Source organism: Pseudopipra pipra, chromosome 26 (genome assembly GCF_036250125.1).
Source record: "Pseudopipra pipra isolate bDixPip1 chromosome 26, bDixPip1.hap1, whole genome shotgun sequence".
NCBI classification, from domain to species: domain Eukaryota; kingdom Metazoa; phylum Chordata; class Aves; order Passeriformes; family Pipridae; genus Pseudopipra; species Pseudopipra pipra.
Window position 1 is genome coordinate 1,136,054 of NC_087574.1, and position 274,700 is coordinate 1,410,753.

Here is a 274,700-nt window from a genome sequence, read left to right on the forward strand (position 1 = left end):
CAGCCCCCCAGGAAAGGAATCAGGAGCCTTGGCTGGAAGGGTTCCCACTGCCCAGGCCTGGAAATTGGAATATTCCCCCGTAACAACAAAGCTGTTGGTCCCCAGGACTGTCAGTGCAGCTGCTTGGCCACCTCTGACACGGGGAAGAAACACACTTTGAAAAGCAAATTTGCTCAGATAACGGAGCCCAAGCCTCTCATTCCTTTGCTGAAGAAATCAGGTTTCCTGATTTGCTAATTTGCTAATTTGTCTTTCTCACAATTTGCTGAGCCTGTCTGTATTTAATTAATCTTACAAATCTAATCAAGTCTAACTGGCACCTTTCCCAGTACTCTCACCTTTGAATGAGAAACACTTTCCCTGCTCCCTTCTGGCATCACGTTGGCTCAGGCACAGGGGACCTTCCTCCACCTTTTCAACAAGTAGACCCTCCAAGTTTAAGGCAGGAGGGGCCAGTGTTAGGTGATAAAATAGTGATTTTTTTTTATTCTGATCCTATTTCTATGTCCCATAGTCATCCAGTTTTCCTGTAGTTACTTTCTAGAAATTGTGAAGGTTCATAATGTGGAAATTTGCAGTGATCCTTCAAAGATGTCACAGGAGTTCTTCACAGCTCTGGTGGAGTCCTAACAAGTGTCACTGAGCTCCTCGCTCCCTCCTCCTCCCCTCCCACAGGACATACCAGGACTTGGCTGGTTTCCTTACTCCCAGTGGCACATTTGCAGATCAAGTTTTACCTGCAGAGATGTAAAATGAGCCCAGTGCCAGTTTGATTCCCTGGATGAAGGTGGCAGAGCAGGACAATGGTCTCAGCTGAAATGCCTGCAGTCCATGAGAGGACTCCTGTACAACAGAGCTGGGTCCAGGTCATCCACAAACATCACAAAACTATTGATTTTCCTGTAGGAGTTCCCATTTCAGCTCCATCCCAAATTTCAGCCAACAGCACAGACATCCCAGATCTCAGCTCTGCAAATCCCTAATCACTGATCTGCATTTCACTTCATTCCCTAATATGTACTTCCCACAACTGCTGATGCTTTCAATACTTATGGGTTTGAGGGTTTTTTTTTGTTTTTGTTGTTTCAAAAGATTCCACTTGTCTTTTTTAAATTCTGACTGATTTTTGCATGAGATGTGCTCTGGCCTCATTAAGTTTGGGCACAACCAACTCACCTTCAATAAGTTTTTAATGAAATCTCCCTGATGTCTGTTTGACAAGTGGTTAATGCAGAACACCAAGCCACGTCTGTCTGGACATTTTCACTTGTCCTTTCAGTTTGCTCTTTTTTTTCCCCTGTAAATCTCCTAAAAATAAGATCTGCAGAAACAAAGATCTTATTTGTGGCTCTGGTGGGGCATGTTCTGCTGCTTCTGTTTGGTTAAGTGAGAGCACTGAAAAGGTCTGGGAGCTGATTTAAGCCCCTACACAAAGGGAGCCTGTGCCTCAAACAGTGGTGCAATGCTCACAACTGAAGTTTTGGAGGCTTAAGTTCTACCAACACCCCTAAAGGAGCCCCTCCCCATGTCCAGCGTCTGTGGTCTTCACAGTCTTGTTGTGAACAGAGATCTCATACCTTGGTGACAACCCTTCTCCAGGCTCTGAGCAGAGAAGTGAGCTGCCCAAAGGCTCTAGAAGGAATTAGGAGCAGCCAGACACCAGGGAGACACGCTGGTGGCAGCACCATCACCTTCATGTTCCATGGTCTAGTCCTTGAAGTTCTTGAAAACCAGCCTTTCATGCCCAGAGGACTCAGGAGAGTCTTCCCAGATGTTCAGGAACAATGTCACTCCATGCAGTGCAGATGTGCCCAGGCTGAGGCAGATGTGCCTTGTGGTGGTGGTGCCTCCCACCATCCCACTGCTCCTAATGCTGCCCCACCTTCCTTCCCCAACTCCTGCTCCACCTTCCTGCAGGAACTGCCTCAGTTCGGTCCAGCCAGGAGACCTGGCTCAAGGGATTGTGCTTTGAATCACAACAAAATGTTCAGTGCAGTGTCCAGGCCTTGATGGTTGAGTTGTGAGTCTTGGTGTCCAACCCAGCCTGAGGTTTAGTTGTGCTTCTCCCCAAACCCCCTCAGCCCAGCAGCCCTTTGTCCCAGCTGGGCTGGGAAACACGGCTGGGTGACAGCTGGGGAGGCTCATCCATGGATTGGGGTTGGGAGGAGAAGGCCCTGGAGTTCCACCCTGAGCCTCGAGACCTTGGTTCAAGGTATGTGTTGGCTTTGCCGTGGGGTGGAAACCACAGGCAAACTGGAAAATCAGCTTTCTGATGTGGTTTTGAATGTTGTGAATTCAAGGCTCGCTGGTAACCCACGAGAAATGAGCAACTGGGTGTAAAAACACCTCCCCTGAGCACTGGAATGACTTACATTGGAAAACTGCTCTGTAGGGAAAGCATCTTCAAAGAACATTTGCTTTGGAGTTGTGCTTTTAGTCTTTGTTTCCTGAGTCATATCAGGCTCCAGGAATATGTTTTGCCTGCCCTTACACATGGCATCACCTGATAGAGGGTCCCCATCCCTCCACCAAGTTCCCTGAGATGTTTTGAGCTCAGCTGTGATCAAGAGAGCTGCTACTGGCCAGAAAAAAATTACTAAAAAGAAGGAATTTCTTGGCAATAATAAACCTGTAAGAAAAGGTTTCATTTTTCAGACTGATACTTTTCTATTCCTGACCAAAAACTCTGGGAGTAAAGGATATTTCCCATGACTCCAGATCAGATCTTCTGTTAAAAATTATGGAAAAAGTACTTTTTGACATTGGTGAGGACTCCACAGTAGAGTTTTGCAAGGACACAGTGTCCAACACACTGAGAAAAGGTTGTAATGGGAGAACAGTGGAAACAGGGAGAACAGAGAAAACCTGGTCTAGTGGAAGGTGTCCCTGCCCATGGCAGGGTTTGGAATGGGATGAATTTTGAGGTCCCTCCCAACCCAAACCATCCTGTGGTTCCATGAAGATCCTGTGATCCTGTGATGGAGTTTGCAAATGCACCATTCTCAGGATGGTCCAGCACAAAGGCAGGGCCACAGAGGACAGGACTGGGTGACGTTTGTCCAGGGGGATAATAAACAGGCAGACTGATTGGAAATGCCCATGAAGGAGTGCAAATTAGGAAAGGATCCCAAATCTGCCCAGCACTGATAGAGGTTGGATTTTCTACGTTGGGAACAGCCATTTTTATGGACAATTCTTTGCAGTTGGGACTTCAGTGCTCAGTAACAAACAGTAGAATGTACATCTCCAAGATTTCCACCCTGTTGCTCTCTCACTTGCTCAGATTTCTGGGGCCATGTTGGGTGACAGATGAAGAAAAGGTCTGTTGGGATCTGTGCTGGATTTTTTCTCTGAGCAGAAAACATCAGCATGTCACTATTTCAGACATTATTTACTTTTTATTGCTGCATCCCAAGGTCTGTTTGCAATCTGATCATTGCATTTCCCAAAAAATGGTTCTATAAAATGAGGAAAGCACAGCAACAACCCACCAGGAGCAAGGGACTGGAAGGGCTGAAAACCTTAAGTGAAGAGACAACACTGGGATTTGCCACTTGGAGAAAGGCAATTCCACATGAATGCAGGACAGACCTTGCAGAGCAGGGATGATGACAAGAGTGTGGGGAGGAAGAGAATTTTGTTGCTCAGGATGCAAGAACCTGGTGTGGGTTAAGCCAGGGAGGCAGCCAAGCACCAAACCTGTTCCCTGGTGCTGGGATGGGGGAGAGAATCAGAGGGTAAAAGTGTAAAACTCACAGTTTGAAATAAGGACAGTTTAATTGGTAAAGCAAAGCTGCACACACAAGGAAGGCAAAGTGAGGAATTCTTTCAACGTTCCCATCACAGGCAGGTGTTCAGCCTCCCCCAGGAAAGCAGGGCCCTGTCACACATCATGGTTACCTGGGAAGGCAATGCTGGAACTCCAAACATCCCCACATCCTCCTTGTTCCCCAGCTTTTGGTAGTTGGTTATTTACCATACAGGGCACCTGTTCAGAGTGAGCCACCTGCCCTGCTCAGGCTCCAAAATATCTCTCTTCTCACCAGCCCACGATCACTTCCAGTATTCTGGGGTCAGCAGAGTTTCCCTTTCCAGCCCGTGAGGAGTGACACCCCCTGCATGCATGTCAGGGGTGGGATGCATCATCTGAACATCCAGCCCAGCCCCTCACTGAGGTGCCAAGAGGAGCTGTGCTCCAGTCCCCACCATCCTGAAGTGTCTCAAACCCCTCCATACATGTCCCTCTTTCCTTCAGAGGGTGTAAAGCACATTTCTCACATTTTGTCCTGTCTGGACTGGCCCAAAGACCCACACACAAGCTGTCTCCTGTTTAATTCATTCCAAGGCTTGTTGCTGCTGCTCAGGGGAATTATTGACCCCTGGGACTAAATTATCTGAGGAAAATGTGTAATTAGATTGTGGGACACATTCCCAGAAGGAACTGTGGGGGCTACAAACACCATGGGGTGAGAAAATCACTGGGTGATTTTCACTCACTGTCCTTAAACATGACGGTCCAGAGCCAGCCTTCAACTCAGGACATCCCACATCCCCTCCCTGCTGGAACCTGCATGGACAGGGCAAAGCCACCTTTTCCTCTTGCCTTGTTTCCCGTGGTGCTTCCAAACAGAGCTGAGTTACCTGTGAAGGAGGCAGAGCACCATCTACACAGACCTTTGAGCAGACCCAGAGTGTCCCATGGGTAGATATTTTCTGCAATAGTCATGGCAGTTCATGTCTCACACCTTTCTAGAGCCCAGAACCATCCACTCCAAGTGCTGCTTTGCTCTCCATGGAAAGAGAACAGCCACAGCCTAAAGAGGCCTAATTTTTCACCACAAGAAACCACCAGGTTCTAGATCTGGTTTCCAGAAGATCCAATTTGGCTGTATGAGCCATAAAAGACTTTAAGATCCAGCTCAACCTGCTGAGAGAGAACTGGGTGCCTTAATCTCAGCCCCAGGATGGGCAGCCCAAGTGACCACAGTCCCTGTTGTCCACTCCTGGCCAGGCTCACCCTTCTTGTGGTAACCTCAGGCTGTTTACAGGAGCAGAGGCACCCCTGGCACTTCAGTCCTGGTCTCAGAGCACAGTGAAGGACTCTCCAAAGATGCAGCCCAGGCATCCCCCTTAGACCACACCCCAAGCTGTGGGACAGCTGGGTGGATGTGGTGATTCCCATCCATGGTGTTCAGTGGGACATTTCCACAGTGCCTGAGCACTGGGAAGTGCTTTTCAGTGCAAAGGCTGTGATTGATAGTGGGTGATTTCTAGACAGTTGGCACTTATTGGGGTCAGTCACCACCCAGCCTCTCCAAAGGGACATCCTTTGGAGCCATTGGAGAGGGTTTGGCTCACCCGTGGGTGTGACCAGCATCCCCACCAGCCTCAGGGAGAGGAGTCTCTACCTTTCCTCGATTTGTGTGATGCCCCAGTCTGGATGGAGTGTCCTGTCACCTCCTCCCTGGTAGGAAACATTTCTCTCCGTTGGTGCCAGGTTTGGGGAAGGAGACAGGAAAGGTGAATCTGAGCAGTGGGAATGGCTCTCAGGCTGGAGGGATGGGGAGGGGCAGCAGCACTGGGAGGTGAGGTGGCCTTGGTCACACAGGGTGCACACACAGAGGTACAGCCCTGCAGGACCCCCTGACCCGGAGGGAGATTCTCCAAACTAATCCCAGCGTTGGAGGGAAGGTTTTCCAGTGCTGAAAATCCTGCTGTGTTTATTGAGGTCACAGCCTGGGAGCCTGAATTTGCATATGCAAATCATATGCATTTATGTAAATTCCCGGTCGAATACTATTCTCCCAGTCCCTGCAGAATAGATCCTCTCCCGCGGCAAATCCCTTGATTGTGTTTTCTAAACTGAGGGTGACATTGGTTTGACCAGGCATTGCTGAACATAACATTTCTATCTGCTGCAGGAACAATGGGGGGAGCCCAGTTCTGGGCACACACCCCTGTATGAGCAACTTCATCCCTCAGGAGGAGAAGCAGCTCCATCTCCCCCACCCCCCCAGTCCTCCCAGCCTTTGCTGGCAGAGCACTCCGAGCCAACCCGCGTGTGATGCCAAGACAAAGCGCTGGAAGCAGATGCCAAATCACTTTCAAGCCCATGACAGAGCCCTGAGTCACCCAAACCGGAGCAGCTCCCCCAGAACGAGCTCATCTTACAAAAGTGCTGTTGCTGCAGCAACACTAATCCACACGCCAGTGGGCAGGGAGATAATGTGAGGGATGCAACACCCTCCCCGTGCTCAGACAAGGGAAATTACACTTACACCCATCCAGAGGGATCTGCTGGCTCTGTTAGGAGGCCCTTTGTTGTGGGGACTCCTCAGAGGGAACCAGTCTTGGAGCAGGTGAAGGGCTCAGCTCTGACCCCACTTTCTGCCCCACAAGCTGCGAGGGAGGAGGATGTGACTGAGCTCCCTTTGCTGTCTGGGCTGACTTCTGACTTCTCCACGAGGTCACTTGAGGCCCCAGGGTCTCAGCTGGACTGTGCCTCACACCCAGTCTGGGCTGAGGAGCATTTGGGTCCTGGCCCAGTTCCTTGGCTCTTGTCACCAGCAGGTTCCAAGGCCATCAGTGCTACAGCAACGGCCCCTCTGTGCACTCCCCTCCCATCCTGCTCCACTCAGGGAATCACAGAATACCCTGAGTTGGAAGGACCCTCAAGGATCACCGAGTCAGGACACCCCAACGATCCCACCATGTTCCTGAGACCATCGTCCAAACACTCCTTGAGCTCTGTGAGGGCTGTTGGAAACAGAAAAGCAGAAGTGGGGGTGACATGAGGAGGGATAGTTGAGATTACAGTATGGGACAAGGGGGTTGCAGTGAGCAACAGAACAAAGGGAAGGAGGAAAGTCCAGGGGTAGGAGGTTTATGGAGGAAGAAAGTTGTGACAGAGCAAAGGGAGTGTGAATGTGACACTTTTGGGGTGAGACTTTCTCCCCTCAGAAAGATAATGGCTTTTAGGGTGGGACTGTTGACAGATGATGTTGGGTGAAAAAACCCAGCCTGGAAATGAGAGGCTTTCTGGGCCAAGTGTTAAAAAGATAGGAGGTTGGGAAGTTTGAGATTTGGGACTTGCCAATTCCCATCTCAGTGCTGAGCAGGGAGGACTCAGGAAGGGGAGAAATGAGACCTGGAGAGGGGAGTAAGAGGAACTGCCCTCTGGCTCTGGACAGAGATAGTGTAACTGGGAGGCAGGCAAATGGGCTGGAGTGGCTCCAGGACAACGGCATTGACTGTGTGACAATGGCACTGAAACCACCCAGCACATCCTGGTGCCACCCTGCACTCCTCCCCCTGCCACCCTACCAGGTGTCTCTCCATCCTCCCTCACAGAGTGGGAGATCCCAGCAGTGCATCACTCAGATCTGTGTGTGTCCCCCCCCCCAGCAAAGCTTTCGGTCCTTCAGCGTGAAATCCATCACTTGTTACCAAAGAACTCAATATTTAGTCACAGAGTCAAGGAATAGCTGAGGTTGGAAGCAGCCTCTGGAGATCCCTGAGCTCAACCCACCAGCTCAAAGCAGGGTCAAACACAGCAGGTTGCCCAGGACTGTGTCCTGGTTGTGTCTCCAAGGGCAAAGGCCCCACACGATCTCTAGAGAACCTGTGTCAGTGCTCTGTCACCTCACAGTGAGCAATTCTCATGTGTTCAGAGAGAATTCCATGTGTTCCAGTTTGCTCTCATTGCCCCTTGTCCTGTCTCTGGACAGCAGTCAGAGGAGTCTGGCTGCAGCTTCTCCACTCCCTCCCACCAGTTATTTGCACACACTGACCAGATCTCTCCATGGATTTCTCTTTATTTGCACACACTGACCAGATCTCTCCATGGATTTCTCTTTATCTGTACACATTGACCCGATCTCTCCATGGATTTCTTTCCCTCTCTCTCCACAGTTCCAGCTCTCCCAGACTCTTGTACATCAGATGCTCCAACTCTGAAACACCTTTACTCCTCCACCAGCTGCACAGGCATTTCCAGCCCCGCAGGACACTGAAGAGAGCATTTAAATGACCTTTAGTGCTCTTACCTGCCCCCACAACACCCAGGAGTGCAAGGCAGGGCTAAATGCTCACCTGTTGGGCTCCTCTAACTCCATTCCTGCCTCATCCCCTGGATCTGCTCTCAACCAAGCAGAAAAGCCCCTTGTTGCCCAGAAGGGGAAATGCCACTTCACTTCCCTGCACAGTTCACCTGCCCAAGTCTCTGTGTGTGCAGGGGGAGGTCCTGGGGGGTCTGAGGGTGGTACCACCAGCAGTGGGATCCAGTTCATCCCTGGGGGAGTCTGTTCAGTGACATGGTTATTCCTGTTGTGGTCAGACCCCACCTGAGCTCAGGCTGTGACATCCCAGGCTCCCAGAGCAGCCTCTCTGTAAACACCAGGCAGGCTGGTGGCTCTCACGGGGCACTGCTGTGGGGAAGGTCCATGTTCCTGTGCCAGCTTGGGGGACAAACACCACTGTGGCTTTTCCAGCAGCTTATTGGGGTTTGTTTCTTATCTTTCCAGAAGATAATGCACCTTCCTGGCTGGTGCTTTCAGCCTCACCCCCCTCTGGTGGGGATGGAGAGCCAGTAAGGGCCTTCTGGGACAGATGTGTAGGCACAGTTAAAGTGACTCCCACAGGTGCCTGTTCTCTGTGGGCTGGAGGAGGCACTGGCACACCCAGAGAGCTGAGTTTGGAGTGAAACCTCCATCCCTGGGGACTCCACAGCCACACTCACGGTGGGGGCCAAGCCAGGCTCTGGCAGCCCTGTTGAACCATCGTGTCAGAGAACAGTAATTGATGCTGAAAGGGTCACCTGCTGGTCTCTGACCTGGAGGGACTGCTCAGAACAGCCCCCTGACCATCGTGGTGGGTTCCACTGGACTCCCACCTGTATGGCCATGCCTTGCCTGGCCTAGGGAGCCCCAAACTGGACATGGGATTGTACAAGTGCTGAACAGAGGGGAAGAATCATATCCCTCAACATTCCAGTCTTGCCAGTGCAGCCCCAGGATGCAGATGACCTTTTTTCCTACATGGATACAAGGGACTCCTGTTCCAGTTGTTGCCCACCAGGATCCTCGAGTCCTTCCCTGCCAAGTGAGTCAGTCCCAGCCTGTCCTGCTGTGTGGGGCTGTCCCACCACTGAAGCAGGACCTTGCATTTGCTTTTCTTGAGATTCATGAGGTTCATGGAAGTGTCCAAGGCCAGGTGGGACAGGGCTTGGAGCAACCTGGGACAATGGAAGGTGTCCCTGTCCATGGCAGGGGGTGGAATTGGATGATCTTTAAGGTCCCTTATAACCCAAACCAGCCTGAGATTCCATGGTTCTAATTATGCCTCTAAAATGAGCTGCTGGAAGGGAGGGGATTATCTCCTAATTGCACTGATTGAAATTCCTGTGCACAAGTCATTTAACAACCAGCCAATATCTTGATCTTCCTTCTGTCTCTTCCTTCTGTGCTTGACACAAGGCTCTGAATTTCATTATTCCTTTAACTATCAGGACTGTGAGAGTCAGCTTAGATTTCCGGCCACAACTAGACCATCTTTCATACTTTTGGTGCCAGCTCCCTTCAAGAAGCAACACACTTCTGAAGAGCTGGAGTGGTGATGGCCACTGAGTATTTCTGTGTGATGAGAGAAAGGGTTTCATTTGTTCAAGGAGGAACACTCCTGAGGATCCAGAAGTAATTTTCTTTTACTTAAGATTCTCCTCACTCAAAGAAATGCAACAAGAATTTGGCACAGGTGGCAGGACTTTCCTGCCCAGGATGTAATTTTGCCCCAGTCCTTCCTCAGTTCTGGGCCCACCTGCTTGTGAGAGATGAGAATCTGCTCCTCTGACAGGATCTGCCTCAGATCTGCACCAGCACCAGTGATGAGCTGCTGTTCCAGAGGCCTGGACAGCCTTTACAAGAGCCCAGGCAGCTCACAGCCATGTCCTCCTGGTTCTGAGCTCCACATGGCCCATGAGAGCTGAGAGGGGACAATCAAAATCCTGATCCAACATCTCGATCTCCCCTACAAAGGGCTTTGTCCAGCTGGGAAAAGCAGGGTGGGCAAGAAGGGTGTGCAGGGCCAGCACCAGGCTGGGAACACGCAGGGGATGGAGGGATAGGACAAGGGGGAATGGCTTCCCACTGCCAGAGGGCAGGGTTAGATGGATATTGGGGAGAAATTCCTCCCTCTGAGGGTGGGGAGGCCCTGGCACAGGTTGCCCAGAGAAGCTGTGGCTGCCCTTGAATCCCTGGAAGTGTCCAAGGCCAGGCTGGAGGGGGCTTGGAGCAACCTCGGCTAGTGGGAGGTGGGTGAAAGCCTGTGACAGGTCACTGCAATGATCCAGGTTGGCCCAGGGTCACCACACCCAGAGTCCTGAGGTGCAACAGGACAGCTCTGGGCCCTGGAGCAGAATTTGTTTCAGCTCTGAGCCATCAGGACTCAAAACCCAGCGGAGACTGTGACAGAGGTGCCAAGGGGACAGACACTGCAGGGCATGGGAGGGAACCAGGGGTCAGGACAGTCACCTGGGGTAGTGGGAGCAGATCCCAGGTTTACAATGGTGTTTGTGGACTGTGGATGTTTGTGCAACAGGAGCTGCAGGCAGAGAACTTGCAAAGTGTTTAAAGCTAATTTCTTTACAAGGCTTGTTTGGATGAGAAAGGAATAGAGCAGATCCGGCAGAGGATGCAGGAAAAAACATCTGCAGGGGACAGAGGAACATTCCTCAGTGCTCTGTGAATTTAGGGAATGCTGAATACACCACCTGCCATGGCACTGGGGTGTCCTTCTCCATTCCCTGCATTAGGAACCCCGGAATTCCTGGGTGCTCTGCAGGTACCAGAAGGTTATTTCAAATTACTGAGTTGGTTTAAATTCTTTATGTACAGAACTCCTGTGTCCTGCCATGTGCAACCCCTGAAAGCTTCAGGGCACCTTACTGAGTGCAGATGGAGAATTTAGCTTTGTACAGGGGAGAAGTAGGGAATGTTGGTTTCCCAGAAGCCCCCCCCTTACAGAAGAGCTGGATCCAACTCCTGCAGCACTGCCTAGGCACATCCTCCTTCTCTACTGCCCCTGCCAGTGCAGCCACTATTGATGGAGCTCCTCATGGACCCAGAGCACAGGGAAATAAATCCTCCCTGCCCAGACAGGCAGGGCCGTGCACTGCAACCACTGACTCTCAGCCTTTCACCCCAGGGTGAGTAATTTATTTGTAGTGGCTCAAACAGTTCTGTTCAGAACAGCACAGGCTGGATTTGGTGACACTCAGTGTCAGAGACTGTGCAACAAGTGCTGGACATTGAGTCGTGCCTTTGCATTTCCCTGGTCTGAATTCCCACTCACCAGCCATTGTCTCCCCCTCTTCTGCTGGACACAAAGTCTTAATCTTCCCCTTCTTCTCACTGTAACTAAATAGTCTCTCAGAAGTCTTTCCAATAGACTAATCAAACTGTCAACATAAGCCACTGCCTCAGCTCACTGCTATTGCTCCTTTGTCCCCTTTCCATGTTTAACATCCCATTTATAAGAAGGAGGAGGTTTAAACCACTCCAGTTTGTGCAGCATCGTGTGCTCTTGACTGGGTGAGACAGCACAGGCTTGGCCAGAACTCCATGAAGGAAACAGAAGTGCAGAACCATCCCTAACGTGCAGGAGGAAGCTGTGGGCAGCTCTCAGAGCCGAGTAATCCACTTCCAGGAACATGGCAGTGCCCTCCTTCCTGGGATGGCTCATTTGACTCTGCTGAGTGTCAGAGAGGTGGCTGCATCCTCCTGGAGGTGCCACTGCAGGCGGCCCTGGCTCAGTCACTGCAGGGCTGGGCCATGTCCCATCTGCTGTCAGGGAGGTGCCATTCGTCCCCCCCAGCACAGTGACACTGCAGTCCCGAGTCACTCCCACCTTCAGACATCCCCCAAAGGGCTCTCTGCTGAGCCAGGCCTAGCTCTGCCAGTGTGTCCCAGGGCTCTGCTCCATGCCAGGGACTCACGAGGCCTCGGAGCCGTTTCTGCTGGCTGGGAACTCACCCTAGAGCTGGTCCCTTCCCATGGCAGCTCCTCCTGCCAGGGGGAAGCACAGTGGGCAGCAGGGTAGTCACAGCCAGGTGGTGACCACCAGTATAGCATTCCTGAAGAACTTATCCTTTGGCATCCTCCATTATCTCTTTCTCTTTCCATGTGTATCCCTGAGCTTCCCACATCCCAAACACAACTACAGAACCCAAGGGATGGGCACTGCAGTGTCCTGTGGGGAGTTACATTTCTTCAGCCAAACTCATCTGATTTCCACCCAGAAGGGACCTGGTTCAGCAAAGTCAGTCCCACAAGATGCCCCTCTCAGAAGGGCTCAGACCTGCTGCTCCATCTCCCCTTTGGCTCTCCCTGCCAAGCTCTCCCCACCCCTTCACATGGAGGTGTTCAAGGCCAGGCTGGATGGGGCTCTGAGCAACCTGCTCTGGTGGGTGGCATCCCTTCCCATGGCAGGGGTTGGAACGAGATGGTCTTTAAGGTGCCTTCCAAGCCAAACCATCCTGTGGTTCCATGATCTCTTTTGATCAAAGCCAAAATCACTTTGACTTGCTAAATCACCAGAACACCAACTCAGCAAAACCAAACCCAGTCAGTGGCAGGGTAACACCTGGGTCTTGTGCAGGGAAGGCAGGTGAGACACACTATTTTATTCTATTTTGGTTTGTTTTATTTCGTTTTACTGCAGCCCGGCTGAAACCTGGTCTGTGGAAGTGGCAGAGCAGTGGCAGTGTGGGTGCAGGGATGTGGGTGATGGGTGGCAAGTCCATGCATAGGAGAGCAGCTCATGCCATGCCTACAGAGAAAAAAAATTGAATAAACCAGCAAAATTTAATTCAGTTTGTGTGGAAAAAATCTGCCTGTGAACCTTCTGGAGATCTGTCCTTGGTCATCCTTCACCCAGCAGAACACCATGTGCACTGCACTGTCCAGAACTCAAGGGCAGCTTCACCTGACTTGAGCTGGGAAGTCCTTCCCTAATTCTCTGTGGAGTCAGAGCAGCTTCTCTGGAGTGTGATCCCTCTCCTCTGCAACAGCTCTACATGGACCAGAGTGACTGTGTCCCATCTGTGCCTGCTGCTCTCCACCAGTCACTTGGGAATTCTGAGTTACAGCACCTGGAGATGAAAGGGGAGAAGTGGCCCCGCCCCCGGTGACAGGGAGGGCAGGAGATCCCATCAGCTCCTTGTCAGGAACTCCCAGGTTAGGAGGAAAGCTGAAGAAATCAATATTTTCTGAAGCCCTGATGCACCCAACACATCCTGGCCCTTGCACCCATCTCACCATCCAGATGAACCTTCACCTGACAAAGCCTCTTCTGGTCTCAACCTGCACCTGTTTGCACTGGAAGTATTTGCATTTCCCTAAAATCTCCCACATCAAAGAACTTGAGCTCTTCTGGGAGCAACTCCTGCAAGGCACCCACCCCTCCCAGGGCCTACAGACCTCCCCATCCAGGCATCACTGGAATCTGGCCACACTCAGGTTAATGGAAGTACCTGATGCATTTCAGAGCTGGATGTGGATTTTCCATGGTCCTGTCTGCAGAAGGATCCTTCCCACAGGGAACAGTGGCCACCTCCAGCCCATCAGACACACAAAATATGAACAAGTCTCTGCAAATAGTCCAGTGTGGGAATTTGTTGTGTGCAACAGCAGCAGCAACAGCTCCTTGAGTGTGTGAAGCTGAGGCTGAGGCTGTTTTCTCCTTGCAGTGCCTCTGTTGAGGTGCAGTTTGCTCCTTTGCCTTGGCAGCAAACCCAGGGCACAGGCAGGAGCTGACCCAGAGCTCAAGGGGGCTGGGATTATTTTGGAGTTGTCCATCACCTTGTGTCTGTATCTGTGGAGGGACAGGGTCTGCAGCCTTCACCACTCTCCCAAGAGCTGTGTCCTCCCATCACCCTCCTCCTCAGTCCCAGGCTGTGTCCCGTCCTTCTCATGCAGTCTCTGACTGCCAGAGGTGACAGTTGTGACACCAAGGGGACGGATGGTCCCCCTTCTGCCCCAAAATCAGAGCCTGTGACACCATGTTACAGCAGTGCTGGTGGGAAGGGATCCTTCCAGTCTGTAATCCAGACTCCTCTGGAGCAGCATTCCAGAACAGCAGGGGCTGTGTCCAGCTGATACTCCCAAATTCCCATGGATGACACCCCCCCATGTTGCTGGGCACCTGGAAAGGGAATTCTTCCTAATGCCCAACCTAAACTTCCAGGCTGCACTTCAGTTGTTTCCCCTTTTTATGCCATCTGGTGCAAGTGGGAAGAGTTTGGCTCCATCCCATCTGTGGCTATTGTTGGACACCCTCAGCCTCCTGTCCTGCCCAGCCCCTGCCCACCAGGGTCACACCTCTGTCCACATCCCTGCTCTCCTGAGCACCCAGCACTGGATGGAGGGCTCCCAGTCTGGTGCCACCAACACAACCAGAGGGGACAATGACTCTCCTTCATGTGCTGACCCCACACTGACACAGCCCCACGAGCAGCCACGGATTTGGGTCCAAACGAGGCACATTCAGCCCTTTCACTGCGAGTGAACCTTGGGAGAGGAAAAAAATGGCCTCCCAAAAATCATCTTCATTTATTCAGAGGTTTAGCAAACATGGTGGTGGTGCAGGGTTGGGGCTGTGTGGAGCAGGAAGATCTTGTTGGTGACACGTTGGGCACTGCTCAGCACAGCCAGGGGGAGGGTGGCACAGCCTTCTTGGGCAGCATCACATTGGCAGGGAAACCTCCTGATTTTGGAGACCTGTGAATCAGGAGAGGTTGTGGGATCAGAAACAGCAACAGATGTGAGGTTTTTAACCCTGGAAGAGCTGGATCCTTTCCACCATGGTGATGAAAGCACCCTTTGCTTTCACCTTTATCTATCTTTCTGCATTGGCTCTTCTTCTTCTGTACCCCAAAACTCCCTGAGTCTTTGAGGGAGGGCTCAGCCACACCCTGCACCTGCTCAGAGGGATTTCAGGGCATTGCCTCCTCTGGAACCCAGCAGGGAGGGGCTCCCTGGGCACTGAGGAGTCAGGGACCTCCCCCTGGGCCTGTTCCAAAGCACAGGAGTTCCCACAGCACCTCTTGTTCAGGCCAGATCCATGGGAATGGTCCAGCATTCCCAGGAGTAACGCAGGCCAGTGCTTGCCAAGGGTCAGGTTTGGAGGTGGTCTAGATGGACATTTTGGAGGGGCAGTAAATCAGTTCTTCCCATGGAAAATGTGTCCCATGAGGGACGTGAATGTGAGCAAGTTTTAACCTCACAGGTGGAGCAGACCAGTCTTCAGTGGGGAAATCCCCTGGTTCCCAAACCCTGCAGACTGGGAAGCAGCTTTAGAAGGAGTTGGTGCTGCCCCACAATTGCTGTCCCATACTGGGGCATCACCCTCAGACACCAAACGTGCCCTGTGCTCATCCCAACCCAAACGTGCTCACAGCAAGGAGGGTCCTGTGGCTGCTCCTGCTGGAGCTCCCTGGGACTGATGGAGTGAGAGACTCAGCCCACAGACAGACTCTGGGGTCTAACACCCTCCTGCCATAGAAGCAGCACTGATGGGCTGCAAAACTCAGCCTTGAGATGGAAAAGTGACACTGATTGTTTGGTTGGGCACTGGGAGGTTGAAGAAAACACATCTGGGGTTCAGACACAGGAAAAAACTGCCCCCACCATCCATGTGTTACTCCTGCTTTCAGTCAAGAAACAACCTGATGATCCAAGCCCTGAATTAATGGTGGGGTCTGAGCGATGCCTCTCCCCTGCACCCCTTTAAGCCCCTAAACTTCATTAAACCTGCAGAGTCTGGATGCACCTTTTAAAAGGAATGAGGGAAATCCCATCCCACTGACAATTGTAACAGTTTTTAGAGGGGAGGAAGAAGAAGTAAAGCACAAAAAAAATCCCCTTTAGGAGGGATGCTCATTTTTAGGAGGGATGCTTATTTTTAGGAGGGAGGCTCCTCTTTAGGGGACCTGCTCTGTTGTTGTTGGGTGTCCTTTGGCACTTTTTTAAATGATTGACACAGCAGAATGAGAAATACATAAAATGATGGTTAATATTCCCATCTATAATATAAATATAATAAACACTCACACTGAGCAGGGCAGCCTCCTCCCAGCACTCACCGTGATGCTTCCATGAGCCTCACCCTGCTCTGGCTTTCCCTTCCCATATCCTTGCACTCCTTTTCCATTCATGTCTCCCTGGGATTAAACATTCAGAGTTCAAAGTAATCCATCCCCTGCCATCCTGTCTACAGCCTGTCCATCCCTCCCTCCCTCCCTCCATCCATCCATCCCTCTATTCATCCTTTCATCCATCCCTCCATCCATCCTTCCATCCATCCATCCTTCCCTCCATCCATCCATCCTTCCCTCCATCCTCCTCTGTCCCTGTCAGCAGATCCCAGGGCTGGAGCTGGTGTCCTGCAGCCCAGGACCTCTCCCAGCCCTGCTTTTCCCCTGACCCCAAGCAGGTAACAAGGCACTGGTGTCTCTCTGTGGTTTGACAGCTCTTCAGAGCTGGCAGCTCCCACCCCCTCCCCCTCTTGCAGGAGATGCTTCATTTCCAGCCAGCAGAGTGGATGGGGAGGGTGGAAAGCACTCCCAGCAAGCCCAGGAGTGACACCAGAGTGGATCAACCGCTGCCACTGCAGCACCAACTCACTCCCAACCCTCAGGGATTCAAATCCCTCCCTGAGTGACAGTCACACACTGCCCCGCTTTGAGAGGCCCCTGACCCACTGCCCATCCCCAGGGGTGCCTTTGGTGGAGCACCATTCCCTGGAAGGGTGGCTTTGCTGAGCTCTGCTGCCTCTGCCCCTGCAGTACAGGACAGGGACAGGTCCCAGGGGCATGGGATTGCCCCTCTGGAGTAAGCAGAGCCTTTGGGATCCAGCCAAATAATCCTGGTTTTACTAAGAACAATTTCCTCAGTGTGCAGATATGGGACTTTTCATTTGAATTAATGCAGATTTAGCCAGGGATGTGTTTCAGTGGCTACTTCAACATCAGTGTTGATTGGAGGCTGAAATAAAACACCCCCAGCCTCTTCCTCCAATTCCTCAGCCCTGGAGCTGCCCCTCTTCGGCATCTCTTTGGAGTATTCATGCTTTAGCAAGGCCTGGGACCTCCTCTTTCTGATACCTCAGAATAAAAGCATTAAAGGCACCTCTCCCCTCCTCTGGGACTGCAGACAGGGCACAAGTGTCCAACCCTTGTTTTCTGATCAGAGGATCATCTCATTTGTGAGATTCCTTGATTCCTTCCGGAAATAACCAACATCTCTCTGCAAATGGAGCAAGTTGCCAAATTTCTGACCAGCTGGTGCCCCTGGACAACAGGCTGACCATTCCTGGTCTTGTCAAGATCCTCCCATGGGGCACAGCCCCCCCACTAGGAATGTCTCTCTGTGGCACCAGAGGGGGAACCACTGTGTGCAGGGACAAGAAACAAAAATCACCCAGCACTTCAGATAGAGGAATGGAGGAGTTTAAACACCCTGAGCTGCCCTTCTGGGAGAGCTCTCAGAGTGATGCTTAAGCTATTTCCCAGCAGCCACAGGTCTGGGAGTGATTCCTGGGTGAACTTTTGCCTTTGTGAAGGGTTTAAGAGGTTTCCAGCCTTCAGGTGTGACTGAATTAAGGGAGAACTGTAATTGGACAGAACGTGGCCTTGTGGGCTGGTGAATGTTGGGCACATCATGCAATTCATGCACACCATTTAATGAGGGCATTTTCAAACACATCAGCTGGAAACAAAGCTCTTGTTCAAGAGGTCACATCACTGGTGTGGAAAGTCCACAGAGACTTTCCGGGGCAGACAAACATGAAACCCCCCCGTGCCTCTCCTGCCTGTGGGACTCAGCCTTGGCTGGAGGATCAGCCTCCAATGCTCAGGCAGCTGAGCCTCCTATTTAAAAACTGTCTGTTTTATTGGCCCCCCAAGGACTGCAGAGTTTGGTGGGGAGTCTGTGGTGATGGTGATATCTCAGACCAGGGGAAAAGTGTCCCCTCTGTGGAAAAGCTCAACACTCTGGACACACTGGGCTGAGATTAAACAGTGGGTGATTCCTGAGTGAAGGCTCAGTCAGCAGAGCTGCCATCCAGTCCCTCAAACTGCAGTTTGAATCCTGTCACATTCTCTCTGTTCTCCATGTTCAGTCAGGACCTGGCACTTCCCAGCCTGTGATGTGCATTTATATTGCATGTTTTGACTTGGGATTCAAATGAACATCTGTCATGTGGTGGAAGCCCTGTGAGCACAGCTGGGGTGGACAAACCAACAGGGCCCAACAAACTGAGCAGGGTCTGGCTCTCCTGGAAGGTTTGTGCTCCCCCCACACTGATGCTATTTGCCCTTTAATTACCTGGAAAGCAAGTGTGGGATGGGGCCTCTGCTGGGAAGGGGAAAGGCAGAGCTGGTGGGAGCTGGGAAGGGCTTGTACAGCACTAAATACAGAGAACATGGAAGTGCTGCTCCCCCCTGGGCCAGGCAGAGCTCAGACAACAGGAGGCCACTGGTACAATGGCCTGTTTGAAGCAGAACATGGACCAGAATTGGAAAACAACAAATACCTCTAAAAACTGTGCAATGAAAACAGGCAGAGACAGGTTTTCTCGAAGGCAGCAGGTGGCAAACAAGGTCTGAACTGTGAGCTGGTTTTCTCCTGCTGGTTCACAGCTTTCCCAGAGCATTGGAAAAACCTCAGGGATCGATCCAGGGCATTGACACAACATTAGAGGGCATGAGCAGGGCAGTGTTTGCCTTGTAACCCTGTGCTGCAGTGACCTGAGCTGCTGGGGGAGGAAAAACCTCTTGTCCAGAGAAGCTGTGGCTGCCCCAGCCCTGCAAGTGTCCAAGGCCAGGTTGGAGCAACCTGGGATAGTGGAAGGTGCCCCTGCCCATGGCAGGGGGTGGGACTGGATGGGCTTTAAGGTCCCTTCCCACCCAAACCATTCTGGGATTCCATGATCATGATTTCAAAGAGCTTCATTTCCATCATTCCTTGGCGCTCTCAGGGAGTGTTTCTGGCCGTGACCTTCAAGGCATTTGGGAAGAGCAATTGTTATTTAAGTGCTGCTGAGACAAAGGGAGCAGGATCTGCTTTCAGCTGCTGAGTTCAGAGCTGGAAAAGATTCCCTCAGCAGCACATCCCAGGAATGTTCTCCCTGCATTTTGAGCAAAAAGCAGCAGCACTGACCTCAGGCAGCCCCAGGTGCTGCCCCACTTGGGAGCTCACAGGGGGGCTGAGCACAGTCTGCACTCAAAGGTCAACCTTGTCCAGGGCTGAGGCAGCTTCCTGTCCACCTCCAGGACTCCCAGAGCTCCCAGGACTCATGAAAGACAGCAACAAGTTCATGGGATTGCAGAAGAAAGAGAAAGGGGTGACACCACCAGGTTGTTCCTCAGGAATCTGGTCCCCTGTGGGTCCTTTGCTTCCTTTTTTTTAATCATGAAACTGGAATAGGAAACACATGTGAGCAAACCCCAAAGTCAGACCTCACCATGCCCTGCACACACAGCAGAGGATGGACAAACCTCTCCCCACGGAGCTGCTTTCCTGCCAGGACATCCCCTCAGGGAGGGCTCCCAGCCCCTGTTCCACGGAGGAGCCTCTCACCAGGGTTTGTCTGGGAACACCCAGCTGGGATGAGCAGCCTGTGGCACATGGTGAGGCCAGTCCCGAGTGCTCCAAGCATCCTCCAGTCTCCTGCAGACAGGGAAGAATAAATGTCCCGGCAGCTTTTGAGCTCACTGTCAGGAACCTTTCTTGGTGATCACCCTAAAATCTGCTTTTCATATGTTAGGGCACAGTTCCAATCTGGCCAAATCCTGCTGTTTCCAGGACACTACAAGGTCTCATTTCTCTTGCTGCCACGTGTCTTTCCAACCAGTGGCCCAACTGGAAGATGAGTTTTCTGGCCAGCTCTGTAGGAAGAAGAAGGTGGGAGGGTGGGCAGAGCATCCTCCCCACTGAGGCAACGGGAGGACAGGACTCCCGTTGTAGGGAGGACTGCCTCTGTAGGACAGGACTGCCTCTGTAGCTACAGCTCCCACTGGTAGCTACAGAAAGAGAATCTGCACAAGACAATTTACTCCCAGTGCTTCAAAAGCCCATCCCAGACCAATGGGAACCACAGAGAGTCAGCTGGATCCAGGGCCCTGCCCAGTCTGGCACCATCAGGTGGGAACAAAAGGAGTCACTGGCCTGAGAGTGTCAGGACTCCTGAGAGTGAAGGGATGAAGCAGAGGAAGAGAAAAGGGATCTCCTGTGTGTTTGCCATCAACACTCACAGTCCCTGAGTGTGCCCTGCACTCCCACAGCACACACAGCCAACCTTCATGTGCCCATCTGTCCCCTCACACGTCTCCACGAGGAGATAAAGGGTCTCTCAGCCACGTGGAGCTGGCTGGATTTTATGGATCCTGCCTATGAGTGTGCAAACGGACTGGGCCTGGAGTTGGTGCTGGAAAAAAGGGTCTGTCACCTTCTGAGGGTAAAGCTGAGGGCAGTGGAAAGGGGTATGAAATGAGGATTTCCCTTTGATGTGAAGGAAGCCAGAGAAACACGGGCTCAGGCAGGCAGGAGGGACACTGAGAGCATGGAGAGCAAGGCAGGGGAGTGTGTGGTCTGCCACTCCTGCAGGCACAGCCTCGGGGTCGTGTTTGTGCTTTAAAAATTGTCCTTATCCTCCACCTATCCCAAAGTCACCCCATGACACTTCCTTCCCTAATGTGTTTCCTTCTTCTCCATGAGCTCTTGTTATTGAGATTTCAGTCTGTGATTTAGATTTAATTTGTGATTTAGATTTCACTCTGTGATTTAGATTTTAGATTTAACACCTTGTGTTAATAATCCCAATATTTGTCCCTGGGATCCCAGATATGGATGTCAGAGAGGTTTTGTTTCATCTTCACATCCCAGCTGCTCTGTGGAGGAACCACCAGCCCACAGGACCCCGGAGCTGCAGCCCCTCAGTCACAGCACCTGCCCCCTGTGCCTTCCCAGGACTCCTGGGGAAATGGGGATGAGGGGCCAAGAGGAATGAGGTTTTCTTTTTCTGTCTAAGAAGGATCAGCAGTGGGGAAATCACTGACATGGGAACAAAACCAAGCATTAGGTGATGACTGGAAAGAAGCTGCTGTCAGTGAGATCAACAAGAAAAACGAGGAGCAAACACTTGGGAGTGATGGAGACTGTGCAAAAGAGGAGGAAAAGGGAAAGATGAGAAAGCTTGGATCAGGTCATCAAAAGCACATGGAATCCTCCAGAGCTGGGTGTGTGGCCACGGGCAACCAGAGCAGCCTCCACCCTCCCCAGGGGCCTCACAGCACATCACAATTCCAGCCTCAACAGATGGGCCAAAACAGGCTGCACGTCCCTGGTCAGGCCTTCCCAGCAGGAAAGTCTGCTGTGAGATGGCTCAGGAGCTTAAAGAAGGGATTTGGCCAAGTCTGGGGTTGAATGTGAGGAGAGTCCTCCCTGGAATTCCCCAGAACCACCTCCCCTGTGAGAACCTGCTGCTGCAGGAACATCCTGGACGCTCTGGCACTGGCCATGGCCTGCCCTTCACAGCTCTGCAAACCCAGGCAGGACAAAGCATCCTGTCACCCCTGAGCCTGTCTGTGAGAGGGGGGTGTGGGGAACCACAGAAACACAGGATGGGTTGGATTGGAAGGGACCTTAAACATCCATGTGCAGGATGTTCTCATGCCTGTCCACCGTGTCCCTGCCTCGCAGGGTGGAGAGTGGAGCTGAGGTTGTTGATGTTCCCTGGGGCTGACCCGTCGTCCCAGCAGTGCTGAGCCCCCTCCTCAGGTCAGGGCTGGTGGCACTGGAGGTGCAGGACAGCTCTGGGAACCAGGCCCGGGGCACTGCCCCTTGTGCTGCTGCCTCCCAGCCACACCTGGTTGCCCCTTCTCCATGTGTCCCATCCAGGGCTGGGGGAGATGGAGCCCAAATACTGCATGAAGTCCTGGGCAGAGAGGGGCAGGAGCAGCAGGGAGCAGGAGCTGTGGCAGGAGGCAGCACTGGCACAGGGATTAGGGGCGTGGATTCCCAGCCACAGGGGGGTCGGGTCTGCCTGTTCAGTGTCTTCAGCAGAGATGCCTCTCCCTGGGATTTCCTTTACAACATTCAAATCATTAGTGGGCAGTTAAATCGACCCTTTGGGGCCAGCTCAGTGTCCAGCCTGAGCCTCCAGGCTGGGAGAGCAGCTCAGGACAAGGACAGCCAGCCATGTGTCTCATAAAGCAGTGGCATCTCTGTCCTTGAAGATGCTCAAACTGTAGGAGGACAAGGCCCTGAGAGACCTCATCTGACCTGGAAACTGGCCCTGCTCTGAGCAGGAGGTTGGGCCAAAGCCCTGCTGAGGGCTCTCCCAGCCTGGATTAACTGAGGACCACAAAGGATTGATTCATTCACACACAGCCCTCGGGTGTGGGCAGGTGTGTGAGGGAGAAACAAATGAGGTGGGAGAGGTGGGTGATGCTCCAGAGCTGCTGTTTGAAGGTGCTTCGATGGGCAGACAGGAATGTGCTGCACCCCAAGCAGGGGAGATGGGGAAAATAACCTGGGGAGCAACAACCCCCTGCACCTGTGAGGGCTGGGGGCCAACCAGCTGCACAGCCAGACCTGGGGGTGCTGGAGGACCAGGATTTGAATGTGAAGTGGTAAAGACAGTCATCAGGGCTGCCCAAGGAGCAGCACTGACAGCAGGTAGAGAGAGGAGATCCTTCCCTTCTCCTCAGCACTGGTGGGACCCCATCTTGAGTCCTGTGGACTCCCAGGACAACAGAAACAGAATCCAAGAAAAATAGAATATTCTGAGTTGGGAGGGGCCCCAAGGATCAGAGATTCCAACTCCTGGCTCTGCACAGGACACCCCAGCAATCCCACCCTGTGCCTGAGAGTGTAATAAGTCAAAACTCTTTCATATTTGCCCACACTGGCACCTGCACTGTGAGGTCTCTGCTCTGAGTTCCTCCTGGCACAGAACTGCTGCTCCCTCTCACATCTCCCCACATTCTGCAGGGACACCCCAGGCTGGGCTGGAGCCTGAGCAGCAGCTGTGGGACTGTTCCTGTTTGTGTGAAACAGCAGTGTCTCAGGGCTTCTCTAAAAAAAATACATTTTCACCCTTCAGTGACAATTTCTGGCCAAATAAGCAATTTGACCCACATATTTAATGCTGAGCCGTTGCCAGGTCCTTGGACTGGTAGGAAAAGATCCTCTCAGCTCTGCCCTTCCCAGCACATCTGCCCCACTCAGCTGCTGCTGGAGACTGGGATCCCTCCAGGTGGGACTGGGGTGGCTCAGGGTCTGCTGGGATCACCTGCACAGGCCAACCAGCCTGGGACACGTGCCTGACACCTCTGACCCCGAGCAGCCCCTCTCCAGGAATGCTGGTCCCTCTGCTGCTGAACTTGGCCTGGGACAGGACACTCCCCACCTTGGCCACGGTTCAGCAGCTCTCAGTTGGTGTCTCCTCACAGCTGAGACTTCTCAGGGTATTCCCAAACCTCCAGGTGTTGCTTCCCCAGATCCAGCCCCTTGCAGGTCCTGCCAGATCCTCCAGCCCCCTGGGGAGGTCTCAGACACTTTGGAATACCTGGAATGGCTCCAGAGAGCCGAGTCCTCCCTCTGTGCCCACCAAGGACCAGGGTGTCCCCAGGTGTGAAAGCCCTTTTCACACCAGTGGGACCAGTAGTAGAAAGTCTTGTTTCCTCAGGAAACACTCATTTTTCAGTACTTTTTTGAACCCTTGGCTCCCTTTGGCTCACCAGATTCCCTCTAGGGGCGCTGGGGGGGCAGGCCCATCAGTGGCAGCAGTTGCCCAGCCCTCACCCTGTCCCTGTCCCCCGCAGGTCCCTCGCCCTGGGGCAGCAGTACAGCTCCCTGGGATCCCAGCCCATCCTGTGCGGCTCCATCCCGGGCCTGGTCCCGAAGCAGCTCCGCTTCTGCCGCAACTACATCGAGATCATGCCCAGCGTGGCCGAGGGGGTGAAGTTGGGCATCCAGGAGTGCCAGCACCAGTTCCGCGGCCGCCGCTGGAACTGCACCACCATCGACGACAGCCTGGCCATCTTCGGGCCCGTCCTGGACAAAGGTAACACCAGGGGGCCCTGGCGGCGGCTTGGGCAGGGTGGGGAGAGCTGGCACAGCTCTGCTTGGCCCCTGGATGCACCATATCCTACCGGGAACACGGCAGGGAATGGCTCAGAACTCCCGGCTTTCCACCCGAACTGCCCCGATTTCCTTTCCCCAGTTTTGTGTGTTACACCACAAGGGAAGGATCTGCTCCCGTCTCAGAAGGACTAGGGAGGATGTAAAGCACAGGAAGGGGGAGGTTTAGCCCCGGGCACATTCCCATGTCCTGGAATTGTGGGCTCCACCTCCCTGCCCAGGGTGGGCAGCACTTCCACACAACAGGGACCAGCAGAGCCCGGGAAAGCCGAGGAGAGGGGCTGGGGCTGAGTTCCTGGGATTGATGCAGGGCCACTGGAGCTCACACTGCCCACCCCAGGAGGGCCGTGGGCTCAGGTTTCCCCACCAGGGAGAAGCCATGGTTGAAATCCATGGTCCTGATCAGGCTGAGTGGGGATTTCAATGCATCTTTTCACAGATGAGCCCAAAATGCCCAGGGCTGGGAACATAGAGAGAGAATAAATGTGCTTTCCCTCTTCTCTTTTGCTCCTCTTCAACCTTTCTGGATCCACTGGCATGGATCAGACACACTGGGAGCACGTGGATGAGGCACCATAAAATTGGGATTCCCAGGGAGATCATGAGCCAAAATGAGGTGCTGGACCCCAAGACACCCTGAAAGGAGAGTCTGGAGGGCTTTGGTGGCAGATCACAGAATCATAAAGTTCCCTGAGCTGGAAGAGACCCCTAATGATCATCCAGTCCAACCCCTGGCCCTGCACAGACACCCCAACAATCCCACCCTGTCCCTCAGAGCGTTGGCCAAACCCTCCTGGAGCTCTGGCAGCCTTAGGGCCGTGCCCACTGCCCTGGGGAGCCTGGGCAGTGCCAACCACCCTGTGGGGGAAGAACCTTTCCCTGAGATCCAACCTGACCCTGCCCTGGCACAGCTCCATGACAACCTGTCCCACATCTCAGATGTCCCATTAGCAAACCAAGACCCCAGACTGAAAGGCAGTCCCAGGAAACTGAGCCCAGTGGCGGATTAGAAACTCCTAGTGGACAAAAAGCTCCAGTTTGTCCATCCTGTCCCGTGGATTCTGGTGACTTTGGGCCATGTTTAGCATGAGGGACATCCCCAGGTAACATCTTGGTTTCACAGCTTCACAAACACAGCCCAAAGCATTTCCCTCTCAGCTCCATGGGTGTCAGCACCCACAGGGTCCCTGCAGCCCAGAGAAGTCTCTTTATCGCACAGAAATTATTCTTTCCAGTGCTGCCTTGGAAATGGCAATATTATGGTGTAGCCTTAAGAAACTGGAGAGACTGGATTGAGAGCAGGACACTGGACTATTTCCCAGTAGTCTCCTGGACAGTGCAGGAGTTCTGGTGAATTTTCTTACAGAGTCCCAATATTGTGCATATAAAGTTCATGAGATCCTTTTCCAAGCTTCAGCCTCCCAGTAAGGGAAGGAACCATTTCAGTTCCCTGAAATGACAGTCCAATATTTCAGTGAAAATTACTCCTTTGTGTTAATGTGCAATTCCTTGCAGGAATCAGGATTGTAAAGTCTCATTAGAGCACTAATAGGGACCTTGACAATCATTGCCCCTCTTTTTTGCCAGGATGTATTTTGGGGTAACTACTGTATTTACTACCAAATAACCTGTCATCAGGGCTCCCCACACTCTAACTTGCTGCCTAATAAAGGCCTGTCCTAAATTTCAGCACTTAAAAGATCAGAAAGTTTTAATTTTCTTTAAAAAATTGTCATTAAAAAACTGCCATAAAAATTTTAAACACATTCTGAAAGAACTGTTGGAGCATTGAAAATCTCTCACCACCATTTCTGTCAGCATGAAAGCACTTAAAAATTGGATTTGGACCATCCTCCCAGTAATGAGCAAACTGAACTTTGAATTTATGAAGAATATTTTAAGATCCTTTGGGCTGCAGGGACTAGAGCAGAGCCTCCTGTGTGGACTTGTCTCAGCATTGCCACGCAGCCCAAGCTGACAAGGTAAAATATCACCCAAACTCTGAAACCCTTCTGACAGATGGAGAAAAATTAGTGAGCACATTCGTAATCCAGCTTTCCCAATCCCAGGCAGCACTGCCAGGCACCTCACTCCCAACACGCATTTATTCTGCTGCCTCACTAACCTGTAAGTAGAGCAGTTAAAAATAAACAGTCTCATCTGCAAACAAGGACACATCAAAGCCCAGCCCAGCCCACGGTGGGGGTTATTTACATTTCTGAGCTGAGCTCGTGTCTTTTCTCTGCTGCCTGAAAAATTAATGAGCAGGGACAGGATGGGACTCATGTCGTCTGTGCCAGTGAGGAACACAGGGAACCTTTGAGAGTCCCAAAGTTTGCAGCGTGAGGAGTCACAGAGGAAACAGAATCTTTTCAGCCCTGGCTTTGTCAGCTGAGGGAAGAGAGAATATTGGTGATCAGACTGACAGGACTCGTTATCTGTGCCCAGTGTGGGAGCAGCACTCCCTGCTGAGGGGCTGTGGGGAGGGGAGGGCACTCTGGGCCTTCAGGGAATCATGGAATAGCTTGAGTGGGAAGGGATCTTTTAAAGAGCATCATGTCCAGCACAGCATCACCTTCTGCCAGACTGCTGCTCCGTCTTCCTTAGATGCAGCAACAACAGGAGTCAGGGAATCATGGAATGGTTGGGCTGGAAGGGGTCTTAAGGCCCAGACAGTGCCATCCCTGCCAGGGACACCTTCCACCAGCCCAGGTTGCTCCAAGCCCCATCCAACCTGGCCTTGGACACTTCCAGGGATCCAGGGGCAGCCACAGCTTCTCTGGGCAACCTGTGCCAGGGCCTCCCCACCCTCTCAGGGAAGGATTCCTTCCCAATATCCCTTCCAACCTGCCTCTGGCAGTGGGAAGCCATTTCCCCTTGTCCTGTCAGTCCAGACCCTTGTCCAAAGTCCCTCTCCAGTTTCTTGGAGCTCCTTTAGGAGAGCCTCAAATCAAGAGTTTTGAGCCCATACCCTGCGGCATCCCTGGGAACCTTTGCCATGTCCCCTGTCACTGATCTCCAGCACACACCAGGGGCAACCCCAAAAGCAGACCCAAACTAGGAGGACAATCCCTGCTGCAGCTCACACTGTCATTAGGCCAACAGCCATGGAACACCAAGCCCAAAGGAGCTGGTGTCCCACCTGGGACAACTGCCTGGCTGAAATCACCCCTGAGGATCAGAGCAACATTTGGGGTAATCTCATCCTCTGCTCCCTCAGGTACATTGAGGCTGTTTTGGAGAAACTTCAGAGGTGCAGTTCTCACTACAATAGCATAAAAAATCACTTGTAATACAGGGGGGGACAAGGGGGAATGGCTTCCCACTGCCAGAGGGCAGGTAGAAGGGATATTTGGAAGGAATCCTTCCCTGTGAGGGTGGGGAGGCCCTGGCACAGGTTGCCCAGAGAAGCTGTGGCTGCCCCTGGATCCCTGGAAGTGTCCAAGGCCAGGCTGGACAGGGCTTGGAGCAACCTGGGCTGGTGGAAGGTGTCCCTGCCCATGGCAGAGGGTGGAACTGGGTGGGCTTTAAGGTCCCTTCCAAACCAAACCATTCTGTGATTCTAAGTTTTCTCTTTTGCATGTCTTATTTTATTACCTGGGCTATGAAAAACAAAAACAAAAACAAAAAAAACAAAAAAAAAAAAAAAAAAAAAAAAAAAAAAAAAACAAAAAAAAACAACCCAAACCAACCCCTGAATGTGGGGTAAGATCATGTTTTTACAAGCAAATTCCCCAGGATGATTCATACTGCAGGTGTGCAGTCTGGGACAGGGAGGGAGGAAAAACCTGCTTTCCCCCTCCCTCTTCTCCCTTTTCTTTGTGCAGTAAGGTCAGTTCTTATCTAAAGTCGGTGGCTCCTCCAGCCGAGTCCTGCCTAAAGCCCGGGCTGAGCCGGCAGCCAGGTGACACTGCCCTGGGAGGGTGGGGAATGGCCATTCTCTGGGGGAGTGACAAACCCCGCGGTGTTGGTTAAAGCTGGTGTCCAGAATGAGCGGTTGTGAGGGCAGGAAGGCCCCACAGGCATCTGGAGACCGAGTCCTGGGGGAGAAGAGGTCTGGGAGCCGCAGGCAGGGCGGGATCTGCGGGAGCGAGCGCGGCAGGAGCTGTGCGGGCTCACACACTTCCCCACGTCCCCAGGGCAGGGGGAGCCGCTCTGCCCCTGCCTCCGCGCTCTCCTTCTCCGGGAAGATGCCACCGGTTCTCCGGGAAGATGCTCCCCACGGCCGGTCGGGCCGGAGCCTCCGGGAGCGGGGGCAGTGCGGGGGAGGCGGCGGGGCCGCTGCCCTCGGGGGTCCTTGTGTGCTCGGCTAAGCCCCTGCCACGAGCTGTGAAAAGGCCCAGGACCCGCACCAAGATAACCCGTGGCTTTTCTCAGCCACGACACTCGCAGTCATTTGCATCTAAACAGGGGTGTGTGGGATCAGGGGCCGTCTTGATATAAACTCGGCAGCTTAAAGGGAGGGGGAGGGAAAGGAGAGAGAGGGAGAGAGAAAAATAAGCTTATACCGATGAGAAAGAGCTAAGCTTCCTCCCCTACTGTGAGGCAGGGCGAGCGATACCATCCGAGCGCCGCAGTCGTTTCAAATCGCTGCCGCATTCACACGCCCTTGGGGCCATTCTGAGCCGGGGGCGGGGGGCCGGGGAGCGCCATCAATAGGGATTTCCCAGCCGGGCCGGCGGGATTGGAGGGTGACGGCAGGACAGGGGAACATTGCCCCGTTGCTACGAGGTGCTCCTGGGGAATGCCAGTGCTCTGTGCCGTGGGTACGCTGGCCGGCGGAAACATTCCGCATTATGCGGGTAATACAGTGTGACACGGCGGGAACAATGGCAAATTGAGTGTCCCAGCAGGTAACGGCCCGGCCGGGACACAGGCGCGGTGGTGCACTGTCAAGGCGGCTCTAATCCTCCCTCGCCAGCCCCTCCCCTGTTCTGGGAACGCTGCTCCCGCCTTTCGTCTCTGGGAAATTCTCCCGGCTCCTCGCCCAGACCCAGGCGAGGATTTCAAGGCGAGGGGTTTGTGTTTGCAGCTCGCTGTCCCCCCGGCATCGCGGGGAGACACGGGGGTGCCGAGGGAGCCGGGGGTGCCGGGGGAGCTGCGGGAGCCCTGCACCTCCGCGGCCGTGCCTGTCCCGGCTCAGCTCCATCCCACCATCCCTGCTCCCTTCCCAGACTTAAAGACGCACAAAATCTGCAGTGACCCTCTTTCCCATGACCCTCCTTGTGCCCATCCACACCCTCTGGATGGAACGCGAAGGCACATCAGCCAGGAGAGCAGCTTCTGTCCCCTCCCTGTCCCGGTCCAGGGCCAGAAGGGCTCCCTGGCTCCTCTGATCTGATGTGCTTTGGGTCACAGGCCACCCAAAGAGCCGTTGTCAGGCCGAGACACCCCAGGTGGTGCAGGGACCTTCAGCTGGTGGCCCACAGCTCCCAGTGGTCCCAGCATAAGCAGCTGGTGAAAGACACCCAAGGAAAACCTTGGTGGGTGGATCCCCACTGGCACATCGGGGGTGGGAAGAGCAAGGAGGGAAGAGTTTGAACGCAAAGAAAGGGAAAACCACAGCAGGGTCCCACCAGCACAGACAGGACTGAGCAGCCCTGGTTTGGGACCCCATTTGGCTGCAGCAGAGCAGAGCTGTGGTTTCCATGGCTGGAAAAACCCACAGCCACCTCCTTCCAGTGCCTGCACGGGCTGAAATCCGCCCAGCTTGGGGTACCTGGTCTTTGGAAGCCAGACCCACCTCCACAGAGAGACTGAAGCTGGAGAGAGAGACCTGCTGCAGGGGAGGGGTGCAGGGGGGATGGTCCATGGCTGTCCACAGCTCCTGCTGGGGAAGGAGGGGACAGGCTCCAAGGTCATTTTCCCAGCAGAAATTTCTGGCTTCGTCCCACACCCACTGACTGTCCTGATCGTCTGGTCACACCACACCCAGAGGCACTGGAACCCTCCTGCCCCCTGCCCAGGCACAGCAGCCCCTGGAAAATGGCCTTCAGCTCCTCCCTGCCTCCTGCACGTGGGGAGAGAGGTTGGATTGACTCCGACATCTGCTCTGGATTGAGAGACCCGGAGTCTCCATCCTTACAGGGTGGAGTGAAGCACCCCAGGGTCACTCCCCAGGGAGCTGTGGGTGTGTAGAGTGTGGCACAACTGGAGGCTCTGAGCCAAAAGGTGCCCAAGGGGGAAAGTTGAGACTGAGATAATGACTGTGCTTGGGAGAGCCCATGTTAGTGCAGCCACTGAGGCCAGCAGGCAAACTCCTCTTGATTTCAAAATGAGTAGGAAGAGCACAACACTGCTCTAGAAAAAATATAGAAAATTTAAAAAATACCCAACCAAAACAACAGGCAGGTCACCACTGCAGGAACTGCAGACGGCCAAGGACCATCTGTGCTGAGCAGGGACAGCCACGGGGAACTTGCCAGTCTGTGCCTGAAACAGGAGACCCCTCTGAGTGCCCTGAGCTGTGGTGGGGCGGGCTCTCCTCCAGCCCCAGTCAGCCCTCAGCTGAGGGACAGTTGGATTCCTGGAAAGGGGAATCACTCCAGAGATGGGCAGCCAGGCTGGGGACTGTCATGGACAACATTTTATGGAAAGATTTAACAAAAAGGGCTCTTTGAGCATGGGAAAATGGCAGTTTTGCTCCCTGCAAGAACCATGGAGTAAACTCAGGGGCCGTTAAAGATGCTTGAAGGTGAAAGTCAATGTGAGCACAGGAACAAGGGATGTTACTTGGCTGGGCTTCAATCTGGGTTAAAAAATCCAAGTTCTCCAGCGTCCTGCTTTCAAACCAGGGGAAGAGCCATCAGACAGCACCAGTGAAAAGACCAGCTCAGTTCAGAGCATGTCACAGCTTCTCCAACAACTTCCTGGAGGGTTAACTCACCAAGATAATGCAGGAGAATGCAGGAAATACCCTTTCAGTTTGACTGTGTTTTGTCCACTTATGGACAGAGGTCAGGACTCCTGAACCCAGGACATTAAATTCACAGAACTCACAGTAGGAAAATGCCACCCAGGCAACACAAACTGCTGGGGACATCCCCAGGGGGCACTGTCACTGCTGCTGTCCCGAGTCCAGGTCAGGGCCCCATGGAATGTCCAGGGAAGGGGATGGCTTGAAGGTCACCCTGCCATGGCCACAGGTGGAAGAGGGGATGGACTGGGATGCTCCAGCTCAGCAAACCCTCTGTACCCTCTTCATCTTCGTGTGGATTTTCTGTGTTGTCCCCACCACCTGCCCAGGTCTCTCTGTCCTGCTGGGACATTTCCTCTCCCTCAGCACAGGGATCCCCCACACTCCCATTCCCAGCCCCCATCCACCCAGGAATCCTGGGCACTGTATTTCACCTTTCCTTCAGCTTTCAGCACCTTTCAGGGCTTTCTCCAGCTTTGCTCCTTTGGGCCAAAATTCATTCACTGCAACTGTTCCCTGGAGCCTGGCAATGGTTCCAAAGAGCCTTGAGTTTCATCTGCTTCCTGAAAGGAAAGTCCTGTTATCAAACCTGAGGATCCTGAGGGCCAGGAGTTGGACTCCGTGATCCCTGTGGGTCCCTTCCAATCCAGCATATTTTGTGGCTCTGCTTTGATTTCCTCTGGGATTGCTCAGTAACTAGTAAGCAACTTCACGGGCATCTGGAAGTTGGGTTTTATTATTTATTATTTATTTATCTCCACTAAAGGACAAGTCACATGTTGTTTATGTGACACATTTAACAGGAATGACCAGCTCTTGGGCTTTGTGCTGCCACAGTCTGCCCTGAATGATCTAAAACCTTTCTCAACACCAATGAGCTTTGTCACCCCCCTTGGACTCCCTGGCACGGAGCCCCTCCCTGGGTTCCAGGAACTCTCTTCTGAGGCCCCTCGAGCTCCCACTGATGTTTAGTTCACCCCTCGGCCTCTGTGCCAGATCAAATCCTGCACCAGCTCTATCCGGGAGAACCCCAAAGTTGGAATCCCACCAAAGCTGGAATCCCACTCCTCTCCCTCCTCCTCCTCCTGCAAGGGTGATTCCAGCAGCACCCGCTCCAGAAGACATTCCTTAAAATATCCATAAATTACCTTTTGGCTTTCCAGTGGGGTTTAGAAGCCGCTGAGGGAGGTTGGGAAGGACAAGGCTGCCTGCTAACCCCTGGCCTGTGTGTTGGCAGCCACCCGCGAGTCGGCCTTCGTGCACGCCATCGCCTCGGCCGGCGTGGCCTTCGCCGTCACCCGCTCCTGCGCCGAGGGCACCTCCACCATCTGCGGCTGCGACTCCCACCACAAGGGGCCCCCCGGGGATGGTTGGAAGTGGGGGGGGTGCAGCGAGGACGCTGATTTCGGGGTGTTGGTGTCCCGGGAGTTCGCAGACGCGCGGGAGAACCGCCCGGACGCTCGCTCGGCCATGAACAGGCACAACAACGAGGCCGGGAGGACGGTGAGTGCCCAGGCAGGGGGGGCCGTGTCTGCAGGGGTGGCCCAGGGGGGCTCCTCCTGGTGCCACGGGACTGCAGTAATGCCCAGGCTGAGGCTTCCTAAGGTTGTTTCCCAGGGCCCAGCATTTCCACTCTCTCCAAACAGATTCGCACTCCATCCAAACATGCCTTGCTTGCAGCACACACAGAATGGTTTGGGTTGGAAGGGACCTTAAAGACCATCCAGTCCCACCCCCTGCCATGGGGAGGGACACCTTCCACTAGCCCAGGTTGCTCCAAGCCCCGTCCAACCTGGCCTTGGACACTTCCAGGGATGGGGCAGCCACAGAATATCTGGGCAACCTGAGAACATCTTCCAAGGCCACGTGTACAAACACAACTCAGCCAGGAGAGACCCCAGGTCAGCAGTGGATCAAGAGGATTTTCCTCCCAAGCTCCTCCTTTCTACATGTTCCCTGTTATAACATTGTCCCAGTGATTCCCTGGAGCAGATGATGGTTGTCAGTTCCTTCCAACTCAAATATTCTAGTCTAGTCTAGTCTAGTCTATTATTTCTATTTCTATTCTATTCCATTCCATTCCTGCTCTCTGCAGGTACCTGGGCCCTGCCTGCTCTGGGTCATTTGCAAACTCAGTCAGACCTTTCCAACAGTGCTTGAAGCAAACACTGACATGGCTTTTCCACACCACAGCAGGCAGAGGTGGAAGGGTAGAAGGCTGACGGCTTCTGGTACAAAAAAGCCCACCAAACTGCAGTAATTTTAGCAGAAATCAGTGATTATTTTGCTCCACACAGAGGAGGTTTCTGGTAAAGAGATTTATGTCCATAGATTCACAATTTCACTACGTTCTAGTGCAAACTGTCAGATGTGGGCCATAAAGGAAGGGTCATCAGCAAAGAGAGGACAAAGGGATCAGTCTCCATCCACGGGGGTCAGAGACACCATCCAACCCCCACTTCTCTGGGCTCTGACTGTGCACACACACAGGGCAGGGGGGACCCCAGAGAAAGGACCAGACCTTGGGATTAGATTAGACTAGAACAGTGGGTGGATTGGGTGGATGATTAGAGCAGCTGCCCACCTCATGCTTTTCTAGTGTGGCACCTGTCTGGAGACGTTTCTGGCCACCACAACTCATTCCCAACCAGCCCACACTTCCCAGACTGAGCTCAGAGAAGCCATTTAAACCCAGGTGGCAAAGGCAGGGGATGGAAAGCAAACCCTGCTGCTGATCCTCGTTCTCTCCCCCCACAGACCATCCTGGACCACATGCACCTGAAGTGCAAGTGCCACGGGCTGTCGGGGAGCTGTGAGGTGAAGACCTGCTGGTGGGCCCAGCCCGACTTCCGGGCCATCGGGGACTTCCTGAAGGACAAATACGACAGCGCCTCGGAGATGGTGGTGGAAAAGCACCGGGAATCCCGGGGCTGGGTGGAAACTCTCAGGGCCAAGTACGCGCTTTTCAAGCCGCCCACGGAGCGGGACCTGGTCTACTACGAGAACTCGCCCAACTTCTGCGAGCCCAACCCCGAGACGGGCTCCTTTGGGACCAGGGACAGGACCTGCAACGTCACCTCCCACGGCATCGACGGCTGTGACCTGCTGTGCTGCGGCCGCGGCCACAACACCCGGACTGAGAAGCGCAAGGAGAAGTGTCACTGCATCTTCCACTGGTGCTGCTACGTGAGCTGCCAGGAGTGCACCCGCGTCTACGACGTCCACACCTGCAAGTAGGCCCGGGGAGGTGTCCACTCGTGGAGGTGCCCCAGGGCAGGGCCCAGGGGTGCAGCCCCTGTGGCCTCACACTGCAGAGGACGGCACAGAACTGCTGGTGGCCCCAGCCCCTCACCCGGGTCAGGGCTGGCCTGGTGCTGCAGCTGGGTGGATCTGTGACTGCTGCTCCCAGGGACAGGCAGGGATGGGGGAGCCCAAGCCAGGCCTGGCCATGGCAGGCAGAGCTGCCACAGCACACCCTGAGCTCTGTCCTAGGCCAGGGGTCCTGCCTGTGCAGACACCGGTACAGGAGTCAGGTGGAAATGGGTTTTACACAGTGAGAGCTGAGCAGACACAGCTCCCCCACTGCTGTCCTGGGCTTGGCAGATGTGGTGGGGAAGAGGGAAGGAGGCAAATCCTCACACCAGCCCAGCTCCCTCCTGCCTGCTCCAAGGAGACAATGCTGGAGAACCAAACCTGTCCGAGCACACAGAGCCCACGGGTGGTCTCTCCTTCCCTCTCCCCTCTGCTTTCCCTGCTCCCCACAGCCCCACATCTCCTACAGTCCCCTGGGGAGGATGGCAGGAAGGCAGAGCCCAGAGCTGATCCTCCAGCACATGGCCCAGGACAAGGGCAGGGCACAGGGCACTGCTGGCACCTCTCACAGGGGACACAGCGTCCAGGGTGGATCTCAAGGATCTGGGATCCACCAGATCCACACCTATTGACTAAGCATTCCCTGACATGACTTTATATCCCAGAGGGAGCTCAGGGATGCCCCTGGGGACAGGTGACCTGCCAGGTGAGCTGCTGCTCCAGCTCTGGACATCAGCGACTCTGGGGAGACAGAGGCCACAGAGAGAGGGAATGTCTGTCCCAGGCCCCCCCATCAGACATGTGTGGTCCAACCACTGCACCCAGCGAGAGGTGATGGAGACAGGGAAGGGAGACCTGTATCCCACAGCACAACCCCCGGCAGACCCTCCCCTTCCCACAGATCTGCTGAGCTGTCAGTTGTCCATGAAGGCCCCACCAAGCACAGAGGCTCCAAACCATCAGCAGGGATTTGGGCCCCACCTCAGTGCAGGAGAACCAGGGTTTGTCCCACCACTGCTCCCCAGGCCCCCTCCCCTCCCTGAGCACACCTCTCACTCTGGGCTCACCTTTTCAGGGGGTAACTGACCCTGCAAATCAAAAAAACAAGATTCCCTCTGTCCTGGGGGGCTCCAGGACCAACAGCCCTGTTCAAAGGCACTGCTCACACAGCAGTGATTCCACAGGGAATCGTGGCCTGCCCATCCCAGCTGTGGCTGCTGCTCCACTCCCTCCTTTCTCCAGGGGAAGGAGCAGCACAAAGAGCAATAAAGGGGTGAGGGACCCTCCCAGGGGGCACAGAGAGGGCCCAGCCCTCACACCTGTGTGGGGACAACCAGAGCAAAATTCCAGGTCCTTCCTGGGCAGGGTGAGAGGAGCTCCTGGACTCACATGGCCAGAGGAGCCTCCACTTAAAAAATAAAATCACAGAGAGCTCAAAAGCCCTCCCCACTCAGAGCCAAGCCGTCCTCTGATATGCATCTATTTAAAGTATATATTAAATTCCACGTCTGGAAAGACTCCCAGTACCTGACTTTAAACAAAATCCCCCTTTTGTTTGTTTTTTAATCAAGAAAAGGTATTTAATATTAAATAGAACATTTATTGCCTTGTAATTATTTTACTGTAGCCAGGTATTCTAGCACTGAATGGAAGATCTTTTTCCATCAATCTGCTGTATCCAAAGTTTTGTATAAAGTTGTAGAGGTCAATTTTTTTTTATTTTATATTCAGAAAATTTCTCTTTTTATAAGCATTATTTATTATACAATGTATATACTTGAGTTAACTAAGATTATATATTATATAAATATATATATTTGGAGAAAAATATATTTCAACTTGCATTTTTTTGTGGTACACCATTAAAGAGAAGGTATAAAAAATCAAAAATATGCACTTGCCAGCTTGTGTGGTTTGGGTCCTTCAGGTCCTGCTGAAGTGGTGGGTCCTTATCCAGCTGCTTATGGGCAGGGGCAGTCATGGAATTATGGAATCACAGAGTGGTTTGGGTTGGAAGGGACCTTAAAGACTATCTAGTTCTTACACCCCACCATGGACAGGGATATGAATGCAAGACAATGATGGCAAAATGTATCCAACAAAGGAGATTTTATAGCTGAATGCTGAGCTTTGGGTTTAGGAAGTGCCATGAGCTGTGTGCACAACACAGCACAAAACCATGGAAACATTAGGGTTGGAAAAGACCTTTAAGATCAAGTCCAACTGTTCCTCCACCACTGCCAAGGCCACCACTGACCCGTGTCCCCAAGTGCCAAATCCAGAGGGCTTTTAAATCCCTCCAGGGATGGGGACTCCACCCCTGCCCTGGGCAGCTGTGCCAGGGCTGGACAGCCCTTTCCATGAAGGGATTTCCCCCAGTATCCAACCTGACCCTCCCCTGGCTCAGTTTGAGGCCGTTCCCTCTCCTCCTGTCCCTTGTTCCTTGGGAGCAGAGCCCGACCCCCCCGGCTCCCCCCTCCTGCCAGGGAGTTGCAAAGAGCTAGAAGATTAAATTAGTCTTAATGGATTAAAACAGGTTTTAGACTTCATACACTCCCCCATGTACCCCTAGGCTGTCACTGAATCACCTTCCAGTGGTTTGGACAGACCAAGATCCAAATTTCCTCACATAAAAACATCTTCTCTCCTGTCCAGGAATAATTTGTGGGTGTTTCTGCAGAGTCTCCCCCGTGTTAATGATGTTTTTAAGTGCACATGGTTTTCCACAGCACTGGCCTCAAACACACCTGTCTGAGGGGTAAAAGCAAATATAAAATCCCTGTGTTCTTACCCTGCTCCCGTTTGCACACAAAGCCATCCCAGCTGCCTGGGCCACGTGCATGGACAGTGCCCACACCGGTGTCTCTGCCCCAGGGCACCAGCAATGCCACCAGTCACCCCCCAACACACATCCTGACACGCCAGAGAACCAAAAACCTGACCCAGGGAGGGTTCTGGGCCTCACAGCTCTGGGGTTGGAGCTCTCTGTGTTTGCCCACCTCCACCCCACAGCATCCTCCCAAACCCATCCCAGCACCTGGAAATAATCTGTCCCTGGTTAAACAACTCCATTTCAGAGACATTTCTGGAAGGTTCAAGATGAAACAGGGTAAGGAAGGGGATGAAGAACTTGGCCCTTACTGTTGAAAGCAATATTGTTTGTACCTTACATGTTTAAGGCCTGTGCCAGGCAGAGCCCCAGAGAACACGCCGGTGGTGGGGAGGTGCTCCAGGAGCCCTTCCCTTGTGCCACCTGCAGGAAACAGCTCGGATGGAGATCCTGGAATAGGCTGGAGTAGGTGGGATGTCACACCCAGCAGCTCACCCTGGTTTTCCAAGTGTGACACAGCCACCTCACACACACACACAGGGACATCCGTGGGGCTCCTCAGCTCTGCAGGGCCCAGAAAGCTCCAGAATGGGCTGGACCAGAGACCTCTCAGCCAGTTCCTTGGAGACCACGGGGGGTCACTCTGTCCAGGATGGGGGTAAATTCAATCCATCCACTTGTAGGCAACCCTGAGCACCCCCTGGCCAGTAGCACCTGGGAACAGCTCTGCTCCTCACACGCCTCAGCTCAACTAGCAGCAGACAGACAGCAGCCAGGGCATCACAAGGAGTTGTGCTTTTTATTGAATCCATTGAATGTGCAATTAAACCAGATATTTATTCATCAATATAGTTCTGGACAAAGACATGATAAGGTTTACAGCATTTACTCTGAAATATAAGTTACTGTGTGCTGCTGTCACCCGGACTGGCAGAGGGGAGGGAGGAACAAATAAATCCACAAGGTCATACACAAAATGAGAGGGAACAGCCAGCACTGGGACTCACAAGGGCATCACAACACAACAGCACTGCCAGAGAACAGAGGGGGGTGGCTGGAACACCCCCACTGCTGTGAGCACACACTGAGGACAACAGTACCTGCACTTTGGGCCTGGAAGGACGTGGAGCATCTCCTTCCCTGGACACCCCTCTGGTACCACTGCAAGCCCTTGCAGGGGCTCTGGGCAAGTTTAGGAAGCTACACTGACTCACATCTGATAAATGGCTTTGATTTCATGCCCCACCACACTGAGGTATGTGCCATGAACATTACTGAAGGAGCAGAGCCCCAGAGCCAGGGGAGCCTCACGCAGCCACTGGCAGCACCTCACTGAGGCCACATGGCTGTTGGGAAGGACCATGGAGCAAAGTTTGATACATTCCTTTATTTCAGTGCAAAAACATGGCAATGCACATCTCATGCACCTGCAGAGCTTGGCCTCCTCTCTGTGTCCAAGGAGGAATTTCAACCTTTGGTAGCATGGCATGGAAATGGGATGTGAGGCTGGAGGACACCAAAGCTGCCACCTACATGAGCTCAGGAAGAGCGGGAGGCTGGAACCAGCATCTCTAAAACTGTTGTTGAATTAACAACAAGCTTTTGATGCCTTAAATACTGGATTTGGAAATTTCCTCTACTCTGATCAACATCTCCCTGCCCTCTTCCTGTCCCCAGTGCCACTGGCAGTGTCTCATGGGGCCCCAAAATACCTGGATATAAATAAAGCAGGTGCAGCATCCAGGCAGTCCTGGAGCTGGACTGCTGTGGGCACTGCCTGTGGGGTGTGGGTCTGGCTCAGAGTTCAGTGAGGGATGGGATGACACCACAAGAAAGCCTCCACCTGACCAGGATATGACAGAGCAGTGCTGCAGTGTCCCTTCACCAGACTGGCAGGTTTATTAGGAGTCAGAATCTCTTTGCCACTGCAGGAATGCTGGACACAAGTGAGCATTGGCTTCAAACTCCCAGGACATTCCCCCATGCTCAAATCAAAGGATGCAGCCTGGCTGCACAGAGACAGAAGCACAGTGTTCTAGGAGACACTTGCACATGACATCAGAATATTAAAGACAAAGAATAAAGATACTGTATTGCACTAAACATGCAGATTCCACATGGGGCTCTGGGAAATGGGGAGCATTTCACTTTGTCCAGTGTGTTGAGCACAGAAGAGTAAAGATCCCAGTGTATTTTCTCCAGGTTGGTCGCTTTTCCAGCTGTTGATCTTGCACTTGGTCCACCTTCAGTCTAGGGTAGGAACTCTTGCAAAAGAAGCCAAATCCATCAGGAAAGCATCATGCACATGTATAAAGCATCAAGCACACACTGGAACCCACTCACATGTAGCCAGGATAGATAGTGGTGTGAGCTGCCCCAGCACAGGCACTGCCCTACATGTATTAGAAAGTCATTCTCTAGGAGATGCCACTGTCCCACTGGGCTCAACTACTCCCTGTGGCACCTACAGGGAAAGAGTAGGACATCCTTCTCTCAGACAGGAGACACAAGAAATCAAAGTTCCAGATTTCAGACAAACAGCTGGATTTTAACTCGAGGAGAACCTCTTCTGATTTACTTCAGTTAATTGTGGCCCAGTATCTCATGGAAACTTTAAATCAAGGGTGAATTAAGACAGGCAGAGAATTCAGACATGCAAGTTCTCAGCTCCTTCACACCTCCCCCCTCCCAAAGTGCTGTAAGAACAGATCTGACACAGCACTGAAAACACAGAGGGGCCAACAATGAGAGCAGATACCCCAGCACTGCAGGTTCCCCTCAGAGATGCTCATTTCTGAGCAGAAAAGGGAATTTTAAACAATGCTTTAAACTAAAAGTACTTACGTTCCTTCTTCTCTCAGAAGAGCCAAGAACTTTTTCACCCGATACTCAGGATCCATCTAAACACCAAACAAACAGGTCCCATCAGTGCTGGGGCACGGGATTGTTGGTCCTCCCAGGGAAGGACTCTAGGGAAGTCTTCCCTAGATTTACATCAAAATATACACTGAGTGAGGACTACAAACATTTGGACATAGAGGCTGTTGGTTCTCAGAATCTTTGTGTTGTGTTGTAACAGTTCCTGTGTCCCAGAAACTCCAAGCTGTGTCCCCTCTGCAATCTGCACTGACATCCTGGATCTTTAACACACGGGGACAACACAGGGGATTCATTCTGGAAACATCCAGTACATGGATCTAGGCAGCTGACTGGTTGTGAGATCCCCAGCTCTGTCACCCACTTGGCAATAAAGAGGTAAGGCTCTACTAAAAAATAAAACTGGGACTTCTCCCTGGAGGAGGGAAGCAAAGTGTCACCTGTGCCCTGACCTCCCGTGAGGCCAAGCACAGGTTCCACAACTCCCCCACCAGGTTTGCCATCCCCAAAGGAAAATTTCTTCTGATTCCAGGTGTGAAGAAGCCATCCATTTAAACCCCTGACTGCTGCAATGGAGGGGAGAAAGTAAATGCTAACCCAGCTCAGGAGAAAATAAATCCTAACCCAACATCAGTGTCCCCAGCGATGCAGGCTGGGGACAGAGCCAGGGAGAATTTCTGCTTTGTGCTAAGAAAAGCCTGAAAATGTAAAACTTCCCAGTGCTGTGAGATGTGTCAGCAAGGCCAGGACCTCACTGCCAACTGCTGAGCTACTTTTAGATCAGAAAAATAAATTCACTGAAACAAGAAGATTTAAAGGAACTTGCTGAGGCTCTCTGAGTTATTCAACATGCAGAGGAAGGCTGGTGATGCTCAGGTCCTGGCAGAGATGAAAGGCCACCCCCTACCTGACACAGTGCTTGGAATGTGGAATTCCCAAGGACTGAGGGGACTGTGGCATCACATAGCTGGTGACCACAGAGGGTGTCTGCAGTGTCCCTCTGGCCTAAATCTTCTCTACAATCTCTCCCAGTTGACACCAGGCTACAAGGGAAAGCTCATCTGTCACTGCACCAGTTCTCCCATTTCTAGGTGTGGATGTGGCACCTGGGGACATGGCTCAGTGGTGGCCTTGGCAGTGCTGGGGGAACAGTTGGACTCGAGGATCTCAGAAGGCTTTTCCAACCTCAAGGATTCTGTGATTCCATCAGAAAGGCTGGAGGCACCCTGAACACTGGTTACCTGGATGTCCCCTTTCTCTGGGGGCATTCACAGGTTCAATCCACCCTACAAGACTCAGTATGTTCTGTTAAAAACCCAGCATGATCCAACACAGTTCTGTACAAACAAATATCTTCTTTTCATCCTTAGAAAACCTGTACTAAAGCCACCAGCTGAAATTCAAACTTGCCAAGGCCAGAGTTCTGCTTCCCACATTGAAGATGCTGAAGTGGCCAAGGCAAGACACTGTGTCCATAACCTGCACCGACTCCTGGGGAGGAACAGTACTTTCCTGCAGACACAGCACCTTGTCCAAAAGACTAAAGCAGGCAGCTGAAAGGTCACAAAGACTCCAACTGGACCAAATTGCTTATTAACAATGCAGGCACAAACCCCAGAGGCTGATCTGCCTGGGAAGGAGTCAGTGGAGTGCAGAGGAAGCAGATTCCAGACTCTTGGACAGACCCTCTGGTGCCCTGTGAAAGGGGAAATGCTGCTGCCAAAGTGGGTGGGACATTTTCTGGACCACCACAGGGACTGACCCTGTGACAGAGCTCACACAGGTGAAAGGACATGGATGCTCCTTCCTGGGCAATGCAGCACCCCCAGGACATGCCCAGGAGCCCTCAGGAAACAAAGGAACTGAAGGGACTTTGTTAACCTTCAGTCCAGGGAAGGAGATCCTGCACTAAGATGTGACATTCCTGCTGGGAGTGAAGTGCTCCTGAAAACCTGCCATAAACCCCAAACTTTCAGCATGTCCAGGTAGAGCATTTGCTTTAAAGTAAATTAGGCAATATTGCAGATGATCTTTCAAAACAAGTTCCCATCTCAGTTAAGATACATAAAAGACAAACAGCTTAGATTAAGTTTTATTTATGCTGATTAAGTTTTGTTTATGCTAAACAGAAGTTACCAAATCAGGAAACCCTGGAGGTGCCAAAAGGGGCTTTCTGGAACACTGCCTGGCTCATCCAGGTTCCTGCTCCAAGGAGGAGAGAGCTCTTGGGTTTGGGAGTGCTGCCAGCAAGGTCCAAGAGCAACGCCAGGCAGGGAAGGGACACAGGGGGAACCAGACCTGGAAAGAGCAGGTGTCCAGCAGCACCCAGGGCAGGGGGAAGGCACCCAGAGCACTGTGAGGGGCCCTGTGCTGCAGCCAGGGCCACTCCAAACTAAACTCCTCTGTATTCACACAGGAAATCCTGTGTGTATCCATGGATCAAAGGCCTCCATTCGAAAAAGAGCATCGTCAGGACACTCAGTGTACACAGGATGGCCAAACGTGGGACACTAAACACGAGCAGCTGGACATTAAAGAAGGGCAGGAACAGCAGTAAACAGAGTCTGAGGGGAATGAAGCTGCCAGAAAGTGTGGGGTTACACAGCTCATAAACGTCCCACCCAAGGCACCAGAGCAGAGCAGGCACGCCAAGAAAGGATTTTGATCCTGAGGGTCTGGTTCAGTGTGATTTTAGTCTGAAACAGTCTGGAAGTCACTGACCAGCTTAGGAATCCCTACAGAGAGCACAGGGTGGGGGTTCACTGCTTGAACAGAACAAAACCCACTGTCAAATTCAGAGAAAGACACTATATGCACATTTTTTACAAAGAATTCATTCACCATGGCATCTAATCAGCTGAATTCTGAGAAACTTCATCCATCAGTTGGAATTTTTAAGAGATTTCAGATTCAAATTTCTTTCTAAAAAGCTGTGCTCCAGCTCAGTGAAAGAAGGAACCAGTCCTGGACTGGTGCAATTGTGCTTTCCTGTAACACCCAGGCAGATCAGAGCTCCGTGTGGGTTCCAGTGCACTCAGCCCAGTGCTGTGTGTGCAGGGAGAGCCTGCCCTGCTCTCCTGTACTTATAGCAGTTCAGCAGATGGAGTCATGGAAACACCTCAGACCTTTTGGAGCAGAACTTGTTCATATTTAGCTCCCATATGCTGTTGCCTCTGCTATTACACAACCACCTGCACTGGGTGTAACAGCACAAACCACCTTCCTGCCAACCCTCCACAGCAAAGGGGACCATCAGTGGCTCTGTGGGCAGGGGCAGCAATTCATGGGACACTTGTCAGTGCATCACAAAGGGCAGAGCCACAGCTCTGTCTGTCTTCTCCCAGTCTGGGTGGTCAGGGACTCACTCACAAAACACTGGTCTGGTTAAAAAATCAATGCACCAGATCAGTTCAGCTGCACAGCCCAGGGCAGCACTATGGACAACACAGGTCACAGAATCACAGAGTATCCTGAGCTGGGAGGGACCCCCAAGGACCATCCAGTCCAACCCCTGGCCCTGCACAGACACCCCAACAATCCCACCCTGTCCCTCAGAGTGTTGTCCAAACCCTCCTGGAGCTCTGGCAGCCTTGGGGCTGTGCCCACTGCCCTGGGGAGCCTGGGCAGTGCCAACCACCCTCTGGGGGAAGAACCTTTTCCTGAGATCCAACCTAAACCTCCCTGACACAGCTCCAGCCGTTCCCTGGGTCCTATCCCTGCTCACAGAGAGCAGAGTTCAGAGCTGCCCCTCCAGACCCCTTGGGAGGAGCTGCAGATCCCAGTGAGGTCTGACCTCAGTCTGCTCTTCTCCACCTCAACGAGCCAAGTGACCTCAGACACTCCTTGCACGGCCCCTCCAGACCTTTCACCATCCTGTGTCCCTCTTTTGGACACCCTCTAATACCTTTATATCCTTCTGATACTGTGGCACCCAAAGTGCCCTCAGGGCTCGAGCAGAGCAGAGCAGAGCAGAGCAGAGCAGGCAGAGAGTGCAGCCACGGGGCCAGGCTGGGAACAGGGCTGGGGTCAGCATTCCCACCCACCTCCCAGTTCAGAACTGCCCATGATTTACAGAACCTTCTCCTTCAGCTTTGAAAACAACCGGCACTGAAGGTCAAACCAGCACCAGAACACGTCCTGTGGCAGAAGAAGGGCTCCATTGTCAGGGCTCAGGGGATGGGGCAGAGCCCGGCAGCCCCCCAAGGCCAGCACCCCTCAAACACACTTAATACATGTGAGCAATGACTTACTGACTTGCCTGTAGGTATGGAATTAAAAGCCAAGGAAGAAGAGGAAAAAGTAATCTAGATAAATGACTTTATTCCCTGAGGTGACATCCAGTCAGAGCAGATCCTCAGCACTGAGCAAGTTTTAACAGAATTGGGAGCAGTGAACAGAGGGTGACATGACTTATCTGCTGGGAACCACATGCCTCTTCCCTTCTGCTCTGCCTCTGCGAGGAAGATCTGAGGACAGTTCACTCAGCTGCACTAAACCCATTTGATGGGAGGGGGGGGGGGGGGGGGGCCCTGGGCTGTCAGGGGGGGATTAGGGCTGCACCTCCCCCTGTGGCAGCTGGAGCACCGAGGGCTGGTGGCTCCAGGCGGGGGATGTGCGGGGGAGGGCTCAGAGCTGCATATTTCTATCCTCTGCAATTATTTTCTTTAAAGTGCTGAAAGTGGAAAATAAAGAGGAGAGCAGCTGAACAGTCTGACAGATTTATCTTCTTCAGGGAAAGAGCACATACACCTGCACAGGCACCTTCTTCTCAAAAAACCCCAGGTGATTGCTATCTGCTGGGTGGAGAGCAGAAATTCCATAAAAGGTGAGTTAATCCAACCCCTCCTGCAGCAGATGCTCTGCTCTGAAGTGCAGCTCTGAACAGCCCATGGGCACAGAGGGGATTTAAAGATCTCTGAGGACCAAGACCTGGTGATTCCTTTGTTCTGAAAATGTCTCCTCACTGCAGCTCTATTCCCAATTAAACCAGTGCAAAGGCTCCCACCACAACTGAAGAGGAGTCTGCAGAGAAGGGGGAACCTCCAGGACCCCTCTAAGACCCCAGTCCTTCCTGCCCCAAAACATCCCTACCTGTAATGACATTTCTATCAGCATCAGCAGCTTCTTGATCCCGATCCAGACAGGTTTCCCTTTGACATTCTGTGCAATGGTGCTGCGCTCCTTGTCTTTGAAGTTACCCAGGAGCTGGGGGGGAAGAATTCAGGAAAAAGTCAGCAACAGAAGACTAACAATAGGAAAAATGGTACCTACCTCAGGAGAAAGGGAATGGGAGGCTCAGAAGGAAAATTTGCTGCAATATAACTAGACAAGGCAAAACACTGAGATTCTTTTATTCCATAAGGGTTCTTTCCATAACATCCCATACCCAACAGTTGGTGCTGTGCTTTTACACTGCATTCCAGGTTTTCTCCAGATCAGAGACTACAAGGACACAGTGGTTCAAGCCACAGGGAGTTTCCAAACCTGCTGCAGGAGCATCTGTGTGTCTCAGGCTTCGGTGACACCTTCAGTGGGACAAGTTTGCCAGTTGGCAGGAAAGATTTGCCTGTTCAGTTTATTTGAACAACCTTCAGCACTCACCAAATTCCCACTTTGGCACAGAATAAGGAGCCATTAAGGGCAGGAATCTCTAAGGAACAGATAATCTCCTCGGCACCAAACACCCTCAGTGGATGCTGTTCCAGCTCCTGGGAGCTCGGCACCCTCCGGGCACACTGAGCTTAACTGTCCCAATTATATCCATTACCCACTTCCCTGCCCTCGGAATCTTTCAATCCACACCACAAACCTTTCTGCCAGACCTACGGTTCTCTAACTGTACCTTAATTTAATGATGAAAAAGTCATTTGGAGAAGCCTTAGAACTGCTGTTATGACACAGTGTCGAGCAGCACAATGTTACCAAGAGCCAAAATCCCTCATTTCCAGCAAATGTTGAGCTTGTTTGTTACCCCTGAACTGTTCCTCACCTCCAAGGCCTCCATGAGCTGCTCCCCCGTTGCAATGTTGGGCACATGGATGGTGGTGCTGAAGGCATTCAGCATCTCCATCTCCTGCAGGACGTCCTTGCGGCTCGTGGTGCCGATGATCAGCAGCTTCCGGCCCTGCCCAGGGAACAAGTGTCAGGAAAGGAACAAGAGAGCAACCAGCCCGGGGAAGCTTCAGCAAGCTACAGCTGAGAAACTGGCTGTTAAAAAACCCACTTCAAATAAAATTAACAGGATTAAATCTGTCGGCAATTGAAGGAGCCAATACCAACCACACAAGGGCAGGATCAGATCTCGGAGTAATGGCACCAACAGGGTCCCAAAATTAGGGTGCACAGAAGCCCCACCACACTCACAGCTTTGCCACCTCACTGCTCCTTCTGAATCCAGCATTATAAATAGTTGGATCCTCATTAAATTTAAAAGCCTCCGCAAACTCCCACTCCCAAAAGCTGAATTACAAATGACTTCTCGGGCGAACAGCCTGTCTTTAGGAACCTGTGGGTACAGGGAATTCTCTGTCCCCGCACAGACAGTTCCAATGGATTTCCAGCTCAGGCTTTGGAGCAGAGACTGCTGTGAGTCCCTGAGTTCCCACTGCAGTGGGATGTACAGGACAGTCCCACTCTGGCAGCCCCCAGGTCCCAATCCACTCTTCACACAGCAACCCTAAGTCAGCCTGAGCAATATCAGGGTTTATAAATAATGAGCAGTGAGTGGAAAACATCAACTGCCAGTACAAATCCACTGCTGTTCCCTGCTCCTGCAGAGGCCTTTCCAGTGCAATCTGCATTTCCCCACACAGGGTTCAGACACTGATCATGCCTGGCTGATGGATGGAGCTGCTGGGACCATCAGATGGGATCAGTTCCTTTTCCATCTCAGGGAGCCCATGGGCTGGGAGGGGCCTGGCTGGCCATGGATCCTCCTCTTTTGCTGTTGGGTAGTTTGGCTGATGCTCAGAGACAAAGGGACAGTTCCAGGGCCAAACTAGAGGGTCGTTGGGCACTGACCAGGCTCCCCAAGGCTGCCAGAGCTCTGAGGGACAGGGTGGGATCGTTGGGGTGTCCTGGAGTTGGCCTTGATGATCCTTGGGGTCCCTCCCAATTCAGGACATTTTATGACTGTGATTCTATACAAGTTCTATATTTCAACTTCATGACACAAAACTCTGTTCATCACTGCCCAACAGCCCGAGGGAAACCAGAACACGAGGCTCACACAGACTCTGCTCCAAGCAACTGGAGCCTCAACATGGCAGTGGAGTCTCCAGTTATGGAATTTCAGCAAATCCAGGCAGCCCCAGGGAAGGGCAGTGAGGGAGCCCGAGCTGTGCTGGGACCAGGCACTGGTGACATGATGGCTCTGTCACCCCCCAGCTGCTCCTTGTGCACCTTCATCCCTGGGTTTGGGGCCTCAGCAACTCCTCACATGGAAGGGGAGAAAACACCATTCCCCAGGTTTATGAGTATAAAGGGAACATTACTGATGACTGGAGTGGCTTCCAATTCACACCAAGGGATGTGGAATCAGGGATGTATCTGGGATTAGATCAAACTGGGAGATTATTCCCCCCTTTACTTTCATAAATCAACAAAAGCCTCCAGCGTCCCAGCAAGGAAAGAGGCTGGGAGCAGTGAAAGGGCAGCCCCAGGAGTGGGTCTCCCTTTAAGGGAAGGAGCTGGGGGCTCAGGAGCAGTGGAAGGGCATCCCCAGAAGTGAGTGGGTCTCCCTCTGAGAGCACCTGACTCAGGCAGACATTCCCTAGCCCTGCCCAGACTGTGTGTCCCGCTCCACGGGGATGCTGCTGGTGCTGCCCCTGAGATCCAATTGTTGGGAAGCAGCAGGGAAGCACATGTGAACGCTCTGTGGGGCTGGGGAGCGTCTCCAGGCCCTGTGTGACTCTCATGTAGATGAAGCAGCCCCGGCTCCGGGAGCTGCCTCTGCTCCGTTCTCAGGGAAGTGCTTTTCTCCCGCCTGGCTCCCTGCTGAGACAGCCCTTTTCAGCCTTTCCATCCCCCAGTCCCTTCCCCTGCACAACACAGGGAAAATTCATTGAATTAAAGGCCCAAGAGAACATGGTTTATTTTCTTCTCTTCAAGCCAGTTTAGAAAAGATTTTTAATTGGTTTAAAAAAAGATGCTAAACAAAATGCAATGGTTTTCAGTCCCCTTGAACCAGCAGTAACAGATACCACTATTTAACACTGCTGAGTGGAACCACAAGCAGGAGCTGTGACTGGGAATTTAAAGCAAGCTCAGAGAGGTTTCTAGTTTATTTAAAGTCTAAAGTGTTTAGTCTCAAAAGAAAACCAGAACCTTCAAGTGTTTGCCCTTCCCACACCACGTTCCAATAATCCAGCCTCACCAGGAAGAGGGGAGCCTGGGAGGCAGCTCTCATACACCAATTCAACAGACACACACCCTTCGATGCATAATTAACAACATTTCATCCCAGAAATGCTTGTCTTCCACACAGTGATTGCAGGGAGCTGTTTGCACATCAAGTCTATCCCTGCAAGTGCTGTGACACCCCAGTGAATTCCTGATCTGGGCCACAGGGATGGAGCAGCTGCAGCCGCCCCCGCTCCCACCCATTCCCTGTGGGGCTCCCACTGCTTCCATCCTGGCTCCAGGCTCTTCCAACCCACAGGAGAGCTGGAGAGGGACGTTGGACAAGGTCCTGGAGGGACAGGACAAGGGGGAATGGCTTCAAACTGCCAGAGGGCAGGGTTAGATGGGATATTGGGAAGGTGAGGGTGGGGAGGCCCTGGCACAGGTTGCCCAGAGAAGCTGTGGCTGCCCCATCCCTGGAAGTGTCCAAGGCCGGGCTGGACAGGGCTTGGGCAACCTGGGCTGGTGGAAGGTGTCCCTGCCCATGGCAGGGGGTTGGAATGGGTGGGCTTTAAGGTCCCTTCCAACCCAAACCATTCCAGGAACCTTTGAAATCCAGAAACACTGAAGACCCCACTGACAGCAGTGGGGAACAGGTATTGTCTCCCCAGCACCTGCCATGGATTTCTCTCAGCACAGGGACATGCCCGGCATGTGCCAGGACACTCCATTTTCACAAGGAACCATGATCCCAGTCCCACAGAAATGTGTGGTGGTTTGACCTCATGGACCAGCACTGATGCTGCCCTTGCATTTAAAGTTTTTACCTGCCTCTCAAATTACAGCAAACCCCTGAAACAGCCATTCATTCCAAATAAACTGCTCCCCAAGGGAACTCACCATCTCAGAGGGGACTTGGGGTGTTGATTAACCCTCAGGATTATCCCTCTCGTGAGTTCCTCACTTGAGCTCAAATCCCCCAAGACTCTCCATGTCCAAATTCAACCTCTTTCACAGTAAACAGTCACAGCAGAAAAGGCTTTTTCCTGCACAACTCTACCTCTTATACACAGTTTTGTTTTCTTCAGTGCAAAAGACGCCCACATGCCATGGCTATCCCAGGGAACTTACACCAAACACACCCTGCCAGCAGCACTGCAGAGCTGGGGCAGCCCAAAGGGCCCAGCTCACCCCGGCCCTGATTCCCACAGAGCCAACTCTGGACACTTAGAAAAAAAAAAACCAAACCCCCCACATGATCAATCAAACAGTGACACTTCCTCAGCAAACTCGCTCTCTACCCTCCAACAATTTATGGCTTAAGTCACCATAATATTGGCTGTCAAGGCAGAGTCTCCCAGCCCCCAGGGCACTTCAAACCCTGCTGAGAACAAATCTCTGCAACATGCACAAACTTGGCAAGTATCTGTGAGCTCCAGCCCCGTGTCCTGCTCCTGGGAGCCCCAGGTGCCAACCAAAGAGCAGCTCAGCAGCAACACACACTCACCATGGTCAAATGGACAATTTAACATTTTAAATTCCTTCCAAAACTGAACCAAATCAAGTCCTATTTTCCCCACTGATTTATGGGAACAATCACGCCCTGGCACTGTGGAACACCCAGCAATAGGTCAATGATTCCATGAGATTCTGGGATCAGAAATGGCTGTGCTGTTGCACACAGGCAGCTGCTCTGTTCCAACCATGTGATAAAACTTGGATTCTGTTATGTCACAGACTTCACGTGGCCTAGAAAGCTCACTGGGAAGATCTTTGTTCTCCCAGGCTGACAGTCACACAGGGAACTCAGGGCCTGTGGCACTACAGTTTAGTTCAAAGTCCTGTATTTGAAAGGTCTTTTCACCAATCTCTCTAATGAAAACAACGCTCACACACAGGTTGCTGTGCCAAGATATTAAACATGACAAAAATTTGACTTCATCCAGGCTGAGTTTTGCTGCTTTTTCCTGACACCAACTTTCAAGGTGTTCCTATTACAATGTTATTTATTCATGCAGTTTCTCTCACACACAGAGCAGAGATCCATTGAACAACAGGGAAATGGCAAACGAAAGGAGGCCCTGCCTGCCTGTCTCCTTCAGGGTGAGCTGCAGAACCCTCAGCACTTGGGATGTTCTTAAATCTCATCGAGGCACAAAGTGCAAACAGGACCAGCATGAGAGGCACTTCCCCAACCACTGTAATTAACACCTGATAATTTCAAGTTAAGAACAAATAAAACCCCTGACAACCACAATCACAGATCACAGAGAAATCAATTTATAAACAGGGAGGGAGCACGTGGCTGAGCCAGGGGTTGGTCTGGCCCAAACAGCTCCTCAGATAACAGGCAGCTGGAATGTTTCAGCTTTACATGGTGAAGCTTACATGGGTTTCCTTAGTCAGTATTTTTAGGACTGACTGCAGAAGATTCAGCCCTCAGTAATTAGATATTTCAAGTTGAATCCTTTGTGGTTATCCCAGAAATGTCCAAGTGAATGAAGAGCAGCAGGCTGGGATTAACATGACTGACTCAGAGACAAAGGCACTCGTACCACTGGCAGCACAGCAGCTCTCAGCACACACAGAGCTCCCCCTGTCCCAGTTCCTACAGGAACAGGGCATCTCACTCTGCCTTACCTGAGGGGGGGCCTTCTTCAGCAGCACAAGCAGGGCTTGCAAGACCAGATTGGAGAACCGAGGTCCAATGGGGACATAATCTGAAAGGAAAAACGCACTTTAATGCCCACGAAGCAGATGCACATCTAAGCCACTTCACCATATCAAAACCAGCCCAGTGCTCCCAAAGGAAATGGTTCCAGACCACCTCCAGTTTGCAGTGTTTCAATATGGCAAATCTGCCAGCATTCCTGCAGCAGCCAGCACAGCTCTCCCTCCCTGACTCACCCAGAAGGCGCTCGATGTCATCCACGACCACACAGCTGAGCTGGGACTTGTAGGCATCATCAAAGATCTGCAACCAGCAAAATGCCTCAGTGTTAAACTCAGCAACAGAACTACAACAGCCATGGCCAGACCTGCTGGTGTGGCTTCAGTAAATATGGCAGCATTGAGAGGAATAAACTGAGAATGAAAAAGAAGAACCCAGAGAGCAGGCTCTGCCTGCATTCAATAAAGCACTGCCAGCTCCCCAGAGGCAGAGCTGTTCTGTTCCTTTACCCCACCTCTGCAGAAAGCAGCTGCTCTGAGGTTCATTGTAAGCAAGGGACAAACCAGCACCATCACTGCTTTTTGGAGCTGGGGCAACACTGATAATATAATTCATACAAAGGTCCCCCACAACTGTACCACAATTATGGAGCTTTTCTCCTCAGGCTGCATGTTGGTTACTCTGCAGGGAGAAGGGACAGACGTGGGCATGGACTGAGGCTCCACATGCCCTTTCTGGAGCAGCAGTGTCCTGCCCAGCTTGGGATGGCAGCAGGAGGCAGCACTAAGGACAGCAGTGGTGCTGCAGCCCAGCCTCCAGCAAACCCTGACTCCAGTGAAATCCAGAAGGCTCCTTTTGGAATCTAAGTCACAAACCGGGCCCCCAGTTATGAGCACGTTGCTTCTCTTATGCACCTTCCCTCCCTTAGAATCTCCACAGCTCTGCATCAAACTGATCTGAGTTACTGTAGTGGTTTGAACCTTGTTTTCCCCAGAGGCTGAAAAGTGGTAGACCCCAAGGGGTGGAAACCCCTGAAGTTTTGAAGTTCTGCCCAATGGGCGCTCCTGCAGAAATGTAAACATATCACAACCAGACCGGAAGAGAAGAGTTGTAGTTTTTTGGTTGTTGAGAAGAGGTGGCCATGTTGTGAGCCACGAGGTAGGGGCTCTGTGCCCCTTGGGGCCTCTGGCCCCCTCCCAGCCCCTGGCTGGGGGGCTGCAGGGACCTGGAACAGCATAAAGCTGGGCTAGGTGCCTGTAGTTATGTCGGGAGATGTTCTCTCCATGGGCGCAGAGCAGCAGCCGACACTGGCCGGAGAAGGTGGCAGAGAGCCAGGAGATAAGACCTGAACTGAAGAAGCAGCAGAAACAACATGCAGCACCGCAGAGAAGACTCCTGGAAAGGGAGGAGAAGAACTAGCAGCTGAGAGACAGAGTTTGGGGTAAGAGACTGTACCAGATCCCCCAAAACTCCTTTGAGACCTCCTGGAAGGAGGAAGATGATGGACTCTTACTTGAAAGAGCCTTGGAGTGCTACAGCACAGAGAGAGAGGAGCTGAGAAGCTCAAAAGACGTCCTGGAGCTGGACCAGGACGGCCAGATGGAATGCAGGGGGAGTTGACCTTGGTTCTCCCCCCCCTTGCACTGCTGCCGCGGTGGCAGCCTGAGAGGCAGAGCACGGAGCTCTGCAAACGGGAATTTGAATCCCCTGAGGAAGGGACTTTCACGAAGATGCCCCTGCATTTCGTGATATGCCTGTGGTGACGCGAGTCTGGTCCCTGCTGGCAGCCCACAGGTGAGGCCTTCGCTTGGACCGAAGGAGAGCCGAGGGGCTTGGAGACCCCCTTGTGTGTATGGAAAAGAGATCCAGCTACAACAACCCAGTTACTGCTGCATGGAGGACAGAAGAAGAGCTGCTGCTTAAGGACTGGAAGAGATCTGTCCTTCTTTCCCTCCTGGACTTCTATTTGGAGGGGAGAAGAGATCTGGTCCATTGTAAATACATATGTCATGGTAGAGATAGTTGTGATCATGTGTATAATGTGATGTTATATTTATTTGTACAGTCATTGTAATATATTCCCTTTCCCCCACTTTGAGTCTGGTGTGTTTTGTCTGGAAAAACCCATCTCACATTAGGTTGAGATGTGGGAGGGGGGAATGGAGCTAGGGAATTGGATTTCGGGACTATCTCAAACCATGACAGTTACATTCCACTCAAGGCTTCATTCAGTGTCACTCAGCCTGAAGAGTGAGTGCTGACCTGGTTCAGTAAATGAAAATGTTCAACTTGTTCACATTCCCCTGCTCCCCAGGTTGTTAGAATTCTTGTTTAACTATGGGCTACCACCTCAAATCTGTTCTCAGTCTCATTCAGGCAGGATCTATTCTCTCCAAGTGCACCCTAAGCTGTTCCTGCCCTCACAGAGAGAGCTCCAGAGCTGCTCATCCCAGGTCTGTTCTGCTCCACTGTCAGCCAGGATCACACCAGATCCAGCTGGGACAGAGCCTGAAACGTTCCCTGAGACACCCAGTGCCACAAAAACATTATTGCAAGGTCCTGGAGTGACAGGACAAGGGGGAATGGCTTTAAGCTGTAGGAGAGTAGATTTAGATGGGATATTGGGAAGAAATTCTTCCCTGTGAGGGTGGGGAGGCCCTGGCACAGGTTGCCCAGAGAAGCTGTGGCTGCCCCTGGATCCCTGGAAGTGTCCAAGGCCAGGCTGGACGGGGCTTGGAGTAACCTGGGCTGGTGGAAGGTGTCCCTGCCCATGGCAGGGGGTGGCACTGGATGAGCTTTAAGGTCCCCTTCAACCCAAACCATTCTACAATTTTATGATTCACTCAATTTTATAAATAAATATATGCACAGGAATTTTGGACCCAGAGAGAGCAGAAAACACCATCACACCTTTCCCTCCCTGAGAGAACCCAGAATTGGGCTGTGATCAGGCAGAGAGCAGGACCTGTACTTACCTTCTTCATGGCCTGGCACTTGGCTGTTTCAGAAAACCCAATCATCTTATCTGGAGAACAGATCTTGATAAAGGGGAAGTTGGATTCTTCAGCTATTTTTGCTGCTAGAGCAGTTTTCCCACTGTGAGGGGGACCTGAGACAAAGGACAAGCAATGAATAAACAAGGGAGAAAGCAGCTCTGGCAATGCTCAGTGTGGATGATACTTTTTAATCCCATCCAGAGGTATCTGCAGTTTGAAACGATCTCTCCTTCTACTTGCAGAAGGAACACACAGACTCCTGGGCCAATCCAATCCAATCCAATCCAATCCAATCCTCCAGACAATGGCAATTAATAGAACTATTTAAGCACATGCAGACTGATTTGCCATAAAACCATAAGAGGACATTACATTTTTTGTAGGACTGGCCACTGCACCAAAATCAGTGAGTTTGTGTTTTGGAGAAACTTCTTGAACTGTGTTTATGTCCCTTTTCTAAACATGATTGCTGCTGGTATTGTGGCAAACAAGTCAGCAGCAGGAACACCAGGGAAATAGTGACAAAGACAATTTGATTTTGGCCTGAACTCACACCAGGATAATTCAGAGACCAAAGACATCTGAATCCATGCAGCCAACACAGATTAATTTGAGGGGCCAGAAGGAATTGCACACAGGACACGTGCTGGTCACAAACACACAGAATTATCCAGGGGGTCTACTCAGGGTTAGTTCCACTAAGCAACAGTGGTCATCCACCTTTCAGGAAAATAAAGAGGGAAGAGCTAAACACCAAATTCTACTCCAACACCTGTAATGCAGATACTGGAACCAGTTCCCAGCACCTGGAAACTCTCCATAGTCACTAACAATCTGGATAAAGGGAAATCCACCTCTGGCTGACAGAGACACCTAAATCTGGCTGTTGGAACTCAGCTAATTACACTGATGAGCTCTCTAGTGACTTCAAAGAGAATTTAGACAACTGACTCAGCCAGAGACACCTCCACTGTAAAACAGGCACGAGCAGGTTATGAACTGGTACATTTTGGTCATTAATTGGTACATTTTGGTTATTAACTGGTGCATTTTGATTATTAACTGGGTACACTTCTTCTCCCTTGTTCCAAACACAGGATTTCACACAGAATCACAGAATCAACTAGGTTGGAAAAGACCTCTGAGATCAAGTCCAATTTCTGACCTAAATTTCCTCCAGCTGAGGAGCCAGTTTTAACATCTGAAGCAACTTCAGCCAAGCAAACTGAAAGAGCCCCATTCCATCTCTTCCCCATGTGTTTCCTACACATCCCGGCACAGGAGGGAACAAGCACCCAGGTGGGCAGGTGACAGCAGCAGTTTAGAGGAGTCCCTCGGGGATCTTCCATGGATCTGCCCCCGGCTGTACCTTCCAGGAGCACGCTGACCAGGGGAGTGCGGTCGCTGTTCTTCGTCTGCTGAACCAGCAGCTCCCCATCGTCCAACACCCTCGTCACAGGGTCCCCCCACTTGATGATCCCGTTCATGATGTAGCTGGCATAGTCCTCCTGGTTGGTTCCAAATGCCTGGATAAAAGAAGGAACATTTCTTTTACCAAAAAGTGCTGCATCACATCAGAAAACCCATGAAACAATTAAGCATCACCAAAATGACCAGGGCCAAGGCCCTGGAAGATGCTGAAGTGAGACAGTCAGACCCACTGGTGACTCAGAGCATTCCAGCTGAACACAGGTGCAGACCAGGCACGTTTAGAAACGTCTTTTCATACGCCCTCACAACCAACTCTAGTCAGTGCAAGTTGCCAGTGGGTTCTGACTTCACACTGTGCGAAGACAATTCTCAAAAATGAGGCTTAAACCTCTTCCTGCAGCCCATATTAAAGCTGTCACCCAGGAACTGAAAGAGGCCTAAAGGGGAGAGAGTACATATGGCAAGGAGAAGAAATCCTGTGTTGTTCTTTATGTGTTCTTTTATTTTTTATGACTCTCCAGCAGCAACAGGCACAAACAGAGCCTCAGAGGCTCTGTCACCCTTCTGTCACCCCTCCAAACAGGGCACTGTCAGCCCTGGGGCACCACTGCCTGTCTGATCCCAGCAGGAATCTGCTCTCCCCACCATGAGCTGCACTGGGGGGCTGTCCCAGGACTCACACATTCCCACTCACCGGTTTGATGTCGTTCTCCAGGGATGCAAAGAAGTCTCCCCTGGTCACACGGAGGCTCTCAGCCTTCTCCATGTCCACTTCCACTTTATTGCTGGCCTAAAAAGGCAAGCAAAGGCACTGAGGAGCAGCAGGACCACACAGACCCCTCCTCACCTTCCCTGCACAGACCCAGCCCTGCTGGAGCAAAGCTCAGCTCCCAGAGCCACATCCAGCCCCACAATGTCAGCAAGGAACTGCTGGGCACTGGGGGCTCACAGCAGGAGGGGCCATGCACTGCTTCACTGTGTTCTTATTGTCCTGGGAAGGCTTTAGGTGCAGCAAACTGGATACTCCATTCTCCTGTTAAATGAGTAGGGAATGATCAACCAGCTGAGCAGTAACAGACTTTGGAGAATCCTTCAGGATTTGACATTGATAATCATTCCCCCCCCCATGGCAATCCTTGGCCTTGATTCTGCTTTGTCTGAGACCTGTAATAATGTTGTGTCGGGGCAGAGTTGAATGCCCTCAAACTTTTAGTTTTCCCTTTAAGCATATTAGCAGGAATGCTCCACTAAAACCAAGGGAGGGATTCCAGCTGGGGAATCACTGGAGCCATAGCTGTGAAGAGCTTTGGGCAGCACTCAGGAATTACATGGATTCATCCACAGAATCCCAGGTTGGAAAGGGCCTCAAGGATCATCTTGGCAGAAGCACAGTCAAGACAGGATGGCCCAGCTAAATCTCAAAAGTCTCCAATGCTGGAGAATCCACCACTTGCCAGGGGAGATCATTCCAAAGGCTGATGGTTCTCATTCTGAAAACCTTTCCTTGTGTGTCCCATTGGAATCTCCCCAGGATGTACCTACTGCCCCTCACCTTTTCCATGTGACTCCTTGGAAAAAAGGAAGTTCTGTGAATCTTGTAACACCTCCTGCTTCCCCCGGGAGTGTAACAGCCCTACATGATCTGATGGTTCAGGAAGTGAACATTTGGGCTTTCAAGGGGTTTCCTGGAAGGCAGAGCCACCTCCACCACCTTTGCCTAAGGCCTAAAATAAGTTTAACCCTCAAAGATGTGTCTCAGACCCCCTCTGGCCAGGATGACCCACAAGAACACACAGTACACTTGGGCATGGGAAGGAAAGAATAATAATAATAAAAATAATGACATGATGCTTGTCCTGTAGGGCAGCAAATGCAGCCCCTAAAGAGCAGCCACAGAATCCAGCCTGGCCAAACCCTCTGTGTCAAACACACACCTACAACCAGAGAATGGCTGAAAGGAGTCCCTTCTCCCAAAAACACCCACCAAGCAGAAACACAGGATGCCAAATATATCAGCCAAGGGATCTTTAGTACAGGTGATCACTTTAGGGCTTTGCAGAGGGAAGTGAAGGTGCTTGAAACACTTTTAACATATTCCTGAAGTTGTTTGAATGCTTAAAACCAGGGGAGCTCTTACCTCCCCGGCCTTCCATGAGTTCTGTGATTTAATTTTTCACACTTTGAGAGATAATCAGAAGACTTTAAATGATTCAGAAGACCCTGATCAAATGCCCCTTCATTTTCCATTTGTCTCTCACTTCTCACAGGTGCTTCTGAAAACTAGGTCAGGCCTATGATGTATATTTTAAATTTTCAGTACATGTAGGAGAGAATAAAGTACCTTAGTGCATCATTTGGCTGAAAACATCTTCAGAATAAATAATATTATCCAAAAATACTATGTCAAAGTGTTTGAAAAGCAAAACAAAGCGTGGCTGCTTCCCATGTGGAATACAAATCCATATGTTACTGGGATGTCAATCACAACCCAACCCAAAGGAAGGGACTGCTCTTTCCCATTTGCACAAGGCCATCTTCCCTTCTCCCACATGACATCCTGGCACAACAGGGAATGTATCAAAACACCAGCAGTCCCCAGACTCACCCAAAACTCAAGCACTGAGAAGACATCAACTACCAGCAAAATTAATTATTCAAGGAAAATGTTTTGCCTGCAAAGGGATGAAAATCCGTCCAGAGGTGCTGATTATTTTTCTTTTTAGACAGAGCACAAGAAAATGAGAAAGTGTTGATGTTTGCAGTTTTTTGCTACAGGAAACAATAACTTTTCAAGTGCTATGGTTATACAAGAATAATTAGCAGAAAGAGTCTTTTTTCCTGTAGGAAGAGCACTCCCAGGAGATATAAATGTTTAACCACCAAATGATTTCTCACTCACTTCAATCAAGATGTGATTTGCTTTCCTCACATTCAAGGCTGAGCAGATTTTTACTGATCAAGAACTGATTTTACTGAACATTCAAGATTCCAAACATAACTATTTTCCCTTTTTTTGCCCCAGAGATAGATGACAGGACTGACCTTGATGTGTCTGTTCATGGCAGTGGACTGAGCAGCTCGAACCAAACCTTCCAGCTCAGCACCACTGAAGTTCTTGGTCTCCACTGCCAGCTCTGCGATGTCCACATCCTCAGCCAGCAGCTGGTGCTCCCTCATCCTCACCGTGTGGATGTGCAGGATCTGGAACCGGCCCTTCTCATCCGGCAAGCCTGGCATTGTAACAGAGCACACACCAACACCTCAGCACAGCAAACAACCCTGCCCCTCTCCTCAGTGTCCCTCCAGAGGCCCCTTCTCACCATGAGCAATCCACACTCAGTCACAATATCTGATCATGCTTTTCCTTGGAGAACCTTCAACCACAAACCTGACCAGCGTGAAACCAAACCAGGGGGAAAAGTTTACTCTCTTTCCTCAGGGCTCCTCCAAGTTATTGCTCTCACACTTCCACACAAGGAATTCACCTTACACAGTGTGCCCATTCCCTTGGCATTCCTTAATCCTGCTCCCACCTTGCAATTACCATGGAATGGTTTGGGTTGGAAAGGACCTTAAAGCTCATCCAGTGCCACCCTTGCCATGGGCAGGGACACCTTCCACCAGCCCAGGTTGCTCCAAGCCCCGTCCAACCTGCCCTTGGACACTTCCAGGGATCCAGGGGCAGCCACAGCTTCTCTGGGCAACCTGTGCCAGGGCTTCCCCACCCTCCCAGGGAAGGATTCCTTCCCAACATCCCATCTAACCCTGCCCTCTGTCCATTACAAATCACTGCTCCTTTCCTGTCACTACAGGCTCTTGTAAAGTCTGTTCTGTTCCTTTATCCCTGAGTGTCCTTTCCCAGAGGGTCCCATCCACTAATTACTGAATCAACTGAAAGTCTGCTCTCCTAAAATCCAGGGCCTTGATTTCCCTCTTCACCTGGTCCATATTGTTCTTATAAAATGTTCCTTTTCTTCAACTGAAGTGATCGTTCCCCACTTAGCCACTTAGCAAGTACTTTCTGAAACACAGATAATGGAAGATACAGAAAAACCTTTTCTTAAATGAAATCATAACCAGTCAGTCTGGTACATCATCCTGACAAAGCCCCACTCTTCTCAGCTCACCTTCCATTCTTCCTTCCCAGCCTTTGCTCCAAGGACTTGATATTTGCACTGATTAGTTTGTGCTGAGGGGATGTGGAAAGACATTTTAAAATGTGCACAGTCCCCAGCACTGTTCAGTCCTTGTCACCTGATCATTTATTCCAGGGATGCCTGGCTCAGTCCCTGGAGTTTATTGAATTTAATTCACTTTTGTCAACCAAAGATGCAGGTCCTGCACCTGCAGTACAACCCACCTCACCTGCACTCCCTAATAACTGCTGGGCATTTACTTGTTTGTAAGTATGAGACTGACAGTTCCAATTTCACCTGCCACTCTGGTATGACACCATAGGGTTTTTAGGGTTATATGGACATTTTCAACTAATTTTCTGCAATTGAAAAGAAACAAAACACGTTAATACTCATGACTTTGCCTGTTCTGGTTTTTCACTTGCTACAGTTTGAGTGTTTTTACAGCACCAATGCCCAGCTCAGAACACAGACAGGATGTTGTGACATCTGTGTGTCTGTGCAGGACTGGTGGAAATGTTTTAGGAGCTATTCCAAACTCCACATCTGAAACTGCATTTTCAATCTCTAACTTAAAACACAGATTTTGACCAGTTTGAGTTTTTCACTGCAAAACAGGATCACTGAGCTTTTCATCAGTTCCAGGCTGTTCTCTACTCAAACTTTCTGCACTGAACTGTCACCTCAGCACTGAGCCCCCAAGGCCAGGCCCTCTTTAGACTTCACCACGATCTTCAGTGATCACACTGATCTCAAATGCAAAGTCAGTGGCTTGTTTTCATGAATCTAAGATGATCTGGCCTTAATTTCTTAAAAAGCCTACATTATCAGATATTCCCCAATTTAATCTGCACAGCCTGAGGCAGATGTGTGCAGTTACAAAGGTCAGACAGCTCTTTTTCAGTCACCAGATGAAATGGCAAACAGAGCTTTTGGCTCACCTTGAGTTCTGCTGGAAATCCAGACCTGCTGATTCCAGAAGCCACAGCAAGTGCTGGATAAAGTCTGCAGTTCCTGCAGTGGAAGTCACCACTGTCACTTCACGCAGATGAAATGCTCTGCACTTCCTCAAGCCCAGAACTGCTCACACACTTTTCCTGCCTGCTCTGCCAGTTCAACAGCTCCACAACTTCCACCCAGGAATGATCTGGTGCCATGATTTGGCTCCTTTCATTCACGCAAGAGATTCACAATCCTGCCTACCCAGACCTGCCCGTTCTGCTGGACAGAGACTGAGATCAGGTGTACCAGTAGGAAAGTCCAAAATGGTCCAAAATATTCTGGAGGGAGCTGCATGAGGTTCAGCACCTGAGCCACCCTGGTCAGCTGTTCCCATTATGATCTGTATTTGCAATTTGTACCTACTGTAGGTACATGGAGCTTAGGAATTAGATCTGCAGTGTCCTTACCGATCTCCATCTTCACCTCCAGCCTCCCTGGCCTCAGCAGAGCCTCATCAATCAGGTCAGGTCTGTTGGTCATTCCTAAATTCAAAGTTAAAAACAAAACAAGTGTTATCTGAGCTTAATAAGTGGGTCTCCACCCCCTGGTACAGCCCACAGAGCTATGGAGGTACCTCAAAGAGCCTCAAGAAAACAGACAGAAGACACCCATTGAGTGTTGGGTGAGGGAGAGTCAGGGCTCAAACCCATGCTGGTGGCTGCATCTCCCCTTGGGATTATCCAGGGCTCCTGCAGCAGGACAACCAGCCAGCACAGCTGGAACAGCCCCCCCTCCTTCACAGGCCAAGACACCAATGTACATCAATCCTTGCAGGTTTTCTTAGACTATGAAACACTCCTTATGAAAAGCTACAGGAGGAATTGCTGAAAGCAGCGATCTGATGTCACAGCACCACCTCCCTTCAAACCTGCTGCTCCCACAGCAGCCACTCCCTTTGGATCAGCCCAGCCAGGCCCAACACCAGCAGCAGTAACTCAGCTGCAAGGAGGAGAACCCCAGTGGGGCTCCAGCAGCCCCCAGGCAGAGGGAGGACCGTCCTACCGATGACCAGGATGTTGTTGAGCTGCTCCACGCCGTCGATCTTGGAGAGCAGCTGGTTCACCACGGTGTCGTGCACGCCGGTGCTGCCAGCCATGCTGCCCCTCTGCTTGCAGATGGCGTCGATCTCGTCGAAGATGATGATGTGCACCCCACTGTTGGCTCCCAGCTGTGGGAGAGATGTGTCAGGAGTGTCACCACTCACACCGAGAGCGACACCAACACAACAGGGCCCTCCCGGCAAGCTCAGCCACACAGGAACAACACTGACACCTCCGTGTGTGTTTGGCATCCCCCGGCATCTGTGGGTGTGTCTGACCCTTCCCATCCTGCCCATCTCCAAACCAGGGTGGGTGGTGGGCTTTGCCCAAACTTAGGATTTCACAGCTGACACTGCTTTCAAGGAAGAGCACTAAACTGGACAAGCAATGCCAAGCCCAAAGCTGGAAAACAAAAGGTCCCAGCACTCAGTAGCTGGGGAAACCCTCTGAGAGAGATGGAGAACAAGGCATGTCCGAGGAGGGAGGGCTGCACCAGTGTGGGAATACCCCAGGCTGGACTGAAGTTAGTAAATACACAGCTTGCCAGAGCAGCTTTGTTCTCAGTATTTTTAAGGAGCCCAGTCAGTCCCTGCCAGTCAGGCCCAGAACTGCTGCTTCCAGGTTCACCCAGAGGTGAGGCAGTTGCAGCTGGTAAGAGAACAGGATACTTTTTGTGACCGTGTTATGAAGCTTCTTCCCTTCCACCTGTAAAACATCTTTTGTGGCCAGGGCAGCCCATGTTAACAGTGGGTGAATGTGCTGGCCCTGGCAATGTGCCCCAGACACGCTCATTACAGTCCCAACCTTTCGGAGACCTTTCTAATCTCCCGGCCTGTCATCGGCCCCATCCCCTCCGGCCAATATCCAGGGGATTTTAACAGGTGTGTTATTGCAAAGGGAAAGAGCTCTCAGAGATACTGCAACAACCACAGAGGAGATTGCTCACGTGGCTCTGGGTTACCACACAAAGCTGACTGACTGACTGACTGACTAATAAACTTTTTGCAGAAGAAATTACATAATTTCAAGCCACCACCAAAATCTGTGTCTTGTGAGCGTGAATAAAATTAAAGGATCCTTTGCTAATGACTTCTGAAAAGACTCCCCTGTACTTAACCGTGACTTGCCTGACATGTTAATTTATCAGAAAATCCATCAAGATTAAGTGATTCACAACAGAGAAAAATCACCACAGTACATGTGAAATAAGCATTTACACCTTGAAACTAAAGACTGTGTTTGGATAGCCAGCTACAGTAATGGGTAAAAAAACAAGTTTGGAAAAACAGAATATTTATCTCCACTTCCAGTTTCAAGCTCTCTAGTTTTGAGACATTACTGTCATCCATTAGTTTTCTGCTGAGAAAAATGAACCATGTATTGATTATAGCACTTCAAGGACTATAATATACCAGTCTGCCTGGAACCCAAAAACCTGATACCTTGGAAGCTTATCTGGAATTCATCCTATGTTATGTGCCACCTGAACTTAGGAGCAAAAATCGAAACAGATTAGTTATGTCTCTCCCACCAAAAAAAAAGAGAAACTAAAACCAGCAAAAAATCTGCAATCCCATTTTTAAGGGGTTTTGGAGCAGGTGACACCACACAACCCAAAGCACAGCAGGATGGGCACTTGTATTACTTCCAAATAAGTGTGCATGGAATTTGAAGACTGGCCATGCTGGCCAGAACTCAGCTGCCTTTCCAGGTACTGAGCCTGTTTTCACAACTCGGTTGTACAACACTAACATTCCACGACTGGCAAGGAACAACTGGAACCCCAAGCCAGGCAGTGACTCAGTCTGTAATGCAGGAACTTGGTGATTCCAGACCGGCTGCCTCCCATGGCACAGCACCCCCCCAGTGTCCATGTCTGCATTACCCTCCTCTGCTCCTCCTTGGCACCCCCCCAGTGTCTGTGTCTGCATTACCCTCCTCTGCTCCTCCTTGGCACCCCCCCAGTGTCTGTGTCTGCATTACCCTCCTCTGCTCCTCCTCGGCACCCCCCCAGTGTCCATGTCTGCATTACCCTCCTCTGCTCCTCCTTGGCACCCCCCCAGTGTCTGTGTCTGCATTACCCTCCTCTGCTCCTCCTCGGCACCCCCCCAGTGTCCATGTCTGCATTACCCTCCTCTGCTCCTCCTCAGCACCCCCCCAGTGTCCATGTCTGCATTACCCTCCTCTGCTCCTCCTCAGCACCCCCCCAGTGTCTGTGTCTGCATTACCCTCCTCTGCTCCTCCTCAGCACCCCCCCAGTGTCTGTGTCTGCATTACCCTCCTCTGCTCCTCCTCAGCGTCAGCGAACAGTTTGCGGATGTTGGCCTCCGACTCGCCCACGTATTTGTTGAGGATCTCGGGCCCGTTGACCACCTTTGGCTCCCTGGCATTCAGCATCTTCCCAATCTGCCTGGCCATCAGGGTCTTCCCACAGCCTGGGGGCCCGTACAGCAGGATGCCCTTCACGTGCTTGCAGCCTGGAATGGAGAGAGAGCAGGGTTAGGAAGGAGGAGGAGGATGGAACAGCCATGGAGCACTGAGGGAATCCCCCTCCCGGGGAGCTGGCAGGGAGGTGCCTGAGCTCTGCTCAGTGCCTTCCTCAGGGAAATTCAGACACAGACTGATCAGAGTTGTTCCAATGACATGCCAAGGGCCAGGAAAAACAATCCCTGAAAACCATCCCTAAGAAACAATCACAAAAACCAATCCCCACGAAACAATCACCAGTGCTCTCCCTGCATCAGCCACACACAAGGACTGACACCTGAGTTACAGCTCCTGGGGATAACCCACAGCACCAGGGATCACCTGGGAAACATGGCAATAACACAGCTCTCACCAAGAGCAGGTCCCAGGGATGCTGCTCAGCCCCAGGCAGGGAGGGGCTGCACACACTCCTTTTTACACCCCCACATGCCCTGAGCACCAAGCAAAGCAGACATAGCTCAGACACACTGACCTGATTCTTGAAAGAGAAATACAGGAATATTGTGTGGTAACACCCTAATCTTTACCCCTGTACTGGGCTTTAAGGAATCCCATATCACACATCCAGTTCTGGCTGCAAGTTCATAGGGCAAATATTGAGAAAACTGAGAAACACTTCCAAGAACAATCAGCCCAAAATCTTCGACCTGTAAATAGAAAGACCTGAAAGACTCTATTCCAATAACAGGACTTGGAACACTGTGTGTGAGCACTAGCAGTTAAATTTTCTCCTCTAGGGAAGCAGAGGATACCTTTGCTGCCAGCTAAGGCTGGACACACCCCAGTCAGCAACAGGCACCTTTGCCCTGGAAGCTGCTGTTGGAAAAGCCAGGAATGGGAGAGCAGAGATCATGGATCAGCACCAAGTTTTAAATAGTGGGCACCAGGCTCAGGGAAAGCCTCAGAGAAGTACAAAGTCCCAGTTGGCAGAGGGATCCAATTACAAAACCAGGGAAGAAAAACAGAAGTTACCTGGAGAAGACAAAGGAGCTCTCTACTGGCCAACTTAAAAGACATATGCAAGGGATTCAGGAGTTTGGACACTGCCTGGTCACAGAGTGCTGAGGAAACAGAAGAGAAATCTAGACCTTATTTTGTCAAGATCCTTGTATTTCCAGTAGAGCTCCTCTTTCTATTTTCCAGCTGATATTGAGGACCAAGGAGTAAAAACAAAGCTACAAGGAAATAAATTTATTTTCAACATTTAGGACCCAGTAGGTATTTCGGTATTTCAATTTATTTCTTCCTACACAATTTCTAGCACAATAAAAGTCCCAGTTCCTCACTTTGCCCCTGGATGAGCCAGATGTGGAGGCACAAAGCACTCAGGATGGGCTTCCCTTGGTTTGGGCCACCCTGGCCCCTCCCAGCACCAACATCTCCTGCCCTTCTCCAGAGTAACAACTGCCCCTGTCACTGTCACCTCACTGGCCAGCCCAGGAAGCTGTCACTGCTGTAGCCTGTGGGAAAACAGCACATTTGGAATCTACCTGGACAAAAATCTTAACTTTGAACACAAGTGTTTAATCACAGGGGGAGGGAATTCAGGACCACCTTCTCCTTTCTCTTGCTCCATCCCCTTGCTGCACAAAATCTCTCACGTGTGCTCCAGAGAAGGGAGGAACACAAGATATCCCTGTGTTTGAAGATAAAAATCCCTTTGTTTTGTTTCCAGAAAATTTATCTAAAACCTTAGAAATCTTAATGTATTAATTGTCTGAAGTAACAAGTAACACAATAATTAGTGGGAACTGTTCCATGCTGAAGATGACACTCACACTGGCCTTAGTGTTGTGCCAAGGATGTTGTTTAGGTCAGATATTAGGAAAAATTTAATCACAGAAAGGGTGGTCAGGCATTGGCACAGGCTGTCCAGGGCAGTGGTGGAGTCACCATCCCTGGAAGAGATCAAAAGGCGAGTGGAGGTGGCACTTGGGGACACAGTTTAGAGGTAAAAACAGTGCTGGGCTGATGGTTGGACTCAACCTTAAAATTCTTTTCCAACTCTGATTCCATTCTTGCAGTTTGACTTTAAGGATGCAAACTATCCAACAAGAGTCCTGCAGTGCCTAAGATGCACATTAAAAACAAAACCCAAAAAAGCAGCAAACTGATGGCACTGAGCTCAGACTAAGAGGAGCTGAGCTCAGTTTATTCCACCCTCAGAAGCTTAAGGAGCTTGGGCACAGCGAGGTGTCTGTCACCCACACAGAATGACCTCCCTCCTGGTTCCTGCTCTGTGTCAGCTCCCTCGTAAGTTCAGCCCATCCCAGAGTCCTCAGGGCTGCACAGACCTCACAGTCACATTCTGCCTTTAAAGGACAAACACTTTATTACCTCACTGATACTCTGCTGTGGTTTCCTTCACTCCTGGATATTACAGCCATAAAGAACTGATTTCAATCTGAATAACTGCTCAATTCAACATAACTCCCATGACCCACACACTGCTCTCTCTCTGGCTGTTCACTCACTGCAGTGCAGTTCCAGGAGGACATTGCCATGAGCAGAGCCTGATCCCTCCAAACCCTGGGGAGCAGCAGTGCTGCACTGAACAAGCAGCAATAAAGCTGATTCTTCTGGGCTTCTCTGCAGATAAAAAATTTACTGCAGAAATCAAGAGCTCTGGCTCAGAATTCATGAGTCAGCGTTGAGGCATCAAAAACATAAACAATGTCTACTGTCAGTGAAGACAAATCTCACAGAGGGGCGAGTGAGACACAGGTAAGTTCAAAGCTCTCCCTGTCAAACCCTGTCACGATGGGTGTTGGTGGTGGGAACATGATCACCCCTGGACCAAAGAGCACTGCACTGCTGAGGGGTGCTCTGCAGGGAAATCCCAACAGGCTGGTGCTCCCACAGCTCCAGTGTTCCAGCACGAGGCCAGCAAAGGGCTACAGCAAGTCAGGGCTCATGCCCACAGCCAGCCCTGGGAGCAGCCTCAGGAGCAGGGACATCGTTCTGCAGAGGACTCTGTCCCAGGGCGTGTTCAAAACACACACATGGATAGTCTGGGCCTATTCTTTTCTTCTAGTTTTCTTGTAAGTCCTATGAGGAGCCACTGAGGGAGCGGGGGGGGCTCAGCCTGGAGAAAAGGAGGCTCACAACTCTTGCTTTCACAACTCCCTGGCAGGAGGGGGGATTGGGCTCAGCTCCCAGGGAACAAGGGACAGGAGGAGAGGGAATGGCCTCCAGCTGTGCCAGGGGAGGGTCAGGTTGGACATCAGGAGGAATTTCTTCATGGAAAGGGTGGTCAGGCACTGGAAGGGGCTGCCCAGGGAGTGGTGGAGTCCCCATCCCTGGAGGTGTCCAAGGAAGGACAGGCCGTGGCACTCAGTGCTCTGGGCTGCGGGACAAGGTCGGGATCAGTTAAAGATGGACTAAATCTTGGAGGTCTTCTCCAAACTAAACAATTCTTTGATTCTTGCAATTTCCAATCTCTCTCCTAGAAGTACAACTGAGTTACATCCATCAGAAGCTTCTCTTCTACGGCCCAAAAAAATCTGAACTTCTTGAAAAGCGCAAACATTCCCCTTCTCTGCATGAGCTGGCTCAGCCACAGCAGAGGGCTCAGCCTGTAACACCCCACACCCAAAATCCCATCTTCCACAGTGGGAGTGTTTGGAAAGCAAAGGACAAACCAGCCTGGTGGCAGCTGGAAGGCTTTGGGGAAGCAGGACAGGCTGTGGACAAAGCTGTTTAGAAACCTCTGAGGATTTTCACCCTCTTCCTGTTCAGGGTGGAATGGAAAGGAAAAGAATCCTAGAATATCCTGAGCTGGAAGGGACCCACAAGGACCATCCAGTTCAACCCCTGGCCCTGCACAGACACCCCAACAATCCCACCCTGCCCCTCAGAGCGGTGTCCAAACCCTCCTGGAGCTCTGGCAGCCTTGGGGCCGTGCCCACTGCCCTGGGGAGCCTGGTCAGTGCCAACCACCCTCTGGGGGAAGGACCTTTCCCTGAGATCTGATCTGACTCTGCCCTGGCACAGCTTCAGATGATCCCTCAGGTCCTAAGATTTTCCTAGCAAAAATGCCAGCTCTGGGCCCAACAGGCTCCCAGAGACACCTGACATTCCCAAGCTTTACCCAGCCATGCTCAGCACTGGACACGCCCTGCTCGGTCTCTAACAACACCTGAACAGCGAGGACAGCACTGGCCACCTGCTGCAACGTGCGGTTGCCACTGAATGGGCAACATTGAGAGCAGGCTCTGAGTCAGGTGGCAGAACATTCCTGAACCAAAGCAATTAGTTCCTCTTCAAACAGAACTGCCACAAGTGACTCCAGCAGAGATTCCCCTGGACAGCCACGTTCACCTGGCTAAAATCAAAGTTTTAAGCACAAGCAGGACTTTATTAAAATAGACAGGTGATGACAAACCACAAATGTTACCTCTCAAATCACAGTGGGATCCTCTGCACCACACAGGAATTTTGATTAAGTTTATCTCTCCCCAGTCCTGATTTCACCAATGTAGCCCAAATGTCAATACTATTATGAGGATCTTTCTAAACACAAATTATTAGCAGTGCAGACATCTCCAACTCGTTCAGCTCACCATTAGGGCTCCAAACCAAAGGTCACTCCTGTAACCTGAGCCTTAATTATGCCATTTAATGACATACAGTTACAGGCTGAATAGGGATGTTAACAGGAACTCAAATATACCAATGTGGGAAACAAAATATCAGGGAAAAATCATAAAAACTGGTGAAAATGGAAGAGTAACTGGTGTCACCAAGGGAAGTCAAACCCTGTGTCAACCCAGAGTGTCACCTGCCCAAAGACAAGATAACGTTTATTTGTTCAATTCTCCCTCTTCACTTTTTTGTAGAGATCAGAAGAACTGGTTCACTATAACAGGGATTTTCTACTTGGGAGTGTAATTCCCCTTTTAATTAAAATCAAAGCATTCTGGTGTGATTGGATCACTGGGATGCACAACCGGGAACCTGCATGGAAGGATCCCCAGCACAGCAGGGAGATGTTTATCTCTGCACATCAATCTTCAGGCAGGTTCCCAGACTTCACCTGCCACACAGGCAGAATTTCCCCAAAAACAGAGCTGGGTGGAATTTCCCCCTCCCCTCATCCTGGAAGTCCAGAGTTCCTCCAGCCTCCCATCCATCCCCCCACAGGACTGACGTGCTCCCGACACGGAGCAGGACTGAGGGAACCTGAATTCAAAGCTGGGGCAGGGAAAGGGCCCCAGCTGAACCACAACTTTTATTTTCAGCAGACCCTCAATGGGCAGGGTTTTGGGCTATCAAATCCTTTGCCTCTGTAAAGAGAAGACAAACTCAGTGAGTTCTCCCTGGATTTTGGAAACAGCTTCCTCACTGCATCCTGTTGGCTGTGAGGATTCCAGCATTCCATCCATCAGCCCCCAACTGCAACACAGCTTTCAGCTCAGACTCACTGCAACCCCTCCTGCCCCAGGTCCCTCAGGAGCATCCCCCAGGGCAGAGAGTTGCACAGAACGTGGCTGGGACTCGTGTCCCTGTGTGTTGTGACCTGCTGCTCCTCCAGCTGCTCTCTCAGCTCCTCCTGCAGCACCACGGGACCCCTGCTCATGCTGTTTGCTTCTTCACTTCCTATTTTCTGTAATATGGGGGATGCTTTGGGTGGTCTAAGTCAGTCTCTGGTTTTTTAGAGAAGGGGAGGGAAATGAGAGATGTCAGGGACTTCTTTGCTGTCCTCCCCAAAAGAAAGAGCCCAGAGCTCTGGTTCAATGTGTGGAGAAAGAGTTCAGTGACCAGACTGAGCCTCACTGGCCACAGGGATCCCTTTGCTCACTTATTTCAAATCCCATCAGGAAGGGAAGACCCAGGAAAGCACTGCCCATTCTCAGCAAGGAAGAAGAGTTAACAAGAGCAACTGCTGAGTTCAGGCTGTTACATACTCTCTAACACCAAGGAAGCCTTGATGTGTTCTGTGACAGCTGCCACAAATATCAGTGACAAAGGGGCAAGAACAGGAAAGAAGAGCAGGAAAAGAACAGGAGATACATGAGCCCACAGCTGCTGGATATTTGCAGATCACCTGAACAGGATCTCCACCCAAGGGCACTCAGAGCAGGGGAAATCACCTCAAAGTCACTGAGAACCTGGACAGTGTGGGTGAGGAACTGGGGGGAAGGAGGTGAATGTCATCCATGGTGTTATAAAGGCAAAGGGAGAGAGCCTGAGGTTGGGCTAAATTGAGAGATCCCTTCCAATCTCAGCTGTTTTCTCATGGTGTGGTACAGACCTGGCACTAACCTGATTCCTGGAAAATATCTTTCTATGTAGGTAGCAAAAAACAAGGATAAAAGAAATAGCCAAAAAAATTTATTAGATCAGCCTGAGACAACTTCCCTCCAGGAAAAGTTGGGGGTCCCACACAGAGGGTTTGAGGAAACAAAGAAAGCAACAGAGGGAGGTTTAGACTTTCCTAAAGATATAAATAGGTTTTACACATCCTCCTAGACATGCAGGAAAAGCACAGGCTGAATGAAGTTAGAGGTAGATGAAAAGTGGATAAAACCCCACAAACTTTAAAGCACAGTGAGAAATGATCCATCCTGAATTTAGTGGCATGTGGTGCCTGGAAGATGGAACAGGACAGAATGCTCCAATTAAATCTGTACATTGCACAGCCAAGAGCTACAAACACACTGACAGGTAGGATTAAATTCATCTAAAATCTGTGTAACTTGATGCACAAGTTTCTAAATCAGGGAGGAATAATGAAGTGCATGTTGCAAAACAAAAAAATCATCAGAGTGGGGATCAGAACCAGGCCCAGACACTGAGGCACAGCCAAAACCTGCCAACTGATACAGATTTTTCATTAAAATCACCCTATTTTCAGAATAGCTGGATGAGATCCTTTCCATCATTATTCTTCTCTTCCAGTATCTGAGTATTTTGAGAACATTAATGTATTAATTTTTAAGGCAGCTTAAAAGACAAGCCTCTACTTCAAGGCAGAATCCAAGAGAGAAAATATCTGAGTATCTGCTCATCTGAATGTTCCCCTTGAGTTTTGTTGATACTTGTATGAGCTGAGATGTCCTTCAAAACTACAGAACTCTGAGACCAACTGACCCCAAGAGGGCAGGTTAAGATGGTTCCCAGGAAACAGAAACCACCTTGAAAAAGTCTGATTTAGGCTATTTGTGGTACCAGGAGAGGATGGGGAATTTGGGTTCCATTCAGCCTCTTAGAAGGAATGTGAGCTTGTAACTCCAAATGTTTCTGCACCTGTTATTAAATGATAACAACAATATGTGCATACATGTTGTACATCAGCCTCTACAAAACCACTGTGCCATGGAAATCACAAAGTCCCTTCCTTGCTGCAGGTCAAGACTGTGTTTCAGTGCTTGGGGACATCAGAGTGTTCTTAAATAAAGAAAAGAAGGTCAGTGTGAGTGTTTTCTTTTCAGGTCTGGGAAGGGTCTTTACAGTTTTGTTGAAAGTTACAGCTCCAGGCACCAAATATCAAAACCTTTGTTCCAAATGGCTGTTGGAATCAGGGGGGGAAAAAAAAACCTAAAAAAAGAGAACACTGTTCTAGCAAGCATTAAGCAATCACCTTAATGGCACAAGCACCTTAATGGCTGAATAAGCTGGATTTAAAGTCTCAGCAGAAAAAACAGCATTTACCATGGATAGGAAGAAAGGCCTGATCTGCAGGGACACTCTGGGAAAACATAACATTTATCAAAGAAAAGGAGGAGCTTTAGCTGGAGCAAGAGGATGCTCTAAACTGCAGCCAGGAGTAACCAAAGCCAGACACCCTTCACACACAGCTTTACTACGAGCTGGATGGCACAGACATCCCAAAAGGGCTTGAAAAGGAGGAGGATTCCCTGGAAACAGAGCATTGTAGGGCTGTCCTTCAGAGAGAATGTGACTGCTGGGGTGAAGTTCCTTCCTCAGAAGTGCCATTGGTACCAGTGAGGCCTCATGGCACCAACAGGAGGGTCCCTTTTGCTTCAGGAGACCTTCTTCAGGCCTCATCCAGAGAAGGATTTAATTCCCCTTGGCAGTCACAGGACTATCAGGAGTCAAGCATCAGTTGCTCTCCCCTGGGAGGGTGGGGAGGCCCTGGCACAGGTTGCCCAGAGAAGCTGTGGCTGCCCCTGCATCCCTGGGAGTGTCCCAGGCCAGGCTGGATGGGGCTTGGAGCAACCTGGGACAGTGGAAGGTGTCCCTGCCCATGGCAGGGGTGGCACTGAATGGGCTTTAAGGTCCCTTCCCACCCAAACCATTCCATGGTTCTGTCACATCACACCAACCAGGGAACTGATCCAGCTGAGTACAACCCTATAAACTGCTTTTATTAATAGTATTTTTTGATTCCAACTGTATTAGCTCCCTCCAGAGTCCCACAAGCCCAAAGCCATCACAGAGGAGTGGGAGATCCATGTACGGAAAAGCAAACTGCCCCTTCCAGGTGAGCAGGGACAGGGTTAGTGATCAACTGGAGCTGAGCTAACACTTCTTTTCTTGGATACACCAAAGCTTGTACCATCAGAGCAGCATTTCCCCTCTTGGATGATATGGTTAACTAACACTGACTTATGTGCTCCAAACCCAGAACATTCCTTGGAAGTTAGATCAACCACACACAAACTGCAAGTAATGCTGGAAGGGTCTGTAGAGCCTCTGTGTAGTTTTGGACAGAAATATTTATGGTGTTTGGCATGGAAGCTGCAGTCTGGGAGCACTGGGCAAAGAACAGTGGGGTGAGCACTGGAGCACCAGGGAGCAAGCAAATTCTTCCTTTTCCTTCCCAATAAATTATTCACAAAGGTGAACAGCTGTCACACTGACATTTCAGATCTGAAATATAGTTAAGAGCAAGTTATAACTAAGGCAAAGAAAATGAATGTCAGAAAGTTTTGTTTTTTCAAATTTCAGATAAGCTCTTTCGCCCTGGGGTTACTCAGAGCTCAGGAGCTCTGCTCCCAGTCCAACTCCTTACCTGAACAACGTCTCTGTGTGCAGCCTGTGTGTAAACATCACAGTGAGGGGGTTTGTGCTTAGAGAGGGAACGTGGCACACCTTGAATTCATTGCCCAGGGTAATCCAAATACTACTGGGCCTTCAGAGAATCTTTGTCTTCCTGTATTAAGCAATACCAATTAGAAGAGGAACCCTCTGGCCAGCTCCAGGGTCTCACCCTGCAGCCAGCAGGGATTCCCACCTGCTCCAGAGGTCCCTGGTGGAGGTGCAGGAACTCCACATCAGTCACCTGCTGCCCATGGTTCCAGAACCCAGCTGGCAGGTGAATCCAGCTCGTGGATATGCCCAGGGAATGCAATGGCATGTGACACAGCAGGCTGGCAGCCTGCCCACACACAGCCAGGGGAAGCTGCAGCAACAGGGAAACAAGCTCTCATTGTCTTTAGTCTCCAAACACACTCCTGACACTGAAGTGGCACTGGGTGAGAACTCCCAAAGCCTAAATCTTTTACCTTCACATGTGGTCACATCTCAGGACTTTGTACTGCAGCCACAAAGTCAGAGAATCACAGGATGGTTTGGGTTGGGAGGGACATTAAGACCCATCCAGTGCCACCCCCTGCCATGGGCAGGGACACCTTCTACCAGCCCAGGTTGCTCCAAGCCCCCTCCAACCTGGCCTTGGACACTTTCAGGGATGCAGGGGCAGCCACAGCTTCTCTGGGCAACCTGTGCCAGGGCCTCCCCACCCTCACAGGGAAGGATTTATTCCCAATGTCCAACCTAAATCTCTCCTCTTTTAGTTTTAAATCATTCCCTCTTGTCCTATCACTGTCTGCCCAGGTAAAAAGTCGCTCTCCCTTTGTTTTATAAGCCCCCTTTAGGCACTGGAAGGGGCTCTAAGGTCACCCTGGAGCCTTCTCTTCTCCAGGCTGAACAGCCCCAGCTCTCCCAGCCTGTCTCCACGGGAAGACTTCATGAACACACACGACAGTTGCCTCCAAAGGTAAAACATTTCAAGCACAGGAGGCTGCTGGCAGCAGCAGCGCTGAACTGGCCACCAGTGTCTCTGGGTAAAAGCTCTTCCTTTCCACAGCCAATTTCTCCCATTTTCTCTCTCTGCAGAGCAGTTAAATATTTAACAAATTCAAGCATTTGATGTTCTCAAGCAGAAGCAGAGCAGTGATGTCTTGTTCACAGCCACAAAACCCAGGAGATCCGGGATCATCCCCCCAGAGGCCTCGGCTCTCAGATCAATGGGAAGTAAAAGGCAGGAGAGAATCAGGCACTAATTGGATTCAGCCCCAGAGTTTCTCCAGTGTTCTTCCATAGATTTTCAAATCACCCAGAAAAGACTGAAGGCACCTCCCAGGGAAGTTTACTTTGCATCAATTCCACAGGCACTGGAAGCGGCCGCGCTCCACAGGCCCCTGCACAGACAGGACGGATCTCCTGCTGGAAATCTGGTTTGTAATCAAAATCCTGATTGCTTCATTTGTGGGGGGAGGGAAGGTGGCTCAGAAACATAAACATACACAGAAATTATACAGCCACAGATTCCAAGCCTAAATATAAACCCACAGAGATTATATTCCAAGAACAAGGAGCAGCCAGAACATCCCCAGCCACGTTCTGTGACAGAATCAGATACCTGCAGCTGCACACTGCTGACTAAAAACTAAACCCAGCACCATTTATCTGCCTGCCAGCACATGTTTACCAAGGACTGGGGCTGCCTTTCCTTCCCCTGGCCCAAAAAAAGGAGTTATATTTAGAATGGGTGCTTTTATTTCCCCAGCTCCAGGACGTGCCATGGCCTGTGTGTCCTCACTTCAAACCTGACCGAGCAGAGCCCGCACCCGGGGCTGTGTCTGTTGGGCTGAGGCTGGGAGAAGCATGGGGCTCCTGCTGCAGCTGCCAGGACAGCTGGGATGGAATATGGGAGAGGGATTATGGAGCATTAAAACAGCCTTTCTTCTGACCTCTATGGACAGCCCATGGCAGTCTGGAAGAGGAGCAGTCAGTCCCACTGCTATGGGTAAACGAAGCATCCAAAGAACAGGGAGTGTTTCACTGAGTCATGGAATGGTTTGGGTTGGAAGGGACCTTAAAGCCCATCTCGTTCCAGCCCCCTGCCATGGGCAGGGACACCTTCCACCAGACCAGGCTGCTCCAGTTTCAGTTCCACCAGAACAGTGTCCAGTTAAACCACATATCTCATTCCTACAGACATTCCAGGTGCAGGGTTGAACATTTGTGTTGGTTCTGTTGCCCTTCCCTAACCAAGTAACAAGAGTCCAAAATACGTTTGGCAGCAACAGAAGAGGCTCTGTTGGTCTGTTAGATCCCTAAGAAACTGCTGTGTTACAGCATCCCAAGGCTGTCAGCTGATGCCCAGTCCTTGCAGACCCCGTGCCCCAGCCACACTTCCCTGGATTACTCACCCATTTGCTCCACAATTTCAGGTGGGAAAACTCGAGAAGCAAAAGCTCGTCGGAAAATATCCGAGAATTCTTTGTCCAGGCCCCCAATGCCCATTTTCTCAAAATTCCAGTCTGGGTTGATGATTGACTGACGGTTCTCCTTGGTCTTGGATTTACCTGCAAAACCAAAGGAATCATTTCAAACTCTGAGCCCAGAACTCCAGCAGACACAGGTACAGGAGCAGCACAAGCTCTGCAGGTCAGACCCACGTCCTGTGAACTCCGTGGGCGGTTTCAGGAGGACACACTGGGCCAAGGACACAAGGGCAGGACACCAGAGACCTGGTTTACTTGGTAAAGGATTTTCCCAGCCTTCCAACCACTCACAGGGATTTCCCCAGCCAGGTGTTGCTCCTGGGTATTGAAGACTCCCCAGTAGATTTCTCTGCCCCAAACTGGACCCCTGTAACCTGAGCACCCTGAGTGCCTCAGCCCCCAGCTCATGGGGCTGCTGCCAGTACCAGTGTCCACTCTTTTCCAGGCCACCTGGAACGACAAGAGGTTTGTCCTGTATCCTCCTCAATGCCTTTTCCAGCCTTCACCTGTTCTCCCTTCCTTCCCCAGCAGCAGCTGCACACGGGAGCCCCCTTGTTGCTCTCTCAGTTTTCTCTTTTCCCATGTCCTCTGGCAGATGGACCTGCAGGTTGTATCTTAAATACAGGTACAAAATTGTGCTCCACTTTGTTCATATTCCTTTATGAATAACGTGCAGTAATTCTTAGCAAACACAATAATTCTTAACAGTGCTCAGGCTGCATGAGCATGGGCCCAGCATTCCCTTCAAACTGTCCTCCCTGGGATCTTGTCCCACCACAGCCACCCATTTTACCCAACTTTTCCTCCCACATGTTTATTTATACTGAATTTCATCTGCCATTTTCTGCCTCAGCCACCAGGCTCAGTCAGAGCCAGCCTGGGCACCTCCTTGCTCAGGCTTTTCCCCAGTTTATTCAGTAATTCCAATGGGAAGCAAAGGCCCAGCAGAGATTCCCACTGAACTCCACCAACACAGGCTATTTACTCCTTCCCTTTCACCACTCACTGACCCATGACAGGATCTTCTCTCTCACAGATCTCTGGTTTGATTCTTTTTTAGGAAACTTTGATAAAGGACCTTGCTGGAGGAGCTTTGACAAACAAGCAGGCTGTGTGAGCCCTTGTGCCAGGGCTTCCTGACTCCTGTAATGAACTCCAGTGGGATCAGGAGGCAGGACTGCCCTGACCCGAGGCAGGCTGACCCTTCCCAGTGTAACATCTTTATAAAGGTATCCTCTAATTTAATGTTTTATTACAGTTTCTGTTGGTTTCTCCTGTACAGATTTAAGGTTCAAAGATGTGCAGCTCTGCAGACTTTCTCCAGAATCCTTTGGGAAGGGACAGCACATGAAAGTGTCCCCAGACAGCAGAGCAATTTGCAGTAAGGTCACACCAAACAATCACAAGGTCACCAGCTCCTTTACAGCTCAGAAGAGCCAAGGCTGGTCCTGGCAAATCACCACAGTTGTATCTGTTCCACAGCCTCTTCCACAGTTACTCAGCCAGACCCCCAGGCACAGCTCTGCAGTCTCTTTAACCACCTCCTCTCCCTTCTGCTACCAAGCCACTCACACTCCAGCCCTCCTGAGCTCCTCACTCCCTGTGCAGAGGAGTTTAAAGTACTCAGGGCCTTCAGAAAGCAGACAGCAAGCACAAGTGCTCTGTAAGGATGCTGTCAAACCCCTGCAGTCTCACCTGAAATTTATTCAAGGCAGTTCATAAACAAGCACTGACACTTTGGTGGGTCAGACCAACCTTCCACATGGCTTTCAGCACCCTCAGCTACCAGGGAAGCACACAGGGAGCTGAAAACCCAGAGAGAGCAAAGACTGACGATAACCCTCAACTCCTGCTGCAATGGGGTGAGTTCTTACACAGTGTTTGAAGGGCTGGCCCTTAATAGGTCCCCCAATAGGGACCCTTCCCTCCCTAAAACACCAGAGAATCACCGAGTCACAGGATGGTTTGGGTGGGAAGGGACATTAAAGATCATCCAGGGACACCTCCCACCAGCCCAGGTTGCTCCAAGCCCCGTCCAACCTGGCCTTGGACACTTCCAGGGATGGGGCAGCCACAGCTTCTCTGGGCACCCTGTGCCAGGGCCTCCCCACCCTCACAGGGAGGAATTCCTTCCCAACACCTAATCATGGCAAACAACAACTGTGCCTTCTGCTGACCTGTTCCACAAGCTCTTCTAGAGGAACTTCAAGTTGAGCCAGGCAATGGATGGGCATCCAGAGTGCAGTGAGTACAGCAAACAGCAGGGCTGTGTGAGCTCAGTCAGCCTGCTTTAATCTTGGTCTAAACACACCTGGAATCAATTCTTCAATTCCAAGGGCAGCAAAATAAACAAACAGGGTCGTGCCTCTGACCAACATAGCAGGGCCAGTACGTGTGACCCAGAGCACCAAGAGCCAGAGCTGTGCAGGGCACAGGTTGCTGATCCACCAATTCCCCTGTGTTTATTATCCCAGAGCTGCACTCCAGCCTTTAGGTCGGACCCCTCAGCCAGGGATGTTCCTGCTCCTGCAGAGCTTGGCCTACACCCCCCCCTTCTGGCTGCACCTCAGCACAGTAAAATTCCTGCAGATTGGATTAAAACTTCATCCATTGGTTTTATAACACAATTTTATGCTAAGCAGTAGAATTGTTTTTTTTAAAAACAATTATTACAATTCTTCTCTATTAAAACAATGCAGGTCCTTTACTGGAGGCAGAGCTCAGTGACACTCACTTCACTTTCATCTCCTCTCTCAGAATTTAATTATTCAGAACTTTACAATTCTCCAGAGACCAACAAAGCACATTAAGCAGCTCTGCCTCAGATCAATGAGGAGATTAAATGAAGTACCAATTTGACAGAAGTAAATCGAGGCACAAGCAGCTCTTTTGTCTTGTCTGCAGACAATGAAATAGAATCCCAGGGGAAGGATCCCTGTTCCCAACCCATCAGCCCTCCCCTGGGACCACTCCTCACACCCACATGTGCCAGGAGGGAGATCAAAGGTCATTATATGGCTTTGAATATTAACAAGCAAAGTACCCCTGCTTGCTCTGCCTCAGTGAACAGGGTTATTCAACACTCCCCCCGTGTCCTGGCAGAGTGAAAACTGAGCTGGTGCAACCACGTGGTCACAGCTGGGAACTCATTGCCCTGCCCAAGGTTCAGTGGGTGCTACTAACACCTGGATCCTCGTTAAGGTGCTTAATTACAGCCACCCACAGCTCAGCCCATGGACCTCTGCTGGGTTCAGTACAGGCTGTGTGTTCCGATACAAAATCTGCAGAAGGTGCAAGGTGTGCTTACACCACAGGCTCCCTTCTGCCCCTTTTTGGAGTGGAATTCTCCTTTCCTAAGTGGCTGCTCCTCTCAGATGCTGTCCAGTCTCCTGGAAAGGGAGAACTCTCTGATATGAGATTTTCAGAAGTTCACGCTCACTTTGAGATTTTGGCTACACATTCAAAGAAGTTCTCAATTTCCTACTCCCTGCTCTTTTAATTAAATTTAATGTAAGAGCTGTTGGCTTGTTACTGTCCCTGAAAACATCATTGTCTATCGTTTAAAGAGTTAAAGTATTTCAACTGGGTGCTGCCTTTTGCTGGATCTACTCACCCCCTTTGCTTTTCTCATCTAGACCTAGCAGTGAGGAAAAAAAACACTTGGAGGCAACCAAGTCTCCAAGGCCTGAAAAGCAGCAGAGTTCAAGCATTATTTCTCTCTTTGGGTACAGTGGCACTCACCAATCAGATTGAGAGAGGAGTTCTCAGCTTTCTCAAAGGCAACTTGACTGTTCCCAAGAACCAAACCAACCTCAATCTGGAAAAGGGAGGGAAACAAATAATCACATTAATTGCTATTAGACTCAGCTTCAGATTGCTCCTCAGGTATCCCCAAAAACAGGAAACAGCAGCAAAAGCTCCATTACAAAAGTCTGGGAAGAATGTGAAATAACAACACCTCCTCTAAAACAAACATCACCAAATGGAGAAGCTCATCAGGTGTAACAAAGTGGCTTTTTAAAGTTCTTGGTTCAGTTCAAACCCAACTATGTTATTTCAGCAAGACCCAACAAGTAAAGAAGAAAATAAAATTAAAGGAAAAATCAAAACTGGACATAACTGGAAGACAAAAAAGCTCAAGACAAATGTGTTTCTATGAATTAGTACTTAAAGACCAAGAGATATTCCTTGTATCTTTCCCCAGCCCTGGACTTCAGTGGGGACTGCACTAAACTGCAGACAGTGCTCCTTGTTTCCTCTGACACAACAGACACAGCCAGGTGAGGCACCTGTGACTTCTCCAAATGCAGGTACCCTGAACTGCTCCTGACCTGCAGCATGGACTTGATCAGGACTTAAATGCCTGCAGTCCCTAAGGATGGACATGAATTTCTGGGAGCCCACCTTCTGCTTTTTGCCTGTTCCAGACTCCCCTTTGAGAATGCTGGGATCCATGGCTTCCATGTCCTTCACCAACAGCCCAAAGAGCTTGTCATTAAAGCTGAACACGAGCTGTAGAAAGGAAAAGACTCATTAAAAAAAAGCTAGAAAGGATTTGACAACACTACAAAGATTTGAAGGGAGAGAGGCCTGGAGACTGAGTTTACCACCCAACAACTCCCACATGGTTTTTACCCTGTAAAGCTCTAGGGTGCTGACCACGTTCTTTCCCTGCCCCAGCTTAAGAGTGACAGATCAAAAGTATCAAAACATGAAGTCAACTGAAAAAATTCAAAGAGAAACTCTCCTTCCAAGAAAAGCTTCTCTTCCCCCCCCCTTTCCTCCCCAGCTCAATGTTCTAGATCATCACTTGACATTTTCCTCTCACTTTAATTACTGGTGCCAGGCAAGAACAATTTAGCTCAAAACTTTTCGATCTTTCGCGTTTCAGTTTGACAAAGACACCTCAGGGACAGCGCTAACGAGACAGGATGAACAGAACAAGGAGTAGGGTCCATCCCACAGGAAACCAGGCTGGCTCTGCACCATCCCTTTCCTCTGAGATTACATTTGCAACTGGCTTAAGATTCAGACCCTGCAAGTTGTAAAGTACAAGAGGCCAACCTCAACCTGTCCTGAGAACGTGGCAAAGCAGAGGCTGCCACAGAGAGCTTTGCAGGGGCAGAAGCCCATCTGCTGCAGAGCTGAGCAGGGCCAGTTACAGGGACAATAGCTTTCCAAGATCCTCAGGGAAATATTTCATCCCTGTCTTACTACTGGAGTCCATAGAGTAGCAATAAATCATAGAATCCCAGAATGGTTTGGGTGGGAAGGGACCTTAAAAATCATCCAGTGCCACCCCTGCCTTGGGCAGGGACACCTTCCACTAGCCCAGGTTGCTCCAAGCCCCATCCAACCTGGCCTTGGACACTTCCAGGGATCCTTGCCCAGCTTCTCTGGGCAACCTGTGCCAGGGCCTCCCCACCCTCCCAGGTAAGGATTTCCTCCTAATATCTAAACCTGAGAGGTGCCACTGAGAATGAACTAAACCTGGTGTTCATCTCGATCTTGAGACAAAAGTGACTTCTCAGAAGACTCCAGGAGCTGCCATGTTCATAATCCAACCAGGCCACGACACAGGGAGACCCCAGCTCTCCCAGGCCTTGGGATTTTCCTCACAGATTTCTTCAGTTAAGGATAAGACAGATTTTAACCCCCTCTGCCCATCGTGTCAGTGAAAGTCAGGATGGTTTGACTTTTCACAGAGAAACCATTCCCACAACAAACAATTCCTGGCCTTTGCAGCGTCAGTCCCTTGGACCCCTCCAGATGTTCTCTTCATGTTCAGTTCATGGTATTGAAGCCCACTTTTGCCTTAAAGTCCCAAAGCAAAGCCCACCTGCTGGCCCACGGAGAAGGCCTGGCTGTTGAACTGCTGGATGAACTCTGCAGCCATCTTGTCTGTGTCGTAGGGGTTGGAGTCGATGTTCTTCTTCTGCAGGAAGTCGATCTCGATGGTCATGGTGCCGATGCACTGCTTGGCCTTGTCAAAGGTGTACAAGGAGACTGGTAAGACAGAAAGGAACAGCACATTTCAGAGCAGCAGAGTGTCCCCAGTGCATTGAACATTTGGCAATACAAGGCTCCAGCACGCTCAAATACAGGACTTGTTCCTGTGAAGAGAACAAAGAGAGCCAGTCCCTGGCTGAAGTTGTTACCAGAAGACACACACAGGTCATCACAGCACACACACCAAACGTCCTTCCTGGGATGAGAAAAGGCCACCCAGGAATGAGCTGTCAAAGAAGGCTCTTCCAGGAAATAGGGATAAAGATAAAACACAAGCACCTCCGGAACTGAGGTCTATCTCCTGGTTGGAGTTCTTTCCAAAAGGGATATGGCAGCAGGGTTATCCCTTTGGTCCTTCAAGGGCACAGCAGGAGCTCCTCCCACCTTACAGTGATTTCCTTTTACTTGCCAAACCTCCAGGCTTTTTCAACTAAAAGTTTCTGGAAAGAACATCAGTCCCTGGCTTTGGTCACATCCCAGGCCTGGGGGTCAATGCACACAAGCAGCTCTTACAGCCAGGACTGGCTGCAGGGTGTGACACAGAGCAGAGCCCCTGCAGCCCATCAGCAGAGCACAGCAGCAGCTCCAAGAGCCTGGAATGGCCCAGAGAGAGGCGGGATGGGAGGGCAGCAGGGACCTCCTGGTCTGGGAAGGCAGCCCTGGCTCCAGGTGTGCATCTCCAGTTGGAACACGGGAGCTGAGGGAGCTGAACTGCACGGAGGGCAGGACAGCCAATGCACTCGCAGCACTCAGGCAAACCCCTCACCTGGAAAGCCCTTCCCACGGCACGGGGGGCTCCAGGGCTCAGCATCACTGCTCCACTGACATTTAAAGCACAGTTCTCACATTATTTGGGGACCACAACCAAACAGGAGCCCTGGGAAATCACTGGGTTTGTGAACACTCCTCCCTACCTGCACAATAACATCACAGTCCCTCCCACCCTGCAGGGAGTCAGATGACATTTAGTCACTCTGCACAGAATTACTGCATCATTTTTCCTAACACAGGCTCCCACAGAGTTGGGAAGTTTACAGCAAGGCCCAGGCCAGGTACACTCACAAACCTGCTCTAACAGCTAATGACACAGTATATTAGTGCTTCTTTCCTCTAATAACTTCAGGACTAAAAAGTATTGATCTAGAAACCAGTTGGCACGTAATCAGCAACCACGCAGGGGTGAGAAACAAAATAATGTACGGGTCTCCCCTCTATTATAGGTTATTCTTCAGTTAAAAAAAAAATCAAAACAAAACTAGGTAGCAAAAAAATCATAGAATAGCAGAATCATTAAGGTTGGAAAAGACCTCTAAAATCATCAGGTCCAACCATCCACCAGCACCATCACCATGGTCACCACTAACCCATGTCAAGTGCCACATGCACGGGTTCTCTGAACACCTCCAGCAACAGGGACTCCACCACTGCCCTAAACAGCCTGTTCCAAGGCTCTGCAGCCCTTTCCATGAAGAAATTTTCCCTAATATCCAATCTAAACCTCCCTTGGCACAACTTGAGGCCATTTCCTTTCATCCTGTCACTTGTTTCCTGGGAGAAGAGGCCAACTCCCACCTGGCTCCACCCTCCTTCTGGTATTTTTATGAGCAATAAGGTCTGCCCTCTCCTCAGTCTCCTTTCCTCCAGGTTAAAATCCTGGCTTCCAAGCCCGGTGTGTGAGGCATCCAGGGGTGTAGAGAGGCAAAGACCCACTGCAGCCTGTCACTCCAAACACACCAGGCTTCACACCCAAGCACTGATCCATGGACCTGCTGAGACCACAGGGACTGGGAAAACAAAGGGCCAGGAGCCAGCTTCCCTGACAGCACTCCCAGCCCCCGCTGCACTGCCCAGGCTCAGTCCTCCTCACCTGTGACATGGGATGCTCTGCCCACAACCCCCGGGAGGGAATTCCCTGGAATCACTGTAACCATCTCCAGTGGCCTAATGAACTGTTTGCTCCACCTCAGAGACCACGAGCCAGCCAAGCACCAGAGCAGGTTTCATCAGAGCCAGGGAAAGGAGGAGTCGCCTCCCCAGGAGCACAGAGGTGACTCCTGGGGGTCCAAAGAACAGACATGATCCATTACCTTCACCTGCTGCTGCAAAGAACAGAGACCCTCCTGGAACAAGGGGCTGACAGGAGTCTGCTCAATATTCCAGCAGCTACAGACAAATTCAACAGCTGCACCTGACAGTGATCCACTTGTTCCCAAAGCAGGGTGACAGCACGAATGAGGGAAAGACAGAGCGAACTGGTCTCCTCCAAACATTGGCCAAGGCTTGGGAGGCTCAATTGAGACTTGATATTGAAACACAAATCTTCCATTTGCAAATGGTATCCCTGTCCCTTCATCAAGACACAGAATATTCTCAGTTACTGGTGCAAACATCAGTGCTGCTCACAAAGCACAGCACTCCAGGGCTGCCTCTGGGCACTCTGGGCACTAAAACCTCCCCACTCTCAAGATTAAAAGGCAGATGCCAAGAAATTCCCCAAGGACAGGAGCTGTCTTCTGTTAGCTGGTGACCCAGGAACAGACTATCCAGGACATGCTCAGTGTTCACATCTGCATGTGGACACTGCTGTCCCACACAGAGCCGTCTGGAGACACTGCCAAAACACTCCTCCAGGTTTTGGAAATGTTAAATGCAGAAAGCCTGCAGGCAGAAGAGCCCCTCCCTCACTCACAAGGGCCTCACCACCTGAGGAAGGGCTGGGGGTCTGAGATTTCCCAGTTTGCTTTCACTTCAGTATGAAAACATGAATTCGGCTTTTACAAACACATCACAATCACACTGACAACTGACTTACCATCAATCTCCTGTCCAATGGAGAGTCCAGCCCATTTTCTCTGTGAAAACAAGACAAAAATGTCAGGAAGCCAGTCCTTCCACCCAGAGGTTGCCTCCTCACCCAGAGGAGCAGGATCCCCTGAGAACCTTCAGCAGCAGAATGGGATATCCCACAGACAACCAAATTAACAGGAAACAAGTCAAACACGGGAGAATCTCTTTAAATAACTCTACCTCTGACTTCAGTGGGTTGTTCTGTCCAACCTTCTTCCTCTTCCTGGTCTCCTCATCATCCTTAGCAGAGAATTCTGGTGCTGGACAGGGCTCTTGGCCCTTCTACTCATTTCCTACCAAAGCTCAGGTGCTGAGCACACCACAGGCACCAGAAGAGCTCTTCCACCCTCTGTGAGCATTTTAAAAGCTTACACATGTACAGCAGCTGCAGGGAATTGCTGCAATGTGCTTTAAGGTACAATATTACCTAAACCAAGAGAACTGGTAAGAGTGAAACTGTTCGAACTCTTTATGTCCCTCCAAATACCTGTAGATAGATTTGTGCCACACAGAACCTCAGGAGAAGTAAGAAATGGTTCAATAATTATGTGACACAACAATTCTTTACAATTCCAACAGTTCTGGCTTCACAGTTGCAAAAATGGTACTTTTGCAGTGGTTGCTGTGCATTCACAGCCCACACCCCAGGCTGTGCTGTGTTCAGGGTCTCTCAGGCATCAAACAGAGGCTCCAATTACAGACACATGTAATCATCACACATAGCTCTGGTGAGATCACATTAGAAATGTTGTACCTTATGATCATTCATATTTGCCTTTTCACCTGGAAGGAACAAGTCTGGGAGAAGGAATACAATGACCTTGCTTACAAAATGAATATTTCCTCCTTCACGCTCTCTCCAACATCCTCAGAATATTGGGGAGGGACCCCCAAGAACCATCCAGTCCAGCCCCTGGCCCTGCATAGACACCCCAACAATCCCTCCCTGTCCCTCACAGCACTGTGCAAACTCTCCTGGAGCTCTGGCAGCCTTGGGGCCGTGCCCACTGCCCTGGGGAGCCTGGGCAGTGCCAACCACCCTCTGGGGAAGATCAGTCAGGACCTCCTCTGTGGCAAGAGACACAGCTCAGCTCCTGTGTTCATTTGGGTTGTTTCTGCTACAAGTTTGTCATCACTGCACAGCTCTTCATCTTTTAGGCTCTCAGTACACAACATCTGTCATGGCTTTTGGTGTTGAGAGTCAAAATTATCACAGAGCAAACGTGGTCAAGAATGAACATACAACAGACAGATGTTCTGGAGGCTGCAGAGCCTGTGCCCAGACGTCCCATCCATGAACACATATAGCAAATACACATCTGGTGTCACCCTGGCTGCAGCCATCCAAGGCTTTGGGAAATACTGGAAATCAAAACCCAGCATGAGGAAGACTCCAGTGAGCAGGGGCTGAAGCACCTCTGCTATGGAGACAGGCTGAGGGAATGGGGGCTGTTCAACCTGGAGAAGAGAAGGTTCTGGAAAGATCTCATTGAGGCCTTTCAATACTTAAAGGGGGCTTAAAAAAAGATGTGGATAGACTTTTTAGCAGGGCCTGTAGCAATAGGAAAAGGGGAAATGGTTTTAAATTAAAAGGGGGTGGATTCAGACATTTTACAGGGCGAAGGGGTAAAACTGTGGCACAGAAAGGTGGCAGATATCCCATCCCTGGAAACGTTCTGGTCAGGCTGGACAGGGCACCCCGGTCTAGTGGAAGGTGTCCCTGCACACTGCAGGGAGTTTGGACCAAACAGACTTTGAAGGTCCCTTCCAACCCAAACTGCTCCATGATCCCCTGAAATAAAGCACTGCCACAGCCACTTCTCCAAGGTGAGCACCAGGCTTCACCCCTTGGCACAGGAGCTTTCCTGGCTGGGCAACAACTGGAACCTACAAAAATCAACCCTAGACTTGAGGTTTGTTTTTCTATTTAGAAGTTAATTGTATTAATTATTTATTCTAACCATCATTTAACATCTGATAATGACTTAACTAAGGAGGAGGAGACCAGGGGTTTTGGTTTTTTTTATTTTATGCATATTCATCTAAAAATACCAACAATGACTGGATGTAGTTAATAAGACTTCTGGCAGGTCTTAAAAAGAGAAAAACAGAGTAAAGAAACCCTTTAAATTCAAGAGAAAATAGGGAACAGTAAAAATTCACAAGGAAGGGCAGACATTGCTGTCTTCTTTTTCAAATAGTTTGTTTCTGGTGGGTTTTTAAAAGGTTAAATTGCACCTTTTCCAGTATCTGCATCTCACCATGTGCTAAAAACAGACCAAAGAAATACAACCATGGTCGCTTCAGTTGTAGTAAAAGTCTGCTTGAACTTCTGCTGTCAGAGATCAAATGTGCAGGAATCACATTGACTCCAATCAGAACCTATGTTAATTCTGATCCCAAAAGAGATTTTGCTTATTCCATAGCAAAGTAGGAAGTCAAACCTCCCCTACCTGGGGCAGGCTGAAGGCGATGCTGCCAGGCACCACTGAGTGGTGGGTTCTCAGCGTGAAGATGTACTTGTGGTTGGGAGAGGTCTTCACAACAACATGTCTGGAAGAGAGGACAGTATTTTACTTTGATATATGCACCAGGAGATTTTGCATTGCTCAGAGCTGTGAGAATTCAAAAGGAACATCCAGTTTCTCTCTGGTGCTGTAAAGAAAAAACAAAAGCATTAGAGCCACAGCATGACACAGACAGTGAGACAGGAGTCCAGCACCTTCACTGCATAACGTGATCTCAAAGCCCAACTGCAAGACACTGTACCAATCATTACTATTTACATCCCCCCAGCAACCCTTTCCTTCAGCAACTGCTCTGTACCAGTGTGAGGGAACGAAACTATAACCACAAACACCAAGGCTGCTACAGCTAAAAATCAACACTGGTTTCACACCTCAGGCATTAACACCAAAGCACCAACATTTTAACCCAGTACAAGCACTATCCCCAACTGTGATTCCAACCAGAAACAGATGCAAAGCCCATACAGGGGTCTCAGTATATTGTTTAGAGAAGTTTGATCGTAGAAAAAAAATGGAAGGAGTTTCTGTACAAAAAGCAAACTCACACAGACCCTGAGGCTGTTCCTCCTGATAACCAACTGATGGGGAACCCAGAGAGCATCCGAGTGCTGGAAAAACTAGCATCGGAGTGGCTGGAAAGTGGCCCAGCTGGAAAGAACCTGGGGGTGCTGCTCAACAGCAGCTGAACATGAGCCCAAGCTGTGCCCAGGCAGGCAAGAAGGCCAATGGTCCCTGGCCTGGATTAGAAATAGTGTGGCCACAGGAGCAGGGCACTGATTGTCCCTCTGGGCTGGCACTGCTGAGGTCACACCTTGAGTGTGTCCAGTTCTGGGCCCCTCACAGCAAGGAGGACATGGAGGGGCTGGAGCGTGTCCAGGGAAGGGAACGGAGCTGGGGAAGGGGCTGGAGCAGCAGGAGCAGCTGAGGGAGCTGGGGGAGCTCAGCCTGAAGAAAAGGAGGCTCAGGGGGGACCTTCTGGCTCTGCAACCCCCTGACAGGAGGGGGGAGCCAAGGGGGGTCGGGCTCTGCTCCCAGGGAACAAGGGACAGGAGGAGAGGGAACGGCCTCAAACTGTGCCAGGGGAGGGTCAGGTTGGACATGAGGAGGAATTTCTTCATGGAAAGAGTGGTCAGGCACTGGAAGGGGCTGCCCAGGGAGTGGTGGAGTTTTTGGTTTTTTTTATTTTATGTATAAAATGTTATGCATCCCTGGAGGTGTCCAAGGAAGGACTGGATGTGGCACTCAGTGCTCTGGGCTGGGGGACAAGGTGGGGATCAGCCACAGGTTGGGCTGGATGCTCTTGGAGGTCTTTTCCAACCTCAGTGATTCTGTCATTCTGTGGTTCTATCCAAAGATCAGGAACACTGTTACAAAAGCAGCAGTGCCAGCAGTCAGGAGCAGCCCCAGCAGCAGCAGTGGCGTGTGCCTGTCTGTCACACTCACCATTTAAGCTGTCAGCAACAAAGATACTCCAAAGCTGCTTACAGCTCTCCTCAGACTCTGCCTGATAGCTCTTATCATGTGATAGGCAGCCTGCCTTTGGCAGGAGAGAGCAAACCCAAAGGAAGCTGGGATTTGTGTGCACTGGTGACAGGGGTGATGATGGAATCAGGTTCCACCTCATCCTCTTCTTCCCAGCTGCCTGCACTGGGAGTGCCCTCAGGTTACACAGGCACCAGCTGTATGCACACCTCCCCTTCCCTGCCTCCTCCTCCGACCCCAGGCACAAGTCCAGGAGCCTGTCAGAGGTGGGAAAGTTCCCTGCAAATGTTTCTGGGGAGAGCAAGGCATTTACTGGCACTGCACAGCAACCACGGAGGGTGTCTGGGGACTGGGAGACAGCAGATGTCACTCCTGTCTTCAAGCAGGAAGATCCGAGGAATTACAGGCTGGGCAGCCCCACCTCAGTCCCTGGGGAAGTGATGGAGTAACTAATCCTGGGAGCCAAACATATTAAAGCCTGGGAGTCACTTCCAGCTTGGATTTCGGAATAGTCAGCATGGATTTACAGTGGAAAATCCAGCCTTACCAATAGGGTGAACTGGTGAGCTCTGAGGCTGAAGGGAGAGCTGGAGATGTTGTTCATCCCAACATGAGCAACCTTCCCACACTGCCCAGCACAGCCACCCTCACAGACACTGCTGGGATACAGCTGTCACTGGGTGTGCAATTCCAGAGGCAGGAGGTCACTGGGGGTGTGCCCACCCCAGGGGTCCACATGTGGCCAAAACTATTTAACCCCCCCATTCCTGAGCAGCTCAGGGACAGAGCTCCTCAGCCAGACACAGCCAGTGGTGCTGCTGGTCAGAGGGACCTCGGCAGGTCCCATCGAGTTCAACAGAGCAAATGGAAGGTCCTCCACCTGAGGGGGACAATCCCACGCACCAGTGCGGGCTGGGGGACAGCTGGGGGTGAAGAAGACCTGGGACCCCTGGGGACAACGAGGTCAACAGGAGCCAGCAGCACATCCCTGCAGCAAAGGTGGGTACCATCACCTCTGGGGGCATCAGACAGGAACAGGTTGCACTGGCACAGGTTGCCCAGAGAAGCTGTGGCTGCCCCAGCCCTGGAAGTGTCCAAGGCCAGGTTGGACAGGGCTTGGAGCAACCTGGGCTAGTGGGAGGTGTCCCCGCCCAGGGCAGAGGGTTGGAACAAAATGATCTTCAAGATCCCTTGCAACCCAAACCATCCTGTGATTCCGTGACTAGGGAGAGCACTGGCAGCAAGGACAGGCAGGTGATCCTTCCCAGCTGGAATGCTGCTCCAAGGACTGCTCATTTTAAACTGAGCAGTGGATAAAACAGAGAACTGTCCAGGAAGCCAGGACCAAAAGCAGGAGGGTTCCAGCACAGCAGGAGTAATCCAAATTAGTACCACCACACTGGGTGTGACGCTGCAGAGTGTGAGAGAAACATGTCCATAGGCAAGACACAGGTTCCAGCTCTGCCACTGGGATAGTCCACCACAAAATAGACCTGATGACAACCAACACCCTGCTGGAAGCAGCTCGTCAGACAGGAAAAGACCCAAGATTAAAGGTTCTTAAGCCTGGGATGGATCCTGAGCACTGCACACAACAGTGACTTCAACATGCAGAGATTCAGTGTTTCTGCAGGAAGAAATAAACTCCATGTGGTGGTTTGGTCTGGGCCTTCCTTGGTGACCTGTTTGTAACCAAGGAAGGGCCCAGATTTACCCAGTAGTCCCTACGATTTTTACGTAAGCCGGGCTATAAGAAGAAAGGAGGAGAGGCCTTCGCTCTCTTTCCTTCCAGCTTTGGAGGTGCAGGTTCCCTGCTGTCGGCTCTGCCGTGCTGGGGAGCGAGGCCTGGTTGGGCCTTGCCGACCTTGGGAGACGGAGGTTGCAGGCGATTGTTCCGGAGCAACTCTCGGTTGCCCCAGGAGAGTAGTGAGATATTTCTTTGCTAACTCTTTTAGTTGCTAGATATTGGGCTACTAATCAGGATATATATATATTTTATTTTGGTTTTGTTCCTTTTCCCTTCCCCCTTCCCGTTCCCTTGTGAAATTGTATATATATTTCAATTGTATATAACTGTAACATAAGTGTAAATATATTTATATATATATTGCTTTAGCTGTCTCTCTCTCGTTTCGGGTTTTCTTGGTTGTTTTTTTTTCTCCCTCTTCTCCCTGAGGTTTTGGGGGGGGGACAGACACACTTCTTGTGGTAAGGTTTGGAGACTTGGCAGGGAGCCAGCTTCAAACCATATCACTCCACCAGGCTGGGCTTCAATTCAAAACAGAAAAATGCAAGAAAATAAGGACACCTGGTAAAAATACTGCAGGGGGAAGGGAATATCAACAAGGATCTGGTACAAATTAAAATTACTGTATTGGAGCATATAATTCACCAACAACATTTCCAGCCATGCAGAAAGACAGCAGAGCCTGAGAGCAGGCAAAGAGATGCCAGGAAGGAAAATAAAAAGAAAAGGAAAAACAGGAAAAAAAAAATCAGTTTTCTGAAAGAAAATACTGGGAAAGGTCAAATCCTGACAGATTCTGTGAGAAAAATCTGCAAAAGGCACAGGAACAACCACATGTCTTCTCAAAGACAGCAGGAGCAGGCAGCTTCCACCAGGCTGGAAGCAACCTAAGTATTACAAATGTTCAAAATAAGGCAACAGCAGAAAAACTAAATGCATTTTCCTATATTGATGTTCACCAGGAAGGAGCTCAGAGATACATAGGGGAAATCTCAACCTCATTAAGAGCTTTCTGCTCATAAATGAACAAAAGGAACAACGAATGACCAGGGCCAGGCAGGTCCCAGGAGCTCTCCCAGGTGAAACCGCTGCGTTATTCCATGTGTAAAGCCTTGCCTGGAACAGTAAGAACCAAAGTGGGTGATGCCAGCCCTTAGGAAGGACTCCAGGCCAGGCTCAGGCAACTGCTGGTACCTTTGCTGGCCAGGCTGAGCCAACCAACAGACATTAACCGGGGTGTACATCAGTTTTTATGCACACAGGAGGAGGGAGGGGATGACTCAGGTGTCTGGCAGAGGTGCCAGCAAGCACCTGATCCCTACAGGCAGATATTCCTCTGGTGCATGTCGGGAAACCTACTGCCATTATCCAGCAAGGCTCCTCAAGGGCTCCTCAGACAACTAAACTGGCATGAGATAGGAGGGATGGCGTTCCCATGGAAAAGGCAGGGATAAAAGGCGAGAACAATTAGTCAGTTCTCAACACAAACAAGAAAACTGCCATTGAGCCAACCTGCCCTGACTGTTGTCCCCTCCCTGCCTGGGTGTGCTCAGCACCTGTTTCTCTCTCCAAACTACCCCAGGAGTCTGCAAGGTAAAAGCAGGTCATGGGAACTCAAGACAGTGCAAGTCCCCAAAATCCAGAGCATGGCCTCCCGTGAACTCCTGCAGCACCAAACAGTGACTCATTCCTGCCCAGCTCACAGGGTGTGCAAAATGGAGCACCAAAAGATGGAGAGCAGCATCCTGGGGCTAAACCAGCTCCAAGGTCAGACTGCACACCCAAGCAGCAATGGGCAGTGTCAGAGTCCCTGGGTGGGACTGTCCCCAAGGCCACTGTGTGCAGGCAGTGGTGGGCAGGGACATGAGGTACAGCCACTGCAGGGCTGGCTGGGGCTGGTTCCAGGGATCTGCAATGCAGCACTGACTCCAGCCTTCACCAGGAGCTTCCCTGTGCTCTGCAAAGCAATTTACAGCATCTGCTCCCACCAAGCACAGGCTGTGCCCGCGGGAGCTCTCAGTGCTGCGAACGAGCAGCTCTCAGGAGGATGAGCCCAGCCAGAACCACGGCCAGCTGCTCACCCAGCACACCTCGGGGCACTGCTTCCTGCAAACCTCCCCAGGTGCCACGGCAGAGGGCTCTGGGAGCAAAAGGAACACGGCCACTGCTGCAGGTCTGGCAGCTGGGTCCCTCCAGGACACCCAGACTGGAGGAAATTAAGGTTTGTATAATGCATGAGGTACAATGCTCAGTGCAGGTATTTTTGTAACTCAATTACTCTGGAAAAAAATCTACCAGGGGAAAACCACCATTGGAACAGACCAGGACACTTCCCTGTCCAAATACACACTTTCACCTGCTTCTGGCTCTAAAAGTTCTGCTCATTTGGGGTTTCTGGGTTTGATCTGGTTTGGCATTTTATACTCAAGTTGGGCTCATGAAATCACACTTCAGTTCATGCCTCAAGGGCCAGGACAGGTCCCAGGGCAGCAGAGCTGAGTGACAGCACAGAGAGGCAGGTCCTAAACACATCCCTGCATTCCCAGAGTTCAGCACCACTGTGCCCTCCACCCTCAGCAGAGTTCACCTGGGGCAGGTATTTTATCTGAGTGGATCATTCAGTATCTCCTTTAACATTTTTTCCCATTTTTCAAACCCTCTCCTGCCTTGTGCTGCATGTGATACTCCCTTCCTGCAATTAATTACTCCTGTCTACAACCTACATCCTGAATTCTGGGAGAACCTCCCTAAAGCTGCACCAAAGCACAGAAACCAAACCTGTTAATTGGCTGCTTTGAATACAAAACCCTCCTGTGTGGGCTGAGCTGAAAAATTCATCTGTTTTCTGCCTTTCTCACAGAAGTAAAACCCAGAGTCAGGTTCTGTCAGCCACCCCAGAGCTGTAATTAGAGAATCCAACTTGTTGTGCCCACACTCGGGCTGCTTTTCCCTTTTGTCCTGGTGCATGAAAACCCTGAGAACAAGAGGGAGTTCTCCTGACTCTGCTCAGCACTCCCATATGATGTGACAGTGAAAAAATGCCCCGAGTAACCCAAGTAAATGACAAAAATGTTTTTGAAATAGTTCAAATATTCCAACTGTGTAATAGGAAGAACAACAAAACCAAAATAAACAAGAAGATCACAAAAAGGCCTGAAGTCCTTCATTAAAACAGTGATCCTGTTAGTTAAGCAGATGCAGTTCCCAAGGAAGAAATGCTTCAGAGAAACAGTCAGAATTATTTTAGCACCTCCCATTCTGAGAAAGAGCCACATTTAAAGTTTTAGACTCTAAAGACACAGGAGTTTAATAACTTCCCGTATTCACCCTCCCAAATCTGAAATGCCACTCCCCCTCCACCCAAACTTTGACAACAATTCCTTTGGGGTTCAAAGCTGCCAGAGCAGCAGCGACACTTACTGCCCAGACTGGAAGTCCTTCTCGTTCACCACAGCACAGTTGGTCAAGGACAGCTCGTCTGTGGGACATCTTGCTGCTTGCATAGGCTGGGAGAGAGAGACGGGGGAAAAAGTCAAACCAAATTCTGTTTTTCTTGTGCTAAGCCAAGCCTCAAGACTTCTGTCAATCCACAAAGCACAAAACAGGTCTCGTGAGTCCTGCCACACTCAGAGCCCATTGGTACCAACAAGCTCCTCTCCCTCTTCCAGGTTTCTCCCAACACTTCTGTTGGGACAGGTACTTCCATCTCAAAGCTCTGCGCCATGGGAGTACCCCGGATTTTCTACCCTACCTATAGAAAATCCTTTAAAATCCCCCAGGAACAGGCCTGCCAGGCAAATGCTGTACCCCTGCCAGTGAACCCTGGCGCTCATGAAGCTTCCCTGGGCGCTGCCATGAGGCAGCAGGTACCAGCATTCCCTGGAAGGTGTTTCTTGCACAGTAACAGGACACTGGGATATTCTGAAAGCTGCTAAGGGGAGCTGGAGCCAGAGCAGCTCCCCCACAGCCCTGGGCAACCCTATAGCACAGTGTGACCTTCCTGTTTCCCTGCCATCACCCAGAACACTGGGATGTGAGCACATCTATTCTGGATGTACACCTTCACACAGGGCAGTACTGAGGGTCCACAGGAAGGTTTAACCTCAGCCAGCTGCTGTCCAACCCCAGAATCCCTTTATATCACCTCTCAAAAGAAATATCACAGAATATCATGATGCAAATATTTTCAACTTTATAGGAAACATCCCAGATCCATAAAACACTGAAGAAAATTAAGTTAAACAGCCAGTTCGAGCCTATCACTAAAAAAAATTACTGCAACAAATTTGGTGGGGGGGTCCTCCTCCTTTCTTTTGTTTTTTAAATTCAAAGGACCAATCCTATTTCAATGGTCTGTTCATTTTTGTCCCTTCCACTATTACTCACGAATCAGCAGCTAAAAACCCAAATCCCAGCACTCCCATCCCCATCATGAGGCAGGATGGATCACACACAGGGAGCTCAGCAGAGGAACCTCAGCCCCATCCTGCACCTCCCTCAGCCCGTCTGCTTCTGCAGATTATTCCAGAAGACAATGGCTGAGCGATGAAGATTGGGAACAAAATGCCTCTAGAACTGGGGAGAAGGATGGCAAATGCAAGATGTTTCTACCCTTAGCTATGGACTGAATAAATTTAATTTGGGGAAAAGCTAAACTTGCCCACAGGGTGTCATTTTCAGAATTAAAGCACAACTACCTCTACCAGATACAAATTTACAGGCAGTGCAACAGGAACTATTTGACAGTGTCAACCCATTGCCAAAAGCAATCCAGGATGGATTTTTCTCTTAAGACACCCTTAAATCCCAGCACAAGTGCAGGAAACACACAGATCCCAACACACACATGCAGATCATTTCCCAAGGGTTATTGTCCTGCTCTGCCTTCCTCCCCCAGCCCCTCTGGGCCAAGGATCAGAGAAAATCCCTCCAGAGTGGCCTGCAGCCAGTCTGCCCCAGGGCTCACATCAACTTTTTATGTCACAATGGGATTTGTCTCAAGTCCTTGCTATTTAGAACAGGACCAATTCATTACTTCTGAATAATGCTCAACTGCCCTTGACGGATGTGACAGCACAAAAGGATTTCATTTACAGCCCTGAGACAGATTTATCTACCTGAACGTGAAGTGCAATAAGAGACTCAAATGTTCCTCTAATAAAATATACATCAGTGGATTTCTGAGGCCCACAGCCTGCCTGCTGAGCCTCACTGGCTTGAGCACCTCACACAAAATACTCATTTTATCACCTCTCCTCCCATCTGCAGGGAGAGTCTGGTGAAGGACATGCCCGGATAAAACGCATTAGGAGGGATATTTTTGGAGAAAACAGAGCATGGAGGTCCTGGATTAAACCCTTTTACAGCACTAGTCCTCAACTGCATTTTTAATCCTCAGTGACAAACTGCTTCCTACACCAAGCTGCCACTCTCCATTAGCATTCCTGGGCTCCCCTGCGGCATTCCTGGGCTCCCCTGCAGCATTCCTGGGCTCCTCTGCAGCATTTCTGGGCTCCCCTGCAACATTCCTGTGCTCCCCTGCAGCATTCCTGGGCTCTCCTGCAGCATTCCTGGGCTCCCCTGCAGCATTCCTGGGCTCCCCTGCAGCATTCCTGTCTGCAGCTGGGAACACTTTGCTTCAGGAAAAGCACAGACCCCACGGGATGCATTTCAAATCCAGCAAGCTCTGCAGGAGGATGGATGATGGCAGAGCACCCTTGGGTGTCTGACACGTGGAATAAGGTGATGCAGCATCAGCACCGACCGTGCCAGTCTTCCCAGGGCCCGGCTCATCCTCCTGCCAGGGTTCTGGCAGGAGCCCAGTTCTCCCTGGCAATGACCAGCATTTCAGATGGCAATTCTACTCCCAGCTCTCCAGCTCCTCAAGCTCCAAGACTCTGAAGCTCTTCAGCACACTATCAATATTCTGAACAGGTCTGAACATCAGACAGATGCATGAAAGGGGTGTCACTCCCAGGTGTGAGGTTCCACAGAAAGGGACATCTTGAAGAAATCTGGACATGGAAGAGGTGAGGATTAAACTGGAAAGCTCCCAGGCAGGAGGGAGGAACACACTGTTCTGGGGAGATGCAGGGGCTTCCTCTTCCCTGCCCTCCCCAGAAAGCTCAGATCCCACAAACTGCTGCTCACAAGGACATGGACAGGGCTGCTCCTGAGGAATTTTTCCTGTCATAAAAGCAGCAGTCCAGGCCTCTAACACATGGCTGGCATACGCCAGTGGGGGCACTGTTAGGAACACTTTAAGCTCTTGCATTTTGGTTCCAGCCTCCCAGGATACCAGCACCAGGACTCCTGGAACCTGCCCCTCTCCACTGTCCAACACCCACTGCCTGCACTCACACCTCAGCTCAGGGAATAGAGGCAGCAAGGTGAGTATTTCCAGGAAATCTCAAAGTATAGTTACACCAACTGATTTTGAGCAAGCTGGCAGGTTACTGGTGGCAACTGGGCAAGGCACAGGTCTAACAAAGCAGAGAGCAGCTCCTGCAGGTGACAGCAGATGCCACCTGCTGCAGTCCCCCTCGGGCTAACCCACATACACCCTCACAGGTTGCCATTATATCAGTGCCCACAATAAAGATAAATCAGCTTTAAAGAAGGCAAATTAGGCTTAAATTAGGCAAAAGAATCTTCCCTGCTTCAGGTATTGTGGTTTACAAAAGCAGTGAGTCCAAGGACAGAGAAGTCCCAGGGAGGTGCCTGCACACCTGAGGCAGTGCCTTCCTTCGAAAGCACCCCTGCTCCAGCATCAGCACCCACCATCAGCCTCCCAGCACCCACAATAAACCCAGCAGAGGCTGCTCCAACACTTCTCCTGTTTGCCAAGACAAAAACAAGCCCACATGATGCACTGATAAGTCTCACTCTGGGAGACAAAGGTGAAGGATCCCACCTTCGGGGTTGTGACAAAGCAGGAGCGTTGCCTCAACTGCTCCACTGCTGAGCTACTGCTCAGCAGGAAAACCCAGCCCCAGGAGGCTCAGTGACACTGGCATATTTTATTTTTACAAAGAAAAGCTGCCCCAAAGAACAAACAGCTTCATAATAGAAACAATCACCATGATATCTGATCTTTCAGAGATTTTTCCCAAAGCTCCATGGATTCCTGCTTTCCTCCACAAAAAATATGAAACTACCTCCTTCTCAGAATCACAGAATAGTTGGGGATGGAAGGGCCCTCTGGAGACCATCCAGTCCAACTCCCCTGCCAAGGCAGGGTCACCTGGAGTAGGTGACACAGGAATGTGCCCAGGTGGGTTTGGAATGTCTTCATGACCTCCCTGGGCAGCTGTTCCAGTGCTCTGCTACCTCCATGGAAAGAAGTTCTTCTCATGTTGAGGTGGAACTTGTTGTGTTTTAGTTTATGGCCATGCTCTCCCATGTTAGGAGAGCTCAGCCCAGAAGGCAATGCTGTTATTTGGATATTTTCATACACACATAAACCACATCTTTTGTGTTTTGTGAGCTGTGAATTCACCTCTTGTGAATCCTTTAGGCTGACAACAGAGAAAGCCAAGAAAAACCATGTTTCCCATCACTCAGACCCCGCTGCAGACAAGGTGGTAGTACATGACAGAAGTGCACTGTACCTGCCAGCTGTTACTGAGAAGAGCTAAAACACTGAGTGATAAGGCAGAGATGCTCTTCATTTGAAACAACTGAACTCCTTGCACTTCCTAATGCTGCCCAAGAGATCATGAAACAGCCTCTAAAGGCCAGGCAGGTTTTGTTCCGTGCACTGTTTCCATGTGGTTTGTACAAATACTGTAAAGTGTTGTATTTTAAAATTTTCCTTTGTGTAAAACACAGGCACAGACATCCCCAGGTGTGCAGAGATGGAACTTCTGTCACCCAGGAGTTGGCAGACAACTGTTAGAACATGAGACATCCCTGGGTACCAGACACCTTCATTTCCCCTGCAGAGCCTCCTGCCAGCTGCACACAGAGCGGGATCCCTGCTCCCAAAGGCATCCAAGCTTTTCTTTAACTGGTGGGCAGCAAAGTCACTCCAAGCCCAGACTCCATCACCCCGAGAGGGCAAGGAAGAACTCGTGCAGGTGCTGTTCCTGGGAAGCAGGGTCAGTCCAGCCTGCTGCAGGCTCTGTGGAACCAGGGCTGGCTTGAAGTCAAACACTCACCACTACAGGTCTGCAAATAAAATTGAGTTTGAGTGCTGAAAGGAAGAATTATGATGTTAAAGGAGCTTTGAAGATAAACAGGGACTGAGATGATGATTCACACACCCAACACATTACCCAGGACTATGCTCCTGATGGAAAGCAGACACACAGAGTGACACAGACTGTGCCTAAAGATCCGAGGGATCACAGGATCCCAGATGACCACAACACCTCTGGGCTGCACACAGGGGACAACCAGCAGCACCAGAGATGAACTGCAGAGCTGGGACAGCAATGGGAGGACACAAAACAAGCTCCTTGCACAGGGAGCCTGAGGACTGTGCTCTCTACATGCACATATACACCACAGGGCTGAGTAACAGCTCTGTACTAAAGGACAATAAAAATGGGTGTAAAGCAACAGTAATGCCTGCAAAGCTCCCAGAGGGCAGGTAAGAATGGAAGGAAGCTGCTCTGTGACAGCCCACAGTGGGAAACAGTAAAGACAAAACCAAAATTCCCCTAAAGAACAACTCAGTAGTATTTAAGAAAGGAATAACAAGGTATTGCCTCCATCAGAGACCAGACTCAGCAACAGGAGCTGTCCTAAATGCTGTGGTTCTAAAATGAAAAAAAAAAAAACACCCAAACTTAAAAAACTTAACTAAGGAAGCTTACTAGCTTGCAGAAGGTTTAGAGAAGGTTTTTCTGGACATCTTAAAAAAATATTGACTAAAGCTTCCCCAGCCATAAGAAGAGTTCAAACACCTACAAAGAGTGTTTGGAACAGCAGGCCTGGCCAGACAGGCCTTTCCAGACCTGCAGTTGCTGTGCTGGCAGGATAAGCTGCTGTCCCTGGAACGAGGAGCCCGACCCCCTGCTCAGGCCTGGCTGTTCCACCAGCTCCATCTGACCTCTATTTGCTTTGCTGAAAGCTTTTATTCTCTTCAGGAAGGAGCTTCGTTCTCTCACTAACAAGCTCATAAATACCAATTTTCTCCTCCTGATAAAGAGGAACACATTAGGAACGCTAAAAAATCTCAGAATTATTTACATTTTGTCAAAGCCAGGGACCTCTGAACGAGCCGACACCAAGGCAACCTCAATAGGGTCCAGAGGAGGAGGAGAGATGAGATCCATCCCCGATGCCCACGCCCCCTGGGACCCGCCCACGCCGTGAATCATCTCCCCGTGATCTGCCAGCAACACAAACCCAAACAGCTGAAAACAGGAGAGAGGGGAGAGCTCCCATCACCCCCTCCTGCATCACCCAGGGCTGGGAACGAAACGGAAACGTTCTTCCTGCGCTGTCTGTGCCTGTGGCACCGGAACATCCTCCCCTGGGAACAGAGCTCTGCCCCAGCACAGCAGGGCAGGGGGGGCAGCAGGAGACACCAGGCTCCTCATGGCCACTTTATCCACCACATACACCCCACACCTTCCCAGTTTCTCTGTGTGAGAGCAGCTCCCCCGTGGGCCTGGGCAGCAATCCGGAAATTACTTCTGTCCTGGCACTTGACACCCACTTTATCAGGGCAGCCACGAAAGGATATTGGTTCTCAGGGAGGCAGCTGCTGCTTCCCTGTTTGCAAAGCTCACATGAACTCAGATGTGCAAGGGCTGCTCTGTCACTGCAGCACTATTTAGCTGGTGCAGTGAGGAAGGTGCTCACACCTTTTGGAACTGGGCTCTGCTATCCTTTACTTGACAACGTTATCAGAAAGACAATTTACAGCTCCAAGCCAAAGGGTTCCAAGAGTTTGCCTGATTAACAGAGAAACAAGAGTGTAAAGGAGGGTTTCTACAAGCTACTGCTGTGGCAGAGCATCCCTAATCCAAACACACGGGTTGCTCTGCCCCAGGATGTCCTTCTCCAGCCCAGCTCTTTCCAACATGGTCAGCCAGTGGATCTCGGAAAATACACCTGTACCTGAGCTGCTGTGCCACGGAACCAGGGGGCTGTTCCCCCACAGCTCAGCCTGAACAGCAGCTCCACCTTCCCTTTAAGCAATAATGACCCAAGAGAGGTGCATTTGTAATTAACTCATCCATTTGTGGAGTGGATGTTGCCTCATGTTCCTTAAGCGAGCCAGGATGACCAACAATTTAATCACAGGGAATTGCTACTTGTTGTGTTTCATCTAAAGCTCTTAAAAAATGCCAAGGGAATGAACCCCCAGCAGCCACTGTAAGTGTCAGCCTGGGATGCAGGTCAGGACACCTCATGGATGCAAATTTCTTCTCATTTATTTAGCAAAGTTACCCAACAGCAACAAGGTTAAAAATATCCCTGTAAACTTGGAATGTGCCTTGTGAACACCCAGGCTGCTGCTGTCCCTGAGTATTTACAGCTCGCCCCAGCACTGAGCTCCCCAGGACTGACTGATGTACCAAACACACCCAGTCATGAGCAATTTGTGTTCAAGACGCAAAAGCTTGTAAATATTTCTGTATTTTCTACAGACAAAGCACATGACACAACTCCAGGGCAGCAATTACTCCAGATCTTTTAATAGAAGGTCACTGCTTTATTGTACCCCAGGAGACCAGAGAGACGTGGTAAATCTCTTTGTGCTGCAAACCTTTGCCCTCCCTGGAGGGAGGCTCTGCCAGCATGGGAAGGACCACAGCAGTGGGCAGCAGTGCCTGAGGAATCAGATCCAGCCTGGGTTTTACGAGCAGGACCAGGAGCAGTTGGCTCAAACACAGTTACAGGGCACTCCATCGGAAGCTTCTCCACCAATTTTAGCAACTGTGTTCCTTGTTTGAATGCTTCTGTTCACAGACCTTCTCCAACACAGCTCTCCAACTCCTGGAGAGCAAAAAAACCTCCTGAAAATGGTCAATATGGGAACTTTGTCACTAAATTCTGGTCTCTGCCCTGATGCCTCCTGAGAGCATCATGCAGAACCTCGTACTGGCAAAACCAAGGTCACTGTCCCTGCTCAGGGCTGTCACTGCTCCAGCTCTCCCTAAAGCTCATCCCCTCTCACACCTGGACACAGCCACCACCTCCTGGATCAAAAAAAGATCCCAGCATGACCAGAGGACCTACATTTTAGTTTTCATGTAAACAAAGGAATCAATGATGATTTCATTGCACTGAAACTATGTCCTGCCTGGTGGGTATTGCAGTACAGTAGAATATATAAAACAGTCACTACTTTCCAGGTACTGGTTCTCTGTAGACTCAAACAGATCTGATTTTATGGCAGAGGTTCCCCCAAATTCATAGTCAGGGCTTCTCCTGAGCCACAGGGTCTTGTCCTGAATGACCTTTGTGCTCTGAGGCACAGGACACAGAACAGGAGAGGAAGAGAGAAGACCTTGCAGTGCTATGGGGGAAAATAAAGGTAAAAAAGTAATACTTAAGAAATTCCCACTTGAAATGATCCTCAAAAGGATTCTCTGATTTCTTACAGATTTTTTTCTCTACTAAGAAAAAATCTGAACTAAATTTAATTATTCTGGCCTGTCCTCATAAGTAAAGAGGTACCAGCACCCCCAAAACTGGGGATGGGGAGGCAGAATAGACATCTCCCTACTGCACTGACTTTTTAAGCACAAGCTGTGGACACGCTGCTTCTGCAAGACCAACACAGGCAACAAATTAATCAGAGATGACAGGGTCAGATATCCTGTTCCCAGTGACATTCACATGGTCACAGTTATCAGCATTTTATTTTAAATAATTTTAGATTTTTTAAATTCTAATAATCTATGTGATTCTATTCTAATTCAGCAAGGGCTTTCCAAAGGCAGGAGCCCTGCAAGAAGGTCACAAGTCCATTTGAGATGATTTCACAAGACAGGTACGAGGTTGCAGAAGTGATCTCAGAAACAGAGACCGAGATTGAGTTATCTCCCATTTCCCTAAGACATTGCTACAAATCTATTTCTTCATATTACACATTAGGAAACACTAAAAAAAGCTAAGTGATGCTGGCAGGCTCAGTACAGGCTGCGAGAAGGAACCAAGTTGATTCACAAACGTTTCTCCAGTTGCCTGACGACGCCTGCAGCTCTGAGGGCTGCTTCCATATGTTATCAGAAACCAGACATTACAGCTTTAACCCATAAACATAAACCCCAACCCTCATCATTTCAAAGTCTCTACCAAGCTATCCAAGCTAAAACTGTACCGTTTGGGTTTTAAACACTTTGAAATAATTTAAGCAAACGATAAGCCAAATGTTATTTATTGTATAGTGCTGGTTCAGGTATATTATATATATTAGAAGTTAGGAAGGAATTCCTCCCTGTGAGGGTGGGGAGGCCCTGGCACAGGTTGCCCAGAGAAGCTGTGGCTGCCCCATCCCTGGAAGTGCCCAAGGCCAGGTTGGACGGGGCTTGGAGCAACCTGGGACAGTGGAAGGTGTCCCTGCCCATGGAATGGATGGGCTTTAAGGTCCTTCCAACCCAAACCATTCCATGATTCTGTGATGACTGCAGGAGCACAGGAGAGCAGGGTTAGCCCAGCAATGCCTTCAGGAGCCTGGAACACCGAGGGACATGGTCTGTCCTTCACTGCCTTCCCTCTAATAGTTGATATCAACAGATCTCAGGAACCCCTTCTGCTCAGTCGCAGGCTCTCCAGAGGAGCTACAGCCCTGCTCTGCAGGGTGAGGCAACACCCAGTAGGGAAAGCAAAACCATTTCCAACCCAGTGCAATGGGAATATGAGAAGAAAATAGGGCAGTGTGTGCCATGACTGGGCTAAAGGCAACACCGCTCCAAACGAGCCATAAAGAGCAGAGAAAGGAAATTGGAAGTGTTAAACTGATGATACCCTATAAACCAGCCACTATTTCTAGTCCTCATGAACTGTTACACAAGTTCAGCTATCGCAGATCTGACATTTGTTAAAGGAAACCACGGCAGTGTCTCTGCTGGGGGATGCACACTGCACAGGAGTGCTCAGCACACACAGCTGCCCCGGGGAGCAGCAGCCCTGCCCCATCTGCCAGAGGGACCTGCACCACAGGGATCCCTGTCCCACACCAGCCTCCTGCTGGATCCACAGCCTGACACTGGCTGGAACCAGGCACAGAAGTCATCTGGCCTTTTCACGTCCCTCTGGGAACTAATTTCTAACGAGGTTCAAATCAATCAGTTACAGACAGTACCAGTGAACTTCCAGGGGTCCAGTTGGTACAAGGGATCAGTAATCAACCACAGACACAGCAGCTTCCCAACGTTCCCTCTCCTGCAGCAGATTCTGGCTGATGCCCTGGCAAGCCTCCCTGCTCTGCCTGTGTGCCTAATGATTCCCATGCAGAGAGATCCAGAATAATTATTACAGAAACAGCCATTATTTCTAATCATCATAAACTGTTTTTCCTGTAAACTTCAATCACTGCTAATCACCGTCTCTTCCTTGCCATGGAGAAACCCAGAGCAATTAGGGGAGCAGAGCAACACACCTGAAACAGCACCACAATTAATCACATTTGGCTTATCACTCCCCTAAATTATTCCAAATGTTACTGCAAGTTTAAATATTTTGTCTCTCTGGTACATGAGGAGAGCCATTCATTTCTCCCTGTGAAAGTGTACGTGCACAAATGGAACACCCCAGTCCAGTAAAAGGGATTAAGCTCTAAATCACATTTGCAAGACAGATTTGCAGGGCAGGAGGAGTCACTGAAGCTCCTGAACAGGTTCAAGCACCTGTTAGAAATGCTGACAACAGAAGAGCATCAGTGTTCCAGCATCAGCCTCACCTGTTGTGCACAGAGATCTCACACACCCCCACCCTCCCACCACCTGTTCCTTATTTACACACAGCTCCAGGGGCACATCCGAAGGGATGCTGCTGCCTGCTCTCCCTGACTCCTCACCCTTCCCAGGGGCCAGCTGGAGGGAGCAGGCAACTCCTCTGGTTGTTAAAGCCAACAGCTTTAACATTCCAAAGGATCAGATCCAGCTCAGAGAATGAGATGGAAAATTCAGGTTAAGAACTCTCTTCCCGGTGTTAAATAACCTGATAATTCTGCAACAACTGCATCTGTAGGTAAATCAAGAAAACACTGAATAGCAAGAAGCTTCCTGGTAACACAAGCAGAGCATCACCCATCAAACTGCCACATTAGGAGGCAAGTGAACACCAATCTTTCCCTTAAATCTGCATAAATCCCTCTTTCCTCCACCAGTCTTCCAAGCTGGCCAAATAAAGGCACATTTTCTCAGGTTTTTAGTAGCACCAAAGCTCATAGCAGCAGGAAAAGTTGAGGCTGATCCTTCTCCTTCCTCCCCACACCCCCAGTCACCAGTCCCAGCACTCAGTACATGAAGACTCCTGAACCCACCCAGAGAGTGTTCTCTGGTGCCACAGCACGGCTGGGAGGGCTGGGGGAGCAGGGCAAGGCAGCACCACTGCAGCCAGCCTGCTCTGGGCTTCAGGGACTCTCAGAACCGTGTGCAGTGTGGCTTAAATGATCTGACCACTGACCAGAGCTCTGGGTGCCCACTGGGGCCACACAAAGCTAAAAAAAGCACTCAGGGCACACACATTTCCCTGGGCTGGTGCAAAGGATGAGACAAAGAAAAAAGTGCAAGTGAAAAAGTGAGACCAGGAATGTGGAGTAGGGACAGAAGAGAAGCTCTTAACAAGAGACAGACCACAAAACATGTTTTTTTCCCCAATTACTCAGCACATTTCAGGGGTGGCTCTGGAGCACCTGTGATGCACAGCACATCCCAGGCCACACTTCTCACCCCTGCTCTGCACCACAGCCCTGCACCAGCTGCCCTCCATCCATCACCCAAACACGGCACAAAAACACTTGGGAAAACGATTCTCCAAGATTTCCATCACTGAATTATTTGGCCAAGAGACAAGATTCCAGCTGGAGGCAGACACCAATGAAAAATGTGACTTTCCCAAGCTGATATCCAGCAAAGCATGACTGAGCTCCTGGCAAAGGGCAGAGCAATCCAAACACATCCTGCAGCACCTGGACACCTGCAACAGAGGGGATGGACAGGGCACCACAGGAAGGGATTTCACAGACAAGGCTGGGCCTTCACATTTTAAGGCCCCTCTGGCCACTTGCTGATGTGATCTGTAACCAATAAGGGATTTTTTTAGTTTTTAAATAAATACAGAACAAAACTACTGCACAACCCTTGAGGTGTTTTCACCCAACACAATGTGGACCCACATCATAGAACTGTGCCTGCCTGGTCCCCACAGGGCAGAGGAGCAAATCTCCCCATATCCCACAGCACCCAGGGGTCACTAGGGCCTCACAGCACCCTCGGGGCACCCCAGAATCCATCCACACACCCCATCCTCACAAAGGCTCCTCAAGGAATTCCACAACCCTGCCCCACATCCCAGAGCACCAAGGGGTCACACAGCCCCCTCACAGCATCCCTAGAGGCCCCTGCCCCACAGCCCACAGGGAGAGGGGTCACCACAGCCCCAGAGCATGCCAGGGCACCCTAAATCCTGAGAGCAGCACCCAGACACCACAAGGGCTTCACTGCACTCTCGGGGGACCCCACGATCCTGCCCCACACCCCCTTAGGAAAGGGGTCACCCCAAGCTCAGGGTGCCCCGAGGAAGCCCTAAACACTCACCCCACAGCACCCAGGGGTTACCAGAAACTCACAGCACCCCAGAACACCCCAGAATCCTGCCCTGCATCCCACAGGGCCACTGCAACCGCACGGCACCCTCAGGGAACCCTAAATCCTGCCTCATGCACACAGGGACAGGGGTCACCCTGGTCCCACAGTGCTCCCGAGGGATCCCCCCGGTCCAGTGCCCACACCCCACATCCGCAAGGGGCCACCCCGACCTCGCAGCAGCCCTGGGGGACCCCAAACCCTGCCCCAGGGAGAGGGGTGACCGCTGAGGGAACCCACAGCCCTGTCCCACACGCCACATCACCAAAGGGCCACCCACCTCAGCCTCATGGGAAAACACAGCGACAGGGGTCACATCACCCCGAGCCCCCCATACGGCCAAGGGGGTCCCCACGCCCTCAGAGGACCCTCAGAGCCCCCCACACCGCCGAGGGGAAGGGTCGCCACAGCCGCACAGCACCCCCAGGGGACCCGGCGGGGCCGAGCGGCCACGCGGCAGCAGGGCTGCGATAAGCCCCCGGAGCCGCAGGGGAGGAGGAGCGCGGCAGGGGCGCGGGGCCGGTCCGGTCCGTGCCCCTCACACTCACCCGCCCCGCCATGTTGCCGCAGCGCCGACCGAGGGCCCTCCCCGCGGCCGCCAGGGGGCGGTGCAGCGCAGGCGCGCGGGGCGGAGGGGCGGGGCCACGGGGAAGAGGTCGCGCCATCTGCGCGGTCGACAGTCTTCCATTGGCTGCTTGGCCCGTCGCTCACAGTGACTGACAGCAGTGCCTTCACATTGGGCTGGCGGCGCGGGGCGGGGCGTGCTGCCATCATGAGTCAGCGGGAGCGCTGAGGGGATTGGTCGGTGGGGCGGGGTGGGCGGGGCCGCGGAGAGTGGGCGGGGCCTTGGGCTCCCGGGAGTTTCGCGTGGGACCGGGATGGGATCGGGGTGGGGACGTGGGATGGGGCTGGTATAGGGCACGGGATGGGACATGGGATGGGAACGGGATTGGACACTGAATGGGATAAGGATGGGACCGAGATGGGGCACGGGATGGGATACGAGTGTGCCCGAACGGATGGCAATCTGGAGGGGCCACGGTGGGGCCAGGTTGGTCCTGATCCCTGTCCCGATCCGTGTCCCGGACCCGTTCCGCGAGCAGCGCGGTGACGGGATGGGCCGAGCCCCGCGGTGTGAGGGTGAGTGGGGCTGGGCTGCCAGGCAGCCCCTACTTTAGTTCTTTAAATTCTTTAATTTTGTTTTAATTTAATTTTACTTATTTTTAATAATCATTATTATTTATAATATATAAATAGTGTGATTTACTATATTAATGGCATTAATACATTTTATCATATAATACATAATATAATATATAATATATAATATATAATATATAATATATAATATATAATATATAATATATAATATATAATATATAATATATAATATATAATATATAATATTAGGTTGTCCCCCCATGTTCCTCAAAATTATCATCTCGCTCCATGAGGATCAGCACAGGCAAGTCAGTTATGGCAATGCACTTTCTGAGCCCTTTCTAATAACTAATGGTGTGAGACAAGGTTGCATTCTCGCACCAACTCTAATCACAATCTTTTTCAGCAGGATGCTCCAAAGGGCCATGGCAGACCTCGAGGATCAGGACGGGATCCACATTCGATACCGTACTGATGGAAGCCTTTTCAACCTAAGGCAACTGAAGGCCCACACTAAGACCTTAAACCATCTTGTCCAGGAGCTGCTTTATGCTGATGACGCCGCCCTTGCTGCCCACACAGAAGCAGCTCTGCAGCGTTTAACATCCTGCCTGAGGCTGCTGAGCTCTTTGGGCTGGAACTCAGTTTAAAGAAGACAGAGGTTCTCTATCAACCTGCACCTCAGGAAGTCTTCCATCATCCCCAAATCACCATTGGCCAATCAGAGCTCAAATCAGTCCAGCAGTTTAATTACCTAGGCAGCCTCATCTCCTCGGACGGTAAGATTGATGGAGAGATAGACAACAGGTTGGCAAAGGCATATAGTGCTTTTGGAAAACTCCATAAAAGAGTTTGGCGAAATAAACACCTGAAGAAAAGTACCAAGATCAGTGTTTACAGAGCCATTGTGCTGTCTACTCTCTCATATGGATCCGAATCATGGGTCATCTACTGCCACCACCTGCGACTCCTGGAACGCTTCCATCAGCGCTGCCTCCGTACAATCCTAAACATCCACTGGTCAGATTATGTGACCAACACATCTGTTCTAGAACAAGCAGCAGTCACAAGCATTGAGGCCATGTTGCTGAGAACACAGGTGTGCTGGGCAGGGCACGTCTCCAGGATGAAGGACCAACCACCCCCTCCCTAAGATCTTGCTCTATGGTGAACTTGCCACCGGCTGCCGCAAGAGAGGAGCCCCGAAGAGGAGATACAAGGACTCCCTGAAACAACATCTCAACCTTGGCCATACTGATCACCATAACTGGTCTACTCTGGCCTCCAACCAGGAGGTCTGAAGACACACCATCTGTAACACTGCTGATGCCTTTGAGAACGCACACAGGATCACCCTTGAGGAGAAAAGGCAACACAGAAAGAATCGTGCCCTGCAGAATTTACCATCTAAGGAGTCTTTCTGCTGTGCCTTTTGCAATCGGATGTGTCTATCTCGTATTGGCCTTTTTAGCCACCAGCATGCTTGTGACAAACGTCGGTAGAGACCTTTCCCAAATCTTCGTTTGCAAAGCCCAGCCATGATATTTTATCATATAATATATATTACATATTTTATATTTTTATAATTATATAAAATATATATTACATATATCTTTATATAATTATATATAATATAGTTATATAACTCTAATGATTTAATAATGTTACCTTTTAATAATTTTTATTGTTCTAATTTAATTCTGTTTTAATTTAATTCTTAATCTGGCTTTAATTCTGTTTCTGCTCCAAAGAGGCCGTGCAGCAGCTGCTGTAAATGAGGTGCCATGGCCTCTTCCAACGGCACATCCAATGGCTTAACTGCTTTCCTGGCAGTCCTGTCTGAGCACAGACTGTGGGTATCCAGCCAAACTTCGGGATGTGGATCCATGTGGGACCTGCTCCTGGGATTCAGCTGGAATAGTGCTTCACTCCAGAGCAGCAGATCCTCCTGCAGACACTGGTGCTGAGAGGTGGAAATGGCTCAGTCAGGGAGCTTGTCCCCCTGGGTGATGTTGAGCCAGAGACTGAAACCCCAGCAGTGCTCTGCGGTTGCACTTGGAGGGAGGAGGTGGCAAAAGCTCCCACTCCAAAGCTCAGGGCTGTCAGCAAAGCCAAGCCCAGCAGCCTGGGATCAACCCAGGGAGCTTTAGTGCCTTAGCAGCCTCTTCCAGCAGCTTCCTGGGGGGGGCTGACAGCAGGATAAAATATTAATACTGACTGTAACTGCTGGTTTGCTGCCTAGAACAGGTACCAGAGTCAGCTGTGATCCGGAGGGGAATGCCAAGTCCATGGAGAACTGGCACTGGGGGCACTTTAACACAGAGGGACAGGTGCCTCAGGCCATGGATGTACCTCAGTGCAGAGCACAGGCCTCGGGGATAAAGAAGTGGGGTCGGTGCCTAAATCTGCTGTGGGCTGAGCCAAGCAATGCAAGGATTGTTTTCTCTGTGTGCTGACACCACATTTTCCTCTGCAGCTGGAAAGGTGTCCAGCCAGGAGGTCATCCCTGGCAGAGGCTCTGTTCTCAGCTGTGTGGCCTTGAAGGAGTCTCATGCAGTAAGAAATGCAGGAAATGCAGCGTAGGAATTTGAAGGGAAATAGCTGAGGGGGACAGCGAGGCAGTGGCTGTGCTTCCCCACGTTTCACCATTTCAAAAGGGGGAGAAAATCAAAGTAAAGCTCCCCAAACCAAGCACAAAGGTAACACTGGCTCCTCTGCAGACCTGGGATGAAGGGGACTCCAGATCAACCCTCCCTGCTCCTGAGCCAGCCCCAAAGCCCAGCCCCAAATCCCTCCCCCACAGCCCTGTCCCACAGCCCCAAATCCCTGCCCCAGAGCCAGCCCTTCCCCAGGGCAGGGAGCGAGGGATAGAACTGTGGTCTGGCACACACCATGGAACCAAGACATTCCCTGCTGACCCCCCATCTCCTGGAGTGAATCCCCTGCTTCCAGCAGACACATCTGTGTCTGGAGTCCCTGGGTGGGTTTAGGAAGGGGCTGGGCAGACCTGGACCCTCAGGCTCACCCCACTGCTCTCCCCACAACCACGTGGGCTGGCAGCACACACTGAGGATGTGAGAGATGGATCACAGCACACAAGACCACAATTCATAAAATAACATCTGGCCCTATGGGCATGTACTGCCTTCAGCAGCCCAGGCAGGGTTGGCAGCAAAAGTGCTGTCCTCAGAGTCCATAAAAACAGTTTGAGGGGTGCAAACTAAAATAGCTTGAGAAGTGAAAACAAGTAGGGTTTGGCTTCAGGGCTTTTGGGTTTTCCTCAGTCCTTTTCAGTGAGAACAGAGATGTTCATGCACTTGGCAGAGCATCTAAACCAGCAGCCATGAGGAGAAGAATAAAGAAACACGAGTTGTGATGCAGTGACCCCTCTGCTTGTCCTGGCTCCCTCTGCCAGCAGCTTCCCTGGGGCTTCTCTTCCAGCTCTGGGGCTGCCCAGAGGGGTCTCATCCCACAGACCCCACTGCAGGCACATGGGGATGGCTCTGTTACTGGTGATGGGTGATGAAGAGTTCCTCTTGCTCCCATGGGAGATGTGCAGGACTGAAGAGACCTGGAGACAGCTTGGACCTGGGCAGGGCTGTTAAGGAAACATCCCTGTCCCATCATCCAGGAGCACTCTGGAAGTCACTCCTGCACCACCTGAGCTGGGACCAAAGCCCCTTCACAGCTACGCCCCCCACACTCAAGGTCAACCAGGTTTCCTCACCAGCTCCACCCCAGGTTTCCCAGAGCAGAGTCCCAGACATCCAGATCCTTAAAATAACTTTATCATGGTGTGAAAACTAAATAATAAAATCACAGCTCGAGCTGGTGCCTCCAAGGAGGGACCCTGAAGAAAACCTCCAGAGCGGGGCTGGGGGTGACAGGGGCTGGGGGTGACAGGGGCTGGGGGGGGGACAGGGTCAGGGCAGTGACAGGGTCTGGGTCTGGGTGTGACAAAATCCAGAGGGGTGACAGGGTCAGAGGAGGGGCAGGGTCTGGAGGGGTGACAAGATCTGGGGATCTAGGGGCCTGGGGGGGTGACAAAATCCAGAGGGGTGACAGGGTCTGGAGGAGTGACAAGATCTGGGAGAGTGACGAGGTCTGGGGGAGTGACAAAATCCAGGGGGGTGACAGGGTCTGGAGGAGTGATGTTGTCTGGAGGAGTGACAAAATCTGCAAGGGTGACAGGGTCTGGGGGGGTGACAGGGCCTGGGGCAGTGATGGGGTCCAGAGGGGTGACAGGGTCTTGGGGGTGGCAGGGTCTGGGGAGTGACAAAATCCAAAGAGATGACAGGGTCTGGCGGGGTGACAAAATCTAGGGGAGTGACAGGGTTTTGGGGGAGTAATGGGGTTCTGGTAAGTGACAAAGTCCGGAGGAGTGACAGGGGTTTGGGGGAGTGACATGGCCTAGGGGGAGGGTGACAGGGTCTGGGGGAGTGATAAAGTCTGGAGTGGTGCCAGTGTTTTGGGGGGTGTCAGGGTTTTGGGGGGTGTCAGGGTTTTGGGGGCTGCCGAGGTTTTGGGGGGTGCCTGGCAGTGTTTTTGGGGGTGACTGACAGTTTTGGGGTGCCTGGCAGTGTTTTTGGGGGTGCCTGGCAGTGTTTTGGGGTGCCTGGCAGTGTTTTTGGGGGTGCCTGGCAGTGTTTTGGGGTGCCTGGCAGTGTTTTTGGGGGTGACTGACAGTTTTGGGGTGCCTGGCAGTGTTTTGGGGTGCCTGCCAGTGTTTTTGGGGGTGCCTGGCAGTGTTTTGGGGTGCCATCCCCGCGGCCCCTCAGCCCCGCTCCCCTCTCCCTCTCCGGGCGGCCGCTCCCTCAGGGCTCGCCTTTCCCGGCGCCGCTGTTTCCGGGCGAACCTTCGCCCCCGCGGCCTCTCATTGGCGGGCGGCGCGAGCCAGCCGTATCCCCATTGGCTGCGCGCCGGCGGGCGCGGCCAATCGCGGCCGCCGCCTCTCTCTCGGCGAGGGCAGATCCGCGTGGAGATCCGAGCGGGGTCACGTGGCGCGGGGATGCGCGCGGCGGCCGCGAGGCCGCCGATTGGGTGGGGGCCAGGGCGGCGGCCAATGGGGGCGCGGGGCGGGGAGGGGCGGCCGTTAGGCCTGCGCGAGGACAACCGCCCGAAGTCCCCTCAGGGCGGCCCCGCGCGGGGCGCGCGTCCGGAGAGCCATGGAGGTGAGGGGAGGGAATGGGACAGGGAGACAGGGACAGAGACAGGGAACGGAAGGGGACGGGACGGGCTCTGCGGCTCCGCCCGTCACACACCCGCCGGAGCTGTCCCGGCTCCGCCCCCGCTGAGGGGACCCTGAAGCCCGGCCAGGATCGTGTCTGTCCCTCATCCGTGTCTGAGCCACACCGCCCCCTCCGGGGTCGAGGCCCCGGCGCCCTGCCAGGCTTGTGAGACAGAGCTCAAGCCTGTGGGAAACCCCCCTCTCCGATCGTTCTGAAAAACACCCATGTGGGGAAAATGGGGAGAAGTTTGGATTTGGGGGTGTCGCAGGGACCTGTAGACGAGGTGGTGGTGGGTGAAAGGTTGGTGGGTCTTTTCCAGCCTGGTTGAGTCTCTGATTCTGAGGGTTCTCCCGTGTTCTGTGGGGTCACAAAGCATGAGTGATGGGTGTGGCTGTGAACAAGGGTCCCTGAGGGGAAAACAAGGCCGGATGAGCCCAGGCCATGGGCTGAGCCCAACACTGGCTCTGTGTGTTTGTGGGTTTGGAAAATGTGCCTCAAAACCACAGAAAACTACATAGTTGACTGTGGTGTGAATGAAGATCATGCTGTAGGTCACAGGTTTGGTGCATCCTCAGGGACCTGTGGAAGAAGGTGGTTTTAGAGTGCAGAGCTTACTCGGAACACTTCAGAACCCTAACCCTGTGAAACCTTGACTTTTTCTGAATTTAATAATCATTCCAAATGAGCTGCTGTGGTAGTGTGATGCCAATAACGTCACTTTTGTATTTGTTAGCTAGAGGGGTTCTTAGCCAGCCAGTGCAAGTTTCTGTAGTGTACCTCACCCTCTGGAGAAGGGAAGGAGACCCCTCAGTTTTTGTTTGTTCCCATTCCTTGCCCCTGCTGGCCCATGGTTTCTGGCTCTTGCAGGGGGTGATGGGCAGGGGGGTCTCTCAGGTAGGAGTTGTTTCTCCCATAGTTCCAGAAGGGAGCAGATTTCCACCAGAGCTCCCAGTGTGTGTATTATAGCAAAGTTTTAGCTCATGACATGTGGAAATGCACCCCCCTGCCTGCAAGCCACGTAAACAATGTGATGGGAGCAGTGATGGAAGGACCAGAGGTGCCCAGGAATGTGGGGAAGGCTGAATGATGACTCTGCTGCCGTTGGTCAAAGGGTTCCCTGCCCATGGCAAAGGGTTGGACTGGATGAGCTTTAAGGTCCCTTCCAACCCAAACCATTCCATGATTCCATGAGCATTCTCCTGCTCCTGTGGCTGATGTTCCTTTGTGGTGGCTCTGATGTTGGGAAGCTCAGCTTGTGCAAACAGGGAGAGTGCAGGTTTCCTCTTGATCTCTGAACACCTTTTGAATTTCTTGTGCTTTGGTGGGTTCAGCCCTTCTTTAAGGGTAAACATGGAAGTGTTTCACATCAATACATAGAGCTGATTCCTCGAAAACTCCGATGGAACAGAATCCACCGGTAAATAAAAGTGTCAAAGCAATTAACATTGGTTTGAAATCCACAGCTCTCAGCTCTGTGTACAGTTTGTATGGATAATGGTGTCCCAGTGTATGCTGATGTCCCTGTGCCCTCTCCTGTCCCTGCAGCCCAGCGTGGCGTTCCGAGGTGGCAGCCGCTGCTGGGGCAGCGCGGAAGCCGGCGGGAGGCCCACGGACGTGTTCGGCGCCGGAATGCCGGGCTCAGGCTCACTCTATGGCTGCTACAAATCACAGGTCCAGTTGGCTCTGAGTTCTTCTTTGTGTCTCTGTGAGAGTTTGGGTTGCTTGTAAACAAAATGTGTTTCTAAAGCAGTTGCTTGTTCTGGTGAACGTAAATCACCGCGTTTGATTTAAGGGTGATAAACCTCCATGGCTGTAACGTTCACCAGAGGGGACAGTGGCTTTTCTGGTGCAGTCAGAGGTGGAGCAATAGGGTTTGTAGATTAGTATTTCACTGTGTTCTTTGTTTTTCTGTTGGCATAAACAGTTGTAGACAAAGTGAGAAGCAAAGTTTTAGGAAAACTGGGAAGTCCATAAGAAGAACCTTAGCTATTTCCACAGATATTTCTGTGGCACATGACAGGTGTAGAGTTCAAGTGTTCTTAGTCTGACCAGTAGAAAGTGCCAGGACAGTTAAAGAAACCAGATCTCTCTTGGAATTTTTGCCTTCAATAGCCATAAACTTACACTGAGGTAGAAGACTCAAATGAAAATTCATTCCCACCACCTTCAAGACCAGACCTGGTACTTAGTCCATCCAGGATTTTGTGGTTTTGCCCAGCAACTGGGCACCTTTTTGTGCTTACAGACATGGGGAACCCAGATGTGTGGCAGACGTGTGTCTGTGGTTAGACAGAAAGCCTCATTGGGATGAAACCTGGCTTTGTGGGAGGCTTCCTGTTGCTGCCAGACTACTCTGCTCCACAAGGGAGCATATCATGTGTCTTTAACATTCACCCCTGCAAAAGCACCATTAATTAATTTTTTCACTTACTAAGAGCTAAGAAGGCCGATTGTGTTTAAACCAAACAGGCAAATACTCTTTTTCACCTAATTGGGAACCTTTCCTCAAGAAAAGAATTGACTGTAAGTTTTCTTCAGTAGCTTAAATAACCTGTCATGATGGGGAGAAAAGAGATTTCTCCTGACCCCTGTCGGGGATCATCTGTTAGAAACAGGAGCAGATGTTTTAGGCTGACAGTGTTGACAATTTTAGGAACTCTCTAAACACGGAAAATGAGTCAGGTTGAGAAAGGAGACATTGTTCATTCTGCACAGGGTACAAGGTGGAATTTTTCCAAAAATGAAGCACACCGAGGAGTAAAAAGCGAGAGAATTTATACACTAAGGTTTACATAAACCCACCTACCTAATCCAGAGCTCCTGCCTACCTAATGCAGAGTCACTGAGCCTGCACAGCCTTAGGCAACACTTCATAGAATCGACGGGGTTGGAAAAGACCTCCGAGATCCAGTCCAACCCTTGATCCAACCCCACCTGGATCTAGTGGTTCCCAGCCCATGGCACTGATGCCACATCCAGTCTCATCTTAAAAGCCTCCAGGGATGGTGAATCCACCCCCTCCCTGGGCAGCCCATTCCAATGGCTGATTGCTCTCTGTAAAAAATTTCTTCCTAATCTCCAACCTAAACCTCCCCTGGCACAGCTGAAGACTGTGCCCTCTTGTCCTACTGCTGCTTCCTGGGAGAAGAGCCCAACCCCCACCTGGCTCCCCCCTCCTGTCAGGGAGTTGCAGAGAGTGATGAGGTCTCCCCTGAGCCTCCTCCTCTCCAGGCTGAGCCCCCCCAGCTCCTTCAGCCTCTCCTCACAGCACTCGTGCTCCAGTCCCTTCCCCAGCCTCGTTGCTCTTCTCTGCACCTTCTCCAGGACCTCAATATCCTTCCTGAACCAAGGGGCCCAGAACTGGACAGAGCACTCCAGGGGTGGCCTCACCAGTGCTGAGTCCAGGGGCAGAATCACTTCCCTGCTCCTGCTGCCACACTGTTCCTGAGCCAGGCCAGGATCCATTGGCCCTCTTGGCCACCTGGGCACACTCTGGCTCCTGTTCAGCTTCCTGTCAATCCACACTCCCAGCTCCCTTCCTGCCTGGCTGCTCTCCAACCACTCTGTGCCCAGCCTGGAGCTGCCGGGGGTTGTTGTGGCCAAAGTGCAGGACCCGGCCCTTGGCCTGGTTGAACCTCATCCCCTTGGAATCAGCCCCTGGATCCAGCCTGTCCAGGTCCCTCTGCAGAGCCCTCCTGCCTTCCAGCAGATCAACACTCCCCCCCAGCTTGGTGTCATCTGCACATTTGCTGATGGTTCACTCGATCCTCTCATCCAGATCATTGATAAAGATTAAACAGAACTGGGCCCAGCACTGATCCCTGGGGACGCCACTAGTGACCAGATTCCAAGTGGATGCAGCACCGTTCCCACCACCCTCTGGGCCCGGCCCTCCAGCCAGTTCCTAACCCAGCACAGAGTGCCCCTGTCCAAGCCGTGGCTGCAGCTCTTCCAGGAGTGTGCCATGGGAGATGGTGTCCAAGGCTTTGCTGAAGTCCAGGTAGACACATCCACAGCCTTCCCCTCATCCACCACCTGAACATAAAAGGAGATCAGGTTGGTCAGACAGGACCTTCCCTTCCTGAACCAGTGCTGTGCCTGCCTGGGCCCCTTTGGGGGTCTCTGGAGGTGGTCTGGGGAGGTGCCTCCTCCTCAGTTTCAAGCCAGCTCAGCTCAGGACACACGGAAGCCAAGGCTGAGTGCCAGAGGTGTGAGCTGCAGCTCCAGGGCCACATCTTCTCAAACCATTGCCAAGCAGGACAGAAATACAAAAGCTTTCCATAAGCATTAAAGCAACAGCTGTTTAACACACCTGAGAACATGTGTTTGTATTCAAAAGAGGGGTTAAAGGTGAGAATGATGCCATCAGCTTCCATCTGCCACAGAGAGCAAAGGGAGGGACAGAGAATTCTGCTTAAAGATTCAGAGAATCCTACTTAAAGATACAGGTAATTCTGCTTAATTTTTGTGTTCCCAGTGTGTGGATCTTGGTTCTCATGTGCTGGTTCCTCCAAGAACCTGGTTATAACCACATAGAACGACAAAATGACAGCTTGATGTGTTTAATACTAAATCAGTGCTTTTATTTACATTAAATGCAGAATGAAGAAAATGTGGAGTTACCTCAGACCTACAGCTCTTCCCTTTCAACATCAGAGTACTCTGCACCCATGGACCCTTCCCTCTTGTACCCCCCCTGGTCTACATGTGCAGAGGACAGCAAGCAGCCCTCCGCTCCTCAGATTAACCTGAAGCCCAGGTAATCATCCTCGGCAGGGAGTGTGTGTGTGTTGGTGGAGTAGATGGATTAGATTTGTTTGTTTCATTTAACTTAGGAAATCCTTTCAATGAAGGAATTGTTTTAATTAATACCCACTTGGTTTTCAGGATTCAGCCCGAAAGGAACGATTATGGCAGTGAAACAGATTTATATGGACTCGTGTCAAACATCCTGGAAGAACAAGACAAACCACAGCCGTGCTTTGCTGAGGGGTGAGTGTGGTGCAGGTGCTGCTGCTGAGGTGTTCTCTGACAGGAACTCCCCTCCCTGATATCACTGTGCTCATTAATTGGCTTCACATCTGCTGCTGCCCAGACCTCGTGCTTCCCCTTCCTTCCCCTTCCTTCCAACGTTTCGCTTGGGATCCTTGCAGTCTTTTCTCCAGGCACTCAGATTGCATGGCAGCTTCTGGCTCTCTGGTATTTACAGAACTTGTTAATTGGCATTTTTAAAATAAGGCCTTAACGAGTGTTGTGGACATGCTGTATTCAAATAAATCCCTTGGATGTATGCCTTGGCCTCTTGTCTTTTAAATCAAGACTGAATTCAGGCTTGAGGTTTCTGTCTTAATTAATGTCAATTCACAGAAAGAATACACAAATCAGACTCCTTCACAGTTTCCTGAAATGGCAGGGGAGAATTCCATGCAAAATGAATGTTTCTTGCAGTTCATGCTACCTAAGCAATATTTGCATATCTAAATGTCAGGTTTATTTTGCCTATATTCCTGCACCAGGAGGGACAATTAGATAGTCATAACCACATGACACAGAAGGATGCAGGTCCAGCATCCCCAAGATATTTTCAGAGTTCCCTGTCTTTTCCACATCTAAGAGGCAAGAGAAGGAACTCTACTCTCAGGTTCCCAATGCAGGCACTGCTTTTTCTTTCTGTCTTCCCAAACAATTCCAGGGATTTCTATATGTGGCTGGAATGAGGGAAAACTTCAGAGAGTCAATCTTGGTCATGAGATAACTCAGTAATTCCTTTGCTTTGGTCAGGCAGGGCTGGAATTCTGTTTTCAGTACTCCCAGATTTGGCCTGCAGTGACTTCCAGGCACAATTTCCCTTTTACTTAGTCTGTTTACAGTTTTACTTGTCAGTGAGGGATAGATTGTCCTGGTTAATTCCTGGTGATTGGTGGAAGGAAGGGAAGTGTGCTGAGATGCTGCCCCTGGCTCTACCTGCAGGAAGCAGTGCAGGCCAGTGTAAGGCACAGGTGAGGTGAGAGAGAAGCTTTCTCTGGAGTGCTGGGACATGGCTTGGGAAGGCTGAGGGCAGTTTGGTTACCTGAACTTGGTGCTGAACCAGGAGGATTTTGGTGGGGATGGACAGTAACTCTCCTGACAGCACTGATGGACCCTGATTTGGTCTGTACACATCTCTTGCAGCTTAAAGGTGTGGCCATAGCTCCTGAGCTGGGGGGATGGGTTTTCACAAGGCAGAATCAGTTTTCTCAGCTGGGTGAAGGAAACTGGAGAGGACAGGAATGGGTGAAAGTTGAAGTCAGACATCTTGGAACGATTAGGGAGGAACTGGGTTCTTAAACCTCCTTTTGTGTTTGGGAATGAAGAGCAGCACCACGGGGTGGACTCTAACTGTGCATTTCTTGTTTCCCAAGGAGTTGCCCTCCCACCCTGAAGTCGGTATGGCCAGTGAATGCAAGCAGAATGGACCACCACGACCTGCTGGCAGAAAGCAGGCGTGCTGCAGCTGTCCCACAGCAGGGCTTCTACAGCAGTGAGTCTGTCCCTGCTGCTGACAAGCAGTTCCTGGCCAGTGCCAGCCTGGTGTCCCAGCAGAAAGCAGACGACTGTTACCGCGGCTTTGCCGGCGTGGAGCTGGAAGAACAGAGCCTGTACCCTGCCAGGGGTGAGCGTGCCAACATGCAGAGTAACGAGGGTGTGAAGACAACTCCTGTGTATCAGAACTACCCCTACCTGAAAAACACCTTTTTACCCCAGGCTGGGTACTCAGAAGCAATCAAAGACTCGGGAGCTGATGCTTATTCTTACGGAAGGGAGAAGATGTGTCCCAAGGGAGCAGACGCACAGGTGCACCCAAAGCGGGCAGAAACATTCCTTCCACAGTGTCACAGATACAGTGAAAGCACAGATTATAGCAGATACACTGAATATTCTCATGCTGGTAAGGCAAAGCCCAACAAGAGCACCAGTTGTAGCCTCCAAGAAAATAGAAAGGTGGTAAATGGAACCCCCGAGGCACCATCTCTGGATGCAGAGCCCTATGCTAAATTATTTCAAGTTAAATCAGGAACTCAGAAAAAATTTGAAGATACAATTTCAGATCAGCATGACTTTACATTTCCCAAGTCTGTAGGACTTGTATCAGAAAAACAGTTTGCAAACGAACCTTCCTTCAGCACTGATTTTGGGCAAAAAATTGAATATGGACTGAAGTCTTTTGCAGCTTGTCCAGGGAATAATGGTATGGAAAAGCAGCAGTTTTCCAAGGCCGATCTTCAGAATCCTGAATTCTATAAATCACTCTCACTGTTGCCCAACGCAGCAGTGCCTTCAGCAGGCTCTAGTGCGAGGCCAGCGTGGATGAACATCCAAACCAAACCCGCTGCTTCCAGCCCCTTCCAGAATCCAAGTCCTTTGTTGAAAGTGAATAATCAGTCACCTGCATTTCCAAAAAGCTCCAGTCATTCTAATGATGTTTTTCAGTTGCCATCTTCAAATTTGCCTTTAAATTGTAATTTACTTCACAAGTACTGTCAAGACAACCCATTTCTCTCCGGCCTCGACTTGGGTTACAGTGCTGCGGAACGAGCTCGGGCGGCTGCGTGTGTGGAAGCCCTGGTTAGGGGTGGAGAAGAGAACCTCATCGAGTACCTCAGTGAGAAGAAGCTGAAGCAGCCAAATGGATTCTGTGACAGTTACTTGGCTCAGCAGTTTGGGATCATTGACAATCTGAACAAACAGCGTTTCCAGCTGAAGCCGCAGAGCGAGCACTGTGACCTGGAAGGACAGAACCAGGCAGATGGGGTGTTGCAAGACATGTACCAAGAGCTCTTGGAGTCTCAGGGGCAGCTCCATCTCAGGGCAGGGAGCGGGGACAGCAATGCCATCAATCCTGGCAGCAGCCTGCAGGCTCCAGGCATTCCCAACTGCGTGGTGGGAGACTTCAGGCGGAACCGGCAGCTGGGTTCTGGCATGTTCCCTGTGAGATCCGCTCACCTCCTGGGCCGTTCCGTGGTGCCTCTGGTGGAGCCTCACACCTTGTTCTCCCAAGATGACCTCAAACGCCTCTACCCCTGTTTCACAGACAAGATGTACAGTGACAGTGCTCTCTCTGGTTTCGTGTCAGCATTTGGATTTCAGAAGCAAGTGAAGAACCGCAGTGGCCCTGCCAGCGAGCTGCACGTGAGGTTGGAGGAGTGCTATGAGCAGTGGAGAGCTTTGGAGAAGGAAAGGAAGAAGGTAAAAAATCCCAAACTAAATTAACATCACAGATTTGATGTAGATGTCATCCTGCTTAGTGCAGTCGCAGGTGGTTGTGCTGTTGGGAGTTGAAATGTTTAACGGGACTTCAAAGTTACAAGTTTGCTTCCCTGTAAGTTTGGGACTGAAAAGGGAGGGTGTGGAGGTTTGTAGCCTGCTGGGAGCGTAACTAACATTGTATGGAACGTTGCACTTCAAGCAGGAATTCAGGGGCTTTTCCAGTCTCAGGGTTGGGGCTGGGGAAGGCGTGTCCGTGAGTAACAAAGATATGTTACACCTTATTTATTAATACAGTAAATACAGTTTCTTTCCATTCGATTTCTTAGGTGCTACAATGAGTTCTCACCTTCTGTTTCCCTGAAGGTTTAAACCTAAGGTGTATGTGAAGGGGCTCTTTTTTTCCCCCAGAAACAGAAGCTGAAGAAAGAGTCATTCAGTTGAAACCCTTGAACTAAAAGGCTCAGGTAGTGCTGTGTGAAGCCCTGCTAAAAGCAATTGCCCTTTTTGGTCAGCAGCAGTAGGAAAACTTGTCCTCATTTCACCAGTTGGATGGGATTTGAATTTCAGTACATGGGACTGTCTGTGGGGGAAGCTGGGCCAAATGTTACCTGGCAGTAGTGGGGCCTTTGGGAGCTCTCCTGTGCCAGCCCCCCAAAGAAACCTAATTTCAAGGGGATGTAACACAGGGGGGTTTTGCTGAAGTGTTTCCTGAGAAAAGCCAATGGTTGCTTTGAATAGAGGGGCTGGGGGAGAGTAAGCCCAGCTTGAGGAGGGGAGATGATGTCTGGGGTGCATGGAAAAGTGCAGGGGAGGAGCAGTTGGCATGTGCATGGCCAGGGGATGGTGGGGAAAATTCGGCTGCAGTTTTGGCATAAAACCACCAGATGGTTTGGGTTGGAAAGGACCTTAAAGCCCATCCAGTGCCACCCCCTGCCGTGGGCAGGGACACCTTCCACCAGTCCAGGTTGCTCCAAGCCCCCTCCAACCTGGCCTTGGACACTTCCAGGGCTGGGGCAGCCACAGCTTCTCTGGGCAACCTGTGCCAGGGCCTCCCCACCCTCCCAGGCAATGTTTTTTCTAATATCCAATCTAAACCTACTCTCTCTCAGTGTGAAGCCATTGCCCCTTGTCTTGGCACTCCATGCTCTTGTAAATAGTGAACCACTATGAAACCACCCAAGAAATGCAATTTTAAAGCAGATTTAGCTAATTAGATGTTGTGATGGATGTTTCACAGTGACATAACAAGGGAGTCAGAGAGACTGACATTTGAAGCCTTGCAATCAGGTTTCAGAGTAATTTTCTGATGGTTTGGGTTGGAAGAGACCTTAAAGGCCATCCAGTTCCACCACCCTGCCCTGGTCAGGGACACCTTCCACTAGACCAGGGTGGTCAGAAAAAAGATTTTTCTGTAGTTTAAGTAATCTTTACAAAATTAGGTAAATTGCTGACTGAGACAGTTTTAATTTATGTGTGAGATCCACACCTGTTTGGTCATTTTTTTCCCTGTAATTCTGACTTGCCTCCATTTTATTTCCAGGCAAAACCAGTACAGGCTGTAGTCAGAGTGAGCAGACATAGCACTGCTGGAACACGGTGTGTTGGCATGATTGCTTTAGTTGCACTGCTCTGAGTAAAGCAGTTGTTCACTTACAGCAGGTGATTGTCTCACCAAAGGGTTAAATCCCAAATGCCTGAATCCTCATTATCTCCTTTAAAAAAATCCAAAACCCTGAGGGGAAGAAATGGAATATCTGATATTTTTTCTTGTTTCTGTAATAAAGCACACGCTGCACGTACATTCTGAGGGAGTTGTTCTTTTGTTTTCCTGCAGACTGAATCAGCTCTTGCTAAGAATTTCCAAGGGAAAAAGGTTTCCAGTACTAACAACATTCCAATTCCAAGACTGACATCAAATCCATCAAGAGTCGATCGCTTAATTGTGGATCAGCTACGGGAACAAGCCAGAGTGAGTTGTAGGACTAAAAAAAAAATCTATTGAACTTATCCTGCAGAACTTAGAGTACAGTGTGAGATAGGCAAGATGATCAGAGCAGCTTTTCCCAAAATAGCTTTGTTCTGTGCAGGGAATAACATTTCAGCAGATCCTGCTGGAGTTTCTGCAGCTCCAGGATCCCTGTGCTGTTACCAGGGAGCCTCGGAGGGCTGAGGCTCAGGGTTACAGCCCCACGTGCCCAGAGGATGTGGGTTCTGATGCAAGAGCTGCACGTGGTGCCAGCACCCAGCCCTGGAGCCTGTGCCTGCACAGCTCTCAGATGTGCTGCATTCTCAGAGCTCAGCAGGGAGGTGTTCACTGTGGATTTGTAGGCACTGGGTTGGAGGAGGTATTTGTGGGGAAAAGCAAGTTTAATTAATGTTTGAAAGACTTTGATATATATTTGCTTGAGATTCTGTTATTTTTTAATGCAGAATGGTTATTTGATGCAATTTCAGCCTGAATTTCTGTTATTAGTTTGCTGCTTAATCCAGAGAGCCATAACCTGTAGGGCAAGAGTGACTGGGGTCTGCTGAGCTGCAGTGGCTCTGTGCAGCCCTGGGGAGGCAGCAGCTGGCAGGGTTCTGCAGGGGGGTGAGCACAAACCCTGAGCTGCCAGCAGGGTGCTGAGGGGCTGCTGTGCCCCTCCTGAGGCCCAGAGCCAGAGCCAGGGTGCTGGTGCTGCAGGAGGAGGAGAAGCAGAGACAAGAGCTGTCCCTGCCAGGGGCTGTGGGCTGAAAGGGTTCTGGGAAATGCTGGATTTGGAGGCAGCAGGGGTGAGCAGCAGGATGTCCTACTGGCCTCACACAGGTGGAATAATCCATGGGGCTGTGTCTGCTCACAGTCGGGGGTGTTCACCCAGCAGGGAGAGCACAGGCAAAGACCTTTAAAACTCCATCCCAAAAGAACAGGGTTGGGAAGGTTCCACGTTTAGAAGGCTTGCCTGTCCTTGCCCTGGTACCTTAAACCTGCCTCTAAAACAGGTCTCCCTCCTCTGTAGCCATTTGAGAAACCAAACTTCAGGGTATAGAATCTCAAATTCTTGTTAGCAACTGTTGGCAACTGAGAAGTAGTTTTAAGGATGCTCAAAAGCACAGTGGGGCTGTTGAACCTGGGTTCTAACATCAGACAGCTCAGTGATGGTCAGAGAGGAGCAAAAGTTGGAGTGGAAGCTGAGTTGGCTCAATCTGGGATTAACTCTTTGTGGTGTGGAGCATGCAGTTAAATTCTCTTGGAGATCACACCCTTTACTTTGGTTACTTTAGGCAATCAAGTGTAGCCATGGCCCAAGGAATATTACCACTTGGGGATTTTTAGTCTTACCTCTTTCTGCAAAGCACTGACCAGGTTCTCAGTGCTCTGGGAATGTGGCTGAGCAGTCACTCACCGTGGGGAAACCCAGTGATGTGACTGGTGTAGGATAAACAAGACAGCAAAGATGCAGATTTTCAGTGGAGCAAAGAAACCTGAATGTTTGTGCTCAGCTCCTTTAGTGCTGAGAGTTCATCCCAAAAGCCAGCCCACACGTGTGGTTCCACAGCAACCTTCCCTTTCCCAGTCCAGCTGCCCTGCACAGCACAAGGGGATCACCCAGGAATTGCAGCAGTGCTGCAGGAAGGGAGGACCCCAGGGCTCTGGATTCAGGGAAATGCATGTTGTCATGGAACCACCTCCTGTTCCAGGGATGTCTCAAAGCTGCACAGATCTGTTATTAACCAGTGGGCTGGGGGTCCTCGTGTGGGGGTATTGTAGCCTTGCTGTTGTGCTGCAGCTTCAGGTTTGGAGATGAACAAATCCCGGGTAAGAACTTAAAATTGCTTCAGCTATAACTTTATGAACTGTTTCAAAGGAAAATAATGGTCATCATTAACCTCATCTTCTAATTAGTGAGTTCCCTGGTAAGTGTAGGTGAGCACAGTGTGACCTCCTGTAACGTGTGCACTGTCGGTCAGGTTGTGACCTTACTGGGGAAGATGGAGCGTCTTCGCAGTTCCCCCCTCCATGCCAACATCTCCACTGCTCTGGACAAACACCTGGAGTCCATCCATGTGGTGCAGGCACGGAGAAAGGATGAGATTGTGAACCCTTCCAACCGGCAGCGGCACGGCCCGCCCCGCTGCCAGGATGAGAGAGGTGAGCTGGGCTTTGTGCGTTGGGAAGGTACCTGGGAAGTTGTGCACATGGTGCAAGGCTGTAAAAAATAAGGGAGGGGGATTGTATTCAGGTTTTAGTTTATTTTTCAGTGTTGGAGCTTTGCCAAAGGCAGACTGGGTGGGGTTTGGATGAGGATTTGAGGGGACACTGAAACTGGGGTTTAGAGATAAATGGATTAAATCACTTTAGAGTGTGTTTATTCAATTAATGAACTAGGAAGGAGTAGAAATTAGTGGGATTTTTTGGTAACACACTCAGGGTTTGGAGATGATATTAAGCTATTGCCTCTTTTTTCTCCCTGTCCCTCATATTCCTGTTCCCAGCAACCCTTCAGCTCTCCCTTTGTGTAGAACTTCCCTAGTATTTCCATGCTGAATCTGCCCAAAGAGACAGAGATGGCCTTGGGTTACAGATGGATTTCCTCTTCAAGCTTGTTCTGTCATAGACTGGCATAAATATAAATCATATTTTGGACAGATACACAAAAATACATTGGTCAGAATGTTTGCATTCTTAATGGTATCCAAAATAAGCCAAATCTCTCACTAGTGCACAGGCAGAGTGGCAGGTTCCCTTGTCCTGTAGGTGGGAGTCAGGATAAATTCCTGCTCCCTGACCTCATGCCTTGTGTCAGAAGCTGTCTGACATTTCTGAGTCCTCTGATCTCTTCTGCCTTCCTTTCCATGTCTGAACTACAGGGGTTATTTTACTTCTTTGGAGTGTCCCACCATGCAGTTCTGTCATTCCCAAGTTTACCTCAAAAGATAAATCACAGCAGGTTTTTTTTCAGCTGTTCACCGTCATTCTTGTTTCTGTTTACCTTGACTGAAGATTATGGGACTTGTTAAGGTGAAGGGTGGGTTTTTTGGGTGTTGAAGCCCTTGAAAATAATTGGCTCTGGCTTTACCTGGCACTACCAGATCTGTGAGCTCTTTGGAACAGGATAGTATGGGAAAGAGTTGGAGTGGAGAGGAGAGGGAGCCTGGGGCAGCAGTTGGAGAGGATTTTTCAAACAGTAAATTATTGAATGCAGTAACTGTATTTGCTGTGTGTCTGGGAAAGCCTCGAGGGAAGGGCCTGAAGCTGCACAGCTCCTCTCTTTGGCAGAGCTTTCTTGTTAATGGTTTTGGTTTGTTTGGGAGCAGGTCTTCCCTGGCCCAGCCCTGTTCCCACAGCACCTTTCTCTTCCACCTATCATGGAATTACAGGATGGTTTGGGTGGGAAGGGATCTTAAATCCCATCCCATTCCACCCCCTGCCATGGGCAGGGACACCTTCCACTTGACCAGGTTGCTCCAAGCCCCCTCCAACCTGGCCTTGGACACTTGCAGGGCTGGGGCAGCCACAGCTTCTCTGGGCAACCTGTGCCAGAATAACGGGACCACTGCCCACGTGGCCTTTACAGCACTGGGATACAACACCCATTTACAGAACGTGACCTGTCTGCTTCACCCAGTGCTCCAAAGAAGCTGCTCCTTCCCCTGTCACACAGATTTCTTGGCAGGGCAGGTGGAGGACCCACCTGTGCCCCGAGTGTGTGGAGTGTGTGTGTGCACAGAGCACCCCAGCCCTGGTGTGCAGGGCAGCGGGAGGGGCTGCAGCACCCTCAGCACTCAAACCACAGAAATTCAGGTGCAGCTGTTTCACACTTGTACAGAGCCAGGCAGGTCAGAGCTCGGAGGGCCCGAGGTGTGGGCTGAGGGAGCCCCAGCAGGGTGGCAGCACTAAAGGGCCGTTTCCCCCGCAGTGGTGCTGGCTCTGGCCGTGGCACTCCGAGCGCTGTGCCAGGCCACGCGCAAGGTCCGGACCGTGCTGTGGTGCGCCTTCCAGATGACCCTGCCCAAACCCTCCGCTGGAAAACGGGCCCGGGACAGAGTCCCCCAGGAGCTGGCGCCGACTGAGGAGAAGCGACTGGAAAGCGCTGCGGGCACGGCCCCGGCCCCGCGGGGGCTGAGGGAGGTGGGCACAGAGGGAGCCCCCGCGCCCTGCACAGACCTGCTGCGCGGGGTGTACGAGAGAGGGGACGCCAGCGCCTCCTAAGCTCTGATTCCTTTTGGTTGCTTCAAAGTTTCCACTGCTAATGTTCGTATTTAAAACTGTATCTTGACGAGAAGTGGGATTTGCCTTAAGGGATCTCAGGTTAAGCTGTTAACAGGCAGGGTCAGATTGTTGTAAAGCCAAACTGGTGAATGTTAACTTAAAAAAATAATCACACTAATTCATTAACAGCCAAGATATTATTTATCTCCTGCGGGTGAACCCTGGTGTCCAACTCTCCCGATAACTTTTTAGTTTTGCTTTTGGAAATAAGTTTTTAAATAATGGTTCTTAGAGACTGTGGTGTGATGGGGTGTGAGATTGGTGTCAGATCACATTGTAACGTATTACAGTTTCCTTATTGAACTAAAACCTGGAAACAGGAGGAAAAAAGGCTAAGAATACCCAATATTCATGTCAAATTAGATATTTAAAATACAAATATTTATAAACTTGAGATTTTAGAATCTATGTTTGGGAAAGGAGATATGCACCAGGTTCCACTAAATTACCAATTATTGCTGTGTGAAACCATGAATGTAGTGAATGTGTTCGGATATTTGGGCATGCTCTTGGGAACAAAGGAACCTCTGTTTTAAAGTATTTAAGCTTAATCAAACTACGACAGGCACACAGGATTGTCCTGCAGAGCTGTGCAGCAGCTGCAATAATGAGCGTTGTTTTTAATGAATTTAAATTTGGAAGAGGTAGCGCAAAGTTCTGAAACTTGGGTTTTCTTGAAGTTAGTCTTTCACTAGTTTGGTTTGAAATTTGATTGTCGGCTTTTAGACTTCTTTGTTCCCCTCTGCCTTTGGGCAGCTCCCAGCACCGGTGTTTCCTGCAGCTCAGTCTGTAGGAACAGGAGTGGCTGATTCACCGTGTGCTCAAGGAGGAGGAGGATCCACCCTTGGGACATCGTGGGGTAAAGTCACTGAGCTGTCTGTGCCTGGACAGCCTGGTACTGCCAGGGCTCTGTTCTTCCTGTGCTGGGAATGCTGGTGGGCAGAAGGGGTGATGGCACCACATAAATTGCCACTGGATGATGTGACAGAAGCGACTGCGGAAGGCTCAGCAGAAGGTGGGTGAGCGTGTGATCACTGCAATGACCAGAAGCGCTGCCGGGGTGAGTGTTTTGGGGCAGAACAAGCACAACTTCATAGCAGTCAGTGCACTGGGGTTTGTTCAGTTTAACCCAGGCTGTGTTGATGTTAAAGCAAAACTGACTGTACTGGCTGGAGTCGTCTGTAGGAAATAAATTCACTTTTGCTGAAGAGCTTTTGTTCTGTCAGTGTGTTCCCAGGCCGGGTTCCTCAAGCCTGAGCTGCTACTGGAGGTGAAACCTTCAGTCCTTTATGGAAGTGTGTTTAGGGGGATAGAGCAAAGGGGATGCCGAAATCATGGAGAGAGCCAGAGTGGGGAATTTCCTTTCCCTGCAAGTGTCTCATTGTCTCCCAGCTTTGCCTTGCCAGGGAAAGCTGATGCAGCAATTCCAGCATCTGCACTGGGATTCTTAGGAGTGAGTCCAGAATATTCCTGCTCTATAAATAACTCCCATGTGTTGGTGCCAGCCATGCACTGCTGACTGTCCTGGATGGGCACCAGTGGAGCAGCAGCGCTCCGAGCTCCAGAGGCCGAGTCGGTGCCTGCCCGGGAGCCCAAACTGCTGGTGTGGGAAGGGGGGCCACCCTGGGGGGCAGAGGGGACAACAGCCCAGGGGGGCAGGGAGGGGCAGCCCTGCAGCCTCATGTGCTGGGAAGCATCAGCTCACTTGGGGTTCCCAACACCACCGGCTGCTGCCATGGTGCTGCTCCTGGCTGCAGTGCCCCAGGACAGGGCTAGAAGCTGAAGGGCTGGACCTCCCCTTGCTCCTGATCCCTGTCCCTGACAGGGCCTTTCCTAACAGCAGAACGAGGCCTTGGCCAGCCGGACACACCAGCCCAGCCCAGTGCCCAGCTGAGGGTGCAGGGGACAGCGGTACCTGCAGAGGGAACTGCTGGGCTGTGGGAGCCTGTTCCCACCGTGTGTGTGACTGTGCCCTTCTTGCATCCATGCAGACCCCATGGAATGTGCACACATGTATCCTGTTCCTGGACAGAGGGGCCTCAGTGCTCCTCTCATGGGGAGGTGGACTCTGCTCCTCCTCACAACCAAAGGTCTCAAGAGGCCGTGAGAGGCTCAGCTGTGCAGTGTCCCTGCAGGTGGGCAGCTCCAGCCCTGGGCTGGTGTTTTCCTTGGAAGCCGAGGGCTGGGCAGGTCAGTGCCAGGTGGCAGAGCTCTGGGTGCCCAGCTCCAGAACGTCTGCTGGCAAGGGCAGGCAGCTGCTGCTGCCAGGGCAAGTGAGCTGCCAGCGGGAGTGAGATCGCCCGGGCCACCAACAGCGGCTGAGCCCCGCGGGCGGGCAGAGCCTTGGCCCAGGGCTTGTGCTCCGCTTTCCAGGGCACAGGAGAAGGTGAGAGCTGACCCATGGGGCCGGGGCTGAGTGACAACCCCTCCCTCAACAGCTGCCTGAGCCACCCAAAACACAAGGACCCAGCCAGGATCCAGCGCAGGGCACCAGGCCAGGCTGGGAGCTGAGCCCTGGGGAGAGGCACAGCTGGGACAGTGCCTGGCAAGGGCGGAAGGGGCACCACAGCCCTGGGAAACAAGGCGTGAATGGAGCAGGACCTGCAGCACGGCAGCAACGGGCGAGCCCTCCGAAATGCTGCTACTGGGCAAGGGGCCAGCGGGGACAGAGGGCACTGCACCACAGGCACCACAGCACGAACTGCCACGGCACTGAGGCAGAGGAACCACGTCTTGGCCAACCAGATTTATTGTTCAAGTCCAAAGACAAAGCAGTTGCAGAGTCACACGCACAGCAGGGGGTGAGGAGAGGCCTGGCCCTGCAGTCAGAGCGGTGCCAAAAGCAGGTGCTGGGTCAGGCACCCTGGGAGCTCAGGAGCACAGGAGTTCAGGGGCTCAGGAGTTTACAAGCATGGGAGCTCAGCAGCTGTGGAGCACAGGACACAGGGCACGTCGCAGCCAACGGGCAGCAGAGCAGGACGTGGCACAGGGCCAAGGCACAGGGCCCCGAAAGGGCTGCAGCTCCTCCTTCCCCTCCATTCACAGGATTAGTGTTTTCCTTCCCAAGGTGAGTGACACTGTTGCAAGAAAGGCTGGAACAGCAGGGACAAGCCCTTTGGGGCAGGAAAAGCATTCGGACCCTGGTTCCTGATGGGAGCTGTGCCCAGGGAGAGCAACGGGCTGGTGACTCCAGTGCATCCCCGGCTCACCCTGCTCGGTGCCCAGACAGCCTCAGAGCTTCACCCTGGCAACAGCTGTGGAAATAACAGTCTGTGTTCTCCCCCTCAGAACATCAGGGAGCTGGGGAGCACCATTTTCCAGCTACCTGGAGTCTTAAAATCCTGTAAGGAGCGTGGTTTGCTGCTGTGGAGGCCGATGCTCCGGCCCACGGGGCATTTCCCTCACCCACAGCCCACGGGTGGTGCAGTCGTGTCGCTGCAGCTCATCTCTAGTTCACACACTTCATTGCTGTGCTGCAGACCAGCACTGCCCACACTGAGCCCAGCTCCGATCCTGCTCCAGCCTGAGCAGGGCTGTAGCCTTGTTCTTGGCAGCACAAACACAGGGATTTGCAAAGACATTTTTCAAGGCTTGTGTAAATAAATCCACATCTGCCCTGGAGCAGCGTGTCCTGACCTGAACAAACTCCTCCACCGTGCTCTGCTCTGGGGTGGTCAGAAGTAAAAATGGATCAATTGAACACCATGGACATAATCACCCTTCTTTGGTACAGACACTGGGCACGAGCACCAACGGGGACACTGACACCACTAGCACAGGGCACACGGCTCCAGGAGCTGCTCAGAGTTTCTTTTCTGCTATGTAACAACCCCCAAAAAAGCCAAAAAAAAAGGAAACACTTCCCAAGAACCACTCCCAGCCAGGTGCCCACAATTCCTGCTGCTTTTTAAACACACACCGTATTCAGAATTATTTTTATCCCTTGAGAGTCCAGCTGGGAATCACCAGCTACCGCTTCCGCTCGCCCTTCTGTGTCCGCTTCTTCTCCTTCTCCTTCCGCTCCTGCTTGGCCAGCTTGTCCTTCTCCCTCTGCAGTTTATCCTGCTCTTTTTTCCTCTGGAACTCATCCCGCAGCAGCTCCCGCTCCAGCTTCCTGGCATTCAGCACATCCTCCACGTTGGTGTTCCGGAACAGCGCTGGGGGAGTTAAGGGCCGACAACGCTCCGGCCAAGTTTATTCTACCTCCCCCTTCACCTGCCAACTCCCACTTCTGCTTCCTCACCAGGCAGGTAAGGAATTGGGGAATGAGGAATGGAGAAAGGAAAAGGGATCTGTTTTTCCAGATAGAAAAGCCAGGTAGAATAATCGCAGGCTCCGTGAGAAGGAAGGGTCTGGAGCAGCTAAGGGAGCTGGGGCTGGATATTGGGAAAATTCCTTCACGGAAGGGGCTGTCCAGCCCTGGCACAGCTGCCCAGGGCAGTGGTGGAGTCCTCATCCCTGAAGGGATTTAAAAGCTGTCTGAATGTGGCCTTGGGGACGTGGGTCAGTGTGGCCTTGGCAGTGCTGGGGGATGGCTGGACTGGATGATCTCAGAGGGTTTTTCCAACCTTAATGATTCTACATTTTTTTCCTAGAAAAATGAAGGTGTCTCCAGGTTCTTAAGGCTGAATGTGTAAAAAAAAAAAATGTGTCAAACCTCTACAAACCTGAGAGGAAGAAAACACGCAGGGTAGAGCCTCGAGTGGATTCACTGCAGCTGTGAGACATGTTCTAACACACACACACATACATGTGTGTACACGCATGTATGTGCAGACAGATCCATATCTGTCCCTAACGTACCGACAAGAATAATTTATGTTTCATATTTAATTATGTGATAAAACCTGCTTCCATCTTAGACTTGCCAGCTGGGAGCTCCAGGACTGTCCCAAATCACCCTCCTGAGATGGACACAGGACCCCTGGTCCTGCCCACCTGGAGCTGCGCCATGGCCTGAGGAGCCTCATTCCTGGTGTGATTTCCCTCTCTGGACACCAGTTAACGTTAATCTGAGCTTCTGGGAGAATTGCCCTTGTTCTGTGAAGCTGCAGGGAGGTGGAAGAGGGAAGGAAGGAATAGGGGAGAGGAAGGAGAACCATCTGACAGGGCAGTGTCACTGTCACTGCAAGGTTGGGCTACACGGAGAGAAAAGCCAATCCCCAAGCTGGAAAGGTGGCCCTAGAGAAACAGGGAGATGAGCACAGGGAAGGAAGGATGGGAAGCTCCCCATGGGGGCTGCCTGCCTGCCAAACAGCCCAAGTCACCAGGAGTTCAAAGGATACATTTTTCAGATCCAATGTTTACTGCTGTCCCAGTCGGTCCATCCTGTTCGTCCCCACCGGTGAGAGAATTAAGGAAACAGGCACATGAACCTGTGCCTCTCCACAGTCACACCACTCCAAACACCTCAAATAACAACTTATCAAGGCAGGAGGGAGCAGCTGAACTCACACAGACCAGGAAGGCACAACTCCCACGCTCAGCTCCTGCTGCTCCAGGGCTGGGTACAATTCCTTCCCATTCACTCTGCTGTACAGGGAACAGTTCCCTCTTCAGCACCACCAAGAGTTACCTCCAAACCCTCTCACTCCACACACTCTGTAAAGGATTTTTTCAGGAGATTTCTCCTCAGAAAGCAAGAGATAAACTCAGCACCATCTCACAGAGGGACAGGGGGTCTCCTGCCACCTCTGGGTTGGGCAAACCTTCACAGCCACATGTTGGTGGGAGAAACATCCTCCAAGGAGCATCTGCTCCCAGCACTCCACAAACTGGGAGCTTTCATGCTTTGTCCATAGAAGTTATTTTACCACAGAGAAGGAAGACTGGCAAGTTTCCCCAGCTCTCCCCACCAGACCCTGCAAAGCCGGGAAGGTGTTGCTGCTGCAGGAGGTTTAGAGCAGACATTGTCCCCAGAGCCCCGAGTCTCAGCCGGCACAGGGAAGGATATTCCTCCTCGTCGGTCACGTTGGCGTACTGGGCCAGGAGAGCAGCCTTCCTCTGCTTCTCCTCCTGGGAGGAGACCTCCTTGGGCTTCACCACGATCCTGGCCTGCTTCTCCATCATGCTGGCAATGGCCTGGACCTCATCTGGCAGGAGAGGAGTGACAGTGTCAGCCCGTGCTGCAGACACGGCCCTGAGCCCTGGGGCCATCGCTGCCTCCTGCCTCTGCAGCCCCAGCGTGTCCTGTGGGACAAACAAACCACCCAGAGGGAGAGCTCTCACCCAAAAACACCCCCTCCTCTCACAAACTTGTCCCACAGTCAAAGCTGGCTGCTTTGGGGAATTCCAGCTGGGATCTGTGAGAGCTGGAGCTGCTGGGGAGCCGCAATGGGACTTGTTTGGGCCAGTGAGAGGGTGACACAGTGACGTGACAACGGCTTCTCCCTGTGAGGGGAATTCCCTGTGCTGTGCCCAGCCACCAGCACACACTGGTATTCCTGGAGCAGATGCTGTTTTTCCCTGGAGCGAGGGAAGTTTCACAGTGAAACTGGAATCACTCAGGCTCTGCCTAATGAAAATCCATTTGACTCCAAATCACATTCTCTTCCACTTCAAAGCAGCTTAATAAGTTTATTTAAGTACATATTTAAAACCCCCCTAAAGAGAAAATTCTGGAAACCCAAAGTGAGGGATCAGTGCTGTGCTCTCCCTCTGCTCTCAACCAGGAGAGACCAACAGCTGATTTACCTTTAACACTGAAATTCTGCTGCCCATTTCCTAAAATGACCTCCAAGTTTTGACACCAAATCATTTTTTAGTCTGTCAATCACTTATGCTGAGGATTCTGCTGTTCTGAGTAGAACACAGACTTCAGTGGAGATTTATCCTTTCATGGAACCCCAATGAAATAATTAAACCCTCGAATTCCATGAACTCAGACACACTTTGCTGCCCTTCTGTGACAAGAAAAATCCCTGCGGGTGAGCACTGGCAGGAGCAGGAGGAGCCCAGCAGCAGCTCCAGCGATCCCAGTCACTTGTCCCCAGCAGGAATTTATTTTATTTGATGCATGGAAAGGCAAGGTCAGGCCAAGAATTTTTGGGGAAAGCCACTGAGCTGCTGCGTGGTGGAGCTGCCGTGTCCAGGGGGTGAGGGAGAGGGGAATGCTGGGCTTGGTCACTGCCAGAGCCACTCCCGGGTGACATTGGGCACTGACAACGTGCTGTTTGCAACCAGGAGTGACAGCAAAATGCAAAGCAAACAAAAAGCAGGATTTAGCCCAAAGGGATGTTCCCTTGTCCCGGGCTCAGATCAGGTCCCTGCTGCTGGAATGTCACTCACTGATCCCAGTGTGCTTGAACCAGCAAATCCTTCCAGCACAGGGCTCCTGCTCAGGGACCAGGGATGGACTCAGGGGACACAGGAACAGTGGGACTGTACCCACAGGTGGGGAAGGAGCAGTGATGGTTCATCAGCAGCCTCACAGAGCTTCCTCCAACAAGCACTTATGGAAAAAAGGGAGTTTTAAGGGAAGATGTTGGAAGAGGAAACAGGGGTGTTTTCCTGGGGTCAGCAGCAGGGACAGCCCAGCTCTCCAGCTGCCTGTCCAAACCAGCTGCTTTTCAGACTGGCATAAACTGGAGCAGACAGGTGTTTTATGCCATAATTGCTGCATCTCCCCCCAGAGTGCAGCTGCAGTGTCAATGCTGAGCAAAGACAGCCCTGGGTGTGCTGGGAAAGATTCCTGAAAAAAATCCCAGAATGGTTCAGGTTGGACCTTAATGACCATGGCATTCCAACCCCCACTGGGAAAAAAAAGAAAAAATAAACAAAAAAGAGCTTTTCCCCTGCAGGGAGATGAACCCAAAGAGCAGCAGGAACAGCCCAAAGTGGAACTGCTCCTTCCCATTCCATACCTCAGGATGGAGCAGTAACTGAGCAGTGACGGAATGAGGGGCAGGTCAGCACCCCAAGGCACCCTGAGAGCACAGTACCTTCTTTTTCCTCTTTGGTATCAACAACCTGAGAGTCAGACCACTTCTCCACGACCTCCCTGCACACATCGTTCAAGAGATCTTCTTCCTAGTGAGGGAAACGAGATTCCTCAGTCTTGGAGTCAGACAGGAGAAGTACCAGCTGCAAAGAATTTGAAGCCCCAGCAGTGAGCTCAGGACACAGCTTTTCACCCCAAATCTGCTCATTAAACACACCCACAGGACTCTGGTTACCCTGGGGTGAGACAATCACACCAGGACCAGTCCCTCTGCACACCAACAGCTCCAACACACGCGGGGTTCACGACGGGGCTGTGCTGGTGCCACAGGCACAGGCACAAGGAGGCACTTGGGGATCTCTGCTCCCAAAATCTACTGCCCAGAGTCCTCTTTCTTCCTGAGCAAGGCCACAGAGAAGTGACTCAATGTCAGCTCCATGCCCACAGAAGGGAATAAATGACTCTGGATAAGTTGTGGGTCAGGGCCAGGATGGAGCAGACACCACTGTGGTGGCACTGACAGACCATCCCCTGTCAGCAGCAGGGACAGTGTGGTCCCCCTGGCCTGCCTGGAGCACCAGACATGACCCAGAGGTGGCAGCAGGGGCACCCACACTGTTCTTCATTACTGAGCATCCACAGATGGCTTTTCCCCTCTTCTTTCCTCTGTTATTCCAGAGGCACCAGGTGTCTTGGAGACAGCTGGACAGGGGGGAAGCTTCCAGCAGCTTCTCACACAAGTCACCCCTGTGCCCCTGCTACCAAACCCTGGCCAGGCAAAGCCTTCCCCCTGCCCGTGCCAAAAGCTCCGAGAGGCCAAAAGCCTGATGAACTCTGCCTAGAAAAGAATTTCTTCTGCTCAGAGCAGGTGGGTTTTTAGGTCTGGAAGAATCCACCAACCCCACTCCCACCGGGAGTGACACCGGGATCCTCCCAGGAACACGCACTGGATGAGCAACAAGGATGATGTGCAGGGAAACAGCACCTCAGGGGCAGTCAGGGGGACCCTCCCAGCCCTGGCACACAGCAAGGCGCAGGAAGAGAGGGAAAACCAGCATGGTTTGGCTGCCCATCCCTGGAAGTGTCCAAGGCCAGGTTGGACGGGGCTTGGAGCAACCTGGGCTGGTGGAAGGTGTCCCTGCCCATGGCAGGGGTGGCACTGGATGAGTTTTCAGGTCTCTCCCAACCCAAACCATTCCATGACTCCATGATTCTAAGACAGGAGAGTTTTTAAGTGCCAGGAACACTCATGGCAGAAGGATCCTGTGAATGGATGGGCTCCCCTGGGTGCAGGGAATACCAGCCCACAGGAATCAAGGCTGGCAGAATGATAAGGAAATTTATATTAAGCCTGGAGAGAAAGCTGGGAGAGACACATTCCCTGGGCACCTGTCTCGGTGGGCAGGAGGAAGGAAATCAGGGAAGCGATTGCCAAGATACAGGAAGGGGAAGGGAAATGGAGGGAAATGAAGATTCACAGTGAAACAGCAGCGACCGGCACAAATGAGGTTGGTTTGGAGTTCAGTGAATACAGAGAAAAAATAACCATGGAAAATACAAGTGAGCCAGGTTCTATCTGGTTTGAAGAAAAGAACTGGACAGAAACAGAACCCAATTTTAAATTCCTTGATTAGAAATGGTGACACTTGAATAAACTCATGAACTAGTGCAAGGCATGGTCAGCACTGTGGAACCACAGACACGAGTCCAGATGTCACCTGAGCTTCACTTTCATAATGGTTGTGAAAAACAAACAAATGAACAAAGAAAAACAAACACATAAACAAAAAAAATCACCTGGAATTTGTGTACAGAACTAAGAGAAAAGACTTGGCAAGAAAGGCCCCAATTCACCAAATAAAAGATTGTTTCACAAGTCAATAGAGAAGTAAGCACAGAATGTACAAATAAAGAAAAGGGGGGGGAAAGAACATAATAAAAAGAGTAATTACAAAGTCTGAGCGTTCAACAGACTAAAATATTTTACAGGAATTGCAGAAAAATTAAACTGAGCTGGAAACTGCAAAGGAGCAAAGGAAGAGAAGGAACAGGCTGTGATGGGACAGGGAGAGGGCACAGACAGCCCTGGACTTGATGGGAACTCAGGACTGGGGAGAAAAGGGAAAACAGCACAAACCCAGAATGTCAGGAAAGGGGAATATCAGTGGCAGGGCCTCATCTCAGCCAGGACATTCCCAGGCCTGGCAAGGGTCAGACAGGGGACTTTGGTGATGGAGTGAAGCAAGTCTGGTAGTTAAAGATAAGTTAGTTAACCTTGGCTACTCCAGAACAGCACTTTCCAAAGACATCTGGCTCTGTCCCTAACAGTTTGCTTCTCCTGCTGTTTTAGGCTCAAAGCTGCACTGCCAGTTCCATTGGCAGGAAGGAGCTCACTGCTGGTGTACAGCCCTGGGGGGATGGCAAAGGCACTGAGGGTGCTCTGACCTCTGGAAAACCTGCCTGAAACGGCACAGCCAGGGAACAGCAGGAATGAGGTGACACTGTAACCTGTGATAACAAAAACCTGATCTTAATGACAAAGCCCCCTTGGGCTTTGTGCCCCCACACTGGTATTTTAGAAGGAATTCAGCAGACTGTTACCAACAGCAGCACCACTCACTAATTAACATCTCACACTCTGAAACATCCCTTTATGGAACACCCCGAGACACTGCAAAAATCATCCAGGAGAGAACTGTGGAAGAGAAATCCCTTCCTGCACTCCCCTGGCTCTGTCCCAGGAATGTGCCAGGGGCAGAGACAAGCCCTGAGCTTCCCCGCGGCTGTTCCTGCCCGTCCTGGCAGACACCACGTGCTGTGGGGAACGGGAGCAGCTCCCAACACCCTCCGAGAGCCTCGCCGGGGGATTTATCCTCGAAAGTCATCTCAAACCACGCCAGGGCTCTCCCAGGAGTGACCCCCGAGCCCTGCACACAAATAACGGGGATCGCTGTGCCCCCCACTGACCCCTGCCAGAGCTTCCACCGGCCCCGAGCTGGCACAAACCAGCCACCCACAACCCACCCAAAACACCACGAGGGTCCCGGGGAGGGGACAGAAAGGCCCACGGAGGTGCGTCCCTCCTCGAGAAGGGGGTGATCCAGCCGGGAAGGGGATTATCCATCCCGGGAATGGGGTGATCCAGCCGGGAAGGGGATTATCTATCCCGGGAATGGGGTGATCCAGCCGGGAAGGGGATTATCCATCTCAGGAAGGGGCTGATCCAGCCGGGAAGGGGGTTATGCACCCCAGGAAGGGGCTGATCCACCCCAGGGCTCCGCGGGAGCGGCCCCGCCTGGGCCCACCCCGTCCCCCGCCGGACCCCACGGAGCCCCGCCGGCGTCACCTCCCGGGCCGTGTGGGAGCCCCGGCGAGGCCCCCCTGCCCCGGTCCCCGCCGGTTCCCCCGTCCCTCACCAGGCAGGCGGCGAGCACGGCCCGCAGCGCCTCCAGCCGCTCCTCGTCGCTCTCCTCCTCCCGCAGCAGCCCCTCGATGTAGGCGCCGTACACGGCGCGGTCCAGCCCCAGCGCGTCCAGCCGCGCCGCGAGCCAGGCCGGGAACGGCGGCGGGGCCGGGATCGGGATCTGGTTCGGGATCTGGTTCGGGATCTGGTTCGGGATCGGGGCCGCGGCCGCCCCGCCGGGCGCCGCCATCTTGGGCCTGCGGAGGGGTGGGGGGGTACGGCGGCCGCGGGGGGACAGAGTTGTGGCGGCGGCGGGAGCGGCGGGGCCGGGGGTCGGGGTTGGTGCCCGAGCGGGAGCGGCGGGACCTGGGGGTGATTCCGAGTGCCCCCGGTGCCCCCGCACGGCTCCTCCTCCCGCCGGGCAGCGGTGGGGCCCCGCGCGGCCGCCGTGCGGGGCGGGGCGGGGCGGGCGGCGGAGTTTAAACGCGAACGGGCGGCGGGACCGAACCCCTCTGAGAGCGCCATGGCGGGCCCGGCCCCCGCCGCCCGGCCCCTCCGGGGACAGTCCTTCTACCTCGACCTGCCCGGCGGGAGGAGCGCCCGGCACCTGGCGGAGGCCATCGAGCGGCTCGGCGGGGTGAGGGGGGACCCGGCGGGAGGAGGGGGCCTGGGGGGGGGGGGGGCTGGGAACTGGGGGGGTCCCGGGTCTAGGGGTGGCCCGGGAGGGGGAACCGGGATTGAGAGAGGGGGTCCCGGGAGCTGGGGGGGAACAGGACTGGGGGGTCCCCCGGGGAGGGGGGGTGGGGGGGTCCCCGGGATGCGCTCACCCCGCTCCCGGGACCCCCGGGGGTCTCAGTGACTGGGGACTGCGGTGGCCCCCCCACCCTTCTCGCCCCTTTTCTTTCTCTGCTCTTTTTAAAAAAAAATTTCCTGAGTTTTTCCCTTTTACCGGTGGTTTGGTGTTGTTCCCCTCCCCGGTCCCTTGGCAGCCGGAGCCCCTCGGGGTGGGGGGAGGTCGTCCCCCATCCCTGTCCCCCCCATCCCCGTCTTTGCAGTTTGACAAAACGTCTTTCTATGATCTGGACATTAACGACGTTTGAGTCCATCACACCCCTCCATCCCCGTGCCCTCCAGCCCCCCGAGGGTCCCTCGGGGGTCTCTGGGTACCACCATCCTGCTCGGGACCAGCTCCATGCAAACCTCTCCCTCCAGCTTCTCGGTGGTTCCCGGGCTGCCTGGTCTGGCCAGCACTGTCTGGGGGGTGGTGGCCACCATGGGAGGAACTTCCAGACAGTGGTAACCAGTTCCTTGGCCTCGGAGGTGCCTTCCAGACAGGGGTGACTGGTCACTTGGTCCTGGCAGCACTTTCCAGTATATGGGAGCTGGTTGCCCAGTCATGGGGGCACCTCCCAGGTGGTGGTAACTGGTTACCTGGTGATGGAAGCATCTTCCAGTCAGTGATAACTGGTTGTCTGGACATGGGGAACACCTTTCAGGTGATGGTAACTGGTACCTGGCTATCCCTCGCTCACAACAGCCTGTGGCAGCTTAATTTTTTAGGGACGCTGCGGGACTTCCACATGGAATTCAGCATAGGGTAAAGTAGGGAAGCACCAGCCAAACCTCTTGTGCTTTTCTTGTGGCTTTCCCAGAAAAACCATCTGGACCCTTTTCCCTGTGAAGCTGTTGTTTGAGTGGATCCACGTGACATCCTTCATGGCCTCCGGGCTTCCTTGCCGCTGATATTCCTCACGAATTCCTTATATCCTCTCTCAAGACCCTTCACAAAGTAGCATCGCCTCAGTCCCTGAGCTGGGGCTGAGCACGGGGGCTGTACCTGCTTGTTCATCAGGTTCATCTCTGTGTCTTTATTATTCTTGTGCACAGTCTGGTCCTAACAGTTGTTACTATTTGTTTTCAAGCTCTTTACTCTCTCTGAGGTGATTGTCTCATGTCACCCCATTTAAATCCTTTGATGTACACACAGAGGTGAAATCTTCACTTCGTTCTTGTTGCTGCTGTATCTGCTGCCAGGATCTGCTGCACAGACACGTGGGGAAGTGCAGTGCCTTGCACTGTTCTCCCTTTTCGTGATTGCACCACCATCCTGAACTTGGTGGTTTGTCTCTGCCGTCCCCTGGCTGTGCCATCCACACTCAGGGACACTCTGCTCACAGCATCTCATCTAGTTATGCGTCTGCAAGTCTGAGAACCAGCAGTCAGTTATTTATCCATGTAACTGCCCCTTGGAAATAATTTTAGCCTTCTTTTGTCCTTCTGATTCCTATGGACACCATCCTGGGTCACGTCGCTGTCTGAAGGAGGCACACAGGGAGTGGAGTTCTCGTTCCTCTTCCTTCTGTGGAGATCCTGAACCCAACTCCACCACAGCCACCATCTGTGAAGCATCTCTTTGGCAGCACTATCCCAGCCCAGGTCCTGTGTGACATTCAGGGCACAGTTAAGGGCATCTTATGACCTTGGACTTGCATGTGGCTCCTTGAGCTTCACCTTGGCACGGGGCTGGTGACACCCTGGAGTGGTATTTGGACGAGGATGTTGGGATTTCCTCTGTTCCGTGCTTCCAGCCTCATTGAGCTCCTGTAACACGGGTCACTGTTGCAGGGCAGCCTCCACTGTCCCTTTGGCACTTCCCATGGGTGAGTCTGGGATCTTGATCTATGGGGATTCTGTAAAGGAGCAGAACCAGCTTGTTCAGGAGCTGAAGTTTTGGACTGCCCAGATCTTTGTCTTCCTGAAGGCCTCATACCCATGTATTAGTGTCTGCCTTCTGCTCAGCTTCTGAGAACCCAAGTCATTATGGCCTTATAATACCATTAGTGTCCCAACTTCTGGGTTTCCAGCTCTTCCTTGGACTGGTAGCTCCTGTGTGTGTGTGTTCTGGTTCCCTCCTGCCCTGTTCTGTGTGGAGCTGCTCGTCCCAGCTGTTCACTTTCTCCTTTATTTTGCTAAAACACGTCCTGTTCTCCTGAGGACAGAGCTCCTCCACCCTGACCCACAATGTCCAGGGCCTTTTTCTCAGCTATTGCCTTTTTCCGAAACCACTGCTTGAGGAGTAGGTGATGGTGGACAGTCATGGGTGTCTGGATCTGAAGGTTCTGGTGACTCTGCTGTGCGTGTCCAGGGCCTGCGCTCCCTGAGCGTGACAGTGTCTGCTCCTCCTGGGAGACAGCAGTGTGGAATGGAGGAAGGAATGCTTGTAGGCATGAGTGCTTCCAGCAGCCCCTCAGTGTGGGGGGGGTTAAACCAGAGGCAGTGGTTTTGTTTAGCAGGGCCCTTTCAGCTCGCAGTTGGACACTTTCAGAGCTTCTCTGTTCTGTGTCTGCAGGTGACCGAGAGCTTCCTCAGCAAAGAAGTCACGTACGTGGTGTCCAGCAACAAAGAGGCCAAACGGGACAGAGCCAGGACTGGGGATGGAAAGCAGAGCAACCCAACTTCAAGAGACATCAAAGCCACGAGCTCAGGGCCTCCTGCCTCCAGAGGGAACCCACCCAGACCTCACCAGAAGCCACCAGACACTGTAAGAGCTGTAAAGGCTTTGGCCACCTCCAAGTTCATGCCAAGGGGTCCCAACACAACCAGTGTTGGGAGGTGAAGTCAGTCCTGCTCTGGGGTCTTTTGCCCTGCTCTGGCTGTTCTATTTGTACCCATGTTCCTTTTATCTGCCATCATTCTCCTCTCAAATGTGCATGTCACAGCTTTGGGCTGGGATCAAGGAAATCTGCTGGAATGGCAGAGGAAATGGAGGGCTTGGCTGGCTTCCCCAGGGAAGGGCAGAGATGTGGCTGGAAAAGCCAGAGAAGTGTTGACCAGATAAAACCATTGCAGGCTGCAGATGTGTATTCACAGACACAGGGCAAGGCCTCTGTAACCTGGGAGGAGATCCACAAGGGATCTCCTCCAGCAAGGGGTTTTTCTGGATCTTGTTTACCCTGTCAGAGCTGGGCTTTCTGCTGGGCAGTGCTTGAGGCCAAATGCCAACATCCCTCTTGGAAAGTGGAATCTACTGGAAGCTGTGGCTGGGGAGAGGCTGCTGCCCCACTCCAGGCCCGGGGCATCTCTGCCAGCCTGGAGCTGGACCCCTGCAGTGGGAAACCTGAGCCTCAGGGACTGCACCCAGACCCTGCCCTTGCTCACAGCACTGTCCCCTTGTCTTAGCAAGAGCTGAACTGGTCTGAGCCCACTGGCTTGCCAGTGAGACTCTGTTCCCAGGAAGGGAGGCAAGAATGTTCCTAACCCTGGCCAGCATGCTGGAGAAAAGGAGGCTCAGGGGGCATCTTACTTGTTCAACTCCCTGACAGAGGGTGGAGCCAGGTGGGGGTCAGTTCCTTCTCCCAGGTAATAAGTGACGGGACAAGACTGAATGGCCCCAAGTTGTGCCAGGAGAGGTTCAGGCTGGATATTTGGGACAATTTCTCCACTGAAAGGGTTTTCAGGCCTTGAAACAGGTTACCCAGGGCAGTGGTGGAGTCCCCATCCCTGGAGGGATTTAAAAGCTGTGTGGGTGTGGCACTTGGGGACATGGGTTAGTGGTGGCCTTGGCAGTGCTGGGGGATGGTTGGACTGGATGACCTTAGAGGGCTTTTCCAGCCTGAACAATTCCATGATGCAGCAGCAGTTTCCAAGCTAAATCACTGCTTCCTCTTGGCTCACTCTGGAGCCTTCACTGCTGGTCGATAATTCCAGGCCTTGGCTGGTGCTGTGAGTGCAGAGCCAGTGGGGCTCTGCGGGTTTGCTCCCTGGAAGTGCTCATTCCCACCGGCTGTGAGAGGAGTCTTGACCAGGCCCTGCTCCCCAGCGGTGTGGGGGTGTTCCCAGGAATCATTCCCACTGCCATAACCTGGGCTGTGTCTCCTCTCTCCAGGCCCTGCTGAGCCGGGGGAAGGAGCTGCTGCAGAAGGCCATGAAGAACCAGGTGAGCAGCACGTGGTGGGCTCCCCTCAGGTGGGGTGTGCTCAGAGCTCTGCTGAGCAGTGCAGAACCAGTGCCAGCCCTCCTGCAGAGCCACTGCCCTGCTGACAGGGCACATCCTGGGGCCAGGAAAGGCACGGAGCGTTTGCTTGTGGCCTGCAGAATGTTGTGTAATCCTCCTGTCACTGCTCCTCATGGAGCTGTGCCATCCATCCTGGATGGGCGACATCCAACCTCTGAGGCCTGTCCCAGCAATCTGGGTGCTCAGGACAAGAGAATTATTGTTAGATGAATTTTTAGCCTAAAAAGAACTAAAGCCACGTAGCTGGGACAAAAGGTTCCCTGCAGTCCTTTCCCTGATGTCACTCCAAACCAATCTCAGTGCCCACTTAGAAGCTCATGCTGTAACAGGGATTAAAAATTTGCCCCAGGTGCTGCTGTTAATTTGGGATTGATAAAGCATGAGTTCAAACCTTTTCTGCTGTGCCCTGATTTTAATAACAGCTATGCAGTGGTCTGTCAGTTGGGCAGCAGGAAAAAAACCCCTAAGTCTAAGCTCAATTTAGAGCTGCACATGTCCCTGCTCTGAGCTGTGCTTTGCCAACCCTCTCTGTGCAGGACACCTGCAGTGGCAGCAGCATCCTCGCCAACGCCCGCCTGTGGGGAGTCCAGATCCTGCACGTGGATGGTATCCTTAACTGGGGGTGGAACCAGGCTCTTGGAAATCAGGGATCTGTGAGACAGGTGGAGCAGGAGTGATGTCAGGAGTGTGGAACAGAAGGGAGAGGCTGCAAGCAAATATACTGGGCTGATGCTGTGCTGGCTGAGGCTGGGTCTGCCCCCCAACAGCAGTTAATTTTGTGTACAGAACATCCCCCTGTCAGCAGCAAACATGGGGTACATACCCATGTACTGAACCTGTAACATTAGAAAATGTTGATAGCTTGGTCAGTGCATCAATTTGCTCCAAAAAGACCATTTTTACTAATTAACCTGGAAGCACAGATCACGATAAGGGCAGGGTTTGGTCGGTTTTAATTAGGCAGTGCTGGTGTTTGAGGGCCTGTGCTGGAAGGCTCTCCCTGTCCCCGTGATGGATGGGGAGGGGGTGATGGGAAAGACAGATGGTGGGACTCTGGTTCTAATAATAGGTCTGGAGTAAAAGGTTCCTGAGTGTCTGGTGACAGTGACATACAGCCTGTCTGGAGCGTGGTGCAGGCGCTGCTGCCCTGTCCCTGAGCTCTGCTGAGCCACGGAGCCTGGCAGGGCTGGCAGACCCGGGGCTGCTCTCCGTGCTGCAAACCCCTGCCACTGTCTGCTCTCTGCAGAGCCCCACAGCCTCCAGCTCTGCCAGAGAGCAAAGGGGGGGCTGTCCCTCAAAGTGTCTCTTGGCTTCATCTTGGGCCAGTTCCCTGGGTGGGGGGTGGATTCTCTGCCAGGGCTTCAGCATTCCCGGTGCCGTGGGTGACTGTGTTGAGTGAGAGGGGAACAGCTCCCTGCCCTTGCTGAGCTCTGGCTCCTTGACATCCCACCTGCACAGAAATGTTGTCCTACGCCCAGCAGCTGCTGGGAGCCATCTCGGGAGTGAGGAAACGCTGCCAGAAGACGGAGGTAACAACTTAACTCTGGCCAATTTCGTGAGCTCACGGCCCCTGGGTAGCTCTGAACAATCCTTGTAGCTCCTCCAGAGCCAATGGGCCAGTCAGGAGGGTGATCCGAGTGCTGGATCCCATCCAGCACTGGGCAGTCTGGTGCTTCTGTTTGGTGAGGGAGATGACAAAATTCAAAGAATTTTTCCTTTTATAAAGTTGACAGTAAAGTCAGATGAGAATGAGGCAGCTGTTTGATAACTATCAACATCTGTAGCACAGCTAATCCTGATTTTGGCTCACAAGGGACAAAGGGTTTGTCATCTTCCAACCTCAGATGGCAACTCGACCCCACAGAGTCACTCTCATCCCCCCAGGTGGGATTGGGAGAGAACTGGGAGAGGAAAAACTGAGAGAACTCATGGATTGAGATAGAGATGATTTAATAGGGAAAGCAACAGCCACACATGCAAGCAAAGCAAAATAAGGTGATGTGGCTGGTAAACTGGCTTCCTGAAGGATTTTTAATGCCTCGGGGAGGTCAGGGGGAGGGTGGGATGCAAGGCCTGTGTGTTCTATTTAAACTAAGTCTGGGTAACTTGAGAGACAAAATGAGGGGAGATGTTCTGGGTGGTGATGCAGGAACTCTAGGGTGGTGGGTGAGGCTGCTGCTGCTCTGGGATGAGGAACTGCAGCTCTGCCTGTGCTGTTCCCATGCTAAATGTGTCCCTTTCTCCTCCAGGGGAAATGCTTTGCCTCTGGATCCAAAATTCACAAAGGTAGGCCTGGAAGTTGTGCTCCTGTTTGTGCTCAGATGTGGAACTGCTTGCAGAAGCCTCATTTAGAATTTGAAATCCATCTGGAGCTTCAGCAATCCCAAAATATGCCAACTCTTATGGCAGTTTGCCTTGAAGGGATTCTGTTACTCCTTGTCAGAGTGGGAGTGGCTGCAGCCACAGCTGAGGACCTTGATTTCGGGGCAGTGTTCTTAAAAATCCCGTAAACCCTTTTCTGCCAGCTCCCAGAATCCTGAGGCACCTGAGAACCGTGTTATTGCACAGTGAATCCAGCAGCTCAGAGGAGGTTTCGAGGAATATAATGCATCCTACAGAGGAGAGCGTGTTCCTCCAGCCCACTCACTGCTGTCGGGCTGAGATGTGGTGCTGAGACACCGATCCTGGGAGAACGCTTCCAAAGGGAGGAGGGAGGGGGGAACAACCAGGTCCTCATCTGCAATTAAACCAGAGCCAGTTGTGGGGCTGAGATTGGCACTGCTGACGTCAGTTCACCTGGGCCGTGTGTGACTCCACACTGGAGAGCGAACGCGCGGGAACGTCTCGGAGCAGCCTCCGACCTGGACTGTGTGTGTGACACTTGGGAGGTTATTTCCCAGTTTGGGGTGGGGAGAAGGTGCTGAAAAAAGGCTGGAGAAGCTGTTGGATAAGGCAGATTGTGCTGCAGGCTCTGAGCTGTGGCACGCTCTGAGCCTGGCCTGGGGACTCCCAGTGACAGCAGAGCTGTTTGCTCGGGCCTGAGCACCCGCCTGAGCTGGAGCTGGGGCCTCAACACGGCCTCACCCTCAGAAGTGCTGAGCATTTGGCAGCATTTACGCAGGAAAAACTCGATCCAGCACTGAAATAGCTGCTGGGGTGACGTAGCAGCACATTTAATGCAAGTGGAGGGTGAGGCTTGAGGAGCTGCTGGTGAGGACAGGTGGGCTCAGCCTTTCTGGGGAAGGAGGGTGAAATATGTCTGGAAAAAATAGCTCTGAGTGCCAGGATCATGAGAAAACAAACCTCCTCGCCCTTCAGAGGCAGCGAGGGAGGCAGGAGAGGCTTGGTTTCAGGGTCAGGCAGACTCCCTGTGGGAACACCTTGGGGCTTATTTGTTTCTTAGCCAGATCAGTACTCAGGTTTCCAAGGTGAGTAATGTTATCACTTATGAGAGGAACATACCTGTGGGACAGGAGGGACCTGGGATCTTCTTCCCCCAGCCTGGCTCTGAAAACCTTTTCCCTCAATGCACTGCTGAGGCTCTTCTGCTCCCTTCATGTATTTTATGCCTCTGTAGGAAGCAAAGCTGCTATTTGCCCTCAGGGATGAGTGAAGGCCAGATTCTGCTCTCGAGTAGTGTTCTGGTGCCAGGCTTGGCTGTGCAGCACCTTGGTTTGTCTCCAGCAGCTCTTACTGCTTTGATTTCACCATCCTGGCCTGAGCTGGTTTGAGCTCCAGGCTCTTGTGTCAGGGTGGGTGGAGGAAAAGGTGAGGGAAGGTTGGTGCAGAGCTCTGAGCCTGTGCTGCTGCTGCTGCAGTTTGTTGCTGGTGACCTCCTCCCTCGTGTGCCGTGGCCACATCAAGGAGAGGATGTGACAGTTCTTAGGGCTTGAGTCAGAAGGCTCAGGGTTGGGCCAGTGTAAGGCTGGGGAGGCATTAAGGGTGTGAGGGTTGGCTGGTTGCTTTTCCAAAGCTGGACATGTCCCATTGTTGGGCTGCTTTGGGGTTTGGTCCCCCCGCTGCACACTCTGAGGGCTGTTGAAGAATCACCCAAAGAGCTTGTTTGGCTGTGCTCAGCCATCACTTGGCATTCACCTGTGTCAGAAGTTCTGATGAGCTCAGCTCTGTAGCCCAGTTCTGTTGGGAAATGAGTGACTAAGTTGGGAATTGGGTCAGGAAAACTTCTAACCACATTTCTCTCTAGGAGGAAGGCTGAATCCCCCTTTTCTGAAGGTTGAAGACCAGAGCAGGTAAATGTGACCTTTCTAAATAACATACCTTAAAACCTGGGGGGCTCCCAGGGAAGGAATCCTTCACTGGTTTCATTCCCAGTGACTGTTCTGCCCACAGGGCAGACCCTGTTCCACACTGGGAAGCTGACCCTCTCCTAGAGGGAGGCAGGTGGAGTTTGGAGAAACAATCCAGGTGGCTCATGTGTCAGGGGGAAAAAAGGTGTTAAACGAGACTTGACAACAGTTTCCTTCCTTGCTCGGGTTCCATGTGTGATCCTTGTCAGGTCACTTAATCCACTCGAGCCCTGTGCATTGAGGAAGGAGATTGAAGCACAGGAGGTCAGGGCCTGTAACTTGATTACAGCCCTCAGCACAGGGGACCTAATCCTGTGGTGTTTCTGACAAGCCTGTAACTCTAACAGTATCCACTGGGCCAATTAATTATCCTGAAGACAACACTTGGGGTAGCTCAGAGTCAAATGTTCAGTTTTATGTGCTGCATGCACTGAAGTGTGAGGGGAGAGTTGTGGTCTGGGAACCAAAACCATCCCATACTGCTGTAGCTGGAGATGCTGCCCTGCTGTGCCCCGGGGCAAAAGGTGGGGTTTGGCTGGGCAGGCAAACCTGCCTCCTGCCCAGAACATGCCCCATCAGGGCCATTACTGGAAATCTTGTTTAAGAAAGGGCAGTTCTGGCACAGCCAGAGGAGAGCAATGGGCAGTGTCTCTTCATAAATGGGACAGCACCTTGAGCCCCTCTGTGGGGGGGACAGCTCTGTGACCAGGCTGTCCCTGCCAGGAGACTGATGTCCTGATCTGCTGCTTTCAGGCAATTCCGGCCCTTCCATCACCAGTTCCAAAGTTTTCCCGACTTGAACTTCCTGGCTCCCAAAAGCTCCAGCCCATTTGAGCCTCTGAAAAGCCTCTCGAATTCCTGCCAAGCCAGGTAAGATGTAGCTCCTTCTGCGCAAGTTTTTAACCCAACTCTCCTCACTGATGATTCCTGGGATCTGGGAACCTGCTGCCTTCTGGATGTGGGCACAGGGAGCCCTGTGCTGGGTTCAGAGGCAGCACAGTCCCTGCTGGTGCTGCCAGGGCAGGGTGACCTTTGCTGTCCCTCCCAGGGGGGCAGGAGGCTGTGCCCTGCGCAGTGACGGAGGGAAGAGCCCCCACTCCACCCCAGTGCCCAGGAAACGGAGGGGATTCTGTGAGTGCTGCCAGGAGACCTTCGAAGAGCTGCACAAGGTAAAGGTTCCCCTGGCATCCAATTCCTTGCCAAAGTTATGGGGGTCACTCAGTGGCTTTTGTCAATCATGTCGTGCCTGTTAGCACCATGAACTCCTTCAGAAGGAACCGTTGTATCCAGGTTGTATCCCTTGTGGTATCCAGTAGGATCTGCCTTGTAGATGGGAACATGGTATATCTCTGCTCTGACCTGGTCTGGGCACACTGTTTTTGAAGATTGGAGCATGACATGCTCATCTCTTGGGCTGGGAGAGCCTCAAGAATCATCCTGTTCCCTGATCCATAAGGTGAGGAGCCTGTTCCATGGCAGTCATGGGGCACAGGCAGATTTAAAAGTTGGGAAAAGGGTTTTTTATCTCCTGGAAGATGCCAAATAACGTGGCTTTCAGAGCCCAGCCTTCATTGACAGACAGTCTTGTTGGAGTCTGTGTCTTCCCTGCTGCTGGGGAGGCTGTGGCTGCTGTTGGGTGTGGACACAGCCTCCTCATCCAGGGGTGTCTGGGAATGGGACCCCCGCACAGCCAGGGGGGACAGTGTGGCCAAGGGGTCCAAACCTGCTCCCAAACAATGGCTCTAGTTTGCCCTCTAGTCTGTCAGGCTGTGGGAAGTGCCTGTTACTGCAAGTTCCCCTCCTGGGAAAGCTTTAAATGTTGCTAAAGGGCCTCTGCCCCCCTCCAGCACCTCCAGAGCCCCCGGCACCAGCGCTTTGCCCAGGATGACTCCCAGTACATCCCCGTGGATCGTGTCATCTCACAGATCACCAACAGCTTCCTGCAGTGCTCAGACAGGTAAGTCTGGGGGTCTGGTAACTCCTGGAGCCCAAAACAGCAGGATGCTGCATGGCACACTCATGGGAATGGGGTCCCTGTGCCAGGGAATTGGGCAGCTGGAGCAGAGGCTGCAGCAGGACCAACCTGGACCTGCCAGGTGAAGCCATGGGAGCTGTTCTTGCATTTCCATGGGTTTTCTGCTTCAGGGAACTCCCCATGGACTTCTAGTGCCTCCTAAACTACAAAAGGGCAGCTGAGCCCACCCCTTCTGTCCCCATGTCTGACACAAACCCCACGGCTCTGTAGCAGCCCTGTGCCCATGCCCTGGGCTGTGGGGAGGCTGAGATCCCTCGTGCTGCCCATCTTCCCTCCCAGCAGCAGTGTTACTGCTGAGCCTCACCAGGCTGAAATTCCTCCCCTGCTCCTGAGCAAGGGCTGCAAACACCCTGTGCTGCAGGAGAGGCCTCGTCTCGCTGGGGGAGGGTGTTGCTGGGCCTGGATGAGCATTAACTGATGGTTCTTCTCAGGGTGCCACAGTCCTGCCTGGCAGATGAACATTTAGTGCCTCAAGCACATGGTACTGGAGGAGTGGAGATGCTGACAGAGCTGGGAAAGGAAAGGGAGCAGCCTGAGCAGGGTGCTGTGGAACTGGTAATGGATATGGAGCAGGATCATGACCTGAAGATCAAGGGATGTTCCCCCTGCCTGCCTGGGGACAGGGTCAGAGATCCCAGAGAAGGAGGGGGGCTGTCAGAACACAGCTCTGTGGGGCTGCCCAGGGGAGCAGAGCTCAGGGGAGGGGTCTGTGCTCCCCCTGGCACCACGGAGGGGGCCGGGCTGGGGGGTGCAGGGCTGGGCTCGGCCCCTGCCCTGGGCTGGGGATCCTGTGCAGGGGCTGCTCCTGTCACACAGGCAGTTGCTCCTGCATCTGAACCTCGTGGCCGGCAATTGCCTGGGTCTCTGAGCCACCCCACAGAGGCACTGCCTGTCCCCAGGAAGCGCCTGCTGTCCCCTAGCCAGAGCTGCCAGGTGGGGAAGAGGCCCAGGCTGGAGTGGGGGGAGCAGGAGGACCCAGTGCGTGGTGGGCTGGGGGCACAGGGTGCAGGGCAGATGTCTGAGCCAGACCTGCCCGGTGTGACAGAGGCTGGCAGGCTGTCCCTGCACACACAGCTCTGCAGCAGACCTCGTGGCTCCCTGGCTTTGGATCCGTGCCTGGGTGGGAGCCCTGGGGACCCGGGAGCCCTGGGAGCTGTGGATCCTGCAGGAGCTGCTCCAGCCAGCACCGTCAGCGAGCGTGGCTGGAGCAGGGCGAGTGTGAGATCCCAAGGGCAGCAGCTCCAAGGGGACGGTGCCACCCCCGGGAATGGGAGCAGCCCGGATCTGGAGAGCACAGTGAGCAGCGGGAGCAGCTGCCCCGCTGGCCGCCCGCCCTCTCCCACACCGCCCGGGGCTGGGGCCAGATGTTTCTGCTCAGTCTGTGTCAGGGCGGCAGAAAAAGCAGCCCCCGAAGCTCCTGAGCTCCCCGGGCACAGCACAGAGCGGGCACCATGCCCTGGGCTCCTTCCCCCTCCTGCCCAGAGCACACAGAGCACACGAGCTGCTCCTGGCGCCGGCAGGAGCTCCTCCGAGTCAGAGTGGGATGTGCAGCTGCTCCCCCTGCCAACGGGTGTCCAGGGCAGCAGGATCCCAGCTGCGGACAGGGATGTGCTCCAGAGGACACACGGCAGGGGCAGGGACAGCGGGTACGAGTCCCTGTGCTCGGTGCTCCGGCGGGACCTGGAGCCGGGCTGGGCGGGCCAGGAGAGCGGGAACTGCCGGACCTGCTGCACGGACACCAGAGGAACCCCTTTCCCTGTATTTGAGACGTTTTGTGGCAGCTGGACAAGCTAAAACCACCTCCTGGCTGCTCTCTGGACCAAAGTGGGAGATGAGAAGGGGCTGGAAGGGGATTTGGCCAAGCCAGCCTCCATGTCAGGACCAGGAGGCACATCCAAGAGCTGGAGTGAGGACCGTCAGCATGAAGTTGGCACCACCAGCAGCTTGGACACTTCCTTCTCCTGTTGGGAACTGGTGGGGATGCAGTGTCTTCACTGTCCCTGGCTGTGTTCTGGGCTGGGATCTTCCCTCCTCTCTGCTAGCCATGTTTAGAGCCAGCAGCTTCCTCTAGCTCCTCATGGAGCTGCTGACACAGTGGTCCCTCTGGAAGTCTCTCTTCAGCAGGAATATGTTCTTTGCCCTTCCAGAGTGAAAGCAGGTGCCAAGACTTGGGAGGGGAGGGTCATGGGGGTGAGATTTTTGCTCCTTACATGGTTTGGGGGGGTTGTCTTTGAGAATTTACAGATGTTTTTCACGTGGTTTTAACATGGTTTGGTGTTTTTTAGCAAACTTTTAAACTTTGTAATAAAGTGGAAGGTGAGATCCTGCTCTGCCGTACACTGGAATGTGTCTGGTGGCCAAAGCACAGCCAAAATCTGTGAAACTTCCAGCAGCAGAGGTGGAGTGGAGAGAGGCCTTGCTGGAGGGGGTCTGTGGGTGCTGGGCAGTGGTGTTTCCAGCCTCAGAACATCACCCCATGTGTGGTTTGCCAGAGGAATGTGGTCAGCAAGCTCTGGAAAGCTGTTGTAGCCAGTGCAGGAGTGGCCCCCAGTAAGGAAGGATGTGGAGTAACTGGAGAGCAGTTGGAAAGAGCCTGTTGACCTCTCCTGGGCATGGACCCAAGGGGAGGAGGTTCTGGGGTGTCTAAAAGCAGCCTTTTAGACAGCCCTTCTTGAAGGGCAGTTCCAAACTGGAGGGAGCCAACCCTCCTGTGGTGCCAAGTGTGTCCCAAGGTGGGGCTTCCATGTGCAGATTGGGAAAAGGAGCTGTTCAGTGCCCAGCAGGGTGGGACAGCCCCAGGCCAGGCACCCAGAGGAGCTGAGGTCTGTCTGTCCTTGGAGATGTTCAGTCCTTGAGTGAAGGACAACCATCCCTCCTTCACTCAAGGCTCAAAGGAAGTCCTGAGCAGCAGGATCAGGTAGCCCTGCCGGGAGCAGATTTGGGAGACAGGAGGCTTCAGAGGTTCCTCCTGAGAGAAATCCTTCAGTACAACAGCCAAACTCCAGTTCTTTACCTGCTGGAGCCCCTGCAGGTAACAAAGGGCTGATCAAAGCTGCTGTGGGAGCTGAACCCTGCCCAGCACAGGCCTCTGCTGTGGAGATGTCCCTGTGCCACTGACTGTCCAGCAGGAAGGTAATTCCTGGGAGAGAGGTCAAGAGGGGCTTGGAGCACCAACCAGCCACCACCCTGGTGTGCTCAGCCTCCTTAGGGAGTGACCACTCTGTGCCCCTCTGGCAGCCAAGAGGGTGTCCTGGGTGACTGGGAATGGCCCCTCCAGGCCCTCTGGGGCTCAGAGCTCCAGGTTGTCCCCTGTGGACACTGAGATAATTCATGGCAGTGTTCCTTGATGGAGGAGGCCATGAGCTGCCCTGGGAGATCAGCAGGGGGGTGACTGATTGTCCTTCACCAAGCCTGGCCCTCCCATGGAGGGGAGAGGGAGCCCTGATTGCTGCTTGCCCCCTCCTCACCTGACCAGTGACTTATGTGGGGGTCCCTGGGCTTGGGGACCCTGGAGGCCTTGGGTCAGATGTGCTGGCTGGAGATACCAAATCCTGGAATGGTTTGGGTTGGAAGGAACCTTAAAGTCCATCCAGCTTCAACCCCCTGCCACGGGCAGGGACACCTTCCACTAGCCCAGGTTGCTCATTGTCACCTGGTGTAGATCCCCTCTGGCCAAGCACCCCTTTGTCCCTGTGGTGCTGAGGAGGGCAGCAGGAAAGGTTGTGCCCCCTCGGGCTGGCACCGTCACAGACCTCCTGAGGTGCTGCGCAGGTACTGGATCAGCTCCACTGCAGGTTCCTTCTCCCATTGGGCAGAGGAAGAGGAAGGTCCAAGGGCAGGTCTCAGCTTGGAAGCTCTGCCTGCCCCGTGCTGTCAGGGGAGGAGGGGTGGGGCTGATCCAGTCTCATCTGCCCCCGAGGTGCTGCTCAGGCACTGGGGGTCACTGGGGCTGGGGGGGTGTGCCAGCCACAGACTGGGGATGCTGGGGGGCTTTGAGCCCCCCCAGTCTGAGCATGACCCTTAGAGCTCCTCTCTGCTCAAACCAGGCTGAACTGAACCTGCCCCCTCCAGCCTGGGCTGCTGTGGGGTTTGCTTGTTAAAGCTCTGCCCGTGCTGATGGGAACGGGCTGAGCTGCAGAGCTCAGGAGGGCCAGGACGGGGCCAGGACTTGTCCCCCTCCCCACTCCCTGCCCCATCCTGCCTTCCCTCATACCCCTACCTCCTTCTGCCCCCCCCCCCCCCCCCCCCCCCACTTCTGCCCAAAAGTGACAAAAAGCAGGGCAGGGCTGGTATAGAGAGTGTCCAGGTGGGCTCTGGTGTGGGCAGGAGGGACCCGTGTCACCCTCCCTTTGTAACTCACCACAGAAAACACCCCAGGAACGTCCTGGCCAGACAAAGCAGCTGCTCCCATGGTTTGGGTTTGGGCTGCAGAGCTGCCCCTGGACACCCAAAGGTGGACATGGAAGCCCTGGGGTGAGAAGGGTGCGGGCACAGGGGGGCTGGAGGCAGGGGCTTGGAAAAGAGGGAGAGGGGACAGAGACTGGCACAGCTCCCTGGAGCCTGGGCTGGGGGCTGGGACACCGGGGTTCACCGTGGGAGGGGCTGGGAGGAGGGGGGGTGTGAGGGTGCCCCTGTGGGATGCAAGGAGCCCCCCTGAGCGCTGACTGCACCGGGAGGGGGCTGGACCCTGATGCCAGGGGGCACAGGAGGGACTTGCTGGAGTGGTAACACAAAATGGGTCCAAAAGGTCTAAATGGGGGTGAGTCATCCTGGAGAAGGGTGAGGGATGTGAGGTGAAACCACCAGCCTGGTCTTTTTAGCAACATCCACCACCTGGGGCTCAGAGCCCCTGTTCCCCCCCAGGATGGCCCCTCCTGTGGATACCTGTGGCTGTGCTGCCTCCCCCCACGGGCTGGGTTTCACCTTCCACGGTGCTGTACCCCCCCACACATCTGCAATAAACAGGAGTTATTTGGGGCTTCTCTCTCCAAAAATTGTTCCATTATCCCCAGGGGGTGTACAGCCTTGCAGCATCCCCTAAAATCAGAGCAACTCCTGGGTGGTTCTTGGCTCGGGTGCTTCCTGAGGTGATATTGCCCATGCACTGGGGATGGGCCAGAACTGCCCTGTGCCCCCACTGCCATGGGCACCAGCACCCCTGGTCTCAGCACCCTCCCCTGGGACCCCCCTTGGCTCCAGAGCTGGGCTCCCACAGCCAAAATCTGCACCAGACCCGGGACCAGTGAGGGGCTCAGTCCCAGCTGGGGGGTGGTACTGGTTGGGGGGCTCTGATAATGGTCAGGGGCCCTGATACTGGTTGGGAGCCTGGTACCAGCTCCAGTACAGTCTGGAGGGGTTCCGGGGCTGGCTGGGGACCAACTCGGGGCTGAGGACCACTCAAGAACTCGGTACCGGCTGAAGGGGGCTCTGTACAGCCTGGGGGGCTTCAGTTCCAGCTGGGAAGCCTGGTAATGATGTGGAAGGGTTTGGTACCAGCTGGAGGGGCTGGTACTGCTGTGTGTGGAGGGAGTCCTGCACCGTCTGGGGGGGTGGGGGGCAGTAGTGCCTGGAGAGGGTCTGCTTTTGGTCTGGGGGGTCCAGACCTCGGAGGCTCCAGTATTGACTGGGGGGATCAAGTCCTGGTGCTCCTGTACTGTCTGGGCTGGGGGAGGACATGGTCCGATGCTGCCTGGGGGGGTCTGGCACTGGCTGGTCCAGCCCAGTTCCAGCCGGAGTGGGAGGTACCCTGGACTGGCAGGGGGCTCCGGTCCCGGACGGGGGGGTGATGCCGATCGGGAGGTGATGCCGGCCCGGGACGGGGGGTGATGCCGATCGGGGGGTGATGCCGATCGGGGGGGTGATGCCGATCGGGGGGTGATGCCGGCCGGGGCTCCGGTGCTGCAGTGCCGCGGGTGCCAGTGGCGCTGCGGCAGCCGGGGCGGGGAGGGGGGGAAGGGGCCGGTACCGGGGGCGGCGGGGCCGGGTGGGGCGGGGCGGGCCCGGGGCGGTGCTGCCGGTGCCGCTGCCGGCGCTGCCGGTGCCGGTGCCGGTCCGGTCCGGCGGGCCCGGGGCCGCGGGCGGGGCGGGGGCGGGGGCGGCGCTGCCGGCCCGGCCCGGGGCGGGGGGGCCGGACGGGACGGTGACGGTCCCCGGCGCGGCGGGCCCGGCGCGGCCGCTGGCGGAGCATGAGGGAGCCATGAGCCCGCTGCGGGGCTGGCTGCTGGCCGCGCTGCTCTCGCTCGCCCCGCGGGCAGGTAGGTCCGGACCCGCTCCCGCTCCCGCTCCCGCACCGGCATCGCCCCCGGTACCGGCTCCGCATCGTCCCGCTCCGCTCCCGCTCCCGGCCCCGCCGCCGCCGCTGCGGCTTTTTCGCTGCATCGACACATTTTTCCGCAGCGCCGCCCCGCAGAGCCCCGGGAGGGGCCGGGCCCGCGACCCCCCCGCACCGGCCCCGGCCCCGCACCTGCCCCCCGCTCCCGGCCCCGCACCACCCCCGGCCCCGCACCTGCCCCAGCCCCGCGGTCTCCCCCGACCCCGCAGCCGCTCTGGCCCCGCGCCCCCCACCTCGCTGTGTTCGCAGCGGCCCCCCCGTGTCCCCTCTCCGGAGGTGGCCCCATAGCAGCCCTTCATGTCCCCTCCAGGATGTGTCCCCATCTCGGTTCCCCCGTCCCCTGCGTGTCCCCATAGGTGTCCTCATAGCAGCTCTCCATATCCCCTTGGGATATGTCCCTATAGCGGCCACCCCCGTGTCCCCTGGGTGTCGCCTCCGAAGGTGTCCCTGCACCAGTCCTGCTGTCCCCTCGATGTCCCCTCTGGGGGGTGTCCCCATACCGGTCTTCCATCTCCCACTGGGTGGCGTCCCCAGCCTGGCCCTCACTGTCCCCTGGATGTCCCCTCTCAGATGTGTCCCCATTCCCGTCCCCGTTTTCCCTGGATGTTCCCTCTATGATATGCTGACACCCCCTCTAACCCTTCCTCCAGGTGTGATGGCATTTCTGAGTCCCCCCCATGTCCCCTGGGTGTCCCCTTTAGGATGTACCACTGCATCTGAGGCCCCCTGAGCTTCCCCTCCCAGACGTGCTCCCATATCGGTCCCCTCCATCCCCTGGGCACTCCCCAGCCCGTGCTTCCTCGGTGTCCCCTCCTGGACACACCAGCGTACCTGGATGTCCCCCCGCGTCCCCAGCTGTCCAGCCACCCTCCACATTCCACGGGTGTCCCCTTCGGGATGCAGTGCCACACTCGGGGCACCCCCAGAGCATGTTTCCCAACTCTGTCTCCATGTGTCCCATTCCCTCGTGTACCTACCCCTCCTCATCCCCATCCCCCCATGTCCTCATCTTCCCGTGTCCCTGTCCCTCCTTGTCCCCATCCCTCTTCAACCCTCTCCCCCCGTGTCCCAGCCCCGTGTCCCGCCCCCCGGGGTCACCCCTGTCCCTGTCCCGCAGGTCCCGCCGCGCAGGCCGGGGCGGTGCCGCGGAGGGTCCCGCGGGCCGGATGGCAGGACGGGCGGGTGGTCTCCCAGATCACCCACCCCAGCAGGTTGGTGGGGCAGAGCTCGGGAGGAGGAGAAGTCTCAAAGCATCAGCTGGACACCAGGGTCAGGAATGAACCTGGACGAAGAGGAAGAGGAGGAGGACCCGTAAGTGAACCGGAGCCCCCCACCCGCTCCCTGTCCGGGGTCCCAGGCGGGTGGCAGATCCCCAGGCAGCCGCTGCTGCTGGTCCAGCTGCCTCCCAGTGCACGTGTGGGCACCAGCATCCCAAACCAGAGCCCTCGTCCCCGCAGGGACCATCCCACTGCCATTCACCCCGAAGGGACACCGAGCTGTGCCTCGAAATCCCATTAAATCTGGGTATTGGCAGCGCCCGGGCGTTGGGAGAGATGGAACGGGAGCGAGGAGGTGGCGGGCAGGGCTCCCACAGCATAAGGAACGAGTTCGTGGCTCTGCTGAGGAGGGATCCAGGCCCTGTGGGAGCAGCCCCCCGTGTCCCACCCTGTGCTGCTCCCCAACCCCCTCGGGCTCGGTGCGTCCTTTATCCCGCTGGCTGGTGCTCCCAGCGTTTCAGGGAGCGGCACACGCTCCCATCCGGCCCGGGGGGGTTGAGGCTCTGGCAGCCGCCCAGGCCGGCGCCCATCGATCCCCGCCCGCGCCGGGGAAAGGGGGGATGATGAGCTGCGCTCACCGCAAAGGTGATTTACACCCGGCATCGAGTGAAAACGCCGGACGCCGGGAAGCGCCGGCAGCCGCCGCGCTGGCGGGAGGCCAGGGAGGTGTTAAACCAGAGAGCCACGGGGGGATGGAGCGGCGGAGGTCCCGGGAACTCGGGGCTGGGTCCCGGCGGCAGAGCCCCGGTGACTCTCTCCAGCCGCGCTGCCTGACCCCGGGGATGCGCTCTTGGCGCGGGACATCCCCTTCCGTGGTGACAAACGGGTTCTCCCCCCCTGCGTCTCCATCCCCGGGCTGTGCCGGGTCCCGGCGAGGGGACAAGGCGCCCCAGGGAGGGTTTGCCTTTTCCCGGCTTCTCCGTGTGAAGTGCCGGAGCTCCCGAGGGACCCGCTGGCAGGGCTGGGCTCTCACCCGTGCGGTGAGTTTGCGGGGTCTCAGGCCGCGCCGCAGCGCTCGGCTCCCGCTGCCGCTCCAGCTCCATCTCCCGCTGCCGGCGGCAGGAATTAGGTCAGGAGCGCCGGGCGCCGCAGGGAGGGAGAAGCGCCGGCTCGGCTGCGGCGGCCGAGTTGGGCCCAGCGCCGGGGGGACCCCCCACCCCACCCCGGCACCTGGGGAGGGGGCGATGGGACACGGGAGCCCTCCCGGTACCACGGGGGTGGTGATGGGATTGAGGATAAAAAAACCCAGTGATTTCCTTTATGCTGAATTTTTGGGGTTTAAAAATAAAAGTGCAGCTTCACGGGCTGCCTGTTTGGATTGAGGTTTTAATTGTTATTTTAGTTATTAGTTTGGGGGGTGCTGACGGCCCGGGCTCTCCTGCAGGGGCTGCATCTGGCGCAGGTGAGCTTCGTGGTGCACGCCTTCGGCTCCACCTTCACCCTCGACCTCCGGCTGAACCAGTGAGTGATGGGTGACCCCCGCGGGGGTCCTGGGGAGGGCACCCACCGTGGGGCTGCTGCCGCCCCCCAGCAGGAGGGAGGGGGTGGAGGAGCTGGGGGTGCTCGGGGATGGGGGAGTTGTGCAGAGTCGTCCCAGTTTCAGTACTGGGGGCTGAGCCCGTGGGGTCCATGGGGTGCCAGCACCCTCCCAAACTGGAGAGGGGTCCCACCGTGGGATGATTCCACGTATAGGGATAGCGGCAGGGCTCCCACACTGGGGTGATGTCGTGTGCATGGATGGCTGCTGTCGTCTCCCTCTTCCTCCTCTTCCTCCCCACCCCACGGCCTCTCACCCCCTACCTGCTCCCGGCAGCCACCTCCTCGCCTCTCACTACGTGGAGCGGCACCTCGGCGCGGGCGGCAACGGCAACCACAGCACGGTAAGCTGCGTGCCACACCTTGCCAAGCCAAGCCATGCCACGCCAGCGCTGGGGTCATGGTGGCAGGTTTATAAATCCTACAGAAGCCCTGGAGTGCCCCCGACAGCAGCTCAGCACGCACCTTCCCCCTGGGTGCCCCCGGGTGCCCCTGGTGTACCAGCTCGTGCATGGGCTGTTGCCATGGTGATGGGGGATGCTCCTCACACAGGGGCGGTGATGGGGATCCCCGCGTGCTGTGGGCGTACCCCGAGGGTGCCGGGCACTGAGCCCCAGAGCCCCCAACCTGGGGTGCAGCCCCTGGGGGTGCAGGGCGGGGTGGACCCCCCGTGCTCAGCACCGTCCCTGCCCCGCAGGGTGCGGGGGAGCACTGCTACTACCAGGGCCGGATCCGGGGGCAGCCCCGCTCCTTCGCCGCCCTCTCCAGCTGCCAGGGCCTGCGGTGAGTACCCCGCCACTGCCAAAAGGGGAGCTGGGGGGACTGCACCCCTCTGCACCCCGACAACCCCGTCTCTGCTTGCAGGGGGGTCTTCTCGGACGGCCGAGCCACCTACCTGATCGAGCCCCAGGCGGGCGCCGAGCACGGGCAGGTGAGTGGCAGCACTGAGACCTGCCATGTGCTACCTCAGTTCCCCCAGGCTGGGGGACAGCCTTGGGGACACGGGGTCGGGGCAGTCCCCTCTCCACACGTGGCCATGACACTCCTCTCCCCACGACAGGGCCTCCGACCGCACGTCGTCCAGCGCGTCCCCAGCTGCCCCCGCCCGGGTGAGCCTCTGTGCAGAGCCGGCGCTCGTCCCCGGGGACTGGTGGCACTGTGTCCTGGTGTCCCACCAGCTTTGTCCCTTCCCTCCAGGCTGCCTTTTCCCTGTGCTGAGCCAGCGAGACACGGGTGGGATACCAAAGCTGCGGCGGCGGCGGCAGGTCAGTGGGGACAGCGGGGGGCACAGGGCAGGGACACAGGACGTGAGGCAGGGACACAGGACGTGAGGCAGGGGACAGAGGATGTGGGGCAGGGGACAAGGGCGCTTGACCTGGGTTGATCTCTGGCTGTTGGCTGCGGGTGCTGCTCCTGCCTGGGCTTGGGGACGCCCAGGGGACCCACTGGAAGAATGCAGGGGCTCCATCCCAAGCCCACCCAGCGGTTTTCCCCACTCCCTGCATCCCAAACATCCCTGGCGGGGTCAGGAGCCCCGTCCGGGTGGCCGATCCGGCCGGGGCCGGCTCAGCGCGGGCTCCCTCCGCAGGTCCGCCGAGCCCAGCACACGGTGCACAGCGAGACCAAGTACATCGAGCTGGCCGTGGTGAACGACCACCAGCTGGTGAGCGTGGGGGTCTCCGGGGCTGGTAGGGGGGTGAGGGGTCAGGGTGGCCCCCCCCAACCCTACCTGGTCCCTGGTGTCCCCCCAGTTCCTGCAGCTCCGCAAGTCCGTGGTTCTCACCAGCAACTTCGCCAAGTCCGTGGTCAACCTGGCTGACATGGTGAGGGGGGGATCCCGGGGGAGGGGTTGTCTCTCGGGGGAATTTGTCTCTCGGGATGGGTTGTAGCTGGGGGGCTTATCTCTGGTTTGTTCCTGGGGGGTTCGTTCTCCGGGGATTTGTCCCCAGTGTGGGCTTATCCCTGGAGAGGGGGTTTGTACCCAATCCCTGGTGGGTTTGTCACTGGGGGTTTGTCCTTGAGGGGACTGTCCCCAGAAGCTGATGGGTTTGTCCCCAGGGAGCTTGTCCCTCATTCCTGGCAGGTTTATCCTGGGGGGTTGGTCCTCAGCACCGACTGGGTTGGTCCCTTGGGAGTTGATCCCCAGGGTGTTTGTCCCACTATTTTTTTTTTCTCTGGCACTTGCTGGGTTTGTCCCATTGCTGGTTTGTCCCTGGGGAATTGTCCCTGGTGACGGACGTGTGTGTCCAGCTCCTGGGGGATTTGTCTCCAGGGGTTTGTTCCCAGTAACTGGTGGCTTTGTCCCTGGGAGGGGTCTCATCCCCAGCACCATCCCCTCGTCCCCGCAGATCTACAAGGAGCAGCTCAACACCCGCATCGTGCTGGTGGCCATGGAGACGTGGGCGGCGGAGGATCGGATCCGGATGGGACCGGACTCCCTGGAGACCCTGAACGAGTTTGTGAAGTACCGGCGGGAGGGGCTGGCGGAGCACAGCGACACCGTCCACCTCTTCTCGTGAGCACCACGGCCCCGTGTGCCCCCCGCGCCCGGGGGTTGTGTCCCCCGTCTCCACCATCCTCTTCCTCGCAGGGGCCGGACGTTCCAGAGCAGCCGCAGCGGCACCGCCTTCGTGGGGGGCATTTGCTCCCCCACCCGCGCCGGCGGCGTCAACGAGGTGGGTGCGGAGAGACCCCCGCGAGGGCGGGCTGGGCACAGGGACGGGGGTCCCCGCGGTGACACCCCGTGGCTCCTGTGTAGTACGGCAACGTGGCGGCCATGGCGGTGACACTGGCACAGACCCTGGGGCAGAACGTGGGCATGATGTGGAACAAGCACCGCACGGCCGCAGGTACCACCCGCCACCGCCGGGGGGATGGGGACAGTGGGGACACACCGCGGTGCCGCCAGGCTGGCACGGGACAGCCGGCATCCCCCAGCCCCTCTCCTCTCCCCCCAGGGGACTGCCGGTGTCCGGACTCGTGGCTGGGCTGTATCATGGAGGACACAGGGTGAGTGCCCGCTCGGGGTGGCACTGCCACGTCCCCTGCACACCCCGTGGCACTGCTCCCGGCAGGGGCATCGCTGAGGGTCCTGCCCCGGTTCAGGTGCCTGGCCGTGACCCAGGCAGGGCAGGGGGTGACAGTGGCCCCCACCCCACAGGTATTACCTCCCGAGGAAGTTTTCCCGATGCAGCATCGACGAGTACAACCAGTTCCTGCAGGACGGCGGCGGCAGCTGCCTCTTCAACAAACCCCTGAAGGTAACGGGCCCCCCGACCCCCGACCTTGGGGATCACAGCGGGGATTGATGCTCCGGGGGTGACTCCCGGGGTCACCTGGGACTCGTGGTGTCCCCAGCCCCTGTCACAGCCAAGGTAACGGTGCCGGTGTTGAACCTGGGGTCACCGGACGGGGAAGAGCTGCACCCTCGTGCTTGACAGCGGTTTGGGGGTGCTGCCGTTCCCCAGGGATGTGATGCCCTTTTTGGGGGGCTCGTGGCAGCACTTGGCTCGGGGTCCCCCCAGAAGCTCTCATGTGTGTGTGCCATGTCCCCCCCTTGGTCCCGGCAGCTCCTGGACCCTCCGGAGTGCGGCAACGGCTTCGTGGAGGCGGGCGAGGAGTGTGACTGTGGCTCGCTGGCGGTGAGCGGGGACGGGGGGCTGCTCACCAGATGGGGGGCTGCTCCCCGACACTGTGGGGGCATCTCGGGGATGCCAGAGGGCTGATGGCTGTGGTTCTGGCTGCTGTCCTGGCAGGAGTGTGCAAGGAGCGGGGGGAACTGCTGCAAGAAGTGCACCCTGACCCACGACGCCATGTGCAGCGACGGGCTCTGCTGCAAGGGCTGCAAGGTGTGGCGCTGGGGGGGCTCTGGATCTGGGAATCCCCTAAGGGTTCTGTCCCATTCCTGATGTGTTGGTGTCACACCCTGTACAGTACGAGCCACGGGGTGTGTCCTGCCGGGAGGCTGTGAACGAGTGTGACATGCCCGAGAGCTGCACCGGGGACTCCAGCCAGGTGAGGGGGGCTGGGGACACAGTGGGACACATTGTGGGGCCATGTGGCATCACCTGCCCTCTTTTCCACGTCCCCACAGTGTCCTCCCAACCTCCACAAGCTGGATGGATACTTCTGTGAGAATGAGCAGGTGAGTCCAGCCCTGTGTGGTCAGACAGGGCCCTGGAGCTGGGCATGTCCCCGTGGGCTCCAACGTCGGGGCTTGGGCGTGTTTGTTGGAAGAGCATTGGGACTGTCCAAGGCCAGGTCGGACAGGGCTTGGAGCAACCTGGCCTAGTGGAAAGTGTCCCTGCCCATGGAAGGAGGGTGGAATGGATGCTCTTTAAGGTCCCTTCCATCCCAAACCAGTCTGTGCAGGTTTTGGGGTCAGCCGGGGTCCCTGTGTGCCCACTGCTGTCCCGTGGCTGTGCACACGTGAGGGTCCCACTCCTTGCACTGCATGAGCCAGGGCGGTGGGCTCGGGGCCAGGCACACGTGTGGGGAGCTCATTGTCCCTGCACCATCTCCACAGCCATGCACATGTGGGAAACCCTCTGCAGCCCCCAGTCCCTCTGCAGCCCCCTCACCCCTCTGCAGCCCCCTCACCCCTCTGCAGCCCCCTCACCCCTCTGCAGCCCCTGGTCCCTCTGCAGCCCCTGACTCCTCTCCCCTCTCACAGGGACGATGCTACGGCGGGCGCTGCAAAACCCGAGACCGTCAGTGCAATGCTCTGTGGGGCCGTGGTGAGTGTGGGCCTGGGGTGGGGGACACAGGGGGTGACAGGCGGGTGACAGGCAGGTGACACCCGCTCTTCCCCAGGCTCGGCCGAGCGCTTCTGCTACGAGAAGCTGAACGTGGAGGGGACGGAGCGGGGGAACTGCGGGCGCGAGGGCCTGGGCTGGCTGCAGTGCAACAAGCAGTGAGTGACCCTCGTCCCTGCGCCCCCTCCCGGCGCCCCCCGCCACCCCAGTGACACCACCGCCGCCTTGCAGGGACGTCCTCTGCGGCTTCCTCCTCTGCGCCAACATCTCGGGGTCGCCGCGGGTGGGGGAACTCAGCGGGGAAATCGCCACCACCACCTTCTTCCACCAGAACCGCTACGTGGACTGCAGGTGGGTGTCACCGCGGGGACAGCGGTGGCCCTGGGGCAGGGCGGTCCCGGTGCCACCCGCTCTGGCTGTCCCGGCACAGGGGGGGCCACGTGCAGCTGGTGGACGGCTCAGACCTGAGCTACGTGGAGGACGGGACGCCCTGCGGGCCCGGAATGCTCTGTCTCGACCGCAAATGCCTTCCAGCCACCGCCTTTAACTTCAGCTCCTGCCCCGGCAGCTGGGACGGGAAGATCTGCTTCGACCACGGGGTGAGGGGCACGGCGGGGACAGAGGGGACCCGGGGGGCGTCACGGTCACGGGGGTGACACCGTCCCTGCGTAGGTTTGCAGCAACGAGGGGAAGTGCATCTGCCGGGCGGAGTGGACGGGGAAGGACTGCAGCGTCTACGACCCCATCCCGGAGCCGAAGCCGACGGGGGAGACGGAGCGATACAAGGGTCCGTGTGCCCGCGGGGGGGGACGGGCTCCCTGCAACCCCGCTGGGCCCCAGGCACTGCAGACTGGGGGGTCCCACTTTGTCCACATCCACACCGGGGATCCAGAATGTCCCCCCACCCCGGTGCCGCAGCTCGGCTGGGTTTTCCCCCTCTCCCGGGTCCCCACAGCACTGGGGTGTCCCTGGGGCTGTGTCCCTGTGTCCCTGCGTCCCCTCCCCACTGAGGTGTCTCCCTATGGCTGGGTTTGTCCCCCTCCCAGGTCCTCACGGCACTAGGACTGCCCTGGGGCTGTGTCCTGGTGTCCTCATGTCCCCTTCCTACTGACATGTTCCCTGTGGCTGGGCTTGTCCCTTTCCCAAGTCCCCCTGGCACTGGGACATCGCTGGGGCTGTGTCCCCATGTCCCCATGTCTCCTTCCCACTGACGTGTGACCCTGTCCCCTCCTCCCTGTCCCCTCTGTCACAGGTCCCAGTGGCACCAATATCATTATCGGCTCCATCGCGGGGGCCGTGCTGGTGGCTGCCATCGTCCTTGGGGGGACAGGCTGGGGATTTAAGTAAGCAGCCACCGCATGGCTCGTCCCCTCTGCTGCTGTCACCGGCCACGTCCTCCCCGTGCACCGTCACCACCCCAGGACCAGGCCTGTGCCCCCCCGGGGCACTGCCAGTCCCCCCGGCTGGTCATCCCCTGCAGTGTGGCCCCCGGTCCCCTTGTCCCTGCCTGGTCCCCTGGCCCTGCCTGGTCCCTTGTCCCAGCCCCTGCCTGCCCCCTGGCCCTGCCTGCCCTGCCTGCATGTGCCATTGGGGTGTCACTGTCACCCCGACCCCGTGGCCGTGTCTGTCCCCAAGCATGGGGTGCCGGGGCGGGGGCTGTGTCAGTGGCCCCCTGTGTGTGCCCCTGCCTGGCACCGGGACACTGCTGCTGCCTGTGGGACCAGGGACACCGAGGGGGGGAACACACCGTGGGGGACAGCAGAGACTTGGGGGTGGCACTAATGCTCCTCTCCTCTCCCCCTGCCACCCCCCCAAGGAACATCCGCCGAGGAAGGTACGACCCGGCGCAGCAGGGAGTGTAACCGTGTCCCCCCCATCGTCCCGTCACCGTCCCTGTCACCGTCACCGTCCGGCAGCCTGACGGCGTGGGAGCCCCCGGGCCCGTCTGTCCGTGTCGCTGTGTGTCCGGCCGTGCTGTCTCCATCTCTGTGCCCCCACAGCTGAACAGGGACAGCGGCTGGGAGGGCCTGGCAGCAGCCCCCCCCCCGGTGCTGGCTCATTTCAGCTCAGTGTCCCCCCCATGTGTCACCCCCTTGTCACAGCCCCCCACTAAACACACCCCACTTCTGTGTTGCAGGTCCGGGGGGGCCTGAGCGGGGCTGCTCTGCCCCACCCCCCCAGCGCCTCATTAACAGCAATTAAATGGGGCGGCGCTGCCGAGGGTCCGGCCGAGGAGGAGAGCGGTGGGGGGGCACCCGGGACCACCCCCCGACCCCCCCACTGCACCACCACGAATGTACAGGGACCCCCAGCCCCCCCGGGCTGGCGGCACTCGGCACCGGGATGAATGTACCTGCGGGGGCCAGCGGGGAGCCCCCGGCCCCACATCCCCCTCCCTGCCCCCCAGCAACATCTTCCAGCCTGGGGGCCTGGGTCCCCCAAAAGGCAGCCCTGTGTCCCCCAGGATGAGGCCAGTATGCCCAGTACCAGGCCAGCACCCCTCTCCCAGTGCAGGGCCTGGGAGTTGTGTCCCCCCAGCCCAGATGGGGACCAAGGACTGCACCCCCAGATGTGCTTCCCTCCCCCCCCAAAGTGGCTCAGCAGCCCCCATATGGGATATATCCCCTCAAACTTCCCCCGACCCCCCATGTCATGGCTACACCCCCCAAGCCATGAGACCCCGAGGTCCCCAGTGGTGGGACCGGCACCCACAGGTGACAGCTCTTCCTCTGGGGTGGGGGCTGTCCCCCCACCACTTCCCCAGCTCAGGCAGGTGAACCCCAAACTGGTGACACTGGAGTTGGGGGGGCAGGTGACAGCAGGGCCCTCCCCGGGGGACTGGGGCACAGGGTGAGCCCTGGACTGGTGGCACGTGGGGCACTTTCATGGGTGACACATGTCACCCCAGCCCCAGGACAGGCTCGTGGCACCTGTGCCCCCCAGGATGGGTTTTCCCCATCCCCAGGGCAGGTGTGGGGGATGTGTGACCCTGTCCCAAGGCATGTGGCACATGTCACTCTGCATGGGGTGACTCTGTAGGGCCACCCAACCCACAGCACCACAAAGCACCAGGGGCCACACTGGTCCCTTCAACCACTGGTGACATTCAGCATGGAGGGGGACACCCCTGGTGACACTTGGGGGGTGTGTCTGTATGTGTGGGGACACTCCTGGGGACACTCAGCAGGGTGACAATGGGGGATGACATGCCATGCCCATGGCACTGTGGGGTGTCCCCTCTGTGTGTCCCCCTTGCCTGGTGTCCCTGCCCCACACCGAGCCCCTTTGCCATGGAGCCTGAGGGTGACCGAGGCTGTCCCCAAGCCAAGGCAGGAGGTGGCCCCAGCCTGGTGTGACAGCCCCGCTGGGCACCCACAGCACCCACGGGTAGCACCACAGGGGACGGGTGGGGGGGGACAGCAGAATGGGGGTGGCTGGACATCCCCAGACTGGGCTTCTCTGGTGGCTTCTTGTGTGACATACAAGCGACGGGCTGGGGGACACAGGGACCTGAGGCCACCGTGGGCACGGGAGGGGTCTGGATCCACCCCCATCCCTATCACTGTCACCACAGTGTCCCCACAGCTGCCACAGCCACAGCCCCGAGGTGCTTCCTGGGCGAGGGGACGCCTCTGGCTCAGAGCAAGAAGCCACCGTTGTCACTGGGTTTGGGGGCATTAATATATATATATATATATAAATATCAGGACTTTTCTTAATGATTTTAACGCTGTAAGGGCGGGAGGGCGGGAGGGCCCACGGTGGGGACGAGGGGGGCACCCGTGGCGTGGCCGGGGGGGACACCCAGTGCTTCCAGAGCCAAGAGAGCAGAACCCCCCCCAGCCCCCGCAGGCTGAACCCACGGGCCCCGTCCTGTCCCGCAGCCGGGGACAAGCACAGCGGGGCGGGGACCCCCCGTGCCCCCCTCACCGCACCGCCGCCATCCCGCACCGCCTCGCTCCGCTACCGCCCGCAGCCGGGCCGGGCCCGGGGGCTCCGCCGCCCCCGCCCAGCGCCCGCCGCGCCTCCGCTCCTGCTTTGCACGTGCTGGGAGCCGCTGGAGCCGCCGCTGGAGCCGCTGGAGCCGCTGGAGCCGGTGCCGGAGCTGCCGCGCGCTCCTGGCTCGGCCCCGGCTCCGGCCCCGGCCGCCTCCTGCAATGTCGCAGAAATTTATTTACAATAAAGGTTTGGAAAACGATGGGGCTCCGCTTCTCACCCGCGCGGGGACGGGGGCAAGGGCATCCCTGGATTTCATCTGTGAGGATGCTCCGGCCCTTGGTCCCCTTCAGCTCATCCCGCTGACGTCTTCCCCATGTCCCACACTCCACGCGATTCCCATGTCTGGGCCGGGAGTCTCCCAGAATGGAGCCGATGGCACATGGCGAGTGCCACCAAGCTCCCTCCCTCCGAGCCTTTGCCAGGCTGAGGACCCTATCCCACTGCGGGGACAAGTGGCTGCTCTCTGTCCCACCACAGAGATGCTCATTCCCAGTGTGAGGACGCTGCTCCATCCCTGTCCCAGCACAGGGACAATGCTCCATCCCTGTCCCACCACGGGCATCCGTCCCCGTCCCAGTGCAAGGACACTGCTCCCACCCTATCCCACCATGGCCACCAGTCCCTGTGCCATTCCAGGGACACTGTCCCATTCCAGGGACCCCCTCAGCTGGGTGAGCACCGCACAGAATCCTGGCAGCGACCCCTGGAGAGGGGATCTGGGGGACGGGACCCCAGCTTCCAGAGAGACCTACGAGGGTGGAACGTCTTCCCGTGGAACCAACCCGGGTAATGCTGAGCGGGGGCTGGGCCGGGCTCCTGGGGACAGCCGGACTCCCTGGCACAGCGGGCCGGTTCCTTGGAAAAGCCGGGCTCCCCGGCACAGCCACTCCACAACCACCGACCAGGAGAGGGCTCTCCCAACCCAGCCCATGCGCGCCTGGGCTGGACCCGCATCCCTGACGTCCCCGAGATGCTCCAGGGCCACGCGTGTCCCCGCGGCCCCAGCCCCGCTCTGGGAGGACGGACTGCGGGGACATGGGCACAGGCTGGGGGGACACGGGCACGGGCTGGGAGTGGGGGGTGCAGCACATCCCCCGTGTCAGGGTCCTTTGCTGGTAGACTCGGTGGCAGGTGGGGGGTCACCACGCGGGCGTCGCTCCTCTGGAGGACCCTTCTCTGCCCGCAGGGGACAAGGGGAAGGATGCAGAACAATTCCTGCTGTTACCAACCCCCCAGAACCCCCAAACACGGCGATGGAGGTGCCCCTCGCCCCGCAGAGCCCTGAAGGGACCTGTTCTGGTGCCCTCCACGCGTGGCAGGAAAACACCCCTGACCCAGCACCCTGTGAGGAGATGCTGAGCACGGGGCCAATACTCCGGGGTGCTGGGGGTGCCCTGAGCACCTCGGGGGGCTGCCAGGGTGGCCCCTGGGAGCTGCCTCCCCAGGGGGAGACCCAGCCCCAGGTGGGGGGCTCTCTCTGGTTCTGGAAGGGTCCAGCCCATCTTATTAAAGGGATCATCATCGTCCTCTCGCTCTGCCCCCAGTGGCTGCAGCCTCACAGGGGGTGGTGTGGGGAGAGGAAGATGCTGGAGGTGCCTCTGGCTGTGGCAGTGAGCACAGGGTGAGTGGGCACAGCAGAGCTGAGGGGTCTGCACCAGGAGCCCCCCATCACTGCCCCCTCACCACAGTGCCCTCCCCAACCAGGGCAAGACTGGGAGCAAACAGGGCTGTTTCCCCACCCCAGGCACCGTGAGCCTGTTGCTGCAGGGGCGTCTTTGTACCCCATAAAGGCTTTAGTGCAGCTTTGCTCCAGCCACAGAGGAGCTGCACCACAGCACGGAGCTATTTTGGGCTGGTGTTGAGATACCAGCACGATGAGTGAGTCAGAAATATTCCAGATGCACAGGCTGCCTCTGAATCTTGAGTTATTCAGAGTCTTCAGGGTCAGCAGGGCAAACCCCATGATTTAAGGTGGGCCCAGCTCCATCCTGCTGCCCCACAGGGTCACACAACACCCACAATGCATGATCAGGGCAGGGTCCTTGTGCCAGGGGCTGGGACTCGTGATGTCACCAGGGTGTGTTGGATGTGTCTTGGACAACTCCCCAGGACCACAAAAACTGCAGGCAGCAGGTCCAGTGCCCAAAGGTGCCTGACACCCCAGGCTGCCACTTCCCTCCATCACAAACTGCTTCAGATCCTTTCCAGCTCCCACATCCCACCACTCAGCTGCCCCAGGTTGGGAGCACAGGCAGGTGCTGCAGAATTCCTGCCTGTCCTCAGCTCCTTCCCTTCTCCTGACTAACCAGGGCTATGTCAGGGACCACCCTCCTGTCCGGGAGTCGCAGAGAGCCAGAAGGTCCCCCCCGAGCTTCCTGTTCTCCAGGCTGAGCCCCCCCAGCTCCCTCAGCTGCTCCTGGTGCTTCAGACCCTTCACCTAAGGGAAAAAAAAAAAACCAAACAAATCCCTCATTATTAGTAAACCCAAAGAAACAAGAACCCAAAGCTTCCCCCGCCCGTGTCTGCGCCATTGCATAATGGGAAACCCTCGAACCTAAAATATCCCCACTCCTCTGGTTGCTGAAGCTGATGATCGACCATCTGGCTGCAATTTTTCAACTCTAATCTAACGAGGTAGACACTGCTTTTGGGGTGAGCACAAGGACAAAAGCCCTCGTGGACTCCCCAGGAAGGTGGTCGTGGGTTCATGAGGGGGTGAGGGGGTTCCATGTGAGGAGCAGTTTGTGTGAGCAGAGGGAGGGTCTGGCTCCTCCTGGGATGTTTGGGGCACCTTTGGGAGGAGAGGGACACGTCAGATGGTCGGGAGGCACCGCTGCTGCTGTGTGGAATGATGGGGAATTGTGTCCTGAAGGGAGAGATCCATGGGGCACATCCCAGTTCCGTGGGGGCACATCCCAGCTCCATGGGGGTGCATCCCAGTTCCGTGGGGGCACATCCCAGTTCCATGGGGGCACATCCCAGTTCCGTGGGGGCACATCCCAGTTCCATGGGGGCACATCCCAGTTCCATGGGGGTACATCCCAGTTCCATGGGGGCACATCCCAGTTCCATGGGGGTACATCCCAGTTCCATGGGGGCACATCCCAGTTCCATGGGGGCACATCCCAGGTGAGGAGAATAACACCTCAAAGACAAGTTTCACAACCACATCCTCGTTTCCCACGCAAATAAGGAAGAACCTGAACTGAACTCTGACCACAAACCAGGACACTGGGAGGGGAGGGGAGGAGAGAGGCTTTTATTTAATACGTGTAAATTTTAGGGAAATTTACAGTTTTATCACCATGGAGAAACTCTGCAGGAGGAGCACACACACCTCAGGTGGAAGCACATCCCATCTCTGTCTCGCCCACGATGGGAATTTTGCTATTGAGGCTCCAGCTGGAAACAAGAAACAAACCTGTGCACAGAAAAGAGGCCTTTTGGGGAAAGTGGCTCCACACACCTCACACAGGCCTATCCCTCCACAGGCATTCCAGAAACCAGGCATGGGGGAAGGAGAGCTCAGAGCATCCAGCTGCCCAGGCTCTGCTGAGCACAGGCCATCCTCAGGGGAGGTGACTCCAGCTCTGGGTGGACCAGGTGGAGCTGGGCAGGTGGAATTGGAATGGATTGGAATGAATGGTCACAGGAATTTTGGTAAATGCTTGTAGCAGTTTGGCAAACACAACAGGTCGTGGTGACCACACTCACCTCCTGGGCTCCTTCCTGCTGGCTGTGCCCCTGAGCTCTTCCGGCTGACCATGGAATCACAGAAGATTAAGACCATCTTAAAGATCATCCATTCCAGCCCTCTGCCGTGGGCAGGGACACCTTCCACTGGAGCTCCATCCAACCCTACCTCAAACACTCCCAAGGATGGGGCAGCCACAGCTTCTCTGGGTAACCTGTGCCAGGGCCTCCCCACCCTCATCACAATAAACTTCTTTCTTAAATTTGATCTGAATTGACTGTCCTTCAGTACAAAACCATCACCCCTTGTGCTGTCACAACAGGCACCACTGAGAAGTTTGTCTCCATTCTCTTATGGGCCCCCTGAAGTATTAGAAGTCCTGTGATAACACACCCACTGTATAGACACAGCCAGTGTCACCTGGGGCTCAAAACATTTTGCAGAGGAAAGCTGAGACTGTTTGGCTTTTGGGTGAATACAAAGGTATCACAGCTGGGACCTTCCTCTGCCCAGTCTGAGTCACCACTGACCCACTGTCTAGTGAGGATCCCTCAACAGCACAGAATAAGGACCTGAGCAGAAACTCAGCCTTCCCAGAGCTGCTCACAAACTTGACTCATGTCAAACCCAAAATCACTTTTAAAAATTCTTTGAGGCTTAACAAGTTCAGGGGAATGGACCTGCCAGGAGCAGCCCCAACAGCACTGAACTCTCCCTGTCAGGGGAAAAGGGAAAAGGAAAGAGGAGCTGAGCCCTGGGGTCAGCTCAGGAACTGGAGCATAGGCAAGAGCAGCCCCTGGCACTGGGGACATCACCAAATCCCGATGGGAATCTGGCAGAGCCTCTTGCAGCCGGACACACGCTGGGGAGGAAGGGGCAGCTCGTGGGTCAGAGCACCAGTGACCATGAGAGGCCATGGGCTGGAGGGGGGGGAGAACCCAGACAACCAGGGGAGGGGGAGGATTTTCACCAGCCAGTGGCCTGAAAACGTGATCGAAGGCTTTGGTGTCCTTTAACTTCGGCTGCGCCGCCGCCGGCTCGGGGGGGAGGGCACGACTATCCCGGGGAAAACGGGGGAAACCCAATTCCTGCGGTCTGTTGTGACCAGACAGCGAACAAGAAAATTTCCCGATGCCCTTTAAGGAGCGGTCTCGTGCTGCCCGCATCGCTCGCGGGTCTGTTCCAGCTCACAGCCCGTGTCATCCCGGTCCGGCCTCCAACGCTCCGCTTTAACCCCCGCGCGGCCGCGGCCGTGCCCCGATCTCCAGCAGAGGTGCAGCCCCGTGGAACAGCTCAGGCAGTTCAAATCCAGGTCACCAGGACTTAATGGGAATTCCCGGAGGGCCCGTTTCCCCCTGGCAGCGCAGTCCCCTGGCAGCTCCCGCTCCCACCGGCGCGGGGGGACCCCCCCGCTGCCCCCGCCCCTGCCCCAGCACCTCGCCGGGCCCTCCTGGGGATGCCGGCGAGCAGAGGCTGCTGAGTTAAATCGGCAGCTGACAAAGAAAAGGCTCCGTTTTCCCGTTTTCCTGAGTTTTTCCTCCCAGTCCTTAAGAATTTAAATTCATAACTAGAAAAGAGCATTTTATTGACTTAGGTTGAATTAGGTTTGAGGTCTCTCAAAATCCTGGCTCCCCTCTCTGGGATATCAGTGGTACTGTGGCCTCCAGGTCAGAGAATTTTATATAACTCTCTCCTCACCCTACACTGGCTACAACCCCTTTACTGAGATCTCCTTCACAAGGATCTTCCCCTCCCTCACTGGACATCAAAATGCAAATACAAAACCAAAATGCCTAATTGGAGCATTGCAGAGCATCCTAAGTTACTATTTTGTTAAAAACCCTTCCCTAGTCAGCAAGGGAAGGCAAGAGGGGTTAAGAAACCAGATTTCTGAGCCCCATGATTAAATCAGGATTTCATTTCATAGAATCATTCAGGCTGGAAAAGACCTCTGAGACCATCAAGTCCAAACTTTGACTGATCCCCATCTTGTCAACTAGACCAGAGCACTCAGTGCCACGGGCAGGGACACCTTCCACTAGCCCAGGTTGTTCCAAGCCCCATCCAACCTGGCCTTGGACACTTCCAGGGATCCAGGGGCAGCCACAGCTTCTCTGGGCAACCTGTGCCAGGGCCTCCCCACCCTCACAGGGAAGAATTCCTTCCCAATATCCCACCTAACCCTGCCCTCTGGCAGCAAGAAGCCATCCCCCCTCGTCCTGGAATCCCAGGCCCTTCTCACAAGGACATCAATGTGTTTCCAAAATCATTTTTCTTGCAGAACAGGCTTTTTAAAAAGTTTGTCGATCGTGGATTTTCAGGTGATTTCAAGTTTATGAAGAAAGATATAAAAAGCCTGGCAAACATTCATAAATGGGAATATTGATTTTCTAGGGACAAGAAATACTCAGAGGTGAAAAAACAAAAGTAACTTACTTTCAGTCATGATGTACCTTTCAATAAGTGCAAGACAAGAGCTGAGGAGCCACACGGTGCTCCCCAACACCCACAGCAGAGCTGAACCACACCACTGCTTGTTTGCTCACTGAAGAAATCTCACTCATTGCCAGGGCCTGGGATCCTGGCAAAGCACATTCCAGAGGACACATGGGTGTGCATCATTTCACCTCTCAGCCTGACTCACAACTGTGTTGGGGCTGTTTCCAACAGGAAAGTGGGTTCACAGCTCCTGCTCCTGCTCCTGTTCCTGCTCAGCCAGACCTCCCCCCACAGAGGGAATTCAGGCCACGAGGCAGCTTGGCCAGGAGTCACAGCTTGGGCACCTGGAGAAGGGCCAGGTGGGAACAGCCAAAGAGTCACCAGAACATCCTGTCCAATGAAAAAATGTCAGGGAGGAGGACAGCAAAGCCTGGATTGCTCAGAAATGGCTCCCTAGGCCAGATGAACACTGAGGAGATGCCTTTAAATCCCCCTTCCAAGGTATTTTCCCCAGCTATCAACATGGAATTTACACAACAGTGATAATGTCACGCTGCAGAAAACAAAATGTCATTTCCTGAGCAATGATGAACTGGTATTTGGAGTCTCCTCTGATATAGAGAAAACGAATGGTAATTTCCCTGGGAGCAGAAGCCCCCGAGCTCCTTCCCCTGCTGCTGCAGAGGGTGGATTGCACTGAGTTACAGCACAGACAGCAAAACATCATTTAACTCTTGCAAATGGATCCGTCCTTCAGGAGCTGCTTCACGGTAACTGAGCAGAGCGTGTCCCATTCACAGGGATCAGGCACTGAGCACGTCTCAATGAACAGCTCCTCTGGATGAAACCTCCCGGCCAGCAAGCTGTGTGTGCCTGGGACCAGGAAACCTTGAATTATTAACAAACCAAGCTACAAGAACGTAACGTGCCTCCATACAAGCAGTTGCCACAAAGCTACAGGCAGGAACACTTAGTGCTGACAATATTTAACACCCAACCTATGCTTCCAATGGGAAAATCACCCTGCAGTGAGGATCTCGTTTATACTGGCATTATCCAATATGAAACAAATCGCGTTATCCTCACTTTAGAGCAGAGGGAAAGGAGGTGGAGCCGTCAGTGGGCACCACAAAGGCTCAGTTGGGATCACGTCTAGACGTGTGGTGCTGTGGGAGAGGCCCTCAGGCACCCGAGGCATCGGCCCGGGGGTGGCAGATGTGACAGGGGACCCTTGGGAGCCGCTCTGCTCCCTCTCGGAGCGGCAGCTGGAGGCCACACGAACACCCAGGGGCACCTCCGGCAGCTCCGCGCATCTGCCCGGGGCCGCTGAGCTGAGCCCGCGTGTGACCCCGGCTCTGACCTCCCCTTCCCTCCTCCCGAGCGCGGGATCGAGCACAGCAAGGTTGGCTCTCACCAGACCACTGCCCACAACAAATGTGCGGCAAGGGCAGAGTGCTGGGACCGTCCCCATGTTTGCAGCAGAGGTTTAAAGGCAGTTCGGACCTTCTCGCTGGGAATTCGTTGTTAAGCAAAGGCTTCTGTCCTAAAACCCCGGGAGCACACGCTGAGCCGGGGCCTGTGGCTGCCTGTGTGGGCTCACCCGGGGGGAGCCACGTGTTTGAAGACACACGGGGGTTAAGGGTTTGGGAGCAGCAGGAGCCCAGACTCCGGGTATCCCTGCACTGGAACATGTGCCAATGCAGCAGAAGCCCAGATCCTGGTTATCCCTGCACTTTATTCCCTGCCAATGCAGCAGGAGCCCAGATCCTGGTTATCCCTGCACTTTATTCCCTGCCAATGCAGCAGGAGCCCAGATCCTGGTTATCCCTGCACTTTATTCCCTGCCAATGCAGCAGGAGCCCAGATCCTGGTTATCCCTGCACTTTATTCCATGCCAATGCAGCAGGAGCCCAGATCCCTGATATCCCTGCACGGGAACCCATGGTGAGCTTCAGGATGATGTTACCATTCCCAGGCATGGAGTTGGCAATGGAATCTGGGCTGTTCTCTGCTCCATGCACTTCTCCCAGACTGTGGAGCCTGTGGGCTGCTCGGGTGCCCTGGCAGTGGAGAAAACAGAGTTATCAGCGCTGGAGCTGCCCTGGTGACCGTCACCGCCCCGTCCCCACAGGCTCGGGCACAGGGCAGCTCTGTGCCCGCTTTCCTCTCGCTCCAGACAAACAGCTTTTGTTCCCTCCCAGCTCCCACGGCAAACGCTCCATCCCTCCTTCCCCGGGCTGAGGTCAGAGCAGCAGCGAGGGGACAGCGGGGACACTCACCAAAGCCACCCTGTGACAGCCCCAGACAGACACTGCGCCGGGCCTGAGACAGGAGCGGCTCCTGCAGCCGCGGCTCAACTGGGGCAGCTAATGCAGCACAGTTCACTGGGCAGGGCCCGCATGCTCATCCATATGCAAACATGCAGATTTCCCCCCTCCTCGAAGTGCCACCCTTTCCGAGGCCTGACTTCCAAACTTTGTGGGTTTTCCCTTTTATAATGAGATTGTTCTCGTCCCTGCACAGCAGTTCCCACACAAAAGGCACAGCTAGTTCCATGCCGACCCTTTTTTTCCTACTAAACTGAGTCAAATACATAAAAATTCCAAATTGTGGCTCTAAGACAAATCAGTAAACATCCTTCTCCCTCCCTCCCATATTCTATTGCTGGAAAAAAAGAAGCCATCTCACTCAGACTGGAGTAATCCATTGGATTTAATAAGATTTTTTTTTTCTCCAAACCCCGAGAATGTCACCACAAATCCAAGTTCCATCCAGTATTTTTTGTGCCAAAGTCTCTCCTGGACGTTTATTTTGGAATGACCTTCACATTAAGCCAAAGCAAGAACATTTAAAGCAATGCAGATATCATTTCTTCAAAAGGAAATATCAAGTCTGATGCTCCGGAATCGACCACAGCCAGAACAGGGAGCTGTGACAGACCCCACGACCAACACATGCTCAGCTTCCAACAAAATGAGCACTTTCAACACAATCAAAATAAAATAAAAAGCAGAAATAGAAACAGCTCCAGTACTTAGCATTTTTGGAGTGAATCCAGCGCTGGGATTGGAATATTCTGGAGACTCTGTTCACTACCAGGGATATACTGGGTGGGCAGAGGCTCATGGGACTGACCTGAGGCATTCATGTGGGGGATGGCTCAGATCATTAATTGGGAAATAACACAAACAACAGGGAGCAGTGGGTGGGAACCTATTTCATTTCAATCCATTAATAGGAAATCGCTGCAGTTTGGGAAGAGAGCAGCGAGGGGAAGGATTTTCCCTGCTTTCAATGGTGAAAATTGTTCCCAAAGCACCACATGGGGTTAGAGCAGCTGTTTGGGACAGTGAGAACCACCCCAGTGCTGGGTATGAGTGGGCTGCAGCCACCAGCCCTGCTTATCTCCAGGCTCCAAATGTCTCTCCCTCATACTTCCAGACATGTTTTCCACCCAGCTTCCCCACCACACTCACAGCTCACTCTGGCAGAGCCTCTGTGCTTCTCTTCAGGCCCCTGTTTAATTAGAGGAGCCCTATTAATGAATTTCCTCTCACCTGCACAGCCCAGTCCCATCTCACGGGCCATCCCTGCCCACATCCACTTGCTCTGTACCTCCTATGTCACCTACACTTCCTCACACACATCACCCTGGCACTTCACCTGAAATCAGCGGCTGCTGCTGCCTGGGGTTAGCGCTGGGCCAAGGGCCGGGCAGCCAGTTCCCTTCCCAGAGCCCCCACAGCCCCAGAGGGGCTCACACGGGGGCTGTGTGGGCTCTGGGCACTCCAGAGGCTCTCCAGATTGCTCAGGGATAGTCGGGATCCACGCCTGGCCTGCCTGGTGAGCCAGAGGGAAAACACACCAAAACAACTCAGCACTACAGCTATTTTCAGCAAGTGCTCGTGCAGAGGGGACAGCAAGGACATGCTCCTGTCCCTTGGTGGGAGTTTAACGAGGAGCCTCTGTGAGGGTGTCCTGAGGGATGGGAATGGAGCAGGGATTTATCTGAGCCTCACTCCTCACTCTTCCCAGGTGAGCAGCCCAGAGAAGCTGTGGCTCCTCCATCCCTGGAAGTGTCCAAGGCCAGGTTGGACTGGGCTTGGAGCAATCTGGGCTGGTGGAAGGTGTCCCTGCCCATGGCAGGGGGTGGGACTGGGTGGGCTTCAAGGTCCCTTCCCACCCAAACCATCCTGTGATTCCATGACTCCCAGAGTCCTGCTCCTGACCCAGCTCTGATGAGGGACTGAGGGCTGAGGTAGCCTCGGAACACAACGGTCCTGCTTGAAACAGGCCCCCAAAATGCACTGAAAGGCCTGAAAACCTGACAGCAAAAAGGGAGAGCAGCAAGGTCCCGAATCCATTATCAACAGCACAGAAAGCAGAGCCATTTCTCAGCGTGTCTCCAGGACGATCGTGGCTCCCTGCCAAAGACAGAGCCGAAGGCACCGTCCCACACTCCCCTCCCGCTCATTGGAAATTCCAGTTTAATGCCAAAGCCACGGATGCCACGGCGGGCTGGGCTCTCAAGCAGAAAGCTAAATTGTACATATTGCTCTGTCTGAACTGAATCCCTTGGACTGAACAGAGGGAAGAGGGGTCTGGGATAAGGCAGAATCATTGATATTCGGGAAGGGCCTTGTGGAACTCCCCCAGACAGCTCCTGTGTGTCGGCTCCTGGGAGAGGGAGAGCAGAGCTGCCAGGGCTCCACCTGACCAGATTAGTTTGGCAAGGACAGGGATCCTCCCCAAAAGGTTTCACTGCCTGCCCTTGTTACACAACAACAAGCCTCACAAGTTTCTCCTCCCATCAATATCACAGAAACACGTGGAATTACTGAATCCAGTCATTCCTATTCAGGGTTTTTTTGGATGTTTTGCAGGACTTAAAAGTGTCTCTTCCCTCCTGTTCCACAAAGTGTGCAGGGAGGCCTGAGCCCTCTCCACCTCTGGCACTCCTGCTCTCGACACACACATACACACATTTTTTCCTGGAAGTCATTTTCTACAGGGGGAAAAAACCTGTGGGACATAGGAGTTTATGGGATGATACTTCCAGTTTGCCAGCAGCACATCATTTTAGCAAAGGGCAGAGTCAGGAGCACCACGAACAGTTTCCCAAATATTTCCCCACCCAGGGGCTGCCCAGAGAGTGGAGGCTCCACTGTCTGCACATTCAAGGCACTTCGGAAATGCAGCATAGAAAAGTTTTATAAAAAGTTTTACTCGGAAAACAAGGAAGAACAATGACATAACTGCTGACAACAATAATAAAATTAACAAAATGCTAATTAATGGCTACCCATGGCCTTGTCCTGGTCAATATAAAAAGTATAACATCAGATCCAGTGTACAAATACAAAAAAAATTGTGCATAATAAATGTACTATAATACTGTACATACAGCATAAACCGTTCAATGAGAATGAATTAAATATACCTATTTGTCTCCTGACTTGGAAGACAAAAGAATAAAGTTCTATAGTCCCAGAGTCAGTGTATAAACCCTCTCCAGGGGCTGCATCACTAGCCAACGGTATCCCTGAAAACAAGCAGAGTCAAATATTCCCTTAATGGAAGCCATTATTGACGGGGGCTGCTGGTTATTATGATAAACTAGGAGAGAAAACCACAGTACATCAACTCAGCCAACATTAAATCCAGACCGAGTTCTTCCCATCTCCTGACTTGCTACTGGCACTGCTTTTGTTCGAGCCTGCTTTGGACTTCTTCCCTCTGGAACTGCCGGGGTTGTTTTGGTTGTTGTAGGCCTGGATGGCGAGGTCCAGGCGGTCCTGAGCCACTTTGATTTCCCTCTGCAGGATCTCCAGGTCGGTGGGGATGTTGCCCTCGGTGCTGCCGTACTGCTGCTCCTGAGCTATGTTGGCTTTGTTCTGCTTGTAGGCCATCTTGGCGTTGGACAGCTCCGTGCACGGCATCTGCTCCGGCTTCAGGGCGATGTTGTACCCGGGGGGAGCCGACGGGGTGTTCCAGGTGAACGGGTAGTTGAAGGTCCCAGAGTCCGCCAGCTCCTTCCTCTTGCTGTTGAGCGTGTCCCGGATGGTGCCCAACCCCAAGTGCAGCATCTCCCAGACGTTCAGGAGCAGGCACATGCAGCTCACCCCGTACATTATCAGCAGGAAGATGGTCTTCTCGGTGGGCCTGGAGATGAAGCAGTCGACTCTGTGCGGGCAGGGCTTCCTGCTGCACACGAACACGGGGCTCACCTGGAAGCCGTACAGGAAGTACTGCCCCACCAGGAAGCCGACCTCGAACAGGGCCCTGGCCAGGAGCTGCAGCACGTAAATCCTCATGAGCCCGTCCTCCCGGATCTGCCGCCGGCCGTCGTGCTTGGCCTTGGCGGGGCTCTGCTTCTCCTTGCTCTCCCGGACACTCTCCACCTCCATCTCCGGGTACATCATCGGGTCCTCCTCGTGGTCGCCCTCGGCCTCCTCCAGGCCGCGGTGCTGCTTCCAGCGGATGGGCAGGCTCCTCCTGCGGCCCCTCCTCCCGGCCTCGCCGTGCTCCACCATCCGGGCGATCTTGTGGATGGCGTAGCCCAGGTACAGCACCGAGGGAGTGGCCACCAGGATGATCTGGAAGACCCAGAACCTGACGTGCGAGAGGGGGGCGAAGGCGTCGTAGCAGACGTTCTCGCAGCCCGGCTGCTCCGTGTTGCACACGAACTTGCTCTGCTCGTCGTAGTAGATGGACTCTCCCCCCACGGCAATCAGGACAATCCGGAACACAATCAGCACTGTCAGCCAGATCTTGCCAACAAAGGTCGAGTGGTTCTGGATCTCCTCTAACAGGCGGGTCAGAAAGCTCCAACTCATGGTGGTCAAGTGAGTTTATCTAAAAAAACAAACAAACCCCCCAGATTTTTATCAGTTTATCAGCTGGAGCCCAAGCAGTGCAAACACTCAACCAAGAGAGTCTGAAAACTCCACACTTTTACACCCAACACCCATCCATGTCTGTGACATCACCTGTTATCGGGATCCAGCTGCCAGAACTTGCTTGAAGATCCTACGTCTCCTCTGCAGGCCTTTGAGGAGTCTGCTGGGAGAAAAAGTAGCAGTTTAGTGACATTTCACAGAAAAATGTGCTCCCAAAGCTACTCTCCAGCCAAAGAGAGAGACACACGTGCTCTGTAAGGCACCACCTTCAGAGGAAAGATTTTTTTTTAATACTTGATCTAAACCTACTCTCTCTCAGTGGGAAGCCATTGTCCTGTCCCTCCAGGTCCTTGTCCAAAGTCCCTCTCCAGCTCTCCTGGAGCCCCTTTAGGCACTGGAAGTGTCTTCTCCAGGTGAACCCCCCCAGCTCTCCCAGCCTGACTCCAGAGCAGGGGGGCTCCAGCCTTGTGAGGGTGAGGAGGCCCTGGCACAGGTTGCCCAGAGAAGCTGTGGCTGCCCCAGCCCTGGAAGTGTCCAAGGTCAGCTTGGACAGGGCTTGGAGCAACCTGGGACAGTGGAATGTGTCCTTGCCCATGGCAGGGGGTGGCACTGGATGAGTTTTAAGGTCCTTTCCAATGCAATCCTATGATTCCACGACAAATTTGCAACCCTAACAATAAAAAAACCCATCCATGGAAACTCTCATCTGGCAACACTGCAAAAAAACCCCCCAGCAACCTTCCAAGCCCACGTGGAGCTCCAAGGAGTGAAAATGGTAACACATGGAGCACTGGAAGAGCTGTTGGACACCGTTATAGCACAGGGGATGAGACATCTTTCAGAGCTTTGTTGATGTCAAATATCAGTTTGTCAAACATTACCAACAGAAACTTTTACAACAGAACATTTGGTGAAAGATCCTAAACCCAGAACTGGACAAATCTCCAGCACTCTGATCTTAAAAGGGATTTATTCTTAACCTGGAGAAATTTCAGGAGACTGGAAGAAAACTAGGAACTATTCAACTTCTTTGACACAATCAGAGTTGTTCACAAGCAAAATAATGAAATGTGAGGAGATGCAATCAATGCAGAATTAAAGGATGTAAATGTAACCCTCCTCTGGTGGAATTCAATGTGTTTAGCCAACAGGAGGGACACAGTGTGGATGGGCTGTGCAGGACATTTGATCTATCACTTCATGGCACTGAGAGAAAAAAATAGCACAGGAGAGTATTAAAAAAAGACCACATTAAGTGGACCAAAAGTAGCCAAGGTCTTGACAAATGATTCCCACATTAGATCCAAGATCAGTCCCATAATGCACAGCCAGCCAGGCCTGGCAGGCAGGCTGGATCTCCCCAGGCTCGGCTGGGAAGTGGCTGCTGACAAAATGGGCACATGGACACAAGTTTGCAGGCTTAGAACTGGAGATGAGTTACCAGTGAAACAGGAAAACATGGATTGCTGGAGAGGCTGGAAGAGATCCACTGCTTAAATGATGCTCAGTGCAAAGCTGCAGCTCAGAGCAGCACAGGCAGAGGGAGGCTGCCGTGGCTGTCAGCTCACAGGGAAGGGAGGGTCCTCAGGGATAAGGGTCTCAGTAAAAGCTGGTGATGCAGCGAAGGTTGAGGGTGTGAGCCCTGGCTGTGTCACCTGCAGTCAGGAGCAGGGAGGGGGAGCTCACCTCCTTGTCAGCGAGCCAGCCCTCGGCGCCCGCGGCCGCATCCTTCAGCAGTTCCTCAGACATCAGAGGGCCAACACGGGGGGCTCAGACCCAGCTGAGGGACGGGGAAGGTGCCTGAAAGGGAGGCATTTAGAGAGCTCAGTTTGTTTAGCTGGGAAAAATGGGAAGAAAATGGAAGGACTTACAGATGAATCTCAATACCAACAGGCTCAGGATCATAACTGTCATCAAAATTATCAATTAAGACAAAAATCACTGGCCTTGACTCAGGTGGACAGGCCACCTGCACTTAACCCTGAAAAGGGCCATGTATAAATTACAAGTGTTTGATAGATAGCAGCTATTAGAGGTGCATGCAATCCTGCAAAGGTTTCCACCAGAGCTCTTCCTCCTACACAACACTGATGCCTTTGTGCCATAGAGAACTGGCAGAAATAACACGTTTTTAGCAGGAAAAAAAGAGGAGAGGTTCCAGTCCCAGTGCAGTCCCTCTCTGCACCCCTATTTCAGAAAGACATCCAAGGCCAGCTCTGCCTCTCTGAGTTCTGCATTAGTGGGACAAGAGACAGTGCTTCAGACACCCCCACGCTCAGCATTTCCCACCTGGATTTGGGGGCAAACGGGACAGGCACGTTCCTGCTGACATGCCATGATTTGTCAACTAAAAAAGGAGACAAAACCCAAAGGAGTTTAAGAGGGGGTTAATTCTCTCTCACTGAAAACATTAGGGCTCTGAAAATAAACTACTAAGTAAATTTTAAATTAATTAAATGCTGTTGTCAATGTAAATTTGGAATAACAGCAGGAACCAGTCTTTAAATCCTCAGATACTGTCACATTCAGTTAACAGCAGAGAAGTCTGAAATGAGTGCTGGTTTCAGTAAGACAGTCTTTACTTTTAGACAAGCTGCTACCTTATTATCAAAGAAACCCCTTTGTGTCATGTGCCAGCTTTTCATGGTGTGTCTTCTACCTGCAGACACATTCCTGAGGCTGGGCTGTTCCTCAGCAGCTGTAAAGAGGGAGACACAGGGATCATCCCTCGGCCACCACTCAGCCACTGCAGGGCATGAGGCACCTGGGTCATTCTGGCACTTGTCCAGGAGGATTCCCAACCTGGATCCCACCAGTTATAACAATGCACAGAGTGCCAGAGCCTCTGTGTACAGACCCTGCCCACACAGACATGTGTGCTGGGGTTCCCTCCAGCCCTCGGCTGCAGTTGGCATTATCTGACCCTGCTTAATGGCCAGGACCTCTGTCAATTAGCAGGTCCTGGCTGTGGAGCTGCAAAGCTGCTGAAGAGCTGATTCTCTTCCCAATAAAGTGGGAAGGACTAAATTTAGTCCTAGTCCTGAGCAGAGTGGTGGCATGAACACGGGAGGGCCCACCAGCAGGCAAAGAACTTCCTTGTCTTTAAGGAAACATCTCGGTCCAAGCAAAATGACCAGTCATTAAACTCTGCTATCCCAGGTTCAGTATGTCCCAATTAAATGCCATGCAAAAACAAGACTCTACAAGCAGAGTTATGGCTTGGAAGTGGTGTTATCCTTCAGTTTTGTGGGATCAGCCAAGGTTAGAGAAGCACGTTCTGCCTTTGCACCACGTGCTGCAGCACCCAGACACATCACAGTAACCTTCACCCAACCTACACTCGTGTCTCCTGCCTCTGTGGTTCTGGCAACATTTAACTCAATAATTTTCCAATGTTTGAAAGAAAGGTTTATGGACACTGACACGCATCCCAGAAAGGCAAAATGTCAGCAATTTCAGCTAATTTAAGTCATGCCAGAAAGTGCATTTGAGGGAGATTTTTCATTCCCTGTATTTGTCATAAATTCATTCCAGCACTTCCAGCAGAGGAGGCTCCTTGGAGCAGGCAGGATCCACAAACACCAGACACTTATCTCTGACAGCAAACTGGCTCCTGAATTAAAGCTTTGCAGGTGCTGACATCCAGAGACAAAGAAGAAGAATTTGGACCAGGTACATTAGAAAAGAGAAATCAGCTTTCCCTGCAGAAAAGCTCTGGAGCTGTTCAACACGGCTGTTGTTCAGGTACAGCCAGGGAACAGTCCCCCAGGTGTGCCCTGCCCCCTTCCCAGCCCAGGGTGGGCTTTGGGTATGAACTGAAACATTTCAGATGCTCCAGCCATGTCCCCATCCCGCTGGAATGGAGGCACCTGGAAGGCAGCACCACACACACCAGATGGGGGTTAAAACCAACCTCACTCCAGGCTGTCAAATCCCAAACGCCCTCAGAACCACCTCCTGATCTTGTCCCAGCACAGCCTGGGTCCTAGCCCAGTATAAACTGGATCCCTGATCCACTCCCAGAGCAGACTGGACCTCAGCTCAGTACGGACTGGATCCTGTGGCCACGTGTCAGTAAAGACTGGCCCATGTCCCAGTATAAACTGGATCCCTGATCCACTCCCAGAGCAGACTGGACCTCAGCTCAGTACGGACTGGATCCTGTGGCCACGTGTCAGTAAAGACTGGCCCATGTCCCAGTATAAACTGGATGTCCCGGCCTCATCTCAGCACAGACCGGGCCCAGCCCAGTACACACTGGATGTCCTGGGCTCCATCCCAGTACACACTGGATGTCCTGGGCTCCATCCCAGTACACACTGGATGTCCTGGCCTCCATCCCAGTACACACTGGATGTCCTGGCCTCCATCCCAGTACACACTGGATGTCCTGGGCTCCATCCCAGTACACACTGGATGTCCTGGCCTCCATCCCAGTACACACTGGATGTCCTGGCCTCCATCCCAGTACACACTGGATGTCCTGGCCTCCATCCCAGTACACACTGGATGTCCTGGGCTCCATCCCAGTACACACTGGATGTCCTGGCCTCCATCCCAGTACACACTGGATGTCCTGGGCTCCATCCCAGTACACACTGGATGTCCTGGGCTCCATCCCAGTACACACTGGATGTCCTGGGCTCCATCCCAGTACACACTGGATGTCCTGGGCTCCAGTACAGACTGGCAGCTGCAGCCCAAAGCACCTGAGCAGGAGGGTGCAGGGAGTTGTGTTGGTTTGGTTCAGCACTAGGCAGTGCTGTGAGGATCAGGGAGTTGGACTGGATCATCCTTATGGATCCCTTCCAGCCCAAGCTCTTCTGTGATGCTTCTCTGACCCCAGGATTCACTTCCTGTCATTCCCTGTCATTCCATCAACAGTGGGGCTGGGCACAGCCTCAGTATGTCCATGGATGGCACCACAGTTCACCAGCACCTCCTCAGAAAGGTTTGTCTGCAGGAGGTTTTGTAGCCCTGAGGCAGTTGTTAAGGAGAATCCATATATTTAGAGAAGACTTTTCTCCCCCTTAGACTATGTCCTCATGGGTCATGCAAATGAAATTTGATTAATTTATTAGTGATTTATTTGTTTTGTTTTGGTTTTAAGCAGTTTAAAAAGACATGTGCTGAGCAAGAAAAAAAAGAAGAATAAATGCATGGCAATTCTGTTGTTAATCAAAAGAGGTTTCATGCTGCATGAAAGTGAAATTGGGCCCACAGGCTAATTAAAATAGGATTTGAATTAGGATGAATGAATAATTAGCATTATTCATTCAAATCTCATTTACATTGAAAAGTAAGAAACTACATGATTTACAAGTACTTTTGAGGAAGCAGAGAAGTTCCTTTTTTTTTTTTTAACCTGGAAAATGAGTAAGATTTTATTGCTCGAGAAAGGAGAGAGCTGGGGTCAGACCCAGCACCAGCAAGGGACCAGCACATCCCAAATCCTGGCGAGCACTGTGCTGATGCCACCTGCACTCCATGAGCAGCAATTCCAGTGTCCATCCTCCTCAGTGACACAAGGGCGAGGCTGTGGGGGTATTCCCAGGAATACCTGGGCTAAGACAACTCACAACCATCACCCTTCTATCCTTTGTGAAGGAAGTGGCCTCGATCACTACCAACTTCCCTCCTATTTTCAGCAACACAGATGAAAAAGAATAAGAAAATTGTACTGAGTTTTATTTTTGATCTTACAGAGCACTTGGGAAGGAAAAAGGCTTGGACTTTTTGGAGAGCACACAGTGCTCTTTCAAACAAATCCTCTGTCAGCTGGCAGGGCTCACGTGGCAGCAGCATAGAAGGGTTTGGAAAAAGCCACAATGTCAATGTCAATTTGGAAACCATTTCTGAACGGTGCCTTCCAATCCCAGGCAGGATAACAAGGCTCTGCTGATCCCCAGACCAACCCCCCGAGCCTGAAAAACCCCCGTTGAATCCCGAGACCACAGATCCAACGCGGGATATAAATAGAACAGAAAATATGGGTAAGAGGTAGGGATATAATAAGATTCTTGCGCTGTCAAAAAAATAAAGATGTCAAGAACGTATCTCTTTGAAAATCAACATATACCCACCCGAGCATTCAGCTCACAGATAAACTGGAATTTGCAGCTCAGACATGAACCTCCGGCCGCCTCGGCGTGCCCTCAGGTACTGCTAACATGGGAAGCCAAGTGACAATTTTAGCAACACTCCCCCGCAGTGACAAAATTCAAATGAAAATCACGACGTGTTTCATGCTGGCCCAAACCAGCTCTTACTGCACCTACAGCAACCACAGCGCTCCGGGAAGCCTCGTGTCCAGGGCAGGCCCCCCAGAACACGCAGATCCCAGCTTGGAAGAGCAGGGTCCGTGAGGACAGGGCGAGCTGTGAGCCTGACTCGAGGCTCCATGGAAAATGGAGGCTGGGCTGTACAGCCTCTGTCACCCCGTGAGATTCTGGAGACCTGTGGCAGGGTCTGTGTCAGCCTGAATCCCTTCACACACCTTGGCAATCAGAGTCCCTCTGAACGACGGGGATGAGCCGTACCAGCTCAGAGCTGGGCACTTCTGCAAGGACTCGGGGCAGAGCTGTGTGACACCCAGCAAGCCCGAGGCTGCTCCTCACACCTCTGCTGCACACTCCAGGTATCAGGAGGCAGAGGGAGCCCCAGGTGCCGCCAGCACTGTGGTGATGTGAAATGTAGTAAAGGAGAGAATCAAGCGGTCCCAGAGCCGTCTGACAGCCCGCGGGAAACCCTCGCTCACACCAACGTGGCATCATGCCAGACCTCGGGACCAGCACTGTGCCAGGACGGAGCTTGGAGCAGCAACATCCCCCCTCCTTCACAACCCGCTGGTGGATGAAGAATAACCCAGCAAGGGAAGGGCTGCTGGAGCTCAGAACCAACCCGGCGTCTCCAGAGCTCTCCCCCTCTCCTCTCACCTCCTCACCCTCACACACCTCACAGCACAGTCCAGAGCTGAAGGGTCTGGAGTCTCCTCCACACTCCCTGTCTCCCAGTAAGCCTGGTAAATGTAAATATGTAAGAAACAGAAATCCCAGGTGATCCCTGCTCAAAACCAGCTCAGGAATGTGCAGCTTGTACCACACATCATATCCCCCAGCCCCTAAGAGGGAGTGGCTCATTCATCCCTGTGGAGGAGCTGGGAATGCACAGGAAAACTCTTTCCGTGTGTTTCAGATGGATGTTGAAAACAAGGAATTACAGGGTAGGTAAAGAACAATTTTTTTTTCCCAAGATTTTGAATCTAAAGCTCAAGCCATACTAGAGAAACCACCTGACACTGCTGTTCTGTTTAACCAAACCCTGAGCTCTGGGACTGCCAGCCCAGGCTGTCTGCACACAACAGGGCCAGGGCCTGCTGTTTGCACCCTTAAAATCTAAAGATCTGGAGGACATCCTCGAGACAGAATGTTCCTACCAGCTGAAATGACCATCAGGCCGGGTGAGTGTGGCCTCAGGTGCACACAACACTCCCAACTGTGAGCTGCCACAGAAGCCCAGAGTATTCTGAGTTGGAAGGGACCCACAAGGCTCATCGAGTCAACTCTTAACCCTGCACAGGACCACGTCAGCTCCCTTTGTTCCACACCACGGGGATCCTGCAGGCTTTTCCACAAGCTGCTCATGCACAGACAGCACTCACCTCCCAGATACCGAGTTCTCCTCCCGAGGAGATGCTCCCAGACACCACCTGATGAGACACCACGTGCTCCTCAGCTCAGGGCTACTAAAGCCTGGCTCACCCACACGAGGCGTTACCACTTGCTAAAATACTTCCAAGGTCAAACACAGCAAACACCCAACCAGCCCAGTGCTGAGACAGTTCCTTTGTAAGGGAAGAGCCACCCATTCACTTGAGTCAGTCACTTATATTCTGAAGATGCTCAACCCTTGTACCCATATGCATCACCATCAGAAATGTGTAACATTCCCATAACCAGTAGTTTAAACTATTTTACAACCCAAAACAGAGTCAACCAGAGCAGGTTGGCGGGTCCACGTCCAGTTTTAAATATCTTCGAGGCTGGAGACCTCACAAGCTCTCTGGGCATCTAGATCCTATTAAATATCTCCAAGGGTGGAGACCCCACAAGCACTGAAAAGTAAGACTGGGCAGCCTGATCCTACTGCATCTGACTATACTCACAGTATAAAAAGCTTTTCTTATGTTTAAGCAGAATTTTCCCTGTTTCAATCTGTGCCCATCACCATTCCCTGGGTACCACGGAGACCAGTCTAGGACAAGAGCAAGGGCAGCAAAGCAATTTCTCCTGTAAGAATGAACATAACAGAGCGTGACCAAGTTGCAGGGACTAGAACCACACAGGCAAAGAGAAACTGTGACCTGAGATCTTCCCCCTCCCAGTGCCCACCCCTGCCCAACGCGCCCTGCACAGCACTGGCACGATATAAAAGAATATATTATTAAAATATCAAAAATATCGTGCTGTTGCCTGCTGCACCTGTGCTTCCAGTGGTTACTCTTACAAATACGGGTGATGGAAGGATAAAGATGGAAAAAACACAGCAGGAAGGATGACAAAAGGCAGGTCCTGAGTGACCAACAGCAATCCAAGCGGGAGCGCGATGGAGCAGGGCCGGGGTTCCTGCACACACCAGGCATTGAATCCCAGGATTCAGCTCCTTTCAGGATGCACTCACCAGCCTGGGAAGAGTGGTGGGAAATAGCAGAAGAGTGTCCTGCTGCAAACTCTGCCTGTGTGGGCAGGCCCAGTACACCTGGGGACACACAGGGAACGGGAGCACCTCGGCCTACCCAAGACCCCAGAGCTATGGACAGACACCCACTCTGACCCTGAGCACTGCAGGCACACAAGAACAACTGTATTTCAAGTGGAAAATCACAGAACACACAGGAAGCGGAAGGTCCAGATGGAAGAACAGAGAACACCCAGGTACCACTGCGTGTTGCACACCCCACAAAACATGCACTGCTGGGGAACTGCCTTTGGACAGGCTGGAGCACCCATGTGCTTACCTGGGTCCCTCCAGTTCTCTGGCAGCGAGGTCTGGGAAAGGCCATCCTCACTCCCATACAGTTCCAGTCAGGCATCAGAGAGATGTCCCTGCCCTGATGTGATTAGCAACTCGAACAACCACAGCACCCTTTTAACTACACCCGAGTCCACTGCAGCCAACAGCTCCACAGCGTTTCCCCACCGGGCTCCTCCTCTTCGCTCAGAGGGATGAGTGTCAAAAGAAAATGACACACTGGAGGCAGCTGACCCGAATATCACTCTCCCGGCCATTTCGGGAAAGGAGAGAGAAGCCAAAAGAGAGCAGTTCTGTCGGCTCCTGTACGTCAAAGGCTCTCACTGAGCGGGAGGCAGCCGGGTGGGGATGAACACCTACTGCTCCCACCACCATCTTACAACAGCCAGGAGAACCACAGCAGTGTTTGCTTCAGAGATAAGCCTCACAAACTAGCACGAACAGCTTGAGAGTGAAAGGGATACCGCGCACCATGGCGCAGCCCGGGCTGCCACGGCATCCCCAGTCACCCACCCCGCACCACGGCAGCTGCTCCTCCCTGACCCACATTCAAAAAAAGGACTTCTATTCTCCAGCTCTGTCATCTGGTCTAGTAGGAGCCACCTCCTCAGCCTACAGCTCCACCAAATCCATGGCACGTTTCCTACGACAGCAGCTCTGCAGAGAGGGAAGGATGTTCGGAGGCAGAGGAGGGCACTGCAAACCCTCACTGCCAACTGCTTTTCCAGTCATCCAGTACCTGGAACTGCTCCACTAACCCCTGTCAGAACTGTCCCTGGGATGAGACATGGAGGACCAGAGAGCTTTGCAGACCCCTGTGACTTCACCCAACTGTGCATGTCTGGGTGGAGAGCACTAAGGTGAGGAGGACGGTGTCCAGCCATGCCAGAAGGCATTTCCTCCATGTTTGCCATTGGTGTGTCACAAGAATCCATGAGGATGGGGTTGGGATGGACAGCCAAGGACAAGGGGTCCACAACGACAAACCAGCACCTCACTCACTCTCCTGGCGCTTCAACTTCTCCCAAGCGCTACCAAACTGCACAATTAGTTGGAGAGTTGTGTTTGAATACACCAGTTTTACACACAGTTTATTTTGAGTCGAGGAGCAGAGTAAGTCAGAGCAGATTGCCACACTGGCATTAAAATGCTACTCCAGCTTGAGTTCAACAGGAGTCTTAACAGCTTTATTTTGCCAAAGATAAAATTCAGAATATAAATACGCACATAAATTCACTAAGTGACTTATCTGTTGAAAAAAACACTTATTTCGTATAATAAAATAAGAAACCTAAACCCGTCATTTTCTGAGAGACTTGACTACTTTGAGATCCCCCTGGGAAGAGACCCGAAGCACTGACTGAACTCCCTATGCTCCATCACCCCAGCTGGGGAACACACACACCAACTGGGGCTCTTGTCTCTGAGAATAGCTGCAAATAACTCCTATTTCATGAGAGGAAGCTGGGAGCTCTTTTCCCAGTAACAGGCACACTGCACCAAGCACACAGCCGGTCAGCTTTTTCCACCTCACTGCTTTCCATGGCCATGAATTTTATCAGACTTATTATCAACACAGATTATGACAATTAGCAGCAAATTTTAGGCAGATCAGCCTCCCAAAAGCACGGAAACTGCTTAAGCCAGACAGGAGGCTTGATGGGAGAACACCAACAGGACCAGGGTATGGTATGTACCATGTTTTGGTGCTGCTGGAAGTGGGAAAAGCCCACTGAGACACTGCAGGAACAACTGTGGGCACAGTGACAGTGCCAAGCTCTCCCTGGTTTCTTCTTACTTCCAAGCCTCCAAGACTTTGGGAGGGTGGTTACATCTTGTTAGTCACTGAGTGGACTTCATGCTGGTTCTGTAGATGCTCCAAGCCATTCCCCTTTGTCCTGTCAATCCAGGCCCTTGTCCAAAGTCCCTCTCCAGCTCTCTTGGAGCCCCTTTAGGCACTGGAAGGGGCTCCAAGGTCTCCCCAGAGCCTTCTCTTCTCCAGGCTGAACACCCCCAGCTCCCCCAGCCTCTCTCCACAGCAGAGCTGTTCCAGCCCTCAGACCATTCCCCCTTCAGAATCAAGTTCATTCCTTAATGCTACTAAAAGAGATGAAAATGTCACCCAGGGAAAATGATGTGACTTCTTTACACTCCTACTCACAGAACCAGGAACAGCCCCAGGCTCCTCCCCAGCCCCTTCCTCTGGGACTCACTGGGAAACTGGTTTCCACTGCAGGGACTGGAGAGGAGGTTACAGAATAAGGAGCCAAAATGAGGAGTCACAGTTGGGAGGGCTGGGTGGATTCACCAGAGATGGACCCCCAGCCTGGCTACAGCCACTGGCACTGTCGTGTCACCTCTGCAAGACAAGGGCTGCGAAGAAAATCCCGGCAAAGTGCAGCTCCCCAAAGCCAACATTCCAATGGGACTAATGAGACAATCTCATACAGAGCAGAATCAGTGGGCAATGGATTGTCTGTGTAAGCACAGTGTCCCACGGGGCTTCTGCAAAGGCACTTCCAACCCCACAGAGGGCCCCAGACCACCAGGGTTTAACCTCTGCAAGTCCCTCTCACCAATGGCTTCTTGAAGGGACCCCAAAAGGCCACTGGAAAAGTGATCATCCCCTTCACAGAGAGAAGACACGGGAAGAGGAGTAAATGGCCATTTCCTGCACGGGAAGGAGGTCAGAGCAGGGATCACAGGAGAGGTTGGGATCTGTGCCAGACCAGGACATTGTCTGAGTGCACACAACAGTGAGTGGGTGGGATGTGACCAAGGCTCCTGCTGGCAATATTCAAGGTGAGGCAGATAAACAACCACAAAGAGCAGCACAGGGACCACACGAGTCAACGCAAACTAGTAATAAAATGGCAGATGGAATTCCACATGGATAAAGTGATGCATACATGGAATAAACAAAATAAATCTCGATTTCACACTAAAAATAGATGTGCCCTGAGATGGCCTCAGCGAGCAGGAGGTCTTGGGGCTGTCAGGCTGCTCTGTGAAAGCTCCAGCATAGCCAACAGCATTTCACCAGTGTGAGAGGACAAGCACCCCAACAGCACACGCTGCCACATGCCCTGAGTGCCCCCAGCTCAGCCAGGGCTCTGGTCACTCTCATCATCCCCCATCATGGGAACAGAGGAGAACAGGAGCTTGGAGAAGATGTATGGACACAACAGTGTGGGAGGAACACTGGAAAAACAAGGCAGCTGAGCGGGGGAAAGAGGGTGGGGAGCTGTAAAACCTGGGAGAGCCTGCAGAAGGAAAACCCCTTCAAACCTGAAAACCAGAGACAGTGCCTCAGACACGGCTAAGTCTGCAGGCAAAAAGCAGCCAGCAGGCTGAGGGGGTCCAGACACACTTCTCCTGGGCTCTGCTGCAGCTTCCACGTGGCCAGGTTGGGAACAGGACTCCAAAGCGGGCAAGGCTCTGTCTGATCCGTGTGGCTGTTCCAAGGAGCCAGGAGTGTCCCTGCTGTTGCGGAAAGAGCCCCGCCATGAACCAGCCAAAAGAGAGGCACCAAAGGGAACAGAACCGGTACCCCAGGTTATTAATCACTGCTCAGTTCCAGCCCTCTGGAATTGCACCTGTACTCATGGACAGTCTCAGGCACCTGGCACACTTGGAGGGCAGAGGTGATTTATTTCTGTCCCTGCTCTCCAGCACAATCCTCCAGAGAATCGGATCTCACAGACACCCGGATCGATATGGTCTGGCCACAGATTGCAAAGAGAGCAAGAGCAGGCTGAGGAATACAAACCAAGCACGGAGGAGGAGGATTCCAGTCAGCTCTAGAAGGAGCAAAGACTTCACACGAACCAAGAAATACAGATAATTTCCATATGGCCCTATGGAAGATCACCATGTGCTTCCTCCCAAACATTTCAATTTTATTTTGCTTTTTAGTGTCTCAGGAATCACACTTTCCATTATGAAAATTCTCCTATTCAAAATAGCTTAACTACATATCTGAGTGCCAGAGTAACTCTGAGTATCTGAGCAACTCCTGCGAGCGAATCTGCTGCAAGTAAAATTCATTTCTCAGCTACTTCAATGTTTACCATGAAAATCAGAAGATTTTTAGATTTTTAGGAGGAGGTGCTGCGTGCAGGGCAGCACACCTGAGAGATACATTAAGAACTTTAATTACTTTTAATTTTATGCCATTTAAAAATGTATTGACAGCAGGGCAGCCCCTTCCCTGCCTACAGACTCATCTCTAACCTCAGGATCAGGCAGCGTTAGCTGTCAGCCACATCCCTGAATCCACACCAGCGCCAGGCTTCCAGGAGTTAACAAGGAGTCACAACTCTCCCTCAAGGGAACATGGGAACACACAAGACATGCAATCGCCCTTCCAGGCTCTTGACTATTTTAAGCACAAGAGATACAGAACTTCCCGGGCAACGGCTTGTTCTGTACAAGTCTGGCAGGGCTGCACGGCTCACGCGTGTCCAGCACTGGGATGTCACCACGAGCAGGAGCTGGCATCCCCTGACGCCACCAGCATCATCTCTCATCCTTTAAGAGCTGTATTCCCAATATACACCACAGCCAGACCCAGGTTTAAACCCAGAAATCATCAGGTTTAGACCCAGAAGTCATTTTTCCACAGTCCTTTGACACAAAAACAAAGCGGGAAGAAGTGTCCTCAACACGCTGCATTTTTTGGGATGACTTTGGGGATGTTCAGGAGAGGGGTAGTGCTGTGCACAGCTACCCACGGGGCAAAAAACACACCCCTGGGGCAAAAAACACACCCCTGGACAGCAGACTAAGGGATGAGCAGGGATTCAATGGAAAACAATCCAATGCAGTTGTCAGCCTCCTCCAGCACCACCAACTGCGCCATCCGGACGGGAAAGGACAGGAGGCACAATCTGCTGGTCATCCATATGGATGTCTTCCCTTTCTCCTTCCACAGGATCTCAAACGAGGTCAAGCACGCACACTCAGACCTGTTTCCTGACAAATTTGTAACTAAAAAGGTGGAATTAATAACTGCAAGAGCCCAGAGCTGGTATCATGGACTTATTTAGGCAAAAGAGCTGGCTGACTCCAGCGATTCCCATCTAAGCAAGGTAATAGGGAGAAATCCCTCACTCCCGTGCAAAAATGTAAATCCCAGCTCAGTGAGGCACTTAAGCACATGCCTAATGCAAAGCTGGAAATAAATCCTGCTAATAACCGGGCTGCTCACTTATTCACAGCTAGGCACGGCTTAAGTACCTGGAGGAGCTGGAAATACTCCCGAGCCCCCGGAAAAGAGCCTAAACCAGACTGGTCTGGGAATTAATCACAGCAGCATGAGCAGAACTGTTAATATGAACTGGAGGAGGACTGTCTGTGTGTGTGTGTGTGCTGAAGCATCTGTTCAAGTTTAGGCACATAAAACATTTTTCAGCCCAATGACTCCAGAGGGAAATGCCTCATACATCAGCTCATCTGACTCAATTTTTCCATCACATTTCCCTTAATACAGTTTTGTCCATAAATACACTATTTGTTTCTTCCAAATATAGATCTTTATTTATAGCCAGAAAACCTTGTAACTTGTGTTATTGCTTAAAGCCCTGGGTTCTGCTTTGAGATGGAATCAGGTTCTCCTTTGAAATGGAATCACTAAGGAATTATTTTCCAGTACTGAGGTATGAAACCAAGTTCTCTACATTTGCAGAAGGAAAAGGGTTTTCTTTTTGCTCCAATATTTACCGCTCTCACTATTTCCTTCACCAGAAATCACCAGTAAAATCATAACTGCCCAGCCACACGTTGCATATGGTATTTATCCCACACCACATCCAGGAACTTTCACCTTAAATCCTCATTAAAAAAAAACCCACAAGTTTTTAAAAATCCCAACCAGATCTTCCAGCCAGTCCCGAATTTGAGGAGAACTGTGTGTCACTACCCGAGCAGTGATAATTCATACTTATGGTACGAGGTCAGAAAAGGAAATGTAACGTTGCCCTTTCCCCTCCAAGGAACATTTGGAAGACAAATTCCTTTTTGTGGCTTTTAACTGAAAGCGAACGACCTCCCCAAACCAGGACGAGGAACGGGCAGTGAACGGGTAATTTGGTGATTTTGACATTTTAGAAATATGGGGTTTTTCGCAAGTGAAATGTGATTTAATACAATTTGACCCTTATTAACCACAACTTGAGTAAAATAAAAAGAAAAACACAGCACATTATTCCATGGCACAAGCACAGGACAGTGGAATTGCACTCCTGCTGCTCGTGGGAAGTGCAGAGATCAGCTGGAAGGACTGATAATGCCACAGGGTTCTGCAATAAAACCTTCATTACCTCCCAAACAGGGCACACAACCACCCGTGGGGGCCCAGGGACCAGATTTTGGAGGCTCATCCGCAATTCAGCGAGTCTCCCTACCTGGTGGGCAGGAATGTGCTTCCGTGCACAGTGCAGTGCTAAAGTAAAGCAACCATAAAATGTAGGGAGTATTAACAGAACTTTTTCCACATCAATCATTTATTTCCTATTAAGCAGATTAAAAATAAACAGATCTGGAGCACAAGTCAACTCTGTGGAGTGGCAGCACAAAAGACAAAGGTTGGAAGCAGGGTGGGAGGAAAGGATCACCTTCCCCCTAATGAGGCAGCACAAAGGGCTCCATTATCCACGAGGATTTTGGGTCCATTATCCAGGACAAGGGTTTCACTCCAACTGTTTAATGACTGTCACCCTTGTCCGGTTTGTGCTGCTGATCAGGGAATCCTGTCCCAGCAGGAAGGGTGAGGATGCACCAGGTACCTTGTACATGGCGACAAAGCACCTTGTGATTCCCACGTTTGAAAAACATGGTGAAAAGTCATAAAATCCCCCCTTTTTCTTGGCTCCATGTTGATGGTGAGGCTACAGCCTCAGAGAATCACAGAGTATCCCAAGATGGAAGGGATCAACAAGGATCAGCCAAGTCCAGCTCCTGATCCCAGCCCTGTTTTCCTCAGGCACACAGCCCCTCACAGGTACCAATGGCCACAAATCAGCAGAGCTCACCCCGGTGAGCAGGGTCTGCCCAGGCTGCCCACTCCTGGCTCACACTCTGTGCTGTTCCAGCAGCATTCCAGGGAAAGCTCACCATGCTCTAACAAGTCCTTGCTGCCAGCATCACAGCTGGGACAAACCGAGGCATCAGCAGCACTGCCAGTGTCTGCTGGCTCCACTTTCCCTGGCTCCAGCTCCCCGGAGAAGCACCAAGGCACAGGGGTCTCAGCGACCCAATCCACCACACACCCGAGGAAGGGGCTTCCAGCATTATCCAGCCCCTGACGGTGTGTTTTTAGGCTGCTTTGTTGGTTTTAGGAGCCAGATCACACCTAGGTACAACCTCGGGCACCGGATCTCATGCTGTCCTTGGCAAAAGTGATGGATTAGGGAAGTCTGGGGTTTTTCATGGACTTGCAGAAGTTGCTGGCACTCAGCAAATTACTAAGTCAACAAATCTGTGTGTTACAATTAATCACAAACTCCCCACCAGTGATTAGATCTCTCAGCTTATAAGAATTTTCCTCTTGTAACCTTTAAAACCATCCAAACCCAGAAAAGACCTTTTAAGATAAAGCTGCACCTAAGCAACACAATTCTCACACCAACTACCTTTAGAACCACTGGATTCTTTAGAACAATTGTGTCTACAATTAAAACTCTTCAGGCTGTACCAAAATCTTTGCTAAATTCCTAAAGTTGGTGTAAACTTGCCCAGCAAGGTTTTCTTTTAACCTTCCCTCTGCTGAGGACCGGCCGGGACCGCTGGGACTCCTCACTGCCCGAACATTCCCAACCCTCTTGGGGCTCTTCTCTGAATCCTTCAAAGAGAGTTGTGCTCTGAATCGCTCCAAATTTTCCAGTTATTTACTGGTTTTTGCATCACTTGCACGTTATCTGTGATGTCTGCTTTGAAGTAACAGGCAAAAATAGTCCCTAATGACGGGCTAAGGAAACCCGTCTAGAAAACAGGTATTTCATGATAATTTCTCCTGCATTCAGACCTGTGAGTTGCTTTAAAAAAAACCCAAAATTTTTAATATTGTCGCATTAATTGAGAAAACATTTAGTTTAGTAAATGGAAATGTTTTCCGTTAGCAGTAACTCAACGGTCCCCTGCATCAGTGGTAAGACAAACTTGCAACTCCAGTCTAAAAGCACAGAAGGCAGTCAGACCCTTTGGTAAGGGAACAGCCCCGTCAGGAAGATGTTTTCAATAACTTTTCACTACTTAAACTGATAAACTTGACAAAGCTCATTTTAAAAGGACAAGAGGCGCTGGGTGATGAACCCAAGGAGTGGCTGATTGTGTTTTCCACAGAAAAAGAACAGAGACCCTCTGGCAAAATAAGTTTCTTGTGATGTGAAACACAGCCCTCCAAAGGGATGTGTCCCAGTGCTCCTGGTTCTGTTCTGCCCCATTTCAATTCGGAAACGTCAGTCAAGTTACTGTTTTTTAGGAAACACACTGCAAAGGGCCAGTTTCCATAGAAGGAGCCCCAGCAAGGCTGGCAGGGCAGACCCTCACACCCAGCACATCCCCTGAGCCCCCCAGCCCCCCAGACCTTACCTGGCCGCCTCCTCGCTCACAGACATGGTCAGAGCCCCGGCTGCACCCGGGAGAGCCCCGCACTCCAAGTACTCCAGCTCGGCTCCAGCGAGGACCAGCCCCTCGTTCCCAACTCTCGTCACTGCCCACAGGAGCAGGACGGGCCGAGCGAGTCACGCATTCGCCAGACACCGAAATATGTGACAGCTCAGCCCACCCCCGCCGAGCCGCGCAGCCACAGCGAGCACAGAGCTGCAAACACCGTCCTCCCCTCTCCAGAGAAACGCTGGAGCCAATGCCAGCACTGCTGGAAACCCCGGAGTTAATGCCAGCACTGCTGGAAACCCCGGAGTTAATGCCAGCACTGCTGGAAACCCAGGAGTTAATGCCAGCACTGCTGGAAACCCAGGAGTTAATGCCAGTGCTGCTGCAAATCCACGACTTTCACTTGGAGTCCAACGGCACAAAAAAGCTCCAATTCCCTTCTAAAAATCCTTACCTATCCCGCTTCGCAGGACCGAGCTGAACTGTTCCCCCAGGAAAGCACAGGCACAACTTCGGATTACACTTGGAAAGAACCAAAAATACAAAAGAAAGGCACCCTGCATTTTCCTAAGCACAAATCTTGACAGAAAACAACAAGTTTCCCTTTTAAATGACCTGAAGAACGGAGGGTTTGGTAACTGCACTGACCCGAAGAACGGAGGGTTTGGTAACTGCACTGACAGCTGGCTCATTGAACATCCCAGTGACAGGGATTTCTAACAGGAAGGGACGGTTTGAGGTTTTTTTAGCCAATTATCCTTGACTTTCAGCAGGCAGAAGACATGGAAATAACAACAATAACCAACGGTCCGTCAGATGGAAGGGTTTTGTTCTTCCTCTCATCTCCAAATACCAACCGAACACCCAATGAAAAAGCTGAACCCAGTGGTACCAACTGTTGCTCCAGAATCCATACAGTACATCCATGCCCTAATTAATCCCCATGAACTGTCTCCTATTTGTAATTAATTTGACGGTGGAACAAAACCAGCACTTCCCGGTGAAGCAAGGTCACACTGACCAGAAAGCGTCAGGACCAATTCCTACCAACAGAAAAGAGAATTGGCTAAAAAAAGCCAGTAAAAATAGCTGTACAAATGTCACTCTTGTGAAATTTTACTGTGCAGGGTGAAAGTTAGGCCCAACAGAGGCCAAAGCTTCCATTATCCCATACAGGGGTGGATTTTTCTCCTTGTGCTCTGTATTAGGGTCAAGCACAGAGAACCACAGAATGTCCTGAGATGGAAGGGACCCACAGGGATCATCAAGTTCAGATCCTGGCATTGCACAGGACACCCCAACCATCCCACCTTGTGCCTGAGAGCGCTGCCCAAACACTCCTTGAACCAGAGGAGTATTCCCAGAGCGATGCCGACCTGCAGGGAGCCCGTCGGCTCCGGGCAGGGCTGGCTCAGACTGCCACAGCAGCATCGAGAAGGTTTATCTGGGCAAGGAGAGCAGGAGCTGCTGCTGCTTCCAGGGCTTGTGCTGGAGCTGCAGCTCCATCCACCGCCGCGGGCCGACACCGGGGATCCCTGAGCCGGGAGGGGAGGAGGGGACGGGGCTGGCACGGGAGGTGACACGGGAGGAGAGGACGGGGGTGGCACGGGAGGTGACCCGGGAGGAGGGGATGGAGGTGGCACGGGAGGTGACCCCGGAGGAGGGGATGGAGGTGGCACGGAGGTGCCCCGGGAGGAGGGGATGGAGGTGACACGGAGGTGCCCCGGGAGGAGGGGATGGAGGTGACACGGAGGTGCCCCGGGAGGAGGGGATGGAGGTGACACTGGAGGTGCCCCGGGAGGTGACCCCGGAGGAGGGGATGGAGGTGACACCGGAGGTGCCCCGGGAGGAGGGGATGGAGGTGACACCGGCGGTGCCCCGGGAGGAGGGGATGGAGGTGACACCGGCGGTGCCCCGGGAGGAGGGGATGGAGGTGACCCCGGAGGAGGGGATGGAGGTGACCCCGGAGGTGCCCCGGGAGGTGCCCCAGGTGCGTGCGCTCGCTCCTGTTCCCGCGCTCGCTCCTCACCGAGGGGGCTCGGCCACGTGCGGCGGGGCCGGCACCGGCCGCTGCTCCCGGGAAAGCCCCGGCGGGCTCAGGGATCGCCTCAGGGATCACTTCGCTGGGCATGAACAGCGCGGAGAGGCCCGTCCGGAGCGCGGGGGGACGCGGGGACAGGCGGGCGGCGCCGGCCCCTCACGGCGGCGGAGCGCGCCCGGCCCTTCCCGGCGCCTCCGGATCGCCCCGGAGCTGCCGGCTCTGCGCCCTCCGCCCCCCGCCTCCCTCAGCCCCACAGCTGCGTCCCCTCAGGTTCCCGCCGTCGCCCTCAGGTTCCCGCCGTCCCCTTCAGCCTCCCGCCGCTCGCTCCCCTGCACCGCCCCCGGGGTCCCACCCGCCCCCGGCTCCCGCGGGTCGGTCCCCTCACGGTCCCGGCTCGGAGCCCTCGGGGCCCCGCGGGTCCCGGTTTATCCCGGTCTATCCCGGTTTATCCCCGCCGCATTCCCGGTTTATCCCGGTCTCCCCCTCGCCCCCCACTCACGGTCCGGCCCTGGCCGTGCCGGGGCCCCTCGGCCGCCGAGCCCGGGCGGGGGGCGCGGGGCGCATGCGCGGAACCCCCTCAGCCCGCGCGGGCCGGGGCGGGGGGACAGCGGGAGGGACGAACTGAGGGACAGGGACCGAGGGACAGGGACCGAGGGAGAGGGACTGAGGGACAAGGACTGAGGGACTGAGGGACAGGGACTGAGGGACTGAGGGACAACGGAGAGAGGGACTGAGGGACAGAGACTGAGGGAGAGACGGACTGAGGGACAGGGGGACACGGGTGGTGACAGCACGTGAGAGCACGGGGACATCTCCAGAACGGGACACCGGGAGAGGGGTGGGGACAAGGACACGGGGAGCAGGATGGAGACAAGGACACTGCCAACAGAACAGACACATGGGGACACTGGAGTAGGGCTGTTGACAGGGACACCAGGAGCAGGATGGGGACAGGGATAGGGAGAGCAGGACGGGGACACCAGGAGCAGAGTGGGGAGCAGGGTCTTAGGGAGCAGGACAGGGACGGGAGCAGGGTGGGATGAGGAAATCAGGAGCGGGACAGGGACAATGACACTGCAAGCAGGATGGGGACAGGGACACGGGGAGCAGGACAGGGACATTGGGAGCAGGATGGGGATGAGGATAGCAGGAGCAGGGTGGGGACAGGGACATGGGGGAGCAGGATGAGGACAGGGACATTGGGAGCAGGACAGGGACACCAGGAGCAGGATGGGAATGGGGGCATAGGGAGAAGGGGGAAACCAGGGACATCGGGAGCAGGATGGGGACAGGAGCAGGGCGGGAAATCAGAAACGGGGCAGGGACAAGGACACAGAGCAGGATGGGGACAGGGACACGCGGAGCAGAACCATGATGGGGACAGTGGGAGCAGGGCTGTGGATGGATACCGGAGCAGGATGGGGGCACTGGGAACAGGAAGGGGACAAAGACACTGGGAGGAGGATGGGGACATGGGGAGCAGGACAAGGATGGAGGCAGTGGGAGCAGAATGAGTGATAGGGACACTGGGAGCAGGATGGGAGTGGGGACACTGGGCAGGGTGGAGACAGGGAGACCAAAGCAGGGTGGGATGGGAGCATTAGGAGCAGGACAGGGACAAGAACACAGGGAACAGGATGGGGACAGGGACATGGGGAGCAGGACAAGAATAGGAACACTGTCATGTGCACAGGGATGTGGACAGGGACACCAGGAACAGGATGGGGACAGTGGGAATGGAGACAATGGGAATAGGGATGTAGACAGGGACAGCAGGAGGGGGGGGGGGGCACTGGGAGCAGGACAGGGACGAGGACAATAGGAGGAGGGCCGCAGCCGGGATCACCAGGAGCAGGATGGGGACAGGGACACTGGGCCCGGGGCTCATCCCACAAGGAGCCGGCTGCTCAAGGTGCCATGTGCCCCAGGGACCTGGGGATGGGGACAGACAGGGACAACTGGAGGGTCAGCACAGGGTCACTCATCACCGATGGCCCCGCTGTGTCCCAGTGCCGAGCCCTGCCCAGCTCGTGCCAAGGATGGAGCCCCCAGCACGCTCCGCGTGCCTCAGTTTACCTGCTCCGGGGCCCGGGCAGGGACACTCCCCGAGGCACCCGCGCCCAAAAGAGCTCCTTTGTGCGGGGAAATTCCAGCCGCATGGAAGGGGCCGGGGTGGGGGGGTCAGGGTGCAGCCGCACAGCCCCCATTCCCAGGGCAGAGCCGTTTCCGTGGAAAATTCCCAGCTCACGTGCGCGGGACCAGGTTTTCGGCTGCGAGGGCTCAGGCCCCGCCTGTGGGTCAGTGTTTTCCAGCCGCTGGGAAGAGCCTGCGTGAGAACCGGCTCCTTCCCACGCCTGCCCCGCCGCTCCCGCCGCCCTTTCCCGGGGTGACGGCCGGGTCGCTGCTCGGATCCGCAGGGATCCAGGGGGATGCTGGGATCCGCAGGGATCCATCGGGCAGCGCAGCCCCGCGGTTCTGCTCTCCGAGGGCAGGGAGAACCAGCGCTGATGCCCGTTGGTGCCTGGGTGTCCGCATGGGACCTCCAGCTGCGTTATCCAGCCCTGCAGAGCCCGGGGTGGGACGAGGGACGTCCCCTTCCTGGGACAAACCCGCCACGGAGCAGCTGAGCTGTCGGCTCCGGAGCCAGGGTCCACCCCGGAGCCCTAGGACGTGCTGTGCAGCACAGGCACTGCCACCCCCCCCACTGATCCTGCTGCAGAGCATCCAGGGACTGCTCCAGGACACGCCTGGCCTGGCCCCTGGGGGCCCAGTGTGGTGCTGGGCTGTACTGGGAGGGGACAAGCACCCCCAGCGAGACCATGGGGGTGCCAGGGTGGTGTCTTGCCTGCACCAAGCAGGGATTGAGCTCCCCCTTCCCCTTGGACAGAGGGGGAACACGCTGCCAGTGAGGCTCCAGTGCCAGGATGGATGTGGGAGGCAGTGGGGACCCTCCCAGCACTGCCTGGCAGGAATGGCTGAGCCCGGTGATAGGGCTGGAGCCTCGGCACCATGTGCCCTCCTGCTGGGAGATGGGATGGGGCCATGCCGGTGTCCGCAGGCAGGAAATCCTTCCCCTCTCTGTTTTCCAAGCTCCACTGGCCCTGAATTATCCCCCACAACATCCAGTTTCCACACAGACCCAGCAGGCAGCGGGATGGCTGGACATGCTTTCCCGTGGATGTTTCCTAACCTCCACGCCTGTGTCAGCCCAGCACCTCCCAGTTTCCACCAGCAGCTGGTAGGAGGTTGTCCTTGGCTTTACCCTCTGCTCCCGATGTGCTGCTGCCCTCAGAGCCACCTCGAGCCTCTCCAAGCGCAGGGATGTCCTGGGACAGGCTCCCAGCAGTGTCTCTGGGATGGACCAGGCTGCCAGGGCCAAACCCAGCACAGCAGCATCAGGGCAGGGCCAGCCCAGGTTGGGCTGGGGGCAGCCAGGGGCCAGGGAGGGCAGGAATGGGGCCATGCCGGTGTCCGCAGGCAGGAAATCCTTCCCCTCTCTGTTTTCCAAGCTCCCCGGGAGCTGTGAGCCAGCCCTGGTGTCACAGCACGTGCTCAGGAGTGACCCGGGGCAGAGTCCAGAGGCACAGCCAGGGCAGGGGAAAGGAGGTGGAGCACTAAAACCTCTCAGAGCAGGAGCAGCTGAGGAGATCCCTGAAAACTCAACAAGATCTAGTGAGAAAGGAAGAAAATTCAAGACAAGTTTTGTCCTAGGCTGACTGCTCTGTTTGCTACCACAGGCAGGAGTGGGATGACTTGATCCTTGGGGGTGGGACAGGGAGAATCAGAGCTGAGGATGGGGAAATGGGGGCTGAGGATGGGGGAAATTGGGGCAGCACATGCTGGGAGCACCGGGAAGGCTCCTCCAGCACTGCCATCTCTGAGCATGATCAGACCAAGCCCAGCCTGGAAGTTTGTACTAAATGTTTACAAGGGTTCAAAAAAGGGGTACAAAAAGGTCAAAGCCACACTCATCTCTCCTCCCAGGGAGCAGGTAGAAGCGTTGCCCTCCAGACTCCCCTCCCCAGAATCCTCCCCTCCTCAGCTGCCCCAAATGCCTGACAACACTGTTTAGGCCCAGCCCTCAGGAATCCCGACATATTCACAGTGCTCTGCTCCATGTGCCTGGAGGAGCTAATCCCAGGGGAAAACCTCCTTGCTGGAGGTCACAGTACAGAAAGGATCAGGGCTCTGGGCTGTTCCCCACACAGGGAATGCCCACAAATGGTCCATGAATGCCCAGGGAGACTTCCACAGCCATGGAAAAACAATCTGAGGAGCAGCTCCCCGCATGCCCTGAGCCTCCAGGAGCCAGGGCTGGGCAGGCAGGGACAGGGAAGGACCGAGAGCTGCCAGCCAGGGCTGCACGTTCACATGGGGTAGTTGAGAACAACGTCCTGCTTGGCCAGTTCCAGCAACATGGGGTCATCGAAGAACTTGCTGATGCTCACGTCCTCACTCAGGCCCTGTGGGTAACACAAGGCCAGGGTTACTCCCCACACAGCCACTCCACGGGGTTCCACCTAAAAGCCCTCGTGTCCTGCAGTAAGATAAACTTTTGGGCTCCAGAGGAGGCATGAGGTGCTTTTCTGCAGCTTGAAGGCATCTAACACCCCTCAGGAGGCTGTGAACGTGTAGTTGCTGAGCGTATCTACCACCTCACTGCCCTCCCATGGGGGAGCTTGATTCCTTCTGCTCCCTCTGTGGCCCTGGGAGCCCCTCCAGCCCCTCAGTCCAGCTCAGAAACCAGTTCCTGCTTTTTCTGCAGGACAAGGGGGATAAACCAGGCCACTGAGGAGTCAGAGAGGCTGGGGAGGGAGTGGGGCTCAGTGGAGGCCGCAGGATCCTGTTTTGGGCTGGAGTCACAGATGAGACTCCCACAGGCACTTAGAGGCAGCACTGGGGAAGCCCTGGGAAGACCTGGGAGCACTCTGGGAACACAGAGGGGACGTGGCACACTCAAGGGACAACACTGTAGCAGCTCAGCTGCTGGGCCAGAGGGACACTGCAGGGATTGCTCCCAGACGTACCTTCCTGCGCCGGGTCTTGATCATGAACTCCCGGGCCAGGTGAGGGGCCGGCTGCGGCTCCAGCGGCCGGATCACGATGCTCTTGTCCAAGGGGTCCCCAGGCACAATCTGGAACACAGGGCCAGGACATGAGAGTGCTGTTGGAGCTGGTTCAACCTCCTGGAGACCCCAAACTGCAACAGGAAACACCCCTGGGCCCTGCAGACATCCCCAACATCCCTTCTGTTCTCCTGGCACACACAAACTCATGTCACTGCTGGTGTTCATGCCTGGGGGAAGTCACCTAATACAGTGTTGAAAATCCAAGCCAAGGACATGTCCCACCTTCCCCAGGGGCTGGTGTAGCATAAGACCCCTAAAATAACCAGCCCAGCCCATGTGGGTCTCAGTCAGCACAACTCTCCCCACAAACCAGGCGTGTTTGTTCTTTCAGAGCTCAGCCTCGGGCTTTCACATCTTGACCTTTAGGCTCAGCCCGCAGCTGCTGCTCCCACCTGGCTGTACCCAAGTCACTGTGCACCTCACAGCAGTGGCTCCCACAGGACCTGACTTGTCCCAGACACAGAAGTGACCACAGAACAGTATTTCATCCCAAATTTTGTTTTCTACAGGTTTAAAACACCTTCTGTGAGAGGCAAAGCTCAAATGTGGCACCTCATGTCTTACAGCAGATCAGTGAATCTGACCCCTGCTCCAAGGCTCCTGCTCCCCAGGCTGCAGACTGCATCCAAACATTCCCTCCTCCTCAGGAGGATTCCTCTCCCTGGGCACTCCAGGACCCTGACACTCAGCCAGCAGCAGCATTCGGTGCTCCCTTGTTAGGACAAGGTGTGATGGGACTTGGAACAAAGCCCTGGCAGACATGGAACAGCTGGTGCACAAAGCCTCCCCAAAATCCTCTGAGGAAACTCTCCAGAGATGTTGTCCTGCCCTGTGTGAGCTCTGGCACTGACAGCACCTACCTGGTACCTGATCCTACCTGCCCCTCTTCCCTGTTTCCCCAGGACATGGACTCACCTGCCAGTGGTGGAAGACAGACAGGGAGAAGGCTTGTCCCTGCGTGTGGGTCCTCAAGTCGGTCTCAAACCCGAAGGAGTCAATGGCTGGGATGAAGGCTTTGATGGTGTAGAGAGGGGAGCCCGGGATCGGAGCATCCTGTGTCACGTGGCCTCTGCAAACATGTCAAAAGATTGGTCTTCCTAAATGTCACAGAACCAGGGAACGGTCTGGGTGGGAAGGGACCTTAAATCCTATTCCATTCCACTCCTGCCATGGGCAGGTTACTCCAAGCCCCATCCAACCTGGCCTTGGACACTTGCAGGGCTGAGGCAGCCACAGCTTCTCTGGGCAACCTGTGCCAGGTTGCCCCACCCTCACAGGAAAGAATTCCTTCCCACTATCTCATCTAACCCTGCCCTCTGGCAGTGGGAAGCCATTCCCCCTTGTCCTGTCCCTCCAGGCCCTTGTCCAAAGTCCCTCCCCAGCTCTCTTGGAGCCCCTTTAGGCACTGGAAAGGGTTCTAAGGTCCCCCTGAAGCCTTCTTTTCTCCAGGTTGAACCACCCCAGCTCTCCTAGCCTGTTCTTACAGGGAAATTGCTCCAGCCCTCTGAGCATCTTTGTGGCCTCCTCTGGACCTGCTTGAGCAGGTCCATGTCCTTCCCGTGCTGGGGGCCCAGAGCTGAGCACAGTGCTCCTGGTGGGGAGCACATCCCTTTGTGTATTCTCTCCTCTGACACTCAGGAAGAACCAGGCACAACCCACAGGCTGTGTGTGATCCCAGACATCCCCCCCACACAGCCGGGATCAGTCAGGAAGCTTTCAGCTGTCACTTCGTGCACACTTTGCCCTCACTTCACAAGCAGTGCCAGGGCTGTGGGAGTCTCCAACAACCCAGCTCCCAAAGCTGCAGCTCTGCAGCACTCCAGGGGATGGGAGCAGCTCACCTGCGCCGGGCCAGCACCGTGTACACGGCGGACACGCAGTCGGCGGGGGCCTGCACCTCCACGAAGTAATAGGGCTCCATCAGACGAGGGGTGGCCTGTGAGGAGACAGGGACACGACCCACTGAGCCTCCAGCACCACCAGCACAGCTCAAGCAAGACTCAGGGACTGGCATTCTTTGGTCAAACCCAGCGCCTGAGCAGGGATTGCAGGGCTCCTGCTGCCCTGTGGACACCCAAACAAACGTCATGGACACTGAATGGAGCTTTTCTCCTTCTGGTCATGAGTCATACGCTTCCCTCTCCCTCATGCCAGGCAGGAGCAGGGAGGGGAGAGCGAGGAGATGCACACCAGCTTCCACCCAGGCTGGAACGTGACCACTCATAGTGCAGCCCTTCAAGGGCACTGGAGACGTTACTGGATGGGTGAGTCAGTCTAAACCAGCACCCCCGGGGCAGGAGCCCAGCCCAGCCCATCACACACAGCAAAGCCTCACCATGAGGAAGGCAGAGTACACGACCCTGCGGGCCGTGGGGATGATCTGCCCCCCGCCCCTGTGCAGGGGCTCCTGCGCAATCACCGCGTCCAGGATCTTGAACTTCACGTTGCGGATCACTGTGAAGGGACAAGTGACACAGGGTGACCTGGGGGGATGTCCTCTGCCAGCACCAACTGCATCTCAACATGCCCCAACGCCCAGAGACACCAGCAGTTCTCCTAAATCTAATTCCAGCAGGGAAAGCACGACCACGTCGTAACGCTGCATGTCATAGAATCATGGAATGGTTTGGGTTGGGAGGGACATTAAAGCCCACCCAGTCCCACCCCCTGCCATGGGCAGGGACACCTTCCACTAGCCCAGGTTGCTCCAAGCCCCGTCCAACCTGGCCTTGGACACCTGAACGCTCAGAGATTAAATTCTTAATCAATCCTGTCATTAGTTCCACTTCCCCACAGGTCCCACTTACATTCATCACAGAGGGGCCCTTCCCTGGTCCCCCACTGGAAGCCCTGCACGATGCTGTCCTTCACTGAGCCCAGAAGGGACTTGTCCACCTACAGACAACAGACAGACAGACAGACAGACAGACAGACAGACAGACAGACAGCTTCAGAAACCAAACCTGCACCAGAAGCAGTAACAGCCAGACCCCAGTTAAAAGCCAGTTCCTAAAAGAGCAGCAATGTTCCCCTGTACCCTCAATGTCCACCCCTCCCTCTCACAGCTCAGGACCATCAACTTCAGAGCTTGGCACCCCAGAGCTATAGATTAAGGGTCCATATTTTGGTGCCCCTGAAAGGCAGGCCCATTTAGCTGACAAGTTTTAAGACATTGGCCCAAACAGCAACACCTGAAAAATAACAGCTGTGGTGGGGAAAGTGCAGCAGGTCTGAGCTGTGGCAAACAGTGAGCAGCCCAACTGCACCAGGGCCTTGCTGGAAGTTCTGGGAGGAGTGGGAACCTCCTGGTACCACGGGACAAAGGTCTCACTGAAGCATGACCCCCCCTCACCTCTGAGGGCAGTGTGTCATCTACCAGGATGTTTGGGCCAGTGGCATCCGGCCCAAAGGCCCAGATGGAACGGGCAGCCAGCAAATCCCAGTCGTACTTGGTCTGGAAGAATTCACCCAGCTTCTTCCTGATAGAAAAACAAGGGAAGAAACTGTAGGAAACAAGTATCTGACTTGCACTCATAATGTATTTGCAACCTTGCTCCCTTCAGTAATAAAATGGTCTCAGCTTTTACCTGGAACAGTCCATTTCCTGAGGTAGGGATGCTCATGGACAGGCTGGCAGCAATACCAAACAGGATCCCTGCCTGACACTGTGCACCCTGTAGATCCCAGCATTCCCTTTTTTCCCCAGTTATTTGCACCTAGATGGATTCCTGCTCTCCCAAATCAGTCATACCTGTTCCACGTTATCTGCACCACTTCGTTCTCAATGTCCTCTGCCAGTCCCTTCTCCAGGGGCTCAGCGATCATGGTGATCTTGTTCCTGAGGAGAGACAGTCCCAGTGAGGCCAGAGAGCGATGGGAATGGAGCTACTGGGAGGATCAGGCACTGGCAGCCCCTCAGGACAAGAAAGACGTTGAGGAGCTGGAGTGTGTCCAGGGAAGGGAACGGAGCTGGGGAAGGGGCTGGAGCAGCAGGAGCAGCTGAGGGAGCTGGGGGGGCTCAGCCTGAAGAAAAGGAGGCTCAGGGGGGACCTTCTGGCTCTGCAACCCCCTGACAGGAGGGGGGAGCCAGGGGAGGGTCAGGCTCTGCTCCCAGGGAACAAGGGACAGGAGGAGAGGGAACGGCCTCCAGCTGTGCCAGGGGAGGGTCAGGTTGGATACTGGGGAAAATTTCTTCACAGAAAAGGTTGCAAAGCCCTGGCACAGGCTGCCCAGGGCAGTGGTGGAGTCCCCATCCCTGGAAGTGCTCAAAAAATGTGTGGATGTGTCACTTGAGGACATGGTTTAATGGTGAACATGGTGGTGCTGCTACATTGACTGTTTGACTTGATCATCTTAGAGGGCTTTTCCAGCCTTACTGATTCCATGATTCTGGGGCTCTACAACTGCCCCCTGCCTCCAGCACAGTTAGGCTGATGAAACCATACATGCCCGTTGCTGTCACTGTCTCCTTGTAAACACAGACCAAGTGCTCAAGAACCCCCAACACCAGTAACCTGTCCCCAGCACAGGTCAATCCATGTATCCAGAAGGTCAAAGACTCACCTAAGACTGGGAACAACCTGGTCTGGTGGAAGGTGTCCCTGACCTTAGCAGGGCTTGGAACTGGATGGACTGTAAGGTCCCTTCCAACCCAAACCATCCTGTGATTCTATGAAGACTGGAACCCCTCTGTTCCCAGAAATCAGGCTGCCAACCATGGAGAGAGTATCAGAATAAAGGAGGGCAAGAAGAACCAGAAACCATGGGGGAACAGAGGAAAGCCATCTTCAGCAGATCTTGATTTCCCTGAAAATTCAAGCATGAAAATGTCCCATGCTCTCACATCTCCAAGGGCCCAGGGCATCACCAGGAAGGCACAAATCCAAGATTAAGTATGGACACGAGAAGACAAAGCTTTTGCTCATGAAATTGTTTGGGGAGTTACTGAAGGCAGCACTGGGCTCTGTGGCTCCTGCTCCCAGGACAACTCCCAGTCTGGGAAACACCCATAGAACTGCTGAGAAGGTGGGACAGGTAAAAAGGAGGATGTGGATCTGTATTCCCTCCATTCTGAGAGCTCCCACACAGCACAGGAACACCCCTGGGACTCCAGTGTGTTCCTGAGTTCAGCTCAGCTGGACACTTGTGTGGACAACAGCCAGAGGGAGCAGCTCCCCTGCAGGGGATGGACCCTCCCTCTGCCCCCCTCACCCACAGCCTCTTACTTCTTGTTGGGGGTCTCAGCAAAGCACTTCAGGGAGGACGTTTCCACCACTGTCTCACAGAATGTCACCACTGGATCGGCCACCTGGAACAACAGGTGTGTTTTCAGTCCTTTTTCGTTTGTAAAGAGACTGTTTGAAAGCCCTGAACACCTACAAGAAAAAACTGGTTCACCTGGCAGTGTTTTGTGCATGAACCACTGAGGCTTCACAGGCAGCTTCACTAATTCCTTCACTCAAATGAGACAGGAAGATTTAAACCTGATTCCAGGCATGAAAAATTCTGCTCAATTTATTTATTTGGTGCTAACCAAGCAATGGCTGAGGCACAGGAAAAGGCTGGATTATGGAAAACTCTTCTCTAAGGCAATTTTCAGTCTCTCAATCCCATTGGTGTGACAGTCAGGCTGTAAGAGGCACTTCTGCACCCCAACAGCCCTTTTTTTTTTTCCCTTTTACAGGGATGTGACAAAATCCATGTTGTATGTTCAGGTAGGTTCATTTTCCCATCCTTCTGAGACAGGGGAACAAAGCCCTGGTTTTCCAGGGTTTCCAGCTGGGAAAAGCCCCTCTCTCACCCCCTCACCTTGATGTCAATCTCGGAATACATCTTGCGCAGGTCGTGCATCACACAGTCCAGGTACAGCTCCCCTGTCCCCAGGATCACGTGCTCCCCAGACTCTTCCACCTGGAAGAGAAGAGAGGGGTTCAGCTGACAACATTCCTGCTCACAGCTCCTGCCTCCCAGGCTCCTACTTAAGCCTGAGGAAGGATCAGCTGGTTAGGATCAGAGCATCCCAAGGAAAGCTCCTGCAGCCTTTTCCAGCAGGAAGTGCTGCAGAAAGCTGCTTCCCTGGCACAAGGGGTGTTTTTCTGCTGGATTTATACTTTTCTGCTATTTCCACATAATTTATGAGATCAACATGCAACAGCATGAAAAGACCCACAACAAACATAACGACCCACAGTAAAAAATTAACTACTTTTAAGATCAGCCCAGAAGTTGCCCCCACCACAGGCTGGAAACAGTCACACAGAGAATCACGGAACAGCCAGGGCTGGAAGGGACCCCTGGAGATCATTTAGTCCAACCACCCCCAGCAGTACCTTAGTTGTAAGGGAGGGGTAACTCTTGTTGACTTTCCTGAGACCATCCAGCATTTTGGGGAGCTCTGAGGGGTTCACTGGCTCCACTGCTATTTTGATGACAGAGGTGGTGTTGAACTTCAAGGGTCGGAAGATCTGAGCCTGGAACCAGAGAGGACAAAGAGCTGAAAGTGCATCACAGAAGCCCACAGAGTTGGACACAGCTGCTCCCTGTCCCTCAGTGGCTCTTGTGCCTCAACATCAGAGCCATGAGGATTCTTCAGCCTCCCCAGGGGAGCTTTTGGGATGCCCTCCATCACCCTGCCTCCCTGGAAGGCTGGGCAATGCCAGCCATGCAGGTACCTCCTCATTGCCCCGGGGCTCTGTCACGGTCGCTGTCTTCACGATGGGCTGATCCACACCCTCAATCAGCACCCAGTTGCCAGCAGGAACCCTGTTCACCTCAATGTGATACCTGCAAGGCAGGAGAGCCCCACTGCAGCCTCAGGCCTTCCAGTGCCCTCCTCCTCCCTGTCCCTGCAGCTCTCCCTGCCTCCCAGCCCCTCACCTGACTCAGGTGACTCCCCTCCCCAGTGAGCCCCTTGCCAGAGCTTTCCATACCTCGCTACCGAGATCCAGAGGCGTCCGACGGTGCAGATCTGGGAATCCTCCTCGTCTTCCAGGGTGTAGTTTTCTCCAAGGACCTTCACAGGCTGTCCAGCGTGAATGGTGCCACTGAGCACCCTGCCAAAGGCGTGGAACTGGACACCATCATCAGTGCTGTACATTTTTGTTGTGTGACACATCAAGGGACCCTTCCCGTGACAGAGAGAGAGAGAAATTAGCTTCTTCCAAAGCACAGACAAGAAACACACACAGACCTGGCAGGACTGGACTTTGATGATCCTTGTGGGTCCCTTCCAACTCAGGATATTCTATGATTCCACGATTCGTGTATAAAAAGGATTAATGGGCTGGAATTTAGGAATACTTCTTCTGATTTGCCAATTCCTTCATTTCTTCCCACTGGAGGTCCTACATTTCCTTGCCCTGTGTGGAAACCCCTGGAACAACCTTGGTGGACTGTTCTGGAGCTCCCATCCCTCCTCCTGCAGAGCAGCAAACGGTTGTTGGGACAAAGCCATGAGGAGAAATGTCACCTGCTGGCCTGCAAACCCACCCAGGGCAGAGCACCTGAGCCCCCACAGACCACAGCCTCCAGTCCCACAAGGTCACTCCACCCTGGTGATGTGGTGACAGTCACCAATGTGGAGTGTTTGTGGATAATCACAACTCATTAAAATAAGAGACTCATTTTCTCTGCAGAAATCAGAGCAAAAGTCACAGGCAAATTCCTCCCTCAGCTGCCGGCGTTGGTGGCTCCAGACAACTCGGAGTGACAGCTCAGTGCAAGCTGTTTGAGGAGGAAGGTTTTGCAGGGCTTTCAGAGGAAAGGTGCTGACTAACTAATGCAGGGTTATTTTTATCAGCACAGTTCAGATCAGTTTTCTCAGTTTGGGAAGAGAATCAAACTTCAAGGAAAAGGGACAAAAAGGCAACAAAAGGACACAAAACCACCCTGCAGCTCTCCCACGTGCTCTGGAGTCCTGACCTAGTCCTGTTCTTCTCTGAACACTGTCAAACAATTCCCTCTCTCCAGGGCTGCCCTGGTAGGCAGCTGAAGCTCCTCGGAGTGAGAAGATTTGTGCCAGTGTCGGATGAGAGGTTTCAGAGTGCTGTGAGTGAAATCTGTGCAGATGGCTGGCTGGGAGGCAGCTGCTCTGTGAGGGCAGGGAGAGCAGGGCCTGTTTGCCTTGGGTTTGGACACTCAAAATAAACACAAGTTTCCTTACGTCGGGGTCACATTCACTCATGGCCTCGCCCAGGTCCGAGTCCACGCCGCCGGTGTAGGTGTGCTCGATCTTCGTCTTGGCCCCCACCTTCGGGGAGGGGATGTGCTGCACACACATGTCCACGAAGCCTGGAACAGGGACACTTGGTGAGGACAGGATTAACCAGTGTGGAGGAAAGAAATAGATCCCACAAGCACAAGGCAAAGCCACTGTGACCACAGCGCACCCACAGCAGTGGGGAGAGGTGAGCGGTGGGTAGGTGGTTTAATGGTTTATATTTGGAAAGCTCAGCAGGGTCTGTGCAAGTGAGCACCCCATGGCCAAAATATAGCCCTTAACTGTTGGTGGGAGGTATTGGGGTACAGGGAAGATTGTGGAGGGGAAGACAAACAGCTTTTACCTGTGAACTCCCCAAAGAACTTCTTGCAAACCAGCCGCAGGAGGGGCCGAATGTTCAGCTTCAATTCCTCTTTGGTCAGGTGGATACCAAGTTCATCCAGGGTCCTGGGCAGGGTCGTGTCCACATCCCCCACCACCTGCAAGACAAGAAGCCCCACTCTCACTTCAGTGGGGGGATCCAAGCCAGTAACTCCCAGGTGCAGGTTCACACATCACCCACAGGGATCTGGACCTGCACTGGTTTAGAGCTCACATGAGAGCCAGATGGGTCAAATCACAGGATCATGGAATCATTAAGGTTGGAAAAGCCCTATATATACACAACCACTAGACCAAGTCCACCACTAATCCATGTGCCCAAGTACCACATCTACATATTTTTGGAACACTTCCAGGGATGGGGACTCCACCACTGCCCTGGGCAGCCTGTGCCAATGCCTAATCACCCTTTTGGTGAAGAAATTTTCCCCAATATCCAACCTGACCCTCCCTTGGCACAGCTTGAGGCTGTTTTCTCTTGTGCTGTCCCTTGTTCCCTGGGAGCAGAGCTCCCAGGCTCCCCCCTCCAGTCAGGGAGCTGCAGAGTCAGAGGGTCCCCCCTGAGCCTCTTTTTCTCCAGGCTGAGCCCCCCCAGCTCCCTCAGCTGCTCCTCATCAGACTTGTGCTCCAAGTCTTTGCTCCAAGTCCAAGCACTACCACTTGGCTGCTATCAGGGCACACCAGGAACACTAAGGGCAGTTCCATTTACTGCAAATACGGGGCTGCATTTGCAAGGAACAATTGTTATGGAGTTTGTCACTGCTGCTCTGCACCCCCAAATCAGCCCTTGTGAAGATCACGCTGCAGAACGGGACAGAAGAGTCCCACGGGCACCAAACTTGCCACCCAGTGCCCAGGCCCTGGCTGCTCCTGGCTGGAGAAAGAGAGAAAAGACAGGAGAAAGAACTACCACATACCTGAGCCAAGATCTTGTACAGGGGCTCCAGAATGAACTCCACAAAGCTGCGCTGGGAACTGCTCGTCGGGGCCTTTTTGGTGAACTTGCGGCTGTTGGAGACCAGGGGATACATGAGGAGCAAGAACTGCAGCCTGGAACCACCCCTACACGGCCTCTGCTCCTGCCAGGTTATCCTCTTCTCCCTCCTGAGCCCCAGGAAACTGTCAGGGCCAGGCTTACTCCAAACAAAGGCCAGAGGAGCCTCTCTGCTCCTGCTTATGGGATTCAGGAGGACCACGTGGATTCCCACCAGGCAGGAGGCCTGACTCAACCCTTCCAGATAGTACTGCATCACAGGATCAGGTTGGAATGACCTTGGGTGGTCATCTAGTCCACATTTTACAGGGAAAGAGGGAAAAACCCAGGAAAAGAGTAACAGACATTCAAACAGGGTTCTTACGTCTTCGGGTTGAAGTAGATGTCACCCCAAAGCCGCTTGGCAAACTCCTGATAATTGATGTCTCCTAAAGGGAAAAAGCAAATGGCGGAATCAGATGTATTTCTCTCAGCTTGGAAATCTTTACTTTTTTGGCTTTTAAAACAGCCCTGAGGATTCGATTTAATGAACTGATGCTGGTGAGTGAACGCCAGGTCCCAATTCTGAGTGAAAGATTAAGCCCTGACCTGGGGAGACCAGGCAGAGGTGAGGAGAAACAGCCCACTGAGGATGTCCCCAGCAGCCCAGGGACACTGAAGTTCACAGACTGGAACACTCCAGCTCTCTCAGCTACCCAGGAGGTCAGAGCTGAGGAGCACTGGCTGCCAGACACTGCGCTGCAGGAGCCCAGCCACATCTGCTGCACTTCCAAACGGGAACGCTGTGACTGACACTGCAGTGCCAAGGTGCTGGGCTGCCCTCCACCCCTCAGGCTCAGCACCAGCATTTTCTGTCCTGCTGAACATCTCCAGGTTCCTCTCTCTTTCTCAGCCAAACACCCAGTGCTGAGGGAACAGAGCAGTGCTGGCTGTCTCAGTGAATTTACAAATAACAGGACACGATGAAAACCTACAGCAGTTTCCAAACAAGCTTTGGCTGTGGGCAGATGTGTGAGCACAAGGAATTTTATGGTGGCTGTTATTTGGACACTTAAACCGCTCTAACTCCTGTCAGCTGATGTGTGGTGGCTGCACACACAATCCCTGATGACCAGAATCCAATATTCCCGACTTCAAGTACCCCAGCAGCTCCTTCTTGCCCCACATGAGTGGCATCTCCTGCTGACTGTGCTCTTCTCAGCCCCCCCAAAGATGGGGTCTCATCCCAGCAGGCTCTGAGTTAATGCTGTGACACCCGGGGAGCTCATTTACTGCTCCAAACTCCCTGACAGTCCTGACACTCCGGTCCCTGACCTCTACAACTTCATCCTCCCTCAGGCCAATTTCTTTGCAGGAGCTGGGCCAGCTGCTTTACAACCTCCTTCTTCCCCCCCTCATGGCTCCTACAGATCCCTGAATTCCCCAGTGGGAGACTTCAAAAACCTGGGCTGTGCAGTTGCCCGTGCCAGCACAGAGCCCACTGCTCCACACAGCAGATTGCCCTGAGTGGGCACCTGGGGAGCAGGAAATTACATCAAAGACAGAGAAAGACAGTTTCTTAAAAAAGAATGAGGGCAAGAGTGCAAAACCTTCTGGGCCAAGCTTGTGCCCAGCTGCAGCCGAGTCTCAGACTCCGGAGAGTTTTGGGAAAAGGCAGGAAGAGCTTAACTGCTTCTCTCCTGAGCTGCTGATAAGGAGGCAAAGCACGACTCACACACCTGCCTTCAACTGCCAGAGCAGGGCTTGTTATTCCTGCTTTAGGGTATGTATAAAATCTTGGCTTCTCACTCAAGAAACATTTATCAGGAGAAAATACCCAGCTAAAACTGTATTTCTGCTTTCTGCCCTCCAAGGCTCAGCTCTGCAGTTCCTCCCATGTCCCACCAATTCCCGAACACAAACACTGGCCATCTCCGTGCTGGGAAAGCTGCAGGGCTTAGAAAACCTCAACAAAAAAAGGTTGGGGAATGAGATGTTGAAGTGCACCAGGTTTCTGGATAATCCTCACCATATGTGTCTGCATAAATCTTTGCAAAAGACCCCAGCGTGAAGCAGATGCTGTACTGCGAGCTGGAGAAACACACGTTCCCCAGAAGGGGAGACAGTACCAGGTTCTCATCAGTGGAATACATGCTGAGAGGAGGAAAACAAACCCAAATCAATGTTATGAACCAAAGGAGACACTCCAACCCACCTCCCACACCCAACAGCAGTATGTGACAGGCAGGGTTCCTGCATTGCCAAGCAGCATCTTTAAGCTGCAGCTCGTTCGCCATCGGAATTTCAGGGTCAGGAACATTTTCTGCCTAGAAACTTGAAAGCATTAATGTGCAAAGATTTAAAGATCCTGGAACTAAAAAGTTACCAGCACAAGTGCTTTGGATTTTTTTGCCTGGGGGAGGTTTTCTTTCCCTAAAAAAAGCATCCAAGTTGGTCAACCAAGTAAGGGAAAAGATAATATAAGGGCAGAATTTAATCAAAACAGTTTTAATGAGCTCACGGGCAAGCCAGGATGAATTACCCTCCTCCCAGCTGCCTGATGCCACCACACACTGAACAGAGACAAGCCAGGAAGCCCATGTGCAAATCCACATACATTTGAAGGGCAGAAGGTTGTTAAAGAAACTCCCTGGATGCAGAATACACGGAAATGATGCATGGCTACCAAAATGTCCCTCCCTTCCCTGAGCAGGGCTGGCAAGGAGATTTGATTATATCAGTATCATATCTTTGTTCAGGGGTGGGAACAGCAAGCCCTCCTGGTTTTTTAGCAAATATTTAGGAGCTTTGAGACATCTCAACCTCCAGTTTGGGATACAATCTGGATAATTTCTGGATAATTTGAGATATTTGGGAACACAGAAGCTCACTGCTCTGTCCCTACTTCTTAATGAAGGACAAATAAAATAGGGGGGAAATGAAATCCCATGAAGCTTGTCAGGAAGAGCCTATCCTCCCTAATTCAACATATTAGCTGAAATAAATTTCCAGTGGTTCTTCCTGCCCCATTTTCTCTGACTCAACGTATCAAGAGACAAACTAATGGGTTTTCAGGCATACACAGAGAGAAGCACCTGCAGTGGGAACCCCCCTCACCTGATGAGACCATTAACTTCATCTACAATGTGTCTGAGTTTGTAATAAGCATCTGTTGGGGGCAGTTTGAGCTCCAGGATGAGCCGGTCGATCTTGTTGATGCACACGGTCACTGCCAACCTCTCCTGCACCGCGTGCTTGATCAGCCGCTCCGTGTTCAGCATCACCTGCAGGGAACAACCAGCTCAGAGCCCCAGGAAAGCCTCCATGAAATGCTATCTGGGGCGTGAGGGGCAGCCAGTGACCCCTACACTGCTGCCAGGCTGCAGAAAAGCCCAGGCTCAGCCACCAGCGATCAGCTAATCCTCCCGAAGCTCAGAGATAGCTGCTGACCCAACTGAATTCCTTGAATCCAAGCCTGTGGACATCTCTGGTATAAATAACCTGCTCAGTTTTAGGTATCATGGGGATGGAGATGCACATAAGTTGAGTAATCAGCCTACAGGCCACACGAATCACATCAGCCTGGACACAGGAGCCAGAGGCGTCACTGCCTGTTTGGACGGAAAACTCACTTCCCAACCTGTCCTCCAAAAAACCTTCACCCCGGCAAGCTGAACCCAACCCAGGCCCTCATGCTAAGGCAGGAGCAGAGACTCCAGAGAAGAGATGCTGAGGATCACCCCTAGGAGAAGCTGGCACTCACCCCCTCAGCTGCATCGATGAAGAGCACGACGCCGTCCGAGATGCGAAGGCCGGCTGTGACCTCGTCGGAAAAATTGACGTGACCTTCAAAACCACAGAGAGGCAGTGAGTGGAGGCAGAGAAAGCCTTGATGCAGCAGCACAGAGGGTGGGAAGCTCTGCAGATTCCTGTGGTTGCTGGTACCCAGGGAGGTAGAACAGAGATGGCTTCCTCTCCAGACAGGGACCCGGGAGCAGCTGTCAGAGCTCCCCACGGGGATTCAACTTCAGCTTTAATGCTTTTTTTTGAGAATATCCACAACAACTTGATTAACAGGCACTTTTCCTCACATTTGTTACTGTTTTTCTCACAGCTCTTTGCAAGTACTTCAGGAAAAGGAGGAAGATTTCTCCTCAGCAAAGACAACAGATGCCTCTCCCTGCAGCCTCCTCCTCCTGCTCTAGCCTCCCTCAGCCTGAGCTGTAGCTCAGCAGATGTGTCCCAAGACCCTCTTTCCTAAAGTTTCTTAAAACAAGTTGATCTGTGATTATGTTCCCTCCAGAGGAGCCTGTCAGAGGCTCAAGGGAATTTGCTGAGTCTTGCTGTGGGGCAACAGCATTTGAGCAAAGCACAATCCCACTGCAACACCAGGAAAAGCCAATTTACCTGTGCTGTTTGTATTCTGGAGTGAAACACCCTTTCAGCCTCATCAGCCCTCAATCAGGCCAGCTAATCACAAACACAGGCCTGACTTATTCCTGCCCATGGCAGGGGGTGGCAACTAGATGGTGTTTAAGGTCTCTTAACCCCAAACCATGCTGTGACTGCGTGACTAAGGGCCAGCTGCAGTTGTTACTGCTGGAAGTGACTTCAGAGGAATGAACTCAGCTAAAGGTTCAGGACCAGGCTGGAATCAGCTATAAAAAATACAAAACAAAGCCAAGTGGTTCCCAAAGCAGGATTTTCAGGATTGCACAATCACCTGGGGTGTCAATGATGTTGAAGAGAAAAGATTTTCCTTTGGTGTCTGGCAGAACAATCGTCACTGGGGTGCTCTTGATCCCCACTCCCCTCTGAAACACAGGAAAGCAGGATTAGCAGGTCAAAAGTAAATACAGCGATCACCATGTGCAGATGTAGAAGGTGACCAAGCAAAAATCAGAAAGATGGAAAGAAGTTAACATCCATCCAGAACATGCTGTTACTCCCAGGGAAGGAATAACAACGTCAGATCACTGCAGTACCCAGCCCAGCTGCCCCAGTTGTACTGGTTCATACTGGTGAGCCACCACTGCACTGATGCCAGCTGAGGAGGCACAATATGCAACACCAGACACAGAATGTGCATGTTTGTCTGTGCTTTCACCCTCTGCTGCTGCCAAGTTACACCTCAAAGTGCAAGACTTGATCACACTGAGCATAAAGTAGAGCGTTAAGATGAAGAGAAAAAAATGCTTCATAGGATTGTTCTGGTCATGACATAAAATAAACCTCCCACTCATGTCCAACCACATGGAGCCAGCTAAGGAAAAGGAGGAGAAATGTATTTATTTTGAAACAGTTTTTCTCCTCATCCATAACTGCTGCAAACCTCTTCCCCCTCTTTCTCTCAAAACAAATAAGAGTTACCCACATGCTGGGGTGACTCTGCTGTAGGTTTAACATCACAGTTTATAAATCATCCATGGAGACGAGGGTTGTGGGAAATGGAAGAAAGCTGGACCAGGGATCTTACTGAGGCAAATAAGAGGAGCAGATAAAGAAAATAACCAAAATGTGAAAAGCACAAAAAGGTGTTAAAATAGACAAGAAAACTGCCTACTGTAACTGAGTAAAGCATGAGACAACTGGATAAAATCACTGCAAGACCACTCACCTCTTGCTCTGTGAACAATATATCAGTGTAGCAGAGCTGCAAAGGCAAAACAAGAGTCAGAACATCACATTTTGGTCTCAAATAATAAATCTGAAGCAGGACACACAGTAACTCGGACACACAGTTAAGGTGGTTGAGTAAGTGACAGAGGCGGAGGTAGGACTGAGCTCTGGCTTTCCAGTCCTACATTCCAGTCCCTGAATCACCTTGTCCCCAGGCACATGGGATGTAAAAGCCTCCCTCAGGGTGCAAAAGCCACCTCATCCCTGTTCCCAGGGCAGGGCAGGAATAGAGCAGGAGCTCACTCACGTCCTGGTCATAGCGCTTCCGGATCTCCGGGTGCGTCTGTTCTATCAGGCAGTCGACAAAACATGTCTGGGAAAGAGAAGGGAAAGGAGGTGACTCCACTCAGACAGGGACAAACACAACCCGAGCCCTCCTGCAGCAGCACAGAGAACCTTGGGCACGTTATTGTAAAACCTACAGATTTAACCTACGAGAAAACCTACAGATTTCACAAGGGCCTGGAGGGACGGGACAAGGGGGAATGGCTTTAAGCTGAAGAAGGGCAGGGTTAGATGGGATATTGGGAAGGAATTCTTCCCTGTGAGGGTGGGCAGGCCCTGGCACAGGTTGCCCAGAGAAGCTGTGGCTGCCCCTGGATCCCTGGAAGTGTCCAAGGCCAGGTTGGACGGGGCTTGGAACAACCTGGGCTAGTGGAAGGTGTCCCTGCCCATGGCAGGGGGTGGCACTGGATGGGCTTTAAGGTCCTTCCCACCCAAACCACTCCATGATCCTATAAGCGAATCAGCAAGAGGAGCAGAAGGTGCTGCTGTGGACAGATGGCAAAGCAAACAACAGAGAGGTCACCATTACTATCACTACACTTTGGATGTTCCCAGTACCTTGCCGTGGTGCAGGTGCCCACACAGAGTCACATTCCGGATCAGCTCCGAGTTGTCCATGAGATCTGCCAGGAAACTGAAGGAACAAAACACAAAAGACTGTTGGAGGCTCCTGCCGTGTCTAAGAAAAGCAGGTGCCATCTCAGCCACGCTTTCCATCCACGGTGCCCCCTGAATCCTCGCCAAACTCCCATCCCGCCGGTGCCCTGCGGGGGAAGAATCCCACTTCCCAGATGGGGAGGACAAGAGAGTTGGAGTCCCAGACAGATGGCAGTGGGTGGGAGGAGACGGAGCCGGCAAAGCTGCCAGCGATGGAATATTATTGAATATTTTTCTTCTCTTCCAGTCAGTGCTGGAGCAAAAGTCACATCCATGCACTCAGATGATGAAGCACTTCCACTCAAACCGTGGCAGGCAGTCAAGTAAATCACCGTGCTGGATAACAAGCACCCCACAGAGCTTTGGAAGCAGCCAGGGGGTCCACAGGCCATTAATTCTGATTTTCAGGTCTTAAAACAGTGACATTCCAGGGACTCAAGGAAACAGCAACGGAATTTAAGTCTTTTTGGAACCAGCAACCAAGCTGGGTAATGATGGGCCAAGTCACTTCTGCAGGGATCCTGGCCAAAAGATAATTGAGAGCCTAAATTGCCAACCCTAAAAAATAATGGGAGGCTATAAAACATGCAGCCACTGCCACAGGCCCGCAGAGAATAAGTGCTGTCAAATCACCTCCTTTTTAAACAGATTAAGTTTTCACTGATGCAGTAGACTTCTTAACGTAAAACATTTCGATTAAGAGCTAAAAAATACAGAAATCAATACTAACCCTGATTAAAAGCTTGCTAATTGGTATGAAAATAAGGCTGAATGGGAAATCGATACCCAACTTGCAGGTTTCTGGCAACGTCCCACAAGGAATTTCTCTGGGCCCCATCCCTAACCATTTATATCAACAAACAGGGCCAAAAGGAATTAATTACAAATGGGATGAACAGCTCACACAGGGAGCAGGGAATCAGTGGATAATGACTGAGCCAAAGGAACTGCTGAGGAAAACCAGCCCCAGCAGCTCTTGGGCTCTGCTCTGGTTCTGTTGAATCCCCCTGGGCACCGAAAACAGCAGGGATGGACCCTCCCAAAACAGCTCTGGGAATTCCTGAGTGAGCACCAGCTCCAGGAACATCCTGTTCCCTCTGAAAAACAAGAGGCTGCTGGATGCCAAGCAGAGGGACTGCTCACACTGGGGCTGCTGCTCAGCCGTTCCTGTTTCTGGGATCCACACAGAGAGACCATTAAAACCTGGGAAAAGCTCTGACTGGCCATGAAGTGGCACATGGAGAGATGAGCCCAAGGACACTCCCACAGCTCCATCTGCTCATCCCAAACACGGACAGCACAAACACACTGCAGCAGGGGACACAGACCCTCCACCCACCACAGCACTCAAAAATGCTGATGCCAAGATCAGATTCTTAATAGAAAAAGCAAATTACGTTTGTTGTTCCACATCAAACTTGTATGAGATGTTATCTTTAAGTTAGTTTGAATTTTTTTCCAGAGATTTTCTCCCAATCCTGGTGTCCCAGGGGCTGCTTTGGGGTACAACCAGCAGGCACCACCACGCCCATGGTCCTGGTGACCTGCACAGAGCTCTGCACTCACCCAACAGCAAAAGAATTCCCAGTGGGAGATCCTCCAGGATAGATGGGGTCTAATTTGAGACTGGGATCAACCTAAAATGTCCCAATATGACATGTGCCACATGAATATTTAACAGGTTGCCCAGAGAAGCTGTGGCTGCCCCTGGATCCCTGGAAGTGTCCAAGGCCAGGTTGGATGGCGCTTGGAGCAACCTGGGCTGGTGGAAGGTGTCCCTGCCCTTGGCAGCGGGTGGAACTGGGTGGGCTTCAAGGTCCCTTCCATGTCAAACCATTCCATTAGTATTTCCTGAGCCACAAGAGGCTCTGACTATGGAACTTTATCTCAACCTTGAGATGAGATTCCCCCTCTGTGTCTGAGCCCTGCCCTGTGCTGGGGAGGGAAAACGTCTGGGAAATGGTCTGTCCTGCATTTCCTTCCTCTTGTCCTTGGTTCAGAACCCGGGAAGCAGCTGCTGGGGTCAGTCAGACACCAAGCCAGAGCCCTCCAAAAATCTGCCACCCCTCCCAGTCTAGAGCAGGACCCCTCAGGGCAGGGGGGACCAGCAGTGGTGACAGCTCGAGCTGACCCCCCCAGCACTCACTCCATCTCATAGACAGTGACTGGCAGCGTCTGCTCCATCAGGGAGAACTTCTTGGTCTTCACAGGTTTAATAATGGGCTCTGAAACAAGAGAAAGAACAACAAACTGCACCCAGAGCCCCCAAACCAGGAACAACCTCCAGGAACAGGGAGTTTTGCCATCAAACCCCCAGTTTTCCAGCTGACAGATTCTCTTTATCAAAGCAGCTGCAGGAGAGGGTCACTGCAGGGCCCTTCCAACACAAATATTCCAGTGTAAAGGGATCAAAGAAGATGACTTAAATGTATTTAACTTCTCCTTAAACATCTTTCAAGTCTCTGCTGATTGCTGCTTTTGTGTTTGGGATTTGGAACAACCACGAGAGCCCAAACCTGCACACACCAGACAAACAGGAGTCTGTGTGTGTTCCTGGGGCTGTGAGGGAGCTCCAAAAGGGCAGCACAGAAGAGAAACCCATTTCCCTCCCTCCCCACTCACCAGTGAGTGGCTGTGTGTCCTCCTCCTGCACGATGGTCTCCACCTCAGGCCCGTACACCTCCTCAGCTGTGGGGTAGTACTTCTTGTCCTCGTGGAGCACCACCTCCATGCCAGGGTGCTCCTCGTCGTGCTCCCCCATGTCATCGTCATCATCATCATCCTCCAGCTGCAAACAGGGCCCACCCTCAGCTCAACCCCAGCCAGGGACCCACAGCACCTCACAGAGGTGCCCTGGGAGCAGCTCCTGGGAGAGCAGTACAGCCCTTCCTCAGGAAAATGAACAGCCCCTGGGCTTGCAGAGACACCAGCACAGGCAAGGACTCCAACACCAGCTCACACACAACACAACACCCCCCATCCCACACAGACCCACAGGAGATGGGAACTACCTCCTCCTTCCCTCCGTGGCTCAGCCCCTTTGCTCCCCCCACCCTCCTCCTGCCCCCCTGGTGTCCCTGGGGTCTCTCTCTGCCTCCCCCCGGGGGGATCTGGCTCCTGATGCAGCCTCAGCTTCTGAGAAGACCCCGAAAGGGACAGGGAACCTCCCCGGGACTGGCACCACCACGTAAACACAGGCCGGCTGCAGGAGCTCCCAGTCCCCACCGTGACCCCAGCAGGACCTTTACCTTCCCCTTTCACCCCGGGCACACATCTGGTGAGTCCTTTAAATCCCAGCCCCACCCCGACCCCGGGGACGAGATCCCAGCCCCGCGGCCGGGCCATCCCCCCCTCACCTCATCCAGGTCCTTGGCCTCCCGGCCCAGCTCATCATCGTCATCGTCCGAGTCCAGCTCGGGCCCGATGTAGTTCCCGAACTCGTCGTACAGGTCGGTGTCCATGCTGGGGGCGGGGGGCGGTGACCGAGTGCCCGCCCGCAGGGCCCGCGGCCGCACCGGGGCACCGGCCCTGGGCCTGCCTCTGACCCCGCTCCGACCCGCTCCCGTCCCCACCCCGAGCCCCCGCTACCGCTCCCTCCGCTCTCTCTCCCTCACCCGCTCCCGCTCCTTTCCCGTCCTCGTTCCCTCACCCGTTCCCTGTCCTTCTCTCTCTCTCTCTCTCCCCCCCTCACCCGTTCCCGTCCTCGTTCCCGCTTCCTTTCCCTTTCCCGTTCCCTCTCCCATTCCTTTTCCCGTTCCCTCTCCCGTTCCCTTTCCCGTCCCCGTTCCCTCTCTCCCCCTCACCCGTCCCGGTCCCGCTCTCGCCGGCGCCGCCGCTACCGAAGGCCCCTTGGGCTGCCCGCGCCGCCTGTCACGACTGAGCCTCCCGCGCCCTCCGGCGGCGCCGGGCCCGCGGGGGAAGCACGGAGGTCGGGCCCGGTTCGGTTCGGGTTCGGTTCGGGCTCGGTCCCGGCGTGTCCGGGGGCCGCGGGCCGGGCGGGGCCGCGCGGGGCGGCGGGGCCGGGTCTGTCAGGCGCGGCCGGGGCAGCCCCGGGGGGTCCTCACGCGGCCCCGGCGCTGTGGAGGCGGGAGCGGGGCCGGGACTGTCGCGATAGAGCGACCCTGGGACCGGGGGGCCTCGGCACCCAGCGGGACTGTCGCGATAGAGCGGCCCTGGGGGGCTCGGCACCCAGCGGGACTGTCGCGATAGAGCGGCCGGGGGGCCTCGGCACCTGGCGGGGCTGTCGCGACAGTGAGGGGCTCCGGGGCCGCAGTTGTGTCGGGGCCTGTCGCGATAGGAGCGGGACTTCCCCATTGCCGCCCACGTGCGTGGCCTTTAGGGCTCACTCACAGTGGGAGTGGAGTCCCCAAGGCCGGACTGTCGCGATAAGAGCGGGATCCGTGGGGCCAGTCCCGGCAGGGCTGGAGTGGGGTCGTTCAGACCATCCCCGGCAGGGCTGTCGCGATAGTGGGGTGCCCTAGGCCATCCCCACAGGGCTGTCGCGACAGGAGGGTCCCCGTGCCCGGTGCGCCGTGCCCGTGCTCCCGGGATGGATCCCGGGATGGATCCCGGGATGGATCCCGGGATGGATCCCGGGGCAGCTCTCCCGGCCCTGCAGCGGGAGCTGCGAGCGGCGCTGGCCGAGGACGAGCGGCGGCAGCGGGAGGGCGAGGCCAAGCTGAGGGCGCTGCTCCAGGGCGTCCCCGACTATCGCGACTTCAGGTGCGGGGGGAGCTCGTCCTGGGGGGCTCCGGGAACTCGGAGCTGCTCTGGGGGGGGCCCGAGGCGGGAGTGGCTGGGCAGCAGTCCCGGGATCCCGGGAACGGCCTCGGGATCCCAGGAACGACCCGGCTCCGAGGACAATTGGTTGTGGTTCAGATTTGTCCCCAAATCTCCTCGGGTGGCCCCATGTGGGCTGAGCTCGGTCCCTGCTCCGGGACTGGTCTCTGTGGTGCCCGGTTGTGGCCCAGCACTGGGAAGGGGCTGTCCCCTCTTCAGGACACTGTTCCCTGTCCCCATTCCCACTCCAAGCCCCTCCTCTCTCCCCACACCCCTCAGGCCCTGCTGGGGCTGCAGAAACAAGGTTGTGACAGGAGGGTTGTGACACATGTCCCCTGTCCCCTGCCCAGCCTGTCCCTGCTCCCAGTCCCATCACTGCTCTGTCCAGGGTGTTGGAAGCAGGTTGGGATGGCAAGGCTGCTCCACGGGGAGCAGTGCCAGGCAATCCCAGCGCCCACCGAACTCCGGGATCCACCTGCAGGTTCAGCTGGGACTTCCAGTATCCATCAACATCCTGGATCCATGTGGGACTCCCAGACCCCACTGAACTCCTGGATGTCCTATAGATCCATGTGGGACTCCCAAACCCCACTGAAGTCCTGGATCCCATACAGATCTGTCCCTTGACATCCACAGGTGGATCCAGGATTTTTACCACATTTTGTAGGACCAGATTAAATTCCATTCATGGATTCACCTGCACTGTCACTGCCTGATCCTTGAGAGGCAGGAAAGCATTTTAAAGTGGCTTTTTCTACCCCAAACACTTGCCAGTCCCCATAACAGGATTCCCAGGGAATTTTAAGCTGGTTTGTCCTTGTATTGATAAGGCCCTGCTCCTGCAGCCTGTCCAGTGCCTCAGGATGGAAGTAACTCGGAGCCTCAGAGTGTTTTCTCTTGCCCCCTGTCCCTCCCATCCCTGTTCCCTGCAGGAACATTGTGCTGGCCTCACATCTGAAGCCTCTGGAGAAGAAGGACAGGCTGGGGCAGAGGAGGAATGTGTTGTGGAATCCCTGTGCAGCCCCAGCCAAGGCATCACCTGCCCACACTGAGGAGATCCCACAGGTGAGGGGGAGACTCTGGGGCCTCCTCCACAGCTGGAAATGGCTTGGGAACAGTCTGGGTGTTAGTTGGAATGTAGGAGTTACTCAGGGACTGTGAGCCAGCCCTCCCAGACCCTGGAACATCAGGGTTTGGATCCCCACAGGGTCGGGCTGGGCCCCCTCAGGAAGAGTCAGCTCCATCCCTGTGGGAATGGCGGCTGGACAGCCTGGGCCCAGAGCTCCCAGTGCCTCCCACGGTCTGCAGGAACAATGGGGGAGCAGAGCCCTCCCAGCCCACACTCCTGCAACCCAGAGATGTGCATCAGGATTCTCCCTGGAACAGCCTCTGGCTGAGCACAGCCAGTGCTTCCTCAGAATCCCAGAATCCCAGCTGGGGTTGGAAGGGACCTCTGGAGATCACCCAGTCCAGCCCCCCTGCCAAGGCAGGGTCACCTGGAGCAGGTGCCACAGGAACATGTCCAGGTGGGTTTGGAATGTCTTCATGACCTCCCTGGGCAACTGTTCCGGTGCTCTGCCACCTCCATGGAAAGAAGCTCCTCATGTTGAGGTGGAACTTGTGTTTTGGTTTAAGGCACTGCTCCTCATCCTCACCCACAGTTTAATGATCCACAACATGGATTACTCCTGCTGGCTGGACAGCAGGTTTGGTTGGGGTCAGGATCACTCCACAACCATCTGTGTTCACACCAGGTGTCACATCTCATCCACCTTTCCCTTCTGCCCCTGGAGTTCCCAGGTTTCTCTGGGCTCGAGGCACCTGGCATTTCCTTGTCTTCTCGTTTTCCCCCTCGGCAGCTCCTTGTGCCACCAAAGCCCCTGTGAGAAACATCTTTGGCTGACTGGGGCAGGGGGACCAAAGCCTTTGAGGGGAAACAAAGCAAAAGGACCTGAGTGACTCCTTTTTCCTTCAGGAGCTGGATCAGCTGCCTGGAACGGCTGCAGAATTCCACAGGGATTGGCGCAGGTGCCTGAAGAGCGGGACAGAGAAATACCGGTTTCTGCTGGAGCTGGGAGGGGAGGCCTTGGGCAGGATCTTCCGGGCTGATGTGGGCTTTGGCCTCCTGGGGGAATTCCTGAGGGTGCTGGCAGAGAACTTCCATCCTGGAGACGGGGCTGCCGTCCTGGAGATCCTGCAGGGCCTGGCGGGCACCCGGCGCTTCGGGCTGAACGTGGAGCTCCTGAGCCAGGCGGAGAAGGAGAGCGGCCGGGATCTGTTCAGGAAGCTGCAGGGCCTGAGCAGGGATTGCTGGGCTGCCGAAAAGCCAGGCCAGGAGGCAGGGAGGGAACCTCACGCCATGGACACCCACTCGGAAAAGGAAGACGAGGAGGAAAGGACGGTGGTGGAGCTGATGAAGTGTTTCCAGCTCGGCTGAGGGGGTTCAGGGGCTAAAAGAGGCTCAGAAGAGACTCAAGGCCTGACCTTGGCATCACCCAGAGCATGAGTTCTGCACAAATAAAGTTCAGTTCCCGAGCTGTGGTGCTGGGGTCTCTGGGCAGGGTGTCCTCACTGATGGGGATGGGAGAGTCTCTTGGATGAGGAGAAAACCAAGGGAAAGAAAACATTGCTGAGTAGTGAAGGAGAAACCTAAACCCAGATAGTCCCTTCCCTTTTCCACCTGTGTCCATGGTCACTCAGGGGATTCAGGAGATGTAATCAATGCCAGTGACAACTGTCGGGTCCTTTTTGTTCCAAAACCCAACCCAGCAAACGGCAGATTCACCCTGGCAGACAAGAACCACCCAACACCTGGTGACAGGATTCATCCCTGAGGCCTGATGTGTGAATGTTGGGCTTTGTGGCACCTCTCTTGGGGACATCTGTGTCCCTGCACTCTGCTGTGGTGCCTTTCCTGGTCCGTAGGTGTGTGGTGTGACCTGACCTGCCAACAGCTGAGCTGAGGGGCTGTGGGGATCAAATGTGGGCTTCATCATCATCATCTTCATCATCTTCATCCTGCCACCCTGGGCATCCAGGCAGGGTCGGTGGGGAGCAAACATGGGCTTCATCATCATCATATCTTCATCCTCACCCACCCGGGCTGCCACTGCTGGTGGGTGCTCAGGAACCTGGCCAGGCTGGAGCATCTCCCCCACGGGGCACTTGGATCATCCTCCCTTTGGAAGTTTCCAATGCTTTGGCCACCACCAGTCAATCTCTGCCAGCCCCTGCTCACCCTGCCCTCGGGCAAGAGCAGGACACAGAGGACTGATGTGGGAAACTCCCTGTTTTGGCACAGCTTAGTGGGGACAGGGGGGATTTCACAGCGCCAGGATTTGTTCCAGGTGGGATTTCGCACTGCCAGGATTTGTTCCTGGCAGGATTTCACACTGCCAGGATGTGTTCTTGGCTGACAGTGGGGGTTTAAGCTCAATAAAGTCCTTTTTTTTTCCAATGAAAACTTGGAGCTGGTGCAAGACGTTCTGGCCAAGCTCTACAGAGTTCTTGGTCCGCATCAGTGATTTATTAGAGTTGTTTTCCTAAAAGGCTGATAAAAAGATCCACCAAACTATTTTAATTCAATTAATAGTTGCTGTTCTCACCCTTTTTTCCCTGATTTAACTTGTTTTTCTTGCTGAGAACTGTGAGTCCCAGCATCCCAAACCCTTCAATGTTCCTTTGAGCTCCTTAGCTGGAGCAAACCTGTTTTTCTTTTTTTAATTTTTGTTTAAACACTTTTTTTTAATTTTTGAAGGACAAAAAATATTTTTCAAATTAATCAGGTGATTTTCTTCAGAAAAGTGTCTGATTTTTGAGGGTTTTTACTCATCCAACTGAGCACAGAGTTGGGAGTCAATGTTTGTGCCAGGCAATGTTATCTTGTACGTCCCCCAAAAGTGGTGGCATCTCTGCAGGGTTTTGGTGGCCACTTGCTCCTCAGTATGGAGCAGGACGTCCCCACTAGGCTCATCCCCTTTTTCCGAGGATGTGGCTTGGGGATTTCAGCATTCCCAAGACAACTGTCACTGTCCAGGAGGGCACTGAGGGTCCCAACAATGCCCTGGCACTTGAACTGTGTCTATGATGTGCAGGATCTCAAATCCACCCTCAGCCCCAACAGCAGCAGAGGATCCCAGGAGTTTCCTGGGAGGGTGGAGAACCCTCAGCAGATCCCTGCTTCCCTCCTGGGAAGGGGGTCTCTCCCACCCCACTGCCTGGCTGCCAGCTCAGGGCGTTCTCCCTGCTCCCCCTCCCCGTGTTCGGTCCCTCACGGGTGTTGGCCCCTGGAGCGTGTCTGTGCCATGGGGCTCAGCCCTGAGCACGTCCCCACACAGCACTGAGCTCAGTTTGGGCCCCCAAAGGGCCCCAATGCCCAGATAATTCCCAAACCCCACGGCTTGGCTGCAGAGAGGTGGATTCAGGAACAACCAGAGTGTTCATTAGCTTTATTCCTCACCCCGAGCTGTGACAGGCTCAGCAATTAATAAGTCAGTAATTAATAACAAGGGAGGCTGCTCATGGGGGCCATGCTGGATTTCCCCTGGGTTCCCACCCTGGGCAGCACCCTGGGCTCCTGTAACGTCTCCTGCCCCAGGAATGGCCTTTCTGGAGTTGGAGCAAAGCAAACCTGAGCCAGGGGATGAGGGGGACAGAGGGATGAGGGGATGGATCCAAGAGCAGGGATGTGTCATCACAAGGGGCTGACAGGGCACGGGGAGTGCTGCTGGGTCCTTGCTCCTGTGTCAGATGGCATCAGGGAAGGCTCTGCTTGTGGTCAGTGGCTGCAGTGAAGGTGGGAGTGGGGCTGGGCAATGCCCTGGGTGGTCTGGGGGAGGACAGGTGGGGGCACAGGGCCACATGCAGCCCAGGGACAAGGGATTTCTTCCAACCCCACCCTGAATGCCCATGGAAGAATGGGCTCAGGTTCTGTGTGTGGCAGGGGCTGTGACTGGGGCAGCCCTGGTCCCCAGACCCCCTGGCTCACAGTGTGACCCCAGGTGGGACAGGCAGGACAGGGATGGCTCCGTTTGTGAGAGCCCCCAACATCTTCCTCCTCCTCTGCACCCCCTTTCTCTCCATTTTCCCCTGTGTGAGACCCCCAAGTGCAGGGCCAGGGGTCACACCTCACTATGAACCCCTCAGATCTGTTTGTCCCCACCACAGTGTTGGGGACACCCTGGTGGCAGACACCCAGTGTGGGGGTCAGGACAGTGCCAGGGCTCTGTGCCAGGACAAGTTCTTGAGGCCACCCAGCCCACACTGCCCCCACAAACCACCCTGGACACCTCCAGGAATCCCTCCTGATCCCTATTTCATCACCCCCTGACACCATCCCAAGAGCATCTTGCTTCTCCGTTGTCCTCTTCCTCCTCCCCTGCCTCTCCATCCTCCCCATTTTCCTGCCCCTGCCTCTCAGCTGAGCTCACCAACCCCTGGTGACAGGGCAGTGTCCCTCTCCAGCGGGTGCCTTGCACTCTGCAGCCCCCACCCAAGGGTGCTGGGGGTCAGGGTGTACTGGGGAGATCCAGGGAGGTCTCCCAGACCAGAGAGGGCAGCAAGGTGGGTGCAGGAGATGCTCTTGGCACCATCATCTTGTCCAACCACTGCATGGAGATCAAAACAGGATGGATCCTCTCCATCAGCACTGGCGAGCTGGAGACCCGGGGCGAGGCAGGAACAGCCCCCAAACCACCGGCACGCCGTGCTGTGGGAATGCGGCAGGATCCCTCCGGGGAGCTTGGCTCTGCCTGGACCTGCGTGCTGCCCACCCCGCCCCACACAGTGCCCGCTCCGATGGGCGCTTTGCTCTCTGCCAGCCCCAAACAGGGTGTGGGGGTCCCTGGGCACGGGGTGACGCGGGAGAGGCGAGGGGTGCAGGGGGGGGAGATGCCCCCCCGAGGCACCGCCGGCTCCTCCCGCCCCCGTGCCCGCGGGGCTCCCTCGAAGCGTCAAGTGGGACCTGCGGAGCTCGGGATCGTCCGCCCTACGGCCCCTCCTTGTGCTCCTGCTTGGACTCCTTGAGCACCTGGAGACGGAGGGAGAGAGGGACCATCACCCCCGGCTCAGGCTCCGCTCCCGGCTGAGCCTACCTGGGCTCGAATGAGCTTGGGGATGGGGACAGGGACACGTGTGACAGGGAGTTGTGTTCTCTCTGAGCTGCCATGCTCTCAGGGCACTGGGATCACTGGCTCCCTGCCTGGGCTGCTCCTGGGGCTCAGGGATGGTGGCCCCATGTCCTGGGGACACCCCATGGGAGAGGGGGTGGAGCGTAGGTGACAAGGATGAGGATTTCCCACCTCTCCATCTCGAGTCTCCACAGTTTTGACCACGATCCTCCTCTTCACGTGGGTTTCTGACACAGATTTGGTGTCCAGGCTGTTCTCTGGGGGACAAGGCCGGGACAAGGCAGTGACACCATGGCCAGGGTATGGCCCTTCCAGCCACGCTCAGGTGGGGAGGCCCAAAGTAAATGGATTGGGCTGGAAAACCCTGAACCATGGGAGACAGTGGCCCTGGGGACACAACCAGCCTCTGGGACAGTGTTGGCTCTGAGGATGTGGCTGATTTTGGGATGTGATTAGCCCTGGGGACACAGTTGGCACTGGGGACATTTTTGACCTTGGAGATGTCGTTGACCATGGGGACATGGGTGGTTTTGGGATGTGACTGAGCTTGGGGACAGGCTTGTCCTTGGGGAGCACAATTGGCCAGGGGATGTCATTGGCCTTGAGGATGTGGTTGTCACAGGGACATGATGATGTGATCAGTCTTGGGCACATCAATGGGCTTGGGGACATGCTCAGCCTGGGGGATGTGTCCATGGCACCCTCCTCCCCCCATCCTGGGAAAACCAGGAGTCCTGGTTCCTTAAGATTCAGAGAAAAACATCCCAGTCCCTCTGGATGGGACAGGGACAGCCTAGGTGGCATCTCCTGCCACAGAGCCCCCAGAAGCCACCCCTGCTTGTGCCACCATCCTGCCCCCCCGAGCCTCACCTCGGACCTGCAGGTTGGAGAAGCTCTGCACGGGGATGGTGATCCTGCAGGAGCAACCAGGGTGTTGGGAAGAGCACGGGATCCTGCTGCCCCCCCAGCTCCACCTGCCCCGGGCTGGGGCAGCAGGGCTGAAGGATGGTCCCCAACCCAGCCGGACACCCCAGAGGGACCACAAGGACGTGGAGTCCCCGCTGTGCCATCACCTGCTCTCCTCGCCCTCCAGCAGCTTGCGGTACGTGGCGATCTCCATGTCCAGGGCCAGCTTGACATTGAGCAGGTCCTGGTAGTCCTGCAGGTGCCGGGCCATCTCCTCCTTGAGGCTCTGGATGTCCTCCTCCAGCCGTGCCACTGTGTCCTGGTAGCCGGCCGTCTCCAGGGCGTAGCGCTCCTCCAGCTCCCGCAGCTGCCTCTCCAGGGACTCGTTCTGGGGGGCCACAAGGGGCCGTGACACCCTCCATGGCCACCTTCTCCCAGGAGCTGGGGGCTCATCCCAGTGTCCATCTCCCACCCCAGGAGAGCCGCCGTTCCCCAGCACTGGGTTCTGGGGAACCCCATGGTGGTGGCAGCTCCCCAAGGCCGTGTCCCCCCTCTTGCACCTCATGGTTATCACCTACCGAGCCCCTCAGAGCCTCCAGGTCGCAGGTGAGGGCCTGCAGCTGGCGCCGGTACTCGTTGGCCTCCTGCTTGGCCGCACGCAGGGCCTCGTTTTGCCGGGCGGCCGCGTCCGTCAGATCTGCGAACTGGGACAGGGACACGGCCACGGGATGGGACCACGCGGCAGAGATGTGTCCTGGTGGCACACGGCCTGGGGGCACAGCTCTGCTGTGCTCCACAGGAGGGACATAGCCCTGGGAACATGGAGAAACATCCCTGACACGGGCGGGGACAGCAGAGATCCCAAACCCCCTCACCACCCCCCCAACCCCAGGTGAGCAACCCCAGCCCCGAGGAGGTGACATTCCGGGGGAACAGCCAGGCCACCCCTCTGTGAGGCCACCAGCTCACTCTGCACCTTGGACTTGTACCACTGCTCTGTCTCCTGGGCGTTGCTGGCGGCCACGACCTCGTACTGGCTGCGGATGTCGCGCAGGGCGGCCGTCAGGTCTGGTTTGCTGGCGTCCACCTCCACGTGGACCCGCTGCCGGGACAGCTGCTCCTGCAGCTCCCGCAGCTCCTGGTGGGGACAGGGGAGTCAGCAGAGCCCCCCGAGCCCCAGGACCCCCAGCCCCCCCGGGCAGGGTTACCTCCTCGTGGACCTTGCGCAGGAAGGCGATCTCGTCCTGCAGGGTCCCCACACGCCGCTCCAGGTCCAGGCGAGCCAAGGTGCCGTTGTCCACGTCCTGTCACCGTGGGGGGACAGAGCAGACAGTCCCAGGCTGGCCCCCTGGGTCTGCTCCCTCCTGAGCTGCCTGGCCATGCCCATTCCTGCCCTCTCCTGCCCAGCTCTGCCCATTGTAACATATCCCAGTGCCTCACTACCTACTCCTGCCCATCCCTGCTCCATTCCTACCCAATCTCTGTTCCATTCCTGCCCTATCCCTGTTCCATCCCTGCCCTGTTCCTACCTATTTCTGCTCATCATAACACATCCCAGTCCCTGCCTACTCCTGCCCATCCCCACCCCTTTTCTGCCCATTCTTGCCCATCCATGGTCCATCCCTTTCCATCCCTGCCCCATCCCTGCCCCTCTCTGCCCATTGTAACATACCCTAGTCCCTCACTGCCTGCTCCTGTCCACCCCCTCCCTATCCCTGCCCATCTCAAGGAGAGGACAAGATGGGAGCTGAACCCCTACAGTGCAGGAAGTGGCCCCTGCCCTCACCTGCCTGTAGGCAGCCAGGTTGCTCTCGGCCTCCAGCCGCAGGGTCACCTCGTCCTGCAGCCTGTACCAGAGCAGGGGCATCATTACATGTCTGGTATTGTGACCCCTCTGGCACCGTGACCCCTCTGGCACCATGATCTGTCCCTCTCTGCCCACGGACATACCCCTCTGTGTCAACACAGCCCCACAGCCCCAGCACCCACCCAAACCCTGTGTCAGTGCCTGCACCCATCCCACACCCCCTCCACCATCCCACGCTGTTCCCAGGGGTCACCGTGGTCCCCACCACCAGCCTGGTGCACATCAGTGCCTGGTCCCCAGGGCTACCCTGCTCCTGTCTCCGTGGCCTCCCTGATCCCTGGGTACTCCCCAGTCTCCATCCTGGTCCCAGGGGTCACCCTGGGCCTTGCCACCACCATGGTCCCCATGACATCACCACTTCCCCGGCCACATCACCATCCCCATCATCACCGTGGTCCCCAGGACAACCCTGATCATCGTCCTGGCGGCCATCCTGGTCTCTGCTGCCACTTTGGATCTGGTGGTCACCCTGGTCCCCATTCCAGTGGCCACCCTGCTCCTGGTAATCACCCTGACACCCATCCCAGTGGCCACTTTCCATCCTGCTCCTGGTGGCCACCCTGGTCCCCAGAAGTAGCCCCAGCTGGACAGTGCCTTACTTCTGCTGGAGGCTGCTGAGGTCCTGGGCCAGGTTGTCCCTCTCGATCTCCAGCCGGGCCTTGGTGGTGCCCAACTGCTCCACGTGGAGCCGCAGCTCCCGCAGCTGCTCCTGGTAAATGTCCCCCAGGCGGGAGGGCTCCTGGTCCCGCGCCTGGTTCAGCTCCAGCACCAGCACCTTGTTCTGCTGCTCCAGCAGCCGCACCTTCTCGATGTAGCTGGCGAAGCGGTCGTTGAGCTCCATCATCTCCACCCTCTCGCTGGTGCGTGTCTCCCGGAACTCCGAGTTGAGCGCCGTGGCCAGCGAGAAGTCCATCCTGCCCGAGCCCAGCCGGGCGGCCGGGTGGGTGCCGCGGGGTCCCCGGTGGCTCCGGACTGGGGGGCTGGCGGGGGGCACCCGGTGCATGGAGGTGGCGGGGCCGAAGCGGCGGCTGTAGGAGGACGAGCGCTGGCTCTCCATGCCTGGGGTGGGTGTGATGTGCCCTCCCGAGGGTTTTTATGGAGCCTGGAGCCCCCGTCCCGCTGGGTGCCCCGGCTCTGGCCGCCAGCCAGGGAGCCACTGGGCCGGCACAAAGCCAGGCCGTGGCGCCTGGCAGGGGTGTCTGTGCCCTGGCATCCAGCCTGGGCACCGTGGCACAGCCCCCTGCACACCCCCGGCCCCCCCGGGTGGGCCTGGGGCACGTGGCAGGGCAGAGATGGAGCAGTGGCCAAGTTCACCCCTGGGGCAGGCAGTGGGTGGGGTGGGTGCAAGGCCGAGTGTGGTGCCATGGGAGATCCACACACATGTACGTGTGAGATCTACATATACACGTGTGGAGTCACCTGCATCTCCACTCGTATGTGTGTGCACGCCCACAGGCACACACGTGCACACAGACACCTCCAGAGACACACATACATGTCTGTCCGTGTCCACAAACACACACCCTGTGTGCAAGGCACACGTGCCTGCCTGGCACACACGTGGGGACACACACAGTGTGCAGATACACACGTGTGCTGCTTTCCCTGAACACGTGTGCACACACACACACGGGACACACCCAGAGCTGTGCACACACAGCTCCCCTTCCACACACACACAACGTGCACAGGCACAGCCACCCTGCTGTGCACACACAGGCACAGCCAGACCAACACACGTGTGCATGTGCACACACATGCCCAGAGTGGCACATGCCCAGTTACCCTTACATGTACACAGAGCACACACACACACAGAGCCACCCCACCGTGCACATGCAGGCACACCCACACGTGGGCACACACGTGTACACATGGGCACACACACGGGCACACACACGTGGGCACACACCCCCCCACACACGTGGGCACACACATGCACACATGGGCGCACACACAGGCACACACATGGGCACACACACACACGTGAGCACACACATGTAGGTATCCTCCCCATATCACATCCCCCAGGACAAGCCCTGGCATGAGCAGCCCATCACTCCAGGCTATTAATTAAGGCCAGGTGTTAATTAAGTGGCTGAAGCCTTCAAAGTCCTTCCCATCCCACTGGATCTGTGGAAGCACTGGCTGGTGGCCCTGGAGCCTGGACAGGACTCAGGACGCCCGTCCCCATCCCAGATCCAAAGGGGACTTATCCCACCATAGCTGTGTGTTCAACCATGTCACCAGCCACATATGCACTGAGTTTGGGGGATCTTTTGCCCCTTTTGCCCCTGTTGGCCCATGGCAGGGAGTGGTGAGAGCCAGGGTCGGGTGCCAGGGGCTTTTCCGGGCGGCTGAAAGGGGCTTTGTGTGGGGCCGGAGCCGTGTCTGCCCGGCACGGCCTGGAGGGGCCTTTGTGCCAGGGCACGGCACTGCCGGGAAACACGGCGGGATGGATCCAGGACGGGCACGGCGCCACCGCCAGCCCTGTCCCCTCCCAGCCACAGCGTCCTGGCCACAAACTGGGACATGGATGGGCCTCGGGGACAGCCCATGAGGGGGATGGGGATGTTTTGGGGCCACCAGCGAGACGTGGTGGCGGCGGGGTGGGTGCCCCGAGAGGCAGCTGGGGTGAAGCTGCGGAGCAGGGATGCTGCTGCAGGGATGGAGACAGGGACAGGGGCAGGGATGGGGACAGGGATAGGGACTGGCCTTGCTGCTGGCAGCAGGTGGCAGCCGATGGCCGGGAAAAGCTCCTGCCCTCTGCGGGACGGGGACATGTGGCCGGACCGGAGCCACCATCGCCGGGCACCGACAGTGGCCAGTGGGGAGAGCTGCGGCCACGGCCGTGTCCCTGTGGGCGCAATTTGGGAGGACCCAGAGCCGCTGGAGACAAGACTGGTGGGACTGGGGCAGCTCCCACATCCCCCTTTAATGCCCAGAAGCTCCTTGTCCCCAGCCAGCCCCGTGTCCCCCCAGCTGTCCTGGGCCGGTGTCACCAGCGACAGGCAGGGGTTTGCCCTCCGAAAAGCCGGTTTGGGGGCACCTACGCACCCCATAGTGGCGCTTGGTGTCCCCAGCCAGAACAGTGGCATCCCTGGGGACATGTGCTGTGTGACAGCCCTGGTGACAGGGGACCTCCATCCCTCGCGGGGTGGGGGGGGCAGAGCGGGGCTTTGGGGTCCCGCTGCTCCCCAGGGATCGATCCTCTCCCGGCTCCCACGCAGCGAGATCAAAGCACGGGAAGCTGCCAGTGCCGGCGGCCGCGGGAGGTAGAGCTGGGCTCTCCCTCCTCCTCCTCCCGGCCCCCCCTTAATGAGACAAACGAACTGCGAGTGTTAATGAGAAGCTTCCAGGCTGAAGAAGATAAAGGTGAGATGAGTTGCTGCCAGGCAGGGAAGGGGCAGGAGGAGCCGGTGACCCTGGTTCCCGTGGGACAGCGGCACACCCGGAGCTGTCCCACATCCCAGTGCTGTTTCTCCTACCCGTGGTCACCTGGGACCAGCTGGGAGCTGCTCCTGAACCCCAGCTCCTCCCACGGGAGCTGCTGTGGGAGCCCAGAGAGTGGAGCAGGGCTGTGGGAGGGGGCTGGGGAGGCCCAAAGAGGTTGTAGGGCTGTGAGAGGGGCTTTAGGGGCCAAAAGGGGGTACAGGGGAGGCTGTGGCTTAAGGGGGTGTCAGGTCATTAGAGGGGCTAAGAGGGCACAAAGGGGATAGCACTGTCCTAGGGGAGGCTGTGGGTGCCCAAAGGGGGTTCACGGGGTTCTAAGGGGTCACTGCCCAGAGTTGGCACCGTGAGGGAATCAGAGCAGGCCTCACCCAGCCTGGGGCTCCCTCTCCACCCCTGAACCAACCCCCCCGAGTGCATGAGGACACAGAAAATGGGATCTGAAGCCATGTCCTCCAGCAGCTCCATGCCCCCACCCCAGCTCCCACCACTGGACACCCTCCTTGCTGGCTACAGCTGCTCTGGTAAGTCCTGGCACTCACCTCTGATCCTTGCAGGAGCTCCTGCCCCATCTGCTCCTGGGCTGGGTGGGCTCACTGGAGCCTTGGATTTACTTTGGAAGCCCCCAGTCAGTTGTAGGGGATGGGGGAACACAACAGCACCCCAAAACCACACAGCCTGAACCTGTGCTGTGCCTGCACTGGTGCTGAGAGTGGCTGCGTGTCCTGGGGACACGGGGGGTGTGACATCCCGGGGTGCCCCTGCACAGCTCCAGACTGGCAGCTGATGTGACCCCAGGATGCCACATGGATCTGCTGGATGCCTTGGCCCCAGTGCCAGGGCTGCCCCCTTGGCACTGAGCTGGGAACTGTGCTCCCCAGGGGCTCTGTCCATGTGCTTCCCTGTTCCTGGTGCAAACCTGCCAGTGGATTTCAACCCCAGCAGGGCTCTCACTGGGCAGACAGAGGCTCTGGCTGTCACTCCAGCCTGAACCTGGTGCTGTTTGCAGGGAGCAGTCCAGGTGTCTGGATGCTTTTCCAGCAGCTCCCAGCTGCTCACTGGGGGGTGTTGGATTCCTGCCTGCCACAAATCCCTGAGCTGTGCTGGAAACCTGCCCTTCCCGCTGCTGGCTCTGCCTCCCAACAAACAAATCACATGCTGGTGTGGATGCAGGAGCAGTTCCCAGCTTCCAGCACCTGTGTGACAGCTCCAGTCAGTGCGGGGGTGGCTCCTGGAGGGCTGGGGGTGTTATAGCCTGATGGGGGAGGCACGTTTGGTTCTACTGGGAGATTTTTGGGGATTCAGAGGGGAAGGCAGGGAGCAGTGCTGCCAGGTTGGTGGCTGTGTCCCTCCTGGCCTGCACCAGCCCTGGGCTTGGTACCCAGGGCTCAGCTGGTGCCTCCCTGGGGGTTCTGCAAGGTCGTGTCTGGGGGCTGAGTTTGGGGGCAAAGTCCTCAGGGAGAGTTGGGGCTGGGGCTGCCTCCACGTGTGGGCCCTTTTGGGGTCACACCGGTGCTCTGGGTGGGGGTGTTGCCCTTCAGGGACCCAAACAGCCGTTCCCCACTCCTTCACCAAGTGTGGGAGGTGCTGATTGTTTCCTGTAGCTCTGTCCCTTCCTGCCACATTCTTTCCCTGGCTTTGCTCCTCATGTCATCACTGAGTGTTTAGCTCATTCTCATGAGTGCAGATTGTGTCCCCTGCAGCCACCTCGGGCTCTCTGGGGGTGCCCTGGAGCCTGGAGCAGGCTGAGGAGCTGCCCTGCCCCAGCCTGAGAGAGGGGTCCGTGCTGCCCCTGTGTCCTTTAAGCTCTACCTCAAACATTGGCTCCCAACTCTGTGCTGAGTTGGGCGGGTTCAAAACAGCCCCAGAACCAGAGATGTTTAATCACCAGGTTAATTCGAAAAATATTTTTCCTTTGAAAAGTGAAAAGCAAAGAAAAAACGGTCAGAACGCTGGAGATTTCCGACAGGAGGATGATCCGAGGCATCCAAGTGCCCTCCAGGGGAGATGCTACAACCCGGCCGGTTTCCTGAGCGCCCACCAGCAGCAGCGGCCCAGGTGGGCGAGGAAGAAGATGCCAGTGATGACGGCGAAGCCGATGCCCACGGCCCTCATGACGAAGATGGACTCGGGGTCGCCAGGGCCACGCCGGCGCTGGGCCGGGAAGGTGACGCTGAGCCGGAATCCCGCCACCATCTCGCCGTCCCTCCAGCAGAAGTAGGTGCCCCTGTCACTCCTGCGCACCTTCAGGATGTGCAGGTGGTTCCCGTGGTCGATGAAGACCCTCATGTCCTTCTCAACACCCACAAGGTACTCGGAGCGGTAGAGCCGGACCGAGTCCTTGTCCCAGCCCACGGTGTGCTCCGGGCGGGCCCCCGGGCACGCGATCACCAGGTTGGTGCGGGAGGGCTGGCTGTGGTACTGGATGGGGACACGGGGCACCTCGGGCTTCTCCCCAAACTTGTAGACGATGTTGGAGATGGACTGGACGCCCTCCTCGGGCGCTTCCTTGGGCGGGCACGGCATCAGGCAGCTCCGGACGGCCACCTCGGGGCTGCGGAGGTGCAGGAGGTGCGGGAAGCTCACGGGCACAGCCCGGGAGCCGCAGGAGGTGATGTTGGGCAGGGAGGTGCGGTAGCGGGGGCTCAGCTGGGCGCTCTGCACAAAGCACAGCCCGACGCGCTGCTGCTCCCCCCGCACCCCGCAGCGGTCGCAGCTGCTCCAGTCCCAGAAGGTGGTGAAGAGGCTGAACTGCTCCCCCATGTAGTCGTCCTGCACGTGCTGGCCGCTGTCCAGGAAGGCCACCGTGATGTGCCCCGAGGGCTGCACGTCCACATCGTAGCCATAGAAGACATGCCCTTCCTTGGAGCCACACAGGTAGTGCCCAGAATCCCTCACCTGGGCCCGGAACACGATGAGGCTGAACATGCGGATGCTGAAGCGCTTCAGCAGGTCGCTGCCCGCGCGGACGTGGCTCGAGTCCAGCACCAAGGTGCCGTCGAAGTCCGACAGCACCATGATTGTGCGGCCACGCAGGTTCTTCTGGAAGTACCAGACGACGGAAGAGACCTCCTCAGGCTTGCACTTGCAGGGAAGCTCGAAGGTCATGTCTGCCAAGTAGGCGACGTTCTCGAACGTCAGGAAGGCGGGACACGCCATCTTCTTGAACACATCCCCTTTCTTCTCGATGGCATAGGCCTGGAGGACACTGACCAGGCAGAGGAGGATGGTGGCTCCCAGCAGGCTCGGCCCCATCGCTCCGGGCCGGCTCTGCCCCAGCAGAACTCATCCAGCCCAGCCAGGGATGTGCTGGGAGAGACCTTCCTGCCCCAGGACAGCCTGGCCTCTGTGACACCTGCTCTGGAACCTTCCTGCCCTCAGCAGCTCTGGAACACTGTCACCTGTGTCCCTGGACACGATGGAGCTGGGATGGGAACAATGGAACTGTCGCCATCTTATGGAATCACAGGGTCACGGAACGGCTTGGGTTGGACGGGACCCTAAAGATGATCTCATCCCAACCCCCAGAGTAGAGGACAACCATCGCCTCCCTCACCCCTCTGGCCACCCCTCTTTTGATGCACCCCAAGGATGCATTTGGCCTTCAGTGCTGCCAGCGCTCGCTGTTGGCTCATGTCCAGCATTTCCTCCACCAAAACCCCCAGAGGCCTTCTCTGCAAGGCTGCTCTCAGCCCTTCTCCCAGTCTGTGCTGATGCCTGGGATTGCCCCAATCCAAGTGCAGCCCCTTCCACTTGGCCATCAAGTTCTTGTGGTCCCACTTCTCAAGCTTTTCCAGATGGCCCTGGATGTCCCCATCCTTCTGTCGTGTCTCCTGCCAGTGTGCTGAGGGTGGGCTCTACCCTCTGGTTCCTTAAAGGAAACCTGGGGCCGAGCTGGTGAGGAACCTGGTCTGACTGTGAGAGTGGGGTGTGGGGAGCCAAACAAGCCCCCCTCAGGTCACTGGAGCCACCATGGCAAAGGGTCTTTGGTCCCAGCAGTGTCAGCCTGGGAGGTGGGAGTGGGACTGTTGGAGCAGCTCTGGGACGGGAGACACAGGAGTTTCCTGAACTTCCAGTCCTAGGCTATGTCATGTGCTGGAGACAGTGCTCAGTGTGCGATGATTCCTGTAAGGCACTTCAATAACCCAAGACTCCTTTGTGCATCTCCTGGGCAGCCCCTTAATCCACAGCCTCCCCTATGGCCCTGCACCCCACCCGTGGGCCCCCAAAGGCCCTCTCGGAGGGCTCTGCAGCTCCTTTACTCCTTCAAAGCGTTCTCACAGAGCCCTGCCCCCTCTCCGTGCCCTCACGGCCCCTCGTACACACATTTCAGGCACTTACAGGCTCTCCCTCTCCCCCACCGCGCCCCGCCCAGCACCCATTCCCTCAGACACTGCAACTCCCCTGCTCCCGCCGCCGCTTTTAAATGGGCCGCGAAGCCCCGCCCCGCGCCCTGATTGGTCCCGCTCCGCCTCACGACTCCCCATTGGCCGCGCCCCGCCCGCGCCGCGCGGTGCCTCATGGGATCTGCAGTCCCGCGGCCGCGCAAAGCACCATGGGAGCTGTAGTCTCACCGCTCTCTGCGCCCCCTGCCGGCGGCTCCCGGCACAGCGGCGGGTCAGAGCCCCGGGGGTCCGGGAGGGTCCGGGATGGTCCCGGACTGGGGCTGGGGCCCTTCTGCTCGGGGCTGCGGCCGACAGCCCGGCCCTGCCACCGTCTCTACGCCTGCAGCTGGGATCGGTGCTGGGGAACAGCACCCGGACCTGCCAGGGTTTGGGGGACACACACACACAGGGGACACATGCACACCTGGGACACACACACCTAGGGGACACACATACACCTAGGGCACACATGCACACCTGGGACACACACAGAGGCCTGGGACACGCACACACCTGGGGGACATGGACACACACACCTGGGGACACACCCATACCTGGGAGCACACACACACACCTGGGGACACACCTCCACCCCCACCCACCCCTGGGGGACACCCCCACACACCTGGAGGACACTCTCCCCCACCCCCGTGTCCCCAGGGCTCCCATCCTCTGACCCCACCACGGCCACTCCGGACACAGCCACTGGCCCCGGGCACCCGCTGTCACCTCTAATTGGGTCACATCCTGCCCACGCCGAGACAGTGGGGACGGGCGTGTGTGCCCGAGGGTCCCTGTGCCTCTGTGTGGCCTGACCGTGTCCCCCCCTCACAGTGGCAATTCTGTGTCTCCTCCATGAGGCCACCCAGCCTCTGGGGACAGGGACATGGTGGTGGTGGCACCCCCAGTGTCCCCAGTGGAGGTGGCAGAGGGGCCACAAGCACTTGGAGCCAGGGAGACCCCTCCTGTCTGGGCTTGGATGAGCCAAGCGGGGTCTGGGGGGTGGTGGCAGAAAGACCCCGTCCCCATGGTGGGGGACACCGGGGACACAGACAGCAGACGGGGAGAGGTCACAGCTCTGCTTTACCATGTTGTCGCCCCGGGGGGGGGCAGGCCAGCGGCTCCCTCCGTCCCCCAGCTCAGCCCCTCAGCCCGGGGCCGTGTGGGCACTGCACGTCTGTACATCGGGACCCCCCCGCCAGACCCCCAGCACCGCCCCGGGGAGGGGAGAACAGCTGGGATGGGGCATCAGGGGCAAGGAGGGGCTCAGCCGGGGGGGGGAGTGGTGCAGTGGGGCAGCGTGGGGGGTCCCCCAGCCTTTTTTCCACCCCCTCAAACCCTCTGCAGCCCCAAGCTCTCAATTGGCAGCCGTGGGGTGAGTTAATGGGAAAAGGGGGGTTTGGGGCGCCGTGGGAAGCCGAATGCACCAGGCGGGGGGGATCCACGGGCTGGACCATGGCAGAGGGATGCTGTGGGGCTGGGAGGGAGTGAGGGAAGGCCGTAGGGGCTGTGGGGCAGCAGGGAACTGAACCACGGCACAGGGACGCCGTGGGGCTGGGCGTTCAGGGGTGCCGTGGGGCTGAACCGCGGCACAGGGGTGCTGTGGGGCTGGGGGGTCAGGGGCGTGCCGGGGGCGATGTTGTGGGTCTGAGGAGTCAGGGGCATGCCGGGGGCGATGCCGTGGGTCCAGGCTCAGTCCGAGTAGATGATGAAGCCGGAGAAGGTGCTGTACTTGTTGTTGTTGCCGCCGTGGGCTTTGCCCCCGTCCAGCTTGATGAACACCTCGTCCCCCGCGTCGAGGTGCAGGATGACGCTGTTACTCGCGTAGTCGTAGTTCTGGTCGGCGTCCTGCGCGATGGCGCTGGCCCGGACCTGCCCAGGGGACACCGCGGGACCGGCTCAGGGCACGCCCCGGCCCGCGGAGCCCACGGGACAGCCCCGGTCCCAGCTCACCCGCAGCCAAGGGGTTGCACCCCTCTGGATCCCCACCCGCGGGTGAACAGGTCCCGCATGCGTGAGGCTGCTCCGGGCATCCCCCAGAGCCTCTCCCTGACCCGGCAGGCACAGATAAGGGACCACGGCTCTGGGTTTGGGTGGGGGACCGTGCCACAGACATGGTGCTGTGACACTTGGAACCGGATGCAGGACCACAGCTCTGGGTTCTGATGTGGGACCACAGCTCCGACATGGGACCCCAATCTGGGTTGGGATGCAGGACCACGGATCAGACATCGCTCCAGACCATCGCTCCAGACCCAGACATGAGACCATGGCACACAGACAGGACCCCGACCTGGGATTTGGATGCAGGACCCCAGCTCAGGGACAGGGTCCCAGATCCAGAGCCAGATGTGGGACCACATCTAGGACACAGGACCCCAGCTCCCAATTCAGATGTGGGATCACAGCTCCAACATGGAACCCAGATCCGGGTTTGGATGAAGGACCCCTGCTCAGACACAGGACTCCAGCTTTGGATTTTGATGCTGGACCATGGCTCAGACACGGGGCCCCATCTCTGGATCAGGATACAGGACCGTGCCTGGGGCACAGGACTCCATCTCCCAGCCCAGCCCCAAACCAACCCGCTGAATCCCACACATCCCCCAGTGCTTCCCACGAGCTGAACAAGGACCACGAGCGTGTGGCAAGGGCTGAGCTCAAATCCCCCTCAGATCCCCCCTCACATGGACCCCAACCCGCTGCGGGGCGGGATGCTCCCCCCACAGAGCTCTCCTGGGAGCCGGGATGTGCCGGCAGAGCCGGAGGAGCCGTCACCGCCTGGAGAAGCGGCTCCGCGGCTGGACCCGCTGCCGCTGCAGAATTCTTTGGGTAATCAAATCTCCGCCGGCGCCTCGCGGGGAGATCGCGGCGCTGGGTGACAGTGACAAGGCGGCTGCTGAAATCCCGAGTGAAATGCAGAAGCGCTGCGCCGGGAGAAGGTGCCGCTAATTACAACCGACCAGAATCGGCTCTTAATTGGCTCGCGCCGGGCGGGCAGGCACCGGGGGCTGGGAGCAGCGGGAACGGGAGGACTGTGCCCACAGTCCTGTCCTTTGCCCCCAGGACAGGAGTCCCGGGTCTGCTGCTCCTCGGGGATGCGGGTGCACCAACCCGAGCGCACGGGCAGCGATGGTGTGGGCAGATGCTGTTAACTCTGGAACCTACTGATGGCCCAGCTGGGGATCCCATAGGATTTGCTCTCACCCACCCAGCCTCGTGCCACCACCAGAACTGTCACCCTGTTCAAAGCCACCCCGTGTCTTCCCCGCCACCACGAGTGTCCCCGGGGAATCTCCGTCGGTCACAGCACCGCAATCTCCAGGGGACGCTGCCTCTCCCAAGGAAGAGGAGAGGGGGAAAGAAGCATGAGAACCAGGAAAAAACAGGTTTGGTTCTTGCCATGGTCCCCCCCGTGGCAGCCGGAGCCGCCCGGTGCCATCCGTCTTCCCTCGTTAAGGAGCCGCCCCGTCACCGCTTGCCTGCCAGCCCTTCCCTAACCAGGGAAGATAAATGGCAGCGCTGGGCCCGGGCTCTGGCACCGCGCTGGCACAGGAGGGGGGGCTGCCACCCACCCCCGATGGCCTCACCCCCCTCGTCCTCCACCGTGCCTCAGTTTCCCCGTGGCACAGCCCCAGGGTGGGAGCCCCGGGGGTGACACAGCCCCGGCCCCGACTGTGCTGTGCCCACTGTCTCTGACCCCAGTGACAGGGCGGGCTGGGGGTGTCCCTGGCCCTGGGGACACTCTGGGGTGGTCCCCAAGGGGGTGGGCTGCACCCAAGGGCTTTCTAGGGGTGACGAGGGGCAGTGGGGCACTGCCATGTCTAGGCCACTCACGGTGACACTTGGGGCCTTGGGCATGTCGTGTGCCCCACGTGCCATGGCCACCATGGCCCAGGACCCCAAAGGTGTGGCAGCAGGTGTCCCCCAGACCCCCAGTGCAGCAGCAGATACCCCCCAGGATCCCTGGGCACAGCCCTGGGAGCCCTCCAGGACCCCCAAACATGGTGGTGGGTGCCCTCCCAGCACCTCTGGGCACAGCACTGGTGCCCCCCCAGACCCCCTGAGCACAGCAGCAGGTGCCCCTCAGGGCCCTTGGGTGCAGCAGCAGGTGCCCCCTGGCCCCCCAGGCAGGGCAATGGGTGCCCCCAGGACCGCCTGGCAGGTCCCTGTGTGCCCCTGGGGACTGTCCCCACTGGGGTCCCCTGGGGCTGTGCCCCTCCCTGAGCCATGGACGGCCCTTGCCCCACCATGGGGACCATGGGGGCCCCAAAGCCACCCGGTGCCACCCCCTGTCCATCTATCTGTGTGCCCATCCATCTCCCCCCCCCCCCACTGCCCCTCGCCTCAGCTACGGGCTAATACAAATAATAATTAATGCTAATTAACCACCAGCAGCAGCTCCCCTGGCTCTCATTAACTCCAGCCCTGACACAAGGTGATGGGCTGCCCCCAAACCAGCAGCACGAGAGGAAATTTGGGGGGCGCCCCAAGTCCTGACTCCCTCCAAAGGTGCCAGATCAGTGCTTATCCACCAGGCTCCCCCAGCTTGCCAGGGACAGGGATTTTTTGGCAAAAAACCCTAATTAACCCCAATTTTAAAATTATTTGGGGCATTTTTGGGGGGAACTTTGTCATAGATATCAGCACGGTGATGCCCTGTTAGTAATTAACAAGCAGTTAATTAAGCTGCATCACCTGCCCAAGTGCAGCTCCTCTCATTGAGGGGCTCCCCAGCTCCTGGACATTTATCCAAGAACATCGATATCCCCCAGAGCTGGGGGATGGGAAGGTTTGGGGTGGTCCCCAAATACGTTTTGGGGGAGGCAAATGGGTCGAGGTGAGTTTTTGGGGTGCTCAGTTCAGAGTTACACGGATGCTGCTTGGGAGGAAGAGCCAGCAGTGCCAAGCAGCACTGGGACACCCCAAAATTTGGGGCTGGAGGGTGGGAGAAGACAAAAAAAAATCCCAATAAAAGGAAATTTAAGCTGTTTGCATGGAGAAAAGCTGCCGAGCAGCTCCTGCTCCCACTCGGAAGGGCTCGGAGCCGAGGGGTGAAGTGCAGTGGCTGTGACAAGGCTCCTGCCTACCCCCACCCCCCCGCTGCTTTTTGGGGTGAAAACTCAGTTTTGGGTTAATTCGGGGTCCCACATCCTCGGGACAAGGAGGCACCGCAGGGGGTGATGTCGAGGGAAGCGATGGGAAGCGGGAGCGGGGTGGGATGGGATGGATCCCGGCGAGGATGCCGGGCTGCGGTGACATCCAGAGAATGGAGCTCGGGTGACAGCTCGGGGGTCACAGCCACGTCTTGTCCCTCGAGTCGTGGCCGGGAGGGCACATGGGATGGGAAAGGAGCGCCTGAAAACGCGGGGGGGGCAAGGCTGAGTCTTGGGATTGGGGGGTTCAGCTGGATGGGATCGGGGGGATGTGGGAGCAGGGAGGGGGAAGGAAGGATGTGTGTCCCCCCGGTGTCCCCACACAGCCCGGCCAGGGGTGGGGACATCTCTTCTGGCACAGCAGCAGCAGAACCTGCTCTGGGCTGGGGGTGCAGCCCCCCAAAAGCGGGGCAGGCGCTGCCCCCCTCGAGGCCACCACAGACATTGTCCCTGTCCCCCCCCAGGGACCCCAGCGGGGACAATGGCACGGCCGGGGGGGGGCAGGGCACCCCGGGGGTGCTGTGGGGGTGTCCTAAGGCACCCCAAGGCACAGCAGGGCACATCTCTAGGGCCAAGGAAAGGACTGAGGGACCCTTGGGGACATGTCAGGGTGGGTGGTGACTGTCCCCAGCGCTGGGACAGGGACGGGGCACCCGGGGAGTGTGTTTGGGGATGGGAGGGGGATGGGGCTCTCTGGGATGGGCACCCCGAGCACATCACTGTCCCTGGGAGAAGGATGGGGCACCCCAAGGGTGCTCCTTTGGGGCAGGGAGCAGGACAGGGCACCCCGGGGGTGCACCCAGGGCCCATCACTGGGAGAAGGCTGGAACATCCTGAGGGAGCATCTCCGGGGCTGGGAGAAGGATGGAGCACGCTGAGGATGCAGCTCCAGGGCTGGGAGCAGGACAGGGCACCCCGGGGGTGCACCCAGAGCCCTCCACGTCCCCGGGAGAAGGACAGGGCACCCCAGGGGTTACAGATCCATGGGCAGGAGAAGGATGTGGCACCCCGGAGATGCACCCAGAGCCCATCACTCCCTCCAGGAAAGGGACAGAGCATCCTTGGACACATCCCTGGGAAAAGGACAGGGCATTCCAGGGTGCAGCCAGAGCCCATCTGCACGCCTGGGAGAAGGATGAAGCACCCCGGGGGTGCATGTCTGTGGCTGGGAGAAGGATATGGCACCCCAGGGATGCATCCAGAGCCCATTACTGCCGCTGGGAGAAGGATGTGACACCCTGGGGAGGCATCCCTGGGGCTGGGAAAAGGATGGGGCCCCTAGGGAAGTGCACAGAGCCCATCATCGGCATGGGAGAAGGATGTGGCACCCTGAGGGTTCGTCCCTCGGGCCAGGAGAAGGATGGACCACCCACTGGGTGCATCCCTGGGGTTGGGAAAAGAGTGGGACCCCCCAGGAAAGCACCCAGAGTCCACCATCAGCACAAGGGAGAAGGATGTGGCACCCTGGAGGTGCATCCCTGGGGCCAGGAGGAGGATGGAGCACCCGGAGGGTGCATCGCTGGGGGCGGGAAAAGGAGGGGGCACCCCGAGGAAGAACCCAGAGCCCTTCTCCGGTGCTTGGCGGGGCCAGCACCGCTCCTGTGCCCGCGGAGGGAGCCGGGATGGGCAGCCCTTACCTGCCCGTTCTTGCAGAGGTCTGCCCACATGCTGGTGCCGTCGCCGCCGCGCATGAGGACGTGGTAGGTGAAGAAGTAGGTGCCGGGGATGGCGCAGGTGAACTTGCCCGAGGCGGCGTCGTAGCTGTTGCCCAGGTTGGTGACCACGTCGTCGAACTTGAGCACCTCGTAGCCCTCGTGGGGGTTCTTGAGCCCGGCGTAGAAGGCGACCCTCGGCACTGTGCTGTAGGTGGCCGCGCTCACCGCGCCCGTAGCCCCCGGCCCCGGCAATCCCGGCGGTCCCGGTCTTCCCGCTTCCCCCCGCGCCCCCACCGGCCCCGGCGGCCCCGGTTCTCCGGGCGGTCCCGGCGGTCCCGGTTTCCCCGGTCTGCCCGGTTTTCCTTGCGGACCTTGCACCAGCGTGGAGGGCGGCGGGAGGGGGCCGCGCTCGGCGGGCTGCGGGGGGGCGGCGGGGCCGTAGGGCTCGCAGACCATCCGGCAGGTGCCCAGCATCTCGTAGCGGCCGTCGGCCCCGGCGGAGCTCACCAGCACCGGGATGAGCACCACCAGCACCAGCACCATCACCACCCCCGCCGCGGCCGCCAGCAAAGTTTTGCGGCCCAGGCTGAGCCGCCGCCCGGCCGGGGCGCGCTGGCGCCCGGGGGAGGGAATGGTGCCGGCGGGGGGGAGCAGGGCGGCGGCGGCGGGGGGGTCTCGGGGCGGTGGCGGCGGCTCCGTGAGCTCCGCTGGCTCCGGTGCGCCCCGAGCCGCTCGGGACACGCCCACCCCGACCGGGACACGCCCACCCGGCCATGGACACGCCCATCCATCCCCGGACACGGTCGTGGTCGGTGATAACCACGCCCTGGACACGCCCCTGCCACGCCCACCCGCGACCACCGGTGCTCCGTGGGAAGGGAAACTGAGGCGGGAGGTGGATGGACCCCGGGTGCCACCCTGACGCCCCCACCAAGCGCTCGGGACCCCTCGGTCACCCCGGGCCTCTGTCCCCTGACCCCACACGATGCCACCCCCAGCCCCGAGCACCCCCCAAGCTGGGGACACCCCAGGGACCCGTCGCCTCACCCTAACCCTAACCCCGCAAACGGCACCCACGGGGGATGGTCCCCACGGCACAGCCAGGGCCCATCCCACCTCCCTGCCTCAGTTTCCCCTCCCTCCGCGCTCTGGAGGAGCCCCACACTTTGGGACAGCCCGAGTGACACCCACGTGGCCCGAGCATCCATCGCGGTCACCCGCGGGGTCCGTGGGCTGGGGCGTCACCGCTGGTGGCAAAGGCCACGGTGACAACGGGGCAGCCGCGGGTGCCACCGCGGGGGTGGTCGGGCCCCCCGGAGGGCTGAGCCCCGGCGGGCTCATGACATGGGGACACGCTGCTGCGCCCGCTCCGTCGCCTGCCATCTCCATCAGCCTCGGCGGGGACAGCGGGACGCGATGGCAAGTGACAGGCGCCGCCAGCGCCGGGGGTGAGCGAAGGACGCAGGGAAGGCGGGGGGGACACGGACACACGGGCGGAGAGCGGCCCGGGGGCCACTCCCAGTGCCGCCCGCTGTGGCCTCGGGTGACAACACCGAGGTGACATCAACCCTAATGGCACCTATGAGGTCTGTGGGGTCATCGTCCCCCCCACCCCCAAAAAACAACACCGGGGGTGCATCCCCTCTTCCACTGCCACACCTGTGCGATATCCCCAAACCCCAGGGGACACACGGCGGACAGACCACTCCCTCCAAAAGAGGGGGGACCAAGGGGACGCTCGGCAGCCATCGATCGCCCCCGCGTGTCCCCGGGCTCCCGCAGAGGCTTTAATCAGCGAGCACAAATCAATTAGCTGCCTTTAAGGAGGCAATTATTCCTGGGGGCATAACGAGACGGGGGGGAGGGGAGAGGACAGTATTTTGGGGTGGGGGCACTGCCACCATCGTGTCCCCCCCTCAAAGCTGTCACCATCATGTCACCAGCTGCTTTCCTGGTTCTTTTCTCCATCGTTATCGTCTCCCCCCCCCAACCCCCCGCTCCTCGTTATCTTTCTTTTTAACAAGCGCCTAAAAATACGCCGCGGCGAGGTCACGGGCTGCGTGAGTCACCGCCGGCGCGGGGACGGGATGGCCCGGGTGGGCAGGGGGCTCTGCGTGGGGACAGGGTGGCCGTGGCGGGGACATGGGGGGTGGGACAGACACACCCTGGTTGCGTCAGGGCACTCGTCTCACCTGGAGGGTCAGAGGACATCCCTGGTCTTGGCCACTGCATCCTCACGGTGGGGACACAGCCCCAGGTCACCTCACTGCTGCAGGACATTGTGTGGCACGGCCACCACCCCAGGCCACCTCATCACCCTGGGCAACCCCGTCCCCATGGCACGGCCACCAGCCCAGGCCACCACATCCTCAGCCCGGCTGCCGAGCCAGGACAGCTTCAGCACCACCTCGGGACGGCAGCGCCCAGTGGGTGGAGACAACACCCCAGGCGACACCGGCTGGGGACCCTGAGGTGCTCGCTGTCCCCAACCCTTGCACAGGGAGGGGGTGCAGCGCAGCCCCCCGAGCCGGCTCCATCCACCTGGGGATGGACAACAGAGCGGGGAAGCTCCAAAGGGCCACGTTTGGGAGCGCAGGAGCAGGGAAAGGGACGAAGCTGGGAGGTGGCAGCAGTGACTCCAGTGACTGTGGTGGCAGCAGTGGCCGCGGTGGTGGCAGCGGTGGCAGCAGTGTTGCCAGTGGTCGTGCTGGCAGCGGTGGCTGCAGTGGCTCTGGTTGTGGCTGCAGTGGCTCTGGCTGTGGCTGCAGTGGTGGCAGCACCTGTTGCAGCGGTGGCAGCAGTGGCTGTGGTGGTTGTGGGAGCAGCAGTGGCAGCGGGGGCTGCAGGGACAGAGGCTGCAGTAGTTGTGGGGACAGTGGTGGCTGCAGCAGTGGCTGTGGTGACAGTGGCTGTGGTGGCAGTGGCTGTGGTGACAGCGGCTGCAGCAGTGGCTGTGGTGACAGGGGCTGTGGTGACAGTGGCTGTGGTGACAGCGGCTGCAGCAGTGGCTGCGGCGGCCCCACTCGCCGCCACCGCTCCTCTGCAAAGGTTAAGCAAACAGCAGCTCCCGCACAATCGATCCCGGCTGTTTGCTTTGGCAGCGCGGAGCGCGGGCGGGGGGCGGTGCCGGGGGACGCCCACAGCAGAGGGGGGGCAGTCGGTGCTCCGGGGGCGCGGGTTTGGCCGGGGGGCGGCTGTACCTGCTGCTCTCTGAGGGGCTCCTGGAGGAGGATTTGGGGAAGGGCGAGGGCAGCCGGGCAGGGGGGTTGTGGGGCTGGGCTGTGCCTCAGTTTCCCCTCTCACTCTGCCCACAGGACCATGCGTGGCCAGGGGCACAGGGACATTGTGCCCCCCACACCCTCCACCCGGCCCCGCCAGCTGGGGGTCAGCCTGGGTGAGCTCAGCCCAGGGGTGGCTGTAATTACCTGGGCTCAGCTGTAATTAGCACTCGGAGCTGGACACAACATACGACCCTGATGTCGGCCTGGGGAGGGAGTAGCCATTCACAAACTGCCCCCAAAACCCTTGTGTGTCCCCAGGCTGGGGTCTGAAGGGGCCATGGGAGGGGAACACTCAGGTGTGGACAGGGAAGGAGGTGTGCAGTCCTTGGGCAGGACCCCTGGGGCAATGGGAGCCTCTGTCCAGACTGTCTGCTGGCCTCAAGAGAGGACACCAGCCACCCCAGCCACCAACCTCCAGGCCTGTGTCACCTCCATCCCTAAGAAAGGCCACTCCAACCACTTTGTTAGGAGGCAGAGGTTATTAAGAAGAGGAATTAAGAAGTTTTCCAGGCTGTGGAAGCCCGGGGAGATGCAGCACCAGCACGGATCAATACAGGAGCAAGGGAAGACCCCACGGACCAACCCCGAGGTGATGACCCTGGAGCTGGCCAGTGGGCTGCCTGGCTAGCCATGGGGCTGGCTGGCTGGTTGGCCAGTTGGTGACTGGCCAGCTGCTTGGCTGGTGGGTTGGCCAACTGGCTGGTGGGCTTAAAGGCCAACTAGGTGGCTGTTTGGTGAGCTGGGTGGTTGGTAGCCAAGTGGCTCACTGGCAGTGGGCTGGCTGGTTGGGCTGGGTGGTAGATGGCCATGGGGTGGGCTGTCTGGTTGGTGGGTTGGTTGGTTCATTGGCCAGCTGATTGCCCATCTGGCTTCTTGGCTAGTTGGCTGGCTGGCCAGTTGACCAACAGGCTGTTTGGCTGGCTGGCCGGTAGAGCACCAGGCTGGTTGCCTGTCCAGCTGTCTGTTTGTCTGTCTGGCCAGTTGCCCAGTTGGCTGGTGGCCAGGGGCTGGCTAGCAGGCTAGACAGCCGTGTCAGCCCTGGCCCCGGGGACAGCGACACCCCAGCCCAACGCCGGGCACTGTCCCTCGCCCGACGGGGGAGCCCGGCTGCAGGCGGGGGTGGGACAAGGTGTGGGGGGCACATCCACCCGTCCCTGTCCCTGTCACGCTGCCGCTCATTACGGACACGGCGGGGCCCGTCACCCTCCCGCCGCGCGGCAATTAAGGGCTGCCAACACCGGCAGTTAATTAGCGCCGGCGGTGAGCGCTGCGAGGTGACGGCTGAGCGGCTGGCGAGGGGACGGGCTGGGGACGTGTCCCCCCGGGGGCACGAGGGGTGAGAGTAGCGGGGACTTGGGCTGCTGGCACCAGCTGTGCTGTCCCCGGGGCGCCCCACGGCCGGCGTGACACGGCGAGGGGTGCGCCGTGACAGCGGGGACAGCGACGGGACGGGCAGGGGTGGCACTGGGGAGTGTCCTGCGCGGTGACGGTGTGTGACACCCCGGGCCGCGCAGTGACGGTGACAGTGGGTGACACCCCGTGGGCCATGCAGTGACAGTGACAGTGGGTGATACACTGCAGGCCGGCAGTGACGGTGACAGTGGGTGACACTCCGTGGGCCACGCGGTGACATGGCACTATGTGACAGCCCCTGCGCCGGGCACTGACGGTGACTCTGTGTGACAACCCACGGGAGCTGCAGTGACACTGCGTGGCACCCGGCGGCCCCGCAGTGACAGTGACACCCTGTGCACTGCGCGGTGACAGTGACACCATGTGACACCCCGGGGAGCAACAGTGAAGCTGTGCAGCACCGCGGGGCTGTGCTGTGTGACACGAGTGGGGCTGTGCAGCCACGATGACACTGTGTGACACCCCGGGGAGGTGTGCAGTGACAGCGACACTGTGCCACACCCCAGGGACCGTGCAGGGACGGTGACACTGTGCTAACACCATGCAGTGACAGTGACACCCGTGACAACAGGCACCGTGCAGTGACACTGGTGACACCAGTGCCAGGCAGTGACATCACACTCAGACCCCCCGGGCTGTCCCTCCTCGTGGGTATTGAGCCCCCCAGCCAGCTCACACCTGGGGCAGTCCCCACCGGGGGATGTCACCCTGTCCCTATAGCCCATAGGGGGACATCCCGTGGGTGTCCCATGATCGGGTGCTCCAAGGAAGGGGGAGGGGGGTCAGGAATGGGATGCACGGGAGAAGGGTTACACTAAGGGGGGAGTGCCAGGAAAGGGGGTGCAGTGGGAAAAGGGGTGCTCTGAGGAAGGGATGCACTGGGGAGGGGGTGCAGCAGGGAGGGGGTGTGCTGGGGAAGGAGGTGCTCCAGGTGGGGGTGCTCTGGCTCGGAAGGGGGTGCAGAGGGAGGGGGTGCGGTAGGACAGGCTCGCCTGTCACGAGCCCCCGGCAGCCGCAGAGGAATCGATCCGGCCGCCAATTTGCACAGTCAAATATTTGGCTTCGCGGCGCGGGGCCGGCTCTGCTCGAGCCGCCCCGGTGGGCGCGGGGGTGACGCTGCTCCGCGATCGATGGCGGGACGTGGGGCGAGCAGGGCCGAGGGTGTGGCGGGGCTGGGGGCCGTGGTACAGCACCCCCGGCCCCCGGAGCCCACCGAGGGGGCAGCACTCGTGTCACGAGCCCGGGGTCTCAGCCGGCGTGTCCTTCAGGGTGTCTCCTCCACGGGCATCGATCGCGCTGTCGATGCCACCCAGCCCACGGAGCTGAGCCCTCTGTCACCGGCGGGGGACACGGGCTTGTCCCTGAGGGGGTTTGGCTGGGAGGTGGGAGGGGGACTAGGGATGCTGGGGCAATCCTGGGACAGCACCCACAGCTGGGCACCGCACAGCAACAGCCCCATGGCCAAGCGCCCGGCTCCAGAGCCCTTCCCCGGTGGGTGCCAACACCCGGGCACGCAGCCCACACGGGGGGCTCAATCCCCAGCTCCGCCCAGAGCCCCCAAACCAGGCCCCCACCAGCCCCACGGACAGCCCTGTGCTTCACCATCCCCTGAAACCAGTCCTTCCTCGGCCCCGCTAAACTCGTTAGAGAACGTCAGCCGGGCGGGAGCGAAGCGCCAAATGCGATTACGGCCCCGGCTCGCCCTCTCCTTCCACCCCCGGCCCCATTTATCGCGGAGGCGAGCGGGAGGGAGGTGGAATCAGCGCTTATCTCGGCCGAGAAATCGCGCTCCGGCCCTGATTTATGGCTGGCTGGGAGGGACTCCGGCATCGCCGAGCAGTTAAGGAGCATTAAGAGCAGGGAGGGGGTGTCTGAAAGGTTCCCCCCACTTCGGGGATGCTCTCTGGGGCTGCACAGCGACCACTGGGTCTCTCCAGATGGGTGTGACACAGGACCTGTGGGTGCACTGTGGGGCTCAGGGGAGGGCAAAGGAGTGGGAAGGGTGTCCGGCCCCTAAAAGGGGCACGCACTGTCTGGGGACACTGAGACGGTCCTTGTGCCTAAAGGCTGGCACTGGGGACAGCCAGGACACTGCCTCACAGGGCCGAGCCCAGGAAGGAGGGTGGGAGCATCCTGGAGGATCCTGGAGACCCCTGCGTGCAGAGAGGAGGGGCGGGCAAGGGCTGGCAGCACCCACCCTTCTCAAAGTGTGGGGACAAGGGGTGGTAGTGGACACAGGGGTACCCCAGGGGGAAAGCACTGGCACAGAGAACCACAGGGGCCCAGGATCACATCCCAGGAAGCTGGAACTGCCCAGAGCCAACATGGATCCCCAGCCCCCCCCAAGGAAGCTCAGGGCAGGGCTGACGCTCCGAGCAGCTCCTGGAGCAGCTCAGGGATGTTTACTGGGAAGAGCACGAGCGCCCGTCAGCTCTGCCTGCGTGTGCTGAACTTTACAGAGCGCAGCCGTGCCCCAGCATAGGAAACGACCTGGGAATGGGCCGGGAAGAGCTGCGGGAGCAGCCGCGGGAGCAGCTGCTGTTCAGTGTTTTATTAAAACAAAAGTGAAGAGCCAGCACCCGCCTCGCCCAGGCTCGGCTCTCCCGCCGGGAAAGCGCCGCCGAAGGAAGCTCAAACAGCAGGAAATGAGTCTGAACGAGGCAGAGCCCAGATCTCTGCCTGCTCCGGGGTGTATCAGACCCTTGGATCCAAAGACAAGAGCGACCCACGAGCGATGGTCACAGAATTAGAGGGCAGGAGGGAGGGGAGCAGCCACCTGAACACCCGACCCACGTGAACGAGGTGCTGTCCATCTCCCCCAGGCAGATTTAACACGTTTCCTTTAAATCAATGTGAAAGAGGGGAAATCCCAGGTCTAAACTCCGGATTAGGAGGGTTGAGCTGCAGGGGATCACCCCAGGGACATTGCTGGCAGGGACAGGGCCCAAGAGGCCACCTCTTCCCAGGGAAGAGATTGTCCTGGAAGACACTAAAGTGAGATTGTCCCATATTAAAGTAAGATTGTCCTGGATTAAAGTGAGATTGTGCTGGATTAGAATGAGATCATCCTGGATTAAAGTGCCTCAACTCACCGAAGTCCCACCATAGAGACCCACAGGGGGGACAACAAGAGCATCCCCCCACGGGCACAGCTGGTGGGCGAAAACCTGAGCAGGGAGAGGGTGCCGGAAAAAACCCCCCTGGCTACATTCACCTTGGGAACTGTGCAAGGAGACACCTCTCGCCGCTGTCTGCATTCAGCTGGCAAAGCTCATTAACAGAGGTGGCCTTTTGGTGCCCTTTTCAAACCAGGGAATTCAGGCCCCTTCCCTGACTAAGAGAAAAGGTGAATTAGGAGATGAGATGCCGCAGGAGGAGGAACACCAGCCCCCCCAGCCCGGCGACGGCCGCGCCCGCCGCCAGCCGGGCCCAGAGGAAATCCAGGGAATCCTCGAGGCGGGCGTGGAGCTGCAGCACCTGCCGGCGGGTGCTCTCCCGGTCCCCGGAGTTGTCGATGACGTGAGTTGCCCACTGGAGCTTCTCCTCCAGTGGGATCTGGGAGCTGATCCGGGCGTCGGCCGCGGCCGCGTCCAGCCCGTTCCGCCTCATCAGCCGCGCGCGCTGCGCCGGGGGGTCACTGCCGGGAGGGGATGGGGCTCAGCTGGGGTGGGAGGGAAGGGGGGGTCTGCCTTCCTTGGGCATGAGGGGGGATAATAAAGTGGGAATGAGAAACATTCCCCGTGTCATTTCTGCCCCAGCCACTGGATCAGCACTGCCCAGGATGACTCTGCTGCCTGTTTTTGGCACTCCCACAGCCCACAGCACCAGGCAGTGCCCCAAATCCTGCCCCAGCTGATGGTGCACAGGCTGTAGAAGGCCCAAAGGAACAACATTCCCTGCATGATGGTGCTAGCTTCCAGGGAAAGCTCAAGAAGCCCCCTCAAGTGCACTAGGATGAAGGGAGGTGCCACAGGACAAAGGGAGATGTCACTTCTCTCAATGGGCTTCACACCAGGGCAGTGGCTGAGCCCTCACCAGAGCAGAGAGATGTGACAGCCCCCTCTAAAAGAGGTGGCAGTGTCCCTGTCCTCATGGTTCCTGGGGCACTTACCAATAAACCAAGACCGTGTATCTCATAAACTTGGTCAACCCGCGGGTCTCGAAGAGCAGAGGGATGTCCAGGATCACGTAGCGGTATCCTGTGGAAATGGCAACACCCCCCAGAAAAGGGAACAGCGTTAACCCCCGTTCCCAAATCCCTCCTGCTACACACACACCATGGCCATGAAAAGCAAAGGAAGTGGGAACTCTACAGCTCCATGATTGCAGCAGAGCCCGTTCGCCCTCCTCCCTCTCGCAGGGAGGAAATAGTTTCATTCCAAGTTTCCAGAGGGGAAAAAAAAAAAAAACACAACCCTAACCTGGCTGCTCTCAGACCAAAGGTGAAGCTGCAGAAATATAATGAGGAGCTGAAACGAGGAGCTGAAATGAGAGCAGCAGTGCCTGGCTGGCAAGAGCAGCAGCCGTGCCGGGCTCTCCCGGGAAGCAGTGTCCACAGCAGGGTCTGCTCTCCACTCCTTCCCTTGTCCAAGACTTTGCCAGGCTGCAGTCATCTGAGCCAACCTTCCCCAGCTCAGTTTTCCTGCCTTTATGCAAAGCTTTGGCTATACAGCTCCATTTTTCCAAGGGGAATGAGGAAATCCTTGCAGACCTCTTGCAACTGTGACACTGAAACATGGGGGAGCCTCTGGGCATGGCCCCAGGGCTGAACCCTCACCAAAACTGGCTGAGTTTGGTTTAAAAGCACTGTCACCATGAGGAACAGAGCTTGCCACAGCCAGTCATCATCCCCCCAGGCCCTGTGGCCCCCAGTTTTCCCTGTGCCTCTGCCCTTAGCCAGCGCCAGCTCTGTGGCATCTGGGGAGGTGGGAGATGCCCTGCTGAGCCTGGGGGAGCAGGAGAGAGGAAGGGAAAGCTCTAAGCCAGGATTTCACTCCCCTGTGTGTGCCTCAGCCACAGGGACACCTCAGGTTTTGCTGCTGTCCCCTCTTTATAACCCAACCCCCCTAAAACCCACGGCAAGCAGAGCCTGGACAGAGACATCATCCAAGGAGCCCCATTCCACCGCATCTCCGCCCCCAGAGGCTTCTTGCTGCCCTCCAGTTTGATCGATCAGAGCTTTCCTTACACAGCGATCCTCAGAGACAACATCCAGCTATCCCAAATCATTAAATCCTGACTAATGAGGACAAAGCTGCCTGCTGAAGCCACACAGTGCTCTCGCCGAGGGCCAGCGCAGCATCCGCCTCCTGAGCCCGCAGCCCCGGGTTCAAGACTCCATCTCTGCCTCCCGGCTTTCCTGCCTGTTGCTTCCTTTGTGTCCCTCCTCCTCCTCACCCTGCAGCAGAGCTTGGCCCCGTGGAGCCCTGGCACGGGCCTGTTCAGCTCTCACAGGGCTCCAGCTCTGATAAGCGCCGCGGATCCAGACTGGCTCTGTGAAGTCTGTCATACACGGAGACCTCCGGAACAGCTGGTGATCTTATCTGGCATTTCTCCAGCCCTGCCTGACAGCTGCATTTGTTCCATGTATCAGGGGGAAGGCAGGACTTTGGAGCCCACAGCTGTCAGCCCATCCCTCACCTTATCGGCGCTCTGAGGGCTGCACAGCTCCCACCGAGGCCGGGGGCAGGGAAGGATCTTCGGCCATTTCGGGAGTGTGACATTATCCGGGGGTGATCTCAGCACAGGCCTCACAAAGCTGCTCCCAGGCCCCACAGATACACTTTAAACTGCAGAGGAAGGCGGTGAAGGGCAGCAGTGAAAGGCAGGAGTGAATCAGGAATGAATCCTCCAAAGGCCACCGCAGGCAGAGCACAAAGGCTGTCACTCAACGTCCCTTCCCCTTCTCCGTCCCTGTCCCTCTCCCCACATTCAGGGACAGCTCCTGCCCGAGAGGAGTCCCCGAGGGCTGGGACTTGGCCTCTTACCGAGCACAAAGTACTTCAGGATCTGCTTCAGCATCTCCTTCAGGATCTCGGGGTGGGTGATGGAGTTCAGCAGCCGCCGTTTCTCCGGCTGGGAGAAGATGATGTTCCCGAGAGCCTCGCGGTTTATCTCGCCGTTCTCCAGGAGGATCTCAGTGCCAAAGTACCGCAGGATCTGCTGGTGGGCCTTGGAGTGGGGCTGCACCACTGAGAACATCAAACAGCCGGGGGTGAGGGCTGGTTTTACAGCACTGTTTGCATCAGCAGCCGCCCCCAGATGGGGTTTGGTCATGAACGGACTGAGCTGATCCTCGCCAGGGCACCACATCTGCCTCCAGCACATCTGCCTCAGCACCAGCTCCTGCCAACAGCCCTCCCAGCCCAAGGTCCCTTGCAGGGCTGACACCTCCTGGGAGATCAAAGTGTCCTGCAGACATTAATTCAGCACCACAACCCTCCCAGCCCGTGCTGCTGCTCGGGGTGACAAGTCAGCAGGGCGGGCAGGAGGACACGGCCGTGGCCACATGCCAGGGCAGGGGCAGGAACTGGGCTGGGCTGACTCCCACCAGTGGGGAATCAATCCAAAGGGACCAGGACCAGCTGAAAACCTCAGCACTACATGAACATACACTTCTACAACCTGTGTCTGGTTGCTGCTGAGGTATTTTTTTTACTGTCTTTGACCTCAGTCACTAAATTCTTCAGGAAAATTAACACAAAAAACCTTCTAAAAGCTCAATCCCCAATCAGCCCTTGCAGGGACTCTGACGTTGCAGGAGTGTATAACTTTAAAGCCACCAAAAAAAATCACCAACAAAAGGGATGCAGCAATAAAATCATAATTAAGCTCCAGCTGAGGGTAACCACAGCGAAGGAGAGAGCAGCTAATCATCTCTCCCAAATCCAGGAACATTGCCACAGGTTGTAACCTCAGGCCAACCTCATAAAAGTCTTTAAGACCAATTTCTTCCTCCTGTGGAATATCACATGGAGGCAGTTTTGGGATGGGTGAAATCCATATAGTAAACAAACACGTATAAAAAAGGAATTGGAGGAAAATAAAGTGATTGGTAGAGAACTGACACAGAGTATCTGTAGTGTTTTCCTACCATCTCCAAGGGTTTTTAGCACCTCCAGCAAATTTCCTGCACCTCGAGGGGAATTACAGTGCAATAAAATGTTAAAGCATCACAGCTTTGAGTGGCTACACAGTAAGTTCTTCACCAAACAGAAAAGTTCTGGCACTTCCAAATGACACCATTGCACCACAGCTCAGCTGCAGCCCCTGGACCTGCCACAGGCAGGATCCATAGAATCCCAGAATCCCAGGCTGGCTTGGGTGGGAAGGGACCTTAAAGACCACCCTGTGGGCAGGGACACCTTCCACTAGCCCAGGTTGCTCCAAGCCCTGTCCAACCTGAGCCAGGACACTTCCAGGGATGGGGCAGCCACAGCTCCTCTGGCCAAGCTCTCTGTTCCCCTTGTCATCCCTGTGGGATGGAGGGATTAACACCTCACAGCTAATCAGGGAGAGCAGCGTCTGCTCCAGTCCTGCTGAGGCAACAGACCTGGAATTCTGGCTCTTCCCTCTAGCCCAGGCAGCACATTTGAGAGCAGTAAGAGGCAGGTGTGCAGTGCAGGAGCACGGACCAAATTCCCTCACCTGGGATCTCTGGAGCCTCTTTTTTTTTTTTTTTTTGAGCACATTAATTTTGAGGTCTGATCTCTCAGTGTCACCAAGAAAACAACACCCAGCACAGAGGGACATTCTCATTCAAGCCTGTAGTGATCCCACCCCACATAACTGGGTGACAGGATGGGTGTCCTGGATGTCAGGGGGGACACTGGATTAGCCAAGGGAACCACATTAATTTTGCCCAGAGTTGGCTTTCAAAGCTGGGAAACATCACACTCCAGGAGAGAGAGACTCAGGGCATGATCTCCCCACGGTGTTTCTTAGGACACGATCTTCTTTTTTTGGTTATTAAAAATATATCCTAGTTCCAATCCCCTTCCCCCGGAGGCAGCTCCACAACCTCACAGAGGGGGAAGCGAGAGGGAAACACTTGGACGTACCCAGAGCACCCTCTGCCGTCAGCGCCTCCCGGCAGCGATCCCAGTTGTCAGGGGAACCTCAGGGAGCAGGATCAGCCACGGAAAACTCACCCTCCCTGGCAATAAGGTCGGCGTCGATGACGGCACAGCCCAGCTCCCGCAGCACGGCCACCACCGTGCTCTTCCCCGATGCAATCCCACCCGAGAGTCCCACCAGGAACATCGTGCTCTGAAAGGGGAAAGAAAGGAGCTGGAAAACGTGCCAGGACAGGGCTCTTTTGTTTGTGCTGGGCACAGCAAATATTTAGCCCAAAACAGGTGGCTTCATTCGAAGCTCATTCTCTCTGGGTGTTACTGAGACATCGGCAGGATTTTGGCACCCTCTGGGCTGGGAATTCCTGTTTCACAGGCTGCAGGATAGTGCTGGGTTAAACGAGGCCTCCCTGGACCCCCCTAACTCTGGATGTGCCACTTGAGCCAGCCCTCAGTTCCTCCAGCTGGTTTATCTGCAGCTGCAGCAGCTCATTCCCCTTTAGCACCTGTACCCACCAAACCAGTCTCACCTCCAGCACCATAAACCATGGAATCATGGAATGGTTTAGTTTGGAAGGGACATTAAAGTCCATCCATTCCCACCCCCTGCCATGGGCAGGGACATCTTCCACTAGTCCAGGTTGCTCCTAGCCCTGTCCAACCTGGCCTTGGACACTTCCAGGGATCCAGGGGCAGCCACAGCTTCTCTGGAAAATCCATTCCAGCCCCTCCCCACTCTCACAGGAATAATTCCTTCCCAATATCCCATCTGACCCTGCCCTCTGGCAGTGGGAAGCCATTCTCCCTTGTCCTGTCCCTCCATCCCTTGTCCCAAGTCCCTCTCCAGCTCTCCTGGAGCCCCTTTAGGCCCTGGAAGGGGCTCTCAGGTCTCCCTGGAGCCTTCTCTTCTCCAGGTGAACCCCCCCAGCTCTCCCAGCCTGGTTCCAGAGCAGAGGGGCTCCAGCCCTTGGAGCATCTCCATGGCCTCCCCTGGACCTGCTCAGAGAAATCAGAGGAAATTTCTGGTAGGGTTGGTGAGGGTGACAGTGACAGGGTCAGTGACAAAGAGGAAGAATTCAGACAACATCTCAACGTGGGAGAACACAAGCACTGGGAGGGAGAGCCCTGCTCGATCCTGCAGCTGGGTAGGGGAGATCAGCCACCTCTGACATAATGGGGACACAGAGCCCACAAGGCACTCAGTGCATCCCATTCCCACACTGCCTGGCAGCCCAAGGGGCACAGAAACCACGGCTCTGAGCAGCAAACTGGTGTTTGTGAGCTGGCAAACACAGCCTTGGACACAGATCCTGTGCCTGCCCACGGCCCTGAGGCTGGGGGGGGGCAGTGACCCCCCAGCTCCTCTCACAGCTCCTGCACAGAGATCCCTGCTCAAGCCAGACCCTGCAATTCTCTAAATCCAAAAGGCTCTGTAATGCTGAGGCAGCTCTGGAAGGCTGAGGGGACTCCTGGGAGTATCTGCATCCCAAAAAGGCAACAGCCACCGGAGGTTAGGAATGAACTCTGTGTCCCCCCTCCAGCCCCAGCCCAGGCTGTCCAGGGCTTTGTGCAGCTGAGTCCTGCAAACCCCCAGGGACAGAGGCCCCAGCTCTGCTGTCACCTTGTGACACCACCCTCACAGGCAAGGGGCTGAACCTCCCAAACCCCATTTTTCTGCCTGTTGTCTCTGAGAAGGAACTGGCCCTGTGATCTTTGGCCAGGAGCCATAGGCTGCTGGTGGTCACCCCTCAGCCCCCTCCTGCCCAGACCCGGCTCCCAGAGAGCCCTGTACCCCAAACCCAACAATCTCAGCCACCACTGCTCTGCCCAACCGGTTTCTAGTCTCTCCCCTCCCTCCAGACACCCCCAGCCCCCCAAAAAGCTCAGCACACACAGGACCCAGGTACCTACTGCCTGCACTGTCCCCCACGAACAGGGGGCTGCAGGAGGGCTGAGATGGGTCAAAACACAGCACTGTGTCCTCCGGGCTGGAAAACACACACAAAAAAGACACTTTAGTCATAATTACCTCCTACAAACAGGACTCAAAAACAGAGTTTAGGGGAAGACAGGGGCGGGTGAGTCCTGTGGCAGCTGGAGGCAGCTCAGCAGAGGGAAGAGGCAGAGTTGGAGTAAAAGCCAGGAGCTGATGCCAGCCCACAGCAGCACCATGTGCTCCTTCCCCTTCCCAGACCAACAGATGGGGAGAACTCCAGCAGCAACAAGGGGGAATAATCCAAAAGGACTCAGAAAGGGCACTTCTGATAAACAGCAGTGCTTTAGGGTGGCTGACAAACACCCCAAGCAGGACCTGGATGCCCCAGGGAGCCTCTTCTGGTGTTACTGTGGGCTCAGTGTGACAGAGGGGCTGTCTGTTTATCCCATCAGGTTAAAATACTGCTCTCCCACCAGGATTTCATACACCTGCTGCAGGAGGAGCCTCACAGCAGCTGCACAGGGAAGATCCACATCGCAGGGGTGGAGGCTCCACATGCCTGTTTTTTTGAAAAATACACTCAAAACTCTGCTGCCCATGTAGAGTAAACACTGGGCTTTAACTGCAGCAACATCAGTGTTCTGGCCTCCAGCCTCGGCTGGGATTTGCTCCCAAAAAACCTTCTATTTCTGTCCCTCCGTTGCAGGAATTACTGCAGAGGGAAGCAGCCCTTGGAAGGGTTGTCCTGGAATCCAGGGCCAGCCATGGCTTGGAACATTCGTGCTGTCCAAGGCTCAAGAGCTCAAGCACAGAGCTCAGCACACGGAACGAGGCATCAATATTTAACGAGCCCGGGTGTGAAGTGCACACGAGGGGAGAGAGGCCAGCCCGCTGCTGCAGCTGCTACAGGCAGGAGCCAGAACCAGTTTTCCCCAAAATACATTTTTTGGCTATATTCGGCCTGTGCCAACTAAATCAGAGATGGGGAAAGACAAAACACGAGGCATGGAGGCTGTTTGGGCTGTAAAGCCGGGAGAGCTGCTCCAGCAGAAGCACCCAGGGCACCGACGAAGTGGGTTTTAAACACTGAGGTGCCCCAAATTCCCCTGTGTCCCATCTCCTCTGGTTGCTGAGCGCAGCACAAGCTGCCAGCCCCAATCCACCCATCACAGCGACTGGGGATGGACCTGCAACGTCCTCCCGCACCACCCTACACCCCGGCTCTCCCCCTGCGCCCGTCCCCGGCTCTGGCACAGGTTAAAAGGAAAAATCATTAAATGCGTGGTTAATTAGAGGAAAAGAGCCGCCACCCCCGCCCTGACCCACCCGCGCCGTGGGACCCTCTCGGCGCCCTCACTCGCTCACGCCCTTCCCGCCTTCATGCGCCCCGCAGTATCCCCCGCGCCTATTGGCTGGCAGGAGGAGGGGAGCCTCTCACAGCCAATCGGCACCGCCCTCATTGGGCTGGGCCCACCCCCTCCAGCGGGAAGCGGGCGGAGACGCGGACACGCGGACTCGATGCGGGACAGGTGGCCGAAGGGGCCAGGGCACGGCTCTCCGCCACGGCGGGGCTGCCCCGGTGTGAGGGAGCCCTCCCGCCCCGGGACATCCCCAAAGGCTCACGGGAATTGTAGTCCTGGCCGCGGTGTAGCCCGGCCCCCGCAAGCCCGCGCAGACTACCGCTCCCGGCATGCCCCGCGGCGCGGCGCCCAATCGCGGTGCGCCTTGTTGCGGGGGCGCGGCCGGCGCCCAGGGTCCCGTTTCAAGATGGCGGACGACAGTGAGACAGCAGTGAGGCGGCCGCCGGCGCGGCTCCCGCGACCGGCGGCGGAGGAGAACGACCACGAGCACTGCAGCGACTGCGAGAACGAGGCGGAGCACGGCTCCAACCGCGGGTGAGCGGCGCTCGAAGCCGCGCGGCGCGGCGGCCGCCGGGGCCCATTGAAGGGAGGGCAGCGGCCGGGAAGTGAGCGGCGCCCCGCCCCCTCGGCGCGCTGATTGGCCGGCGGGCAGAGTGCCGCGCTGCGGTTGGTCGAGCCGGCTGTCGGTCAGGCGGGGGGCGGGGCGCTGCGGGAGCGTGTCCGGAGCTCGGCAGGGTCGGGCGCGGCCGCGGCGCGGGGGGGTGACCATTGACCTCAGTGCCTTTTCCTGCCAGAAATGAGCCCATTTACTGTGTCTCCTCGTCCTGGCGTTAGAGACACACTTAGACGAGTGTCTCTCCATATTCCCTCTGCCCTCCCAGCCCGTTCGTGGCATCCGCGTGCCCGCGGTGACACCCAGGGTGGTGATCCCGCTTCCCTGGAGCGTGTGGCATCCCCTGCGCCCTGGAAGAATCCCAGGCTTCTGCACGCCCATCCCGTCGTTATCCTACACACACACACAGCCCGGGGTTTTGCAAGGCTGTGCCTGCATTGTCTTGTGGTTGGAGTGTGGAATGATGGAATAACAACAATAAGGATGGGAGTGAGCACAGGCAGCGAGGCAGGTCCTTATCTCGATAGGGTAGAGCTGGAATGCCAAAAGTGGCATCGTTGTTACTTACTCATTGTCTTAATTAACACAGTGCAGAGCTCACTGTGTGTCCAGGATTTGCAGGAGAGGCTTGGTGCACATTCCAGCTGGGAATGGGTGTGTCAGCCTGTGACTTTCCAGAGGTTTCCAGAGGTTTTGTACCTGGTGCTTCCCTCACCTGAGCCTCGCTACTCACCTGGAGCCCCAGCAGGTGTGCAGACCATCAGCCTGAAGAGCCCTTCTCCCTCCATGAGCAGCTTTCCATGGGCAATCCCGCCTGCCCAGCAACGGGAGCGAATAAAAGGTCACCCAAGAAATATCACAGAGCCTTTTTTTATGACAGCACAGCTGCCCATTTATATTTCCTTTGCCCCCCGGGCGTGGCTCCGTGTCTCGCTTTAATCGGTTTAGCCGCGCTCGGGGAGGTCTTTATTTTCTTTCCCTCTGACATGATTAGGTTTGTGGGAGCCAGAGCCGAGCAGAGCACAGACAAGGTGCTTAATCAAAGCCACTTCCCAGCCCAGAGGTTCCTCCTGCCCTTTTTGCCAGGAAAAGGTGTGTTCTGGAGCCCTCCTCAGGTCCTGGTGTGTGATTCCTGTCACCTGGAGGAGCTGGAATGTTTTTGGCTGCAGATGCCACAAGCCCAGTGGGAGATGTCCATTAGGAAATAGTTTGAATTGCTTGGGAAATAACGTTAAAAGCATGGCTGGTGGGCACAGTGATGAGGAGCACAAGGTGGGGGGGCTTTGGAGCTCTCTGGGAAATCTCCTGCCCCTCAAAACCTCCTGGGGATCCACCCAGGAGAGACCAAGCAGTGGGAAAGGGGGTGGATTTCCTTCTGGATGTTGATTCCATACCGTCACATCCCATTGGGGTGTGGGAGTGTTTCGGGTCACCCCAGTGACACTGTCCCCAAAAACAGGGCAGGGGACGGGCCTGGAGCTGCTGGGCTTTGGAGAGCCACACTGGGAGTGCTGTCAGTGCCAGTCTGTGCACTGGATCCAGGCACTGAGGTTTAAAACATGAAAGTATTCCTTAGTGAAAGCAGCACTTCCTTTCCTTTTAAGGACAGGAAAGAGGAATTAGGTTTCCTCAGCCTCGATCTCGTGTCAGCAGAGGGAAGTGGCTGCACTGCTCTCTGCTGTGGCCATCCCAGTTGATTTTCCAGTGAAAACACACTCACTTTGGTGTTTGTCATGTTTTCCTTTGTGTGGAGAGTGTGTCCTTCTGCTGTGTCCCTGGTGTTTGTGGGGGGTTTATTCCCCGACTCTGGAAATGGGCTCAGGCTGGTGGGGTTTGTCACCTCACAGGCAGCAAGGACAGCGGTGACACCAAGGATTGGAGTGTCCCAGCCCCATGAAACAGGTCAGTTCCAGGCAGGAAGAGCTTGGGAATTCCCTGAAGTGCAGCTGGGTTGTTGCTGGATGGGGTGTGAGGGGGGAAAAGGAGCTTTTCCAGAGGAGCAGCTGCCAGTTTGGCAATCCCTGCTAGCACTTCACCACAAAAGGATGTTCCTGGGACAACCACATGTGGAATTCAGCTGTAGGTGTTGTGTGGGGCACAGTAACTGAGCTCTGCCATCTGGAGATCCTCCTCCCTCCCCGGCCCCTAACGAGATTACAGCCTAAGCACTGCTCCTGATTAGCCCCAGGTTTGGCACACGGATTTTCCAGCACCTAAATAGGGAGCTGGGATCAACTCTTTCTCATCTGACACCTTCCAGCCTCTCACCAGGCTGAGGGAGCCGAGTTGTCCCGCCTTGTGCTTCCTCCCTCACCTTGCAAAACCAAAGCCCTCAGATTTGGGAATACAGCAGGATCACCCACGGATGGAGGGGATGGAGGGGTAGATGCCGAGTACCAGTTTGTTACTGGCTATGTGTGGTGTTTTCCAGCCTCCAGAGGCTGGAAGCAATCAGTTTGAGTGGGTCTCACCCTGAACAAGCCCAGTTGGTGTATTTAGGTGCTTCCAAAACCCAATTTTTGAGATCACTCAGGTTATGGGTGTTGTTTTCTGGGCAGTGGTTTGTGCCTTTCCCTCCAACTCAAGGAGCTGTCTGGTAATGGGAAAGGAGGGATTGGAGTGCCAGGCAATGGCCATGATGATGGTGATGCCTTTCCCAGAAGAAGGGAAGAGTGTTTTCCTTAGCCAGAAAAGAGACCATCGTGATCCCACGGGGAATTGGAAGATGTTTCACCGACGTGCCCTTCTCCACCTGCTTCATCTCTCAAAGCACTTTGGAATGGAAAGAGGATCTGGGAGGAAAAAAGGGAGGAAAAGAGCGCTGAGTGCAGCTGGGAAGGCTGGAAGGCTGTTGGATGAGAGCTGGGCTGGCAGCTCCCCCTTCCTGGGGGTGAAGCTGCTTCAGCCCCCTCGGCTCCATGGGTTGGGTCAGCTGCAGTAGCTGGGATTTTGGATGGTGGTGACTTGTCCCAGGACACTGGTGGGCCATTGTCCTTAATTTCAGTGTCTGAAGGGCTGCAGCTGCCCTGGATGAAGAAGACATTTGCTTCCTAACTAGATTTAAACCAGAAAATACCTATTGTTGTTGCTTCTGAGTGAGTTGGTCCTTCGGGTTTTCCAGCATTTTCCTGCGTGGTGGTGACTCCTCTGGGTTGGTTTTCATCTCCTTGATGGAGCAGGATCCTTCCCCAGGCAAATGCAAAACCTCATCCCACCTTCTGCCACCCTGATTTCTTCCAGGGCACGCCAGCTTTGCTCATAAATCAGGGAGGGTTTTACCTGTGAGCCTGGCTTGGCTGGACTGAAGTCATTAGCACCACGCTGGGACTTGGCAGCTCTGATTTATGGAGCCCAGCGACGCCCACGGAATACGAGGGGAGCATTTTGTTTGCCTCATCTGCCACCTGCAGCATCCCAGTGTGGGGGTGAGCTGGGAAAACGTGTCTGTCTCCTCTGCAAGGGGCGGCTTCCGGCCCTTGGATGTGCTCAAGAATTCCCCTCGTGCTGTTAAAATTGGTCGGAAATGCTTTGGATGCGTTTGTTGCCGCTCCAGGGTGGTTTGGCTCAGCCCGGGAGCTCAGAGTGGCCGGGATGTGCCCGGTCCCGCCCCTGCTCCTCCCCAGGGAGGTAGAAAAGCCGTCACACATTTGTCATGGAAATCAATAGCGGTGTCAGCGCCGCTGTGTTGGGATTAGCGCTGCTGTCATGTCCCAGCCGCGGCTCCTGCGTGGAGGCAAAGCCCTCTCCTGGCAGTGGGAAGGAAGGTAAGATTCCCCCAGGGATGGTTCAGCAGCGCCACGGGATGCTGGTCCTTGGAGCTGCTGCTCCTCTCTCTGCTCTGCTGCAAACAAACACTTCAGGTGCTTCTGGAGAAGAGGGGGGGCTTCTCTTCCCTCCCCATTGTGGAGCAGCTCACCCTGAGCCACTGCTTTTTCCCTGTGCCAGTAATGCTTCCTGTCTCCCGGTGTTCCACACAGGGCTCTGCTGATCAGTTTTCTGATCCTCTTCCTTTGGTTCCTGCTGGTTCCCTTTCCCCAGCACATGCTGCTGTTCAGGTTTTTGTCCATGGAAAAGCTTCCCCAGCCCAGCAGCTCCGTGTCTTGCAAACCAGGACAGTGCAGCCCATCACGTCAGGTTTCTGTGCTGCATCCACAGGCACCTCCTTGCCCAGCCCTCCCATCTTCATCCCTCAAAAACCACAGTTCTCTATCCACTTTTCCCTGGTTTCATAACCCACTTGCTGCTCAGCTCAGGTATTTCATAGAATGGTTTGGTTGGAAGGGACCTTGTGGTTCCAACCCACTGCCACCTTCCACTTGTGTTTTTTTAAGCTTTCTTCCCCTCCCAGCTCCTCCTTGTTCTGTCCTCACTGAAATAAATAGTTGGATGCTGCTCCAACACATTTGCCAGCATGTTTCTTCTTTCTTTTTCCTGCTCCACCCTCCTCACCACTGTCTTGTGTTTGGTAAAGACATGAAGCTGCTCCAGGAGTGTGTGGTGCTTGGGGGGGTTCCAGGCTGGGCAGGTCAGAGCTGTGGGGTTGTCCCTGCTGTGAAAGCAGCAGTTGTTTTGGGCTGCAAGGAACAAGACACCTCTTGTAGGGTAAACATGGCAGAGCCACTCCAGGGTTGAATTTCCCCCTGAGCCCTGACCCTCTCAGAGGCTGTGACCTTGTTTTGGGGACCACTGAGGCTCCTACCAGGCTTGGGGTGCCCCAGCTCTGCAGCAGTAACATCACCTGCTGTGTCAGGTCCTGCAGGACCGTGAGATCACCATCACTTGACCCCACGTGCCAGGCCAGGGGCAGGCACCTCTCCTGTGCTTTGGTCCTGGATTTGCCATCAGCAAGGCCAGGCTCAGCGTGGGGCTTCACCCCTGTGGCTGTTTTGGGGTGATCATCATCAGGATGTCCAGGGCTGTCCTGCATCCCTGAAAGAAGGAGCAATGCCCTGGCATGTTTCCCACCCTGCAGTCCCAGAAATTTGCTGCTCAGTCTCGATTTTCCAGCTCCAGCATAACAATATAATCATTTTCCAATAAACAGCATCCCTAGAGCATCACCCCTGCAGGGGAGGTGACACTCAGCGCGGTGTCCTTGGCCACCGGCCCTTCCGTGGTGCCTGGACCTGCTGCAGGGCCTTGTCCCCAGGGCTGGATCAGCGTTTGCTGCTCCCACATCCATCCTTGGGCTTGGGGAGGAGGAAAAAGCGAAAGGTGGACATCCCACCACTCCACAGGGTGGATTTGGGCACATGTGGCCACACGGGGGAATGTGACAGCGGAGGTATGGTCACCTGTGGCGCAGAGCAAACCTGCAGGGTCGGAGGTGTTGGCTTTGATCCCTTTTTGGGAGCTCAGAGGGAATTCTCTGCTGTGAAGTGGGTGCTTGGCTGCACCCTCTGTGCACGGAGTATTCCCCTTCCTGGAGACTGACACTCAGCAGGGAGCCTGTATGTTCTTTGGAGAGCTTCAGAAGCCCAGTAAATGTCCTCCCCAAAGAAAACCCCAAGGCTGCAATGATGTTTCTTTTGTTCCCCAGGGGCCTGAGTCCAGCAAATGACAGCGGAGCCAAAAAGAAGAAAAAGAAACCCAAACGGAAGAAAGAGAAAGGAGGAGGAGACCAGCCCGACCAGGCTCAGGACCAGCCAGTGAAGGTGAGCCCCCCCTTCCCGGAATCACAGCCCCACACACCAGCCAGCCCCATCCTGAACCTCTCCAGTGCAGCTCAGAGCAAGGAAGGAGTCCCCAGTCCTGGTTTTGGGCACTTGGCTGCTCCATAAACTTCAGCCACGGAGTGATTTCCCAGCCTGGCTCCGTGTGTGGGAATTGTTGTGCAGAAGGTGTTTGCAGAGCACTCCAGGGATAATGCAGCCCTTGGCTGGATGTCCCAGCCACTTCCAGGGTCACACTGGCGCCTCTGAGCTGCTCTTTCCAGACACCAGCTGCCTGTCACAGGCAGGAACTGCCACCTGCCAGCTCCCTGTCCTGCCTGTCCTGCCTGCAGCAGCACAGGGGTGACACCTGATGGTGTTGATTTTTGGCTTGATTATCACCAGAACAGCAGCCAGGGAGAGCAGGGGCTGTCTTATCCCGCTGGGCTTTGCCTGATCCTCTCCAGCAGCTGGTGATTTGGGAAGGGGTGTAGGACATGCAGCGTTTGTCCCTGCCAGGGTGGCACCCTCCCATCCCCTCTGGTCCTGTGGCAGGGGACACATCAACAGAGACTGTTTTCTGCCTGGTGCCCAGTTCCCATCCAAATATTTGGAATATTTTGTCCATCTGACTGTGCAGAGCTTTAAACTGGGGCTTTGCGGTTTTCCAACTGAGTTCCCCAGGGATCAGGGGGGAGCTGGGGCTGAGAATTCACTGCAGAGCCACCCACCCTGAGGAAGAGGAGGAGGGAAGTGTCTCATCTCGACTGAACTTCTCTGATTTGTCCCAGGGGCTCCTCTGGAAGCTGCAGTTTGTGGATACAGATCCAGCTTAGATGGAGGAGGCTGAACAATGAGAGGGAAAAGCCACTGCAGGAATCCCCAGTGCTGGCTGTGGGTTGATCCAGGGGGCCCTGCAGGGTGTGAGGAAGGGAGGTTTGCTCCTGGCGCTCACAGCACCCTCTTAACTGAACCTTAAAGTATTTTCAGGCAGTTCCTCCATCCCATTTGTCCCAGGAGTGCCTAAAAAGCAGGTCTAGGTGTGTGGCAGGTGGCTGGTGGAAGGGTTCATCCATCCTGTAAAGGATTGAGGCTGGGAAGGGGGTCTCGTGCCTGCTCTCCCCTTCCTGGCAGTGCCCCCAGGCAGGGTCAGCTCCAGGATCCCCTGAGGAGGAGCCAAAATACAGACCTGGTGGCTCAGCTTACTCATTTCACCTTCCCACCCTCCTTTCTTGCCCTCAGGTGAACTCCTTACCTGCTGAAAGGATCCAGGAGATTCAAAAAGCCATCGAGCTCTTCTCTGTAGGTCAGGGCCCTGCCAAAACCATGGAGGAGGCCAGCAAGAGGAGCTACCAGTTCTGGGACACACAGCCAGTGCCCAAGCTCGGTATGTGCAGCCCCCTCACTGTCCTGTGGGCCCTGGGGGAAGCCTTATTGTCCCCAGGCTGCTCCAAGAAGCCCTCAGAGAAACCTGGAAAAGCTGGTCTGTGGCCACCAAGTGAGTCCCTGGCTGGCCTGGGCTTCAGAGGCATCACAACCACTTCTGCACCATTCAGCACAGAGGGACGAGAACCACTTCAGACATCTGATTTGATGCCTCCTGCATTTGGACATCCCTTAATCCCAGTCCATGACTTGGGTCTCCCCAGCCCTCTGTGCCCAGTTTTCATGCACGGTGTTGCCACATCCTGGACTATCCAGCTCTCCCCTTTTGGGGGTTGGAGTTTCCCATCCAGGGGCCCTTGGAGGGGAAGGTAACTTGGGGTGAGTTGGGGCCAGACAGTGATGGGAGCTGCTCCAGGAGGCAGGTCCATGTGCTGAGTCCCAGCCCACAGTTTCCAGGTTTACCTGAAGCTTGTCATGGCTTTGAATTGGCTGCTCTTTGGTAACTCCCTTCGTGGGGTTGTGTCTGACCTCTCTTGCTGCAAACACCTTATCTGATTCCCTTTCCACGGGAATTCCCTTTCCATGCTGTCAGCACCACCGTGAGGCTTATTTTGGGTCTCAGAACCTGTTTGCTGGGAGATGGTCTCAGCTTTGTGCTGGGAAAATCCCAGTGAGGTGGCAGGGGGTCATGTGAGGCAGCAAAGCCTGCTCTTGCATTTCCCATTTTTCCCGAGGACCCTGGACATCACAAACTTCATTTCTGCTTGGGAAAAGCCTGGAGGAAGGGTGGGAGGTGTCTTTTGGGGAGGGGGAGGCACAAAGCAACCCATTCCTCTCAATGCCATGTTGCTGGCCGTGTCCCAGCATTCCTCATGGTCCTTGGGAGCACACTCTGGCACACGAGGATATTTAGGGCTGGATAACAGGAGGGCTGTGGGATTTTTGGGGCCAGATTCCAGAGCAGTTCAGCACCTGCTCAAAACAGAGAGGGCAGCCAGGGGTGAGCCTTTCTGGGAGCTGCCCGGGCTGGGTGTGATGGGGGAA

At 54.6% G+C, this 274,700-nt stretch overlaps 14 protein-coding genes and 1 long non-coding RNA gene across 30 annotated transcripts in view; 7 read left to right on the plus strand and 8 right to left on the minus strand.

The window, feature by feature from the left end:
* The first annotated feature begins 23,841 nt into the window (after positions 1-23,841).
* Positions 23,842-36,292, plus strand: WNT3 (Wnt family member 3). Its single transcript, XM_064636852.1, has 3 exons — positions 23,842-24,120; positions 32,351-32,616; positions 33,871-36,292. The coding sequence occupies exons 1-3, from the start codon at positions 23,994-23,996 to the stop codon at positions 34,348-34,350; spliced, it is 873 nt and encodes a 290-aa protein (XP_064492922.1). The 5' UTR covers positions 23,842-23,993; the 3' UTR covers positions 34,351-36,292.
* A 1,743-nt stretch (positions 36,293-38,035) lies between these two features.
* NSF (N-ethylmaleimide sensitive factor, vesicle fusing ATPase) lies at positions 38,036-106,742 on the minus strand. Of its 3 annotated transcripts, none has more exons than XM_064636833.1 (21): positions 106,647-106,742; positions 93,746-93,831; positions 87,022-87,121; positions 84,534-84,573; positions 81,552-81,718; positions 80,117-80,224; positions 79,454-79,529; positions 75,638-75,793; positions 64,026-64,225; positions 61,711-61,876; positions 61,116-61,190; positions 58,613-58,800; positions 56,265-56,360; positions 55,509-55,665; positions 54,119-54,252; positions 51,380-51,446; positions 51,113-51,192; positions 46,122-46,256; positions 45,224-45,337; positions 40,100-40,155; positions 38,036-39,519 (listed from the first exon to the last, which is right to left on the minus strand). In XM_064636833.1, exons 1-21 carry the CDS (start codon positions 106,656-106,658, stop codon positions 39,501-39,503), a joined length of 2,232 nt encoding a protein of 743 aa, XP_064492903.1. In that variant the 5' UTR covers positions 106,659-106,742; the 3' UTR covers positions 38,036-39,500. The 3 variants fall into 3 exon arrangements, with proteins under 3 accessions (XP_064492903.1, XP_064492904.1, XP_064492905.1); XM_064636834.1 differs by having other exon boundaries at positions 38,036-39,719; XM_064636835.1 differs by lacking the exon at positions 106,647-106,742.
* Positions 106,743-106,958: 216 nt separating this feature from the next.
* LOC135402918 (uncharacterized) lies at positions 106,959-108,980 on the plus strand. The gene is made up of 2 exons (XR_010425266.1): positions 106,959-107,238; positions 107,669-108,980. It is a non-coding gene; the product is annotated as an uncharacterized LOC135402918 (long non-coding RNA).
* A 3,352-nt stretch (positions 108,981-112,332) lies between these two features.
* Positions 112,333-128,192, plus strand: MEIOC (meiosis specific with coiled-coil domain). 3 transcript variants are annotated; one of them, XM_064636827.1, is made up of 8 exons: positions 112,333-112,430; positions 114,033-114,158; positions 117,089-117,246; positions 117,375-117,479; positions 118,889-120,713; positions 122,569-122,703; positions 124,683-124,863; positions 126,632-128,192. In XM_064636827.1, the coding sequence occupies exons 1-8, from the start codon at positions 112,425-112,427 to the stop codon at positions 126,922-126,924; spliced, it is 2,829 nt and encodes a 942-aa protein (XP_064492897.1). In that variant the 5' UTR covers positions 112,333-112,424; the 3' UTR covers positions 126,925-128,192. The 3 variants fall into 3 exon arrangements, with proteins under 3 accessions (XP_064492897.1, XP_064492898.1, XP_064492899.1); XM_064636828.1 differs by lacking the exon at positions 126,632-128,192 and adding an exon at positions 125,208-126,620; XM_064636829.1 differs by lacking the exons at positions 122,569-122,703; positions 124,683-124,863; positions 126,632-128,192 and adding an exon at positions 122,275-122,543.
* A 1,523-nt stretch (positions 128,193-129,715) lies between these two features.
* On the minus strand, positions 129,716-138,576 carry CCDC43 (coiled-coil domain containing 43). The gene is made up of 5 exons (XM_064636850.1): positions 138,340-138,576; positions 134,925-135,012; positions 132,938-133,076; positions 132,270-132,328; positions 129,716-131,141 (listed from the first exon to the last, which is right to left on the minus strand). Exons 1-5 carry the CDS (start codon positions 138,574-138,576, stop codon positions 130,954-130,956), a joined length of 711 nt encoding a protein of 236 aa, XP_064492920.1. The 3' UTR covers positions 129,716-130,953.
* A 273-nt stretch (positions 138,577-138,849) lies between these two features.
* DBF4B (DBF4B-CDC7 kinase regulatory subunit) lies at positions 138,850-152,021 on the plus strand. 2 transcript variants are annotated; one of them, XM_064636831.1, is made up of 12 exons: positions 138,850-138,963; positions 141,676-141,867; positions 143,212-143,262; positions 143,877-143,946; positions 144,799-144,869; positions 145,590-145,626; positions 147,545-147,590; positions 148,401-148,517; positions 148,696-148,816; positions 148,978-149,103; positions 149,495-149,604; positions 150,114-152,021. In XM_064636831.1, exons 1-12 carry the CDS (start codon positions 138,850-138,852, stop codon positions 151,474-151,476), a joined length of 2,418 nt encoding a protein of 805 aa, XP_064492901.1. In that variant the 3' UTR covers positions 151,477-152,021. The 2 variants fall into 2 exon arrangements, with proteins under 2 accessions (XP_064492901.1, XP_064492902.1); XM_064636832.1 differs by lacking the exon at positions 148,978-149,103.
* A 3,681-nt stretch (positions 152,022-155,702) lies between these two features.
* Positions 155,703-167,778, plus strand: ADAM11 (ADAM metallopeptidase domain 11). Its single transcript, XM_064636907.1, has 26 exons — positions 155,703-155,936; positions 157,131-157,324; positions 158,675-158,751; positions 159,104-159,170; positions 159,524-159,609; positions 159,691-159,757; positions 159,887-159,935; positions 160,024-160,091; positions 160,415-160,489; positions 160,578-160,649; positions 161,175-161,341; positions 161,417-161,501; positions 161,585-161,675; positions 161,784-161,835; positions 161,987-162,086; positions 162,396-162,467; positions 162,582-162,674; positions 162,760-162,840; positions 162,920-162,970; positions 163,499-163,562; positions 163,639-163,738; positions 163,812-163,931; positions 164,011-164,179; positions 164,253-164,367; positions 164,833-164,923; positions 165,397-167,778. The coding sequence occupies exons 1-26, from the start codon at positions 155,879-155,881 to the stop codon at positions 165,440-165,442; spliced, it is 2,310 nt and encodes a 769-aa protein (XP_064492977.1). The 5' UTR covers positions 155,703-155,878; the 3' UTR covers positions 165,443-167,778.
* An 11,136-nt stretch (positions 167,779-178,914) lies between these two features.
* On the minus strand, positions 178,915-200,535 carry GJC1 (gap junction protein gamma 1). Of its 7 annotated transcripts, none has more exons than XM_064636391.1 (5): positions 200,284-200,535; positions 188,776-188,899; positions 182,298-182,411; positions 180,702-180,771; positions 178,915-180,567 (listed from the first exon to the last, which is right to left on the minus strand). In XM_064636391.1, exon 5 carries the CDS (start codon positions 180,546-180,548, stop codon positions 179,367-179,369), a length of 1,182 nt encoding a protein of 393 aa, XP_064492461.1. In that variant the 5' UTR covers positions 180,549-180,567; positions 180,702-180,771; positions 182,298-182,411; positions 188,776-188,899; positions 200,284-200,535; the 3' UTR covers positions 178,915-179,366. The 7 variants fall into 7 exon arrangements, with proteins under 7 accessions (XP_064492461.1, XP_064492458.1, XP_064492460.1 ...); XM_064636388.1 differs by lacking the exons at positions 188,776-188,899; positions 200,284-200,535 and adding exons at positions 198,231-198,869; positions 198,903-199,901; XM_064636390.1 differs by lacking the exon at positions 188,776-188,899.
* Positions 200,536-204,201: 3,666 nt separating this feature from the next.
* Positions 204,202-225,523, minus strand: EFTUD2 (elongation factor Tu GTP binding domain containing 2). Its single transcript, XM_064636381.1, has 28 exons — positions 225,421-225,523; positions 224,974-225,079; positions 224,240-224,405; positions 223,764-223,842; positions 221,519-221,594; positions 220,923-220,988; positions 220,614-220,649; positions 219,720-219,810; positions 218,760-218,842; positions 218,114-218,280; positions 217,026-217,150; positions 215,382-215,445; positions 214,941-215,031; positions 213,986-214,121; positions 213,586-213,713; positions 212,354-212,547; positions 212,096-212,207; positions 211,754-211,894; positions 211,233-211,334; positions 210,650-210,732; positions 209,176-209,262; positions 208,777-208,903; positions 208,232-208,319; positions 207,760-207,878; positions 207,266-207,360; positions 206,340-206,493; positions 205,323-205,430; positions 204,202-204,758 (listed from the first exon to the last, which is right to left on the minus strand). Exons 2-28 carry the CDS (start codon positions 225,076-225,078, stop codon positions 204,663-204,665), a joined length of 2,919 nt encoding a protein of 972 aa, XP_064492451.1. The 5' UTR covers position 225,079; positions 225,421-225,523; the 3' UTR covers positions 204,202-204,662.
* Positions 225,524-225,658: 135 nt separating this feature from the next.
* CCDC103 (coiled-coil domain containing 103) lies at positions 225,659-228,931 on the plus strand. The gene is made up of 3 exons (XM_064636395.1): positions 225,659-226,339; positions 227,329-227,461; positions 228,372-228,931. Exons 1-3 carry the CDS (start codon positions 226,167-226,169, stop codon positions 228,831-228,833), a joined length of 768 nt encoding a protein of 255 aa, XP_064492465.1. The 5' UTR covers positions 225,659-226,166; the 3' UTR covers positions 228,834-228,931.
* Positions 228,932-230,829: 1,898 nt separating this feature from the next.
* On the minus strand, positions 230,830-236,375 carry GFAP (glial fibrillary acidic protein). The gene is made up of 9 exons (XM_064636385.1): positions 235,897-236,375; positions 235,217-235,277; positions 234,639-234,734; positions 234,407-234,568; positions 234,009-234,134; positions 233,598-233,818; positions 233,395-233,438; positions 232,696-232,781; positions 230,830-232,424 (listed from the first exon to the last, which is right to left on the minus strand). The coding sequence occupies exons 1-9, from the start codon at positions 236,352-236,354 to the stop codon at positions 232,383-232,385; spliced, it is 1,296 nt and encodes a 431-aa protein (XP_064492455.1). The 5' UTR covers positions 236,355-236,375; the 3' UTR covers positions 230,830-232,382.
* A 4,251-nt stretch (positions 236,376-240,626) lies between these two features.
* Positions 240,627-243,413, minus strand: FAM187A (family with sequence similarity 187 member A). Its single transcript, XM_064636386.1, has one exon. The coding sequence runs from the start codon at positions 242,000-242,002 to the stop codon at positions 240,758-240,760; it is 1,245 nt and encodes a 414-aa protein (XP_064492456.1). The 5' UTR covers positions 242,003-243,413; the 3' UTR covers positions 240,627-240,757.
* Positions 243,414-244,198: 785 nt separating this feature from the next.
* C1QL1 (complement C1q like 1) lies at positions 244,199-250,648 on the minus strand. Of its 2 annotated transcripts, none has more exons than XM_064636396.1 (2): positions 249,926-250,611; positions 244,199-245,004 (listed from the first exon to the last, which is right to left on the minus strand). In XM_064636396.1, exons 1-2 carry the CDS (start codon positions 250,484-250,486, stop codon positions 244,825-244,827), a joined length of 741 nt encoding a protein of 246 aa, XP_064492466.1. In that variant the 5' UTR covers positions 250,487-250,611; the 3' UTR covers positions 244,199-244,824. The 2 variants fall into 2 exon arrangements, with proteins under 2 accessions (XP_064492466.1, XP_064492467.1); XM_064636397.1 differs by lacking the exon at positions 244,199-245,004 and adding an exon at positions 246,254-246,469 and having other exon boundaries at positions 249,926-250,648.
* A 6,501-nt stretch (positions 250,649-257,149) lies between these two features.
* On the minus strand, positions 257,150-266,389 carry DCAKD (dephospho-CoA kinase domain containing). Of its 4 annotated transcripts, none has more exons than XM_064636401.1 (6): positions 266,269-266,389; positions 264,621-264,697; positions 262,788-262,905; positions 260,625-260,828; positions 258,749-258,836; positions 257,150-258,274 (listed from the first exon to the last, which is right to left on the minus strand). In XM_064636401.1, exons 3-6 carry the CDS (start codon positions 262,897-262,899, stop codon positions 257,989-257,991), a joined length of 690 nt encoding a protein of 229 aa, XP_064492471.1. In that variant the 5' UTR covers positions 262,900-262,905; positions 264,621-264,697; positions 266,269-266,389; the 3' UTR covers positions 257,150-257,988. The 4 variants fall into 4 exon arrangements, with proteins under 4 accessions (XP_064492471.1, XP_064492469.1, XP_064492468.1 ...); XM_064636399.1 differs by lacking the exon at positions 266,269-266,389 and adding an exon at positions 266,011-266,175; XM_064636398.1 differs by lacking the exon at positions 266,269-266,389 and adding an exon at positions 265,972-266,175.
* The window catches only part of NMT1 (N-myristoyltransferase 1), a 17,585-nt gene continuing 9,011 nt past the window's right edge, over positions 266,127-274,700 (plus strand). The window contains exons 1-3 of the mRNA XM_064636384.1: positions 266,127-266,540; positions 272,159-272,273; positions 273,513-273,657. Coding sequence (XP_064492454.1) covers positions 266,164-266,540; positions 272,159-272,273; positions 273,513-273,657 — 637 coding nt within the window. The 5' untranslated portion in view covers positions 266,127-266,163. The remainder of the gene's footprint in view (positions 266,541-272,158; positions 272,274-273,512; positions 273,658-274,700) is intronic.

What these genes read in the sequence shown, in the direction of transcription:
- WNT3 (XM_064636852.1), top strand. Translation starts at nt 23,994, where the DNA reads ATGCCCAGCGTGGCCGAGGGGGTGAAGTTGGGCATCCAGGAGTGCCAG. An exon ending in CGGGCCCGTCCTGGACAAAG is followed by an intron (nt 24,121 to 32,350) that starts GTAACACCAGGG and finishes GTGTGTTGGCAG; the next exon opens with CCACCCGCGAGTCGGCCTTC. An exon ending in ACAACGAGGCCGGGAGGACG is followed by an intron (nt 32,617 to 33,870) that starts GTGAGTGCCCAG and finishes CTCCCCCCACAG; the next exon opens with ACCATCCTGGACCACATGCA.
- NSF (XM_064636833.1), bottom strand. An exon ending in TGAAATTGTGGAGCAAATGG is followed by an intron (nt 64,226 to 75,637) that starts GTGAGTAATCCA and finishes TCTCCATTCCAG; the next exon opens with GCTGCAAGCACGTGAAGGGC. An exon ending in CTGAGGAGGAGCAGAGGAGG is followed by an intron (nt 61,877 to 64,025) that starts GTAATGCAGACA and finishes TCTCTCCCACAG; the next exon opens with CTGGGAGCCAACAGTGGGGT.
- MEIOC (XM_064636827.1), top strand. An exon ending in AGCTACGGGAACAAGCCAGA is followed by an intron (nt 122,704 to 124,682) that starts GTGAGTTGTAGG and finishes ACTGTCGGTCAG; the next exon opens with GTTGTGACCTTACTGGGGAA. An exon ending in CCGCTGCCAGGATGAGAGAG is followed by an intron (nt 124,864 to 126,631) that starts GTGAGCTGGGCT and finishes TTTCCCCCGCAG; the next exon opens with TGGTGCTGGCTCTGGCCGTG.
- CCDC43 (XM_064636850.1), bottom strand. Translation starts at nt 138,576, where the DNA reads ATGGCGGCGCCCGGCGGGGCGGCCGCGGCCCCGATCCCGAACCAGATC. An exon ending in AACGTGACCGACGAGGAGGA is followed by an intron (nt 132,329 to 132,937) that starts ATATCCTTCCCT and finishes TAATTCTCTCAC; the next exon opens with CGGTGGGGACGAACAGGATG. An exon ending in AAACATTGGATCTGAAAAAT is followed by an intron (nt 131,142 to 132,269) that starts GTATCCTTTGAA and finishes TAACTCCCCCAG; the next exon opens with CGCTGTTCCGGAACACCAAC.
- DBF4B (XM_064636831.1), top strand. Translation starts at nt 138,850, where the DNA reads ATGGCGGGCCCGGCCCCCGCCGCCCGGCCCCTCCGGGGACAGTCCTTC. An exon ending in TGGATCCAAAATTCACAAAG is followed by an intron (nt 145,627 to 147,544) that starts GTAGGCCTGGAA and finishes ATTTCTCTCTAG; the next exon opens with GAGGAAGGCTGAATCCCCCT. An exon ending in CCTTCGAAGAGCTGCACAAG is followed by an intron (nt 148,817 to 148,977) that starts GTAAAGGTTCCC and finishes TCTGCCTTGTAG; the next exon opens with ATGGGAACATGGTATATCTC.
- ADAM11 (XM_064636907.1), top strand. Translation starts at nt 155,879, where the DNA reads ATGAGCCCGCTGCGGGGCTGGCTGCTGGCCGCGCTGCTCTCGCTCGCC. An exon ending in TGGTCAACCTGGCTGACATG is followed by an intron (nt 160,650 to 161,174) that starts GTGAGGGGGGGA and finishes TCGTCCCCGCAG; the next exon opens with ATCTACAAGGAGCAGCTCAA. An exon ending in GGAGACGGAGCGATACAAGG is followed by an intron (nt 164,368 to 164,832) that starts GTCCGTGTGCCC and finishes CCTCTGTCACAG; the next exon opens with GTCCCAGTGGCACCAATATC.
- GJC1 (XM_064636390.1), bottom strand. Translation starts at nt 180,548, where the DNA reads ATGAGTTGGAGCTTTCTGACCCGCCTGTTAGAGGAGATCCAGAACCAC.
- EFTUD2 (XM_064636381.1), bottom strand. Translation starts at nt 225,078, where the DNA reads ATGGACACCGACCTGTACGACGAGTTCGGGAACTACATCGGGCCCGAG. An exon ending in GGACACACAGCCACTCACTG is followed by an intron (nt 223,843 to 224,239) that starts GTGAGTGGGGAG and finishes CTCTTGTTTCAG; the next exon opens with AGCCCATTATTAAACCTGTG. An exon ending in TCATCGATGCAGCTGAGGGG is followed by an intron (nt 218,281 to 218,759) that starts GTGAGTGCCAGC and finishes TGTTCCCTGCAG; the next exon opens with GTGATGCTGAACACGGAGCG.
- CCDC103 (XM_064636395.1), top strand. Translation starts at nt 226,167, where the DNA reads ATGGATCCCGGGATGGATCCCGGGATGGATCCCGGGATGGATCCCGGG. An exon ending in CCCGACTATCGCGACTTCAG is followed by an intron (nt 226,340 to 227,328) that starts GTGCGGGGGGAG and finishes TGTTCCCTGCAG; the next exon opens with GAACATTGTGCTGGCCTCAC. An exon ending in ACACTGAGGAGATCCCACAG is followed by an intron (nt 227,462 to 228,371) that starts GTGAGGGGGAGA and finishes TTTTTCCTTCAG; the next exon opens with GAGCTGGATCAGCTGCCTGG.
- GFAP (XM_064636385.1), bottom strand. Translation starts at nt 236,354, where the DNA reads ATGGAGAGCCAGCGCTCGTCCTCCTACAGCCGCCGCTTCGGCCCCGCC. An exon ending in CTGGAGGGCGAGGAGAGCAG is followed by an intron (nt 233,439 to 233,597) that starts GTGATGGCACAG and finishes TTGCTCCTGCAG; the next exon opens with GATCACCATCCCCGTGCAGA. An exon ending in CTCCAACCTGCAGGTCCGAG is followed by an intron (nt 232,782 to 233,394) that starts GTGAGGCTCGGG and finishes CTTGTCCCCCAG; the next exon opens with AGAACAGCCTGGACACCAAA.
- FAM187A (XM_064636386.1), bottom strand. Translation starts at nt 242,002, where the DNA reads ATGGGGCCGAGCCTGCTGGGAGCCACCATCCTCCTCTGCCTGGTCAGT.
- C1QL1 (XM_064636396.1), bottom strand. Translation starts at nt 250,486, where the DNA reads ATGGTGCTGGTGCTGGTGGTGCTCATCCCGGTGCTGGTGAGCTCCGCC. An exon ending in ACCTCTGCAAGAACGGGCAG is followed by an intron (nt 245,005 to 249,925) that starts GTAAGGGCTGCC and finishes TCCCCTGGGCAG; the next exon opens with GTCCGGGCCAGCGCCATCGC.
- DCAKD (XM_064636401.1), bottom strand. Translation starts at nt 262,899, where the DNA reads ATGTTCCTGGTGGGACTCTCGGGTGGGATTGCATCGGGGAAGAGCACG. An exon ending in CCTGAAGTACTTTGTGCTCG is followed by an intron (nt 258,837 to 260,624) that starts GTAAGAGGCCAA and finishes CCATTTCCACAG; the next exon opens with GATACCGCTACGTGATCCTG. An exon ending in TACACGGTCTTGGTTTATTG is followed by an intron (nt 258,275 to 258,748) that starts GTAAGTGCCCCA and finishes CCCTCCCGGCAG; the next exon opens with TGACCCCCCGGCGCAGCGCG.